This window comes from Desmodus rotundus, chromosome 1, assembly GCF_022682495.2.
Source record: "Desmodus rotundus isolate HL8 chromosome 1, HLdesRot8A.1, whole genome shotgun sequence".
NCBI classification, from domain to species: domain Eukaryota; kingdom Metazoa; phylum Chordata; class Mammalia; order Chiroptera; family Phyllostomidae; genus Desmodus; species Desmodus rotundus.
Window position 1 is genome coordinate 12,617,387 of NC_071387.1, and position 288,358 is coordinate 12,905,744.

Below are 288,358 nucleotides of genomic sequence, written 5' to 3' on the forward strand. Positions count from 1 at the left end.
CCACATCAAAAGAGATGATGTTGAGTGGCTTCTTTACACTGTGATGAAACTTAACCAATCTGTATTGTAGACCTGAATGTAAGAACTAAAACTATAAAACTCTTAGAAGAAAATGTAAATGTCTGTGATCTTGGGTTAGGCAATGGTTTCTTAGATGAGATATTACAAGCACAAGTGACAGAAAAATAAATAGATAAATTGGAGTACATCAAAAACTTAAAGAATTTATTTCTGAAAGGACATCACGAAGAATGTGAAAAAAACAACCCACAGCATGGAGAAAGTAATTACAAATAATATATGTGCTAAGAGATTTGTATCCAGAATATACAAAGAACGCTTACAACTCAATGATAAAATAAATAATAACCCAATTAAAAAATGTGCAAAAGGTCTGAATACACAGTTCTCCAAAGAAGATTTACAGGTGTCCAATAAGCTTAAGAAAAGGTTCTCAACATCATGACCTATTCAATAATTGCAAATTAAAAACACAACGAGATACCACCACACACCCCCTAGGATGGCTGTAATCAAAAGATAGACAACGGATGTTGAGAAGAATGCGGGTCAGTTGGAACACTCACACACTTCTGCTGGAGATGTAAAATGGTGCTGTCAGTTTAGAAACCACTCTGGCGGTTCCTCGAAAAGTTGGGTGTGGGGAATGGGAAGTGACTACTGCTGGATACGAAGTTTATTTTGGGAGTGATGAAAATGTTCTAAAATTGATCCTGATGCTAGTTGCACAACATTGTGAATATTCTAAAAACCACTGAATTTTGTACTTAATGTGGGTAAATTGTGTACTGAGTGAATATTATCTCAATAAAGTTGTGAAAGATATAGGGGCAGCAATAGCCCCTTAGCAAAATTGTGTGAATTTGTGTTATCATTATAAGTAATCTTAAATAGTTCTTAACCACCTTGGACTATTTATAATTGGGAAGGGGAATATTCTCTAAGTGGAATGAGGTATTGCTACACATGATATCCAAGAATCAAGGAACATACATGTGTATTGGTATTAGGAACTTCTAAAACAAAGTATACATATATTTTTGTCATTTTTTCCACTTGGTCATATATCTTTTCAAATTCAGACAAATCAGCGATGATGATGGTGATCCTCCCTGTTTGCTAGCTATTTATTGTGTGCCAAGTGTATGGAAAGCACTGCACAGACATTGGCTTCTTTAGTCCTTGCAACAAGCCTCTGTGATGTATGTCTCCCATTGTTAGATGGTGTCACTGAAGCTCAGGGAGGTTAAGTAACTTGCCCAAAGTCACACAGTTCATAGGAATAGAGCTAACATTTGACACCAAGTATGCTTGGGTCACAAATCCACACTCTTAAACTCTAAGTATGCCACTTCTTAACCAGTATATTTGCATTTTTTCATTTGTTTTTCTGCTTTTCACATTTTTAAGTGCATGCTCATAATTAATGCATGCTCGTTGTAGAAAACCTGAAAAACAGAAGTGTGTCATAGGTGGCGTTTTCTGAATAACTGGGGGTTTTAAATGAGGAAATAAAATCGCTAATAAAATTATGGTGTGTATTCATATTTATGAGTCTTAATGGATGCTTATGACACTGGGTGAAATGTGGGTAATACAATGATTTATTTGTGTGACCTCTTTACATGTTATATTACATATGTTATAAAACATATCTAGATAGTATATATATGTGAATTACATATTGAAAATATTTGTGAAGAGAGAGGTCTAGAAGTACTTATATAAAAATGTTAACTGTCTGAGTGGATTTAGACAATTGTCTTTCTTTTTGCTTTTCTGTATCTTCTAATTGTTTAAACATGATCATCCTTGACTTCTGAACTAATCAATTCTCTGGATTAACCAACACTTTCCATTTTCTTTGAAGATTTGACTAATGCCCACTGCCAGTTAGCCCCTCCTTGCGGGTAGGCTGCTCTTGAATACTCCAGTGCACTCCTGCTTTCTCTGACTTTCCATTAACCTACAATTACAGATCCTGATCTCAGCAGATAAGAGGGACTGCCCTGTAATGGGAGCAGGAGGCGCGCCCCGTGTCACACAATTAGTAAATGGACTCCAGTCACTGTGGAGCTGTGCTTTGGAGTGAAAGAACCTCACACACAAGCTTCAGAATGATCGGGCAGTTACAGCAATTTTTTTTTCCATTTTTTTAAGTCTTTGAGATTCTCCTCATATCATTTTCTTCATAGTTTTAACTGCCACTCTTCATAGGGAAATGACAGCAATAACAACCTTCAAATGAAGCTTTGGTCATTTAAATCAGCTCCATTAAAATAGGGTGGGGGTTAGCTATTTTGAGTACAAAGCCGAAAAAGTGTTTATCTCAACAGAGAACACATTGGCAATAGTAAGCTATTTGTATCTCAGTTTAATTATTTCAAATATCTTGGGAGTCTAGGAAAAGCCAAGAAGGCTGATGGCAGACTCATCAGTTTTTATTAATGATTATAAATTAGATTTCTTGGAAAAGACAACATATACATGTCCACTTCTCTCCAGGGAGTTCACAGACAGACATTGTTTTACCAAGGAAGGCCATTAGAGTGAGTTTTTCTCCTTACAATAATAGATATCAGAATGCTAGCACAGCAAAGGGGGTTAAGTATTGAATCCAATGCTCTTATTTCACAGATAAGACCACAAGGCTGAGATGGGAAGGTGTTGACCAAAAATAACAGAGCAAATCACTGGCAGAACCAGGAGCAGAACTGAGACCTCTGACTTATGGTCTAAGTTCCTTGCCATACAGGGTCAAGCAGTTAAAGTAAATGGGTAAAATTCATTAGGGTAGGACAATAGGGGATGGTATGGACTGCGGTGAACTAGCCAGAATATGATCTGTCCCTGTGCTGGAAAACATACACACATCTACAGGATGGATTTGGCTCCTGGCTGTCAGTATGCACACCCTACTACACCAAATAATCTCATATAGAAACTCCAACACAGTTAGAAATGGCCTCCTTTACTTACATTTAGTGGACGACCTCATGGTTTTAGTGAAAAGGCTTTAGTAGAGATCGTTTCACTCAGTCTCCAGTTGCAGCACCGTTTGCAGTCATCAATGTCAACTCAAACCCTTTTGGTGAGGGGGAACTTGCTACCAGGTGATTTAGCACATTTGATTCACAGACCACATTAGTCAATAGAATTCCCTTTACCAAACCAAAACAAACTTCTCTGTAGCTTCCGCATACTGGTAAAACTTTTACCTTTGAAGCCAATCAAGAATGAGTCTTACCCGTTTTAGAACTGATAGCTTTGAAATATGTGAAGACAGTTTGCATGCCCATCCAAATTTTCTCACGTCCCTTAACCATTCTTTTTTAAAAATAATATATTTTATTTATTATGCTATTAGTTGTCCCATTTCCCCCACCTTATTCCTCTCTGCCCTGCACACCCCTCTCACCCATTCCCCCTCCCCCCTTTAGTTCATGTCCATGGGTCATACATATAAGTTCTTTGGCTTCTACATTTCCTACACTATTCTTAACCTCCTCCTGTCTATTTTCTACCTACCATTTATACTACTTATTCTCTGTACCTTCCCCCCCACCCCCTCCCACTCCCCTGTTGATAACCCTCCATGTGGTCTCCATTTCTGTGATTCTATTCCTGTTCTAGTTGTTTCCTTAGTTTGTTTTTGTTTTTGTTTTAGGTGTGGTTGTTAAAACTGTGATTTTGTTGTCATTTTACTGTTCATATTTTTTATCTTCTTTTTCTTAGGTAAATCCCTCTAAAATTTCATATAATAAGGACTTGGTGATGATGAACTCCTTTAACTTGACCTTATCTGAGAAGCACTTTATCTGCCCTTTCATTCTAAATGATAGATTTGCTGGATACAGTAATCTTGGATGTAGGTCTTTGCCTTTCATGACTTGGAATACTTCTTTCCAGCACCTTCTTGCCTTCAAGGTCTCTTTTGAGAAATTAGCTGATAGTCTTATGGGAATTCCTTTGTAGGTAACTGTCTCCTTTTCTGTGACTTCTATTAGGATTCTCTCCTTATCTTTAATCTTGGGTAATGTAATTATGATGTGCCTTGGTGTGTTTCTCTTTGGGTCCAACTTCTTTGGGACTCTCTGAGCTTTCTAGACTTTCTGGAAGTGTATTTCCTTTGCCAGATTGGGAAAGTTCTCCTTCACTATTTGTTCAAATAAATTTTCAGTTTGTTGCTCTTCCTCTTCTCCTTCTGGTACCCCTATAATTCAGATGTTGGAATGTTTAAAGATGTCCCAGAGGTTCCTAAGCCTCTCCTCATTTTTTTGAATTCTTTTTTCTTCATTCTGTTCTGGTTGAATGTTTCTTTCTTCCTTCTGGTCCACACCGTTCATTTGAGTCCCAGTTTCCTTCCAGTCACTCTTGGTTCCCTGTACATTTTCCTTTATTTCACTCAGCATAGCCTTCATTTTTTTCATCTAATTTATGACCATATTCAACTAATTCTGTGAGCATCCTGATTACCAGTGCTTTGAACTGTGCATCTGATAGGTTGGCTATCTCTTTGTCTCTTAGTTGTATTTTTTCTGGAACTTTGATCTGTTCTTTCATTTGGGCCATTTTTGTCTTGGTGTGCCTGAACCACAAAAGATTAAGTGCCTAAGGCAGGTTCTGCTGAAAGGATTGATGCGCCCCACTGTCTTGGAAAGTGCAGGTAAAAATACTGGAAGAACTTGTCCCCGTGTAAAAAGTCTACCTGCATCCACACAACTGCGGTTCCTTGGAAGAAAGTATGTTTTCAGTGGGAGGGATCACAGCTCTTTTCTTTCCAAGTTTTCCACCTGCCGCATTTCTCCCTTAACCATTCTTTAGATAATATATGACACTCAGCTGGGTGGAGTGTTCAAAACAGTGAGGGAAAGTCCCTTCAAACCAAAATAGCTCTTCTGATAGTCCATCGTCATGCCTAAGTTAATCCAAGATACTAAAGTATTCAAAGAGATGTCAAAACAAGTGGAAGAAAGGTTCAGAAAGGAAACATGGGGAGGGTATTTGAAGTTAATAACAATGACATGTAACATTTATCAAAATCTTACAACATACTAAGGACTCTGCTGAAATCCTTATATATATATTATCACATCCAGTGTTATCTCAATAGATAGGCATTTTGTCCCCATTTTATTGATGAAGAAATTGAGCCTTAAGGAGGTTGATTGACCTACTTGAGGCCATTTGGCCCCAAAGTGGCAGAGCCAAGACTTAAACTACATCTATTTAATTCCAAAAGCAGTGCTCTTACCTGCCTTGCTGGTATAAAGTATTGGAAAGCATATTGGAATTTGAGTCAAAAATGGATACGAGATCTACTATTGGCTGGTGATCAGAGCGATTTCCTTCACCTCTTTGAACCTCTGTCTTCTTACCTGTTCTGCGTAATTGTTTCAGTTCTCTCTCTTCTTTTCTATTTACAATGATCCAATTTCCAGATGAGAACTGAACATTCTTCTATTAAGAACTTTGGGTTCCCATTGGCTAAGGGATAGAAGAGGAAAATGTGTAAATTTCTTTGTATGAAATGAGGACCTTTCTTCTCTGAGCTCCTTCCCTCCCCTCCAACCTTTTTTGGTAACTCTTCTCTTCAAGCACCTTTTAAGTACACTAGATTTCTTCCCTCCAGCAAGCTTGCTGTACACTTTCTTTCCTTTGTGCTTTTCTCTCGACCTTGAATGGCTTTTTCTTCCTGCAGAAATTATATCTGATTTTCTACTTGGAGCTCATTTACTCCCCCCACTCCCACCCCACCCCACCCCACCTGCGCCTTTTACCCTGACTTCGCCAGAGCTAACCCGTTTTCCTCTGGCTCTTTTACTGCTTAGGTCACATCTGTATCATCATAATCCCCTGCGCTACGGTCAGAATGTATCCCCGCGAATTTCCTGTGTTGGATTTCTAAAACCCAGTGTGGTGGTGGTGTTAGGAGGTTGGGCCTTTCAGAGCTGATCGAGTCATGGGGTGAAGCTCTCATGCATGGAATTCATGCTCGTATACAGAAGCCTCACAGAGCATCCTCACCCCTTGCACCATGTGAGGACACACTCAGATGTCTGCAGCCTGGAAGAGGGCCCCCACCCAACCATGCTGGCACCCTGATTTCAGACTTTTGGCCTCCAGAACTGTGAGAAATAAATCAATTTTTATCATTTATAGGCTCTACAGTTTCTGGTATTTTGTTACAGCAACCCACATGAATGAAGCACTGTTTACATGCTACTGTTAGAATTTGAATTTCTTGAAAGCCAAAGGCATATTCATTCAATTTTTATTCATAACATATAACACAGTGTCGTACACATTAAAAAAATAAAGTTAGCACCTACTATGTGCAAGATGCAATGCATACTAGGCCCTATACCATCATAGTATCTGATTATTTCTTTAATGAAAGAGCAACTGAACAAACTAGAAATACCAGGCTTCCTTCACATCAATTAAAATTTTATTAAATGTAATGAATTCTATTTGCCACAAAACAACAGCCTTTAAACAACTTTCATTGGGATACAGAGATGTAGTTTCATGTTCAAAGATCAGAAGATAAAATCAGGTACCCCACCATTATTACTACTACTGTCATCATAGTTATGATGGTGAATACAAGATTACTATTATTCTTATTATTTTTAGCAAATGAGTTTTCTTTCTGCACCTCCCCCCGCCCCCCCCCCCCCCCGGGCTTCCCGGAACATTTCTCATGTGTTTCCAGATGCCCCATCTCGTTTTGACACTTCTGCCAGGGAGCCGTGTGTGTGGAGGGGAGAGGGAGCAGGACACGGAGGCTGCCCTCGGGCTTGGGCTGGCCAGCAGCTGCAGACTGCCCCCGCGCTGCCGCCACCACTTTGCCTCTCCCTCCGCTGCGCTCAAGGCCACCATTGATCAGAGCCCCGAGCGCTTTGCAGCCACAGCCTTGGATGGGCCTTCAGAGAAATTGATTGTAGTCAATTCCCAGCAGATCAAGCCACATCAGCTTGTCTCCTGGGCTCACCAATGAGTGTCTTGACTCCCCTTTTTAATTACCCCTGCATGGTGGCCAGGGCACAGGTCAGAGAGAGAGAGAGATAAGGAGAAAGACAGAGGGAGAGAGAAGGGGGCTAAAATGAGACAGCTTTCCCCAGGGTGGGGTGCTTTCTTAACTTGAGCCAGGAAACTAGGTCACATTTGTTCATTGTGAAATTAGTATGTAGATTATTAGAGAATTTGATGAGAGAATCACAAATCAATTTGAGTCCGAGACCCAACTCAGCCAGCTAATTTGGTAAACTTGGCAAGTCATTTCACATAGCTGGGGCTCAGTTTCACATCTATAAATGAGAATGTTAGTAAGACAACCTCAATAACTATAAACGTGCATACACATGAATAAACCATCACCACTACTGCGAATATGATGAGGACAGAGATGGCGATGAGTGCTGACATTTACTGAGCACTTAGAGGCCCTGCACACCACGGCACATGCTTTACATTGATAATTTTTCTTAATTTTTTAAGCAATCGCCCAATCAAAGGATAGAGGGAAAATGTTTTCCTGTATTTCATATAGGTGGACCCCAAGGCTAAAAAGATGAGGCTATGTTCAAATGTATAATGTTAGGGATCAAAGCCACATTTCTCTGCACCCAGGGCCCTTGTCCTATGTTGTCTGTATAAAATTCCAGGTAGCTCACAAATCCCACTCACATAAATTTTCCTAGCTTCATGTTCAGCCTTGCAGCTCTGTACATGTGTAGTAGGAGATACTTTTTGATACAAGCACTTTGGCTTGATAGTCATGTGATGAAAAAGTCCCTGATGTATGTCTTTCTCACAGCGACAGGAAGCTCTATGCGCCCAGTGTTTACATACCCACATCGGCATCTCTGCTTCTAAGAGAAACTGGAAGTGTGGAAGGACAGTTACTTCTACTGTGTCCATTGCTCTCATCCAGGCTTCAAAATCATGTAGCAATCGATTCTCACGGTGTGAGCAGCAGGCTACCTGCATCATGTCTCCCGGGAGACTTGTTGAAAAACCATATTCCTGGTTCTCTTCTTCTAGCCCTATTTAATCATAATTCTAGGGCAGGGACCCAGGCCGCTGCATTTCAACAAGGGCCCCTGGTGATTGTGAGGAGTGCTAATGTCTGAGAACCACTGGGACTGAAAAGCTTGGCTCAGCCAGAGCTTGAGCTCAAGACAGTGCATTACCCTCACCTTGCCCTAGCAGGCTCTATGTGCCGCCACCTCCACAGAGGGTCTCCGGATCTCCCTCACATTTATGTGATCTAAACTCTTGGTTTCCTACCCACCGACCTTCCCCACGTGCCCTCCTCCCTGTAACACCTGCTTCCGTGCACCTACTACTCAGTTCCGTTGAAGAGAATGTACCAACCCCGCCAGAGGGCAAATCATGATTTTTCTTTTGTTTTTCTTTCAGGGCTGTTATATTTTTATTGTGAAATCGTATCATTTAACTTAATAAAATGCCCGTTTTTTCTTTTTTCTTTTCTTTGTAATTTATTTTATCAGTGACAGTTTACATTATTTTGTGTTAGTTTCAGGTGTACAGCATAGTGGTTAGACAATTGGAGAGTTTACACAGTGTCCCCCTGATATATCTAGTGCCCCCTGACACCAAGCATAGTTATCACAATGTCATTGACTATATATTCTCTAGTCCCGTGACTGTTCTGTAACTACTAGTTTCTACTTCTTTATTCCTTCACTTTTTTCCACCCAGTCCCCCAACTCCCTTCCCCTCCGGCAGCCACTAATCTGTTCTCTGTATCTAGAATCACGATTTTCCTAAGCCAGTGGCCCATCCCGTTCCCCGTTGCTAGTTACTGGCTATGGATGCCAATGTGATCGAATTCTAGGGAAGGTGAGACAGTCTTCAGGGGGCGCTCCTCAGCAACATTTCTATTCCTCATGAAAGAAATGTACAGAAGGGGTAGGCCCTCTGCTCAATCCCTTTCCTTCCTGCTTCGGACACAGACCTGCAATGCTGTGATTTTTGGAGGTTCTACACCTATCCTGTAACTATAAGTTGACCAGCACAAGAAAGTGAAGCCAACACAGTGCGAGGGGCAGGGGAGAAAAATCCAAAGGGCCTATACTCTTGAAGACAAGTTGAGAGCCACTCGATCCATGCTGCGATCCACTGATTCTGGTTTAACTGTGTGAATAATGAATGTACTGGGGTAAGCCACTGTGAGTCAAGATCCTTTATTACAACTCCCCCCCAAAAAACACCAACCACATCTGAACTTTCTCTTTACTCTGTCTTGCCCATTAGCTTTTCTTCCCTTCAAAATTTAAGTAGAAAATTTATTTTGAGATTTCATCAACCTAGCATGCTACCTCTCCAGTGGGAGAGTTAAGTGAAGAGAAATTAACATGGTCATTTTACTCTGCTGTCAAATATCTGATGTCATAACTAATTTTGGGCAGATTCTATATTGCGGTAAATTGATGGTGGGATCCTTGACCTGGGATTGGTCCTATAGATCAAGGGTCAAGAAACTATGGCCCATAGTTTAAACTAGACCCGCTGCCTGTTTCTTTAAATTCAGGTTTACTGGAATACAGCCACACTCGTTTATTTACGTGTTATATGTGGTTGCTTTTATGCTACAATGACAGAGTTTAGTAGTTGCCACGGACACCAAATGGCCCAAAAGCCTAAAATATTCACTGTCTGGATTTTTACAGGAAAAGTTCTGATGCAGATAATCAATTCACGGTCAAAGGGATAATCTTGTGTTTTATGCTGGGGGCTTTATTTACTTGTCTGTGTTTTAGATGCCAGATGGGGAGGGGGCCACACAGTCATCCCACTGGAAGACTTTAAGAATCACTTTTACTCTCATCTAAACAGAAGGGTAACCCACTTTCCCTCAGGAGTGGATGGGGTTTGGGGGGATATCTGTAAGCAGAACCGGTATTTCCTCACATAAAAGAACCTCAAGTCCTCCCCAGGCTTTGGATTGGCAGAATGGTAGAGAATAGCGAGACTCAAACCTGGGTAAAAACCAGAGAAGTGGCAAAACCCAGGGAGACATGAACCCAATCAAGAGTGAAGCTGGATCAGGATTTGGAAAAGGAGATTCAGGAAAGGATGATACCTTGAGCTGAGCAGTGTGGACTCTAGAACTAGAAACCAGAAGTTCCAGGTTTGGGGAATCAGGGATGGTCAGGTAGTCCAGCTAACTCTGATGAACTACAGAGTGTAAGTTTGGAGTTGCCCTTTAAGTTGCTGTTAAAGGGCTTTCGTGGGCCATCCTCATTCCTCACTTACAAATAGCTATTGAGAATTAATTTGTAGTTGACAGAAGGTCTACATTTGTGTATCATGAGAGAAACTACCTGAACTCCATATTTTTTTCTTTAAGGTAAGAATCACCAGGTAATCTCCTTATCTACAGAAGGATTCTTTAGGCACCCAAATAAATAATCTTGTTTTAGGCAAAAGGCAGGACATCTTTAAAAGAATATTTAAGGTCAACCGAGCCACACATGAGGCCTGATTGAGCTGTGCAGCCTGGGTAACAGCTGCATCTCTGAACCTGTTCTCTTCTGTAAAGTGCAGCAGAAGCGGGTATTGATAAAATATATGTGGGGTGTGTCTGCGACATTGAGAAACACACGTAAGAAGCGCTTTCTACGTAATAAAACGCTGTGCAAATGAAAGGTGTCACTGCTACTATTGAGTATGGCTGCATCCTGATGGGCCTGCAGAATGAGTTGGCTGTGAAGGATCCCCTAAAATAGCTGTCGAAATTAACCTGTTGAATGGGGAGAAGTCATGACTCTCTTTAAGGTGCCAGAGAATGCCTGCCCAAACGGGCTCTTCCTGCTTAGTGTAATTGACACTGAGGTCTTTGTGACAGTAACTAGTCACCAGATTCAACCTCTCCCAGAGACTGCTCCTTGTCAGAGATAATAAAGCAATAATATCTGTGTGGCTGTGCATGCTCATTTATTTTCCTTGTTAGGGGGAAACATGCATGCAGCTTGGCCACTTAGGAAGTCTAACACAGAAATCTAGTCTAATACAGAGCTATAAAACTGCTTAACACCAGAAATGCATCCTTAGGTACTAGGATGCTCATAGCAGCACTACCCGGAAGCCTAGAAACGACACTAATACCCCTAACAGTTGAAGGGATGAGTAAGTAGGGCCACCGAGAAGGATGCACCAGGCAGAAGCTCCAAGTTTAGGCTGACCATGGTATCCTACCCAGGGAGGTCAGCTCAGGTAGAGGGAAACACACACTGCCCAGGTCATGGAGGTCAGAGAGTCACCGAGATTAGAAGCATGAACAAGGGCTGGGGATTTTTGACTTTTGGGCAGAAACAGTTTGCTCAGTTCTCTGTTTGGGGTCCTTATCTTTTGTTAAAGAAAGACTCTGAGATATTGCCAAATTCTTATCATGTGTGTGAAGTTGTGTGCTTGGATTTAGATATAGTCTTTAAAATAATACATGAATCAGGTATTGAACTTGCAGGGTATCAGCTTATCCTATTTCCTTTTAATTTTTAACACACGTATAGCCTGCTCACCTGCACAGCACAGACCCTATCTTTCCAAGTGATAAGTGCCGTGATGTTTCCTCGGATTCATAGACTTGTTTATGGTGAAGCTTTGCACGGGCCAGGACCATCTACTCAGAATTGTAGGTAATTCATTATGAAATCCTTACAGCAATGAGAATGAATGATCTGTAGTTGTAGGCAATGGTATGGATGAATCTCACACGTGTATCTTGAACTAAAGAGTATAGATTCAAATGATTCCATTTTTATCAAGTACAAAAATAGCAAAATAACCCATGTCATCGAACATATGAACAAAGGATTCATGTGCCTTGGAACACACTGAATCACAACAGTGGTTACCTTCAGGGAAGTAGGAGCTAGAAGGGAGCACCAGAAGGACTTGGAGGGGGCAGGGGTGAGTTTATTCACGTTCTCTTTCTTGATTTTAGCTCATGAGTATATTCAGTTTATACAAATTCATCAAAGCACACGTTTATGATATCTCTACTTTTCTGTGCATGTTATACTTAAATAAAATGTTTCTTTTTTAATAAATAAGGAGCCAGGGATGTAAGACATGCAGCTCGTGAGCAGCTAAGCCAGGAACTAACCATAGCACCTCGGGGAAATTATTTTACCTGGCTGAACCTCCTGTACCTCCTTTCTGAAAAGGGATTAATAATTCCTGCCTCGCAAGGTCACTGTGAGTATTAAATTGAAAGGGAAGACTACATGTTAATTACTTAGCCTAATGCTTGGTCCACAGCAAGCAGCTGATGTCTGGCTTCTATTGTGACTATGTGATCCTCACATCGTCAGGCTGACGCCCTTTCAGACTGGATGGTCTAATGTGAATCATTGTCTCGAATCCAGGTTGTGCGATGGAAGCAGGGAGGAGATGGGGAATTGCGTGAAGCTGGAAGTGGAGCTGGAAAAGCTCAGGAAGGACTGAATCATGGAGGTTAAATTAAAGACGTCCAGAGGTTGAATTTTATTCTGCAAGTGGAAGTTACTGAAGACTTATTATTTTAACAGGAGAGTCACATGGACCTGAGACTCAGCCAGATTAATCTAGAAAATTGAAAGGGATTAAAACAGAGAAGGCCTGAAGATGAACTTTGCCTTACAGAAAAGTGTATTTTGTCTCTGAAAGTCAGAATATGATTATGATATTATTATTATTGATACTCTATGCACTAACAGGGACTCCAGTCACTGTTATTTTCTTGTGCACCTGCTAGGTCCCAGATGGTTTTAAATCATTCATCCCATTTAGTCCTTACTCAGACCACAGTGAGAATCACGTCATTTATCAGGTTCTTACTAAGTGCTAGGCACTGTTGCAAGTGTTTATACATATTTAATACATTTAATCCCCAGAAGAGCCTCAGGAGACAGGTGCTATTGTTGTCTCCAGTTTATCAATGAGGAAACTACAGCAAAGAGATATCAATCACTTGTGTAAGGCCACACTGCTATCAAGTGACAGAGCTGGGATTTGAACTGTGGCAGCTTGAACCTAGTACTATTTTCATTCCCATTTGCTACATCACCATTCTGGTATTTTTATGCCCATTTTCACATGAGTTGCCTCAGCAAATTACTTCTTCAAACTCAAGAGAGAGGAAGAGACCCTGGCTTGCATGAGGATGAGACTTAGGCTCTTCACAATTTTCCTATATGCTAAGGACAAGTTTCCAACCGTGACTAGGATCAAATGAAACTTCAATCAAATGTTTTAAGGATGAAGTGAATAGCAATAACTATAGCAAACATTTATTGAGAACATATGTGCCAGGAAATTTGTATGTGTTATATGTATTACATGCATTTTCAAGTGCAAATAACCCTTATGGAAACCTATGAGGAAGTACTGTTTTTATCCCTGTTTTACAAATGAGGAAACTGAGTCTCACAGATATCACAAAACTGGTAAGTAAAAATTCCAAAATTAGGTCTTTGGCAGCTGAGCCATGAAGCATGTTGGTGTCACGCCACTCAATCACCTCTCCCCCTTGAGGAAGCTGATCCCAGGAGCCGACCGCTCCTTTTTCCACCCCCATCCCCAGCTCACTTTGTGTACTCAGTGGTGTCCTGGGGCAGTTTTAAAAGCATTCCGAGGCTCCACCACTGCAAGCAATTCTCAGCTAACCTTTCCAAGAGCAAGCTGCAGCAGCAGATTCCTTCCCAGGTTTGTAGAAAGCCCCAGGCCTCAGCAGAGCAGGTGCTTGCCTAACCCGCTCACCTGCGTGTGATCGATGTCATTCGCCTTGGGGAGAAGCACAGTCTGGTTGGCTCCTTCTCTCCGATTCAGTGGGGCGCAGCAGCAGAAGAGCCAGGAGCCTGCGGGTGAAGGGACCAGAGTCTGCTCCTCTCCCAAGAGCACAGGAGGAAGACACGGCACCCCCCACCTACACCCCTTGTGAATGCATGGGGCTCTGTTATGCTCTAGGAAGGCCACCAGCCCAGCAATGCCACCATGGCCAGCCCAAAATTCATGGCCGGTTATGAGAGGAGCTCAGGGGCTCCCTTTTCATAAATGCCTCCACTTTCAGTCTCCTCTTAGAGTCTGAAATTGTCCTCACATCCCCCCACCTCCCCACCCATAGTCAAGTCTTTGGATAAAGCATAAAGCTCTTGAATTAATCAGCTGATAAAGCAGAAGCAGAGAGAAGCAGAGCCAGTAGTGTGTGTTCACGTGTCTGTCTGTCAGTCTCCAGGGCAGGCCAGCAGACAGGAACTTCTAGAGCAGGACCTGCAGTCCCTTGATAGGATCTCTTCTTCCTCAGGAAAACCTTGTCCTTGCTCTTCAGGCCTTTCAACTGATTAGATGAAGGCCCACCCAGATTATGGTGGATAATCTCCTTTGAAGTGAACTGACTATGCATGTTAACCACATCTACAAAACACCTTCATAGAAACACCTACATTAGTATTGAATTGCATAACTTAGTCTAGCACAAGTTGGCACACAAACTAACCATCACACTCCTTGTGGTATAATGGAAAGTGGCTATGGCCCTAGTGTTCTGTTATCTGGGGCAAGTCCTTTTTTCTCTCTGAAGCTCAGTGTTAAGTTCTGTGGAATGGGTGGGTTGAAGAAAGTAAAACATGAGGAAGACATGAGAATTGTCTTTAGATACTTGAAAGTGTCGGTCTTGGAAGAAATACAGAGGCTTATTCAGAGGTAGGACCAGGGCCATTGCATGGAAAGAAAAGTGCAAATTTAAGCTTGATAAAGAAAGTGTGTCTCACAAGGAGATTCCAGTGTAAGAGGTAGAATCTTCTTGTAAGATAGTCAGTGTAAGACTTGACTGTGGGTGGGGGGTGGTGGGATGTGAGGAGGATTTCAGACTCTAAACAAGACTGCCTTGTAATATAATGACCCTCTTGCTCGGAAGAGTTTAAACAACAATTGAAGGAGGATTTATTAGGGGGAGAACAATGTTGAAAGCATTACATTTTGGACTAGATATACTCAGAAATGCCTTTCAGTGTGATTATTTTTCAAAGCTAGTAAGCCTTGTTTTTTCCTCCTCCCCCCCCCCACCCCCGTACTCTCCCCGGCCCCAAAGTTTGTCAACTGACTTGCTAGGCAACATAAAATGTAGACAAATCCTGGAAGAAGTATTCCTCACTGGCACCCATCAGATGCATTCTCTAGGTTTATCCATGAGATTAACTATTTCCAGATCTATTAAAACAATATAGACACTCTCACCCAGCAAAAGCACTGAAAGATGAGGCACAATAGCATTTTTGATTTGATCGGTGACACTGGATTTAGTAAAGCAGACACGGATGACTGCTACATGTACAGCATTGCTTTGCATAATGCTTCAACGTGGCTCCTGACCTCAGACAATACACGGCAGCCTATGACAGACATAGTGTGAGGCCTCCAGTTTTACAGGACCATGCTTAGGGACAAATTAATTGTAAGGAGGACAAAGAACTACATTTTTATGGATGGCACTTTTAGCTAAGATTGAAGATGGAAAATCTTGTACAGGATGGGTGTTCTGGAGAAAGGCATGATGAATGGAGAGTACTAGTAAGTTGAGACAGGGTAAGTAGCCATGTGCTGAGCTGGATCTGGACACAGAGAGAGAGACTGCAAGGGCTGTGGGAATAGCAGTGATGTGGTTTGTACAGAACTGGAAGAGAAGATGGGGTCTGAAATAAAGGGGGAGGTTAAAAGTGGCAATTTCTACTTGCAAGAAATTACCAAGGGACAGTCTTCTATTAGGTTTTTCCCTGCTACCCACAAATGCTTCTTATCTGAAGGTAGAGCAGGGACTTGCCATGTGGCCTAAGACCCCTGTGGCCTTCGTTACCTCCAGAGCCTTGTTTTCTCAACCTGTGAGAGGTGCATAATATTCTCTGCTCAACAGATTCTCGCGGGCGCTGCTTGGTAAGCTGTAAACCTCTGCGCAAACACTCCTGTGCTCAGGGACAGACCCTGCTGGCCCTGGGGGAATTTACAGCAGCTGGTGACCAAGTCCAAAACCAGCTACATTTTGCCATTAAAGTGGGAGTGGTGGCGGGGTTGACATGGAGCCTGGTGACAGAGACATCCACCTTGCAGCCACCAAAGCCGTGTGCTGGGTGTCTGGAGCATGTCAGCTGCTCGGGTTGTTCAGTGTGAAATTTAATTTGGGCTCCTGGGTGAGCAGGGAGGAGGGCGTGAAAGATATGACACTGGTTAATTTCATGTTTTACAGGCCCAACAACCCCGAAAGTACATTTCTTGGCGAAAACTGAGAATGTGCAGGCCACTGCATGCAATGATATGCAGTCCAGGGGGGAAATAAAGATAGCAAGAGAAAGAAAAAAAAAAACATAAAAAGTATATCATTTCCTGAAATCAAATAAACTCCACAGCCTTCCGTCTCAATGGGTTAGATTGACAGGCAGAGAGAAAAAGGCAAAAGAGAGTTTCTTTTAACTCTTGCCAATGTCTTTTCACATAACTGCACACCCTCCTTAGCTTGGCATTCGAAGCCCCTAGCCACTGCCCTAATCCATCTTTCCCTAGGCAGATCTGGTTTTTATCTTAGTCTTGCTCAAAATCTTTCTTGTCTCCTTGTAGACTACAGCACAAAACTCAAACATGTAATTATAGCACCAAACACCTTCACAGCTGCAGCTCCCCTTTCCTTCTTCATCGTGTTCTTCAGAGCGCATCCCCACCCAATGCCTGCCCCACCAGCAACACTGATTGATGAGTGCCCAGGTCTGCTGGCTCTTCCACACTGCTCTGCCTTTGTAAGTGTAAGTTCTTTCTCCTAGAAGTCCGTCTACTTTGGATCTTCCCTTGATTTCAGAGAAATTCAGGCCATCTAGAGAGGAGCTAAAAGCCAAGAGTTTGGCATCAAGGAGACCTGATACTGACTGCTTGACATACTGAACACTGGCTTCCATCCCATCCTGTCCGCACGACCGTGACAAGCTGTTCACTTTCTCTGTCAGTTTTCAGAAAAGATGAGAGAATGCTCCCTACCTTTTCTGCTCGTGATGGGGATTCATTTGGTTAATGTATACAAATCATGGAGCACAATGCCGGGCACATGAAAGTACTCAGTAAATGGTTTATTTTCATTACTATTTTGGCTCAAATATTACTCCTCTATGGAACTTTCTTTGATTCCCACATGCAGACTTAGGTGCTGTTTCCATCATTCCATGAATGATTCAATTCTACCTTGAATGTAGATCAATTACTGTAATCATTGTATTGAATGTTGTATTTAACAGTCACTCATGTATCCCCCACCATCACCATTAAACTACATTCGTGGGCACATGGATCAAGTTTGGCCATCTCTAAATGCCCTGTGCTTAGTCAAATGCCCAACACGAAGTAGCTGCTTGGTACACACTGTCTGAATTAATGAAAGTTAGAGTGAATGAGTAGTCATAGGCCTGCCCATTCTGCAAGGCCTGGGTCAAGTGCCAGAGCTCCTGTGAAGTCTTCTCTGACCCTGTGAGTAGAACAAAATATCCCGTTCTCTGACATGTCTTATTCGTACCCGTCAAGCCTTTAATTTAGTAGGGGGCCTGGAACATGGTAAGAACTCAGTACATGTTCTTATTCATCTGTTTCTATTATTCCGACAGCTGACATTTGGGATTTCATCATGGGTAGGGTAGCCATGGGACTGGGTTTGGTGCCCAAACCACATATACAAATGCAGTTTGTGTCAGGAGCCCCTGGAAGACTGTCCACAGTGGCTACACAAAATCAATATCCAGGAGAAGCTGCAAAAACCCAGGAAAACCAAAGTTCTTTACCTCGATGGATATTCATGAACAAGAGAGCATGTATCAGCTTGTGAGAACATTATCGTAGGCTTTGCTTCTGCTTAGGAAGCTGTCAATTGATTGAGAATTTTGGAACAAAGAAAGGCTTTGAAACCATTCCGGATAAATAAAGCGGGAGGTAACGATAACTATTGGATTGGTGCATGCACACGTGGGACTATTTGTGGAGAGCGTGTGAATGTGAGAGAAAACACGATAACATAACTTAGTGCGCATTGGTTCCATGCCAGGTACTCCTCTAAACACTCCACATGTGTTAACTCATTTAATGCAAACAACAACCCTATAAGGTAGGTATTATTATTTCCATTTGAAATATGAGACTCAGATGCAAAGAGGAACTTGCTCAAGGTCAAATGGCCAGTAAGTGGTGAACCAGGGTTTGGACATGGGCAACTGACTCCAGAGCTGATGTTGTCAGTGACTATAGAAGGGATCTGTGTGTATTAGGAATAACTGAGAGGCATGTGTATGTGGTGTGACTTTTAGACACATAGTGAACACCTACTATTTGCCAGGCCCTGTGCCAGGTTGGTTAATAAGGTGATACCAAAATAAATAGGATGACCCAGTCTTGCTTTCGCATAGTTGGTGAGAGAGCAGGCAGACCTGAAGGTAGCTATCAAGGAATTTAATTCAGTTTAATAAAATCCTTTTACCATTAATTTTGTGTTAGTACTATGCCTGGTCCTGGAAAATAACAATGAGTAGGACATGATCCAGGCTTTTAAGATGCTCAGAGAGTGTCAGAACATGGTGAGTTTTATGATAAACAGGCCAAATGTCCCATGCCTTTGAATGCTGACTTTGTCACAGTAGAAACTCGAAGCCCACTGTGTTGAGCCTATTGCCTATTACCCCAGCCTCTGACTACTTTGTTTTACCCTTAGAAGGAATGTCCTTAAAGTGTGGGTTTTTGGTCCTCAGCATCTACTCCACCTCGGTGACTGGGACTTTTCCAGGCTCGAGGTCACTGAACCTACCTTATCCTATGTGGTTATCCAGATTGCTAAAGAACACATCAGTTATTGTGTCTCCTGTGCCCAACTTCCTCTTCTAGACAAAATTCTCCCACTTACAGGGTCCTGCTATTTGGGGGTAGATACTAATTAGATCAGGTATAATCACCCGACATAGAAGAATTAATTCATTGGCTGGTAGTGAAGCATGAAATAGCTTGTCCTGGGAAGGTGAGCTGAATCTATCAAATTTCTTCTTGGAGAATGAAAACTGGAATGACAGAAAGAATGTGTTAGTTGGAGGCAGACAGGGAAACGGAATTGTTAGGTTAGTAGTGGGGCCCGTGCATAAGAATTCAGGAGGTTGAGCTGGCTGCATTACTGCACTGTCTGACATCTTGAAGCTGGGATAGCCAACAGTCCCTGGACTTCCCATTGTGGGTCCCTGAAGAAAGTCCCCAGATGTGAATGTGCTCCACTGGTTTACTCTCCCTGGAGCCAGGATTGGTGGACTGGACCACACCCTTCCTGTTCTAGTGGGTGGGGAGAGATTAAAGGAGACAAATATCCACAGGCCTTCCCTAGGAACCTCTGTTGACTCTGTTGATGCACATCCTCCTCCTACACACAAGCACATACACATGCACACACCATTTCTCCTCCCTCTGCTCCAGCCTCATCCCATGCCTTTCTCTCTTTAACGATTTATACAGGTGACTAACCTACTGGGTTTATTGGGTGTTCACTCTCCTAAAGATAGCAAAAGCACTTTAAGAGAGCTGTGTAGGGGGAGAATAACAAAGTATTTCTTGAGTATCTACTGTGAGGGAAGGCTAGAGATCACCCTAATGCCCTGCAGGACCTTCTAGAATTGTGAGAGAAACAGCAGACACAATTGCAGTGGAGGGGGCCAGGAGCTTGGTGGAAAGGACCTGGGGAGGGTAGGTGTGAGTAGATGTGGGCTGGTCAATGAAGGCTTTGGGGGAGGTGACAAATGAGCTAAGTCTTTAAAGATATTAGAGGTTCTTAACGCAAAGGACAAAGGGAAACCAGGACATCCTTAGAGATAGCAACAGCACACGCAAACACTTGAAGTTGCAAGAGAACTCAGCTGTTCTGAGAACAGCAGAGAGGAATCTGCAGAGATGAGCAGGAGAGAGTTTGTAAAGGGACTTTGATAGCCCCCTGAGGAGGCTGCCTTTTCCTAAGCGCTGTTGACTGACTTGCAGCAGGGGGTGGCTGGCAAGTTTGGTGATAGTATGGGGCCTGGATCAGGGGTGGACTCCTGGTAGCAGGAGCTGTACCAAAGTTCTGTGGAGCTGCTGAAAGTTTATCAACAGGGACTGACTTCATCAGAGATGGTGTGTGTGTGTGTGTGTGTGTACCTCTTCCCAGGGAGGCAAGGTGTGAGAGCAGGTGGCTTACAGTCAGCCAGACCCAGGTCCAATCTCTACTCTGTCATAGCCTGAATATGTGGCAGTGGGGAAGTCCTGTCACTTCTCAGAGCTTTCATTTTTCTGTAAGTTGAGAAAGGAGCCCTGGAAATATCAATTGTGAAAGGTGTTGGTATATTTCTTGGTATATTTTAAAATGCCATTCAGATGCTGCTCATTATTTATTGGTTAATTATAAGGAGGTGAAGTTGTATGAGTGAGTGAGTGAATGAGTGCTTGTGCTCATAGATGAAGGAGCTTTTGTGCAGTTTTGTGGGTGAGCCTGAGAGTAGCTGGGATCCAGGTGTAAGTGGAAACACTCTACTGAAAAGCCTGATTCTTATTCTCCATAAAACGAAAGCCACCTGCTCTCTTGAGACGGTCTCGTAGACAGGCGGGGCTGACACCATGCTGCCTCGAGTTCTCTTCGTTTAGGCAAAGCCTCGGGTGTAAGCAGGTATGTAGACATTCTCCACACTTTCTTCGCTATAAACTCAAGATTCTTTCAGAGACACAGCGCCTCTCAGGGCAGGAAATGACACTTGGGGTCTGATGCCCCTCTTTCCTGACCAACTCCTGCTTGCATATTCTGGTGAGGGAGCTCGGCTCCCACCCTAAGAGCTGGCCTCACCTCTCCCATTCTCTCTTCTACTCACTCCATGCCCATAAGGCTCTCCCAGTATCTCTGTTTGGTTTGTGCTGAATGATGTGCTCCTTCCTTCTTCCATCGGGTCCTGCCTTCCCTTACTGTGCCTCCTTCCTGGAACATTGGTTCCTGCTCACTTCACCCAGCTGAGCTGTACTCACCTTTCATGCCCCACATATGCATCTCATGCATCCCAGCGGCCTTTCCTCACCCTTCAGCCTGACAGTCTGGCCAGCTTACCCTAACTGTAAACTCTCACAGTGCCCTGCCTTCCTCCCTCACCACATGTAGTTGCTTATAAAATCAGTTTTGTGATTTTTAAATATCTGTCATTCGCCATAGACCAGTGCTTGTCAGCATATGGCGAGTTAGCTCCCAAGAGACACTCGGCAACATCTGGAGACAGTTTTGGTTGTCACGAGTGGTGGGTGGTATTTTTAGTTAGAGATATTGCCACTTGCCCTGTAATATACAAGACAGGCCCCCTCCCAACAAAGAATTTTCTGGCCCCAAATGTCCATAATGCCATAGTTGAAAAATCTGACCACATGTAGATGGGCTTGACATGGACAGAGATGTTGGCCAGTATGTTCATGACCTCATGTCCTGCACGGGACCACATGCACATTGACCGATTTGTAATTGTTGCTCAATAAGTATCTGTGGACTGGTAGGCACATACACCCTTGCGTCCATCTTGTGAACAAACGTGAGGTCATACAGACCTCCCTCTCAGTGGTCATGGCTATTCTTCTGTACATAGGACCCCACACCCTTAGGTTATGATTCTAATGCTAATATATATGTAACATGCACACGCCTCCTTCTACCTAATGTGTAATTTACCTCTTCCTAATCAAGTAAGTCCTCTTACCAGCTTCCACCTATCCCCACACCAACCCAACCCCCGCATGTACACAGGTACCTATTTGTGAATATGTGCACCTGCACGGGGAGCTGGCACACTCACGCCCACCTGTGCCTTTTCTCATGAGACGCGTCAGCGCTGTGGCAGAGGCTTTCTCTTTTACATCCCATAAAACAGGCTCAAAACAACAGGCCTGCACAGACACACAAGAACACATACACTCGTACAGAAGACCAGAAGGCAGGGCAGGGGGTGGCAGAGGCCCAGTGCACTTAGCAAAGCCTTCCTGTGGCTCCATGCAAGCCATGGGACTGTAAAAATGTATGCCATTAAAACTAGATCTGAAACCAGACTTCAAGCAGAGGTATCAAATCCAACTCCTATAAAACCCCCCCACCTCTCTCTCTCGCCCCGTCTCTCACTCACATACTCTCTCTCTTTCTCAGAACATACAGCTTTACAAATTTTCTTTTGAAAAAAAGTCAAACTTCAGAAATAATTTTAATCAACATCATGCCAGTGTGGGCTGAGGGTGAAATAGGATATTAATGCTTTTATCTCTGCTGGGGACATGACTAACTTCACCACTGATTCCATTCGAAGTCGCACCCCAGGTGTGTTCCCATAGCATTTCTGCATTAAGCAGCTGTGAGACCAGGTCTCACATCTCTTATTATCTCAGCAAAGCTGCACACTCTGAGTGGTGGGGCTGTAATGAAAAGATCCAGTACCCCATTAGCACAGCTAAATATTTGACTTCTAAACTCAAGTGGAAAATGAAACTCAGAGCCCGGAGAGGAGCAGGGAAAGGGTTGCAATGTCAGGGAACCCAACCACAATTCCTTTCTTTTCGCAGCACTTCACAGTTTACGAAGCCTTGCAGATGTGGGTTTTCACTGAATTTCCACACCTGTTTAGGCATCACCATCCCCACTTCACAGTGAGGGAACTGGGGCTTGGAGAGATGAAGTGACTTGTCCAGATCCCGGGTGGCCCACCTCCAGGCAGTCATGGTCTCTAAATGCCACAGGAGCCTTTGATTCATATCGTTTCCCTTTGCTTTCCCACCCTCTGGCCCAAACTTTCAGTGTTATATTGAGAACTTTCTAAACAGAAAATATGATTTCAGTTTCATATTTGGAGAAACCTACCCTCCTTCTTTCTCTTCTTGCCTTCCTTCTCCTCTGCCTCCCTTCCAACAACAACAAAAAAATATGGAACCCCCCAACCCTGCCCACCTACTATGTGCCAACCTGTGCTGGATGCTTGGGATGGAGCAGTGAGTAGACTGATGCCCTCCCCGTCATCAGGGAGCTTCCCATCTATGAGGGGACTTAAGGGGGTGAGTTATGGATGTCTTCCTAAGAAAAGAATATTAAAGCTGAAATTCAACTGGGAATTGGCCATGAGAAGGGAGGGAGGGTAGATGGAGAGTTTCCTAGAAGAAACAACATGTGTAAATTCTCAAAGTGTAAGGGGACATGCTGACTTGAGTCACAGAGCAGTTCATTGTGTCTGGGAGGGGAAACCAGAAGTAAATTGTCCAGCAAAGTAGGCAGTGGTTAGATCTTCAAGGGGTTAATACAGGTGAGAGTTGGTGGTAGCGCTGGGAAAGGACAGGACTTTCTCAAGTTTTAATGTATAAACAATCACCTGAGCAATGCAGATTCTGATTCACTAGGTCTGGCATGGAGCCGGAGATTCTGCCTTTCTAACAAGCTCTCATGTGATGCCCAAGGTGTGGTCCACTGACCCCCGCTGGGTAAGAAGGCCTAGATCTCTGCTAACTTGGGGGCCATAGACACATGAGGCTAAAGAGCAATTGAAATGTGACTGGTTCAAATGGAGATGTAACCTGAGTGGAAACTACACATTGATTCCTACTACTCTGATAGAAAAAAGAGTGTAAAAGTATCATTAGTAATTTTTTTATTGTTCGCATGTTGAAATGATATTTTGATATGTTGGATTAAATAAAATATGTCATTAAGATGAAGTTCACTTGCTTTTACTTTTTGAATGTGGCTACAAATGTTAATTACATAATGTTAATTACATGCTCACCTATTGTGGATATATTGATTTAAATAAAATGATTAAGATTGATCGATTCTACCTGTTTCTTTCTACTTTTCTAAATGCGGGTCCTAGGAAATTTTAGGTCACGTGTGTGGCTCACATCCTGTTTTTACTGGACTGCACCGCTCTGGTCTTCTCCTCTGGCACGGTTTATTTGCTCATTGTTCTTTTACTATGTGGGGCACCTGCTGACCCTGAGACCTGTCTCCACTGCTCCCCTGCTAGGAAGGGCCTCCTAATTATGAATATTAGCCAACTTGTTCATCAGAAAGTGTTGGTTCCTCTTGAGCAGTTTCCTAATTTTGAAATCATGGAGGAACTGATGACCTAACCCTAATTGGTTCTGATTTAAAGACTACCCCCCAGGGAGTTTTAATGTGTATCCAAGGTTCAACACACTAAAAGAATTAGATTTAATACACTGCCGTTTTGTAAGTGATTAAAACAAGGCTCAGAGATAGATATTTAGTTAAGGTCACACAGCAATCCAGGTTTATTGATTCTCATCACTACCCTGATCAATCGCTTCTTTGTAGGTAGTGTGAATGTCATTCGCCCTGGCCTAGCCTTGTTTCTCCTTCAGTGGTATTTGCATTTGAATACCTTTATCACCCTTGAAAGGAACTGCGTATGGGCTCCTGAAGAGGTAGAAAAATACCTCCTATGACCACTACCTCTAACAGGCAGTGGGGGAGCAAGGCCATATGCCAAGTGGATAAATGCCCACATAGTGTTCACACACATACACGCAATTGACCCACACAGAGATGACTTTATGTATAACTTCATTTGTAAATTATGTAAAAAATAAAACCCCCCAAAAACCCAGGGTCCTTCATGAACACGAGGATGCTGGTTGAAAGGCCCATGGGCTCCGAGGACAGGCCCCACCCGGGACTGTTGACAGGCTGCCACCTGGTTTGCCAAATCCCTGTTTTGGTTACAGCTCATCCCCAAAGCTGGTGTCTCTGCACTGAACTAGAAGTTCCCTCTGTTTCCTTCTGTGATCCCTGAGGGATCATCTTAATTACAATCTGCTAAGGAATTTCCATGGGTCTCCAGGCGGCTGTGGTGACAGCACGGCCCTCAGGCCTTCACTTGAAGGCCTCCCCTTCTCTGCCAGTGCATATTTTGAAGTGCGATACAATATATTTAGAGGCCTCATCATTAATTTGAATTTTCCCTAAACACCCTCTGGGCAGGAGTGGGGTTTGGAGAAATGCTGTCTAATGACTCTTAATAAATCAGAAGGTTGAGGCTGACGTCTGACGGAACCTTTTGCACCTGGGCTTCATCATTCCAGTTCCATAAAGTTCCAGGCCTGGGAAGGGCTTGCGATGTCATCGCGTCCAATCCCCTTTTTGCAAGGATGGGAGGACCTTGGCCCAAAGGTGAGGGGACTTAGTCAAGGCTACAAAGGCGATAGCAGGGCAGGAAAGACAGTCTACTCGCTGGCCTCCCATCTGCCTTCATGACCATTAGATGCAATGTTGTTGACATAAGACCCGACAAAGGGGACTTCAGCGATCTTCAACTGACCAGAGAAACCAACCTGAGCAAAGCGTGACTCTGACGCTCAACCTGTTTAAATTCAGCATGAATTTTAAGTGCCGTTGGGGTTGTGATTTCCACTGCTTTCCCCACCCCCATCAATGCAAGAAGGGGACTGAACACGATGACATCAAAAGCCCTTCCCAGGTCTCAAATTTTATGGAACTGGAATGATGAAGCCCAGGTATGAAATGTCCCATCACTTATCAGTCTCAAACAACCTTCTGGTTTATTAAGAGTCATTAGACAACATTTCTCCAAACCCCTCCCCTCATGTTGCTACATAGGCTTTTATCCTTGAAAGAGCTTTCTTGCTTACTGCTATATCTCTGTAACTCCTCTGTCCAATAGAAAGACAATATGAGTCACAGCTGCTGGCCGCATTTGTGATTTTGAATTTTCTAGTAGCCACTTGAAAAAAGTAAAAAGGAACAGGTGAATATGATTTTAATACTATATTTTATTTGAATGAATATATCCAAAATGTTATTTCAACATGCAGTTAATAGCAAATAGTATAAATGAGATACTTTGCTTTTTTCTTTTTCTTTTAAAACATACTTTATTTATTTATTTTTAGAGAGAGGGGAAGGGAGGGAGATAGAGAGAGAGAAACAGTGATGTGTGAGAGAAATATTGATTGCTTGGTTGCCTCTTACACACCTTCAACCAGAGACCTGGCTGACAACCCAGGCATGTGCCCTGAGGGGGAATTGAACTGGCGACACTTTGGTTCACAGGCCGGTGCTCAATCTGCTGAGCCACACCAGCCAGGGCACTTTGCTGTTTTTCATATTAAGTTTTTGAAGTCCAGTGTGTATTTTGTATTTGCTGCACAATTCAGTACAGGGTGGTTTCATTTCAGTGCACCAAAGCCACATGCGTCTGGTGGCTACCATATGAGACAGTTCAACTTCAGCGCTTAGAAAAGTGTCTGACACATAGTAGGAACTCAGAAAAGTATTTATGAATGAACAAATAGATTGGAAGAGCCCATCTCCTAGATTAGCTAACACAGTTAGCTAGTATCGGAGAAGGGAAATCAAGGCCAGCGAATGGCAGTGACTTTCTCTGCAGTGGTTCAATTAGCTGCCTTCCTTCAGGACTAGGAAGTAAGTGCAGAGCCCAGACAGGGAGCAGGCCCAGCCTACCCTTGACCATGGTTCCCCAATGCCCAGCATAACCCCTGACATATACCAGGTGTCCAGGAAATGTGTGTTGAGGGAAATGTCACCTCACTAATTGGTAAGAGAGCAGAGTATAGAACCAGGGGCTCCTGCCTCCTGCCTGGGGCTCTCTTCTCTGTACCCTGCTGTCATGAAAATTGATTTATATTCAGGACCTGAGAGAGTGCATAACAATTGCATCAAGGACATGCTAGTGGGGTGCGGATGCTGAGGCCGTGATTACTGTTTAAATTTCTTTGTGAATAGGTGTCCAGTGGACACAGTTGGAACTCATTGTGTCAGGATCTGAATTTGCCTGCGGTAGGGATGCTGGATGCCATTTACATAGCAGAAGACAGGTGCCTGCTACCCTGTTTCTTTTAAACAAACATATGCTTTGGGATGTGCCTGGAGCTCACTGGACTCCAAACCTTCACTCTTCATCCCCAGGGTGGCAGAGCTAGAGAAGTATACCTCTGAGATTCCTTACCCCTTCGACATCAGGTGTCTGCCTTCTCCCCATCCTTCGGGGCCCAGCCGAGGGCGATACCGCCCTGTGCTGCCAGGAGCACTCACTCTCTTCCCCCTGTGCTGTGACAGAGCCACGTTCCCATCTCTCCACCTGCTCTTAGTGCTCTCCACCTTGTCTCACAGCAAGACTGCACTCCACAGGAGAAGCCGTCTCTCAGAATCAAACACCGCATAGCCATAATCTGAATTCAAAGGGACCTTGCGAGTCTTCTAAAGCAGCTTCCCAAACTTCAGGTGTTTGCACATTGCCTCGAGTTCTTTGTCATTGCTGCTGTTGCACTCACAGTGATTCATTCTCTTCAAATCTTTCTGCTTGCAGAAGTTAAATGAGTGTTTACAAGAAAACAGTAATATCTTTGAAAAAAGCGTGACATGCACATGGCATGTATTCTCCATATAAAAAATAAATATATAGCTATTTTACTATCATCAAAATAGCTCTGAGTCTCCGGGCATCTCTTAAAACCAGCTGTGCCTCTACTACTGACCCACGTCTCACTCTTAAAACATTTTTTTCCTAGGGCCCCACCCTCATTAGACAGTGAGAAAACTGAGTGTCAGCTAGGGGCAAGCTCTGTCCCCAGGCAGGTCTTACAGGGTGTTGATGGCGAAGCTGGCTTGGAACTCGGACCTGCTGGCTCTAGACCAGACATCTATCAGCGTATTTTTCTTTAACTGCGCAGCCAGCACTGAACTCCATACCTCTGGTGCTCTAAGAAAACAAGGCCTTTCAAGTCATAGGTTCAGATCCCAGCTGTACATTTGCAGCTGCTTGAGTTCACACCAAGCGCTTAATCCTCCCTAGTCCACACCCCCACAGGAAATGGAGATGCTGCACATCTTGGAGTTGAGGAAATGCTGGCGTTTTGACATGGCTGACTCCAGACCCTGCTTCACACACCAGCTGGGCACTGACCAGTACAAATAAAAGCATGATGCCCAGGCCCTTTTACATTTTATAGTAGCCACATTAAAAATGAACAGGTGAAGTATATTTTATTTAACCCATTATATTCAAAATAATCTCATTTCAACATGTAACCAATACAAAACTCTTAATATATAAAATAATTTCCCTTTTTCACGTTAAATTTTCCAATGCAGTGTGTATTTTATACTTAACACATATCTCAATACAAAGTGTAAATTCTCATAACAAAACTTGATCCAGATTTAGATTTCAAAAGATTTATGCAATTGAAAAAGTTGATTCATAAACCTGAGTTTTCCAAACATACTGAAAATTATTTCTATAGCAATTTTTGAGTATCAGCCTTTAAGTGGAAATTTAAGTGATATACAATTAAATAAAATTAAAAAATTGAATTTCTCATCACACCGGTGATATTTCAAGCTCTCAGTAACCCTGCGTAGCTAGCCGAGGCCATATTGAACAACACAGGCCTAGCATTTTACCTTGTTTTCACACTTACTCTCTTATAAATGGAGTCATTACACGTAGTTGAAGTTAAACATCTCCGCAATACTTGCACCTGTGATGGTGTCTTCGCTCATCACAACCACTGACGAGACAAGCTGGATGGATGTTAGCATCTCCGTTGTGGAAACGGCGGCAATAACGCTCAGAGGCGCTCGATGGCTGGCCTACTGTCACACAAGCAGTAAATCAGGGCCAGGTCTGGAACTCAGGGCTGCCAATTTCCTGAACAGGGATCTGCTCAGAATCCTTAATGAAAATTCTAAATTCGCTTACATCTGAACAGCAGTTAGATTTAAAGACCAACCTATCAAATTTACTTCTTTAAAATACCTGCTTTATCACATAGTTGGTGTTATGTATTAATAGTTTGTGCCCTTTTTTTTTTTTAAGCTAAAGGGAAGGGAGATGAGGTTATTGCCAAAATGAGGAACTAATTAACTGCTGTAGGATCACATAGAAGCCTCATTTTAGCAGGTATATTATTTAAGCATCAGATAACTGATTTGTTAATAACTCTTTTCTTCCTCTACTGAGTGTAATTTTCTTTTTGGGGTTCAAAGAGGTAAATTTTTCATAGCACAGAGGCCTGATTGTAGTGTTCAGTCTTTGCTAAGGTCTATTCTTGTACGAGGTTTTCTGATTTTCTTTCTCTTTTCTTTCTTTCCCCCAGGTTGCAAGGTGTGTGGGAGTGCTAATCTATATAGGATCATTTTTTTCTTCTTCTCTGTTTGTGTTCCTTTGACTGTTTTCTCTTGTGAAGGCAAATACAATAATAACATCTTACTTTCTAAAGCTCTTTTCATCCTGATCGAGTTCCGAGTGCCACAGAACACATTGCATTTCAAAACTTATGGAAATGCAGTCTTACAGGTTACAAATTTAGACAACATGAAAAGTCAGACACACAGGACTCTTGAAGCACATTAATTCACTCACAACATGCCCTGTCCTCCGAGCAGCTACAATTAATCGTCTCTGAGCTAAGCTAAAGGTAGCACGCACACTGTTAAGAAAAGGGAATGGTGTTTATTTATGTGTCTACATTTCCGTGTGATTATTGAGAGCCCATGCAGATCTGCTGGATTTAAACCAGCAGTGCTGGAAGAGGAGCTTGTACTCTCACTGTGGTTTTGCAGACAAATCCAGCATTTGCATCTTTTTAAAAACCCCTGTTCCTTCTCTCCAGGGCTGAGGAGTCCATGTTGCTTCTACAGACTATGCAAAGGCTGCCTGTGACAATTTAGAAAACTACACCCAAATGCCTACCACCTTGTGTGAAAGTCCTACTTAAATAATTCCAAACTATGTATCCCAAATTATTGCATGCTTCCCTCCCCACCCCCACCGGGTACCTGGCCTGCAACTCAGGCATGTGCCTTGACTGGGAATTGAACCAGTGACCCGTTGGTTCGTAGGCCGGCACTCAGTCCACTGAGCCGCACCAGCCAGGGCTAGACATGTGGATTCTATTTCTAACTCATCTAATAATAAGCAGTGTGGTCTTCAAAAGGTCATTTTCTTCTCAAAGGTTATTATGAGTCTTTAAAATTTGAATATTGTAGTAGATGATTGGTAAGGTTTTTTAAAAGTATTTTTTATTGATTATGCTATTACAGTTTTTCCAAATTTTCCCCCTTATCCCCCCTCCACCCTGCCCCCACATCCTGGGATACCAGTACATTTTCCTCTTTTTCACTTGTATAGATTACTTAAATAGGGTATTTACTTGTATAAACAATGTAACTATGTAAAATGCCAATATTGATTCATTTTGTATCAAATTTAAACTATGTCATGTGTTTCCTCTAATATATATTGGTAAGCAGCCAGATTCTCATTCTTTCTTTTTTTAAAAAAAATTATTATTTATTTATTTATGTTTATTTTTTCCAACTTTTAAATTATTTTATTGTTGTTCAATTACAGTTGTCTGCATTTTCTCCCCACCCCAACCAAACTCACCTCCCTCCTCCACCTCCACCCTCCCCCTTGGTTTTGTCCATGTGTCCTTTATAGTAGTTCCTGAAAACCCTTCTCCCCACTATCCGTTCTCCCACTCCCCTCTGGCTATTGTTAGATTGTTCTTAACTTCAATGTCTCTGGTTATATTTTGTTTTCTTTTTTCTTCTGTTGATTATGTTCCAGTTAAAGGTGAGATCATATGGTATTTGTCCCTCACCGCCTGGATTATTTCACTTAGCATAATGCTCTCCAGGTCCATCCATGCTGTTGCAAAGGGTATAAGCTCCTTCTTTCTCTCTGCTGGGTAGAATTCCATTGTGTAAATGTACTGTAGTTTTCTCATTCTTCACGGTGACAAAAGTTGATCAACTCAGTACATTCTGTGTACAGAACGTATGCCAATGATTATGAAAGTGGCACAGTAAAGAATCAGAGAAACAAATGTACACAAAAAGAGGATCAAAATACCCTATAGTTCTTGAAGTTATAAAGATAATTTTCTCTTTCCTGTGACAATAATAAAATAATGTTCATCACAGAAAGATTAGCACATGCAGAGAAGAACCAGGTGGCTTGAGTGTATAGCCCTGGTCTCAGGAAAGAGATTTGTAGAATGTTGGAACTAATTAGTAAGTAGATTTCTGAATATATGATTAAGGAAGTGAATGGCAGCGAGAAGACAAAAAGCACAGCTAATACTGAACAACAGAGAGAATCACTGTTAATACGAAGTGTACCTCCACTTCGACTTTTTACTGACGGTCATATACACATTTGTTTTTTTAAATCCGCTTTATTGAGGTATAAGTTACATACAACAGTAGTCTTTAAGTTTAAGTATACAGTTTGAATTTTGACAAATGTCTACAATTGTGCAACCATTTCCACAATCAAGGTTAGAATATTTTCTTCACCCCTAAAAAATCCCATGTGACACTTTGTGGTCGATCTCCACTGCTCACCCTGGTCCCTTTCAACCACTGAGCCTGTTTCAAAGTCGTCTGGAATCCAACAGTGTACAGTCTTTTATGTCTGACTTCTTTCACGTAGCATAAAGCTTTTGAGATTGATTCATGTTGTTGGGTATCATTAGTTTGTTCCAGATCCATTTCTATGGTTATACAACAGTTTGTTTATCCACTCACCAGTTGATGGACATACAGCTTTTTAGTTTTGCCTATTGTTATGAAGCTCTTAACATTCCTTTGTGTGGACATACGTTTTTCTTTCCCTTGGGTAAATATCTAGGAACGGAAATGTAGAGTTAAATTTTAACTGTATACGAAATTGCAGAATGGTTGTATCATTTTTCATTCCCAGCAGCAATATGTGAGAGCAAAACTTGCTGTCCTCATTCTTAATTTTAGTCATCTTAAACAGGCACGTGGAGGTATCTCATTGTGGTTTCAGTTTGTATTTACCTAATGTCTAACGATGTTAAGCATCTTCTCCCCTGCTTATTTTGCCATCTGTATATTATTTTTGGTGAAGTATCGGTTCAGATTATTTCTTTTTTCTTTGGTTTTCCTTTAAATCTATTGCTTATCTTTTTCATTATAGAGTTGAATGGGTTATTTATATATGCTGGTTACAAGTCCTTTATCAGATATAAACTTATCATGTATTTTCCCAGTGCGTAATTGTCCTCTTCATTTTCATTACAGTCCTGTTTGAAAATTCTCTCTAATTTCTCCTTTTGGTATCCTACAGTCATCTGTTTTTGCCCTAACCCAAGGTCACAAAGATTTCCATATATATTGTCTTTTAGAATTAGTTTTTAGCTCTTACATTTAATTTTATGATCTATTTTGAGTTCATTTTTGTGACTGGTGAGGTAAGGGTTGAGGTTCATTTTTTAATATGTGCATATCCGATTGTGCCAGCACCATTTGTTCCAAAGGATAATACCCTTCTCCATTGAATTTCCTTGGCTCTTTTGTCAAAAATCAATTAACCAATTGTGTTCGAATCCATTTCTGATACTTTGTTCTGTTCCATTGATTTATATGTTATCCTTTTGCCAAAACAACCCTGTCTTAATTCTGTGGCTTTATAATAAGTCTTCCAATCAGGTAGGTTAAGTCTTCCAACTTTGTTATTTTTTCAAAATTGTTTTGGTAATTCTAGGTTGTTTGCACTTTCATACATACATTTTATAATCAACTTTTTGAGTTCTACAGAAAGTACTTATTGGGGTGTTTATATGCATCTACTGATTTGTTTGGGAGAATTGACAGCTTAAAATATTAAATTTTCTGATTCATGAAGACGGTACACATCTCAACTTATTTTCATCTTTTTAAAAAAATCAACAATATTTTAAAATACTCAGTGCACATATATTGCCATATATTGTAAAATTTATCTTAGAGTGCTCATGCTTTCTGATGCCATTAAAATCATAGATATAGTTTTTAATTTAACTTTCTAATTGTTTATCACTGGTATAAGAAAAACTACTTTTTGTACATTGATCTGGTGTAATATACTTTTGCTTAACTCACTTGTCCATTCCAGTAGCTTTATAATAGGTTTTGCAGAAGAGGGGGCAAGGGTTTTATGCACAATCATGTCATCTGCAAATAAAGAAATAAAGGTAGCTTATTATTTTTAAATCTTGCCTTATGGCACACTATAAGATCTCCAATACAATAATGACTAATAGTAATGAGAATGAACATACTTGCCTGGTTTCTGGCCTTTTGGGGAATACATTCAGTCTTTCAGTCTTTTACCATGGAATAAGCTATTGGGCTGGCCAAAAAGTCTGTTACGTTTTTTATGTACTATGGCTCTAGTAGTGCTAAATTGTCTTTAACTTCATGTGAAACAGTTTTGTTAGATTATATTGTGACAGCTGTCATATCACTGTGCATTAAAAAAAATCAAAATTGGCAAATTTCTATGCAGTCATTTTCATATTGAAGATGGAAGAAAATATGCAACATCTTCAGCGTATTATTCTTTATTACTTCAAGAAAGGTAAAAAGGCAGCTGAAATGCAAAAAAAAGATTTGTGCCATATATGGAGAAGGTGCTGTGGCTGATCAAATATGTCAAAAGTGGTTTGCGAAGTTTCTTGGTACTATTGACATTTTGGCCAAATAATTCTTTGCTGTGGGGTTGTCTTATGCTTTGGAGGATGTTTAGCAGGATCCCCTGGCCTCTACCCACTAGGAGCCAATAGCAGGAGACAGCGGACATCCTCAAAATATCCAAATCAATTAAGTTGTTGGTGAAAATGAAAAATGTGTCTTTTATTTTACGGAAAAAACTAAACTGACTTTTTGGCCAACCCAATAATACCATAGGATTTTTGTAAATGCCCTTTATCTGATTGAAAATTTTCTTCCTTGTTTGCTGAAAGTTTCTTTTTATCATTAACAAATATTGAATTTTTTCAAATACTTGTTCTGCATTGATTGAAATACTCATAGAGATTTTCTTGTTAGTCTATTGATATGGTGGGTAACATATATTCTAAACAACTTGTCTGACCTTTGTCCCTGATTCTCGGATGGAATGTCTAAACCTAAACCTGTGTAATTTCCTAATTGATTGGAGTGTCTCATTATTCATGGTGGGTCCCTGGGATCAAACCTGAGTTTACACTAATGAGGTGATTCATGGTGTGCCCCTAGGTAGTTTCAGGTTGGGGGCTGTCCTTGATGGAAAAACCAACCATGTTATGAGAGGTTTGAACCAGATGGTATCAGCCTGACATCTGGGGAGGAGACAGTGTCTGGAGATGGGGTTCAATTACATCACCAATAATCCTATCAGTCATGCCTGCATAATGAAAACTCTGGATACCAGAATTCAGTTGAATTTCCTGATTAATGAGCACGTTGGCATGCCAGGCAGATGACATGTCCTGTTTTAATAGAGGGAGGACGTGGAATTTCCATGTTCGGCACCTTTCCAAACCTGATCCTAGAGGTCACTTATTTTGGCTGGCCCTGATTTGTATCCTTTAAAGTAAACCTATAATTAGAAGTGTAGCACTGTACTGAGTTCTGTGAGTCATTCTAGTGAATTATTGAGCCCAAGGGGAGAGCGTAAGACCCTGAGTTTGTACCCAGTTTGTTAGAAGTGCAGCTAGCCTGGGAAGCCTGCATCTGTGGCGAGTTTCTCAAGCCTCAGCAGTCTTGGTGAGAGGACTGTGCTCTTAGCTTGTGAAGCTGGTGCTCATGGGAGTCGTCAGTGTCTAATGGCTTTGCGGCATCACTAATGTGAACCCAACTTTGTGTTCCTGAAAAAGAAAAACTTCAGCTACTCGTACTGATTTGTCCTTTTATGCTATTACTCAATTCATTTCATTAATTTTTCTATTAAATACATTTTATCTATACTTATGAGATATATTGTTCTATATTTTTCTTTTTTTTACTTTTTCATGGTTTTGATATCAGGGTAGTGCTGTATCCATATAACAGGAAGTGATATCTTTTTCTGTATTTACCTGAAGTATTTATGTAGAATTGGTATTTTTAACTTTAAATATTTGGATGAAGTCACCCAGGCCTGAAATTTTTTCTGTGGGAAGTTTTCTCAGTATGAATCTGTAAACTTTAATAGATATAGTGTTCCAGTTACCTGTTTCTTGTTTAGTGAGCCTTCGTAGTTAATGCCTTTCAAATCCTTCATACATTTCATCTTAGCTGTCAAAATTTTTCTCACGAAGTTGTTTGTGACATGATAGTCTCTTTGTATTCATTGAATGCCTATGGAGTTTATAATGGTGTCTCCTTTCTCATTCCTGATGTTGGTTGTTTATGTCCTTCTCTATCCTTATTACATATAGCTGAGTTCTGTCAAGTTTTGTTCCAAAAATCAGATTTTTGTTTCATTGACTTTCTCAATTACTCGCCTGCTTTTTTTCAGTATTTAACTTTTAACTTCAGTGTGCAAAATGCATTTTTATTTCTTTGATTTCCATTCTTATGAGTGTTTCTTTTTTTTTCTTTACTTGCATTAGATTTAATTTGCTCTTCTTTATCTAGTTTTTAACATAGTAGAGTATTGACTTGTGACTTCTTTTCTAAAATAAGAATATAATCCTGCAAATTGTTTAAGCACTGGCTTACTTGAAAGCCACAGTTTTGTGGTGTTGTGTTTAATTTACTCAATTCAAAATGTTTTCCACTTCCTTTGTGATTTCTTCTTGCACGCATGGATTACTCAGATGTGTGTTGTTTAATTTCAAGTATTTTCGGATTTTTTCCAAAACCATTTGTGTTTTCTGGCTTCTAATTTAATTCCATTTTGATGGGAAAATGTACTCTGTAAATTTTTGATCATTTGAAACTTATGTAGATGTAAGGGGTTCTTAGAACGTTGTCTGCCACGACCTGTTTACGGGAAAGAATACGGATTCTGCTGTTGTCCTGTGCCAATGTCCCTTTTCCAGGTCTACTTTATGTTGCTATTAATGTAGTTACTATTCTTTGTTTACTTTTTCCTGTTTACTTTCCTAACTTTTGTTCTCATTAATTGAGTATTTTCTGTGAGTCTATTTTTTGTCTACTATTTGTTCACCTGTTAACCAACCCTCTTTTTGTTTGTTTTAGTGGTTGGTTGGTATTACAGTCTACTTTCAAGTAATATTCTATTGAATTGCATATTGTATAAAAACTCTACAACAGCATACTTCCATTTCTCTTATTTTGGCTTTTTTGCTGTTGTTTTCATACATTTTTACTTCTACGTATCTTATAGACTCCATAAAACACTGTTAACATGTTCTGTTTTAAAAAGACAACTACCATTTAATAGTATTTTAAATTATGAGAAAAAGAGGGATATACATGAAAACTGTATAATTCATTAATTAAAAAATTTAACCTTTAAGGCATGACCTTGCATTCAATTAATTTAGTTCAGTTACCTTCACTTTTCTCATCTTCAACTTCTATGACTTAAAAAAAAGGAAAAGGACCCTTTTAAAACGGTGCTATTTATATCACTTTTAATAGTACATTCCAACAGTAAAAATATCATACACACATATTCCCTATAAATGTAATATACTTATTCCTAAATGTTATTCACTGCTATACCTATATTATATATTTATTATTACCTACATACATAAGAAAAATAAGCTCAGAGGATGAGAAAAATAAATAGAAATAGAATTCTAATAATTTCTTCTCAACACTCATAATGAATTTTTCTCCCATCTCTAAGGTATGCTTCCTCATGTTGGAGACCACTCCTCTCAAACACAGAACAGTAGAGAATATGGGATGAGCAGCCAGGGCACCTGCTTTACTCAGTTGACATAAGACAACTCAAAAAGGCTCACATTTCGTTTAGTACATTTTGTACATAAGGAAACTGAGGCTTAGACAGTAAGAGACTCACCTAATGTCACGTACATGGTAAATAGAAGAGTCCACTCTGAAGCAAGTCTATTCATTCTGAGTCTAATTAACTTTTTTTGTACCACTGTGTTCTACCCTTTGGAAAGTGATACTTCATACCTGATATATATGGACAGCATTATCAAACAGCCTAATAATACCATTAACTCAAAAATCTTTCATAACATGATTAAAACCTTCATTTCTAAAACAAATCACATAAGATGTTTTATTAAATTAATACTATTTAATGATGATAATAGTAACTATATTAGAATATACAGAGATGACATTAATCCTGTCTTTCTATATAATTTGCTCTTAATTCTTTCTTTCATTTTGTATGAGAGGTAGTGAGGTCAGTGGGAATTAACTTTTCATTTCCAATTAATAAGGGAAGGTTTTGGGGGGAAGTTAGGCCTAGAAGAATGGCATGGAATTGGGCTAGAAGGAGGGAGGAAGAGCATTAGGAGAATAGGGCAATCTTTGGAGAATGTCCCAAATCCCAGCCTCTATCTACCAAGTAATCATATAGGAGCAGACAGTGAAAGACTGGGCCAGATTCAGTCACTGACCTGGAGATGAAATTCTCCAATTTCCATTATCAACTCGGCCAGAAATTCATGCCCCCTGGAGCCAGACTTAGCCAACTTTCTATCTCCCTCTACCTGGCCTGGTTTGTAAACACGGATTCAGGCATGGAGGTGCACAGGCCCAGCACTCTCTTCCCAAAGGCAAACTATTTTTGTACAGTACCAAGCAGAGTGCAGGGGCCAGAAATGGTTGTAGTAAAAAAAATGAAATAACAATATTAAATCCTGTTAGCAGTTCTGTGAGGGATAGGCAAAAGGAGATAAGGTGAAGAATCAAAACTAAAAATCTTCAGCCTCCTGGCTATCGTAAAGCAAATACATTTTAGAGGGACACAGTTTGGTATAGAAGAGAGAGCCTGGGTTTGACAGTAGAAAGACCTGTGTTTACGTGCCCCGCTCTACCACTTCCTCGGGCTAGAGTTTTAGCACACAACCTCAACTCCACTGGCCTCAGTTAGCTGCTATTTCAAATGGGAATGCAAACATTGATGTCACCATAGAGTTGTTCTGGGTATTAATGTGAGAACAAACATAAGGTTGTTTAGTTACCATTTAGTATTTACCTTCTACTGATTTTCCAGGGCCAATGACTAAGTCACTCTTCCCTCCCAGGATCTCATCATTCCATTGTTCTCATCTAAAGCGGTATTTCCTTTTCCAAAATCCTTTGGAATAGCCAGTAGCTACATTACAAAGAGTAAAATGAAATGGATGAAATTAATTGTAACATTTTATTAAACTTCATATATCAAAATACCATCGTTTCAACATGTAACTGACATGAAAAATATTGTAGACATTTTACATTCCTTTTCCCTACTCTTTTAATAAATGCTATATATTTTATACTAACAGCACATTTTAGTTCGGCCTAGCCATACTTCAGTTTCTCAGTAACCACACGTGGTTAGCCATTGCCTTTTCCAGGACAATGTTTCTCATTTCTGTGGACTGGATGCTTTTCAAAGGGTAGTTTTCAGTGGCAACAACCACTCAGTGACCTGAGCACCACTCCATAATACCAACTCAGTTTTGGAGTTTAAATTATTTTAACTATGTTCCCTGACAGCTGAGCTTCAAACATCATTTTCAAAATGGGATAGGGCAGAGTACAAGACATGACCTTTAAAGGTCATTTTAGCCTTGATTCAGGGCCCTGTGGATACTTTTAAAGGTATTCCTAGTTTTTCAGGTAAATAAAGCAGCCGGGAAGAGAGTGGGTCAGATTGGAGTAGAATCCCTTTGCCCTACATCCTATCCAACAATGTTCAAGAGTTGAAATGCTGTTGGGTTCCAAGGGATTCTCAGTCCACCATATCCTAAATTTGGCCAGCTCACTAAGGCATGAAGGATGATGTGGTTGAAATAGGATGAGAGTGGTGATGGTTATTAAAAATTCAACAACATCAACAACAAGCAAAAATAAAACAGAGACTTCCTAATCCACCGGTGAATATTTCATCTCAACTCTCAAGATTAGACCATGATAGAGACAGGTAGTCCCAGCTGAATCTGTAAACCCTGAAATTTTGTGTAGCTATTAATGTGTGGACAAGGTGCCTTTGGATATCTAAAAGGACAGGAACCCTGGGAAAGGTCTGGCCTTACCTGTGTTTCTGCAGAGACTTGTGTGAGGGATCCATACCTACGATAATATAGAAGACAGTCAAGGTCCACTGATCTTTTTGAAGGTAGATATGGCAACTACCCAGGAGACAGATGTTTGTGCAATGGTTTCTGGGCACCATCAACTAGGATCACCACTTAGAGGGGCATTTGTTTGCAGAAGGGAAATGCAGTTGGCATTCCACCAGAGGTCTGGGGAGCTGTGGAATATCAACACAGCTCTCCAGGAGCACATTTAACCCGGTCGGAGCTTGTGATGAACAGACATTAACTATTCTGACTTGAAAATAAGGCATACTGCATAGCTTGAAAACGGGGCTGGAAAAACACCTCCCAGCCTCTTCCCAGATCACAGATTTGTATCCTGAAAATAGTATGAAGAAAAAAAAGCAGGGTCTGATTCTAGCTCATTGATCAAGGGACTTTGCTGCTCATCTTGGCTATGAAACACCAATGAGAAATGAAGTGTCCTTTGTGCAGAGAACCCTGTGGCTGCCTTCAAAGATCTGCAGAACAGGAAGGACATATCTTGGTCCATCTTGAATGGCCTGTCAAGGATGGAGGAACCAGCCAGAGTTTTTTGTTCAGCTCCTAGGTTCATTTCAACTTACTGGTAATTATTTTTTTCAAACAGAGTGAATATAAAAAAAATTACCTCCTCTCGTTCATATGTTTTACTTTCCTCACTGTATGTGGTAAAAAAAAAATGATAACATTATACATACTAAGGGAATATTTTTCATTGTTTCACTAGTTCATTATCTAGGTTAATGCACCAAGCAGAAAACCTATTCTGGTTGCTCATAATATGTTAGAATTTCTAATCTTTGCATGCAGAACAGAAAAAGAAAAGAAAAAGAGGAAAAAGAGGACTGGACTCACTGTTGTTGAATGGAGGTGTGTTGATTTTTTCAGTCATTTACTCAGTCGGCATTTACTGAATGCATGCTCTGTGCCAGATGAGACCGTAGGTTCTGAGTGTTAGCCGTGGATATGCTGTTGATGAGGTATAGGCCACTGAGTGCACCTTAGTTCCCATGATGATGAGATGACATGCAGTCTGGTTTCATCACACACTGGACTGAGAATTAAGTGTGTCAGGCATTTTACCAAGCAGTAGCAGCTTCTGATCTTTACTCAGTTCTCTAAACTAAATATTATTGGGCCAATTTTACATATGAGACAAATGATATACAGAGAAGTAAAGCAACCTGGCCCAATTAAATTAATGGCAGAGGTGACATTCGAACTCAAGTTTGTCTGGCTCAAAGCTATAGTCTTTACCTCCATGGGAAAGTCTTTATAACCACATAGAACTATTCTCCTGCCATGTTTTATCATGATATAGCTAATTTTGTATATTAATCCTAAATATCTCTAAAGGGTGTTAGGAGTTTTGTGGCTGCCTTACCAGCCCACTTTTAGAAGGTGGGCGAGGGTCTGTAGGACCAAAGTAGGCTGTTGTCATCCTTAGGCACAGCTCATCAGCGGAGATTCTGTTGCCATAGTGCTGAGACCTGGGCATCCGAGCTTGTGCTAATCGCGGGGTCACACTGTTGAATGAGTAGAAAAGCTGCCAGGAGAATATAGGCCTCTAAATTTAATACTTGGGTTCTTCTTACATGCCAGTTTCATAGATCTCTCAACATATTGATTAGACATGGCCATCCATGTGCTTTAAAGAAACCAATATATTAAAGCTACTGGTGGAGATGAGAGAGTGGGAAAATGCCGTATGAAGGTTATTGCCAATTGTTTGGATATTTTCAATATAGATATCTGAATTATGCTCTGTAGTCTCTTGAACTGGGACAAAGAAGCAATTAAAAAAACAACTATTTCCAGCTTCCACTTTCTAATCATATTCATTTCCTCCTGCTCTTTGTAATGTTGGCAAGTTTGGGCATGTAAATTTATAAAAAGAAATAAAATCAATCTTTACTATCTCTGGTGATGTTTAATAACATCATTAAAATATTTCATAATTAACTGTGATCATTGAATTATAAATCATGGGAGGTTGAGCAGTGTTGCAGAAGCTCTCCGTGAAAGCATTCTGGGATACTGTAAGAACCCTACGCAAAGTGTAAGGAAAAAACGACCATGTTGCAGATGAAGCTTCCAGTTCTAAGAAGTTCCTGAGGGGAATACAACTAGTGGTGGTGGTGAATATCCTGAGCATCCACAGGTGCTTTTTAGGTGAAATACTAAAAAATTACTTAAAACTTAGTTATTTTTGAGTGTTTTTTCCTAGGAGAGACTAATAATTGCCAGCTGTGATTCAGGTCAAAGGAGTTGGTGACGTGGACATCTGTTGCTTATGTAGCACCTATCTCTTCTTCATGTCTCTTGTGTAGCACCCCCAGATTTTCTTCCCAGGAGCCAGATTTTCCCCTTGATCCATCTGGTTGAGGTGATATTGAGTCATCCTCTGGAAATGGAACGTAAGAGGACCATGATGGAAATTCAGTGATGGGGACACAACCCTATTACTACCATTTCGACATAATCTTGGGATTTTTGTTGGGACTTCTGGGAGCAGTTACTATTCACCCTGCAGCTACTTGTGAAGAATGACTGCTTGATCGCTTAGTCAACTCAAGGGACAAAGAACAGTACACTGTTGGTGGGAATGCAGACTGGTGCAGCCACTGTGGAAAACAGTATGGAATTTCCTCAGAAAACTAAAAATGGCCCAGCTGGTATAGCTCAGTGGATTGAGTGCAGGCCTGTGAGCCTAAGGGTCACCAGTTCGATTCACAGTCAGGACACATGCCTGGGTTGCAGGCCAGGTCCCCAGTAGGGGGTACGTGAGAGGCAACCACACATTGATGTTTTTCTCCCTCTCTTTCTCCCTCCCTTCCCCTCTCTCTAAAAATAAATAAACAAAATCTTTAAAAAAAGTAAAAACAGAACTGCTTTTTGACCCAGTAATTACACTACTGGGATTATACCCTAAGAATCCTGAAACAACAATTGAAAAGAACCTATGCACCCCAATGTTCATAGCAGTACTATTTACAATACCCAAATGCTGGAAACAGCCTAAGTGCCCATCAGTAAATGAGTGGGTTAAAAAACTGTGGTACATTTACACGATGAAATACTATGCAACAGAAGAGAAAAAAGAACTGCCCTTCACAACAGGATGGATGGAACTAGAGAGCATTATTCTAAGTGAAATAAGCCAGGCGGTGAAAGACAAATACCATATAATCTCACCTATAAGTGGAACCTAATCAACAAAACAAACAAGCAAGCAAAATAGAACCAGAGATATGGAAATAAAGAACAAACTGACAGTAACCAGAAGGGAGGGGTGAGGGGATAACAGGGCAAAGAAGGGGAAGGGTCATCAAGGAACATGTATAAAGGATCCATGGACATAGACAACAGGGGAGGGGAGGATTGAATGTGGGAGGTAGGGGTGGGTAGGGCAGGGGAGAGTGATGGGGGGGGAAATGGGGGCAACTGTAATTACACAACAATAAAAAAGAAAACAAAATGAAACAAGCAAACAAACAAACAAAAGAACTGAGAAGGCAGGCAGGATGGGTCCTGATGACATGAAGCCAAACCCAAGCAAGTTCTACATCTGTTTCTTCCAGTTACATGAACCAATACATTTCTTTTTTACTTTCTTTCCTTTTTTTTTTTTTGCGACAGTTAGTTTCATATGAGTTTCTTGTCATTTATAAACAAGAGAATGCTAATTGATACTGCAAGTTTGATTAAGTGCTCCTATTCAAAGCCCGTCTGAAGTTGTTGTAGCCCCCTGGAGTGTGTAGTGATCCTGCAGGATGATTAGCATGAAAAAGTATATGGCTTGGTTGTATCATGGTGTGATTGCTTAACAGTGTTATTATCAGCAAGATCTAATAGAGGCGCACGTGCTAGCAGAGAAAAACAATGACTAAATTCATTAACCATGGCTTGTTTACTCTCTCGTTGTTTAAGCAAATAGACATTAATTTGTTTCTTGGGATACCTGTCCCTAGTAAAGCCTGCAGTGCCCACATATCAACGAAATTGGGTTTGATATCTACAAATATGTCTGGGTTTCATAAATATTGCATTTTGCACAAGTAGCAGTAGAGACCCAGCTCCACAAACAGTTTTCCGTGCTGACATCTGTAAGAAAACATGGAGAAGGCAATGAGTTACACAATGATCGACCTTCAGGATAGAAAGATAAAGGTGTCCTTATTTCACAATTTAAATATTTCTTTCTATTTGATCTTGCCATCAGACAGGCATGCTTTTATCTCTGGCATCTACAGAGGGCCTGCACCTGTCTCAGGCAGAGAACATCCAGGGCTGACGAGTAGGTTTCATCTCTCATGAGTAATCTAATTGATTGGTAGTTGTTTCCTGGAGGGTTGGACTAAGAAGTGCGTTGGGGTTTTGTGGGAGAGGGCTTTGTGATCCACTAGCAATGGCTGCCCCAGGCAAGAGATAAGACAAGAGGGAACACTAAGGAGACACGAAGAAATATTGAAAAATCTAAGCCTATCTGGTGGATTGAAAGAAGGAAAAGATTAGCCAGTGAGCATAATCAAGCTAATTGCAGTAGAAATCAATTATAAACACTGACAAAAGGAAATTTATATCATAAAATAACAAGCCAACCATACCTTCTCAGGAACACTGATGCTGAAGCCGAATGAAAATGTGTTGATAGGCCAGTTTAATATCACTGTGGACTCAAGTAAATGCTGTCCTGTGTTAGAGTTCACAAAACTGGGGCCCAGCAGGGCTGAGCATGGAAGAGCACAGCAGTTAAGAACACAGACTCACAGGGTTGGGATTCCAAGCCGATCATCACCCCTGGCTAGTTGTGGGTTCTTAAGCAAATCCTTTCACTTCTCCCATCCTCAGTTTCTTCATAGACGACAGTGGAGAAGATCTATGACTCATGGCTTTTTTGAAGCTTACTGTAATTAATTAATTTAATTAAAGAACATTTTTGAAGCTCTTAGCAAACTGTCTGGCACATTATGGGCATGAAATATAGGGCAAATGAAAACAACACGGAAAACAGCAATGCTAGTGATACCATTTTGTCTAACCCAGTCAGTGACGCTGACTTGCTCAGAATTTGTCATGTACAGGGCACTCATGGTATATAAGATTGAGGCATAAGGAAGGTATAACCATTCAAAAAGAAACATGGAAACAAAACAAAAACTGCCTCCCCTCTTTGGCTTTAAAGGCATCAAATTGGAGGTTGTAGAAAATCATGATTAAGTGCATTGAATTATGAGTTCAACTATATGAATTTAAATCTTAGTTTAATGCTTGCTAATTCTTTTCTGTTTAGAGATAATAATCGTAGCATCTACCACTGGGATTTTTGTGAAGATAACATGAGTTAAAACATAGACAGCAGTTGGGCCAAGGAAATGCCTGGCCCAAAGTAAGTGCTTAAGAAATGCTGTTGTTAATAATTATGTAACTCTTAGAGACATAACACCTCTGAGTGTGGCTCCCATTGATTTAGGTATTGCATGTCAGGCTTCGTGCTATGTGCTGATTTCATTTAATCATTACAACAACATTGCTGGGATAAAGGTTACTTCCTAATGAGACTATGTGTTCCCAAGGGGAATGGTCTGTTCACTGCTATAGATCGAAGGCCTGGCTCAGAGAAGGTACTCAATAAATAAATTCTGGATAAGTTATTGGATCCTCATTTGCCAAATGAAGACATCAAAGCTTGAAAGGGTTAATGCTACAATGTACAGTTCCTAGTAAGGCTTCTTTTGTGCCTCCCTGGGAGATGGTGATGTCAGGTTTGGACCCAAATCTGTTTACTTTTGACTCCAAAGTCTATTCCTCATGTCCACCATGCTCACTGACTTGAACCTAATCAGAGTTTATTCACACCTCAGAAAAAATGATGTCAGCATATCAAAGACCATCTTACTGAGAGTAAGCTGTGGGGCAAGTAGATCCCCACTTTCACACCCCCACCCCCATTAATCATGCTTATCCAGATGGAGTTAACTTCAAAATTATTAATCAACAGAGCAGGCTTTATAAGAAAAGAAGTTACTGGATGCAACAGCTTTACAAGCTGAATAGGAGGAGTTTCTCCTTTAGCCTGGGAGGGATTTATGAATGGATATAATGTAGGCTATCAAGCATTGAGATATCGTCATATAGGAATCTGCAGGTATTCAGCACCGGCAGGTATTGTCATGCAGCATCAGAACCAAAAAGGAAGACTATAGATATGCTTTGATACAACTACCTAATTTATAGATTATATTAATTTTCTGTGGGTGTGCAACCAATTCCCACAAATTCAGTGACTTAAAAAAAAGCCACATTTATGGTCTCACAATTTCTGTAGGTCAGAAGTGCAGGCGTGGAATGACTGAATTCTTCACTCAGGGTCTTATCAGACTGAAAACAGCGGGTGAGCTAAGGCTGGGATTGTCTTCTGAAGCTTGGTGTCTTCTTAGCTCAGACATTGTAGGCAGAATCCATGCCCTTCTGGTTGTAGGACTGAGGTTCCTGTTTTCCTGCTAGCTGTCAGACAGGGCCTAGAGTCCACCCGCTGTTTCTTGCAACATAACCTAACATAATCATGAGAGTGATATATTCCCAGGTTCTACCCACACTCAAAGGAGAGGGGTTATATGAGGGCAAGAGTCAGCTATAGAATTCTGCCTCCCAAGTAAGTTGAGAACATGTGCCGGAAGGACAAATAGATTTGATTTGTGTGGAGCACAGGGCTTACTAGAGATAGTCCTGGATTGATGGCTATTCACCTGACTCCAAGTTCATCTCCATTTCTGGTCTTTGTAAATCAAATGCTTCACACTGTGTATCTAACAACTCAATCACCCTGATTGATAATGCTCTATTAGCATATATTTGGTAGTGAATGACAAAAATCCAAATCAGACTGGCTTAACCGGAAAGGAATGCTATTGGCTCGTAGGGTCAAGTGTCTGTCTATGACAGCAGGTTCATCTGGATCTATTTTGTGGTTAAGTCTTCCTTCATGTTGCCTTCATTCTCAGTCAGGCCTCCTCCTTGTGGTAGCAAAGGGGATCATCAGAACTCCAGGCTAGACTTTACCAGCTAAATATGTCCATTATTATCATTTTGTTTTTATGAGTACTTTTTAGTAATAGTTCCAGTAAGTACTCCGGGCCTGACAATGATTTACCAACCTGTGTCAGTACCAGTATCTAAACCAACCATAGTGACCACTGGCATAGAACACCCTGGCTGACCAGTCTTGGTCATATGCCCTAGTGCCAGGGGCTAGAATCAGCAGCTATAGAACCAAGTGAACTGAGACACTTAGAAGGTTGGTTTCCCAAAGGAAAATAAAGGTGGCATAAACACAGTAGGAAAATGGACGCCAGGCAGTCAAATGCTACCAATAGCCTATGTAGGGCTCCCCCTAGTGGAATGTGGCAGAGAGTGGGAGCTGGGGGAGGGCAGGCCTATTGCAAAGAGGGAGGTGAGGGGAGAGATGAAGGGCGGAATAGACTGATCATTAAACCACCAAAATAGTGTTTAACAGAGAAATAGAGCACCTGCACACCAGCCTTGATGAGTTTGAGTTCCTGGGGTCAAGCTGTGGGTCCACAGTAACAAAGTGTTATTCTCATGTAAGTCATACTAAGTTCCTGAGCCTGTTACCTTTTCTGTAAAGTGGAGCTACCTGCTGTGCTTACCTCATCTTTCAGTCATTGCAAAAAGTACCCTTCCCAAAAAACAGAGCAAAACAAGGGAGAAACTATCTGAGGTTTCTACAGGGCTTACATATGCTGAATTATTAATTCAAGTAGAATATTGAAATTTTCAGTAGGGTTATTCCTTGAGATGAAGCCAACAGGATAGTATTTTTCTGGACACGTTTTAAAAATTCATTTTTTGAAATCATATGCCACAAAGGTAATACCCTGGGCAAGCTCAGGCATAAGAGAAGCTGGACATTTGGACAGCATAAGGAAGCTGGAACTTTGACAGCATGGAAGAGAGGGAGTTGAGAGAGAGAGATGGGCATATCTAGTGAAACAAGTCTGTGTGTGCTCATGTCCAAATACATCCATTCTTGTGCCTGAGGGAGCCTGTTGGGGGACCAGGAAGCATGCAACTCCCAGTCAAGGTACTAGCAGGTGATGACTTGGCTCCAGAATATCAGTGTGGTTGCTGAAAGATCACAGCCAGTAGCTGGGAATACCAAGATCAAGGTTCACATATGCAAATAGGCATCATCAAAAGCAGAAAGTGAAGAGTATTCATATTCTTAAAGATTGAAGGTCTTATCAAGAATTCCTGTTTATCCAATAACTGTCCTGGGCTTCTCCCATGGGAAGGCCTAGGGTAGCATGGTGACTGTGGGCTTGGCTTCTGTAGCAGGGAGGCCTGGGTTTGAGTCTTAGATCCAGTATGTAATATTGAGAAATGCGTTTAACCTCCCTGTGCCTCAGTCTTGCTCATATGAAAATAGGGGTTATTATCATAATAATAGTACTAATATCACAGGACTGTTTAAGGGATTAAACAAAATAATATTTGTGAAGCACACAGAGTGGTTCTGGAGCATAGGGCATGGTTAATACCTTTTCACTGTATTTTTATGTGCCAGCGCCTCGTTATGAATGTAACCTTTAAGCCATTGAGTTCTAGTTCTAGCTCAGGAAACATATATTAAACAAATAATATCACCAATCACTGTTTAATTACAATGATGATGCATATTACCAAGGAGACATGCCGGTGGGAGAGCGCTGATAACAGGGACCCTGCCTTGGTCTGCAGGTCAGGGAAGTGACAATTACCCTGGACCTTACAAGGGTGAGCGGGATTTGGACAGTAGCGGAATGTGGCTTCTGACAGAAGGAACAGCTGGCACAAGGTCGCAGGGGTGTCCAACCTGTTGGTATCTGTGGGCCACACTGGAAGAAGAAGAGTTGTCTTGGGCCACACATTAAATACTTACGACAAGTAATCACACACACACACAATCTCATAATGGTTTAAGTAAATTTACGATTTTGTGTTGGGCCACATTCATAGCCAGTCTGAGCCACGTGCGGCCCACAGGCCATGGGTTGGACACCCCTGGGAGGCACTGAAGAACTTTGTAGACTCTAGTAACTGACAGAGTGCCAGTGTGGTTGGAGTGGAGGGGGAGACATGATATTAAGGAGAAAAATCAAGCCTTGTACACCTCATATTAAAGTGTGTTTTATTTTAATTTAAGTAGTAAAGGACATATGTGAAATAGATGTTTAAGGAGGGGCCATATTTTGTCACTCAGAAGTGAAGGGTCACTGGAGAGAAAAAGCCATGGAAGTAGAGGGACCAGTCTAATTAGGGTACAGAAAGAGGAACACTGGGAACCGGAAGCAGTTAGCAGTTAATTTTTGTTAGCAGTGATGGTACAGGGATGATAACTAGGTATGAATAATACAGTGAAGAACATGGGCCAGGTGATGGAGGGCATTGAATTCTGGGCAGCAAGGTTCCGACTTTGGTACATTGGTATGCAGTTAAAAATCCTTCAGGTTTGGGATAAGTATAGTGATGGATGAGAGCTGTGTTTTGAGCATATTGCCCCAACAGGCTTGGGAAGGGTGACAGTGAAAAAGGAGAGAGAGAAATAGAGAGGGAGAGAGATGTGTGTGTGTGTGTGTGTGTGTGTGTGTGTGTGAGAGAGAGAGAGAGAGAGAGAGAGGGAGGGAGAGAGAGAGATATGAAGGATTGAATGGCATATAATATTTTTATTCAATTAGGAGATGCTAATAAAAACCTAGATGAGAGAGACAAGGAAGGCTTGAATGTTGCTCATACATAGTAATCACTCAGTAAATATTAGCTCTTATTAATTCAGCTGCTTTTAAAACAAAGGGAAAATAGCTCTTGATAGGTACAAAATGTTGTACCGCATATAAAGGCAAGCTTTTTCTCCTCTTAGCTCTTGTAGCGTTTCCTAGAGACCTTCACATGCCAGCTACATTTTGTGGTACATTGTGATTGTTTAGAGATAAATATGGCTCAGCAATGGAGTTCGTGTAGACTCCTAGAAGACAGATACCAAGGGAGATATTTATTTCTAAATTTTTCATACCACCTCATATTCAGTAGGTTCTTAACAAATGTGGGCTTCTTTCTGCAGTTTTTCAGTCTGTTCTGAACCCCAAGGACCCCAGATTAAAGGATTTTAACTGCTTTGAGAGTTGACAGCAGTAGTAAACTTAAGCTTTCGAGGCAGTGGCAGGTGGCTCCGCGTCCTGCACAGATAGGGCTAAATCTTATCTTTATTTAAGGAGGGGGAAGTGAAACCTCCACGTTGTCACTGAACATTTGTCAGTATTTCCTGTCTATTTCTAGGAAAAAATGGCTGCTTACCTGCTTTTTGATTTCCCTATTGGCTTCCAGTTTTCAATTTCTTAAGCTCAAATATCATGAAGCAACCTACGAAACCTAAGGTCAGGCTGAAGACCAAGAAAGTTATCTACTCTAGAGGTCCTGAAGCTGGGACCCAGCTATACACATCCATGAATGAGCTTGACAGATGAAATGCCATGCAAAACTTTGTGGGTAGTTTTGTAAATATATTATTTTTTTCAGGAGAGAGAGGGTCTGTAACTCTAAAAATATGATCCAATGCATATCAAGCCATCATAATGGGAAAACTAAAGAGGAACCATCACATTGTCTCATTAAATGCCCTTGGTAAAAGGTCCCATTCTAGATCACCCAAGATCTACAGACAGGAAGTTCTTTCGTAAGTCTACGCTAATTCGTTGGCACCTCCTCCCCACGCAAGCCCTTGGTAAATTCAGTGGAAATAGCAAACAGCTGCTCACCAACACCCACCCCAAAGAAAGAACAAGACATTTCTCACATATCTCAAGCTGCTTTAAATGTTCTTTCTTTGGCAAAGAAGAAAAAAAAGAAATATATTTTTGGCCTCTAAACCTTTTCCCACCCATGTGTATTTCTGCAGAAATGTTATCCATATGGTTCCGATTGCTTTCTTCATAAGTCATTAGGAATGCTTTGCACTGAGAACTTTTCTGATGACCAAGGAGTCTTTGGAGACTTAAAAACGGCTCTCTTAGCCTTTCTTCATAGAAACAGGGAAGCTAAACAGAGCCAAATGCAAATGAACTAAGACCTGAAAAGGTTGGAGTTTTATTCAAAACTCAAACCATAAGGCTTGGGCAAGACTTACATCTGTCCATGCAAAACCTTCACCTCCTCCTGTAGGCACAAGAGCTGATAAATGCTCCACTGGCACAGAAGATGCAATGGTCTCAGCCATTTAAGTTGATATTTGGAGTTGGGTGTGATGACCCCATTAAAATTCAAAGCTTTTCCAATCACCCCAATACTTCTGCATTATTTCCAGAGGACATAGTAAAGAGTTTGGACTTAGACTTGGGTGTGGAATCCCTGAATCCATCACCTACTAGCTGTCCCTTGGCATGCCACTCAAGTTTTCCAAGCTCCAATTTCCTATGATGTAAAAATGGGTTTGTATTACCTACTGCATACCTCACAGCATTTTGAGACTTATACAATATAATATAGGGAAGCTCCAAATTAAATGCCTGGTGCATGATAAAAGTTCAAAAATTCTCTCGTTCCCTCTTCTCTTTTTCTCTAACAATAGTTGGAACTGGGAAGGGTTCCATGTTTCCTGAGGGAAATATTAGCTGTGTGGGGTGGAGGAGAGGAAGATAGGAAAATATTCCTTAGTGCTAAGTCTTCTCTTTCTAAGGCATCTGGACCACAGCCCATCTTGGGAGACTGATTAAGACAGAAGAGCTAAGAAGAATTAGTCACTATCTTGGGCCTCCTCCGAAGCTGCCTACCTAGGTTGTTTCAGACTGATTTCAAAACTACATTCCCAGCAGGGCTGCTGTGCCTACTCTCACTCAAAGAGAGATGATGGAGAAGTAGAGAGAAAAGAAGGAAATAATAAAGGACAAGATGGGGTAGAGAAAGAGAGAAAGGGCAGGGGAGAATGAAGAAAGGAAGGAGGGAGGAACAGGAGGCGTGGTCCACCTGGGGCTGCATACTGAAATGGATGGGAGAAGCAGCGTTTGTGGTGAGAGTATCTCTATGTGGCTGGAATGAAAGTCCGAACTGCCTCAAGAACGTCTGCCCGGGATTTCACCCTGGAGCGGAGGGAAGGAGAAAATAGTCCAAGCAAAAAGGAGAAGTTTTTACCAGGCAGAGAGGGAAAGCAATCACTTCCTCGGTCAGTGGCTGGAGAGCTGTCCGTGGTGCTGACCACCCGTGATTTGGATTAGAGTGAAGGAGCGGCAGAGAGGAGCTTCCAAGAGGAGCACTACTGATTCCCTCTTCTCCCGCCCTCCCCGCACCCCACCCCTGGGCCTGTGCTGCTGAGATCCAGGCTCATTCTGGTCAGTTCTCTGTCTCCTCCTCATTTATTTCCTCCCTTCTCCTCAATTAAATAGTTTTCTCAAGTTCTCAATTCCTCACACAATAATTTATCTTCTGTTTTGTTTCACAACTCTTCTCCCTCTAATTAATTTGCCAGGCCCTAGATCCTTCTAGGTCTCCCTAGTTATCACATCTCTCTTATCACCCTTTGCATATGAATAACATTAATAGCAATAGCAATCATAATTACAGGTAACATGCTTTGAGTGCTTCCTAGGTGTCAGGAAGTATTCTAAGTACTTTTACATACACTGATTCATTTAAATCTTACACTAACCATGTTAAGTAGGTATTTATATTCTCTTATTATGCAGGTGAGAAATTGAGGTTTAAGAGTTAAGAAGTGTGACCAAGATCACATAGTTACAGGACTCCAGCCAGTGTAGAGCCTGCACTTTTACTGAATCCGGGTTCCTTTAAATTTCTCATCACCTTTTTTCCTTATTGCCCCCTGCACCTCAGTCTGGTAGCTTCACTGTTGCCACCTACCACTGCCTAAGTTTCCAGGGGCTATGAGTCTTCATTGCTGATTTAGTTTACGTTTAAAAAGGATGCAAAGTAAGCAAACATACTGCATATGCACTGTGTGAGAATTCCGATTGTGTACTGGCCTTCTTTTCTGCTTCAGGCAGAGGCCCCGCGTCAGCAACTGCAGCCTGCATCTCTGGCTAAACTCCGCGTCTTTGGCCCTCTGTATGAACACCCTCGCTCCCATAGTACTCTCATTCCTTCTCTGCCTCTTGGTGGGAACTAGTCTTTGGCTTTAATCTCGAATAGGCAGGCAGCCCCTTTGCCTAATTTTTCCTAGCAGAATATGCCAACATTATTATAATGCATGTTCTAACAACAATCCTATTCTTAGAGGCATACCACAACCCTGTCGTTCTCGAGCTTGTTCGATCGAGAGAACTTTGCGTCCCCTCAGCTTTTCACTCCTACATCCTGCCCACCTAGAGAAGAACCTGCTTCATTCCGGGAGATTATGTGGGCTCACGCCTACATATACTGAGAAACAAACAGTCGAATAATCATAGAGAGGTACATAGATACAAACAGACCCACACGGGCACCTCCCCAGACGAAATCGCACTCAGCCAGACACAGACACGCAAGCACCCGCATACCCAGAAACACGCAGATACTCGCGAAGCACACAGCCACAGACGCGCTTAAGAACACCAGGATGCGGGTTTCTCAGTCCCTCTCGGTGCTCACCCGGGGACACGCCACCCTATCCCCAGACTCAGGAGACTCCTCAGTGGCTCAGCCTCAGACCACCCAGGCCGCCCCTCCCTGCAAAGAGGCCTCCCTTGTCTCCTCCTCTCTTCTTCCTCCTCTGCCTAAAGACGTGCAAAACACTCCTCAGAATAAACCGGGGGTCTGGGCTCCTCCCTCCCCGCCCCCGGCAGCCGCTCCCCCATTCATTTTCGCCCGTCTTCGGGTAAGTCCCTCCCCCCGCGTAGCCCGGCCTCCCCTGCTCCCCGCCCTGAGACCGCGGCGCACTTGGACTTCCCTCTCCATTCGCTAGCCGCCTCGCTCCGCGTCCCCACGGCGTGAACTGATCTGGCTGGGGGGAGGAGGAAAGCTCAGGCGAACGAAAGAGAGAGGGAGGGAGAGCGAGCGAACCAGCGAGAGTGAGAGCGAGAGCGAGAAAACCGGGGGCAGAGGGAATAGTGACCGCCTTCCGGAGCCGGGATTCATGCCTGTCCTCGGGACCAGCCAAGGGGACTTTACGGCTGAGTATGAGCCAGGCTGCTAGGAGCCAGGTACCCTCACGCCTGCAGTCCCCGCGCCGTTCCCGGTATGCGAGCTGGACGCAGGGCTCTCCCAAGTTCCCACCAAACCGAATAAAAAGCGTCCGCCTGCAGCTCTCCGCCAAAGACGGACATTGACTCCAGGTAAGGCGGTGCCAGGGCGCAGCGCCCCGCAGCCCATCTGCCCTTGGAGACAGCCCCGGGCCGCATTTGGGGCGCCCCCGCCCGCCCCGCCCCCTTCTTCCCAGCACCCTTCCGCTCTTCCCTTGCCTCCCGCCACCTCTAAGCCCTCTCAGGTTCCCGGGAAGGGGGGTTGCTCAGTATTCTGGGGTGCAAAGGGTTAAATGCGGCTTTTAGTAAGTGGCCTCTGTGCTCCCCGCGCGCTCCCGACGTGTGTACCATGGTGGGAACTTGATGTGGTGCTAGTGTGTGTTTGCGTGTGCAGCGTCGTCTTTTGCGTTTGATGCCTGTGTTTGTGATGTGTGTGTGTGTGTGTACGTACACAGGAGGGGTAAAGAGGGGTCCTATAACCTAGTTAAGGCGCGATGTGTGTGTGCATGTTTGTACGTATGTGTTTGTATGTGTGTCTTTTTAATTAGGTCTCCGGCTTACACGGAATGAGATCCTTACTATAGGATCACATAGCCATCGGGAAACCCGCTGTGGACTTCCTCTTGGGGCTCTGGGCTTGGGGGTTGGCGAGGATTATGGGGATAAGGATGGTACCTTATTTAGCCCAGTATCGGTACCCTTGAAGGAAAATTCTGCAAAGGATGGAGACCTGCTACATTTGGACTCACCGTTTCATATGGAAGAGAAATGGCCAAATATTGAGGCAATGAGATGCTGTCACTTTAAATTCCACACTAGTCAGGCTCCAGGATTCTGATGGGAATTTGGAGTCACTGGGTAGTGGGTGACATAGAAAGGGAGAAGTCAGCAATGAGCTCCTTATCTGTGGTTTGACAAGTCTGGGATAGACTCTACCCTGCTTCCTCATTTGTAATTATAACAGCATCACAGCACCTTCTGCTTCTGGTGCTTTGGGAGAGGATCTGGGCAAGTTTGCATGGATCCCCTTAAAGGAAAAGGAGAAAGAGTCCTCAGGGACTTGCTCATCTATTACAGTTACACAGGATCTCCAATTCCTGCAAATTTCATTTGGGAGAAGCGCTGGGTAATCTGGAAGGAGATGGATGGGGCACTCTGCTAAGACAGACTCCTTTCTCCCTTCCCCATTTCAGACAGGCTTGGGAAGCCCTGGAGCATCTCTTCCTACACCGAACCGCCTCATGGCTCCCCTGGAGTTAGGAGGATACTGGGAGAAGGCAGAGGGGCAGTGTGTGTGTGTGTGTGTGTGTTTTGGTACTGACGGAGACCTACAATTTGGGAGGAGAACTCATGGCAGGATATGGCAGTGATTGACTTAAACTGCTGTCCTGCTATTTGCACCTTACATCTCTTACTTGGTTCCAAAATACTGCCAAGGGCACGGGGGTGTTGGGAAGAATCTCAGTAAGGAAGACAGTTCGGGCCAAGTCCTTCTTTCCTCTTTCCTCCACCTCCTAGGAGGCTCTCTAGGTAAGTCCTTGGCCACCCTGGCTAGATCCTGCTGGGCTGGGACTCTAGGGCCAGCCATTGATTTGGTTCCGGGCTGCCTCTTAAAGGCTTGCCCTACTCAGCAAAAATGCTGAGTTTTACTGCTGTTCATGGCTTCCAGATTCGGCAGCTGTTACTTTTCCAAGGTAAGAGGCAGCGGTTCGGCTCTCAGAAGCAAGGCTAGGGGAGGACAAGGGCTGAGATGCTGGGACACAGCCTCTTGTCTGGCTGGGAAGGGGCCGCTGAAAAGACCTTTTGGGAAAATAAAAGTAGAAATATCCTTGTCTTAAAAATTATTTATATGAATGTATATATGTATCTTCTGGGAGAGGTAAAAGCAAACATGTATTGGCAGGAACCTGCCCTGGCGGGTGGGTGCTGGTGCTACCTGCAAGCACTTGCAGACACACGGTTCTCTGGCCAGAGGCTGATACCTGAAACTGAAGCCCTTATGGGGCCACAGGGAATCTGCTTCCAGAAACTCACATCAGAACAGAGCTCCCAAGTTCATTCTGGATAGGGGTGTGAGGGCAGAGGAAGAGACCCTATGTAAGGAACTGCTCACATTTTCCCTTTTCAATCCACAGACAATCAAATCTGAAAGGAATATTAAAGAGCAGACAGGCAGGACTCTGTGGCCCAGAGAGGGGATAAGAATTCCCTGTAGGGAGTTGGTGGTATGCCAGGGCCAGAACCTGTGAAGCCTGCCACCCAGGTCACTTGCCACACTGCCCAGGGACTGTATATTGCTCCTCACCCCTGTCCTGGCCACTGCATTCCCACCCAAGACAATCGCTTGTCTTCCATCATCAAACTTCTCATTTTGGAGATGCATCTCAAAGCCGCTCCTCTGAAAACATGACCCTGGAGAGAAAGGGTCTAATGCCTCAGTCACTCTCCTTACTAGACAGACAGACACACACACACACACACACACATACACACACGCACACATTCTTTCTTCAGTGCCTTCAGGGAATTATACATAGACAGGAATCCACTACTGGCTATGACTGTAGAGCATCTAAACTGTACCTGAGCTCTTTATTAAGGGGTGGTTTGCTTTCCATAGAGCCGAGTGTATACCCATCCACTGATGCAAGTACTTCCAGCAAATTAATGTCTTCATATTAATGAAAATCTCACCCTGGTACATACTACACATCTCACAGTCACTGTGGCCTGTGCGGGCACACGTGCACTCATACACTCATACAAACATGTGCATACATAGTTCCAGAAACCTTTCCTACTTGCTGTATTCCCCAAAAGGGAACTGCAACCTCCGCACCAATTTGTGTTCCTGTATGTAAATGAAGGCATCACCCACCGGAAGACTGGGACACAGAGTCACAGGGAAGGAGAAATATAAAGCCCTATGAAAGATGGGCTTTTGAGAAGGCAGAATCAGGCCCACACAGGAGTATGCTCCCGGACTCCTGGATGTGTGTTTCGGGGTGTAGGCGAGCACTGAGGAAAAAAACATGGGGGTTTCAGGCCCATCTGCAATAGAGCCTTCTCCAAGCAGGCTTTTCCGGGGCTGGATGGCACTTCAGTTCCCAGAAGGGGGAGCTGTGACTCCATTTCAACCAAGGAGAAACAGCTTCGAGATTCCAAATCAGCTCCTGGGCCCCTGTTGAGTTTCGATGGCCCAACTGAGGCTGCAATGTATTTATTTGAAACAGTACAGGTAGGGATCTTAAAAAACAGTCTCTATACTCTCTCCTGCTCAGTCCAAATAAAGCATCTTGGTGCTTGCAAGAGTTTGTACTATTGACCACAGAGCCCTCTATTTGTCTGGAAAGGTCTTTGCCCAAGGGGCCTTCAGCTGTATAGAGACATTTTCTGATTTGTATCCTCTAGTTTGTCCCCTCCCAATTCCTTGGACAAAATCACAAATGTGTATCACCCGAACAGGCTACTAAGGTTAGGTCTATCCTGCCTGCCCTTCTTCTCTCCCTGCACCACACTTGCTGAATTCCAAAGATAAACAAATTGGCCAATGAATTTAATCATATTAAAGACAAGATGGGAATCATGTGAAAAGAAGCCTTCAAATGTCATTCCCCAAATAATCCCCCTCATCGTTTTTCATTCTAATCGTTCTGCGAAGAATACCTTTATCTTGTCTCCTTTATTTTTCAACGTCAGCATCTACTTTATAAAATCCCACCCAAATTTCAACATCCAGCTCCAATGACCCTTCCAGGAAGTCTTCCCAGAATGTTATTTTGGGATTAATCTCTTTCTCTCCTGTTCTTTTGTGTAATTTCCTCTGAAACTCTATTTTAACTTGCATCTCTGTCCTATTTGATAGCTCTGTGGGTATATGTCTAGCTTGCCCTCCTCCATATGGTCTTTTTAGGAGCATTTTTTTAATCTCCAAGGACTGACACATACTAGTTGTTCTATTAATGTTTGCTATTGCTGTTTTCCAGTCTCAGCAGAAGCTGTAATTCCCCCCCTCCCCTGTCTCTCTCTCATTACTTCATATTCACTCAAAGCAATACAATTATGGCTTCTAAATTGTACCACTGTAACCACAATACAGGGATATCAATGATGATACAGACAGGTAAAATTACTCGAAGTGAGCATTTCGTCACTGTGTTCCAGGGATTTGTTCTCATTTAATCTTTCTTCTCACCCTGTGAGGCAGATACAGCCCTTTTACAGAAGAGGACAGCGAAACTCTTGCTGGCTGGTCCCTGGCCTAAGGTCACGTAAAGAACAGATAAGATTTGAACCTAAGGCCTTGCTTTGGCATCTCTAGTCTTTCCAGTGTACCACTGACTTCATGGTAACCACTGTGGATGGCAAACAGGATTGGGTTGTTCAGTAGATGCTAGGAACAGTCAGGGGCTTATTATTAACGCTTTGACATTGATGTTATAAAGGAGTCATGAAGTCATTGAATCAAAGGATCTGTATTTTCAGGTTTCTCAATAACAAAACCTTTCTCCTCATTGAAGAATTAAGAATCCTTTTTGTAACATCCGTAACACATAGCCACTCAGTCTCATTTTTAGTACTTTCAGCACAGCAAACTCAGAATCACACAAACCAGCCTATGTTATATAGATAGAGCCTTAGTGGAATCTTGACCCTAAATCTGCCTTCTAAGACCTGACATCACCCAACACTAGTATGATTCTCTCCCAAATATCAGCTCTTCATGTGTTGTTGAAGCATGATCGCATTACCGGAGTATTCTTGTTTAGACTACATGGGGCCATTTTCACAGCCTCGTCTCCTCTACCATTCGTTTGGGCCCCTGACCAAGCTGGATGTTGTCTTATGGACATTACCTAGTTTATCTGAGTTATGGGGTTTAGAAACCACAGAAGTGGGGAGGGTGACCTGAAGTTGAGAGATTGCAAACAGTCATCCATTCATTCACTTATTCCACAAATACGGGGTTCTCACTATTTTTCGATTATTGCTCTAGACCAGTCCTGTCAAATAGAACTTTCTGTGATAATGGTTATGTTCTCTGGGCTCTCCAATATAATAGCCATTAACCACATGTAACTGCTGAGCACTTAAAATGTGGCTGTATTACTGGTGAACTGCACTTTTCATCTTAATTTTATTATAATTTAAATAGTTACATGTGGCTAATGATGACTGTTATTGAAAAGCACAGATCCAGACATTAGAAATGTATCATAAACATGGTGGGGCGGGATGGATGATAAATGAATCAAGATAGATAAATTTCATAGAATAGTAAATGTCATACAAATAATAATTTGGGGTAATAGGCTAGAAAGGAATGTAGATGGCATAACTTTAGACAGGGGAGTTGGGAAAAAAACTTCTCTGAGGGGGTGATATTGGAGCTGAGATTTAAATAGAAAGAACCAGCCATGTGATTATGTGGGGAAAGAATAGTAGAGGCAGAGACAAGGACAAAGGTGAAGTCACAAAAGAGGGACAAGCTTAGATGATTTAAGGGGTAGTGCCGTTGAGCTTTTGAATAAGAAAAAGAATGTCATGAGTTAAAAATAAGAAAGGTAGGCAGGGGTCAGAGCACAGAAGTCTTATACAAGGTGAAGGAATGAAAGGTTGACATCTTTTTTTTTTTGGAATCTCCCTGTTTGGGAAGCAGGTTGTCTGAGGACTTAGCTGAGGAGAGTTTGGAGACTGATAGATGCTCATCATCAAGTACTGTCAATGGACTTCCATCGCATCCACATTTTGTCAGTCATTTCAATGAATCCTTCCATTCTTAATCTCTAGTCCTGCTCTGAATGCTACATACTTTGGATATACCCAGATCTAAAAGGAGGGGGGAAACAGGGAGAGGGGAGATGGATAGAAAATTAGGAAGGGAATGAATACCTGGGGGGAAGATGATTGAAATGAAATCTGGTGAAAAAGGAAGACAGCTGGAATCAGTGTGGATCAGCACATATTTATTGCATATCTTGTCTGGGAAAGGCCCTGAACAAAATGACGTAGGGGGTGTGGTGATGAATCCTGCTAGGTGCTGGCAATCTAATAGAGGAGACCCGCAAATTTGTAAATAATTACCATTCATGGTAGACTGGTAATTGTCATTTCAGAAGTTCTATAGGAGTTTGAAGAAGTGCAAGATCAGAGGAAGATACAGAGGTAGAGATGATGAGAAGAAGGGAGAGGGTGGCCAAGATTCAAGGTCTTGGAGATCAGAGACTGTACCTTTTCATTTTACATCCCTCTGCATTCTAAATTTCACGTAATAAGAGCACAGGGACTTAGGCCGCCTGATTCTAGTCCTGGCTTCAACCACGGTATATCTGAACCTCCTTACGAATGTATCTGCCCCCCTTGCTGGGCTTGCCTTCTGCACACTGAGAAGGACTAAACTGCCTCACTGAAAGAGTTTGCTAAGCTCTTTGGAAATGTCGCACGACAAAATTCTTGTAAAAGCAGAGAGAGACACACACGTGCATGACGGCCATGCTTCATCATAAGATTTAGATGTCTTCTCAAAAATGAGCAAATCTGAAAGAAGTCACACCTCAGGGCACAGACTGTGGCTCAAGACAGGGTGGCTGAGTGGGATAGATGTGCTGCTATTCTAACTCTCAGCATCAGAGTGATTAAGTGGTAGCTTGAAAAGTCACTGTTTTTCTGGAACACAGTAGCCTAAAAAGGCTGCCTGGAAATCCGAGGACAGTCCTTGCTAACTGAGGGGGCAAACAAGACAATTAAGAAGATAATGAGGCTGAGGAAAAGTGAAATTAGTTTCTTTTTTTTCATATGAGGGTGAAGGGGATCTTTGTCTCTCAAAGGAGCTCTCTCTTAGAAATTGCGGGTGGACTTAAGAAGCAGAGACTAAATAGAATGAGTGTGAGAAAGTTCAGAGTGGTAAATTACCCTGGCTGCCTGCTCTCTAGTGGAGGACACACACAGAAATAGGGAGCCTGGTGGGGACACAGAATATATCATTCCGAACAAATCCCATTCTCCATTTGCAGAGGTTTGTCTCACGGGTGCAAAGCTGCGTACAGCGATGTTGGGACCATCTTGGGAACACCTAGGAGACTGTATCCCCCCAAGGGTGAAGAGGTAGATACAGAAGGCAATTAACAAAAGCGAGATGCAATCATTTTTGTTAAACTGTGAAGGGTGGAGCAGCAGGCCTCCAAGTAAATGACCTATCTAAACAGCTAGAACCCTTTGTAAGGGTTAACCCAATACTGGCCCAGAAAGGGTTGCTGAGGTATAATTTATCTGGCCTTTCAGAGGTCCTGCAGATGAACCAGTGGGAACCTCTGTGAGAAATAAGGGATCCTAGGAGTAATGTGGCACAGTCAAATTGCAGATTACAAGCTGCTCCAGGTGGAGCATGGGCAGTCATCAAGGATATGACTGCTTTTTAGAGGACCCACACTTCCAAGTGGTCAGTGCTTGCATCTCCATTCTGAGAATTTGCAGTCCACAAAAGTAGATGAACCCCTGGTGGGCTGTGGAACTCCTAGAGACCCTGGAAGCCCCAAGAAAACCTCAAAAGAAGCTTCTGAGAGCTATGACACAGGCATTTGCCTTAAGTGAGTACATTTTAGTTTATGAGTACACAGTAGGGGATAAGCTAGAGTTCTCAACGTGTTTGATGGGCTCTGAGTTTATAGGCAGACAGCGGAGGACCTAGAAGGAGCCTTGGCTGGCACTATAAAAACATCTTCACAAAGCACAGGGGCCATTTAAACAATAAAATTAGTGCTTTTTGGTATATTTAGAAATGCAGGGGAAAGATTAAAAAATAGATTACCTGGCAGGGGGAGGTAATGTGTTTTTTTTTCCACTGGGAAACATTTTGGAGGGACCACTCTTTGAGATAAAGTGGTTCTCATCAAATGCCATTGCCAGAGGTGGCCGAAGCAAGGGAGGGCTGCGAGGGGTCATCATGAATTTTATGCTGAACGCACGTCAACAGAACAGCATCATCCAAAGGCCAGTGAAGCCTTACAAGTGATTCCTAAAACTGTTACTTGATCAGCCGCAGTTTTCCCTGCCCTGTTCTCTGTCATCCCTGACAGTGGGAATTAGAGATTCAGGCAGAACGTAGGATAGAATGTGAGGGGGCTCTGGAAAGATTGTTTAAAAATATTTTACTTATTTATATTTAGAAAGAGGGAAAGGGAGGGAGGAAGAGAGGAAGAGAAATATTGATCGGTTGCCTCTTGGCACGTGCGCCTGACCAGACACCAGGTCCACAACCCAGGCACGTGTTCTGACTAGGAATCGAACTGGTGACCTTTTGCTGTGTGAGATGAGGCTCAACCAACTGAGCCACATGGGTCAGGGCAAGAGAAGATGGAAGGATCTTCATCCACAATATTTAGAGATGGCTGAAATGTCCCAAGTACGAAACCATTCCCTGTGTGGCAAAGTGTATGTGCCAAGCATGGTGTATATTCTTTGTTTTGTAGTGGGGACTTAACAAATCTCTGCCCCAATGTCATCATCTCATTGAGGCTCTCCTTTGCCCACCTATGCAAAATAGCAAGTCTTCTCCCACCATGTGACATGCCATCTCTAATACACTCATCTGACGTCCTATATGTTTACCTGTTTATCATCTTCCTCACTAGACTGTTAGCTCTGAGGAGGCAGGGACAAGTCAGTTTTGATCACTGCTGTATTTACAGCTCCTAGAACAGTGTCTGGCACAAAATTAGTGTTCAGTAAACAATGTTTGTTTGTTTTTAAATGAAAGAACTAAAATCACATTTCATAAAAGGCTGTATTCAATGCAGATTTCCACCAATGCTACACAAGAGTGTCTTTTATTCCCTGCATTCTTGCCAAGACTGAATGCTGGCATTAAAAAACAAACTGTTAATGTTATATGGCATCACATTGCTATTTTCATGTTTTTATTATTAGTGAACTTGAATATTTTGGGATTTTTATAGGTTTGTTGGCCAAATGTTTCCCAAATTTCTATTTTTAGCTAGAAGTCCCATCCCTCATATCACATTCTTATAGTAGATGATCTTATGACCATATCTGCCCTCAAGATCCACTAATAGGAAAGGAGAACTCAGCCTTGAACCTTTCCCCCTATATCTGTTGTTCTTCTTTTTCCTACCTATTCTCAACCCCATTCAATATTCTTTTCTTTATACATACCTGTGCATGTATGTGTGCATGCATGTTTAGACAAAGAGAAAGATCATGCATGTATACATATATACACATGTACACATATATGCACACACACACATATAATCTTTTCTCTCACAACATCCGACTGTCACAATTCATGTCACCTTCACGGTGCTACTTCATGAGCTGCTTTGAAAAGGGCAACGGTTACCAAAGGTGGCTTTGGTTATTCCATTCTCAAGAAAAATAAGATCTTAGCTCCGGCCCAGAGTTAGAAAGCCACTTACCCGATGACTACTGGTCCTGGCCTCAGCAGCAGTTGAACTTCCACATCTTCAAGGGGCAAGTAAACATGCCACGCTAAGTTTTGTGCTGAGGCACTGTGGAGTTAAATTAGTATTTTTACGAGGCTGTGACGTTGGTGGCCAGAAAATATGGGAAGAGGGGAAGATATTCACGGTGTTGACAGAGAAAGGAGAGAAAGGAAAATGCAGGTTATTAAGGAGATTTACGAAGCCTCCTGTCAGCAGAGCCGTCTATACCATGTCCCGAGCCCTTTCAGACACATGCCTGTCTCGTTCAGATGTGTATGAGACAGGGACGAAAGGCAGGGCCTGGTGACAGAATGGTTGAAGATTTGCAACAATGGACCTGACCTAAGACAATAGAGACCCAGCATCAATAATCAACCTTGGTTTTGGGAGGCCACCAAGCTGCTAAGAGCTGGATGATGCCTTAGAGGGTAGATGGCAGGAGTTCAAGGCCAATGAAAGAACGTTATGTCTCGTGTCCAATGGGTTGAAGACCTGATGCTATCACTTATTACATAACTTGGGGCAAATCCTTTTACCTCTGAGCCACAAGGTCCTCATCAGGAAAATGGGGAGGATAATTTCAACTTCAGAGTATGATTATCAAGGGTAAATGAGATAAAGCATATTATGACATGCGAGTACTTGGTAAACTAAATTGTAACAATGAGGAAGGGGGGAATCCTGAGGAAAAGGATGATAAACAGTTCACACAAGAGCAAGCAGCGTGCTCGGCTGTCAATCAGCTGCTCTTCTATAGGCACTTACTGGATACCCTGGTCTTACAGATTGGAAAACCACATCAAGAGCTACAGTGACATGGGCTGCAGAGGGCTAAGGTATTAGAACCAACTCAGATACTGTTGAGTCTTAAAGAGAAAATAGTTTATATCTGAAAAAATAAGAGAAAGTTAAGCTGGCCTATGGTGAAGATAACTTTCAGCTCTAATGGCCAATTATCCTCTGTCTTATTCTGGGTTCTGACCCATGGCAATACTCAGAATAAAGACATTTGTCTCAGTCATTTGACATGTTTTAGAGCCTTTGCCTACTCTCAATCTCTCCCCGAATTGCTGGTATCACATTGCCGCATAGGGGGGAAAAGGGATTGGTAAAAATGACTGAGCAAGCTCATTTGCAAGGTAGTGCCTCGAACCTGGTAATAATCTCTTTCGTACAAGACATTTCCAGTTGGAGAACATACCTGGGGTCATGGGCAACATTTCATCTAATGAAACAGGGCGTAATAATAATAAAAAGTAATAATAGTTAACATTTATATAATGTTGATGATCTGCCAGGTATTGTTCAAAGCACCGGTCATATAAACTCGTTAAATCCTCACAAGATCTCTTTGAGGAATTGCCATTGTCATTCTCATTTTATAGACAAGGAAACTGGCATGAAAACATCAGGTAATCTGGCCAAAGCTACAGAGTCGGCCAGCGGCGGAGCTGGCATTCCAACTCCAGCGTGCAAGCTTCCATCCACTTTCAGGTCAGACAGAGTCCATGTCTTTGAAACGGCATCGACTCAGTGTGTAGCCTTGGACAATGGCACTACTGCACCTGAGCCTTGGTTTCCTCGTCCTAGATTGGGGGATGCAGCATCTGTGCATGACTGTTAAGAATATTTAGCAAGTCATTACAGAGGAGCACCCTCAGAAGTTAACGAGAGGAGTGAAGGTAGGGGATGTGGTGCATAAAATGGGGCTGACAGCAGTACCTCCCTGACAGCCTTGCCGTGAGAATGAATGTCACGTATGTAGAGCACTTCACAACATGCCTCATCCATAGTAAGGGCTCAATAAGTGGCACACATGACATTTATCGACAGGGACATATTTTTTGTTGAATTATTCGTTAAAAAATACAGAAGGTACGAAATACTGTGTATAGCATGGCTTCACACACACCCTAATGTGTGAGTGGTTACCTCTGGGTGATTCATTAGGAAAGAGTTTTATTCTCCCTTTTATATTTACCTGTCTTTCATAATAGTTCTCTAATGAGTGTTTGTTCCTTAGGTAATTAACATTTTAAGTAGTAGAATTGGGGGGATCAGGGAGCCAGTCTGATAGGAGACATGTGTGCACCCTGAGATAATACAGGTAGCTGAAACTGGAGCCACAGCATATTTGGGAGCAGAGAGGGAGTCTGTCTGGGTGAGCCATGAAGGCTAAGCATCCGGTCTGAGAGGTGGAGAAAGGGCGCTCCACGTAGAGAGGGAGAGGAATTAGCTCCTTGCCACTGCAGAGCATGCTGAGGGGTGGAGCTAGAGAAATAATCTAGGGATGTACCGTATAAAGCCTGGAGACTCATATTCAGTAATCTGTGTTTAGAAAATTGTTGGTAGCTGTTAAAATGCTTGACTTGATTAGATCTGGGATTAAGGAAGGTAAGGAGGAGGGGAGAGAGGAAGTCTAGTGTCAGGTTCTGGTGACGGTTCAGACTAAAGATGTCCTTCTAGGCTGGGGCAGTGACAAATGAGTGGGTGGTCTGGAGAGGCACTGTGAGGGTGGGGTAAGGGAGAGGGAGGGGCTAAGGAGAACTTCCTCTGAGGTGGTGTAACATCTAGGCCTGCTCTCTCTAAATAGTGCTTCCAAAAACAGCAGGGTCTCAATTATCTCACCCTGGGCTGTGAAATTCTTTTTTAAAAAAAAGTTCTCAAAACAAAATTAAGTGTAATTTGCTTTAATTGAAAAATAAACACATGCCATGTACAGCACTCTCAAGAGGAAGAGAAAGAGCAGAAAATGAAATGAACAGTTGGGTGTGGTAGGCCCTCCATTATTGGAAATCTTGAAAGGAGAATTGGTATTGATTGACACAATGAATCCAGAGTTAAATTCAGGAATGGGAAGTGAGGCCTTCTCTTGAGGTATTGGTTTTCTTAATCTTTTATGAAGTCTTTGTATTATTATTAAGAGCATGATAAGGCAGCTATGGGATGAAGGAAGGAGTGCTGAGCTTGGGGTCAGAAAATTTAGATTGGATGCTTTTTTTTCTCACATTAATTATGTGATCTTTGGTCAGTCGTTTCATTTTTAAGCCTCAGGCTCCTCATCTGTAAAGTGGGGATAATAATTCACACATCATTGGATTCCAGTGAAGGCTGTATAATTATTACCCATGGGCATTCTAGCATACTCTTAAGAAGTGATGGGGAAAGAGGAGGAAGATGAAAGAGAAGGAAGGAGGAAAAAGGTGGAAGAAGGTTAGAAAGAGGCAGTAGAAATGAAGGAAGAGGAAGAGCTCTACAATGAGTCTGATTGACTCATTTCATCACACGATATGTACTGAGTGCGTTCTAGGTTCAGGCCTTGTGTTGATGCTGGGGGTGGAATGGCAGGCAACCCCTAAGCCTTGCCTCTGTGACACCTGTATTCTAGCAATAGGTATTCTCTATCTCTAGGCCATAGAATGGAGTCTAGGAGGAAGATTGGGCTACAGCACATGTTTGGAAAGCCTTGAGATGTGTTTTAGGAGCTCTTATTGAGCATTTTCCTCTCTTTTTACAACCACTCTGCCTTCTTCATTTATGTGCAGATACTCTGACCCTGACTTAGGTTCTGCCTGTCCCATGGGGAAGAGTCTAATAAGCACATTTGCATCTAGTTGTTGGTGGCTTGGAATTGTAAGCTCTAGGTGTCAGATTCTTATAATATTGGCATTTTAGAATCGTAGTTGTAGAATTTTAAGATCTATCAAACCTTGGAATCAGGGAATCTTAGCATATTAAAAACTCAGAGTCAGAATCTCCTAGACTCATGGAATGTAATATTCATGGAATATAAAAATAAACTGTTAGTACCGCCAAATCTTAAAAATCACAGAATCATGAAATTAGAGTCTTTTAGGAGAGAATGGAATTTTATGGTTGTCTGGTCCACCCTCCTGCCCAGTTCGTGGAAAATACCAACGTAGCATTAAAAATACAAACATTCTTGAGAATCTCTATACAGGAAAAAGGCGGCCATAAGGCAGATATAATACTTAATAACACTAATGGTAAGCTGGCCTGGGGGCACGGATGGCGGAGACAGGTGGAGTTTCTGAGTGTCACAAAAGTTCTTGGTGGGGTGACCGTTGACTTCACTGACATCTGAAACAGACCTTTATTTTCATAGAAAACTTGAAGCAAAACAGGAAGTAATGACTACTCACTCCATCCCTGCTGTAATTCTTCGTGTTCGCCAATCTTAGCCATGCTGTCATTTTAGAAAATAGTCCCCTAAACAACGATCTTCTTTCTTTGGACTGTAAACCCCAGAAGGTTAGTAGCGATATGTGGTTCTATGTGACTTCTACAAGGTTTCTAGACAAGCGTCATGCATAGCAGGGCTTTTTGGGCATCCAGTCTTCCTGTCTTTTCCCCCCGAGGTCCCTCTTGTATACATATGGACGCTGTTGGTCTGCGTCCTTGCTTACGTTTCCTGTGAAGTATTGGCTTGTTTGGCCAAGACTTAAAAATTTTAACCTGGCACCCATTTTATGTGTAGCAGTTGTTTCTTCCACATTGTCTCACAGGACCTCAGATGGAACAGCATATTTTAACAGGTGCAGGAAAAACCTAGCTTAGAGAAGTCTGTAGTGTGTATAGAACTCTTTGCTGTGTACCATGGGAGCTGTGCGTGTGTGCATGTGTGCGCATGTTCTGCTCACACACACTGTGAGTTTGGGTATTGTTCACCTGAGTATGCAGTTGCATTGGAGAGAATTCATGGATTCCTATGTGCATTCATATATGGATAAACGCATGTGGAAATGAATGTGCTCATGAAGAGGTAAGCTATGTGAATGATTATGTGGCTTTTGACATGCCTTTCTTGGGCATCTACGTGTTTCTCACAATGAAGTAAGTGCTTTCATGCATGCTACCACGTTGATTTTAAAGCCATGAAGTTGTTGCTGTAGGTATTACAGTTTCTGTTTTGAAGGTGGGTCAACTAAGGCTCTTAGAATTGAAGTGATCGGGGCTGGTGTTTGAAATGGAGTCTATTTAAGACTTTTTTGTTTATATGTTGATTTGAGTGTACCAGTGTGTGAATGCAGATTGTGTGCGTGTGTGTGTGTGTTCACACTCATGCTCATGGACATGTGGGCATGCATGCATTTCTTTTTTTTTTGATGTACATTATTTTGTATGCATGCGTGTGTGACTATATGAATATGTATATGGTAAACATATAGGCACCAGCTGAAACCATCATCACCCAACAAAGTAAATCTTGGTCTTGGGGGTCAGGGGCGTGTGGATAGAGTGAGCTGTTTGGGAACAGCATCCAAGAGACAGAGGGTTTATGCTATGTGCTCTACCACCCCCTCCACGTCTCCTCACAGTTTCCTGTGCTGGGGGTTTTCTCAGGCTACGATCTGAACCCACATAAATCTCAGGCAGTCTGACACCCAGCCAAGCCACATAAACCTTCCACATGCACTGCACTGACACTCCAAGGGGCTGAAATAGAACTTTGAAATTCTCCTTCACTTTTAATTAAAAAAAGATTTAGGCCAACCCTGGGATCCCAGTTCTATTTAACTGAGACTGCTTTTAACCGTTGTTGTATTTTTATTGTTGCAAATGTGACGCACCGATCCATCTTCCTCGTAATGCTTCTCGGTTTCTGCTCCATCTGTTGAAGAGAAAACATTTGCAGAAATCTCTCGGCTTCTCTCCAAGGGCTGAAACTTCAGTTGTAGCAAGCAATGCAGCGCAGGAAATGGGCTTGGCCATCAGTGAAATCAGGAAATTGGAAAAATCTGTTTTCAGTACCTTTTTGGTCATCATTTCCCCAAACTAAAGGTTCTCCTATGTGCCCCGCCAGGGCCACCATGCTCCCCTGTTATGCTGGGCACCCCGCATTTAGTTTTCTTCACTCTTCTTTGCAATGGAAGCATCGGTGCTGTTCCAATGTTTGTCTGCCCCCAATTGTAAGCTAGGTCCTACATACTTTTTCTAATAAACTATTATTGATTCTTAATAAGGTCTGGCATCGACATTGGAAGACTTGAGTTCAAGTCCTTACTCGGCCATGTTTTAACCTGGCAGGTCACTCAAACTCTCTGAGTCTGGATTTCCTGAGAACGCCCCAGGATGCTGCGCGGATCAAATGGTTTAGTTAAAACCCAAATGCTCTGCAAATTGTGAACTGCTGCAGTCATGCTACACTTACCAAATCCTGCTACTCCTTTGTCAGTTCATTTTGTTTGTTTATTTTTCTATCTACTTATTTATTCATGGAACATTGCTGGATACATGCCATTTGTCAGGTCCTGCTTTGCTGTGGGTGATACTGATAGGAATAAGGCAAAGTCCATCCCCTCCAAAAGCCCACATGTAGGATAACATAATAAGCATTGGCATAGAGTCATGAGTAGACTGTGTTTTCCTCTGCCTGGGGAACCAGGGGATTCTTCAATATTCAGTTCAAGGGGATGGCCTTGAACTGAATTTAAAGATATGGGGTTATTAGGTGTGGAATGGGGATAGGGTAGGGCAGCATTCTTGGCAGAGGGAGTGGCTTGGGGAAAGGTAACAGAGGGGTGAAACAGATTGGGACATGCTGAAAAGACCTGCAGGCAATTTAGAAAGCAAAGGCAGAGATGTGGGAAAGAGGCATGGAGAATGAAACGTGGATAATAATGGACTAAAGTGACAGCAGCTCAGAGTTGACATCTAGAGGTGGGAGGAGCCATTGACAGATATAATCAAGAAAGTAGCCCAATGTGATATTGTGATTTATAGTATTTGGCTTTCATCCTCCTTTCTGGCAAGAGCTTCAAAAACCCCAGGGATTTCCTAATTGATGAGCGAGATACAGGTGTCTTTTGTTATGTTAATGAGATAACTTGGAAAACGTGGTGGGTGCTGGTGGTCAGTGAAGCCCACCCCATGATTAAGAGGGTTGAAGCTTTCCGCTCCACCCCACTGACCTCATGGGAAAGGAAAGAGGCTGGAAGTTGATAGTGGGGAGAGGGGTTTACAGGAGCTATAAAGGACACAGGGATAAAATCAAGGGGGAGGGTAGGCGTGGGGGAGGGAGGTGGGATTGGCTGGGGTGGAGGGATGGGGAGAAAATGCAGACAACTGCAATTGAATAACAATAAAAATTTTAAAAAAAAGAGGCTGGAAGTTCAACCTTTCTCCAGTGGTTAGTGAGTTAATCAATTATGCCTGAGTAATGAAGCCTCCATAAAACCCCCAAAAGGACAGGGTTGGAAGAGCTTTGCAGGTTGGTGAACACATGGAGGTGCTGGGAGGGTGGTGCACCTGGAGAGGGCATGGGAACTCTGTGCCCTTTCCTCATACCGTGCCCTATGCATCTCTTCCCTCTGGCTGTTCCTGAGTTATATCCCTTCATAATAAACCAATGACCCAGTGAGTAGACAGGTATCCTGGGTTCTGTGAGCTGCTCTAGCAAATTAATCAAACCCAAGGAGGGAGTCGTGGGAACCTCTGATCGATAGCAGGCCAGTCAGGAGCACAGGTGGTTACTTGGACTTGTGAATGGCATCCAAAGTGTTGGGGGAGGGACGGTCTTATAGGACTGAGCCCTTCACCTGTGGGATCTGACACAAACTCTGGGTAGATGGTGTCAGAATTGAGCTGAATTGTAGGACACCCAGCTGGTGTCCAAGCATTGCTTGTGGTTGGCGTAGCAACACCCCCACCCCACGTATGCACTGAAATTGGCCTCAGAACACCAAAAGATCCAATTATAATGATAACCACATTTTACCAAGCATTTAATTATTGTATATCTGTGGCAGACACTGTGTTAATGGTTTCTGTTACTCATTTCGTTGAATGATCAAAAAATAAGATGCTCTGGAAGAGGTACTATTTTGTCTGATGTGGGAATGAGGTTAAAAGAGTTGACCTGACTTGCCAGCACAGATAGTGGGCTCCACAGTTTGAGCCCAAACCAGGTTTGTCTGCCTATAGTGTCTGCTCTTTTTCTCTTCGCTCTCCAAATGAGCATTTTAGGAATATCTTGTTAGCTATGGAAAGGAGCTGGGGAAGAGGGAGAGGCTGAGCAAGTAACAATTATGGTTACTCTAAGGGTAAGAAAATCCCTTAGAACTCTACAAAGAAGTCACTCTGATGTGGAATTTTGGTCCAAATTTCCAGTCTTTGCAGGAAATTTTGGAGCAAAGAGGAGAGTTTCTATGAGCAACTTCCTGATGCACCCAGGAAAGGAGGTGGGGATCTGGGAGGAAGTTGGGTCTTCAGGCTTTTGTTAATTAACATCCTTCACATTGACTATAGTGGGTTCTTAGGAGATGCCCAACATTTCTGGGTAATGTATTGGCAGCTTCCTTCCTTGGCAATCCATCAGAGACAGAACCCCAAAATGAAAGGGCCATAAAACAACACATAAACTTTATTTTTTGTCGTTCTCTAATTATGTTTTTATAGCATGTTTAAGTTCTTGAAGGAAGAGCCGTAGAATCACATACCTTGTGGTTTGAAATGTCTCTGAGATTTTTAACCTCTTTGTCGATTTGTGAACGCCAGGACCCACAGCCCTCAGCTATAGCTGGGTCTGTCGCTGCCATGCCTGCCTGTTGTTTTCCCTTCGTACATGCCTGTTCGTGCTTTTCTCCTTTGGTCAAGACTTGTAGCTTGATGGCTGTTAAATGCTGGTCTAAAATCTGTGTCTAAATTTGAGGACCAATCTTTTATTCTGGGATTATACCCTCCCTATTTTATGTTGCTGGGTATAATGTATGTTGTCCTATAAACTGCTGGTAATAATAATGGCAATTTTTGTTCAGTTAAATGCCCTTTTCTAGAACAAAAATACATTGAGAATGTCATGTTGGTCCCCAAAAGTTGGTTTGATAAATTCAACTTGGCTGTGAAACTTGAAAGACTGTTGTTGATGCTGTAGGTCACGCAGAATGGTCTGTTTCTCATTCCACTTTCAAATCCAGAATACTGTTACCGTATCTTTGTGTATTTTATCATCTCCTGTAATACCTCGGTAATGTCTTGCCATTGGTAGGTCATCATTATATGTGTGATAAAATAAGTGAATCTCCAGGTAATCAAACATGTATTATGTTCAGGGCTGCTTGGTATAGTGAAACATACACAATAATGTAAATAAGTTTCAGTTTGATATGAAGCTTACGATCAAGACTTCAGTGCTGAGTGAGCTAGTGGTTAAGGGGTTGGGTTCTGGAACCAGACTGCCTGGGTGTGAGCCCACTAACTAGCTATGTAACTTCAGGCAGGGTACTTAACAATGTAGTGCCTCACTTACCCAGTCTGTAAAGTGGGTATAATAAAAGCCTCACAGAGTTGTGAAGATTACATGCATTTATCCAGGTGAAGATTTTAGAGCAGTGGCTGATACATAGGAAATGCTTGGCAGATGTTAATTCTCATCATTAAGGGTCACACTATCAGAAATGGTGGAGTCGGGAGCCCAGGTTGACTTGGATCCTAAGACCAGGTACATGTTCCTGCTCCACAACCTATTAGTTGAGTAAACTTGGAGCAAACTATGAGTTTGAGTAACCTCAAATTCAGAACTAACAGTCCATACAGCTATAGAGAAAGCTAATGTGCATAGGATGAAGAAGCTGAAAAAGCCTCCAATGAAGAGAGGCCTTACAGGGGTGTCCAACCTGTGGCCCATGTGGGCTGCATGTGGCCGCCCAAGATGGTTATGACTGTGGCCCAATGCAAAGTCGTAAATTTACTCAAAACCTTTTTATTTTGCTCGTCAGTTTTTGTTATTGCTTGTGTATTTAATGCACAGCCCAAGACAACTCTTCTTCTTCAAGTATGGCCCAGAGATGCCAAAAGATTGGACACCCCTGCTAGAAGATGCAGGGTATTGCTACGGAGAAGGCCGTGAGATGGTGGCCCAAAAGCTGAAGTAGCCTATGGAAAGGTTTAGAGCCATGTAGTTTCCTCTTTCTGGAAAGTTCTTTGAAGAATTAGTAAGATCAATTTTTTTCTCTTAGGGTGGAAGATATTGGAACGATTGCATTTGATGGGATGTTCTTTTTTGTAGAGACACCCAGAAATAGAATTCCCATTCTCCCAGGAATTTTCTACCGTGATGAACACCCTTCTTATCATAAGGAGATTGATGAAAAGATGGAATTAATGTTGAAAATAGAATTAAGGGAACTCAAGTAGTTAGAATGTTGTTCAGGGTCTGGAATTGTTATCAAGTGTACTTAAGTCGGGATAAATATGGAAAGGGTTTCTGCACGATGTGAGTGGAATCAGATGTGTGTTTGTGAATTCTCAATGAGACAGAGGTTGTGGGTGCTTCCGGCTCTCTGGATTTTGTTTGTTGCCAGAGATTAGGCTGCCATCTGGATAATACCTGACTCCAAGATATTGCATGGATTCTTGCTGATTTTTAGAAGTTTGTCAACAATTTCTTTTGTTTGTTTTTGTGCAAGGAAGAATTAAATGCTGAAACATTAGGTTATGAGAGGAGACTGGGTCATGTAGGGTGGAGGCAGGAAGTCTGAGGCTCTGTTTTTTATGTGCTTGGATCTTGGTAAGCCACAGCAGGGGCTGAGTTAAAAAAAAAAAAAGCATGAACAGAGGATGCTGAATGGATCATCTGATTGAGTACCCCTCTTAGCAAAATAAAGGCGTTTGCACAATTGGATGATGGCTGTGGCATTTGAGGCTGAATCTGTGGCCAGAAACTGGGCCATAGGGGTATGTTCAGAACCTCAGCACTGGGTATCAGGTAAGCATTTTAACTAGAGCATCTTGGAAATCCATCCGTATGCTCACACATGCACCTATTCATGCAATGAGCAGGCGTGGGAAGGCTTCTCCTTGTGCTGGAGACTGGTTAAAATGATAAAGCAGGTATGTCCCTGCTCTGGGGGAGTTTAATCAACTGATGAATATATGTTATACACCTACTGTGTGTTATGTGCTGCTGATAAAAGTGAGCAAGACAGTGTGACTTTTACTTTTAAGGAGCTTGCAATTCTGAAGAAAGATTATTATTAACCAGATAGAGTATGAGAGTGCTAGAATATATGTGTGTATACATATATATTCCAAATAATAATGACAATGTATATTTATTAAGCATTTGCTATGTGTGAGGCATAGTACTGAAACATTTTGTATGTGCTGTCCCAACTAATTCTCCCTGGTAAGGGGCAGCCAGGGAGTCTAGGCAGGAGAGGGACACTCTAATCTTTCCATACGGCACAAACTTGGACAGTTAACAGTGCCTCAGATTTCAGTATCTGCCCAGATTCACTACTTCTCAGGGACTCTGAGGGAGAATCCACTGACCCGATTAGAAGCTACTCTATAGAGATAGAGATAAAGAATGAGGGGGCAGGTCTTAAATGTGGAGAGATTGGCTTCGAGGTGTAAGAACTCCTCTGAGGGGCGGGGGTGGCTTTTAGACAGGATGCTGTGCGGGAAGAGGAGACATTTTGAAAAAGTCAGATCTGCCCAGTTCAATGTGCATGCAGCGAATGTGGGAAATGTGCCTGGATGAGCAGGGGAGAAAGGCCGCATGGTGCCGGGCGGGGAACGGAGCAGTTGTTAAACTCAGGGTTTATGACTTGAAGAACGTGACCCAGATAGCCAGCTTTCTCTTACTGATGTGTTTTTAATCGGATGTTCTTCTAAAATTCACCCTTCACTGACTCCATATCTCATTCCCCAGAGGCATCGAGGAGCAATCTGTTTGCATCTGCACTTTATATAGCTATGGGTCCTTTTCCCGTCACACCTGGTGGGTCACATCTCGGACACAGCACAGCAGCTGAAGTACCATTGTGCTGAATGACCTGGAGGAAGCTCGGCTTGACACCAGCCCTAATAACACCAGGAAGCATTTAGTGCAGACTTCCTGTATTCCAGGCACTCTGCTAACGGCTTTACATGCTTTGATTGATATGATCCAGGCAACATCCCGCTGTATTATACTAATCTCTATTTTATAGATATGTAAACTGAGGCAAAGAGAAATAAAGCAACTTGCCAAAGTCACGTAGTTAACTAATGGCACGCCTAGGATTTGAACTGAAGATGTGTCCGTTCCAGAACCTCGTGCTTAATCTCTGTAGTATATTGTTTGCTTGATGTTGTACGTAGATTTTCCAGCATAGGGGCAGTTTTGGGGAGCACTATAATAACAGTTATGTTTAGGAATAGGAATGAAAGTAATGTTAAGCTTTCATAAATACCACTGAGTTCATTTTTCTCACAAATTATCTGCCACCCACAGGTGGAGTCTGACTGGTCTCATGTCTAGAGGTCTGGCAGGCGCTCACCATATGAATTCTGGGTCTGGGTCTAGACCATGATGAAAATGCAGCTGCGACCCCCATTTTGTGGGTACACAAACGGAGGCCGAGATGGGGGATGTGATGTCTCGAGGTGATTGTGGTAGTTGGTTACAAAGTCCACGTTCTTACATGGTTTTGTGTAGGCCATTACTCTTGTCTTTGTCTCTGTTTCTTGGTCCCTAAAACACAGGAATTGTATTAGATCAATGTTTCCGAAATGTCAGTTTTCCAGGTACCACCATAATTTCTGCTCTTTTTTTGTTTCGTCTATTCCACTTTTTGTTTTTTTCCCTTAAATTAATCCACTTATTATATAAATGCACACATACATTTATAAAGGAAACTTCCTCTCACTACAACTATTTTCTTTTTGAAAGAACATTGTTTGCTAAATAGATGGTAATTAAATAGATAGTATAACTGCACAAATAATACAATTAAAACAAAAACAGCACAATGATATTCTGGCTTACAGTCTCACTTCTATATTCAGCCAAATTTTTTTCCTGCCCAAGTACCTAATCTTTGGGCCTGCCCTCCTTGTATTGAAAAGGAATATTTGAAAATGTTAGGGAGCAGCTAAAGACACAGTAGCATCAAAAGGAGCCTTTCGCTTTGACTTAATCAGGATTGAGGCAGAGTTGAAAAGGGATTTTTGTTTTACTACGTGAGTTAAAGTTACTTCATGAAAAATCCGGTCTCCACTTAAAGCCATGTCTGCTCCGCGGAGTAGACAGCACTGATTTTATGATATGCTGGCCTGGGGGTCTGTAGCATCTCCTTGCCTTCTTTCACTCTAAGAATTCCTGAAGGGTCCTCACCTACTTAGCCATCCATTTTGAGAGAAGCAGGCTTGATTGGATGGCGAAGTGAAAGACCTGGGTCTACACTGAGATGGGGAAGAAGGAGATAAAGAGAGAGCTGTCATCATGCTGTAGCCACCTTGACGCATGGAGCGGGGAGGCAGGGATTGGAGTCCTTAGAGCTCCCAGTGCTGGAGTTTGTTTCCAGAGCCACATCTTCCAACTCCGACCTTTCACTCTTTGATCATTTTCGTTGATGCCCATCAGCTCCCTATTCTCTGGCCCTTTCCATGATTTTACCTACTTTCTCTTCCTTGTCACCCAGAGACAGATGATGTCAGGGCTGGCATTCATTTAAAAAGCTACATCTAATGAAGATTTTAACAATCTGTAGGAGGAATTAACGAGAATCCCAAGTTTTCTCTTTCCTCATCATTGGTTGGGCATTTGTCATATGTAACTTCAGTTCCCCCAGCAACTCAATGAAGTAAGCAAGGGTGAGCATCTCGTTTGACACATCAGAAAGTAAGAAATGGAGAGTATCAGTCAAGTCCCTCAGCTTCTGAGGCCTACACAGCCCGGCTGTCTCAAAACCTGTGCTTTCCTTCTGTTACTGTGATATGTTGAAGACTTTCTTGGGTTGGGGAAGAGGAAGTTCTTGGATTGGTACCTGTCTCTGCACCCCAGGGGTAGGACACACTGTCACACCTCTCAGCTCAGCCTTTCTTTATTCACTGGTAGAAGGATGATGCTAATGAGATGCTCCTCATGGGTTGTGCCCCTTGGAGGCCAATTAACTTTACTTCAGCTGCCAGGGACCTCAACACTAAATCCAGATCAATTAGCTCTTCCCAGGTGCCTGGTAGCATCTCTTCACTCATTTTCACTATTCTTTGTTCCCTTTTTATTTCTAATTGTCCTGATTTATACATTATTTAACCTTGTAATGTCACTTTAGCTGTATCTGGGGTGTGGGTGGGGTATGAGTTCTAAGTAAATAAGTAAAGTCACTTTAGTGCCATCTCTGGAGAGGGTCCTCTTCTTGATGGAAATGCTGAGGTTGTTCCTAAGAGGACGACTTGGGGAGGTGAATCCCTTCTAGAGCACGAGGGCACTTGGAAAGGGGCCAAATCTGGCCCACTACCTGTTTTTGCCAATAAAGTTTTATTGGAATGCAGCCATGCACATCTTTTACTGATTGTCTATCACTGGTTTCATGCTACAATGGCAAAGGTGAGTAATTGAAACATGGACAATATGGTCCATAAAACCTAAAATATTTACTACCTGGCCCTTTAAAGAAAACGTTTTCTGTTTCTGGTCTAGAGGAAAACAAGATTTATAGAAGCTGCTGTCCAGGTAAAAAGAGAAGCTAAAGTTTTCTCTATCCCCACTCTCTTTATTTAGTGTCTCATTTTTCCTTTCCTCCCTAATTTCTTTGCCTTACCCTTCCTTTCTGTTCCCTTCCTTTCTCTTCCCTTCTTTTCCTTTCTCTTCCTTTTTTTCTTTGTCTTTCTCCTCCTGTGTTGAGCTGAAAGATTCCTTGTAGTTCAGTCTTTTTTATTTTTGAAGAGGACACTGAACTCTAGGAACTGGAAGTGACTACCAAGATAAGGTGGTCAGAGAGTGGCCATGAAGGGACCCGCCACTTCCCAGGTGGTGTTTTTCTCCTTGTATCTTTTACTGTGTACACAGACCATGGTTAGGAGCTCAGAGGAGACAAGAGAGATACACATACAGGAAAAGCACTGAGCACAGTGCCTGGCACATAATAAATAATAGTGAAGCTTAGTTGTGCTCAAGAAAAGCCCAGTCTATTTGCAGAGGCAAAAAGCATATACCCACAATCTGAATGCCAGAGACTAGTCAGAGCCTGAGAAGTTGCTGTTTTTCCAGATTGGCCAGGAGAGCCTCCCCTGCACCTCAACACTGTCCCTTCATCATGGCCACATCTGAGCCCACTTTAAAAATTGCTACCTTAGGCCAATATTCTTATTTCAAAGGTGGTGGAAACTGAGTCCCAGAGAGAGGTGTTGACCTGCCCAAGGCCACACGAGCAGGTAGGAGGACAGCCAGGATTAGGACACCGGTACTGTAGGTTTATAGTCAAACACCTTTTCCACTGCAGGATCCTGCTAAGTAACCCTGGGGTGGTGGCATGTGTTTTAAAGGACAAAACAATCTTACCCCTCCTTAGCTATTGCATCTGAGAAGGGGCTGAGTCAGTCAGAAAGGGCTTCCTGGAGGAGGCAGGGCTTAGGTGGTACAAAACAAGCAGAGAAAATGATCTGCAGCTACAAAAACAGCGGTGTATTTCCCTGAATATTAGGAAATTGGACTTACTGTGGTTGCAGGATCTGTACTAGTGTACAGGAAGAAAAAGCAAGGTTTAAGGAATTAGGTTCAATCTAGTTAAGGGTGAGGTTTGGGTATTTAATTAACATGTTTGGACTTGATCCTAGCAAACCAAAATCAAAAACAGATGCACCTGTTGGCACTTAGACGTGTTGTTTTTGACCCTCACATGTCAGGAGAGAGGATCATTTGTCCATGCTTATAAATGGAGAGATTTTCATATAAAAACCTGGATTTCCTTCTGGCTTCTAGAAATCAGGGGACTGGCAGCCCAGAGAGAGATACTTCCTGCGTGAAAGCAGTCTGCTGTCCTAGACAGGATCGCGTGCTAGCATTTGTCACCTTGCTCCCTTCTTAAACTGCACCTGCCACTCCGTTCCCTCATGTTTATGCCTGGACTTGAGGCTTTTGAGTTTACGTTTCCTGAAGAAGTGGTGATGTACTAAAAATTCGTCATTATTGATGTGATGAAATCAATGTCAGAGGCTGTTTATTTGCTCATCAAACATTTATTGAGCATCTATTTCCAGCAAGGCTTTAAAAGGGAAGGATTGAGTTCAGGAGCTGAATTTGGAGGTTCGTCTAGTGGTTCAGATGAGAGAGGATGACCTCTGCTTAGGGATAGAGCCACGGTGATGGGGAAGAGGTTGGGCACTTTCCTTTGATCCCCAGAGTCCTACTTTTAAAGAGAAAGTTGCCCCTTCCCACTTCTGTAGAGTCAGATTACCTGTCCTTTTGGACCCCTTCACCAGTTTCATCTGAGAGAGGGATCCATCCTCTTTCATTCTCAGATTCTCTCTCCCTCTCTCTTCTCTTTCTCATCTTGTTGAGCGAACACATCCCATCTGGCCCCGATTCCCTGCAATTCACCCCCTGCATACAGAGTAGATGGCTGCGAACCTGAGAGGGTGGGTGTGTACCTTCACAGACCTGCCAGAAAGAGCCAGGCTGCCAGCGTCGACCTCAAAGCTGCCTTTTCAAATCAATACAACTGCTTTGTTTCCATCTCTGCATCCGACTGCGGCATTCCTGTTCCCTCTGCTCCCCAGCGCGCTCTCTCTCCTGCATTTCACTCCCGCCCTCCCAGCACCCTTTCTCCATCACCTCTTCCCTGTGCTCCCCAAAGGCCCAAATATCTCTCCATCCCTCACACACATCACAGTATGATTGCTCTCAGAGTAATGAGTTGCTGAATTTGGGGAAGTTGACGTCACTGGAAATGGGCCTGATGCTAAAACAAAACACAATCTTACAAAAAAAAAATCTGTGCCTGTAAGAATAGGAGAGGATGCTTGGAGTAGTGGAAATTGTACACAGGAGGAGGCATGAAGACTCTGTCCTTACTCTTGGTTTCTGCCATTAACTACGGGGCGTGGGGCAAGACTTGGTTTCCTTTCTCATAAAATGAAGGCGCTGGGCTTGATTGTCTTTGAGAACCTTTCAACCTAAAATTGTTCAGGGTATTAGGAGGACATTTTGAATTGGTTTTCTTTTTCATCCTTGTTATGGCATGTCTGTGGTAATGCCAGAAAGACATGTTAGTGTGCAGACCAGGAGACTTTCCCCATGGGTTTCAGCCTTAGTAAGAGCTGCCTCCCCGGACAGCAGGCCGGGCTCCAGTGAGACTCAACAGAAGAGCTTGCTGCCTGCATGAGGCCTTAGTGGCTCTTCAGGGAAGTCCTTTCCCTCTCTGGGTAATGAGGAATAAGGTGGACATCAGACCATGCAGTGTTAAGTTTCTGTACTTGGAGAGGGCAGGCTAGATCAGACGACACCTTTGGGTCATGCCCCACCTCTGGGAAGTAGTGGTGATAACCTCACAGAAGGCTGAATTTAGGTTTACGAATAGTCACTTACCTCATCCCCTACCATGTTGCCTGGCACATGAAACGTGTCCTGTAAGTACCTGTTGAATGACTGAAAGTCACTGATATTTGATCATGGAATGTCATAGAGTGTCATAGAATGCCTGAGTCAGAAAGACCCTTAGAGATCATTTAAAACTTCCACCTGTTTCCTACATGGACAAACGGAGGTCTATGGACAGAATGAGGCTTGACCTGGATCACAAGGTGAATTAGAGACCAAGCTGGGACCAGTCCAGGCCTCCCGACTCCCAAACCCGTGCTTTTCACACTGATCAGCTCCCCTGGCATCCCACATCGTAACTTGGCTCAGTCTTAGGTTAACCACTTCCAGAGGCCCTTGTAGGGGGAAGCTGAGCTGGTGCCCTCTCTCTTGCTCTTGGGCTGGGTCTTTCTGTTGGTCGCTGTCAGAACCTTATAATTTCCCCTCTCCTCTCCAGCACACGCGGCCACCCAATCACTCACTCTAACAGACTCCGCTGAGCACCCAGTGTATCTGGAAGCCATTTTCTGTTTGGAAGTCAGTGGCGGTCAGCCAGCATTTCAGTAATAGTCGCTTTCCTAAGGCTTAGACGAATCAAATCCATCCACTTTCTCAGACTCTCTCTCTCTCTCTCTTGTCTGGCATAATTTCCCTGTATCCAAGGCATGCCAGGAGTGAGCACGGTCCACTCTCTCCCTTTTTCCCTCCATCTCTTTCCTCTTCTTTCACTGCCTCGGTGCTTCTCTCATTCCCTCTCTTTCTTCTTCTCTCTCTAGTAATGTAAGTTTCTTCTTTATTTCACCAGTATAGAACCATAACCCGAAACAGTGTTAAATTTGGAAGAAATCGTCCAAGCCCACCTTCCTGATTTTAATAAGTCCAGACACCCAGTTCTGGGGACATGGGGTCAGCAGTTATCTCGTCTAGCTTCTGCAGTGCTGTCAGTGTGGGCCCAGCACTTAGACTCAACCTAGTCCAGTGTGAGGTAAACCTAATGGCCTCCTCTCCTGGATCCTTGTAAACAGCCCTGCTTCAGGCTTTGCCTTTGCTCACTGCCCTGGAGCTGCGGTCCAATTAGGAAGGGTCTGGAGACATGTTTGCGTAATCTTAGACTCCGGCCTTCAACTCTCTGGAACTCGGTTTCCTTGTCTATGAATTGAGGGCTCAGTCTCCTCCTCCTGCATAGGCCGGAGTTGTTGTGGGGATCAGATGAGGTCACATGACAGTTCTAGAGTGCTAGACATAGGCCTACTCCTGCTGCTTGGTGTTTTGAGGCCTCTTCCTTGAACGGGCACTTTTCAATTTTTCAAAGTTGTGTTTATTCTATAGTGAGCATTTGGGGCATCTCTGCAAGGAAGCAGGTGTGAGTTTTGGGGCAAAGAATCCCTTTTAGGTGTTCTTTCCTTCATCTAAATGCCTACTGTGTGCTAGGCCCCTCTCCCTGCGGGGAAGCAGCCCTCCTTTGGGTGTGCATTTAAAGCCGCCTCAGTCAGGGGGGTGTATCAGCTAGAAATAGACCAGTGATTTCCTTGGAAGTTTCACAAAAATGGATCCTTTGGGTCAAAGGCTCCTTAATCTGCAAAACACAAGCTGTTTGCCTGACTTGAGGCCTCAGCAGACTTCCCAGCCTTGAAGGGGCTTTGGTATGGAAAAATGGTTTGTGTTTTGAAGATTAAGGGCCTTTTCATCCAAAAGATGCAATTTTTTTTCTTGTTTCCTCAAGCTCCCAAAGAAACACAATGTTCCTTTCTGGTTTAAAACCTGCAGCCTCCGTTTGAATGCATAGATGGATTAGGCTGCACTGCACACTCACAGCCTGTGAGGAAAGAACCTCCGTGAACCTCAGTGCCCCCCTCTTTTAGGAGTAGCCCTCCTCTTCTATTCCCAACAGGGAGCAGTCATCCCCACAAATGCACTAAAATCGCCTGGGAGTGTTGTAAGACTACAGAATCTGGGACCTCATCAGAATTCCTGATGAAGTCTCGAGGAGAAAATGCATTTAGAAATTGTTCTTTCTTTCTTTTTATTGATTCCAGAGAGAAGGGAAGGGAAGGGAAGGAAAAGAAGATTTTTTTTCTCTTTTTATTGATTCCAGAGAGAGGGGAAGGGAAGGAGAAAGAGGGAGAGAAACATCCATCCATTGTCTACTGCATGTGCACCGACTGGGGGCCGAATGCAGCTGGGCATCGAATGCAGCTGGGCATGTGCCGTAACCAGGAATCCAATGGGTGACCTTTCAGTTTGCAGGACGACACCCAACCAACTGAGCTACTTTGGCTAGGGCGAGAAAATGCATTTTACAAGCAGAGACTGCTTGGGACTCACAGGCTTCAAGATACCTGGTTTGGGGACCAGAGTTCCTAGCCCAGTAGCTGTCAGTGCAGTATGGTGGTTAAGAGCCTATACTTTGGAGAGACCTAGAATCAAATTGCAACTTTGACTCTTAACTGTTCATGATGAGACTTTGAACAAATTACTAAACTTCACTGACCCTGTTGCCTTACTACCAACTAGGAAGAGTGTGTCTGTTAGCTACCCTCCCACCACCATCACTACCCATTCAGTGGCTTTAAAAAACTGGCATTTATTATCGCAGCTCATGCATCTGTGAGTCAGCTAGGGGCCAGCTGGTCTAATCCTGCCTCACTGATCTCAGCTGGGCTGTTCTTGCTTCTGAAGTTCAGCTGGGGGCTCTGCTCTAAGCTTGGTTGACTGAGGCATGTCTTTCATCCTCCTTCAGAAACACCAGTCACATCCTTCTTGGGCATTAGCAGAAGCACAAGAGGTGAAGCAGAAACCCACAACACCTCTTGAGGCTTAAACAGAAGTGGCACACCATCACTTCTGTTTCGTTCTAATGACCAAAGGGAGTTACAATGATGAGCCTAAATGCAAGGAATGGGGAATAGACTTCATCTGTTTAGTAGAAGAGCTGGAAAACAACACAACAAAGTGCCTGATTATAGAGGAGGGTGATGACTGGGCGCCATTACTCTACCACACCTATTCCATAGGTAGTTGTGAAAGTTAACTGAAATATTTGTCAAATTCTTGACACAGTTCTGTCATACGCTAAATGTTCATTAATTGTGTTCATCATGATCATTACTGTAGTAAGGACTCAAAAATGGTGGCTAGAATTATTAATCAGAGTTTCCAAATCTAGTAACACATATAAGAAAGCAGATGCTCAGAGGGGCATTGAAGCTTTCTCAAAATCAGCCCCTGTAGTGAGGTTTTATTTGGGATTTGAAGGACAATGGGAAGGACCTTGGTTCTAGCTTATTGTGATATTTGACATTCCAGTAATTGTGAGGCATTTCTTAGAGTTAGGCAATGGCCTCAGATGGCCCTGCCCATCTTCCTCCCCTACCAGGGCAGTGGGTCTTACAGGAGGATGTGACTTTAGTGTACATAATATGCACCTGGAATATTTATTTAAGATACCGCTCCCTTACCTTTCTTACTGGAGATTGCAATTCAGTAGGTCTCATGAAGCATCCAGAAGGTTAAATATTTATTAAACATCTCTGGTAATTTTGACCCAGGTGGTCTGTGGATTACTTCCTTTGAAACCCGAGGGAGTGCCAAAGGGCGGGCACTCCCTTGTATCTTGAATCCCTTGTATCTTCGGTTCATTCTTACATTAATGGGACCCAAGATCATCTGTGGCAGAGCGACAGCTCTCAGATCTGTGAGTGCTTAGGGAGTGTTGGAAAGAGACAGCGGTAATAGAGGAAGACAGACCTGACCGTGCACATGTTTCCTCGGGAACACTCATGGCAGCAGGAACACCCCAAAACAGAAACCACAGAAAGGTCAATGAAGTAACATTAGCTGAGCATAGTTCACATAGGTTTGCAGATGTGTGTTGAAAAATTGCTTTGTGTGTTGGTAGCAATAGAGAACCAGACCCACAGTAGATTAAGGTTTGAAAACAAAACGAAATCACACTCGAGCTGTGAGACCACTGGTAAGTTACTGAACTTTTTTGGTCCCTATTTCCTCTCCCACTAAATGGGAATAATAATCATACCTTCTTCAAAGGCCTGTGTTGAGGACTAAGTGAATTATGTGTGTTTCATTTAAATAATTCACTGGTGTTACCTTGCCAATGTTAATTTTCACATTTCTGGAATGAGAGGGGTAAATCCCTGCTAAAGTTAAAAGTGGCTCTGAGATCAAATGGCAGCTGGGTCCCTTTGCAGCCTGAAATCTCTCTGGAATGCAAGGATGGAATGAGCATGCCTTGAGAGGGTGCAGGTGAGAGGGGGCACTCACAGTCTCCACACACAGCATGTTTTTCTAAAACTGTGATTGCCAACCCAGCACCTGCTTACATACTCAGATGCGTGTCCCCTGCCTTCTGCGTTGGGTTCTGTGACTGTCGTGCAGAAGCAGCAGTTGTAGCAGTCCTCGGAGTTCATCACTCAGAAAGCACTGCAAGAAGGAACGAACCCATTTCACAAAACTAGCAGAGCCCACGGAGCTGCTTCTATCCAAATGCATCCACTAGGAATCTTTCAGCTGTTTTCATTAGTGACCTGTTAGAAGCATCAAGCCAAGGGTCAGAGCTTTTGAGGAGTAAATGTTGAAATTTAGGTCCAGATGGAAAGTTAAATGTTTTATGTATTTGATCCACTGAATATTAAGAATAGATTAGCCACAGGGAAGAATTGAGAGCCATTAACTCAACAGAACACTGTTTACTTATTGAACAATTGTATTTTGAGCACTGGTGTAATGCCAGTTCCCGTCTGTGGCATCCATTCTAACTCCTGGCTCTCCAGTGTGCCTCTATAGACAGAGCATCCTTTTCTTACTCATCTCTGTGTCCCATGCAGCTACTAATTTGCTCATTTGCTCATATCAGTGGGTTTGCATGATTTGATGCCTTTTGCTCACTCTGGTCCCACTACCTGAAATGCCTTCTCTTAAGTCCTTTTTTCTCTCTTCAGCTGGAAATCACTACTGAACCATAGAATCCAAGTAAAATCTCAGTGCCCTTGAGAAATCTTCTTGAACTGGCTCTGTTTGAGTTACTTTTCCCCTTCTTTGTTCCAACAACACTTTAAGTCTCCAATAAAACGCAATCAATTATTTTGCAATTTGGGGGATAAGGATTTCTCCTCTTGCCAGTTTATGGCTCTCTAAATCCATGGACACATTCTTATTTTTATTTGATTTCCTAATGGCTGGTACAGCACTTGGCATTCTACCCCAATCCCAGACCCAAAGCTATTCTTTCAATCAATACTAATTTCCTTTCTCTTTCATAGTTTTCTTTTCTTCTTTAATTCTGTACCTGTTCTCTGAGTTTACAAACATCCTCATCCTTCTATGAAGAAAAAATTCCCCATGGACTCTGTGCTTTCTTTTCTCATGGAGAGAAAGGAAGCACTGACTACTGCTTTTTGGATCTGTTTCTTTGCCAAGTACTCTACAATGTATTCTTCCATTTATTCATGTCCCATTCATGCTTCAATCTCTTTCAATAAATCTTCAGTTCCAATTAAGGCATTGATCACTGTCAACCACCTCTGGATTCTTACATGCAAGAGATATTTTGCTTCCTTACATGTTGTACCACTCTGTAGGTTTTTTTTTTTTTTTTTTAAACTTGGGGCCCTCCTCTTCTTAAATGTTTCTGCTCTTCTGGTTTTGTTGATATTATTGTGTCGTGGCTCTTCTCCTCCCCCCTTACAATCTTTTCTTACTATACTTGATGGGATTCTTTCCCTTTTTATCCTTCCTGAATATGAGCATTGCTCCATATTTGTTTCCATTACTCTGGTCTCACCTGTATTCACTGAGAATTCTCAGCCACTTCCAGAGCTCGAACAATCACTAGTTCAAATTGACTTACAAATTTCTACCTCTAGTTGGCCTCTCTTTTGATTTGAACTCAAGGATTTTCTAGTCTACTGGAAGTTCTGACTTAAATGTTCAACAGAAAACTCAAACTCAAAGGGACCAAGAGAGAACTTGTCATCATTCATTCTAAACCAAGTCTGTTAAAAATTATTATTATTACTGTTTATTAACATAAATGACACCATCATCAGTCTAATCATCAAACCAGATCTAGGACTTACCATAGTATCTTTTTTTTTACTACCCCACCCATTCAGTCATCAACTCTTGCTAATTTTGCCTCTCCATTTTTTTCACTTTCCATCAAAAGTAAGATATCTTGGTTCAAGCCATATCTAGCCTGAACTATTGTGATAGCCTCCTTGGTTTTATCCTTGTACCTCTTAAATCTATCCACTACTCTTACAGTTAGAGTAACCCATCTAAAACGAAACTCTAATGTAGAACTCCTCTGTTTAAAAGCCATCAGTGGACCCCTGTGATCCCACAGGGCTAATCTTAACTCTTGATTCACTGAGTTCATTCATTCAATAGGTACTGATTTGGTGCCTACCATATGTCTGGTTTCAGATCCTGGGCACACACATACATGGTGGTGGGGACAGGAAAGGAACAGTCACGTGTAATGATATGAAATAAGACAAGTCACCCCAGTTAGCTCTTTTCCATCATCTCCTGTCATCCCCTTCTTCAAAATTTCCACTGCAGTAACTTTGAAATGTTTATAGATATTATATTCATACCACACCCCTTCATTCTGTTCGTATGTTTTTGTCCTAGTCTGAAATGTAGGCGCCACATTTTGTCACTTCACAGAATTCTTCATCTTCTAAGTCCTTTCCTGGATGGCACCTCCAGGAAGCATTCTCAGGGACCCCAGTTGGGGCTTCATGCTCCACAGAGCACGGGGTAAACCCTGCCTTTGCCCTGTTACATTATATTTAAATCACCTCTTTCTTTGTCAATCTCCTACTCTGGACTGTAAGAACTAATTAAAATAGTAGGAACTCAACAAATATTTGTTGAATTTTATCAAACTGACCCAGAAAAGGCATTCCAAAATGTTAATTTCCTTTCCTTTTTGAAAGATCTCCTGCAAAGACTGCTGATAATTTTGAGGGAAATCTTAAAAGGCAGTTTCCCTGAAAGTAGAGCTTTACATGTCTAAATGTGGCTCCAAATGAAATATTTATGAATAAAAAGATACTATACATAACGTATAGATATATTATTAATTACATATATATATATTATATATATACTGTTTAGGATTCCATCCTCAAATAACAAAAATAAGTATTCCACATATTTCAGTTTTCTTTCAGGATTGCCATGGCCTTCCCTAAATTCAGCATTTCCAGAAGTTTCACACCTCAATTCGACTTATCAACCATTTTCTTTGTTGACATCTTTACAGTTAATTTGTTGTTCTTCATGATTGTCAAATAAAAAATCAACAACTAAGGATGATATGGTCTCTCAGCTTATTGTATTAAAGCACTGAGTCATAAAACCTTGTTAGAATTGGCTTAGGTTGAAGTTTAATTCTGTTCTTTTAAGATATTGTGACACTGGAAAAATAACCAGATTTTTTAGAAGAATCTCAGTCTTTTTTTCTCAGTCATTTGCAAAATAGAAGCAATGCTATCTCTCTCATAGAATTGTTCTGTCGATTTCTTTAATGTCACGGGTATGAGGATGTCTGGTGTAGTATCTAGCATATAACAGGTGCACAGTCATCTTTCACCCACCCTTACTAACACATTTAAAATATAATGTGAAGTAGTAGTGGCCTATGGTAAATTTGGGAAATGGTGGACATTGCAAAAAGGGGGAACCATATCAGCAAACACAATGAGGCATAAAGTTTATCGTGTGTTCAGTCAGTGCAACTGGGGAGAGAACAGGGTGAACCGAGGGTGGAAAGTGGAAGAGCAGAAGTAGGAAAAAGGGAGCGTACAAAGGATCCAGCTCATACACGCTGATGAATGCAAGACCCAGAGGTAGGGCAGTCAACAGGGAATTGCTGAGTCTGTTTAATTAGGGAAGTGTCATGGTCAGGTCTGAATTTAGAGAAATTGCTGTGGCAACTAGAGTGGGGCTTAGGATGGAGGTGGCAGGGATACACAAAGCAGGGAAGACCAGTAGGGAAGGTGATAGGGATAATCCAAGTGAGAGGGAGCCATGTTTTGAATGGCATAGGAGAGGGAATGGGTTTAGAAGAAAAGATGTTTCTAAGGTAAAGTGTCCAAGGGGGAGGGAAGAAAATGCAGGATTACACTTAGGTTTATAGAAGACAGGAGAAGGATAAAGTTGTGAAAAGAAGTGGGTGAATAGGAAAACAAAGAAAGCTGAGAGGATGGAGATGCTGGTGGTGGCCATGGCAGAGGAGACTGTTTAATAGGGTGGAGGAGGAATTTAGGGAAAGTCCCAGGCTTCTCCCAGGCATGATTTGGGAGAGTGCATGGTTCACTTGAATGGAAGATACTAGGAGAAGGGGTAGTTTAGGAGAACCTTGATGGCTTTAGCTTGGGGTAATTTGAGTTTGAGAAGCCTGTGGGGTTTCTTAGACATGTTGATTATGTGGTTGAAAATAATAATATAAAATATACAAACTATAATGAATGCTCATTATAGTGGTTTCTAGACCTCTTTTGTAGTCACACACATAACATTCAGTAAAAATTTTGACTATATACTTCTCAATGAATGTATGCACATGAATTATTTACACACACTACCTTCACTAGCTAATATCACAATTCCCCACTGCTCAGTGTTTACTTAGAGCAAGGATCAGCATTAATAATTGCACATGTAAATCTATATTTTAATTAGTCCTCTTGATCATCTTGAATTGTTTTGGCCAGTTCTTGACAAATACAATTAGATCGTCATTATTTTGGTTCAATCTTGTAGAGTGTCTGTTCCTCCATCATTTTTGTGTTCATGTTGGCTTGAATCATTATTATTGTCATCCACACCTTTATTTTTTTCTATTTTGTTCATCAGTTTATTTTGTTCATTAGATTCCACATATAAGTAAATTCATATTATACTTGTCTTTCACTGACTGGCTTATTTCACTTAGCATAATAATCTCCAGGCCCATCCATGCTATTGCAAAAGGTAAGGTTTCTTTTTTACAGCTGTGTAGTGTTCCATTGTGTAAATGTACCACAACTTTTATATCTACTCATCTACGGATGGGGCCTTGAACTATTTCTAGATCTTGGTGATTGTAAATTCTTCTTAAATGACTTGCGTCTTTTGTGAGAGTTAGTTTAGTTAAAATCAGATAATACGATCCTAAACTTCCTATCTCTAGGCACAGGTAAGCAGCAAGATATTGGGATATACTGAAAGTGAAGGAGTGATGAAGCCCAACCTCTTTAAGCTGTGGGACCCCCATTCTTCACTCTAGTGTGTTTTGTGACTTGTGGCTGTCTGATATTTGGGCTAAGTGTTGAAAGTAGGTAATCAGCATGTGCACTAGAAGTTCTAATTTTGTTTCCTGCTCTGTGTGCCCTGATTAGTAAATTCTAATTGAACTTTTACATTGAGCTGGGTGAGCACTGAGTTAAGTATTTTAATACATGAAATCTTGACTTTGACTAAACAGGATTCATAGAATAAGACCAGAAAAACAAAATCCTGGTTCTGTTTCCCACTGTTTAAACTTATTCTTGGATCAGGTGTCTCTGACATGTGGATGAAACTTAAAACCAGGCCATATTTTCAAGTTACATTCAACATTTTTCTCTTCACCTCTATTCCTCATCTTCAGCCTTGGTTTAGCCATTAATGTGTCTAATTAAGTATATCATACCAACTCAAGTTGTATTTAAAGTGGAAACCTCACTATTCCTTCAGATTCTTCTGTCTTTCCCCAACGTATGATTTTGCCATATATCCTCTATCTCACTAACCTTGATCTTGACTTGTTTGGGATACAGACTTGTCTCCAGATGGAGAGGTAAGGAGGTAGGAAGAGTCTTCTTTGACTGGTACCTTTTTTTCAACTTAGCATCAGTGCCCTAGGGGCTTGGCTGGTGTTCAGTACTAATGTTTCTCACATGCAGTACTTTGGGGGTATCTGGAGCTTCTCTTTTCCTCCAGAATCTCTCACTTGTGATTCCTTTGATGAAGGAAAATACATCTCTTTTCAGCTGCTCACTGACCAGTTGTTCCTGGGTCATTGGTAAATTGCAAGGCAATTTCCCTTTCCTTGTGCTGGGATCCTCTTTCCCTCCAGGTCAGGATCTAGGGGAACCTTTCCTGGCTTTCTCTTGCTGTCGTTTATGGGGGACATGTTTCTTTTACACACAGGCTAAGAAGTTACTTCCCAAATGGCAGTCCCTCCTCTGCCATCTGGTTTCAGCCAGCCCTTTTTTAGATTTCCTTTATAATTCTTTTTTTAGATTTCTCTGGTGTGAGTCAGACACCAATGTGCCATGTTCCCCCAATCTCTTAGGGACATTTATCATGTTCTTTGAGTGGTCTTGTTGAAGCTCAAGGTGAGGGGCTCCTACTCTGACTCTGCCCCTGAGTAGTTTGGGGTTGGGCAGGAGGAGTCACAGCATGCAGTCTGTTCTCGCTCTGACTCCATTCATGATCTAACTCTACGTGCTGTCATGTGACTGAAAGGTTGAGAATACCAGAAAGCCTGTTTTGGCTACCTTTTTGGAAATCCTGAATAGTGGTTGCCCACCTCTCTTTAGAATATGGTTCCTATTGTCTTGGGCTTCAGCTGAAAAATAGACTAAAATAGTTGTATTAAAAATTCTATGCAATCCTTCTCTGAACCCTAAGAGGTACTACTACTCATCCTCCTGTTATTGCCTGCCTTGTGCAGATGAGGAAACTGAGTGCTCAGGGTCACCCAGCTGGGTAGGTTGTGTGTCTGGTGAGAAGTCTGAGCTGGAGATCCGGGTTTCAAAGTTGAAGCCTGGATGAGATCATCAGGTTGACACAGGCTCAAGAGGAAGGCACTGTGGGTGACCTCAGATCTGGTGACCCACCTTAGGGACCCCGAGGGTGGGGAGCACAGCAGGCATTCTGTCCCGCTCTTGGCCCAGAATGTGGGCCCTGGCTCTGCAGTGCATACAGAACCAGCGGAAGAGCTTGGTGACAAAGCTGTGGAAGGCCCTTCTCTCGCATCTCTTCTGTGTGCTGCTCGGATGTAAGTGATTTACAATGGCAACAATTAGAGAATGTGCTCTGTGTGGGATGCGCCTGATTCCCTTAATAACACTGCAGGCTTATATATAGCACGGTTCAGCCAAGGGCACCCCACGTGCTCTCCATCCTCCATCCCTCTTCTGCTGCTCCATGTCTACCAGAGCACCCGCAGCAGAGGGCCTGGGACTGACAGAAGGCCATGGGTGGGGGTCAAGGGAGCACTGGGAATAGAACCAGCCCCTCTTTTACAGGCTCTAAACCTGTGGGAAAACAGTTCTCTTTCTGCATGTTGGAAAAACAATAGTCCTGACATGCATGGCAGGGCTGTCTGTGGGATATACAGTTGGGAGATGTGGCCCTTGAATATGGAAGTTTTTGTTTGTAATGTAGTTAATGTCTGTTTGTTTATTGATTTTGAAGGGAGGAAGCAAGGGCACAGTGGCTCAAACAGTTGTGGGAGAGAGTGAATACGGTCCTCCAAATGTGGATAAAAATGTGGAGATGGCAGAGTGGTCTTCTCAGCCACTGTCACAGAACATTCTCGCCCTGCACTGTCCTATAAAAATAGAATACTATCTACATATGTAATTTTAAAGTTTTAGTAGCCACATAAAGCAATGAAAAATAAACAGGTAAAATGAATTTCAATAATATATTTTGTTTAATACAATACATAAAAATAGTGGTATTTCAGTATGTAGCCAGTATAAAATATTAGGAATATATTTTACATTTTGTTACTCCAACTAAGTCTTTGCAATCTGGCGGGTGTGTATTTTAAACTTATAGCACACCTCGATTTGGAGTAGCCACACTTCAAGTGCTTGAGAGCCACATGTGGTCAGTGGATCCCGAACTGGACAGCACAGACTCCAAGACTAGCTCTGTCATTTGCCAGCTTTGTTCTGTTGGACCTTAAACTTTCTGAACCTCAGTTTCCCCTCCCCCTTGTATAAAATGGAAGTCACAATCTCTCATGATACTGAGAGGAGGTCACATGTGTAAAGCAGCTAGAATGGTTCATGGTACACAGTAAGTGCTCACTTAATGCACGATTCCTTCCTTAAACTGACTTTCCTGGCCATGGCTCATAGCAGATGTTCATTTAATGTGTGATTTCTTCCTCCAGCTAACTTCCATGGCAACCAATCTGTAAGCTCCTTGCAGGAGAATGAAATGCATCTCAACCTGTGGCTATATCCAGATGCAAACCAGTGCTAGCCCCCTCTCTCCCTTCCTTCCACAGACATCTCCCCCTCACCCTGTCCCAGGCACTTGCTCCACTCACTCCTTCACTCCCTTCAGGTCTCTGATGAAAACCCACTTAATCAGAGAAGCTTTTCCTGAATACCTCCTGTGCAAAGCAGCACCCTCTCTCTCAGTCCCCTCTCACCTGCTTTGATTTTCTTTAGAGCACTCCTCACCATCATGGGTTACTTCTCATTTGTGTATTCCTCCCAACCCAATAGCAAAGAAGCTCCCAGAGGGCCCTGGCTGCTCTATTTACTATTTCATTTCCAGCTAAATATGTTAATGGATGAATAAATGAATGTATTGACCATCCCCAGTGCTTTGTCCTTAGCATAACACCAAAATGAAATGCAGCATCCTTGCTTGATGAGAGAGAAAGACATATAGATGATCAAACATCTTAGAGGCGCTTATTCTCACCAAAATCTTTGCTACCCTGTGTCCTACCCTGGGCACACACGCCATCACTCTACCCTCTCCTTCCTCTAGGCTTGTTTTATGCCACTTGCTCTGCTGGAATTTCCTTTACCTTATCTCTCCTTAATAAAACCTTACATGCTATTTAAGGCCATGCTCAAGTTTTCTGTAGGATTTTTTTTTTAGATATCTGGGGTGAAAACATTATCCTTGGCCTTTATTCCTCCCCCAATGGATTTTTTCCCTTTTGTTGTAGTATTGATGACAGCATATTTCATATTAGAATTCCTCATGGATGGGTGTGACTCCTCGCAATATATCAAACCTATGGTGGGCGGGACCTAATTTCAGCTGGGATGGGATGACAGTGGGGATGTAGTTGAAATTATTAGACTTTGTAATGAGGAATTCAGGTTAGAATCCTGAATCTAATACTTCAGAGTTGTGAGCTTGGGAAAGTTATTCAGTGTTTTTAAGTCCCAAGGTGCTCACCTGTGAAATGAGATAGCTGTGGCCACCTCTGTTAACATCTACTCTGTACTGGGTTCTTTGACGACTACCAAGAGAACAGACATGAAATCCACGTACATAGTAGATGCTCAATGAATACCAGTCATGTGACTTTTAAGTGATCCCGAGCCTCTAGTACAGTTGGTGCTAATACGGGCTTGTTTACCAAATGGGAGTCGCGATGTCTATCATAATATGACCATATGGAGGCAACATACCCGCTGGCTCTTGTTCTTGCCCAACAAAACATCCATGTCCATTAAAATTCACCTTATAGAAACTTCTGTCTTCATTTTTAGTGTTCTGTGGATTATTGTGATTTTCCAAGTCAGCAGAGATACACATTCAGACTTCCATGAAGCACTCATCTCTACTTGCTCAAGTGTAGATGTTAGCATAGGCCCCAACAACAGAAGAGGTTCAAACATGGCTGTATATACCCACTGTGTTGTTGAGACAACATGTCAAGGCAAAACCAGGAGCCAAAAGATAGAAGTCTAGTACAATTGGCCTCTGAGGTCATGTCCTGTAAAAAAAAAAAAAGTTGGATAAAAGCAAGTTTTAATTTTGCACCATTGCCATCTGGGTCTAGTATTTTTTTGTTATGAGGAGCTCTCTTATGCATTTGTGGGAGGGTTAACAGCATCCCTAGCCTCTACCCACTTGATGTGAACAGCACCCCCTCAGTATGACAATCAAAGATGTTCCTTGAGGCACAGAAGGTCCACCACTTGGGAAGCACTGGGTTAAATATTTCAGATTTCAGCAAATTCTAGGACTGTAGGCCAAGGTCTCATGCTCTCGCACACACAGACACACACGTGTACACTGCTGTTCTATGCATAGCTTCCTTCCGCTTTGGAAAGCTGCAGCGTTCTGAATCGTGTTTCCTTGTGAACAGTCTAACAGCCAAGCATTCTCTTAACAAGCTCCCACCCCGCACCCACTTACAACAGAAGCCATGTGGAAGGTTTGTATGGGTGACATGCTGCGATTTCAGCGTGTCGTAGCTCCCCACCAGGATCTCTGAACAGTCGCCTGCACCCCCTGCTTGCCACTCAGGTGGGCCTGGCAGACAGTGTTGGCAGCTGCAGCTGTGACAGTTCTGTACTCACCACGTATGGCTTTGTCTGAGGCTCTGAACAAAACTTCAGGCCACAGCTTCTGACAGCCCACTCCTCCGCTCACGTGCCTCACTCCTTGGCCGCTGACAGCTGGGGCTTGCGGGGCCAAACAGATTTCTGTAGCTACTCATAATAAAGTGGTGCAGTTGGGCAACAGAAGGAAACATTCAACTGAGTAGGAAATTTCCATCTCTTTGTTTGCTTTTCTTTTTTTTTTTTTAGCTTTACTTTCTTTCCAAGCTTAGTTGGAAGAGTAGACGAATAAGATATCATATCTATCCATGCTTATCATAACTTTACACTTGGCAAAATGTCTGTGTCCTTGCCACATTTTTAAAAGGTAGAAATAAAAATTTGAGATCCAGGGAGAGGACATGACTGTCCAAAATCATACTGCTAGCCAAAAGACTGTGTAGAAATAGTCTTTTAAAGGTTCTTGCCAGATAAAGGCTCACAGCCCAATGAGCAAGACAGACACAGAGACAATCAAGTATAATAAAAAATAATAAGCACCAGCATACAGTTATATAAAGTGAGCAACTAAAGCAGAGAGAAAGGATCAATGAACACTTCTGGAGATGAATAGAAAAAGGAAATGGCCTTTGAGGACCTGACTCAGCTGGCTGCTGAAGGACAAACAAGACTCAGTGGGGCAGGGGGGACAATATGAGCAAAGATGGTCCTAGCAGGGAATAAGTGGACATCATCAGGACCAGCATTCTTCATTACCATTGTCCTCCCCATCATGCGGCACTTCCTAAATGCTAGGCACTGGTTGGAACACTTCCTATAAATTGTGTCCTTGTATTTTTATACTAGGTGCTATTGTTAATTGCATTTTGCAGACAAGGAAACTGAGATTCAGAAAAGTTAAATGGCTTGCCTGAAATCATACTGTTGATAACTGATGAAACCTGGCTTCAAAGCTGCCTTTCAGTGTGGACTCAGATGGTCTCTTCTAGAATAAGTGGGGTGGGGTACACAGAAAGCACAGTTCTAGATAATAAGTAGAATCATGAGGAAGTGATAAAAACAAAAGTTATAAATTTTCAAAAGGCTAGACATGGCCTTGTGGTCTCTCTCTTCTCCTCCGTGCAAGGAGCCTCTTCCTAAGCTCTTTCTCAGTCTTAACATTTCTCCAACATGGCTCCACTTTACTCTGCTACCATTCTCCTCAAAAGAGATGGGCAAGACCCCACCTAGTTCTTGGCCTTTAGTTGCCCTTTTAAACACAGGGAACCTAGAGGCTTAGAATCACTAACAGGTAGAGTCTTTGGTCACATTTCCTTGGGATGAGGGAGACATTCCACTGAACCCTATAGAAGTGGACCCTAAAGAGCTCCACAAACACGTCATCTGTAAGGTATCCAACCCAGAAAATCATGCTCCATCTTGAGACTTTGTGCATTCATGTAATTATACAAAAGCAAAATGCACACTCAGTAGGCACATGTCTATGTGAGAGGAGGCAAGGAAGGAATTCTCATTTACTGAGTCCCTGTCAGGAGTGACAGGTCGTTTGTGAAGATGGTAGGTGGGACAGGCACTTGAATTCTGCCTCCACATCCCTGAGACTCTGTTTCTGTATCTATGCGTTTCATATATTCTTTCAATACATATGCCTTCAACATCTTCAATGTGCCAAATGCCAAGGTGTAGGCACTTAAGCCTCTGCTGTGTTCTACAGATGAGGAAACTACATCCCTAAGAAGTTAAGCAATTTACATGTTCATATAGCGTGTGACCAGCAAAGCAGAAATGTGAGCCCAGATCTCCATAGATGCCTGGTCTTAACCAGGTAGAGTACTGAATTTTGTAAGCCTTAAAATACTCTACTGATTTAAGGTAGTATTGAAAAGATGTGTTAATACCATTTTTCCCCTTTGTCTTTCTCTCTCCTCTCTCTCTCTCTCTTTTTTTCTCTTTCTCTTTTTCCCTCCCTGCCTCTCTCCCTCTTCTTTTCTCCACAGGACTCCACAGAATGGAGCAAGAATGAGAGGAAAAAGGCCGGCAGAAAAGCATGAACTGGAGGTTTGTTGAGCTCCTCTACTTCCTGTTTATATGGGGCCGTATCTCAGTGCAGCCCTCCCACCAGGAACCAGCTGGGACAGACCAACATGTCTCCAAGGAATTTGATTGGCTCATTTCAGACAGGGGGCCTTTCCACCACTCCAGGAGCTACCTATCCTTTGTGGAAAGACACCGTCAAGGATTTACAACCAGATATAAAATATACAGGTAAGACCTGGGCTAAGCTAGCCTTTGATTTTCATTCACAGAGTGCTTTTGTGGGTCAGTCCGTGGCATGGGCCTTGCTATAAGGGGAGTGTCTGGTCTGGGCCAAGGGATCATGCCCCTTCAGCAGGCTCTTGGTCACTTTTTCTTTCTTTCTTTCTATTTTTTTTACTTTGCACAAGAGATTAGCAATGACAAGGAGAAGAATAAAGAGCTGATATTTATTGAGTACTACTGTATGCTGGGTATGGCACTTATACTTTGAATATACTATTTCCTTTAAACCTTATAAACTGCCAGAGATAGGTTCTATCTGTTTTCACCACTTTATAGATGAGGTGACTGAGCTTTGGCTAAGTGAAATAACCTGTGTAAAGTCACAATGTAAACGGTGGGACTGGGACTCTAACCCTGGGTACAATATTTTTAGTCAACCACCTCAGGTGTTGGTAGTGTTATTTTGCATATGCTGTGCACCCAATACCCTACCCATAGGTATGCACACATTTGGAAATAAGCAAGGACACTCAGTGAATAATCCTTTCTTGAGCAAACCTGAACTGTTCTTGGGCTCTTGGAATCCTACTCATATAAAAAGGACTTTATTCCAAAGTTCTCTCTTCTTTAAAACCATCATAGGGTCTCCTCATTTTACTTGATCAGCCTCTCTGGTATTCCTATAGCTTTCTACACTTATACCTCTTCAGTTTTTTTTTCTTTTAAGGTTTATTTTATTCTTATTCTGGAGAGAGGGGAAGGGGGAGACAGGGGAAAGGGAAGAGAGGGAGACGGGAATATTGATGAAAGGGAGAAACATTGAGGTGAGAGAGAAACATCGATTGGTTGCCTCCCACATGCTCCCTGACTGGAGATCAAACTGGCAACGTTTTGGTTATCAGATGATGCTCCAGCCAACTTAGCCAACTTAGCTGTATCTCTTTAGATTTAAACCATTTAGAATTAGCATGCATTCTTGTATTTCTTTCTTATCTAACTGGAAAATTTTTGAGGACAGAATATATACAATGCCTGTCCAGAAGATATCCAGCCATATAATATGAAAAATAGACATTTATTGAAGAAGATATATGATACAAGAATATTGTACATAGGACAATGACCCCTCAGTCACCACCTTGGGACCTTACATAGTTCTCTCAATGACCATCAGCTACCCCCCCCATATTTTCCTGAATCTCATTGATGGTCTAAAATCTCTTCTCTTTCAAAGGTGATTTTGGTTTTGGGAAAAGCCAGAAGTTGCAGGGTGCCAAATCTGGACTTGGGGCTGAGTCCCCTGGGTGATTTAATGTTTTGCCAAAAAACTCTGCACAAGACATGATGTATGAGCAGGTGTTGTCATGGTGAAGCTGCCAATCACCATTTGCCCATAGCTGCAGCTTTCTGAATCATTCAAATAGTTTCTGGGGAGGAATGTTAAAGCTTAATGCAAAATTTGATGCAGATTCACTGCTCCACTCACTCAGTCATTTTGACTGTGAAAGCCACACAGTGCACATGCTCACTCAATGGCATCTACTGTCCCCACTGACTAATACAATGAAGTCATCACTGTTCACAGATGCACATTCCAGTCCACTCTCCTTGGCTGCCAGGTTACATTCATATCATGTAAACTGTTTTCATTATATATTTTTAAAAGATTTTATTTATTTATTTTTAGAGAGTGGGGAAGGAAGGGAGAAAGAGAGGGAGAGAAACATCTTATGTGGTTGCCTCTCGCACACCCCTTACCTGGGACCTGACCTGCAACCCAGGCATATGCCCCAACTGGGAATTGAACCAGCAACCCATTGGTTCACAGGCCTGTGCTCAATCCACTGAGTTACACCAGCTGGGCTGTTCTCTTTGTATTAACAATGGATGGATATTTTATGGACAGACATCATTTATATATATATATATATACATATATATATGTATATATATATATATATGTAAATAATCCATTTCTAGATGCCCAAAGCCATTTTATTCTTCCCTATACCATATACACATAATAAATGTGGATGTGAATAAATTGGAGAATGCAAAAAACTCTAGAGGTATAATTTTTGTCTTAAGGTCAAGGAAGAAGGACAAACTATGACACTTCTGTACGAGTTAGGATAGGAGAGCCAGGAAGCATGGTGAAGGAAAGAATCTTGGCCTACAGCTAGGGAGGCATGGATTTAGGTCTTATATCTTCTATATTTTTGACATGAAAATAGGCATGTCTCCTTTGCACATTTTATGGCATTATGGGCCAAGAATGGGTTATTTATGAAATCTCTACTAGCTGCAAATGCCTGTGATTTCATACTGAATATTCAAATTCTAGTTTAAAATTTGGCCCACTAGTGACTGAGGTCTTGCAATGGTCCCATTTATACAAGAGTTCACAGGTGAACTTTCTTTGAGCCTTGAGGAACTGTAAATAATCAGAGTTACTTTCAAAAGGTACCCTGGGCATGATGAAAAGCAGGAACACAAAGAAAAATGAATATGGGGTGTGCATGAAAAGAAAAGCAGCACAAGGATGAGAAATATGGTCTATTTATTCTTTCAAAAAAGAAGATCAGAATTTCAAGAAAATATAATTGTTGATTCAGAAGTCTAAACTGTTCCTTAGGAGAACTATTTCTAAGTCACCCAAGAACAATAGTTATCTACTTAATTTCAATTTTGGATCCTTAAAACTGTTTCTGACAGACTACAGCCATTGCTATCAGTGACTATGCATAAACCAGATATGGTGCTCATTGATTACACAATAGAATGCTCCAATATCAGGAGTCCCTGGTATGGGAAAGATGTTAGCGTGAGATGTTGGATTTAGGGGAAGAGAAGAAGTAGTAAAGATTCAGATGTTTGTGACTTGTCAGATGTTAATAACCCCTTGGTTGTATCTGTGGCTTTCTCTTCCCTTTAAGCCTCCAGAGGATGATTTAAAGTTGGGATAACTGGGGCTTGCATTTTTGTTTTAAAGATCAGGCAATGATTGACTTGAAAAAAGCTATATAGCTGAGAAAAGTTGGAGCAGGGAGTGGAAACAAATTCTGATGATAAGTCCACCCACATGAATAAATATGCTAGAACTAAAGCCATCTATTCATTGTTTACAACTGTTTCTTAGCAACTGTTGTATGCCTGACCCTGTGCTAGACACTAGGGATAAGTTGGTCTGAATATAAGTAGCCATGATACGGCATGGTGATGGCCATCATGGAGGTTCATAAGGGAGCCTATCACACTTGTTAGACAATTAATATGTGTTTGCGATTGCTGTCGAAATAACTGAGACTTAAAAGGATATCCTCAGGAGAACCACAGCTACAGAGTGTTCAACAGTAGCAACTTTTTACTGAGCACTTACAATGTGTCGTGAATGCAGGTCATTCGATTTTCACATCCTCTGTGAGATGAGCAGTGCCTTGCATTTTACAGATGGGAAAACCAGGACTTGGGGAAGCTGAATGCATTGCTCCAGCCCAAAGATTTTCAACATTTTATGTCTCATGGCACATACAAAGTAATTGCTAAAATTCTGTGGCACCCCCCAAAAATATATTTTTGCCAATCTTACACTAAAGATAGGTATAATTTTAATTCATTCACACTGGATGGCTATTGTTATGTTGGCTGTTGTCAATTTTTTATTTGACAATCTAAGGGAAAAGAGGTCTGTGCTCCTGACTAAATAGTCAGGTATTGCATGTTTTAAAAATTCTCGCACACACCAGTGTGCCGCAGAACACCAGTTGAACATCACCGCCCTAGCCCATCCTTCTGGTGTGGAGTGGAACTGGGCTCCAGACACAGATCTACCTGACCCACAGCCCTTCCTTCAGCCACTGTGCTTCACAGCCCTCCAGCATGGTGTCCGACTATAGAGTGTTCTAGAGCTCTGAAAGTCCACTTCCAAACATCTTTTCCTCACAACCAAACATTTCGGGGGTAGTTTAAGAGATCCTGAGAAGTGAACGGTTGCTAATGAGGTTGAGGGTCAGGATATCTGGATACTAATTCCAGCTCTGCAGACACTGGTCTAGTGCTGTTAAGCAAGCTCCCTCCTCTCCTGGATCCTACTTTCCTCACTTACTGAATGATAGGTTTGATGTAGATCAGTGGTTTTCAACCAGTGACCTCTGAAATCCCGAGGACTGGTGAAAGAAGTCCTAGAAGCCACCGTAGTGTGGGAAGACAGGCCACGGGGAGGAGGTGATCGGGCAGGATCTCCAGAGAAGGTTTGCTGCTTCTGCTTTTGGATACAGGCTTTATGTATGCTTTCCTTTGGATTCCACTGCTAAAACAGTTTGCAGTCAGCCAACATGCTGATTTCTAAGCTCCTTTCTAGCTCTAAAATTAAGTATAAGATTTAACCAAGGTCACATGGTTAATTAAATGATGGAGTTCAACTCAGAGGTCAGGCCCCTGGTCATCTGGTTATTTCTTTCTTCCTTTATTTAATCCTCAAATAATGATTAAGCACCATCTACAGGCCCAGTGCTGTTTGGGGGCAGATGATACAATGATGAGTGAAGCAAACATGGTCCCTGCTTTCATAGGAGAGACTAACATTAATTAAACACACACACAGTGCTACAAAGAAGAAAGAGCAGGCAGGACAGGTGTAACTGGTCTGACATTAATACCTTAAACATGGATCTGGAGCCTGTTATATGAAGAGATTTGGTGAGGCTTCTTTGATAGACATGCAGATGGGTAACAGAGACAAATGTACCTCTCCAAACCAGGTTGGACCAGAGCAAATGCCAACTAGGACGTACTCATCAGGCTGGTTGGTCAATTGACACTTTCTCCCCATGGCATGCTGCTTTGTTGAAATGCTAGAACATGTCCGCCTGTGATTTCCTGTGCTTCCCGTGTGCTACCATGGATATAGCACATTAGAAAGTGGACATTTGCACCAGGAAAGACAGGCTTTCCTACTGGACTGTGCCACATTGTCATATGCTACAGATCTAGTTTTACTGAAATGTTCTAGACCTCAAGCTGTGGCCAGTTTCCCCCACCCTGAATCCAGGCTAGAGCCGTGAGTGATGTAGAAGGTTCAGAAAGAAAATGGAGGTCTTCTCTCCTCATTTCAGCGGGTTAAGGCCACTCCCGCCTCATGTGTCTGCACGCAGAGGCTAGTTTCAGCTCACAGAATCCTGGTGGGGGACGGTGCCACTGGCAACAAAGAGACCCTTTCAAATCAAATCCCGGCAGGAGCCCTCCCTCATGTTGCTTCACAAGCTGAGCAGTAAAATGTGCACAAGCAGTGATTTGGGTGCACGAGGCACATGCTGTGTCACTCACAAGCCTGAGCTGACACATGGAGGCTGGGGTGGGAGGGCCTCTCTGCTGGCTTCTGCCAGCATGCCGTAGCAGCATCATTGATCTGGGACTCAGGGAATCTGGTGCTGGCCCAGGTCACCCACTCCTTAGTGCATGATTTCAGCTAAGTAATGGAACTTTTTTAGCCTGTTTCCTCACCTGTAAGGTGGAAGTGTTACTTAAGGTAGCTTCCAAGGGCCTTTCCATATCTGAAATTCCTTGATTCTATGAAATACTGTCATTTAAAAATAGAATGTGGCAGGTAGCAGAGAAGACTTGGGACTTGGAGTCTGGAGACTCACATTTTGTTTATTTTAGAGCCACTTTCTAGCTTTGGCATCCTGGAGAATTCATTCATGCACCATTCACTCATTCATATATCCATTGCTTTAGAACTTAACACAATCATATGCCAGAAGCTGTGCCATGATTAGAGATAAGGAGATGAGCAAAGAAAACAATAAAGCACACACACTCAAGCACACACCCCACAAGACCACAGTGGAGGGAAGAAGAAAAAAGATTCAGTAACAAATAGGTTTAATTTTATGTATGCAGATGATACTTTATTTTCTCTGTTGGAAAGGATAACGATGTCTGTCCTGCCTACTAAGCCACATGATAAAAATTTGTGTGAGAATGCTTTGTAAAATTAAATTTTTTATATTGGCAATTTTTTCATAAGATTCTAAATCACCGTTCTAATAAAATCATTTATTTTTAACTTTCCGATAAGCCTATACGTATATTTTTCATTAAATACAGCCATCCTGTGATGGAATTACTGTTTTTGTCCATATTATGACTGAGAAAACTAAGACACCAAGAGACTGAGTATATTGTTCACATCTTGCAGCTGGGCAGTGGCCAGGCTGGGATTCAAAAGCAGGCTTTAGAGAATCCACAACACGAGTCCCTAACACTACGTGTTTATGAGTCTCTCTGGTTCTTAATTACCTGGTTCATGAGCAAATGCCAAGAGACTTCTTTGACCATGGACAAGTCATAACCTCTTTGAGGCTCAGTTTTCTCTTCTATCAAATGAAGATAATATTAAACATGTGGTTGTGGTGAAAAATAACTTAGATATCAAGCACACGGGGCTTGGAATTTTGCAAGAGCTGCATAAATGCAAGGTCTTTCCCCTACGTAAGAGACCTGATTGCTTTGCTAAAAATTGTTTCTTTCCTACTCATGTTAATTTAAAGTCAGTTTGGTTCAAAGGTGTTTCTGGTGTTTTCGTTGCTTTTTGTAATTTATTTTTATGTTTATTTTTTCCTGACTTTGAGATCATTAGTAGTTGCTGTAAATTTAGCAATTATTTCAGAGGCAGATCTAACAGTTTCATGATAGCCTTTGTTGGCTTTGGTTCTGGAGAGTCGAGGCAGGGGAGAGACACCGATAGTGGCAGTAACTGTGCCATAGAGGTGGTTTCACACTGAGCTGTCTTCCCTGTAGGTTGCAGAGAAGTGGTTTGTGGTTATGGTGCACCTTTCTTTGAGCCTTAAATAAACACTTAAAACTTGAGTGCAAATCAAATCTTGGTAAACCCAGTCTCATTGCCTAACATTCTTGCATTTTATTCGATGTGGCATGAATCTTAGTTTTAATCTACTGTCTTGATGGTTCCTTCTTGTGTTTCACAAAAATATCTTACTAGGTTTTGTGGTAAAGTACCACAAAATGAATGGGGCTTGGGATAGGTGGATGGTTCTGTTGAGATCAATGAGATGTGGTCCTTATCCAGAATCACTCAAGATATATATTGAGTTGGAATACGAGATGCTGTACACGGGGAAGCTGATGCACAAGTTAGACAGGTCTCTGCCTTCAAGGAGCTTACAGACAAGTGATGGTGAGAGAGAAGTCCATGCTGTACCACTCAGGATGTTTGTGGTTGAACTTGAAAGGAAACCACAAACTTCTGCATTCCATATAGAATCTTAGATATCACATGTTGTAAAAGTTATATTTCTATTACTCTGGCTAAGATTAGCCCAAATTAGCATTTCTTAAAGCATATTATATGGAACTCCAGTTTAATGTCCTATTAAAAGGTGTTTTCAGGAAAAAATGATTCTGTAGTCAAATAATAATAACAACAACGATGATGATAAGTTAGTTGTTAACATTAGAAACCTACCGAGTACTTCTCATGGTATATAAATTACTCCAACTGATTGATCTTCATGATAGTCCTGTGCCTCACATGTCATAGCCATCCCCATTTACACAGCTTGTCCAAGGAAAGAGCTAATTCACGATCAAGTAGGACATGTCACAGGCGAGCAGATTCCAGAGCCTGCACGGCCAACCATGCTGTTTCCTCCCAAATGACATAAACATATTTGTTTGGAAAGCAGATCATTACTAGAATATTAATAATATTTGACTAGACTTTGTCTATACAACCTCTTTGTCTCAGAATGACCAGAATTCTGGAGAGCAGGTTTAAGGAGTCACTGGCACTCCCTGGTGTTGGCAGCTCAAATGTCGCTTCTTTGGATGCTGGCTTACAGGGACCCCTCTTCAGTTTGGGAGGCTGGCATCTGGCCTGGGAAGCCACCCTACCTGTGGAGCTTTTGCTTTGAGTACTTTGGACAATATCTACCTCCTGGTTGATAATTAAAAGGAATGGAATTAGTAGCTTTAGTTTTCCTGCCACGAGTAACATCCTTATCTTTTTTCTCTCTCTTTTCATTTCCTAAATTTTTGCACTGTTTTTTCTTATTCCTAAGTTGGAATTCCACCCTGTGGTATAGCGATAGGAACTTCGACAGAGGCCAGAGCCACAGCTGATTCAATATGCAAAGTGGCTGTGCATTAGAAGCTCCTGCAAAACTTTTAAAAAGTACCAATGCCTAGGTCCTTCCTCGCCTATTTGGATTTAATGGGTCTAGGATAGACACGAGAACCTCTGACCTAGGGCAATGATTGTCAGTCAGGCATGTTTTTCTTCCTAAGGGAACATTTGGAAATACCCAGGGACAGTTTTGATTTCGGCATCTAGTGTGCAGAGGCTAGGGATCAGGGAAACTACTAACCATCCCACAATACACAGCTAGCCCTCCGCAGCACACAATTATCTGGCTTACAACATCAGTGGTGTAGAGGTTGAGAAACCTTTCTCTACAGCAGGTATTTTTGGACAGAAAGGGAAAGGGGTGGTGGGAAGTGTATTAGAGTAAATGGTCTTTGATTTTGGTCTTCATGAGTTTGAGTTGGAATGGTTGAAATACAGGCACCACTGTGTGGCCAGGTTCCCAGAGAGTCTGGCTGCAGGACCAAAATGGAAGGGATCATCCATGTTTTTAGACAGGGCCTCAGTCAGGGTGGCTGTTGATGGGTGAGGAAGGCAAAGGGCTTTTTGTTTCCTGTTGCAGAGAGGGAGCATTTAAGGGAAACTAGCTTTCCACTCCAGGGAAAACAGTCTCCATTCCTCTGGGAGATCTGGGAAGTCCGGTGGGCTTCTCCTCTGACTACAGTATACCACACATGGTAAGTTTAGGTTTCATAGGTAGCTTCAGATACACTTCGCCTGAGTCGTTAAGAGCCAGCTTGGACCAGAAGCGTTGGAGGATGCTGAATAGGCTCAAAGAAAGATGAGACTGAGACGCTGTCCCATGGTGAGAGCTAGTACCCTGCACCTTCCTCTCCCTTGTCCCTCATTTCATCCATATTTCTGATCAAGTTCTCCCTGAATAGAGCGGATGGGAAGTGTTACCCAGCAAACATTTCCCAGGCCACTTGTGGTCAATTCAAAGATAATCTTGCATGTTGGTTATTTAAAATTGATCTTCCACTTCCAAGAACCATATAGCTTTATTGCTACTGGTTGGTGCCTTTGTTGAACTTCTTCTCTTTGCTCCCATGCTGTTGCTGAACTGGCTTCTGAGAGCAGCTGCAGAGATCTCTGCAGGGCCATTGTCAGCGTTAGTCAGGAGCAAGTTCTGAAAATGGACACTTGCACACCTCCCTCATAGGGGCCAGTCGACTGACCAGGGTCTTTAAACGGACACAAACTAGGCCATCACTATGATGGGGGAGTTAGGAAGAGAATGGAGACAAGCCCTTGGGAGCTTTGCACACTAGGTTCCAAATCTTGGCAAAGGAAGAAGAGAGGGACTGGATCCATTATCTGGAGTATCTGTCACTTACTTACTCATCTGAAAAATATTTGCTGAGCTCCAGACTACTACTAACCAGACTCTGCCCTGTGTCCTGGGGATAGGAAGAGGAAACCCTTGATTATTGCCCTAAGAGGACTCAGGGCATCTTGAAGAAAACACCCTCAAATAACCACAATGCCTCCTGTTAAGTTCCCTGATTGGGCACTGCCCTGGAAGCTGTGTTTGTGTGGGAGAAGGGAGTTTTCGCCAGCATTGGAATTGTGAAGGTAGGGGAGGATGGGAGGAAAAGGCAAATCTAGGAAGGCATCCTAGAGGAGGAGCATTGAACCCAATCTTCAAGGAGGATTCAGATTTCATGAGAAGGCGGTAGGGAGAAAAGCAGCCTAGACAGATGGAGTAGTGCCTGCAAAGGCAAGCAGCCTGGACAGATGGAGTAGCACCTGCAAAGGCAAGGAGGCAGGAGAATTTGGAATGGCTCTGATTTGAACTAACCTTCAAACTTACTGTGTAGCTCTTTAGAACAGTGTTTTTGTTTGTTTTGTTTTTCCATTTCTTGACCCTAACTCGTGCTACAAAAAATATGTTTTGCATGGGCACTCAATATACCTAGATACATTAAAATGAAAATTCATGAAAAAATCTTAACCTTACTACATGTGATGAATCTTGATATTTTATACTCTGTTGCATTCTAACCTAATCTATTCCTTTCAGATTCATTTACTTTAAAAAATGCAGGTGTGTACCAACTAAATTGACTTTAGCCTCCACTAATGGGCTGGGCCTTACAGTTTGGGAAACACTGACTTTGAGTCTACGTTGTAGTCACATTTTGGCTCAGAGGAAAGAAAACTTGCACCCTGCTTGATTAGCAGAGTTTGCCATGGGTTCGGGATAAGCAGAATAGAGCCTGTGCCTTGTCTGATGTGGGCAATAGGAAATCAATGAAGGGTTTGAAACATGACCCCAACATGGCCTGACATGCATCTAGAGGTACCACTCTGGTGGCAGCATGAGGGAAGTGTGGATGGGAGGAAGAGACAAGGGTTAGAAAGCTGTGGCAGTAATTTAAGGAAGAGGAGGGAGTGCTGGATCCCAGACAAAGGCGATAAAGATGGAGTTCATTAACTCCCAAGCACCACTCAGGGCCACCAACAGAGCTGCTTGGGTACCTGTCAGACAGCTCTCTTCCTGGGCTGCATCCAGGCTTACCTGCTGCCCCAGTTCCATTCTGAGCACCCTGTAGCAGGATGCATTATTTTGTTCTCAGCAGCTGTATACCTTTGTATGTCTCATGAAAGGAACCAGAATGCCCAGGCTTCTGCCTCTAGGCCAGGGGTGTCAAACTCTTTTTCACTAGGGGCTATATGATTCTCTCGGTTGCCTTCAAAGGGCCAAATGTAATTTTAGGACTGAATGAATGTAACTACTCCTTAACTAGGGCCAAGGAGCTCAGTGCTGCCACCGGGTAGAAACAAGGTGCCAGTCCGGATAAAACAAGGTGGAGGGCCGGATTCAGCCTTGTGTTTGCCACCTGTGCTCTAGGCAATTCCTTCATCTCTCTAGGCCTTCTCTCTGGGTCTCACTAACAGTGGATTCCCAGACTGGCTTGGAGGAAGGCCTTGCATTCCACCCTTTATCTACATCTGACTTGTCCCTGTAAACCTTGATGAAACTTACAGCTGCAAGTCACTAGCTGAGCTTCTGTGAACCCTAAAACTGTCACTGTAGCTTAGTAATGAAGAGCAGGTCTTTAGACTCAGGCAGACCTTAGTTTGAGTTCTGGCTCTGCCACTTCCCACTTTTGAGACCCTGAGCATGATTGTTAAAATTTGAGCCTCAGTTTCTTCATCTGCAAAATGGGGAGATATTCCAAGATTGCTGTGAAAATCTAAGAAGATAACGTATGATGGTATTGAGCACAGAGCAAGGGCTTGAGACTGCTAACTTAACTGTCTGAAGCACCAGCCTCTGGAAATTCAGCAACAGACTCTGCAAAGGCTTGTAGGAGACTCCAACAGCAGGTGGGAGGCTTGGCCTGTGTGCTTAGGTGCCCTGTGAAGCCAGCACTGCCCTATTCCTAGACTAAGAGGACACTTGTTGGGGGAAGATGGAGAAAGAGGAGCAGAGAGATGAAGACTTTTGATGCCCTGCGGCACACGTAGCAGGAATCCAGAGGCCTCCGCACTGGCAAGGTGTCCTTAACCAGTGGTATGTGCTGATCCATGTAAATAGCACACGTCCCATGATTTGCAGGCGTCTCATTTATTAATCAGCCCAGGTGATGGGAGCAGTCTGCGACATCTCATCTTCCAGATCCCACTGCATGGTGCCCACCAGGTTGTCTTTGATGTCTAATGGTCAGGAGACAGTGGCCCCTCGGGGACAGCTTTTCACTCCAGCTCCTTCACAGCAATCAGCAGCACTTCAGGGCGGAGTGTGTTTGTGTGATGGGGGTAACTCTGCTTTTTCTCAAATTACAGGCATGTGGTTCAGAGCTGCCTTCAGTCTGAGCACTTGTGACAGCCTCTCTGTGACTGTGACGTGATACCCTGTTTGATATCACATTAATGGGGCAGTGTGGTTTGTGTTTGAAGGAAGGCCGTGAATACAAATGACAGGGACATCTTGTCACTGCTAAATGGTTGGGGGCTGTCTGGTTTGGGAAGCCATTGCTCACCTGTGCATTCACTCAACAACTATGTGTTGAGTCCCTACCATGTGCAGGGACTGCATTAGCCTCTGGTGGCACCGAGGCGTTTCTGATCTGTGCCCCAAGGGGTGCTGTAGGAAGCTGGGGGCAGGGGACAGGCCATATACAGTCAAATTGCTGCCTCACGTGAGGAGTGCTGGAACCCTAGTGCAGAGAAGGGGCGCTGAAGTGGCTCTTGCAAGATTAAGGAAGGCTTTCAAGAGGAGGTTTTGTTTGTTTTGTTTTAAAGTTGAGATCTGTGTAGTAGGAGTCAGGCCATGGAAGGTAGAGAGGGATATGTGTGTGTGTGCCATGTGCACTTGTGCGTGCCTGTGTGTGTTTTCAGGCGGTGTTCAGAGAGGGACAGACATGAGTGATGCACAGAGGAAATGTTCGCTGCAGGCCCAGGGAGTCAGGATGGGGTCAGGTCGTGAGGGAGCCGTATGTATGTTATATTAAAGACTTTGAACTTTACCCTAAGGCGGTGGCTCCCACACTTTCTCATTTCAAGATACTCTCTTAATGTCTCAGTGATTTTGTTATGAGTCCCCTAGGCCAGAGAAATACTAACATTTCTGTTTATTAAGTAGTTAGGTCCAAACAACTTAATGGAGTGTTTATGTCCCAATAAGCTTAGTGGCCATTTGAAAATAATGCATGCAAATCAAAAGAAAATTGTTTTTATTTTATTTGTAAATAAGCACAGTTACTACTTCTCAGATCTCGTAACTGGATACTGCCATCCTCATTAATTGTTCTGCAGTACTTGGTAATTGTACTAACTGCCTAAAACCTACCTTCACACACACAAAAAGCCATCATTGAAAGGATTGTTGTGTGTTTTAATGTTGAAACTATGAAGTACCTCAAGTTAGTAGTTTCTACGATGCCCTATAAATGTCAAGTATCCCTCATTTTCCTCGAACATTTACAATATCCCACTGTGTCCCTGTTCATGTGCTCTGGTGCCATGCCGTGTCTCAGCACACAATGTACAATAGGAACCAGGTCCTAAGGACAATAGAGAGCTCGTTAGAGGCCGTGGCCCAGAGACAGAGCATGTTCAGGATGTCCTCGTAGAAAGATCAAGCCCGCTAAAAAGGAGAGAAAGGGATTGATGGGGGAGAGTTGGACGAGGGTAAGGGGGGAAGTGTCTTACACTAAAGTAGCACCAATGGGGATTTGAGATATATTTTTTAAATTTTTATTCTGAATTAGTTATAGATTGGCAAGAAGTTCTGAACATAAACTGTCACCCTGGCAGGTGTGTGGCTCGGTGGGTTGGACATTGTTCTGCAAAGCGAGAGGTTGCTGGTTCAATATCCAGTCATGGCACATGTCTGAATTGCAGGTTTGGTCCGTGGTCTGGGCAGGTACGAGAGGCATCTGACCGATATTTCTCTCTCATGTCGACGTTTCTCTCTCTCTGTTTCTACCCACTTCCCCTCCCTCTAATAAATAAATAAATAAAATCTTTTTGTAAAAGTTCTGAGCATAGTAGAGAGAGGTCTTTTATACCCTTCACCCAGCTTACCCCAAGGGTTACATCTTACACAACTGTAGTAGAGTATCAAAACCAGCAGACTGACATTGGTGCAGTGTGTGTGCCTAGTTCTTAGCCATTTTAGCACATGGGTAGATTCATGTGATCACCACCACAATGAAGACACAGGACAGTTTCATTCCCACAGAGGTGTCCTTTGTGCTGTCCCTTTATAGTCACGCCTCTCCCTTCTCCTCTGCCATCCCTAACCCTGATGGCTGCTGATTAGTTCCCCATGTCTGTGATTTAATCATCTCAAGATTGGCATATAAATGAAATTATAACTAGAGATACTATAAGGAGATGGAAGACTCAGTATTTGAGCATGTAGTTTGAAAGGGGGGGAGGACTCAATAAGAGAGGGACTGGGCAAGATTATACCTTCAGTGATGAATCGCTGGATCTAAGTTAAGTAGGAAAAAGTGGGGGATATTTTTTAACTTGGTCAACTAGCTGGGTGGTGGTACTTTCCATCAAGCTAGGGAGCCCTGGAAGGCAAAGATACTTTTGGGGGTTTTGTGCATTTGAAGATGAGTCAGCTTTGCAAAATGTAGAGTTTAAATTGCCTGTAACCTCCAGATAAAGACTTGGTAGGCCGTTGTTTTATAAATGGTTCTGACCCTCAAAAGAGAGAGCATGGATAAAAAATTATGGTACATGAAGTCATCAGGTTGGGAATGGTAACTGTCAATCTCCCTTCGGGATGTGTTGGCCCATGGAGGAGCCTGTTTAGCATGTGCAGGAAAAAACACTGAAGAGGTGAGGAGTGGCCAGCGGTGACGGAGGGAAAGCAGGAACTTGGTGCTGTGGATGCTAAAATAAATGAATGTTTAAAGAGGAAGGTGTAGGTAATCAGAGCCATGGTTCTGATATATTACATAAGATTAGAACTGAAAATAGTCTTTTATACTTAAATCTTGACCTTGGCAAGAGCTGTTGAAATAGAATGTCAGGGACAGAAGTCAGATTGCAGTGGGTTGGAAAGTACGGGAGAGGCAAGAGAGTAGACTTTTTTTTTTTTTTTTTTTAAGAAGCATAGCTATGAAAGGGAGCAGAGTCTTGAAATAAAGAGGGTTTTGTTGTTGGTTTTTTTTTTTTTTTTTTTTTGGTTTCTAAGAGGGAAGAGACCATTAAGAGAGGGAGAGACTGATGCTGAAGGGCAGAGTAAGGTTACTGTTGAAGAAGCGCTTTCTCAAGAGGCAGGGAAGGAAAGAATAAGAGCGCATAGATGGAGGTAAAAGGAGGCACACCTTTCTGTTGAAATAGGAAGAAGAGAAAGAGAGGTGAAGATGCAGATAAATTACTCATGGGATTGGAAGGGACATCTGATGCTTCTGTTCTCTTTGTGAAGTGAGATGTGAAAGCAGTCACTGAGGAATGGGTACTGGGAGTGCAAATAACATTGGTAGTGTGTGGAGGAACTTTGAAATGGTTAATCTGCAGGATTGTAGAGGGGTCTGATTAAGGAAATGTAAGCAGTCGTGAGGAAGCAGTTAGGTGACCATCAATTTACAACAGCTAGAGCCTGGGCTGCTGATATATTATTCTCCAAAAGAACTAAAATTTGAGGAAAGACAATGGGTGGTGGATGTGGGTTCAAACAGGGTAGGGATTTGCCAAGGAGATGGAAGGACAATTGGTCAAAAGAGTTAAAAGTATTGGCCAAATGTAAACATGGAGATGGATCATTGGCTCAAAGTTGATCCAAAAGGAAGTGAAGACAGTAGATAGTGGATAAAGGGAAAGGAGACTGTCTAGGGCCTAGAGGTCTTGAAGAGGTTGGGAGCAGGTATCGTGATAAGATAAGTCAGAGACTGGATGTTTCCATACAACATGTCAGAGTTAGAGGGGCCTTGGAGATGAAACGTTCTAGGAGTAGCCATGGGAGGAAGGAGACTGGAAGAGGGTGGGGGTGAAGATCATTGAGCTAGAGTGTCAAGAGGCTGAGGGGCTGAAGGTATCGGATGTTAGGCACTCGGGGTTAAGACAGTCTGAAAATTAAGTGCTGAAGCATTCCATTAACACGAGAGAACACCTTGAAAGTTGGTTATGGAACACAAGGAAGAAAAGAAGGAAGAGGATGGGGTGCAGGTGAGCTCCATCTGCAACAGAAGATTTGCATGTGTGTTTCTTTTTCCCCTCTGCATTAGATTTTTAAATAAAGATCTATCCTCTCTGAGCCTCAGTTCCCTTCTCCTTAAATAGACTCTTACCATCTCTCCTCCCTGTAGAGGAGTGATGCTCAAAAGGGAGCGCTCGAAGTAAATGTGCTTGGTAAACCCTGCCCCTTCATGTAAATACGCACCCTGTTATTCCTGCTGACAGGCACCTGGCACCCAGGACTGACTTCAGGTTCCTTCCACTGTTCAGAGGGAAGATAGTGTTTCAGTACCTAATAATTGCCCTGGAGTGGCCTGATTGCAGAATATCATTTTAGGATAACAAAACGAACCGCAGTCATGATATTGAAGACGACAATTAGATGTCCTATCTTTTAGATGTCCAGAATAAATGTGTGAGGACAGTTGACCCAGACAAATTGACCGATAAAAGGATAACTTGTGCTTCAACATAGTGAGTTTAATATTCTTTTGATTTACAAAAAAGCACTGGGGCACCCAGGCCTGGGATGCTTGTCAGCAAAAAGAAAATGTAGATCACATTGCACTTCCTGTAGACAACAGAGTTCTCTAACAGCTTCAGCTCAACCTGCTTTTAAATAATGATAACTATTACTGTTACTGTTATTATTATTAAGAAGGGCAAGGAAAGGGATTACTAGAGAGCAGGGGTTCCAAAGGCAGAGTGTTGGGGAAGGGGAACAATGTAACTGTCCCTCTCTTGATGTTGCAGGTTGAGCTGAAATGAATAGGATAATGGGAGGAATTCCAAAACAGAACCCACTTGGAATTCATTCCAAAACCAAAAACAATATTGAAAAATAAAGCATACACTGAATGGAACTCATAAACTAGTTTTATATGATACTCAGTGAATAGCTAAAGAACCTAATAGCCTAATTAGTCATTTGATCCTCACAACAGTCCTATATGACAGATACCACCTTTACCCTATTTTACAGATTAGGAAGTGCAAGCTCACTGAAGTGTCTTGCTCAAGGTCACACAGCTGGGAGTGGGGGTCACATAACTGTGATTTACAGCTGGGCAAAGTGCTTGTACCCACTGGCTCTACTGAGTGCTTGGGAGGTGGGAAAGATCAGGAGCCTGGGTCTTACTCCATCCTCAACACTGAATTACCTTGTGACCTGAGGAATTTTTTTCTCTACTACCCCAGTTCTTACTTCTCTTTGTTTGTGTTCTCCTTTTTCTTTCCTCTTCCCACTTTATTTCTTCCTGCTCTTCTTCTTCCTATTCAGATATACCTTCCCTATGTAATGCTTTAACATTCACAAGGCACTTTCCATGTGAGGTAGGTAATGCTGCCCCATTTTAAAGATGAAGTAGCCAGAGAGTTGAGCAGCTGAATGATCTGTCCAGGGTGATATATCTGGTAAGTGATGGAACAATGACTTGCATCCAAGCCTTCTGACACATCCTTCAATACTTATTTTAACTTTCCCACTGCTACTTTTTTAAAATTTTTATTGTTATTCAATTACAGTTGTGTATGCCTTTTCTCCCCATCCCTCCACCCCACCCCAGCTGAACCCACCTCCCTCCCCCACCTCCACCCTCCCCCTTGGTTTTGTATATGATCTCACCTTTAACTGGAACATAATCAATAGAAGAAAAGAGGAAACAAAATATAACCAGAGACATTGAAGTTAAGAACAATCTAACAATAGCCAGGGCGGGGGGGGGGGGGGCAGTGGGAAGAGGGGATTACAGGAACTACTATAAAGGACACATGGACAAATTTTTTTTTTTTGATAAGCCCTTCTTATCACTGGCACTCAGTAGTTTAGGTACATCATTTGTGCTGATTCGAACACTTTTTAAGAGAGAGTGGAGGAGAGTTTTGCAAACATGAAGTGCTTAATCTTGTGCATGCGTAAGGGTTCAGAGGTGATACTTGAAAGGAGGAGGAATGAGGCACATGCAGTTCTTACCTGGTGTGAATCTGGGTCCCTTGGCTGCACAAAGATATCAGAAAATTAGCTCACAGTGAGTGTCTCCCACTTTTCTGGGAAAGAAGTGGTTTTTCCAAGATTTTTTTCTTAAAATCAGCAGATTTTTGTGATATCATTAAGAACAAGCAACCCACCACAATTTAGAGTAGAGATCCTTTTGTCTCTTGTGGATGGGGGACAGGAGACAGGAGATGCATAGCTGTACTTATTATGCCATTCTATTTCAGTCTCTGCTATAATACTCTTCCTTTTGTGGATCTTATTCTTTTGCTGAGTACCACCCACTAACCTCTGGGAGGCAAGGTCAGGTGAAAGACACCTTCAGATGTCTCAGCTTCCTCATCCCCTTGTCAATGGGTGCTGGATTTTCAGTAGTAACTCGGAAGCCTGTCCCTCAAAGAGAACCAGACAAAGTAGCCTCTGACACTGGACCAGTATCTATTATGTGTAGGAAGCTTGTGAACTTACATATCCAGAGCCTGCACTGGGATTGTGGAGTTCCTCATCAGCCTGCTCCAGGAGAGAATTGGCAGTGCTTACCAGAAGGCAGTCTTCTGAATGAGAAGTTTTTAATGGTCAGAGGTGCTAGAAGATGGGAAGGAGCAACTTGATAGAATTGACAGAACAGTCACTTTCTTGTCACCAAAGCAATTCTAATTAGCATAGTCTAACCAAAAAGAATTAAAGTACAGTACGGGGTTGAGGGGGTTAGTTTCAATGAGTGTTGACGCCCTTGACAACCCAAGGTGCATAATTGTACGTAAAAAGAATACTTCCCTGTCACTTGTCTAACTGGAGAGAGCACCATTTTCTAATTTTCTTGTGCAATCTGTTGCATGGGTGGAGTTCCTGAGAGCCCAAAGAACAATTAGGGGACACACTTACTGTGTTATTGAATTTTTCTCTAAGTCTTTTCTGGGGGCCTCTCCTCTTAGAGCTGATATCAACCAAATGTTACTCTTGGCTTCTGCCCTCCCTGGGTACCCACACTCACTCCCAGGTCTTCCTTTATCCCCTACATTCCAACAACTCCCAGATACCTATGTTCAGCTTTGATCTCTCCTACAAACGCCAAAATCCTTTCACTCAACTTTCAAATGGATATTTCCACTGGACTATTTCATGAAATCTCAGAATCCTCATTTTCCCCCTTCTCTGTCAATCTAATTCTCTTTCTGTATTCTCTCTCTCAAATGATGGCACCTCATCAGGCAGGGGTCCAAGCCAAAGGTTGGACAGTATTTTAAAGTATTTTTCTTCCTTACTACTACTACTTCTACTACTACTACTACTACTACTACTACTACTACTACTACTACTAATTATAGTAACTGCTAATATTTGAGTGCTTACCGTGCTTCCAACTCTGTTCACCACATTACATGGATGCTATCGCCAATTCTTCCTGTAACCTGGGGCTGTTGCCCTGTGTCATAAGTGAAGGAATTGAGTAGCTTGCCCAAGATTATGCAGTTAGTTGGTGAAGGGGTCAGGGTTCAAGACTCTGAAATTTGTGTTCTTAATATCTCTTGCTTTTATATCTAATTAATCACCATTTTCTCTCTTAATTGGTATGTGATTTCCAGTTCATGTACTTTTCCCAATTGCAGCTTTTTCTTTTCTATCTTATTTTTCTATTACCTATTTCCTAAGTCAGTGGTCTCAAAGGATTATGCATCTTTATCATTAAAAAAAATACTATACCATATAATGAACATATACTGATGTTCATTTACACATGAATATTATAAACATGTAAGATGTTTATGTTCATTTACATGTTATAAACATGTATTAATGTGTAATGTTCATTATTATATAAGCAAAAACATAGACATTTAAAAAGATATAAAGGAATAAACAAGGACAGTAAATTGTTTTAAAAATTAGTGTATTGCTTAGCAGTGTATTATTAGCAATAGTGGATCGATATGAACTCTAATGTCAAGTAGTCTTTCTGATTGTCTTATATTTGGGGAGAAAATTGGCAGATATGATTGCTTTGTCATGATTATTTAGTTTATACTATGACTGCTGAGGTGCTTACCTCAGATAGGAGAAGTACCATTTTCTTTTGCTTCTGTTGTTGGTTTTATCTTCTTTTGATAGTTTCTTTGCAGGGAACTTTCAAAGCTATTTGTCCGTATTAGAAGGGTTGACTTCAATAGTTTGCCAGGAACCGAAAACGGAAGAGCCAAGGCGCCACTGCCTGCCCGCTTGGTCCGATGTCTCAGGACCGACTCTGATATCTCTCTGTTTCTATGTTAGCTAGTTACACACAGACCTGTGGTACTCGGACTGAGTCATTTCAAGTTAAATTTTGTGTATGGTATAAGGTAAAGGTCAATGTTTATGTTATTTCCCAATACAAATGTCCATTTTTATCAATTGTATTTGTTGAAAAGACATTTCTTTTCCAATTAATTGCATTCACATGTTTCTTGAAAATCATTTGGCCATTTGTGTGTGAACACTATTATATTCCTTACACTAATATTACACTTTCTTGATTACTGGTTGGAAATTAGATTGGGATTTTGTTGCATCTCTGAATTTGGAGAGAACTGGCATCTTAATAAGTCTTCTGAGCCATGAGCATGGTTTATTGCTTCATTTATTTAGATATTTAATTTTATTCAGTAATAGTTTATAGATACCAGTGTGTAAGTCTTGTACGTGCTTTATTAAGACTATTCATATTTTTGAATGGTGTTATAAATGAAATTCTAATTTTTATTTTAATTTTTAATATTTTCATTTTTAGTATATAGAAATATAATTGAATTTTATATATTGTACTCTCCAACTGTAGCATGTTTACTAAGTATTCGTGGTAGCTTTTTTGTATACTCCTTAAGATTTTCTACACTGTCCATGAAGAGTTTTACTTCTTTGTTTCCAATCTGTATGCGTTTTATTTCTTTGGCTTGTGTTATTGCACTGGCAAGAACCTTTGGTAAATGTTGAATAGACATGTTGAATGTATAAAGCCTTGCCTTGTTACTGATGTAGAAAGGAAAACATTTATTCTTTCACTACTAAATATGATGCTAGCTGTAGGTTTTTTTGTTGATGCCTTTGTTTCTATCCTGCTTGAGCTTTATCTGCTCCATGTAAGTTAATGTTTTTAACTAAGTATGGGAAAGTTTCAGCTATTATTTCATTAAATATCTGTCTTCCCTATTCTCTCTCTTTTCTTTTGGTTACTTGGATTGCATGTGTCTTGGACTATTTGTTTTCAGACATGTCTCTGATGTGCAGTTGATTTTCTACAGTCTTTTTTCTCTCATTTAATTTGCTTATATAATTTTTTATGATTTTTCTTCAAGTTTACTTTTTTAGGCCATCCCAGTTATGCTGTTAAGTCTATGTTATAAACTTTTAAATGTGATTGTTATGCTTTTCATCTCTAGAATTTTTATTTTTATATATAGTTTTTAGATATCTGTTTTGATTCCCTGTTTATTCATTTTCTTATTTCCTTTAATCTTTTAAATATGTATATATTTATAAATACATATTATATTTATCATTGCTGCTTTGAAGTCTTTGTCTGGGGGTTTATTTGGAATTAGTTTCTATTGTCTGATTCTCCCCTTTTTCTGAATTACATTTTCTTGGCTAGTATAGTAATTTTTGGTTGTAAACTAGACATTGTAAATAACATGATACCGTACCTTTGGATTATGTTGTATTTTTTTTGACTATATGTTGTTGTTCTTATTGATTTTGTTCTTGCATCCTGTTAACTTGCCTGAACTTATTGCTGTTAAATCTGTCTCAGCTATGGCGTGCAGGCACTGGTATGGCTACTTTGCTTTTATTACTTCGAGCTGTTGCTTTATCAGCTTGGCATCCTGCAAGTCTTCTCTATATGCAGTTTTTGTGGTCAGCCAAATAATTGGGAGAGATTATAATTCAATTTGGAGGAGCTCTCTCTCTTTGGTTTTCTTGTTTCTAAGTCTCTCTCACCATTTAATTTTCAGGAGTTTTGGCTACCTTTGGTTTTGTCTTCTGAAACTTCAAGCCCATAATGATTCCAACTTTGTCATGTGAAGTGTGCACATTTAGGGTATGCATTTAGTTTTTCAAAAGAAGCAAATGTGCAGATCTCTCCCTGTGCAGTTCTGTGACTGATGGGTAGATTCTGTTCTCTTCTCTACCATCTCTTACACCAGTCCCCTAAGGTCTTTTCTCCACATTGTCCTTTGGCCATCAGTAAATGATATGGGCAGAGTTTTTAACATAGATATTGATTCTCACACATTTTGCAGTTGTTGCTGCCATGACTCTCACTTATAATTTTCTCCCGTTCTTCTATTCCTGACTTCTGTTCTTTGCTGTTCTCTGTTGCAGATTTCCAACACTGTTGCTTTGGGCCTGGGGAGCACCATAAGCCACAAAGCCATAGACTCGCAATTCTTACCTTTTCCAGTTTCAGTTTTTTAAGAATAGACTTTCCTGTGCCTTCTGTCTGCTTTGGGTTGCTTTCCAGTATCTTTAAGTAGTTGTTGTTGTATTTATTTTAAAGTTTATCTGTTTTTTTTATTGTTATCTATAGGAGATTTTGCTTGATGAGTTTCCACTGATGCCTGTATCAAAAGGTCCTGATTTATGTGTGTAAGGGTCACTGTAGATAAATCTACCAGTAGGGGAAACCATAAAGTGTAAGGCTTGAACCAATAAAGAGACTAACAGAATTCCCCATAGAGGAGATAGTAATGGCTTGGACCAGGTAACTTAATGTAGTTTGTGAGAAATTATCTAATTCAGAACGTTTAAGATGAAAGAAATTGCACCAAGCCATGTGATCAGTCATGGATGAGAACACCATAGTCTTCAACTTATGTCAGTAGGTTATTGGCTAGTACATAGGTTCTTCCAGGTTTCTGAGCTGATGGGAACTTAGAATAAGTAACTATTGGAACACTTAGCACTCTGCAGACATTATCTGTGGTGGTTGAGGCTCTGTATGAAATTATATCTTTAAGGAGTTTTCACAGCCAGATTAATGGAGATCTTAAATGTGTCTCTTCTCACTTTCCACATATCGACTGGGGCATCAAACACTACTGTTTCTGATTTCCCCTTTCTGCCCTCTTATTTCCATTCCCTGGCCTTAATATACTCTCATCAGCGTCTCTCAGTCCCATAGGCATGATAGTGTCCTAATTAGCGCTCCCCCTTGCACAGAACAGCTAGACTTCACTGATTTGCTAACATGAAGGTCAAATTATACTTTCCCTCTTTTCTATCATCTTCAGTGGCTTCCAGTACTTACAGATTAAAGTCCAAATACTCTAGCTTGATCTCCCAGTAATTTCCTTACTATTGTATTTCTTCTCAAAGTCAAGGTCATACCTCATCACTTATGACTCCTTGGATTTCATTCTCACTGTTCTGCCTCTATGCCTTTTGTCACCCTTTTCTCATGTTCTTTCTCCTTCCTCTCCACCGTCTGCCTTCTGAAACTGTGTTCTGACTTCAAGAATTAGTTTAAGTGACACCCCTCTTTGGTGCATTCATTTCTTTTTATTTTATTCAAATATTTTATTGAGCATCTACCTTATGCCAGGCACTGTGCTCTATCCTAAGGCTATGAAGTTGAGTAAGAAGCTGTTTCCTACCACTTAACAAAGATATCACAACAAATGGCTTGATCCTATTTAAGATTTAACACTTTTTTCCTCCAAATCCTGTTTCTCCCAGTTTTACCTTTGATATATAATGCATAGTAGGTGCTCATTGGTTGTTGCTTAATGAAATGACTGCTGAAAGAAACTATTTTTGCTTTCTGTATTGTATATGCTGTTCTTTTCTACCTTCTTCATCACCACAAGGAGTCTGTTAGTTGATGAGGTCAAGGTTCATGTTCTGGTTACCCTCTTTTTTCTTCAAAGCATTTAGCATTAGGTTACCCATTTATATCTGAGGTGTGCAGAAGTTATCAACAAAAAAAGGAAAAAAAGAGTTGTGAGTGGTAACTGTTGCCTCATATAGCTGGCCTCCAGGAGTCACATAATGACAACATCATTCACAGTGAATTATTAACAGAAAACTACTTTGAGGTTGAAGTCGTTTATTTTCCTTAAATGAATCCGTTTAGGTGAGATGAGGAGAAAGATGAATAGTGGGAAGAAGTCCTTGCATGCTAATAGACCAGACATTTAACAACCACCCACCCATCTGTTCCGATTCTGCAATGTAATATGTAGACCTTGACCCAAAGACAGGACTTGTTATTACTTGGCTCATAGTGAGTTTTTTAAAATGAATAATGAAAATCCAGAAATTTTTTGTTGTGGTTGTTTTTAATTGATAAATGTGATAAATCTTTGCCATCATTGTGCATATTGACTATGGGCAGCACCGTGTTACAGCTGTTCCCTTCAGGTGCGGGTAAGTGCTCAGACTTGACCACTGAGAGAATGTAGTGGGTACGTACACTCTTGAGCATTACTTCCATAACCCTGAAAGCCTTTGAGATTTTGACTAGCTACACTATTTGTATTGTCTTATTTTTCTGACCTTCGGAGAACAAGTCCAGTGTAGCAGGCTCAGTGTTCTGATATATATCACCAATAGAATTATCGTAACTACTCTACCATAGAGACGTGGCTATAACATTTCTATTGATGAGGTGTTTACGGTACAGAGAAGTTAATGAACTTGTCCCAAGTAACACAGAAAATAGTGAAGAGAGCTAGGACTCAAACCTAGAGCTGTCTACTCCCAGAAGAGTATGTGGAATAAAAGTTAAAAATGTGAACCATCTCTGAGCAGGGATAATGAGGAAATTTCATCTTGCAATGATACCTTAAGGATGTTATTCAAGGACTGTTCCATGCAACCAGGTCCCTCGTATGAATGAACACTCTCAAAAGGGAGAGCTTAAAGCACAATGTATGAATTATCAGAAACTAAAGTGCTCCATAGCCTGTAAACTAAGAATTTGGAATAACCCAAGACTGGATCTCCAGAGAGGAGAGATAAATCACATGAGATTTGTTAGGTGTTTTTTTTTTTTTTTTTTCCCTTTCCTACCTCAAATTTCTCTCTGCCTCTGATTTCCTTAAGGTGAAATCAGCCAGACAGTTTGGCTATTTGGAGGGGAAAATGCAGCCAACCACATTAGTGCAATTCAAGTGTTTGAAGAATCCTTGGCGCTGGGAAAGGCTTTAAAACCTATCTAGTACTTCTCATTTTCCACTGAGTAAACTGAGAAAAGAGTGGTTAGATGACTTTATAGAAATTCTGCATGTATGAATGACAGACACAAGTCTGGAACGGCCTTCCCAGTGAGCTCCCTGTCCTCTTGTGTGGCCTCTTATGGCAGGTTTGACTGTTTCTGATCTTTTCAAAATACTAAAAAGCCTTCTTTTGACATTTAAAATCAGACCTTGTATTGATAATAACCTGTCTTCCCAGCTACATCAAAATTTCATACGTGCAAAGGCTGTACACTTTATTCTTTTTAAAAAATGATTTTATTTATTTATTTTTAGAGAAAGGGGAAGTGAGGGAAAAAAGAGAGGGAGAGAAACATCCATGTGGGAGAGGAACATTGATCAGGTGCCTCTTGCACTCCCCCAACGGGGACCTGGCCCACCCCCCAGCCATGTGTCCTGACTGGGAATCGAACTGGTGACCTTTTGGTTTATGGGATGATGCCCAGTGCAGTGAGCCACCCCAGTCAGGGCCACCTTATTCTTTATGTTCCCAGTATGTAGTAGGCTTGCATTCAATGCTCTCTGTTAAAAACGGTCACAGTGATGACACCCTTGATGCCCTCAGCTCTGCAGAGAGGATATTTATTACAGGAGACCATTCTGTGTGGCGTGGACCCAAGCTCCCACTCAGAAAGGCCAGTGGGGAGCGAGGTCCAGCACACAGGACCCATACCCATGGAGAGGTATCCCGTAGGGAATCAGGCCCTCATTGTACCTCGGCTGCTTGGTGGGTGGCTCGCTGAGAGTACTCCGAATGCCAGACCGTGAACTGAGCTGGGGTTAAGACTGTCCTGGCCAGGGCAATCCAGTCACAAGGGGCCATTCTATAGCTGTCCGTGATGGCTTGGAATAGCCCGTTAGTATAAGGAGGCTGAAGCCTGTTTTCTCTAATGCTCCTTTTTAGATCCTTGTAAGGGGAAAAAGGAAGGGGCTCATGGACATTTCTTTGACCCTTGACTATAATGGGGAAGGCTGAAAGGGCATCTAAATCCCCAGCCTCTGCTTCCTGCCAAAGGCACTGTTGCATGGCCCTACAGGACATCTGTTTAAATTTTCTGGCTCTCTTGGTGGATAGTCATCTTGCAAGGAGGAGCACTCCCAGAGTTGAAGTAAGAAGCGCTGGCTACGAGGCAGGTCCGCCGGTGGGGCTGTAGGCAGAACTTTCTTAGCTGGTTCTTCCATTGTATCATATGTGACTTCCTCCTCTTATCCTCCTCTGTGACTAGCTCTGGTCTCCTAGCCCATATGGGCATGAGAGCAGTCTTGACTAGCCCCCAAGTTAGTAACTTTTGAGTTCCGATAGAAACACCACTATCCTGTAAAGATTTTAACTTACTGCCTGCTTCTTCCCAAACCTCAATAACTAAGGTTTCCTTGTCAGGAAAAGCAGGGTAATACTCCTTTATAGTTCGTAAAAGCTGAATGAGATGCTGTTCCTTTACCTTACAACCCGCTCCCCAGAGAAGCTGCTGTAACACTCACAGGTAAACTTCCTGCTCTTTAGATAAACCAGAGCCCATTCTTGCTATCAAAAGGCTCCTTTTCACTTTCGATTGTTGTCTTTTCAGATTCAGCCGCCTATGCTGAACCCTAACTAGTTAGCTGTTAAGGGATAGTGTGGTGGGTTGAAATGTGCTGGTGAAATGTGTTGGTGAAAGACCATCAGGGAGAGGGGTACCAGAATTTTCAAGCACCCTAACCCTGCTTATGGGTCTCGGGTCCTCCCCAAGCGTTTAGAACAGTGAGGGTGGGGCTCAAAGCGTTAGGTGACCAACCTTTATATCACGCTTCCCAGATGAGCCAGAACTTAGATTAGGCGATGTTGGAAGTCTCTGTAAGGCCCCTGCAAGTCTCAGGAATTGATCCCAGACACCATCGCAAGGTTCCGACTCACGTAGGAACATCTGATTTCTGCGGCCGAGGGGAGGAAGTGCCTTTTGTCTTCAGAGCTTGGTGAATGTCAAAAGCTCTCATATAAAATCTGTGACTAACTCTAAATTCTTCTGGAAAGCGGTCTTTGAAGTCCAGTCGAAACTGAAACACTCATTCACTATCCGCTTTTCCTTATGCAGGCGGACGGAGCAAAAAGGCAAAATCTAAATAATTGCGAGAGGTGGCTTGAAAGAAAGAATTTGCTGACATGCTTTTAAAATATCCCTGTAACTAGTTGCTGTTCTTAAAGCTGATTAAAGGGAATCTTTGCTCTTTCTCCCAAGCCTAGACCTAGTTGGGGGTTGTGCCGCGGGGATGGGATTGTGAGTGTTTTTATAGTGTGCCTATCATTGCGTGGACTTTTGCTTGCGGCTGGCAGGGAACCTAGTGTTCTGTCCCGGTCCACGTCCAGCTAATCCTGTCACTGGTGTCTTCTAGTGGAGAGCGCCCTTGTGGCTTTTAACTGCTCGACCTGTGCCCGCGAGATTGTGGCAGATGCTTGGGAGAGAGAGCAAGGCTCCTGCTTACTAAAGAGGTAACAGATGTAAAGTGGTGGCAAGAGAGGGAGACCTTGGAAGAAATCCCTTTTTCTCTGAAATCCAACACATCCTATGACCTTCCTGAAAAGCACTCGGTGTTGTCTACCCTTACCTGGGCTGATGCACGCACTCCAGCCTAGTTGGTGTGTTGACCACAACTGTGGCTCATAGCCCTGGGTCCCTGTTCCTGGGCGCCAGATGATGCGGATCCTGGCCAGCAAGATCTTATGTTGTGGCAGCGATAGACAGATACACACGGACTACCGAGTCCTGTGGAGGAAAAGGGAGGGCGTGGCCACTCTCTCAAGAGGAGAGTGCCTGGACCCTTGCCTTGATAGGCTTTTATTGCTTTTCTGGGCACATTGCATTGAGGATGGTCCTCATTTACTATGCACAGGTTTGCTTTAGGTGGTTACCTTTTACAGAAAACAAAGGAGAGGATGTTGCTAATTACATAAAAGAGGAAGGATATTTGCAAATGTAAAGGGAAAAGTGGTTAAGCTGGTTACACTTGTCCTTGGAAGGTTCAGCATAGATTTTAGGAAGTTACTTTAAAGATGTGCAGTAAACATTTGCTGCCTCAAATCAGGGTGAGGGAGTTTTAGCAAAAAGCAAGTCTCAAAGTGGCCTAGGTACAATGAGGGCCTGATTCCTCATGGGAGAACCTATCTGTGGGTGTTGGTCCTGTGTGCTGGACCTCGCTCCCCACTGGCCTTTCTGAGTGGGAGCTGGGTCCACGCCACGCAGAATGGTCTCCTATAATTTATGTTGGAAAAAGTTGCTGATAATAGTAATGTTGGTGATGACAAGATTAGTGATGGCAGTTTTGTTGGTGGGAACAATAATATCTCCAGCTGGTTCCCATGCTGATGTTCATACTAATGATGATGAAGATGATGGCAGTGATGATTTTGACAGTGTTGCTAATTGGAAGAGGGTGATAAGTATTGCTCTGTTTCCAGGTTGCTCAACTTTTTGCCCAGGCATGTTTATGGTTCTATGTGAACCCATTTGGTTCTCCTTTCTAGCACAAGCAGGATCCTACATCTAACATTCATTCATTAATTAAATAATTAGTTCATTAATTAATATGAGTTAATAGCGTACCACCCCTGAAAATCAGAAGAAGGACCCCTGCTGGAGCCTCTGGGAAATGTTTTTTTCTTGAACAGTAACAGACATCACTGCCAAGGCATCAGAAACCCATGGAGGACCAGAAAGCCTGATGGGTAGTTAGAGGAGGAAGAAACATGGAGAATGGAAAGATGAGAGAGACAAAGAGAGAAGGAAGGGAGGAAGGAAATAAGGGAGGAAGGAAGGGGAGGTATAAAGAGTCTGAGAGCCCAAAGGCCTTAATTTGAAGTTCTCTCTAAGGTATGAATCCCTAAGTACAAAACTTTGGCAGTCCCATGAGTAATTAGATTAAGGTTTTGGAGGGTGCCTCTGGAGTGAGAAATCTTTAAATTGAAATTGTACGTCTACCACTTATTAGTCAAGTGGAGCGTGGGCACACCAGTGAACTGCTCTGAGCTTCAGCACCACCATGCCCCTAAAACGGGGACATTCTTACTGCACTTGCCTGCTGGTGAGAGTTAAATGTAGGTAACTGCTTGAAGTCAAATTCCTTAGTGGCTGCCACATGCGTGCACTTCCCTCATTTCCTTTATTCACACCGTGGTCCCTGTTCTATTTTGAATGTGCAAGTCCGTTCTGCTCCAGCCCCACGAGAACGAAGACCATCTTTCTCATTGGTGAGTTTCATGTCCTGATTTCAGGGATTCTGTAGAACTTTTTTTCCTGCTTGCCTGCAAGAACTGATTAGTATGCAAAGGAGTGGCCTGTCCACTTCACGCTGCAGCAGGAACCCGGGCCGAGCAGAGGCCTTGGGAAGTGTGCAGTGCATTTCTCAATGGCAGGCAAAACGAACCCGGGACAAGCTAAGCTTTGCTTGTTTCAAAAACTGTGTCGTAAATTAATGTAAAGATGCTCTTTTTCCTCACCAGCCAGAGGCAGGGTGCGTTGCAGTTGGCAATTAATCTTGGCTGATCTATATTAAATATTTATCTGCTGAAATGAGCCCAGGATTGTAGTGTTATTTTTCATTATAGGACTTTATCATTTTCAAAGAGATTTCCATGTGCTGCTCCCTTGTACATATTAAACCCAAATTTCCTGTGAAATGACACATCTTTCTTGGCGACAACCTTTTCTCTCTGTAACTAGCTACTGATATGTTGGAATATACAGGGCGATAAACACATTTATTGAGGAGGGAGGGAGTGAAACAATCCAGTATTTGCTTTCCTAGTAAAAACCCTGGAGACGGGCTCAGGAATGTGGAAATTTGGGCCCATGTTCAGCAGAAGGAGGTGAGGGGCACAAAATTGAGATCTGCTGTGGAAGGAGTCAGGCAAATCGTTGCTTTGATAATAGTTATTACAATTCCTCGCATTTGAATAGGGTCTTTTACATTCATTTTCATTATCTCATTTTATTTTCACAACCAACCCAAGGAAAAGGCATGATATCTCCATTGTAGAAATGAGGCTCTGAAGGTTAAATGTTTTTGTCAGACACGGAGGTGGAGCCGAGCTGGGACTGGAACTGAGATCTGGTGATGGCTGAGTTCAGGACTCTGGCCTGTACCACACTGCCTCCCACAGGGAGAAGAGAAAAATGCAGCTTTATTAGCCAATGATTCCAAATATGCAATCTGATACAGAAGTCACTGGGTAGTGTACAATTTGTTCAGCATGATGGTTGGCCTAGGTTTAAGCCGTGCCTCTAGAAAGCACAGGCATTTACAAGGGTGAGTAAAAGAAAAAGAAGAGTGATGAAGAATGAGCGAGCTGAAGAATTACGAAAGGGAAGGGAAGGAGAGAAAGACCAGGTCTGCTGGCAGGCTTCTTGGACGTAAATGTGCATTCACATCAGCTCAGCATCTTATTAAAAGTCAGCGGTCTAGAGTGGGACCTAGGATTCTGAATTTCTAGCAGTCCTTCAGATAAACGGATGCTGTTGGTCCAAGAACTGTAGTTTAAGCAGCAAGGTGGTGAGAAATAGGAGGAAGCAGGAGGGATGACAGCATCAGGTCTGTGTCACCCTTGGCCCAGGAGACCAGAGACTAAGAAAGTGTTTGATTTCACCTTCCCCTATCCCCCATATCCTTAAGGCTAAGCTTGGGTTCCATGAAATTAACAGGTACTTTTGTGGTTCAGTGATTCTCAGACTTCAGCCCACATCATCATCACCCGGAGGGCTTGCTGAAACAGATGGCTGGACCCCACTCACAGAGCTTCTGAGCCAGTAGGTCTGGGCAGGACCAAGGATTCTGCATTTTTAACGTGTTTCCAGGTGATGCTGATGCTGCTGCTCCATCCAGGGACTCTGACAACCACTGTTTTCTCTTAACCCTTTCATTTTAGAGAACATCAAAAGAAGCCCAGAGAGGGAAAATGAGTTTGCTTACAGTTAATGGGACCAGTGAGGGGCAGATTCAAGCCTCATATTCTCTAAACTTCTAGGCCACTCTTCTTTCTATTTCCTTATAGCTCTGCATCCTTGGTCAGGTCCTGGCATTAATTTCTGTCCCTGAAAAAGGTGTAAGAGGAATCTAAGAAGGGGTGGTCAGTGGGATGATGACTCGGGCAGCTGTGATTAATATAACCTTGAAGAGAAAAGAGCCCGCCTCCTTCACAGGGGCAGAGCACTTCTGTGTCTGCCGTGCACACAGACACAGGCAGCCGTGAGAGGTAATCTGTCACCTCGCTCCCTCCCCTGTGACCAGCTATTACTCTCCCGTGGGTCTCGCTCAACATGAGAAACGCTATTTCTGGGCAAAATTAAATTTTGGGGGGGGGTTTGAAAATAAAAGAATAACACCCTTGTTTCTCACTCCCTTTTGGAATTCCTTTCTCTTTCTTCCAAAGGTTATAGCTTTTGGCATTGCTACATATTGAATTTTTAAAAAGGTTTTTCTCTAACAATGATAGTGGAGATGGGCTTATTCTTCACTGCTTCTGTTCTTTGGTTTCTCTGTTTTTCATTTGTTATCCATTTTTCTTCTTCCTTCCCATTATTACTCTTCTCTTTTAGGTTCCTCCTTCCCCCTCTCTTTCCTTTTTCTCCTTCATTCCTCCTTTCCCAGAATCACTGGATGTCTGAGCCAAAAGAGACCCTCAGTGATCAAGTCCAACATACTTGTCTCCCCAGTGGAAAACCAAGGTCCAGAAAGCTTCAGCCCCGCATTGTTGGACCTTCTAGAAGGGCATGGCCAGGATCTCAGTGGTACTCAGCCAGCTGCAGGGGAGGTCTTGGTGCCTTCCCACAGTGGATCTCAGCCATTTTCCGTCTCAGCCCCGCACCTGAGTTTAGCACACCCCTCACCAGTGGCACGTGTAGCACAGGCAGGGGGCACAGCGGGTGGGACATGGGGTGAAAGGCCTTGTCGAAACTGTTCAGACCTGTAGAGGTTGTGGAGAAGCCGACAACTTTCAGACTTTATTGAGAGATATTCAAATCTGTGTTTTGGAGAATTCAGTATGTCTCTACCCGACGGCTCTGTAATTCCACTTTAGGGACCAGTGTCAGGAAATGCTCACAATGTGCACAGAGGTCTTTGCCTACCGTGGCATTTTCTGCAGCACTGTTTGTACTAGCCAACGCAGGACAAAAACATGGAAACAGCCTTAATATCTATCAGTAAGGATGGTTCAAATAAATTAGGGTCTATCCTTATAACAGCACAAAGCCAGTAAAAAGGATAGAGAGCATCTATGTGTAGTGATCTGGAAAAAATCGTGATGTATTGTCTTGTGAAAAATAAAGCATGTTGCACATACACACATGACTTGCTTTTTGCTTTAAAAAATTATCTGTCTGTAGGCCTACGTGCTAGATTTATATAAGCATAAGTGAAAGAAATAAAAGAATGAAAATATATAATAAACTAGTACAATGATGGGTGCTTTTTAATATTTTTCAAAATATCTCCCTTCCATCAGTCTTCATATTCTTGACAGTGTCGATTTATCCCACTTGCCTGTAGAAAATCCCATTCAGCCTTAATTTCTCTCCCCCCTCAATCTTGCTCTCTCTCATTCTGTCTTTTCACCTCTACCTTCTTCCTTCCCCTGCCTCCTCTCCTCACACACATTGCATATAAATGATTTTTGAATGCTTACATCAATGCTGGAAGACCCACAGAGGAAGAACACTAGTTTCCTGGTAGTTCTTCCGCAAAGGCAGGCTGATTGATTGCAGATTGCAAGCAGCTCCAACTTTCTGTCCCAGATGACAAATGAAGAGCTCTTAAAAACAGAATAAAATATCCCATATGAGGAGAACTATCTCTGCCAGGCCAGGCATGAAAGGCAGTGAGCAATGAGAACCGTGTGTAATTCCTGACCTATCTGTAGCCTGTCTCTTTTCTACACTCCTGGAACCAGTGTTAGCAGGGCCGGCTGGGCTTCTTGGCTTGGCTCTCAAGGCTTCTCCACCATTTATCCCCAAACCACAATTATCTCCATCACTTCCCTCTCCCACACCATCGTGCTGGGGGCTCTGGGTATGTCCCCGTTTCCTAGACAGTATTCTGTGGCTTTACTCACGTTCATTCCATCTGTTAACATCCTACGCAGTCTTCAAGACCTGGCTGCCTGCTTCCTCCTCCGTGAAGTCTTCTTTCGGAATTAAACCAAACCTACCTGCTCTGGTATTAGAGTCGTTATTTAACGGCAGTTCTTCACCCCAGATGATTCTCGAGGACAGGAAGCGTGTCATTTTCTGTGTGTACTGAGTGCCTCCTTATACACAGTAGATGTTCAGTGAATGAAATAAAGGATGAACCAGGAGGAAATGATTAGGCAATAAATTGAGTGGTGAGATTCCTGGTTCAGTTAGGCCTACTAAATAATTACTACTAAATTTCAATTGGACTTAATTCAACAGCATTTTAAGATACTAGATATTTTACTCATGTTGGCAGTATCGGAAACCACTGTGTTCTTTTCCCTTGTATGTTACCATATATCCATAGCTCCAACATTAATTTTCCGAACACTGGCTTAGTTTCAAAAAAGTCTCTCCTGAGATTATCTACCATTTTTCTTATATTGGACATTTTATTTTATTGCCCTCTTTTCAAAATTATAAACAAGGCTGTTACGATCCTTTTTGTGTGCATAACATTTTTCTTCTTTTGAATTATTTCCTTAGGTAGATTCCCAGGAGAAGGATTATTAGGTCAAAGCATATAAACATTCTAATAAACCTCATTAATTTTGACCCCAGTAATTCAGAATTTGTGCTGATTTGGGCAGGTAGGGAACTTTCTCTTACTCTCTTTTTGAAAGGAAAACAGCCAAATAATAAATTGGCACGAACACAGTTTTCAAGGTGCTATTGATAGTATTTCATGCAAACATTTTAAGCATTTTTGTAGGCACCTCTTTCTTACGTGTGGAATTGATATGTTAATTATAATTTATTCTCATCAGTTCATTAATACAGCCTTCACTGATCAACACTTGGCTAACTAATTCCCACCTTTTCCTACACCATTGATGTGAATGAGACATTGGCTACCTCTGAAGGGTCCCCCCACTGATTTCATCTGATACACATGTAATTAAGCACCTGAGACTTGCTGGGTACTATTTTAGGTGCTGAAGACACTGTAAATAAGACAAAGCCCCTTCTCTTTAGAAGCTCAAGTCTCTTAAAGGAGACTGGCAGGTAGACAGACGCAGCATGGTGGGTCAGGGAAGTAGAGGATGGAGGGAGCCCCTCACAGGAACCCCTCACAGAGCCAGGGACTGGTCCTCTGGCTGAGCTAATAAGTTCACCACCCAAAGACTTGAAATGGGACATGTTCCAGTTACTATCTCTACTAGATGATGTTTGTTTGCTTTCAAATATTTAAATTACCCAGGCTTTTCATGAATGCAGACTAAACTTTCCCCAAACAGTCTGAATTCATATCACTTTTTTTTCTCCCCTGAAAAGAACATTGGGAAGAAGCTATGATCAGAGGTCTGAGCTTGGCTCTGTTACTGATTTGCTTTGAGCCCTATCAAATCAGGGGATGCATCTGAACCTCAGTTTTCTCATCACTAAGATGGAAATCTGTTTATTGTTTTAGTTGGGGTATTATGAGTATAAAAAAGCCAATGAAGAAAAATGCTTTGAATATTTTTTAAAAGATGCAAGGTAAATGCATTTGTCTTATTTACACAGTTGATATAGGGCCTCCCTTAGCTCTTCAGGAGTTTCTCATCCATCGCTTTGTTTGAAGTTTCCCATTGGAGTGGGGTGGCAAATATCATCTATGGAACGTGAACATGGTTTCCTAATAAGCTCTGTATGAGGCCAGAAAAAAAGTGCCAAACAAAATCAGCCAACAATCAGTCAGGGAGGCAGCGCTGCCTCTGACTGTGTGGGGAATGGTTCACTGCTCAGGAAGATGGGCTCTAAGTACAGCGTGTGCTCTCGGTGCAGCGGGGCTGAGGGAGGGGAGGCAGGGTGGCAGTGGGGGGGGGGGTCCGTGGGAAGACAGGGTGGGGATTCAGGGGAGTCAGGGTCCTGGAAGGGACACGAGATGTTGTCCAGTACAACCCCCAAACTGTAAATACAGAAGGTCCCAGAGAGAGACAGAGACAGGGACAAGATTTGTCTCCCTGCCCCAAGCACCAGGGAGAGCAGCAATGGACAAAGGCCCAGGGTGCAGCTTATGTCATTATACAGGGTCTGGCACAAATAATGCCCATTTCTTATTACAAAATCTTTCATTACAACATCATAAGCATGTAATTCTGTAACATAGCAATGTCACACTCAAGCACACCATATGACATTGTAGGTGAAATGTTGAAATTAAAACTATAAAGGAGAGGGAACCAAGATGGCAGCGTAGGTAGACACACTGCGCCTCCTCGCACAACCAGAACTGACAGAAAATCGAATGGCAAGGAAGTCTGACACCAAGTAGATAAAAAAAATATATACATCCAGACCGGTAGGAGGGGCGGAGATGGGCACCGGGGCGGAGAGGACTTGCGTGGCCATGGTGGGACCGAGACTGGTGGAGTGTGGGACGAACAGAGCAGGCAGTCTGACCACTAGCAGACCCTGCGGCTCTACATTTGTGTAGATAAACTGAGAGGGCCGGACTCAGAGTGGTGGAGAACGGGGCAGGCAGAGCGGTGGGTAGCACCCCGTGGCCCCACATTCGTGCATAGATAAACCGGGATGAACGGCGGGGAGCGAAGCAGACCTCGGGCTCCAGCGCCCGGAAATAAAGCCTCAAACCTCTGATTGAAAATGCCTGTGGGAGTTGGGGCAGCAGCAGGAGAGACTCCCAGCTTCACAGGAGAGGTCGTTGGAGAGACCCACAGGGGCCTAGAGTGTGCACAAGCCCACCCACTTGGGAACCAGCACCAGAGGGGCCCAATTTGATTGTGGGTAGCGGAGGGAGTGACTGAAACCCGGTGGAGAGTGGAGCGGGAGCCATTGCTCCCTCTCGGCCCCTCCCCCACGTACAGCGTCACAGCGCAGCGACCAGCATTACCCCGCCCTGGTGAACACCTAAGGCTCTGCCCCTTAAAGTAACAGACGCACCAAGACAAACAAACAAAAAAAAAATGGCCCAAATGACAGGACACTTCAAAGCTCCAGAAAAAATACAACTAAGCAAGGAAGAGATAGCCAACCTATTGGATGCACAGTTCAAAACACTGGTTATCAAGACACTCACAGAATTGGTTGAATTTGTTCGAAAACCAGGTGAAAAAATGAAGCCTATGCTAAGAGAAACAAAGGAAAATGTACAGGGAACCAATAGTGATGCGAAGGAAACTGGGACTCAAATAAATGGTGTGGACCAGAAGGAAGAAAGAAACATCCAACCAGAAAGAATGAAGAAACAAGAATTCGGAAAAATGAGGAGAGGCTTAGGAACCTCCAGGACATCTTGAAATGTTCCAACATCTGAATTATAGGGGTGCCAGAAGGAGAAGAGGAAGAACAAAAAATTGAAAACTTATTTGAACAAATAATGAAGGAGAACTTCCCCAGTCTGGCAAAGGAAATAGACTTCCAGGAAGTCCAGGAAGCTCAGAGAGTCCCAAAGAAGCTGGACCCAAGGAGGAACACACCAAGGCACATCATCATTACATTACCCAAGATGAAACAGAAGGAGAGAATCTTAGAAGCAGCAAGAGAAAAGGACACAGTTACCTACAAAGGGGTTCCCATAAGCCTGTCAGCTGATTTCTCAAAAGAGACCTTACAGGCAAGAAGGGACTGGCAAGAAGTATTCCAAGTCATGAAAGGCAAGGACCTACATCCAAGATTACTGTATCCAGCAAAGCTATCATTTAGAATGAAAGGGCAGATAAAGTGCTTCTCAGATAAGGTCAAGTTCAAGGAGTTCATCATCACCAAGCCCTTATTATATGAAATGTTAAAGGGACTTATCTAAGAAAAAGAAGATAAAAAATATGAACAGTAAAATGACAGCAAACTCATAGTTATGAACAAATGCACCTAAAACCAAAACAAAAGAAAACTAAGCAAACAACTAGAACAGAAACAGAACCACAGAAATGGAGATTACATGGAGGGTTATCAATAGGGGATTGGGAGGGGGAGAGAGGGGGGAAAGGTACAGAGAATAAATAGCATAATAGGTGGAAAATAGACAGGGGGAGGGTAAGAATAGTGTAGGAAATGTAGAAGCCAAAGAACTTATAAGTATGACCCATGGACATGAACTATAGGGGGGGAATGTGGGAGGGAGGGGGTGGGGAGGATGGAGTTGAGTGAAGGGGCGGAAATGGGACAACTATAATAGCATAATCAATAAATATATCAAAAAAAGAAAAAAAAACTATAAATAATCACCCATATTATTACCCTACCAACCACACTCAAGCAGGCCTTACTTCTGTCAGACCCTGTAGATGAAGTTTAGTGATGAGGAGGTCATGAGCAGCCAGCTACAGGAAAGTTGACCCCTCCCAGCCTTACTGAGATAAAATTAACTACTAAAAATTATATACACTTAAGGTTTACAATGGGATATTTTGATATATGTATACATTATGAAATTATTACATAGTCAAGATTTTAATCCATCTGGTTACATTGGTTTTGTGGGGAGGGTTGTTTCTTTTGGTGAGAACAATTAATATTTACTGTCTTAGCAAATTTCAAGTATACAACACAGTATTATGAACTATAGTCACTGGGCTGTATGTTAGGTCTACAGAACTCATTCATCCTGCATAACTGAACTTTCTCCGGCTAACATTTCCACCTTCCCCCAACCCCCTTTCCCTCCCCAGTCCCTGACAACCACCATTCTAGTCTCTGCTTCTGTGAACTTTCTTTCAGCAGATGTTGGGGACCTTTTTTGAAATACATCAGACAAGGGACTTGGGGAGTGAGGAGTGGGAGGTGGGGTGGGCTGTCCTTTGTCATAGATGCCATATTTCCTGCCATGAGAAATTCCTAGTATGCTTACATTCCTGAGAATCTTTCTGTTTTTCTGAAAAGCTATAACCTTTTTGTCCTAACTCAGGATGCAAGGCCCCTAAATCTGACCATCAGGCACTTAACACTCATCTGTGTTATTGTGGATCACTCAACTGGGGGACCCTTGAAGAGTCTCTGGGTTCTTCTCTAGTTCTGTCCTGTTTGGCTCCTCTTCTGGTATCAATGGTGTGCTCATGGTGCATGCATGTTTAACAACCATTAGCAACGTGTACCCTGCTCCCCTATAAAAGCTCGGATTGTTAGTGTTTGTCAGTTTCCACGATGGAAATATTCCCACGATCAAGCTACTTGATGTCACTGAATGTGGAGTTAGGAAGAGAGCCACACAATCGGCTTTCATGAGCCAGTGGGAAGGAACAGACTTCTGCAAACTGGTGCCTAGACTTGTGCTCTCAGCTTCCTCAGTGAGGGTTTCGCTGCATCTCATCTGTTTCAGAAGTGAATGTATTGGGAGAAGAGGAAAGATGAAAATGAGGAAAGGATATGGAAAGTAACGACAGGAAACAATTCAGACATGCTTCGATGGGTGAATGGATAAACAGACTGCGGTGCATCCACAGATAATTAGAGAGAAAATTAAGAGAAAAATATATGTGTTTATACAGCTGCTTTGGAGAGCAATTGGGCAATATTTATGTCATTTACAGTGGGCAAGTCTTCTGATCCAGCAATGCCTTCTCTTAGTTCTTTCCTAGAGAAAACATGCACCCATATCCTGGGAGACATAGACCAGGGTGTTCATTGCGAGATGCTTTATAAAATAACAGTGAAGATATTAGAAGTGGCCCAGGTACCCACCAGGATGTCAATGCATAAATACATTGCAGATTACTGATAGTGTAGAACACTCTGAAATAATTAAAAAGATTAAAGCACAATTATTGTTACTGACATAAAGATTCCTAGAGAGGATTTTGCTGGGACAAAAAAAAGCAAATTAAAGAACAATCCACATGGTAGTGTTCCCCACATATATTTTACACATGCACACACACAAAACAATACTTAACATTTTTAAGAGTATATTTATATACATGGGAATGTAAAATTAAAAATCAAGAAAGTTTTTACCATGGTAATGGCTATTGTCTATAAATGAAGCCTTCTTTAAAACAAATACATTGCATTTACATGTTGGTCGCATAATTAAACACAATGGGACTGTCATTAGGAAATGTTATGATGGAACATTTGGATGTGTTTAGGAAAGTACCCAATGAAGGTGACCGTTACAGAGGTTTCAGGGAAATGACTCCTCCAATGAAGATGGTTTGTCTGGCCGTCATAAGGGGGAAGCACGAAAGAAGGAAAGAAGAAGGCAGTGAAGAAGAAAAAATAGCTGAACAATAAAAGAGACAGGAGATAAAGAAAAAGAGAGAAGAAACAGGAACTGGCAGGGAGGGGGAGAGGTGAGGGAGGAGAAGACCGCAGGGCAGAAGTCAGCGAGAGGTCAGACGGGGAGGACCGGAGAGAGGGTATAGCTCTGTTGTACTGGCGGAGGATTCACTTCCAGGGAAGCCAGAGTTACATCACACCCTTCCAGATCTGAGATACCTTCGTGTCTGTGCCAGATAGAGTGAGGGCCATTGGGAGAGTATGCTCCATCAAGGTAACACAACGCTTGTCTTCGGCGTAAGGAATCCGGCAAAAACTAGTGGACACTGCCCTGCAGGTGTGACTGGGTACTTGCTCCTTATGCTGTTGTAGACGATCTCACGGTCACGAGCATCCAGCATGCTGTGCTGGATGTACCCCACAGTGTGTCTGTTTCAGAATTAGTCTTCAGGGGTCCATGATGTCGAGACTGTTCATGAAACCTCCTCACCGCTCTTCTTAGCCCATTGGAGTCACTCAAATTCATCCCTCAGAACAGAGTGCCTACGTGGTCCTACTGGGCTTAGCATGTATTTCATGAGCAACTGCTCCGTGCTGGGCACTACACTAAGCGAGGGCAGAGGGGACAGAGATAAACAGAGTGCGTTAGAGCCGTACCAGTGTGAAGCTCACAGTCTGGTGGGAGTGAAGAATATATACACAACTCAGGGTAGGACAAAATCACAAGAAATGTAGAGACAATTTGATGTTAACAAACTGCAGTGTTTCCTCATTGATTGGAAAGGGTCCTGTTCCTTGGGAGTTGGACTTTTATAAGCCTAAGGTATTTGTTAAAAAGAAAAAGTGAATTTTCATTTTAACATGCATTATGAACTCCAACCATCTATTATGAGGACAGAAGTACTGAAATACAGGGTCCAGCAGAAGTAAGGCCTGCCTGAGTGTGGTTGGTAGGGGAATGATATAGGTGTGATAATTTATAGTTTTAATTTGCACATTTCACCTACAATGTCATACGGAGTGCTTGAGTGTGATATTGTTATGTTACAGAATTATATGCTTATGATGGTGTAATAAAAGATTTTGTAGTAAAAAGAGGTGTTATTTGTGCTGACCCTGTAGCTCAGGTACACAAGGCCTGGAGTCAGATAGACCCAAGTTCAAAACCCAGCCCTGGTTTTACTTATGCGTGACCTTGGGCAATCACTTTAATGTCTAAGCCTCCATCTTCACGTATATGAATGAACATATGATTCAATCCACAAATTAGGATGAGCATTAAATACTACAATTGAGTAACATCCATAGCATGTATTTACATTTATATATGTGTGTGTATCACACATATATTTTATATATCCTATATATATAAAAATGTATGTGATACCACATATAGACTGTGTACACAGTATATATGTTTGTACATATACTACACATATATTTTAGTACATGTAGATGTGTTTGTATATACACTGCATATTTAGTATGTGTACATATATATGTAGCATGTACATGTTTGTATCTATGTCTCTATCTGTATACCTATATCTATATTTGTATCTATATCTGTATCATCTGTATCTATGTCTAATTCAGTTAGAAGATCTTCCAAGGTAAGCGCTGAATTTACTCTCTGACGTGGAGCCACCCACTCCTTGGTGCTTTATGATTCTGACATCACTTAACTCTCTGCACCCCAGTTTCCTGATTTGTAGCAAGGCTTTGCGATTAAGTCTGTGCACATTCTCACATTTGGGCCCTGGGGCTGACCTGCGAGGTAGGCAGGGCCGCAACTCCCCTCCCACTTTCCAGAGAAGGACCCTGGTGCACAGCAAGTTAGAGGGACTTTCTCAAGGTTGCCCAGATAAAGCATGTGTTCTGCCAGCACTGCACATGCTTTGTCCCAAAGCAGAGCCAGCTGGGGTCCCATCCAGTGAAATGAATCCAGGCCCATCCAGCAATATCCATTGGCAGAAGGAAATGGGCCCTTAAAGGTCCTCCGTAATCTCCACTAAATCCATCTCTTAGTTGCTGGGGTGGAACCGTTTAACTCTGTTTACTCTTTATTTTGTTTTTCCTACTCGAGTTTGCTTCTCCCTCGTGTGCCCTCCCCTCGTGCCCTGTTTTCCAGGGCTGGATCACTCAAGGCCAGAAGAGGGAAGCTGGCTTCTTCCTCCGCCCTCATTCCCTGTGATGTGCTCTCTGTTTCTCTGAACTGGGAAACACCTGCCATTCAGAGAGCACAGCTGCTGGGTCTGGGGAGACGGGCGGGCAGAGGTTTCCTTGGCTGGGCAATCTGGGGAATGACTCACGATAAACAGAATGTGGTGGACTCAGAGGGTAAGCTGCCAATCGCACTCACTCTCCGCTTTTAGCTCCCAGCCTTCTGCAGTTTGTATCTAGGGCTCGACATTCAATATCATCTCAATTGAGTTTGCATTTTGATAGTCAGCTTCAACTCTCTGTCAGGCCAAGGGAATACAGAAGTAAAGGTGGCTTGTGCTTGGGAAGGTCTTCATCCAGGGGCAATGTAAGCCATGGACAGATGGCAGGAAGAATTGCAAAGAGATTTGGTCTAACAGCATGACCTGGGGCAAGTAACATGACCTCTCTGAGCCTGATAATTTTTGCAACTTCATCCTGGCCTTTTGGCTGAAACAGTTGAGTGAGACTCTCTTTGAAACACGTGGCTCAGAGTAGGTAGTCGATAATTAGTACTGGCTAATGAGTACTGAGGGGGTGATCATAAGGCACTGATTCTGGCTGGAGAGGCGATGTGGCTACTAGACGTCTGGAACAGGTAGCACTGCGCCAGCCGTGCAGGGTGGATGGGCCAGAGTGGGCCAATCCTCACATGCCTGTTTCACCGCTTCCCATCCCTCCCTCCACGATGCTTCAGTCCAGCCTCTGTGCCTTGCTCACGAGTCTCCCCAACCCTGAAATTACTTTATCCTTTTTCTTTACTCACTCAAATCCTCTCCAGCCCCCAAATCCAGCAAAATCTCCCCCTTCCATTTGCCCACCTGAACTTCTCTGGCTTCACTTTGGATTCAGATTCCAAATCACTCAGTTTCATACTCATTTGTTTTCTAATTGGGTCAGAGAATCATCGTCTATATTGACAAGGACTCCAGGGAAACATTATTCAACCCTTTAATTGTATAGATGAGGAAACTGAGGCCCAGAGAAGAGAAACCACTGGCCCAAGTTCACAGGACAATTTGAAGACAGAGCCAGATAGAGCTTCCTGAGTTTCATTCCCCTGTGTAGACTGCAAATTTCTGGAGTGCCTGACTTATTTTCTGCTTCCCACACAGTGGGTGCGGACAGCTGCCAGAACAGGGCTCAGAAACCACAGCACCCGAAGCTGCTGCTGCGGGCGTGATTTCCGCACCTGCTCTTTGGAGGGGACTGGGAATTTTCATGTGCACCTTTTTCCCTGGTCCACGCTCTCTGACCTGACAACCACCTCTAAGGACAGTGGACCTGCACGACAAGCCCTAGCTCAAATTACTTTTATTTTTACTTATAAACATGAGAAAATGCAACAGAAATCCAGGCTACCCTGTTACTGACTGAAGAAGAGGGGGAGCTAGAACAGGGACAACTTGCAGGGAGAAGCATCTGCTTCTGCCGTGTGGCTGCTCCAGCCAGTTCAGCCACTAGGGAAACTTATCTTTCATGTTTGTTGCTAGAGAAGGAAATGGTGTGGAAAGAAAATGTCTGGAAGTAGCAAGTTCAACACACACAAGGCCTGTATTCCCCGTGGTGGGCTGCCCTGTTGTGCCTGCGTGGCTTTCCTTCTCCTTGGAGCTGGCCGGTCAGGACTTGCAGGTGGGGTCCCCGAGGTATCCCCCATAGCAGACTGAGAGGCATTGGTTCTCTCTGCTCTTTGGAATTCAGCGCTGGTCATTCCCACACTCAATTCGACATGGGGGACCTTAGATCAGCCCCCTCAAACAGGATGTCGCTTTGAAGAGGATAAATAATTATCTTATAAAAAAACATTTTAACTTTTTATTTTGAAAAATATTTAAAAAATATTTCCTAAATAGTCAAAAATTTAGAAAAATTTTAGAATATGAAAGGAAAATCAACAGCTATATACTTGTATATGAGAATCATTAATGCTTTGCTACATCTCCTCTCTCTCTGTCTCTGGTTTTCTCGCTTTCTCTCTCTTGCCCCACTACTTCTTCCCTCCGAAATAAAGGAAAGGCAGACATCATACCATTCCCCCTACAATATTTCAGCACACTTCTTCTAGGGATAAGGATGTATAAATAATAAATACATAAATTTATTAATATAAATAATGCATCCTGTTATAAATAATAAAAACAAATTTTATAGTAAAAATAATTATACCAGTAAAACCCCTGGGAAAATTAATAATAGTTCCAAAATGCAATCTAATAACTAGTACATATTTATTTAAATATCCACAGTGATTTCCAAGACTCTTTCAATGCTGTATTTCTTTTAGAGGATCAAAGTTCACATGATTGCATGGGTTTTTTTTTTTGTCTCTTTAATCTCGTTCAGTATAAAATTGCCTGCACCAGTCTTTATTTATGGTTTTTTTAAATGACAGTGATGTTGTGAAAAATTTAGAGTTATATCTATAGTGTTCCCATTCTGGACTTGTCTAATTGTTTCCTCGTGGTGTTAGCTTGTCCCTCTGTCCCTTGTATTTCCTGTAAACTGAAGGTTAGGTCTAGACTCTTGATTAGATTCAGTATATACCTTTATGGCCTGAATACTACATGGGTGACATTATGAACCATCCTGCCTATATGGCCCGGGCTCTTCCATTTTCCCTCATGACATCACCTCTCCCACTGTGTCTAGGCCACTGCACACAAATGCCTACCCACAGAGAATGAGTGAATCCAGCCCCAGAAGAAGATGCACTTGAGGTCCCAGACTGCAAATAATTTTTGACATCTCTGTGACTCTAAAAACATTTATCCCTTTGCTACATGTCCATATCTACTGCACATAATCTCAGTTGCCACTGCCTTCAGCAGATGTTTGTTCCAACTCTATGAATTTTCAGTATGAATTCACATTCCTCTTTCTCCTCCACTTAGGGAGCACCATTTCCATAAACATTCATTCATACTGAGGCTAAGTTCTCAGGATGATGCAGTAAACAGAGCAGTCCTGGTGGTTCCTGATGTTACAGAGCGTAGAGTCTAGCTTTCTATACTGGGTTCAATTCCTTGACAAGGGGGATGGGTCTTTTTGACCTTTATGTTCCCAGAACCCAGCAAACAGTTTGCTGGGCAAGTCATACTGTCCACCAGCCGGACCAGGCATATCAACACCAGCCTCTAGCACAGTTCCTAGTGAAGAGTAGGCATATATAGGTTGGTTGAATGAATCTTTACTCAGATCATTTTTGAAAATGAGTATGTGGGGGTGGGGGCGGAGGGGACTCAGTAATGTCTCCTGCTTGAATGTCTCTCAAATCCAGATTTGTATACCCAGCTGCACACTGGACTTCTTGCCCAAATGTCAGGTGGACATCTCTAATATGTCATGTCCAAACCTGTACTTCTGATTGCCCTTCTCTACTGCCAGCCAACTCTCTACAGCCTATGACTTTCCCATCTCACTTAATGGAAGACCTACGTTTCCAGTTGCTCAAGCTAAAAACCTTTTTATTCTTCCTTGATTTCCCTTGTCCTTTCACACCCCTCATCCAGTCCATCAGGAAATTCTCTATTTTTCCTCCTTGAAAAGACCAGTCCAGAATCTGACTGTGCCTCCTCTCCTCTCCTGCCACGCCCCCGGTGCATGCTGCTGCGCTGGATTCCGGCAGCAGCCTCCTACATGGTTTTACCAGTTCTGCTCCTCTCCATTCTAGCCTCTACATGGAGTGATCTCTGTGAAACATGAGTTCGATCATGTCACTTATTTAGCTCACTGCCCTGCGATAGCTCCCCATTTATTTCAGAATAAAAACCAACATCCTCACTGTGGTCAAGAAGGTCTTAAAAAGGTCATATCCCTGTTTTCTGTGTGACATTCCCTTCTACTACTCCTGCCCCATGACTCCTGTGACTCCTGACTAGGGAGTCACTGCTGTCTTGTCACCAGGAGTTCTGGTGTCCTCTCTGCTTGGGAAGCTCTTCCACCAGGTGCCAATATGCATAACTCACTCCCCACCTCCTTCAGGTCTTTTCTCAGTGACTCATCCACCCCTGACCATCCTGTGTGAAATTGCACCCCTTTCACCAGCACGTCCAGTCTCCTTTACCCTGCTCTACTTTTCTTTTTTTTCTATACTTCTTATCACTTTCTGTTTTACTTGCTTAAACCATTCATTATCTTTTGTCTGTCATCTCTCACTAGAAGAGAAGTTTCTCATCTGTGACTGTTCTGTTCATTAATATGAGGGGGGAACCCCCCAAAATGGAAATAACTTCTGGAGGGTGGATCTCCATGTAGTACAAGCTTCCCCCTCTAGGTTAGTGTTCTAGGAACCCATCTCTATGAGACTACCAGCTGGCGTTGCTGTGAGAGGCTGTGTTTGGCTTCAATGAATTTGTTTTGAAGACTCTTTCAACGTATTTGTCCATTTTTGTGATGGGTGATTTATGAGCCCACCTGCCCACACCACGCTGAGTGTTAAGCAGTTTTTGACCAGAAATGGCATGGCCTTTGTGCCCCACCCTCCCTATTCACCCATTCTCACTCTGGTCACTTTTTTTGGTTTGTTTCTCTGAATGAAAAAATTCCACAAAGGGGAATGTTTTGCTGATGTGGAAGAAGTGAAACAAAAAATGGCAGAAGCACTAAAAGGCATCAAAATCTATGAGTTCAAACACTGTGTTTAGCAGTTGAAGAAAACGTCTCCATAGGTGTATTGCATCAAATGGAGAGTACTTTGAAGGTGACTGATGTTCAAACACGTTAGAATACATACACATTTTTTTATAAGTAAATTCCAGGGTTTCCCCCCCCCCCCATATATCTCAAGTGCTTAGAATAGTGTCTGGTACTTAATCAGTATTTGCTGAGTGGATGTATATGCACAAATAAATGAATGAAAAATTCAATGAATTAATGAATGGTATGGCAAAGTGGAGAGAGCAGAGAATTTAAGGCCACATGTACCTGGATTATGTTGCCTATAGAGCTTCAGTTTCCACATTTTAAAAATGGATGAAATAAAAATCTCTACACAGAGGACAGCTCGAGGATTAAACCGAGGCATTTGAAATGTGCTTTGCAAGCTGGAAGACATAGTGTAGATGTTAGCTTGTAAAAGGAAGGGGAAAAGAAGAAAGAAACCACGAAGCAGGAGTGACCGGCGGGGGACTATATAGGCGAAGTCCCACAGTCCCAATGAAGCACTGAAGGGGATAAGACACTAGAAAAAATGAAGCGGAAGAAACTCGGGCTAAAAATGCTCTATGCCCCTGAGGAAGGGGAAGGTGATTCATTCTATAAGCGTTTACAAGGAATTTGGAAATTGCAAGTCACTGCACTGGTATTGGTAATTTCACAGTGCGTGATGGGGTCAAACCCCACCCATAAAAGAATCGTAGTCCAAGGTTGTGAGAGGTTCGGGTGACTGCCAGGGAATGCAGGGGAGGGAGGGATAATGATTAGAAGATAATACCCTTAATGATCACCTCCGTGTGGCCAGGCCTTTACGTGCATTTTGTCCAACAGGAAACCTGTGGAGGAAGGACCTTTACAATCCTCGCTGTGTGGGAAACAAGCCCAGAAAACCTGTGACTGGTACAGAGCCACCCAGCTGGTTAGAAGCAGTATTGAGACTTGAACCCCATTCTGTCTTCATTTCCAGGCCTGTCCTCTTTTTGCCAGATGTTATTGTCGGTCTCATATGTTGCTTTGAGATGGAGGGGTTAGGGAAATTTCCATAAATGAAGTAAGATTTTATTTTGGTCTTGATGTATATAGGATTTGGACAGGTGAATTTATTCATGGGTTCAACAAATACTTGCTGAGCACCTACTAAGTGCTGGGCACAGTTAATAGGCTCATGCAATGAGTCATCCCGTGAGTAAGGCAGTGTTTTTGTTCTCCTGAAGTTTGCTGTAGTGGGGGAAAGGGCTGAGGCCTGGAGAGTATATGGAGAAAGATACTAAAATGTAAACAAATAGATAAAATTATTGCAGATAGTCACACAGTTGTCATAAGTAAATGAAAATCTGGATAATGCGATGGGGACTAGTTTAGTTTTGTTGGTCAGAGATTGCCTCTCTGAGCTGGTGACCTAGAGTTTTGAATGATGAGGGGGCAGCATTGCAGACATCTGAGGGGAGTGCGCCCCCTGCAGGCTACAATGGCACTGAACGCCAAGGCATCTGAGGCTTACTTGAGGATTGAATAAGGCCACTGTGGCTGGGGTGCAGCTAATGGGGGAAGAATGGGAGAAGACGAAGTGGGAGAGGTATACAGAGGTCAGTTCCTATAGGCCACGGTAGAGAGTTTTGGTTTTACATTAATTAAACTTCAAGTCCTCTTTCATTGATTCTCCTTGTTGACGTGGATCACCTCCTTGGTGCCTTTGCTGGATCCTTCTCTTTTCAGTTTCTGTATGTTGGAGCACCAGTGTCTCTGTCCTTGGACCTCTTATCAACATTTACCCATGTTTTGATGACCTCATCTATTCTCATTTATTCTCGTGGCCTTATAGGATCTATCCTGATTATTCACATTTATGTCCCCATCTTAGACCACTCCCCTGAACTCCAGACTCACATACCCAGTTATTTAATAACCTTCTTAACTGTGCCATATCAGAGTCTAAATTCTTGGTTTCTCCTGTCTGATGTGCTCCTCTACCAGTGTGTCCAATTTTGTTCAATGGCATCACTATTGACCCAGTGTTTGCACCCCAAGGCCAAAGCATTCAAGATTCTTCTCTGACTTCCGTGTCCCACACCAGCAAATCCTATACGTTTCACTTACAGCATACATCCACAGTATTATAGCCATCTTGACCACTGTCACCCTAATCAAGGCCACTGTTGTTTCCATCTGGACCACTGCAGCGGCCACCTGGTGCCATCCTGGCTTTCACTTGGGTCCTATCCCCACCTTCAGCTCTTCCCCAAAGCAGCCAGAGTGATCTTCTGAAACCCAGCTCAAATTCTGCCACCTTTCCCAGGCTCCTCCAGTGGCTTTTCACGGCACTAAAAATCTAAAGTCCTCATCATGGTTCACCAGGCCCCACTGCATGTAGCCCCTACCACTTCTCCCTACCTCTCCAAACTGGCCTTCTTGTCATTATTCATATACTCTGTTTACTCACAGAATTGGACATTTTGAAGTTGCTTTTCCCTTTGCCTGGAACATATCGAAGTGTCCTTTACCTCATTCAGGTCTGCAGTCATGTTTCTCCTCATTGGAAAAGCTTCTACTGCCCCATGTAAAAAGGAACCCTCTCCATCCCTGTTATTTTCCATCCTCTTCCTTTTTTAATGTGTTTTTTCCATGAGACTTAGCATTGTCTGGCAGTTCATTGCATAGTCATTAATCTGTTTATTGACTGGCTCTCCTCCTAGAATATAAGTTTGACTAGAGCAACAGTTTGTCCTTTTCACTGCTGTATCTACTCTTTTAGAAGACCACCCTGAACACTGTAGATGCTCAGCAGTTGGTGGAATGAATGAATACATGGGAAGTCGTGGAGCCAGCTGAGCAGGACAGAGACATGGTTGTTCTTTCTTCAGATATTTCAGAACCTCCTCTATGCCAGGCCTTTAGCTAGGTGCTGAGAATACCCCAAGCAAGCTACCTTTTTTATTCTCATGCAGAATGCATCATGGAGCAGTGACAGAAAGCAGTGAACAGACAATTTTAGTGCAGGGTCAGACACACTTTAATTGGGGAAGTACAAAGTGCTATGGGTGAGTAAGAATAAACCAGCAGAAGCAGAGGAGTTTTTCTAACAGGTAGGAAAGCCTGGAGGTCAGAGTGGGTTTGTACACCTGAAGGAACTCAAGAAAACAATAAAACAAACAAGCTGTGTATGTGTCAGGGCCAGGGGAGGGATTAGATGTCACAAAGAAGCTGGATGGTCCTGGGCAGGACAGGTCACAGCAGACACTGCACTCAGAATGAAGTGCTTTGGGCTCTATTTCAGGTAGTGGCTAGTCTCTGAAAATTCATAAAAATGGGAGGAAAAGGTGAAGGTAGGAGGTGCTGATTGTTATGAATAGGTCCACAGAGCAGCACAGTTTGACTGGAGTCATGTAATGGAGAAAGGAGCCGGAGATTTGAAGTTCAACTCTGGTCACGGGGAATATGAACAGGAACTGTGTAGACAGTGGGGACTCGTTGACGGCTTCCCAACAAGGCGGAGGAGGTGTCGTCAGCGAAGCCCTACTTTTTTGAGAACAGAATTCTGGCTATAATACTGAGGAGAATTGTAGGGTTGTCATGGTGGAACCGAGGAACCAGGTGGGTGGCATTTGCACCTGCATGTGTCTTGGCTAAGAACCTTGTGTTGTTTTTTTTTTTTAAACCTATAAGAATCCTTTCCTGCAGATTTTTGGACTTATTAGATGTGCTACTGATTAGAAAAGGGGAAAATGAAAGCACTAGGGTGTCAAGGATTAATTCCAAAATTTCTCACCCCTGAGGCTTAAATTGCCACCTTTGTCTACACATGGAACATGGTGCAGTCATGTATAGAAACAGGAATTCGCTGGAGACTTGGGGAGTTTGGAAATAGAGTCCTCTGGTAACTTGCCATGTTCCAGGGGCTGGAATGTTGATAGTGAAACAATCTGATTGTTGGGGGTGGGGCTGTGTAAAAACACGAGTTTCTTAATGCTGGAAAGGAGATATCTATTCATAAACTCACTTGTGCTGCCGTCATTTATTTAATAATTATTTAGGGGCACTTTCTAAGTTCCAGGAATGTACTGGAGCCAAGCGAAATAGACACAATCCTTGCCCATGGAGGTTATTGTCACGTGGAGGGAATGACAATAAAATCATCACACAAGAACATAATTGCTAGCTATGTTCAGGGGTTCAGGGTCCTTGAACTTTTGGGGAACAGTTTCCTGTAGCAGTGACTTCTGGCTGAGGTTCGGTAGGTTGGGAAGGGAATGCAGGAGAAGATTGTCCAAATCAGAGGAGACACAAGCATCCTATCAGACCCGAGGGTCTCAAGTTTACTCTATAGAAGCATCAGTCGGAATTTTGTTCAAAATGCAAAGGCAGAGGCTCTGATTTGCTGTTTGGGTGTTTCTGTGTTTTAACATGGATTTCCACGCAAGTCTGATGCAGGTGGCCTGTAGGCCTCATTTCACAAAGCGCAGGTAGAATCCGACTCTGGCTGGGCCTGAGTACAGGGTGGTAAGGCGGCAGACGGGGTTCTGTGATCATCCCCATACCCAGAGAAGTCCTACTTATGTCGACTTGACCTATTTTTACAAAAATATTTATTGGAATATTCTTACTTGTGTTTTCCCCAGAAAAATGCAAGTTCTTTGTCGATACTGTTCACTTCTGTAGCCCAGCATCGAACATAGAGACACAGTCACGGTAGATGCTTAAAAAGAAACAAACAAAAATACTTATTTGAAAGAATGAATTGATGAATCAAATGTTGCATATCTAAACAAAAATTTGAAGTTCACTAAGCCAGTCCAGCTGTCCGTTTTGCAGATGGAAAAGTGAAAAATACAAAGAGAATTTTTGTCTATGGTACTGCAGCTTATCATGGTAAAGTAGGTGGTGGATTTATGATGCCTTTGCTCAAAGTTCAGGGCCTGCTTCTGTAGACCCAACATCAGCCTTTAAGGAGGACAAAATATTGGCAGCACTTTGCCAAAAATTCAAGAGGTAAATAAGAAATACAAAGTAGTTTAAGGACAGTTCGTATATATTCATGGACTTGACGTTTTTAATAGGCAGTTAGCTTGCTAGACAGAATCTTGGGTTGAAGGTCATCATAAGTCAGATCTGGTGTGCCCTCAGTGTAACAGAGAGAGTTAAATCCGCTGTGCCCTTAAACCTGAGTTTCTTCATCTGTGAAATGGGGATGATTATAACCACCTTCCAGGGCGCTTGTGAATATTAATGCAGAGCAGCTGGCCCATGTTAGGTGGCCAATATACATTTATGCTTAGGCTCATGGATCTGAAGAACAAGCATGTCCAATGTTGGGAAGTAGATATAATCTGTGGCTGAGTCTGTGGATTTAGGTGGATAAGCACCAGCATATGAGAGACAGGAGTCGGTACCAACTGGAAAGTATCAAAAAGTTTGCACAAGAGTGGTTGCCAGGCTTTCATAGGATGTGGCCATTGAAATGACTTTATGCTCAAGAATAATAAAATGTGCTAGTCATCTGTGGGGCCACTCAAAGGGAGGGATTGGAAGACCATCTGATGGAGAGGAACCATTATTATGTGTTGTAGGAGGAGGAATAGAATGAAATTCATATTCTGGGGGGAGCCACGGGACCGTCCAGGGGGCTGACATCTCTCAGTGTGGTTTGGAGTCTCATCCCACTAACTCAGAGTGAGAAACAGAATAGGTAATCTCTCCCATAACTGTCATCTAGCATACTGGCGCTGCCTATTTAAAACCAATATACCTGTCAGGGGTTACAATTGCAAGTTCCTGACTGAAACATTTCTAGTTCACCTGGGCACTCAGAAGACAGTTCCTAATGTTCCATACACATCTATCTTTCCTGGAACTCACTGGTTTTCCTAGTCAGTAAATGCAGCAACGGCAACACTTTCCAACAGCCATGTGGATTCTGAATTTCCCCCGTAAGCATCTCTGTCAATCAGCTACTCAAACTCCCCTTCCATATCTTCAGGAGCCTCTCTACTTCCCAGGACATCCTGCTCTTTTCGCATTGATTCTGACAGTCAGAAAGAGCTTGCTTTATTAAATGGTGCTATGCCTTTCTGTCAGTACCTCCCAGCATCCTAATTCTAGCCCTTGGAGCCATATTTTCATGGAATCACAGCTCATCAGGTTGTAATGGAAAATTGGTGCTATCTTTCTTCTTCCTGTGGTGGTTGAGCAATCAAATACCTCTGAAAGTGCCTTAGGCACCCCAGATGGTATTTTTTTCATCATTGCATATATTAAATCAATTACTGTGTTTAATCATCAAATCATAAATTCCACTTGAAACATGTTTATTTTCATAATCAGGTGTGATTCCGGCATTTGGATTGGTTCCTTCTAATTTATATTTTAACAAGTGATTTTATTTAGGCTCAAAGGTGCTCCAAGCAGACTCTGTAGGAAAATGCCCTTGTTTTCTAATTTGCATTGGCCCAGTAGTTTTCAAATATTTTTATGGCAAGGAATTCTTTTTGTTTAAACAAAAAAACTTAGAATTTACTGATCTAGTCTTTGAGTAGTTCAAGCTATGATCTTTGATCTGGCATCCTTGATTATTCCCTTCAAATACATTATTTGACTGAGTAGGTCAATGGGATAAATTAGAGTCAGCAAACTTTCGCTGTAATGGGCCAGCTAGTAAGTATTTTAGACCTTGCAGGCCCTATGGTCTTTGTTGTAGCGATTCCATCCTGCCGTTGTAGTGTCAAAGCAGCCATAGACAATGCATAAACAGACACGTGTGACTGTGTTCCAATAAAAACATATTCACAGTGCACACAGTGGGACAAATTTGGTCTGTAAGCAATAGTCTGGTGACCCCTGAATTAAATAATTTTTAAGGACTTTGATATATTTAGGTAAAGGGTGGCTTTAGATCCCCAACTTTTGACATAGGGACAATAGGTCAGTGAATGTGTATTGAATGAGTTGAAGGCAAAGATATTTCTGAACTAGTATAGAGCAGGAACAGGGGAGCTTTCTCCATGGGGAAACAAAAGAACCTAAGTACGAGTGTGAATGTTGGGGAGGCTCCGAGATAGCGTCACACTGGTTAATTCTAAAGTGTTTAACAAGAAAGCATTGGTATTAAATGTAGTATTGCTTCCCTGGCGAAGTTGTTCATTTTTCTCCTAAAAAGATGCACTGTAGCAAAGGGAAGTGGGCAGAGGTCTGTGTATGGATGAACTGGATTTTAAAATGGGTGAATGTCCCCGGGAGCATCCTCAGCCCTCTCAGAGTCTCCACATTCCATCTGAAGTTTGAAGGCAGTGCGAAGATGTTCTCTGTGGTCCCTTGGAGCTCTCAAATTTTGTGATCTGAAAAAGGAAATTCATATAATTGCAGTGTTTAATGGGATTTATGATAATTGGAAAATAATTGCTGCTCCAAACTTTTATTAATCTATATTTAGTTATGAGTCATGCTTTCACAATAGATGCTTTGGAAATAAGCAGAGAGACAAATCCAGTAAACAGAATTTTAAATATTTTATTTATATGCAGTTTGTGTAATCCCTGGAGCCCATGGGCATATTAAGATCATTTAAAATATCCATTAAAAGTTATGTTTTATGCTACAAACTCCCCTTTTAGAATGCCTTGCTAAAGGATAAATAGCTAACATTTATTGAGTAGCTACTACTGCCAGATTAATTGCATTCATTATGTTTACTCCTCCCAGAAACACTGCAAGGTAAGAACTGGGATTCTTGGTGCACTGATAAAGAGGCTCAGAGAGGCTGAGCAATCTATGAAGGATCACTCAGCTGATGAGCAGCTTTCTGCTAGGATTCAAAGCCAGGCCTTTCTGATTCTAGTCTGAGTTCCTCCATAGTGCCGTCACATCTTTGGGAAAGGACCTGCTGAGTGTCTCTTTTTCAGATGCTCAGGGAATGAGCGTTTGCTGTCCTTTGATACCATAGGTATCGTTGTTGTCATTCTCCTACAGAGCACAGGAGTGTTCCTGGCAAGGTGGTTTGGGAGAGTTGACACCTGTCATCCTTCAGCTGGTGACATGTGGCTAGAGTGGGCAGAGGAGGAGGAGGGAGCAGGAAGAGCCCAGCAGAGAATCCTGCAATCTGAGTTTCTGGCCCAGCTCTGCCCTGGGTTTGCCATGTGGCCATCGTGGGCCTGGGCCTGTTTCCTCCACGTCTGATGCAGACGGCAATACTCCCCATCTTCCAGGTTGACAGGAAGATACTGAATGTGATGACAGAGTTTTGTAAAGGATCAGGTGCACTCCAGACTCCACAAAATTGAGATAATAGGACAGGACAATGGATTGGGATAGAAAACACTGGATCTGAGATCAAGAACCCAGATTCCAGCCCCGCTTACCACTGATGGTGCCATGGCCTTGGGCAAGTCCCTTTTCCTCTCGGGTCCTCAATTCTCTTACTTGTGAAGTGGCCATGATGTCGTTGGATGATCACTTCCAAGCCCTTCCCTCTGACGGCTTGGGTTCCGCATGGCAAGGCGGCGAGGCCACTCAGGTGACTGAGGGCACCTCAGGAAACTCTGGCTGCCCCAGGGAAAATGAAGCAAGCGTATTCCACGCCACTTTCCCCAGCTGAGCTCCCGTGACCCCCACAGCGGCTCCTGTCCTCGGTGATGGTGTTCAGTGAAGGGTCCTATTTGCTTTTCTGCAAATGGTCCATTTTTACAAAAGTTGAGTAATTCCAAGTGTGCTTGTCATGTTTCTGTTTTTCCCTCTGAAGTCTCTACTCAATAAGAAGCAGGTAGCTCCATTCCAAGATGCTTCCCCTGGATTAGTTGCCCCCGTTTCTCTGACTTTTATTCTCATAAGAGCCTTCAGAACTGCTCCTGGGGTTGGGGTGAGCATAAAAATGCTGTTATTTAAGTGAACACACTTTGGGACATCGAAAGGCTTATATATTATTCTCTAAAGTTAAGCCAATGTCTTGTGATTAAAATAAAACTATTTCTAAGCATGGCTCAGAGGGCTTCTTCCTGCTTTTCTTCTGCTCATCCCTCTGCGGTCATAATGCCCCAGAGATCCACTTGACTCTCACTTGTATTTCAGGAGGCAGGAGATGTGTTGCAGACACCCTACTTGTTAAGATGCATCATTTCCACTTCACATACACCCTTGGGTTCACTTTTCCCTGAGCTGAATAAGGGTCATATGGGGAGAGACTGGGAACAGCAGACAAGAGAAGTGTCCTTTCTTTCTCTCTCTCTTCCCCTCTCCCTCTCCTCACTAGCCTCCTCTGTGATTCCCCTTGTTCATCTCGGGATAATTTCCCTCTAACAATAACAGTGGTGGTCCTAGGGGCCTCAACCCCCAGCACTCCATATGCGGAGGCTTGTTTTTATTCCATTTCCAAAAGATTAGTTCATGCAACCAATGGGATTAGCCACCCTGGAGTAAACACATGCAAACATCCTGTAACCATAACCAGTCGTGCTTTCAGTGAACATTTATTGGAGGCACAGTGTCTATAAACTGTTCTAAAATGTACCTTAGATTAAGTCAGACCAATAGAGAGATAACACATTTCGACTGTAATACCTTTGACTCTCATGGAATTGTTTTACTGAATGGTGCTTTGGCATATGCATTAGGCTATATTGAGCCAGTCAAACATTGGGGTGTTGTTGAAGACATCCCTTACCAGCAGCCATTACATCCATTTCTTTATTTGAAACCATGGAAGATTTTTGTCCTCTTGTAGCATCTAGGAAATCTGTGTTTCTCCTACAACTGTGAACAACAACTGCTCTCTTATCTTCTTGACTGTATGGCTCTTTTGGATGCAGTCCCTTTTTCCGTTGTCTGCAAGGAAGCTCAGAGACATTTGTAGTCCATTTCTATCAAGTGTTCAGGACTTTATAGAATTAATTTTGCATGCTAGTCTTAACCCAAAATTTATATTTTCTCTTTATTCTTCCAGTGTTATATTATTTTGTCGATATGGTATATGTGTTTCTGCAAACCACCTCCATTTATTTCTGTTATGAGATCAGATTTAATTAAAAAAAAACAAAAACAAGCTGTAAAACATGCTCCTTAAAGAAGAGGAAAGCAACCCTTCACTTTGTCACACATTGTCAGGAGCCTCAATGATCTCGAAGGCAGTGGAGGGAGCTCACATTTATCCTGCACTCACCACCCTCCTCACAGCCCTAAGAAGTAGAAATTGTCACCCCTCTATTTTACACGAGGAAACAAAAAAGAAAATATTTAAGAAATAGAAACATCATTATAAATGTGCCCTATGCAAATAATAAAAAAAAAACACCAACAGCAGCTTACAATTTTTGGTATCCTGTTGTAATTTAAAAAGTTTTCCAACCATTACTTTATTTAATTCAGAATAATCTGGGGAGATGCATGGTTTTGGTCTTCATAGTGTATATGAGGAAGTAGACTTGGAAAAAGTTTATAAAGTGTTCATTCATTTGTTAAATTCAGACTCACTACTTTTAACATAATTGCAACATTCAAATGCCACCTATTCCGAAAGCTCTACCTACTGGTGACATTTAAAAGCTCATGATTGTTTTCTTTCCTCTCTGATCCCACCATCCGCACACTGTCACCCAGCTTCTCGTTTGTAGCCTCTCGCATAGGCATGGCAGCAACGATAATATTGATCATAACTTAATGCTAACATTTGATTGAGGGCTCATTATGTCCTAGGTACTGCCTGCACTTCATGAATTAATGTAATCCTAAACCCATCTGTCTAAAGTGGTTATACTTCCTCTGGATTACATCTACATTTTATCGATTGTAAGCAAACTTGTCCACTATCTCACAGCTAATCAGTGGCAGCATCAGGTTTTAACCTAAGATTTCTTTTATATATATATGTTTTATTTTATTGTATTTTCTTCCATTACCATTTAATCCCCTTATACCCCTCCCGCATGACCCCGCCTGAAATCTCCACCCTGTTGTCCATGTCTCTGAGTCCTTTTCCCTTTTTGCTCAATCCTTCTCCCCACCCTCCCCCCCTTAGATGCCATCTTACTATCTATGAGTCTGTCTCTATTTTGCTTATTAGTTCAGTTGGTTCATTAGATTCCTCATATGAGTGAAATCATATGGTATTTGTCTTTCTCTGACTGGCTTATTTCATTTAGCACAAGATTTCTACCTCCAGAGCTCAGACTAAGAGATACAGAGCTGAAGATCATCTAATACATCAGCTTATTTCCCAGGAGAGCAAACACCTTCCTGAGAGCACAGAGCCAGTGTTCCTGCCTATCTCACCATCTTTTCTCCCTCAGTGCCACCTCACGCTGTCAGTGAATGTGTGTATGTGTGTGTGTGTTAATAGGAGAGCAGAGGGTTAATAAAGAGGATGAGTGAGCATTCCTACAAAGTCAATGCTAAGCTTTGGACTTGATTTTTCCCCCCAGTCTTATCTTAAATCCTGCCCCCCTGGCCCCAGTCTTCATGCAGCCTTTGCCTTTGTTGTCACCAGCCTCTCTCTTCTGCTCCCTCAGTGGGACAGCACTCGGCACTTGCTGCAGCCACCCCAATGCCTCCCATCCAGGATCCTTTTTTAATCTCAGTCTAATTGGTTTGCCTGTCCTGCTGGGAGGCTTAATTGGGCCTAAGCACATTCCTCGAATCCTGTGCCTTTGTGAGCTCTGCCTTCTCCTCCAAGGGGAATTACTTGCTCTGTGGGCTCAGAAGGAAAGATGTGTTTTATGTTGTGTTCCATTCACTGAGAACTTACATGGAATTGTTCCTGGGCCAGCAGAGCAGTTAGGCAACATGACAAGCAAGGCTTTCTCACTCTCTTATTTTTTACTTTTTATTTTTTAAAGGTGGTATGTTGCATTCGAGAAGGCACTATATTTGAAGTCATGAGCCAGGCTCTGATTTCAGCCCTGCCAGTCATTTGCTGTGAACTTAGGCAGATCACTGAACATCTTTGAAATTCAGTTTTCCTATCCATGAGTCAAGTGAGTTAAATTTGATGGCTTCTATGAAAGGAGTCAGGGATGCTTTTAGAACAGGGGTCATACTCCCCATGGGCCGAATCCAGCCTGCCATCTGCTTTTGCAAACACAGTTTCATTGGAGCACAGCCACACTCACTTATTTATGTGTTGTTTATGGTAGCAAAGCTAAAATATTTACCATATAGCCCACAACAGAAAAAAATTGTCTGCTCTTCTTTTAGAATGTATGTCAGATTGGGTCATTGCTCAATATTAAAGATAAAGAGAGAATCTTAAAAGCAGCAAGAGAAAAGAAGACAGTTACCTACAAAGGAGTTCTCATAAGGCTATTCCCCGATTTCTCAAAAGAAACCCTGCAGGCAAGAAGGGGTTGGCAGGAAATATTCAAAGTCATGAAAAGCAAGGACCTACATCCAAGATTACTCTATCCAGCAAAGCTATCATTTAGAATGGAAGGGCAGATAAAGTGCTTCCCAGATAAGGTCAAGTTTAAGGAGTTCATCATCACCAAGCCCTTATTATATGAAATGCTAAAGGGACTTATCTAAGAAAAAGAAGACGATCAAAACTATGAACAGTAAAATAACAAATGCACAACTATCAACAACTGAACCTAAAAAACAAAAACAAAAACAAAAGCAAACTAAGCAAACAACTAGAACAGGAACAGAATCACAGAAATGGAGATCACATGGAGAGTTATCAGCAGGAAGGGGGAAGTGGGGGAAACAGTACAGGGAATAAGTAGCATAAAAGGTAGGTACAAAGTAGACAGGGGGAGGTTAAAAATAGTATGGGAAATGGAGAAGCTAAAGAACTTATATGTACGACCCATGGACATGAACTAAGTGGGGGGATGCTGGAGGGAATAGAGGTACTGGGCAGAAGAGGAGAAGGGGGAAGAAAAACAAACAGGACAACTATAGTAGCATAATCAATAAAATACACTTAAAAACCTTCTTTGGACTTTCTGTATTACTTAGAATTTAAAAATACACATTTGTACCAAATCTAACATAGTCTTTTGAGATCTTTTGATTCCATAATTTGAGGGATTTTTCTCTATCACCCTTTCTTTCATCTCATGTCCTCTACTCATCTAGACCTGCCTCCTTGGTGCCCCCCAAACCTAGTGAACCCATTTCTACCTCAAGACCTTGGCACCTGCTGTTTATTCTTCCTAGATCACTCTTCTGCCCAGTGTCTCCATGGCCTCTTATTCATCTCCTTCAAGTCTCTCCTTAAATGTCATTAGATCAGGAAGGCTTTTTCTGACCATCTATATAAACCCACCCCTGGACATCTCAACCTTCTTCCTCTGTTTTATTTGTCTTCATAACATGTACCTCCCTCTGACATGTTACACATTTGTCTCTGGTATCTGTCCACACTCACCTGCACGCTCACTCCTTGAAAGCAGGACTTTAATTTGTTTACTGCTGCATCCTCAGATCTGGAAGAATAGCAGGTACCCACATTTTGAAAACATAAGTCAATTGTTTCCATTCTGATGTTGTTTAATTTTATTTCTGAATAGATCTGGGTACTGTAAAGCCCTTTTGCATAAGTGTATTTTGATAAAGAGTATAAAATTGTAGAATTCTGTGACTGTTACAGTCTTTGCTCTAATACCCCTATGACTGTCACAGAGTTACATGAACTCATTCTTTGAAAGGTTTTAGTCTGGGTTTTTGGCCAATAAGAACAGAGTTTATAGACTGAAATGTAATGACCAAGCTTGGCACATGAAGGCCTTTGTCCTGTGATCCCTGAAAACCTGTCTGCCTCTTCCTCTTACCATTTTATAATCCATGCACACGCACTCACACATGACTGCTGTCCACACATATGCATCCCTCACTCTCCAACTGCCTTATCTGCTCTCATGCCCTTCCATTTCTGCACATACAGCTTTTTCCTCCTGAAACATTCTTGCCCAAATCCTGCATTCCCTTCAAGATTCAACTTGTACAGGAGAATTCTCTGACACCTCTACTCTCACCCCAGCCCCCGCTTCAGACTCTGTCAAGGACCCTCCTGTCTGATCGCTTGTGACTAAAATGACCAGTGAAAATAGCACACCATAGCTAAATAGCTTTCCTAAACATCCGCTTTCTCCCAATCAGATGGAATTCCTTAGGATTGGGAACTCTGTTCATGATGTTGAACATACAGTGTCTGGCTCAGGGCCAGCTTCGTGACAACACGCCCCAGTGACTGAGCTCTTCCCAAGAGCCTGGCGCCGCGCTCAGCAGGCCATATGCATCCCTTCTCTTAGGCCTTGTGTCCACCCTGCCAGGGAGGAACCGGGAACCCCGCATCAGCTTCCCTAGTCTTTTCAAGGGAGCAACCCAGACAGCAGGCCCTGGGGGTGGAGCTGGTGAGCATCAGGAAGACTAGGGAGGCCGTTCAAACAAACAAACAGAAATTGTGTCATGGGCTCATCATTTGGGGGGTGTGTGGCATTATTTCCTTGTATCAGTACTGGTTCTACTATGGTTTTTATATTCTACCTCTCAGTATCTACATTAAAAGAGTGATTTAAGAATCAGCATACTAGTTTTCTAGTTTTAGCTCTTCCACTAACTAGTTGTATGACTTTTGATGTTACTTAACTTCTCTGTGCATTAGTTTTGAGGAATGTAGACATATTCACATAAAAACATAGTAGCCCAAGGTCATAAGTTATAAGTAAAAATAATACATATGTGATATAGTGGTATAAATATAATATACAACATATAAAACTATATATTTGTCTTTTATACTATATATACCTAGTAAATATATGTATGTTTCTATGCATATATATAATTCCATAACTCATATGCATATAATTTAATAAATTTCAGGGACAGTCTGATGCGGAAAGACTCCATTTGCTCAGAAATATCTGATGATTCTCTTTGCTCTCATTGTTCATCTGATGCTGAGTAACAAATTGCTGCACAACAGTGGTTTAATACAACAGTATTTACCGTCTTTCAGTTTCTGTGGGCCAGGAACTGGGTGTGGCTTAGCTGGGTGCTTTCTCTCACCAGGCTGTGGTCATTTCAGGGCTCCAGTGGGAAAAGCCTGCTTTTCGGCTCATACCCAGGGTTACTGTTAAAACTCGGTGCCTTGTGAGTCCCAGTTCCTCAGAAGCTGTTGACCAGAGCCTTCCCTGTGGACCTTTCCACAGAACATCTCACAAAATGGCAGTGGAGCGGGGAGAGAAAGAGAAAGAGAGAGAAGTTGCCATATTTTAGAACCTAATCATGAAGTAACATTTCATCACCTTCCGATTCTATTCTTTAGAAGCAAGTTACTGGGTCCACTCCTGCCCACACTCAATAGGAGAGGATTACATGGGGGTGTGAACACCAGGGGGCTGGGATCACTGGGATTCGTGCCCGAGCTACCTGCCACACTACCCTCTCCCCATATCTGGTCACTCTCTTGCCCCATCTTGTCTCCTTCCACACCCACTTCTTCTCACACTCCTATCCTGTTCAGCTCTTCTCACAATGCATTGTGTATCTCCCTCACTCACTCTGTTCCTGCCCTTTCCCTCATGTGCATAGTTGTGCATGTGTTAACGATATTTCCATTTATCTAAGCCCCACGTGAACTTCAGAACTATAGTTCAGCTATGACCTCCTCTCTGAAGCATTGCCCAGAGACCTGAGAAGTCTCTGTCCATTCTTCTCTATCCTGTAGTCCTTGATTTGCAATAAGTTGGAAATTTCTCTTCCCTGCCAAACTCTAGGCTTCTTAAGGACATGAGACTATGACATGTCCACCCCCCTTTTGTAGACACGATACTTTGTGCCTGCAAAGTTTCACTGAGTGCAGAAGATTGACTTAAGTACCTATGTGTGAGGTACTCAGCTCTACTTTATTTAGAATTTGAACTACGTCATGAATTACGGACAGAGATTCCTTAAGCAGACAGATCACAAGCTCTGAGACTTGGAAATGTGTTCTGGTGTGAAAGCTTTCTTCAGACCCAGTTTCCTCTGAGTCAAGAGTCAGACTCCACCCCTGAATTATCTGGGCATATCTCAGTGGGATTCCCATCCTGTTCTGCCTCTTCTTGCTCCATGCCCCATCCTTCATTTGTCTCCCATCTTGTGGCAGGAGAGAGAGACCTTTTCATTAAACTCTGGTTCCTGTCATTTATCTAGGCTGAACACACATTCCTCTTGGCTGGTCTGTTTTTCTCAAGGGACCTGGAGCTTGTAACTCAGACAGTTTGGAGAGCTGGTTGTTCCTGGGGAGATTTGTCTTCGGTAGGAAGGAGATCATTACCAAAGCAAAGATAACCTCAGCCAAAGCCCTTTAAATTTCTACTGGTATTCAGTGTGCATGCTCCTTGTTCATTATCCATGAACCTTTAATGATTTACATGTCTGGGAATTTGTGAGGAAATAAAGTTATAAAACTATCTTTCACACTGAATTAGTGCCTGGCAGGTTCCAAAGGCATTCTCACACTCCGTGTTTCTTTTTTAATATTTTTTATTGTTATTCTATTACAGTAGTCTGAATTTTTTTTCCTTTGCCCTCCTCTGCCCATCCCACCCCCAACTCCCACAGTCAGTTCTCACACTGTTGTCCATGTCTGTGGGTCACACTCTATGTTTCATGGAACTGGTGCTCCAACAATAGGAAATAGATAACACCAATTGGATTTTGTAGAGAAGGAAAGGCAGGTCCAGAGAAGTGGCATGCTCTACCTAAGATCACAGCACATAGTTTTCAAGAGCCAGAGTGAGAGTCTGAGTTGGACTCTCAAGTTCAATGCTCTCTGATCTTGATCCATTCTATCATCAGTGAAAGGAAGAATGGAAATCCCCCCGCACAATCTTCAGAACACAGCTTAATTTCTTCCAAATTACAGTTGCTCAATGAATTCACATTAATTGTTTGAATTAAACTGAGCTCTGGGCTTATTATTTGGTTTTCCAGTTGTCTTAGAATAGGTCTCAATTTGCTCTGTGCCTTAGCTCTTGTCCATTGTTACATAGCCTGCCTCCCTCTGTCCCTCCCTTCTTTCCTTTCATCCCTTATCTATTTATTTGTCCAGATAGCCTTCTTATGAATCCTACCATGTAACATGCACCATGTATGTGGGAAGATTCCACCTCTATGGTATTGTTCCAGTCTAGTACAGGGGTGTCAAACTCATTTTCACTGGGGGCCACACCAGCCTTGTGGTTGCCTTCAAAGGGCTGAGTGTAATTTTAGGACTGTATAAATGTAACTACTCCTAAACAGTTAAGCGAGAGCTCGGCTTTGCAGCTGGGTGGAAACAAGGTGCTGGGCCAGATAAAAGCAAGATGGAGGGCCGGATTCGGCCCGTGGGCCTTGTGTTTGCCACCTATGTTCTAGTGAAGGAGATGGATAAGCACCTAGACAACAGTGATTTTTGGTATCCCTGATGATCTGTGAGCATCATGAGAACACACCCGTGTCTCTCTGGTTTACCAAAGTATCCCAGTGATAAGAAGTGTGTTCAATAAGTATTTGTTGGCTGAAGACTTTGAGAGCCCCGGCTCTAAGTATCACTTAACAAATATTAAAAATAATTATAGTCAGTCTCTCACCTACAGAGGGATACTCACATGGGATGGTTGGGTAGACTTTGGCTTGGGGCAGAGGTATTAAGTTAAAGAGTCTCACTCATCTCTCCTGCCCAGGGAGTTTGCCCGTTGGAAGGTGAGGAACACAGCCATCGAGAGGAGAGACTTGGTCCGTCATCCAGTGCCCCTCATGCCGGAGTTTCAAAGGAGCATCCGCCTGCTTGGCAGGAGACCCACCACTCAGCAGTTCATCGACACCATCATCAAAAAGTACGGCACCCACCTCCTCATTTCTGCCACCTTGGGAGGTAGGTCAGCAGCCCCTGGGCCATAGCCTTGTCGTGACTTTGGGTCTGGGATGGAGGGGAGGGTGCCCTCTGGGATGCCCTGGGATCAGAGCTGAAATAATACATCTCTGCCCTGGCACATCACTCAAAAGTGTAATTGCCAGATAAGCCAAACTGCCTTGGTTCTTGTGATCATATCAAAGCAGTGGATTCTGTTTTCTGGGACGGTCTAACTTGACAGTTCACTGTCTTTTGTGGAAACACAGCTTCATCTTGGAATTAGCTTGGTTTGTTGGGAAGGCTTAATTTGGTTATTGCCTTATTGCCTTTTGGAATGTAGTCGGATCTGGGGAAATAATTAAAATTCAGATGTTGTTTAGAGAAATTTTTTTTTTGTTAATGTAAGTCTGCTTTAGGGACTCATAACTTGAGTTTAGCATTTTACAAAGGGAGTATCATTTGTATCTTTGGTGGGCTTGGAATAGGTAGTAGGAAGCAGACCCACTGCTCCTCCACCCTCCTCAGCCTTGTCCATCCCTCCTCCCATGAGGTCCAGTCAGTCTGTAAGGGAGTAAGGAGAGAGGGGAGGATAAAAGGGAAATAAGGAAATGCAAAAGAGGGGAGGAATGGTAGAGACTAGTGCATTTAGGTGCTTATGGGTCTTGTGGGCATGCATCACTTTATATTTTAAGCTACAATCCCTCAGTTATCAATTTTCTGCCACAAAGATGGGGTTCACTAAAGGTTGAGGAAACCCCTTTGGTGGTGGAGCGCCATGCCACTTACTCAGAGAGCTGCCTTTGGATAATGGCCTATAGCAGCTAAACAAGAGTGGTGTATTGACGGAGGCAGGCTGGGTAGGCTGGGGTGTAACTATTTGTACCAGCTGATCTTCTCCCTCAGGGGAGGAGTGAGCCCCACAAGTTGGACTGGTTCATACACACTTTAGGGAGGAAGTAGCTGTTCAGCTCGACAGGAGTTGCCCAGGTGGAAGGCAGGTGTGAAGCTTTCTAGGCTGAGCACGCAGTGTGTGTATGTGTTGAGGAAGATCGGATTACGAATTTGGTGATGTGAGGAATGTGGATTGGTTTGGCAAGTGTACTCTTCGTTACAAGAATAGCCACTACTTATTAAGTATTTGCCCATAGTAGGCATTGCACATTGCCTTTAGTCCTCAAAAACTGCGTGTTCAGTCAAACTATCTGTATTTCATAGATAAGAAAGCTGAGACTTAGAAGCATTATGGCGAGCAAATGACAAAGCTGTTTTGTGTGTGTGTGTGTGTGTGTGTGTGTGTGTGTGTGTGTGTGTTTAAATCAATTTAGGTCTTTCAGTCCACAAAGCCTGCGTTAGTTTTTGACCCAGCACTGGCCATGTCTTTCACCAGCTGATTCATCCACCGACCCACCCATTCCCCACAACAACCAACCAGCATATGTTTGTTGCGTGCTGCTAGGCAGAGATTAGGTGAAGTCAGGCTTCGAATGTTAAATCATGTTGCATAAATTTTATTCCCTTGTAAAATGAAAGTGAAATCACTTCCACACTGAGTGTTGCATTAACCTGTACGCTTTTCTGTGAACTTCTCTCACTTCTCATTTTACCTGAAAAAAAAATTATTGTGACCAATTCAGTTCTTCCATTAGAGGCTGTGTTCTGTCCGAGTCTCTGGAAATCCCAAATAACTAAGACCTTTGTTTTGCAGTGAAATATATTTTTAATTTCTCCAAGGCAAGGTGGTGAATTATTCACAGAGCCTTGTTCCTCTCCTGTTTCCACAGCACAACATTTTAAAATATGCAGAGCTTCAGACTGAGCTCTGGTTTTGGACAGCAGGCCCTCGATGTTCCCTCAATATGGAAGAGTGGGGAGGGGGAGAGGAAAAGATCGACTGTTGATTGAGCACAATGTGCCAGAAACCCAGTGGGGTCCTTCTCATGTTATCATTTCATTTATTCATTCATTCATTCATGGAAAAATATTTCTGAAGGGCCTCCTCATGCAATGGGAGAGAAGGGAGGTGGTAAGTTGTAGTGAACGAGAGGTCAGGCTCTGGAGTTGGATTGGCTGGGTTCCAACCCTGCCTCCTGCTCCTCCTCAGATTCGTGTCACCTTGCCCAGTCCCTCTTCCTCTAAGCCTTGGTTTTCCCTCGTGTAACTAGAAATAACTATAGTACTTAATTCATATTGTGAGGATTAAATAAAATGATGCATCGAAAGTATTCAGTGTGGTCCTAACTGGTGTGGCTCAGTGGATTGAGCACCAGCCTGTGAATGGAAAAGTCACTGGTTTGATCCCAGGTCAGGGCACGTGCCTGCATTGCAGGCCGGGTCTCCAGTTGGAGGCATAGGAAAGGCAACTGATGGATGTTTCTCACACGTCTGTTTTTCTCTTCCTCTCTTTTCTATCCCTTCCCCTCTCTCTAAAAAATAAACAAATCTATTTAAGTGTTCAGTGCAGTGTTTTGAACCTAACAGACTTTTGGTGTTGTTGCTATTGTTATTATTAATATTATTATTGCTGTCATTTGATGGGGCTAAGGAACTTGGGGACTCAGGATTAAAGCCCATCCCTACCACTCACTGGATGAATGGGAGATATTGAGGAATTAATTTTCCTGTCTGGGTATGAGTTTTCCGGTCTAAATAGAAGGAGGTGTATAAAATTTTATTCTCTATAATTTTTCCTGAGAAGAACACTGTATTTATTTAGGAGAAACACTTTGATAAGCTGTTTGAGGTGTCAAGCGAGTTCCTAAGGGCATACTCAGACAACGGCGACGATCCGTAAACTGTCACATGTGGGACAAGCAAATGCACTCGGATGGCTCCTGAGGGAGAGGGAAGTGGAAGAAAATGGAGTGAGAAAGAACAAGTGGAGGCAGTGGGAGGGCTGACAACTGAGACGTATCCATGGGATGCTCAGCTTTTCAGTGAAGTCTCTTCAACTCCTAACATGCTTGGTATGTGATTTTCTTATAGAAGGGGGTGAAGAGAAAATTTTGGGGTCTAGGTTGACACACAGGAATATGTTTCCCTTACTCCCTCGGAAGATTATATTTTGACCCAAAGAAAACCTTGGAGCCCAGATAGCTGTGTGATGTGTATGATTAAGCTTACATGCATACATAGACAGAGGTATGCAAATGTATGTACTTGGACATATGTTAACCCATACGTACACATAGATGCACACTCAGTATACACACACTTGTCATTGGACACATGCATATGGATGCGATGCCCACATATATGGGTATATGTGAGCTTGCACATGTGTGTAAATGTGTGCATATTGCACAAATGTCTTTTTATGCATGAGCCTTCATGTTTTTATACTGTGTGTATGTTTGTGTGCCTACCCATTGTTTTCCACCCTGCATTTTGGGACATCTCCCCTTGCCTAAGAGGAAGGCTGAGAATAAGGTCACAGGGGCTCAGAGGGAAAAGGATGAGGGGTGTCCCAGAAACCTGCAGTCTGGACATCTCCAACCCTCATCTCGCAGCAGTATCCCCTATTGACTCAAAAGGTCAAATGATCAGCTCCCACTTCAGCCTCCACCCCCATGCATCTGGGTCCCACTTTGTTTCCCCCCTGAAAGTCGTGCTGCAGAGAGAGAGAGACAAAGTCCCCTTGAGGACAGAGACCGAGGAAAGGCCTATGTGGGGTGAAGAGGCAATTTGCAGGAATGCCCAGATGGGAAAGCAACTCTAAACAGAACATTCTCTTAATAAACAAGAAATTAAGTCTTAATAATGCAGTGAGAATCCCATTAACCCCTCTTGATCTAAGGTTTGCTGCTGCCAGTTCTCGGTCCAGAGGGAACAGGCTTGTTTCACCTCCTCTTTCACAGGCTCCTTAGAGAGCCTGAGCTGACACTTGGAATATTTATTTCTTCTGCCGCTTGCTTCTAACTTCCAGACTATTCACTTATTTAATCATTTACCTTTCCACCCATCTGTCTATTCCTGTACCCATTCAATCATCTATTCACCCATCCATCCATCCACCCATCCATTTATCCTTCAGATGATAACTGAACATCTGCTCTCAGTCTGACCTAGGAGAAGCAGATTGAGTCCTTGATCATCCCCTACGCCACCACCCACCACTCCTGAACTCAAAGTCTCATTGTATATGAAGTCATTGTTAAGTCAAATCTATTTAGGTTTCTATGGAGATCAAAAGATGCAAGATCATATCCTCTTGGATAACCAATTAAGGCTTCAAGGGAAACTGCAAACATGAGTGTCTTATTCTGAACCCAACTCAGAGGCATAGGAAACCCGGAGATGAATTTTGATGATGCTGAATCTTCTTTTTGGGAGATTGCAGTCTAGTCATTGAGGCAGATATGTCAATCAATAAACACTGTAAGGTTGGATCATTTCTATATTCATTTGTTCATCCAAAAATACTGTGATAATTTGTTAAGCACATAATACATACCCATATTGTGCTAGGTAATAGCAATGAAATAATGGAAGACTCTTTCATACTCCCAGATGTCACAGTGCTTCTCTTCTCATGAAGGAGTCAGCTATTGAACAAGCCAGCACCAGAAAATGTGATAGGTGATGTATCAGAGAAATAAGAGATGGTGGGAGCAGCGGGTTAGAGTTCTTATTCAGTTTAACAGTAGAAGATTCAGGGAAGACTTCTCAGAGAAGGTGTCATCTTAGGTGACCACTGAGGGATGAGTAGAAGTTAGCAAGAGAAAAGCAGAAAAGCAGACTTCAGACAATGAGAGAAACAGGGTGCATTTGTGCAGGGTAGAGCATACCTAGAGAGTGGCAGGGGGCAGCTGGGGAGACAAGACCAGCAGGGCCCTGCGTCCTGCCTCAGCAACAGGGACTCACACGCCCTTCTTCCAGCTGCATCCCACTCTGTGCATCCCCGTGCCTTCGCTGCTCACCTGAGCTATTGAAATGATCCCCATTTGTCTCTCTTTTCCTAGACCTGTGTCATCCAGTAGGAATGAAATGTGTATCACAGTGTGAGCCTCACATGCCATTTTACACTTGCTCACAACCACATTTTTCAAAGTGGAAATAAAAAGGGGAGAATCTATTTAAAAATGTATATCACTTAACAATAGTATCACTTCAACACGTAATCAATAGAATAAACAAATGGATATTTCATTTCTTTTTTTAACATTTCGGGATAGTTGCTGTGTAGCTTACACCTACCACACATCTCAGTTTGGACTGGCCCTGCTTCAGTGCTCAGTAGTCACACTTGGCTGGTGGCTCCCATGTTGGACAGCAGGCACCTAGTCACTTAGTGACTCAAGCATGGGGACAATGTCTTACTCATTTGTCACCCCACTGCCTGCCAAAGTGCTCAGCACATACAAAATGGCCAGTGCCTGCTGAACGAATCTGAATGGACAAACAAGCTCGTGACAGAGGGAGGGAAAGTAACTAGTCTCTCCTGGGGTGAGGGTGGGGTTAGGCAAACCTCACCAGGAAGGTGATGCCTGAGCTGGTTCTCAGGGGTGTCTACAAGTTGGCCAGACCAAGGATAAAGGAGGGGTAGTAAGAGCCGGTGACATGTGAATTGGGCCCAGAAAGCTGGATAGGATGTTAACAGTCAGCCATTTAGGGCAGAGACAGAATGGCATTCCATGCAGAAAGAAAAAAAACAGCCGAGGAAAGCCTGGGAAGAAGATTGGTAAGAGTAAATCATGGGGGCAGAAGAATGGCGTGGGTAGGACAGGGAGAGAGACGACACTGCAGAGATAGACAGAAGGCTGACTGTGGGGACTCGGGCAATGGAACTGTGTTCTAGAAGCTGTCACGAAGGGATCTGAGGCAGAGGAGTTAACCTTCAGGTCAACACTGTACCCACTTCCCCTGATAGCCACTGCCTTTCTGAAAGTAAGTTGTGTTTCTCTTCAACTGAAAAAGCCATCAGCATTCTAAAGAAATTTCAGTTATCTTAGATTTCAGGCTTTGTCCTCAAAAAGTACTGATAGTGTTTGGCCTGGCCTGCGTGGCTCAGTTGGTTGGAGCTTTGTCCCGTAACCAAAAGGTTGTGGGTTCGATTCCCTGTCTGGTCGCAGGTGTGTGTGACTCCTGGTCTGGACATGTATGATCCCAGGTCTGGGTGCTTATGGAAGGCAACCAGTCGATGCTTCTTTCTTGCATTGATGTTCTCTGTCTTCCTTCCTTTCTCCCTTCTTCTCTCTCTAAATGCAATATTAAAAAAAAGTCCTCAGATAAGCATTAAAAAAAAGTATTGATAGTATTTGTTCCTTGACTATCTTATTGTATTGGGTTGATTAGATGTAAAGATAAATCTTGTACAACTAATAGTTTACAGTGATCAAATAACGGTAGTTAGTCTTTCCATTGTGCTCTGTGCCAGTCAGGAGTCAGGTACTTATGTGATTAACTAATGTAACCCCGTGACAACTATACGAGGTAAGTGCAGTTAGCACCCCCGATTTTACAGGTAAAGAAGCTGAAGCGTGGAGAGGGTGAGTAACCCACTCACACAGCTGCGAATTCAAGTCCAGGGCTGCCCCTTTACTACTCTAAGCAATGTTTGATTGCTACAATGCACTAGACACTGGAACAGAGACTTTACATGTATTAATTATTTTTTTCTTCTTAATACCACTGTGGAGTAGGTGCTATTCTACTCCTGAGCTTGTTAATGAATAAACTGAGGAACAGAGACGTTATGAAACATCCCCAAGTTCACCGTTAGCAGAGGGTGAATCCAGATTCATCATGATCGGATCTATTTAGTTGGTGTATCTGGAGCTTCCTGTCTGAAGTTCTGGTGAACCATCTTGTTATGCAAAATAAAAGGCACCCTAAGGTAGCACTGTTATTAATCAATGCATATGCATGTGTTTCTATGGAAAACTTCATGGAGTGAAATGTGTAAGTTTATATATTCATCTCTCTCTGTGTTTCCTCTTCCCCCTCCTATACGGAACTTTGTTTTCATCTCCCCTCTCCCTTAGATATAACATCTTTTCCACTATACTCTCAGAAATACAGTGACTGGTAAACATAGGAATTTAAGAATAGAAAAAGATGAATTAATTGTTTACTGACTATCTACTATATGCTAAGCATTGGGCTTTTTACAGGGGATAAAGAAGAGGCTAATACAGACAGAGGCTGACTTCACAGAGCTGACAGTTTAGATTTTTCTCTAAAATAAGCACATGATTTTTCCTTTCTGGATATCTTTCTCTAAACTAAGTATCTATCATCTATCTATCTATCTATCTATCTATCTATCTATCTATCTATCATCTATCTATCTATCTATCTACTTATCTATCTATCTCTTTAGCCAACCATCTATCTATTCATCCATCCATCTGTCTGTCTTGGAAGGGGTAGCAGAAGAAGAAAGAGAGAAAGGAAAGGAGGAGGAAAAGAGGGAAGAGGAGAGGGGAGAGATGAGAAGAGGAAAAGGAGGAGCTGGATGATGAGGAGGAAACAGAGGAGGAGGAGAAAGGAGGGGAAGGGACTATCTGTGGTAAATTCATCCATTTACAGAAGAGACTGAACCTCAGAAAGAGGAGGTGAGTCTTGAGGTGATGCTAGTGAGAACTATGAAGTGGATTAGTAGGGGCTACACTTGATAACTAGTTTTTCCATGATCCTTGTCTCAGAGGTGCTTGGGTCTTACAGCCACCTGTGGGCTATTTCTCTTTCCTTGTGCACTTGATTTTCAGTGGTGGAAGGAAATTTGGGCAAATTAATGGGAGGTTGGAGGGTGTTTTAGCCTCTGGAGCTGTTCCTCCCACCCCAAAGCTGGACAGGCTGCCTGAGCTTCTTTCCTCTCCATGCAGGGGAGGAGGCCTTGACCATGTACATGGACAAAAGTCGCCTGGACAGGAAGTCAGGGAATGCCACTCAAAGCGTTGAAGCTCTGCACCAGCTTGCATCATCCTACTTTGTTGACCGTGATGGCACCATGAGGAGGCTCCATGAGATCCAGATATCAACTGGAGCAATCAAGGTACAGCTTGAGAGTGGGGTGGGGTGGCAGGTTCCTAAGACAACAGCACTGCAATCCAGGTATTCTGAGAGTTGATGGGCAGATACAATCCCTGGCTTCATACCCATGTGCCTAACAGGATACCCTGCCAACCATTCTGACTGGTGTTGTCAAGTGCCCTGTAATTACGTGAGCACTGTCATTAGTGTGATCATCAGTACTGGTTTACTGGGGCAGCCCGGCTATGGCCACAGCATAATTAGCAGGAATCCTCTCCTGCACTCCTAAAGTTCTGCTGTGTGGATGACTTTCAGGCTCTCTTCTTAAGTGAAAAAACAGGAGCAACAATGGGTACGTGATTTACCCAAAGTCACAGAGCTAGCAGGAGTTAGATTAGTGAATTACAGTAATTTTTTAAGCACCATGTTTTTTTATCCCCTTCCCCCATGTCACAGATGGAAAACTGTAATCCAAGGGTTAAAGACCTTTGCTCAGGATTTCACAGAAAGAAAGAGAGACAGACAGAGAGACAGAGACAGAGAGAGAACCTTCACAGGGACTGGAACTCTCATCTCTAGACCAGGGGTCAGTGAATATGTTCTGTAAAGGGCCAGATAATAAATATTTAAAGCTTTGCAAATCATATGGTCTCTGTTGTACAAATTCATTCTGCTGCTGTTACACAAAAATCATCTTTAGACTATCTGTAAACAAATGGGTGTGGCTGTGTTCCAATAAAATTTTATTTACAAAAACAGATAGTCCCTCCTGCTTATCTACACCAGCGCTAGCCAGTAGACCTTTCCAAGGTGACAGAAATGCCCTATGTCTGTGCTGGCCAAGACAATAGCCACTAGTTATCTGGGGTCATGGAGCCCTTGAAATGTGGCTATTAAGGAACTAAATTTGTGAGTTTATTTCATTTTAATTAATTTTAATTTTAATAGCCACACTAAATAGAGCAGCTGTAGACTTTTAATTAGGTGACTTACAGCACAGGAATGTTAAAAAAATACATTCCATTTTAAATGCAATAAATTCAGGGATCAACTTTATCAAGAGTATAAGGGAAGACATTTTTGATATAATTGATTAGTTCTGAGGGTTTCAATGCAAATTTTTTGCATCTCAATATTTTTACAACCAGATTATATCTGGTTTTTACTTCGCAATCTCCAGACATATTTTTTTTCCTGAATAAAATGCAGACCTAGCCTTATATTAAGACTTTCAAAGATATCTCTAGGGAAAAAGTATATATGTGTTGGCAGGGGGAGAGGAGTGAAGTGGGGAGACTCAGGCAGATGAGTCAGAAATTGACCAAAGCAAGAGAAAAATGTGGGAGGGAGAGAGTTACTGAGGGAGCTAGGAAGAGGAAAATAAATCAGATCAACAAACAAAGAGCCACTTCTCCGAGAAGAATCGCCTGTATTGGGGGGATTATGTTGTTAGGGAACTCAGCACAGGGAGACAGATCTTTATGAAGCCATCAGAGTCCGAGCAAAGCAAAGGCCTGGTTTTTATTACCACCGAACAGTTCTCTCCCCACTGGACGGGACGCAGAATTGAGATATTGAAGCCTGTCACAAGATAATCCTCTTTTGTGCCTCCTGGAAGGGCAGCCTGCCTCCTTCCGAGGCCTTTCTCAGAGAAACCGCACAGAGGCCACTCCAGAAGCCATTCTTACAGGGCACGGCTTTCCACACTCAGTCTGGGACTTTGTTTTTTCTTGACATTTCTTGACTCTCCCTCCAGCCCCAGCTGACTAGCAGGGGCCTCACTGCCAGCTGTGTTAACACGACAGCTGACCCAGGTGGGCAAGTTTTGCCCATGATTTCCTTTTCCTGGGTCGTCACTCATTAACAACTATGTTCTAACAACTATGTTATTATTCTGTTCAAAAAAGAATAAATTATTTGTTAAAACTCCAAAGCTAACAAACAGCCCTCCATTTATTTACCATTTCCTAAGTGCTAACCCCTTCAAACATACAATCCTTTTCCCCACTGAAGTGGGTGAATATTACTAACATTTTATAGATGGGGAATTGCGGCTTGAAAAAGGAAGTTACAGACTGTAGGCTTCTCAGCTGGAGGAAGGCAGAGCTGGCATTTGGAGATCCCTGTGGCTGCTTCCCAAGCCATCACTTCCTATAGCACTCGCTGCTGCGTCTCTGTAGTTGGGTGCAGATCTCACAACATGTCCACAGTGCCTGTGTTAAATAGTGGGAAGTGAAGGCGAACGGGATGAAGAAACCTCTTCTCATACTAAACTAGTCCTGTTTCAGAGTTATCTTTTTGAATAGCCATCCGCCTATTATCCACCACCTCACTCACTCATTCTAAGACGATGTTTTAGAAACCCACACCTTAGGATCAGGACGTTTTGTTCTGTGGTGGTGTCGATTGAGCTCCTTGATGAATTTTTTTTAAAATGAGGATAATTTATTTGTTCTTGCCTAATAATAATGCATATGGACGTGATACAATTTAAGAGACTTTTGGCAGTAAGATGCTCGTTTTTGAGTACACGCCATGTGTCGGGCACCTACACCCATCATGTCTAGTCTCACATCCTCTTTGGAAAGGATCTACTAGCTTCAAGTTAGAAAAGGTAAGTGACTTCCTTAGGTCACAGAGCAAATAAATGGCCCAGCCAGGATTTAACACCGATTCTCTCCTGATTCTAAAGCCCATGCTTTTGAAAGATACTCTCCTATTCACTTATTAGTTCATATAATACTTAATGCAGCTTTGTGAAGTGAGTACCACGAGGAGAACCTGAGTGCTCTGGCTCCAGACTGTCTGCTTGATCAGCATGCTAGCTTGTCGTCTGCTTGGAGACAGCCAGGCCTGGTTCTTGGCCCAGCGCAGACGGCTTTCTCTGCCGGCTTTGCTCTGCTGGGGGCCAATGTTGCAGGGTTTGTCCCATACGAGGATGTCTCTCTCACATCTGCCACCTTTAATGTCCCCTCCAGGTCACAGAGACACGCACCGGGCCTCTGGGCTGTAACAGCTATGACAATCTGGACTCTGTGAGTTCCGTCCTTCTGCAAAGCACCGAGAGCAAACTTCATCTTCAAGGTAGGTGCTGGTGGCGATGGGGTAGGGGTGGGGGGCAGAGGGTGGAGTGGGAGGCATGATATGCAGGGAGAAATAAGTAGATGAAACTCAGGGAAACCAATGAAAACTAAGCCAGTCATGATACAATTACACATTTTTAATATAGACAGGACATTAAATTCATGGTTATTAATTAGTTTTCAGATATCAGGAATGGGAGTGTGAGCTTTATCTGATTATTTTGGTGAAAATATCTAAAAGGTGTTATTTATAGATGCTCCTATATATTATATATTATAGTTTTATGTTATATTGTCTGAATTTTGTACATTATGGTGTTCGATTTTCAATGTATTTTGACAGATGTTACTTGAATTCCAAGAGTGATAGGGCAATTTATGAGATTTTTAGTTCTATGTAATCTTCTTTTCCCTTATCTGTTAATAATTTGTGGTTTTCTGTATACACACACACACACACACACACACACATGTTCATGCATGTGTATGTGCTTTTAGCCGAGCGGACAAATGAGAACACTCAGTGCTGTCGGGGGTGCAGAGAGACATGCTCGGATTGCTAGTGAGAATGGAACAGCGAGAAGGATTAATTTGTTGCTCTGTATAAATATTTGTATCTGTCTAATGTCTGTGGTATACCAGGCCCATGCTAGGTGCTTCATGTGTACTCATGACCTCAGAATAATATACCCTTTAAAATAGTAATTTTACCCTTATTAATTCATCATAAAGTGGAGAGGAGATTGTAGGGGAAAATTAACAAGGCTCTGAGTATAGATAGCGTTGTTTTAAAAAGCATACTTTATAATAACTGAAAAACAATGTAAAAATCTCAGTTTTCCACATGAGGAAGCTAAGTGAATTAATGTAGCATCCATACACCGTAACAGTAGGCAGGTACCAAAATGTTGTTTATAAAAAATTTCCAAGTATGTGTGACAATGGTTTGATATAGTGTTAATTTAAAAATGGATAGTTCCTCATTGAGTGTATGGCATGATGGTACAATAGAATAAAAGAAAATAATATTTCAGGGAAATATGCCGAGATGTTAAAAGAGGTTACCTCTGGATGGTTAGGTTATAGATGATTTACTTGGGGCTTGAGGTGCCTTTTCTAACTTTTCTGATCGTGTATTAACTTTATAGTCAGAAAAAGAAATGACATGCTCTAACTTTAAGCAGACTAAAAATATGACCTTCTAGAAAGGTATATGATAAAGGTGATTGTGAATATCAGTGGGAGGAAAGTTGGGTTGAGATTGGCAGGTAGAGCTAAGCAGAGCTTAATATGACTTTTATATTCTGGTTCCTTGGCAACTGTTTGATTCATGCTCCTGTTACAGAAGATGGTTGGAAAATGGTTCAGGGAGAGCTTGGAAGAGTCACTGGGGAACAATGAATGAAAGTCCTTGGGGAAATTCAGGCCAAGAAAGTGGTTTAGTGTTAAAACAAAACATAACCCTCAGATACAGGAAGAATAACCCTATCTCTTTAGTAGAGAAAAGAGTAGACAGATGAGCTTGGTAATGCCCAGTAGGAAAGGCAGAACTGCCTTGGGTGTGCCAGTGATACTACTTCGTTCCTATGATACCCACAGTGACCTTAAGGTGCCAGCAGGCTTTGAATCCAGGAAGTTGGGCTCCGTCTGCATTGATCACCCTGCTGTGCTGTTAGAGGAGGAGAGACCTGGGAGTGATAATTGGAATATATTTAGAATGGATCCACAGGATGTTACTAGGAAGTTATTAAGGTCAAGGGGACATTTAGAGAGGCTGATTTACCATGAAGCTAATGAAGCTTGAGGTCCAGGGTTCCCTCACCTTTTAAGTCCTCAGACTTTCTCATTCTAAATCTGCACTTTCATATCTAATTTTGAACTACCTTTTTCATGAGGCAACTGAAGTATAAGTCTCAGTCCCCCAAAACTCACGTCTGCCTTTGGTTACAGTATAGAAATATACTATTCACAAAAAAGGAGGTGAGAGCTTTGTCTTATTCTCGATCGGTCAGAGCACACCTGGAGGGTTGGGTTCAGGTGTGTGCATCATACCTCAGGAGGGTCATTAAGAAAGTACAGTGTGTCTGAAGGAAGATGTCTTATGATAAATGGCTGAGGAAGGTTGACTTGGAGCAAGAGGACTTGACTGCAGATACCTAAAGGATTGTCTTGCAGAAAAGATAGTCAAATTCATTAATATGGATTAAACAAGCTAAACCTGTTTTCCTCTACTTAGAGGAAACTACAAGGACCCCAACTTTTAACTGAGATAAAATAGATCTCAGTTAAAAATAGATTTTCTAATGCACATTCATGCCAAACCTAGAATGGCCGACTGAAGTATATAGTGACTCTCTGAGTTATAAATAGATGACATTTGGTCAGAATGTTAAGGAGATTATTTAATCATCATTCCATTGGGTGAGGTGATTGAAGTGAGTAGTCCTTCAGACCTTCTCGATACTAGTGTTGCTAGTGTTTTATGAAGATTTTTCTTGAGACTGGCTATGTGCCAAACCCAGTGTTATACCATGGGCATATGAACACAGATCAGTTTGTTTCAACTCACTATATACAGGGTGGGGCAAGAATCAGTTTACAGTTTTGAGTACATGAAACAGTGTATTCTTGTGTTGGTAGTTATTAATTATTGTAGTATTTCCCATATGAACAAAGGTAAGCCTACTTTTACCTACCCTGTACATATTTTTTAAGGAACCATATTAACGTCGAGGTTGGTACAAGGATACAAGAATAGACAAGACTCAGTTTCCACCCCAAGGAAACACACAGTCTAACAGAGAAGACAGACTTAAACAATAATAGGCATCATGCATCGTAATGGAGAAAACTATGAGGGTTTTATAATACCAGTTAGCACGGGGACTTAATTTACCAGGGAGTCAGGAAAGTTTTCTTGCTGGAAATGATGCGTGGGATGAGACCCGAAGGATGAAGATGAGGGCAGGGTCATGGATTTGGAGGCAGACAGAAGAGTCTTTATGAAGGGACGTTTGAAGAACTGAAAACGTCTTAAGAGGTTAGAGCTGAGACATCAGTGGTGAGAAAGACGAAGCAATCCTTCACATCCTGGAAGGCCTCTGCAGCACATTAATGAGGTGAACATTAATTTGACAGTAATGGGCACCATGGAAAGGGTTTCAAAAAGGAAGTAGCCTGAAGAGATTGATTTTTTGGAAGACCATGCTAGCTTTTGTGTGTGGTCAATTAATTAGAGGAGGATAGGTTACAGACCGGCGACCAGTTAGAGGCTATTGCAGTACTTAAGATGAGATGTCACAAATTTAGACATGGAGGTACCAGTGGGGGTGAGAAGAATAGGCCAATTTTAGAGTTATTATACTTAGAAGGCATCATGACCAGGATTTAGTAAAAAGATCATGAAGAATCTAGATAATTGAGTGAATGGAGTATGGGAATGAGATGGAGAGGGTGGACAGGAAGATACATACGATTCAAGGTAATATATAATAGAGATAATGAAAGTAATGCATACTATTATGGAGGTCCAGGAGAGGGAGTAATTTATTCTGTCTTCCCTAGAGGAATCGTAGGGAAAAAATGATATCTGAGAGGGAATAATCTTCTGGTGCTGGAAGGTAAAAGAAAAAAGTCTTCTGGTCTCTGCCTTATATTCCGTAAATATAAGACAGGGAGTATCTCCTGACTTTACAGGAGTCTGATATTTATTCAGCAGAATACAAAAAGCACTAAGTATAAGAGAAAGATTGATAAATTGGACTACATTGGAATTAAAAATTTCTGTTCATCAGAAGCTGCTATTCATAGGATGAAAATGTGAGCTACCGAGTGGAAGGAAATATCTGTGATATATGTATCTGACAAAGAACTCTTTGCAAAACATATAAATAACTCCTAAAACCAATAAGAAAAAGACAGACACTCCAATAAGACAAGAGAATGGGTAAAAGATATGAACAGGCACTTCACAAACAAGAATATCAACGTGGCAAATAAACATTTGAAAAGGTAATTAGCTTTCCTAGTCCTCAGAAAATGTAAATTAAAACCACAATTCAATATCACAACACCTCAATCAGTCTGGCTCAAATGAAAAACACTGACAATATCAAGGAGTGACAGTGGAGCCTTGGGAACTTAACATGCATTGCGAGGGGCAGGGAGAATAAGTGAGCACAACTGTTCTGGGAAACTCTTGCAGTGTTTACTAAGAACTCAGAACGCCCTCGTTGTCTGACCTAGCGATTACAGCTCTTCTAGGGGTGCGCGCAGCAGAGATGTTACCTGTGTTCACCAAAAGACCTGGATGTTCATGGCAACTCTATTCAAACTTTCCAAACTGAAGTAGGCCCAAATGCCCACCAACAAGAAAATGGAGAGATAGTCACACATTCACATAATGGGCTACAACACAAAAATGAGAACAGAATAAATACCCTTTCGTGAAAGCAATACGGAAGAATCTCTTGGAGAGAACATTGCCTGTAAGAGCCAGACGCAGATGAGTGCACACATTATGGCCCCATTCCCCATACAGCTCAGAACTAGTGAAAACAGTGACATTGTTTTAGAATTCACGGGGCACTAACCGCTGGGGAGGACCAGAGATGTTTCTGGAAGCATTGGTGATGCTCTGCTGCGCGGTGTGGGTGGCTGCACATGGGTGCGTTTGCTTTGTGAAAACACATAGAGCTGCACACACGTGATGTATATGCATGTGTTTCTGTGTATGTAATGCGCAGCTAGTAAAAAATGTATTTAATAATGTCCTCCATCTTGACGTCCCCTGGGAATAAGAAGCATAATGCAGCAGGGTCCTCAAAAAGCAGCAGGCGGTCCAGCCCAGCAGGAGGCCAGGCTGCAGGCCTGAGGCTAGGCAATACTGTTTACTCAGCTCTTCCTTATGAGACAGGGACTGTGCTAATTTATTGTTATTGTATTTATATTTATTTTAACTTAGACTTGTTTGTATTATATAATTGTATTTATTACATCTTTAATCCTCACAGCATCGCTACGAAAAAGGCATAAATAACATCCCTGTTTTGTAGGTGAGGAAGCGTGGCAGAGGGGGGCAACTTCAGAGCTTCTCCTTCTCAGAATGGTGTTGCTCTCTGTTCCTCTCCCAATTCCTCTGAACAAGGCGGGGAGGGGAGGGCTGCACAGGTTCGTTTTGGCAGGTAGAGATGATAATGAATGACACTGTAATGACATTTACCTTGTGGAATTTCATCAAAAGTTCCACGAAACAGGGCAAAGGTAAAGAGGAATAAATAGGAAAGAGAAGAAAGAGGATTAGAGGAGACTAAAAATGAGGGGAAAAAAGGATCATAGAAATGATCAGAGGCTATTAGTAGTCAAAGAAGCAACAGCTTCTAGTAGTAATAGTGCCAACAGCATAATGATAACTTCTTATTTTTATACTTCTCTCTCCAAGAAGCCTGTTGAGCGTTTTACTGACATTGTCATGTAATTTAATCAAGTATCCATCTGGTGAGGTATACAGAGAGCAGAGCTCTGCCTCAGTAGCTCATTGATGTGGAAAGGGATGCAGAAAGAATATTTTGCTGAAACCTAGCCATGATCCAGAAATTTTTTCATTTATACATTCACATATTTATTTAGCAGTATTTGCTGAACATAAATTCTATATCAGATATTGATTTAAGAGCTGGCTATATAGCAATGAATAAGCTAAGTCTCAGTGATTTTGGAGCTTATATTTAGTATGTGGGGGGAGCAGACAATAAACAAGTAAGAAGAGAAATATATTTTCTTTACTGTCAGAGAGAGTGAGGGAACAGATCATGTAGGAATTTGTAGACCATGGAAAATACCTTAGATACTGCTCAGGTTTAAATGAGAAGCCATTGCAAATGCAGACAGTGGAGTTACCTGACCTGACTTATATTTTAAGTGAATCCCAATGCCTGTTGACTAGAAGACTACTGAGGGAAAGAACACATACAAGGAACCTAGTTAGGCAGCTTTTGTGTTTGTCAAGGTGAGGGAAAGAGGTGGCCTGGACCATGACAGTGGCAGTGGGGGTTGTGAGAAGTGATTGGATTATGGATATATTTTTAAGTAGTGCTGACATCATTATTCAGTAGCGCATGGAGAGACTTGTGAGTGCAAGAGAAAAGAGGGTGATCCCCAAACTTTGCCCAAGTCAGTGCAGTGATGGGATTGCCTTGCTGATACGGTGAAGACCATGGGAGGGATAAGTTTTGATGGGACATGAGGAATTGGGTTTTTGTCTAAGTTTGAGAAGTCTATTATATATACAAGTGTATATGTTGAACGTACATTTGGAAAGTTAGAGGAGAGAATCCAAGATATAAATTAGTGTAGAGATGATATTTAATGATGTGAGATTGGATAGATTACTTTGGAGAAAGTGTAGTTAGCGAAGAGAAGGAATCCAGTTATGGAGCCATGGAGAATTTAATATTGAAGGGTTGGGATAATGGGATGATAATGAGGAATAAGAAAAGAAAGCTTAGAAGTGGCCAAGGAGGTGGGAAGAGATCCAAGAGGGTATAGTATCTTCAAAACCAAGTAAAAACTGTTTTTCCAAACAGAGATCCTGGTCAACTGTGAAAAATGCTGCTGATAGGAGAATTAAGATAAGGACTGAGAACTAAGCAGTGGATTTAGCAACGTGGGGTTTTTGGTGATCTTGACAAAAATGTTTTGATAGAGTTATAGAGATGAAAGCCTGAGTCGAATGTGGTCTAGAGGAAATGGAAACAGAGGACGTAAAGGCAGGTGATACAGCCAACCACAGAGCAATACTGCAGTGAAAGGCACAGTAGCAGAAAGTGATGAGTAGGAGAGTTTTTCTTCTTTTTAAATATGGAAGCACCAATACTTATATGCTGATGGAAATTATTATTCCGAGATGGAAAAGTTGATTCTGCAAGAAAGAGGGATGACTTTAAGCTCCAAGTTGAGCAGACAAGAGTAAATAGGGTCTTGTGTATTAATGCAATTATTTGCCTTACGTAAGAGAAACTGCTAGTTTATCTATTGTAAAGGGAGGATGGAAGGACATAGGGGTTCAGAGGTGGCTACAGGTCACAGATGTGATAATGGGGGCATTTTCTTGAACTTTTCTTCTGATTACTTTTCATAGGTTTAAGTTGCATCTCTGAAATTAGAATGTTTCTTATAACTAATGACATGCCATGGTTTAATTGGCAGGCTGATTTTATCCTAGTGTACATAAAACAATTATATGTCTCACAGTGAATGACATCTTAGATTCAAAGGCATATGATATTTTTCGTAATGAATATAAAAGGAATGAGGCCACTAGCCAATTCTCAGCTTCTCAAAAAAAAAGGTGAACAGGAAGAAGGTAAAGATCTTTAAAAGATGGGAGGGTAGGCAATGAGGGGATAGGGGATGAAAGGCTGGTAACATGAGGCATCGTCTACTTCCTGCACCTCCAGACAGGGCCACCTGAGCCTGGTGTGTTTTCAGAGCCTCCTTTCACGTCCAAACAGTCCATTTCATCCATTTCATCTATTTCACTTGTTGATCTCAAATTATTTCTCTTCTTCCTCCCCCTCCTTCTTCCTTCTTTCCTCCTCCTTCATTGTAATCCTTTGATGCGGATCCTGGCCTGTGGGATCCGTGTGTTGTGGCAGCAATAGACAAATTCACATGGACTACAGAAATCCTGTGGAGAAAAGGGATGGCAGGGCTGCTCTCTAAGTGAGAGAGAGGGCCCTGACCCCCACCTGGACAGGCTTTTATTGTTTTTTTAGGTACATGACATCTAGGATGGTCCTCATTTATTATGCACAGGTTCACTTTGGGTGGTTACTTTTTACAGAAGACAAAGGAGAGGATGTTGCTAATTACATCAAAGAAGAAGGATATTTGCAAATGCAAAGGGAAAAGTGGTTGAACTGGTTACACTACATACCTGGGAGGTTTAGCTCAGATTTTAGGAAGTTACTTTAAAGATATGCGGTAAGCATTTGCTGCCTCAATTCAGGGTGGGGGAGTTTTAGCAAAAGCAAGCCTCATAGCAGTCTAGGTACAATGCAGGCCTGATTCCCCACGGGAGAACCTATCCGTGGGCGTGGGTCCTGTGTTCCAGACCTCGCTCCCCACTGGCTTTTCTGAGTGGGGGCTGGGCTACATTTCCCACGCATAGAATGGTTTCCTATAATCCTTCTCTTTTTTTCGTTTCCTCTTGTCTCTGCTTGAAACCTCAGGTCCTTTGAGACTAGGCTCTATCTCCTATCACTCATGCATCCAGAATCCCTTCATGCCTTAAGTCATCTTGGTCCTCTCTTTTATCAAGTTCAGTTCATCTTTCAGTGCCCAACACTAATGTCCATCTCATATCAGGGATCCTTCCTTCTTCACCCCCTGCTTGGTTCAGCTCCTCCCCCATCATTCCTCCCTTCCATGGACCACACAGTCTTTGCCAAGCCAGCCTCCTTGATTCTCATCCCTACTACTCTCTATCCCCATCACAGACACAAGTGTGGTCTTCTTAAAATCAAATCCAGTACTGTCAAGTTCCTGCTTAACACCCTCCACTTCCTCTATAGAGATTTTGGTATAAAGTTTAGACTTCTTAACTTGGCACCAGGCAACATAATCAAACCCTTGCCTAACTTCTTGTCTTTGTCTTATTCTGTAATCCAACACATACTCATATCTTTACTCCAGATCTATGGAATTTCTTACATTTCATTATAGGCATCTTTTTAAATTATTATTTTGTATTACTTTGTAACTTTGCACATCATCTCTTAAATTTCTGGACTTCCACTTCTTCCAAGAAAGCTTCTCTTACCTTCTCTGCCCAGGTTATTAGGCACCCTGCCCACCTTCTTCTCTAGAACTCGTCTCTCTCTCTCTCTCTCTCTCACACACACACACACACACACACACACACGATCATTCTGTTACCAGTATGATTCCACCAATGAAATGTGAATTCCTCGATGGCAGGGACCCTCTCTATCTCTAGAAAAACATATAGAACCTGGTACATAAACAGTGTTCAGAGTATTATTTGTTAAATTTATTTATGAATGAATGAACAAATAATTAAATGAATGAATTGCCCAGAACATAGTGAGCTCTGCTTTCTTGGAACTTTTACATTTCTCATTCCACATTACACTGGATCCAGTTCAGCCTAACAACCATTTCCTGAGGACCTACTGTGTGCTAGCCACTATGCTACCTTGCAGGGATAGCAATCTTTAAAGTACATGGGCCTCTTCTACAGAATTGGCTATTGTATCTTCCAGGCAGGGTCCATGTCCCTTAATCCTCCAAATACCACCTCTTCTGAAAAACCTCTTTTAAGACTTCTTTTATGATATGATTTTTTTTTTTTTTACTCATCTTGCAACATATCCATTTGTGTTTTGGTTTTTCTTCTCTCTGAGAGAGGGTTGTGCCTTGCTCACTTTCTATTTCATCATATTCAGCACAGTGCCATGGACATAGGAACTCAATACACGTTGCTGAATTGAATTTTTGTGCATGATTGGTGCTAAAGTGACACTAGAAGGAGGAAGACTAGGGGGAGGAGGGCAGGGGGAGAAAGAGGAAAGAAGAAAGGGAAGAAAGGCTGGAAAAACAGTGGAGGAGAGGAAGAGAGGGAAGGGAGAGAGGGGGAGGAGAGGGAGGAGGAAGAGGAAGAGGCCCAGGGAGAGAAGCAGCACTAACAACCCCTTTCCTCAGTAGCTAGACACCACAGATGGAGTGAAGATGATTATCTTCAACATCATCTTGCAATGAGAGACAAAAAGAAAGGAACAGAGAGCGTAGAACTGTTCAGAAAGAACACTTTTTGAGCTGCTGCTTCTTCTTAGACATGTGCCAATATCCACTAGCCAATTTGTCCCTCCCAGCTAATGAAAAGATAGGGTTATCTTCCCCATTAAACAGGTGTTGAAACTTAGGCTCAGAAAGGTAAAATCTCTTTCCCAAGGTCCTCCAGCTTTCAGTTCTAGTCACCTGGGCTCCTAAGCCTACTTCTCTTCTCTGGAGGAGCTCTGAATCAGTACAACACATTCTAGATGTGGGTAGGTAATATGTGCCTGCCCGACTACAGTAGTAGAGGGAGAGGGGACAGGACATGATCATGTCTCCTTTTCATAAGCCCCTGCCTCTCCTACACCCCTGTCACCACATGTGGCCTTTTGATCCCAGAGTGGACCACTGAGTGACTGTGGCCAGTGCACCTTGGGATGAGTCCTCCTTAGAATCAGCCCAGGGTTGCAGTCAGTGGTTTATGACAAAGGTCTTTCCTGTCTCATTAGCAGGGGCCTGGGAGGCACTGATGGGAATCCTCATTTCTGCCTTCCCATGATTCTGTCTGTTGGATAAAAGAGCAGCACCTTCGTGCCAATGGGGTTGCTGGCTTCCACCCAGCTGCAGGTAGCCAAATATTGGTTTTCCTTTGTGAGCCAAGGAGCACTCTGTTCTGTGTCATCAGAAGGAACAACAGAGTTCCTCTTGAAGAGTGGATTGAAATGTCAGTTAGAGACTCAACCAGAAAACAAACAGAATGGGGAGGATCAGGAGAGCACATTGGGTAGAGGTAAGAGTTTGGACTGGTTAATTAAGTCTCTGAGCTTCTTCGGGACTTGTAATCTGCAAAATGGGAATAAAAACACCTCTGCCTTGGAGCCATTATTTTTCATTTAATAGGAAAATATGTAGAAAGCCTCTGACCTAAAAACCAAGGAGGATGGTAAAAAATAATAATCATAGCTACAATTTACTGGGTAATTCTCACATGCCAGGTATAGACCTCATTTTTTAATATTAGTGTGTCATGTATACCTCAATACAGATCCATTTTCCGGATTTCAAAATTGAGTCTCCCTGAACGGTCTTGTAGGTGGCAGAGCCAGAATTTGAACCCAGGTCCATGCAATGCCAGTGCTCTTAGACTGTACACTATATAGTTTATCAACCTGGAGCATATAAATCATAATCATAGTTTTTATTAGAGAAAGGGTTATAGGTTCTGCTAGTTACTTTAGAAAGTCTGAAATTTTCCTAAAATTACGTGTCAACTTGTGTATGTGGCTAGTGTTCCATTTCCATAGATATTCTCATATTCTCCAAAGGATCCAGAACCAGAACAGATCAAATGCCTTTACAACAGACAATCAGTGAGGCCTTGCAACATTCTGGGTATACAGGGCTGTAGAAAGTGCTGCCTCTAACCTGGAGAAATCAGGAATCAACTGGCGACTCAAGATTAGACTTGTACAAAGAGGTGGAAATTCTCATGGGGTACAGGCTGATGTGGAGAGAAGGAATCTCAGAGGACTTGCCTCTCAGTGCATGGTCATTTGGGGCTATACCTTCAATAAACTCTTGGCTGAGTACGCGGCAGGGAGATCCTGCATGGTAGATGGCCAGTGTGGTGATATGATCTCCTTTAAAAACCGCGTCCCATTCAGATCCTTGTTGAGCTCATTGATTGTGCAGAATCCAGGCACCAAAGACGGTGAAAACTGAAATAAATCAATGTGGAAGTTAATTCATTGATGCTGATAGATATGGTACCAGTGTATTTTTTAAGATTGTTAAGTCAATCCTTATTCCCCGCTTCCCCAAATCATCTCAGTCAGAAGGAAGCTCTCCTTTGGCACTGCAAACAGCAGTTCCAATGTGCCTTTATTATATTCTCAATGCATTCCACCTTGTCTTATGTGCACAGTTGTACATATTGCTACTAAATTGTAATTAAGAGCCCTGAGAGAAGAAACCATATCCTTTTTTATTTGGTCATTATCTACCTATTCTTAGTTCTGTGTTTTGTTCTTAGTAGGTACTCAATAAATAGATACTGATTTAAACTTATTTGAACTGTCAAATCAATTTGTTTTGAATCTTTTCGTTTTTATTGTGGTAAAATATACATAACAAAAGCTTATTTAACCATTGTAAAATGCACAGTTCAGTGGCATTAAGTACATTCACACTGTTGTGCAACTAGCATCACTATTTAATTCCAGACCTTTATTGCCACCCCAAACGGAAATTCTGTGTCCATTAAGCAATCATTCCCCATTCCTCCCTCTATTCAGCCCCTGGCAAGTGCTAATCTGCTTTCTCTCTCTATGGATTTGCTTATTCTGGGTACTTCCTATAAATGAAATAATACAATATATGTTTTTACTGTGTCTGGCTTCTTTAAGAAAATCTTTTCCAGTTTCATCCGTGTTGTAACATATATCAGTACTTCATTTTTTCATGGCTGACTTAAATTTCACCTTATGGTTGTGCCACATTTTGGTTACCAGTCATGGGTTGGTGGGCATTGAGGTTGCTTCCACCTTTGTGAGTATTGTGAATATTGCTCTTATGATCATCTGAGTGCATGGTTTTGTTTGAATACCTGTCTACCAATCTTTTGGGTGTGCACCTTAAGAGTGAAATTGCTGAAGAATATGATAATTCAATTTTTTAAAAAAAGATTTGGCACAACAACAAGCTTATTCTGTGGTAGATCACATGCTTGCACTGTTGGCTTCCTCTTGGAGGACTGCCAGGATGTTGCTGTGTGACCGGTAGTGCTGTCCCATGGGAGGTGGACACTTCTCATCTAGTTGAGATTGGACTCGGACATAGGATTTGCTTTGGACAGTGGAATGTGAGAGGACAAGATGCATGCCTCATCTTAGCAGACACTTCAGGCGACATCACCTTGACTTCTGTTCTTTTCTCTCTGTTATCCGAATGGCATATACCTGAGGAAGGCTGCTCCTTCAGCCTAGATCCTAAGAGGAGAAGACTTCTGGGGAAAGAGTGAAAGCCCAGCCAACATGAAACATGAACTTTGTGGTTATAAGCCACCGAGATTCTGAGGTTATTTATTTCCACACAGTAACTCAACAAAACTTTGATGCTCCTGAAGCACTGGATTAAATGGCATGAACCATACTCACTTACTTACTGCAGGCCTTCTCAGTGTCTTAACTGTGCTAATGTGGACTGTGAGTCTCAAGAGGTGGATTAAATACACAGAGTTTCCTGACTCTATTTGACTCTGGGTGCATTTGTACATTTATGGTTCTGTGGCATGTAACTTGGCTGATGCCATACTATATACATGCCATTGGGGTTCATTCCTAACCCCTTGACTCATGAGGTTAGAAATCACATCTTATTCATTTTCCATATCTGTAGCATCTAGGACAACACTCGGCTTAATAAAGTGATGAGGGAAAGGACTTTCCAAATAAATGATGAATTGAGCAGTTTTATTTTTGCACACCTACTAGGATCTAGCACTGTGCTTGGGTATCTTGGAAAGAATGCAGAGAAATATCTTTAAAAACAGCTGTAGCCCCCAAGAATCATGATTTATAGCTATGGATGCAAAACAAATATGTGCTGAAATTACTGGTCAGGTCCTTTCGTATCATCTGAGCACCTGTCTCTTTCACTGCTGAGCTGAAGTTACTGTAGCTTCAGGTTTCTACCTATGATGTTGGGAAAGATATCAGGTCCTGCTCACGAGGGAGGGATGGCTCAAGAGAGGTGGGGCATGCTGGGCACAGAGCAGGGAACCACTCCTGTCTGCAGTGTGATCTGTCTGCATTCACCTTCCTTCAGACACATTTACTGGTGCCCTAGGCGACCAGGAAATGGAGATGGACCAGGCATTGCCTTTTCCATTCCAGGGGCTCACAGACCAGGAGGAGCATGATCAGAGACACACAGAGCATGATGTGATCCGTGTTCTGGTAAAATCTGAGATATGTGCAGGGTGCTTTGGGATGCCAACAGGGAAATGCCTGAGATTGCCAAAGGCCTCCGGGGAAAGCACAGAAAACAGATGAGGGAATGATTATTAGTTGAACAATGGTCATGTACTAGGACTCTAATGTGTGTTATATAATTGATTTTGTTTTCCAATTCATGAGGTATAATTTACATCCAAAACAATTTACCCTTTTGAGGTGAATGGGTTCTGTGACTTGACAAACATATTCAATCATAAAATCAAGATACACCACAATCAAAATATAAAATCGTTCACTTACTTTTGATACCAGCCCTACAACAGAAGCTTTAATGAGCAAACTGAGAATCAGAGCAGTTAAGCCTCTTGGCCTTAACTTCCCAAGATCATGCAGTTAATAACAACTGGGCCAAAATTTGAACAGGAGGGGATTTGGCCCATGGGGACAGAGCCAGTGGTGTGGCAGGGTGTAGCAAAGCAAGGGGGGCATGTTAGGGAAGAACTCCGAGACCTCTGCTGATCTAGGGATCAGGTCACACAGTCTTCTGGGTGTCAGATTTGAATTTCATCATGCATTCTATGAAGAAGCTTTTGCTTAAATGGAATCAGCCTCTTCTTGAAGCTTGAAGATACCTCCATGTGGAAATTTTATGAAACTTAATTGTAAAAGTATTTTTATGTCTTTATCCTTGGTGATTTCATAGTGTAGACCATTTTCTCTTTTTTAAAGTTAAAATTGTCATCTCGAAGTTCCCTGCCCCTCATACCTCTGTCAGTGTAAAGCGTCCTCTGTTTTTATGTGTTCATTCATTGTGTATCTCCCTTACTGGAAGGTGAGTTCTGTGAGGGCAAGGATTTTGTTTCTAGTTTCCAGTCTTTTCTCCAGAGCCCAGAAGAATGCCTGACACAGGAAGATCACTAACTGATCTTTGCTTAATAATGAATGACTAACGGTACAGAGTAGACTCTTAGAAAATCAAGGTTGAAAGAACCTTAACGAGCCATCAGTTCACGGGCTGGCAAACTTTTTCAGAAAAGAGCCAGATGGATTTGGCTCCAGATGGAGCCTTAGGGTTTGTGGGCCACCCTCAGTTGCTGTTGCAAGCACTCACCTCTTTTGTTGTAATGTAAAAGCAGCTACAGGCAATAGTTAGATCTCTGTGACTGTGCTCCAATACAATTAATTCACAAAAACAGGCAGAGGGATAAGTTGGCACCTAGGTCATAGTTTTCCCACTCCTGTGTCAGCCAGTGTAGACCAGGTTATGCGGTGGTAACAGAGTCCCTGAATCTCAGTGGTTGGCAAAAGGAAATGCTCCTTTCTTACTGATGCCACAACATGGTCATAGTCCATAGTGATTCCGCTCACCTGGTGTCTTCAGTATGGAACTGTTCCTGTGGGGATGGGGAAAGACAAACTGATGAACCCACTCGTTGGTTCTTCTCACTTCATTTTGGAAGTTGCACATATCACTTCCACCCCCAGTTAATTGGCCAAAACATGTTATGTGAACTCACCTGAGTTGAGGGTGGAGCCATGCAATGTTTTCAAAGGGAGGACACTGCAGGTAGGGCCACTGAATATGAGTTAATGGCAAGCCAATCTACCATGTGCCATTTGGACCTTGGGTTCTTTAAAGCACTCTTAGTGTATCAGCCTTCAAATTCTGCGGAGAAAGGAGTTCTCTATCTACTGAAGCCTCCTGTGTCATCAAACCTCAGAACTTCTGATAGTGAAAATGAATCTTTCATCCAAGGGCTCCAAGTCTTAAGATCCCACAGGATAGATGATGATACCATGGAACAGAAAAGGTTACTCTCTCCAGAAGAGGGAGCCAGAACCCACCCACTCTTCCCCCAGGTAGCTACCTTTCTTTATTTCCCAGAGAGCAAATGACCCATCTCGGAGACAGGGCTGAACTTCTGAATGAGATCATAGCCTTTTTGCCCTTTCTGCACAGTTTCACCCGGTGAATTATTGTCTTATTTTCATTCCACTCCAATGAGCTGTCAGCGATGGATACCGTAATTCACAGCAATAGAAACACAAACAGATGGGTAATTGACCTGCATGCCTTCATTACGCTGGAGTTCAGAATGGCTGTTGGAGCCATAAAGTCCTCTATCTGCCAGTCTGAAATCCCCGGGCTTTCAGAAGGAAGGGGATCAGGATGACTTTTAGCAAAAGGTGCAGTCCTTGTTGTTCTCCCTACCCCGTGCTTCTCAGAAATAGACAGAATTTGACAAGCAGAACTTAGCAGGTACAAGACAACAGCTGGGACTCCTATAGGGCTCAGACGTATCTACAGGGAGCCACATTCTGATGCAAGAAGAGGATAGAAAAAATGATATTCAACCAAAATAGAACCTAACCTGGATTTCCCCCCTTCCTCTTAACACTGTATGAGATCATGCATTTAGTATCTAATGAAATAGGTCAGAAAGGAGTGAGTCCATCGAAAAATAGTACTATGCTAAGCAATTAGGATATGAACTAAAATAAAACAAAGCTGAGAAAAAACCCAGGAAAGTACATGGTCTTGCTTTGAACAAGACTTTAATTGATCCCAGGTATTCACACACTAATCTTTACTCATGGCAAGGCCTCTGCCTGGAACACTGTAGCTGTCCTTGGTCTATTCAAGGCCATGCTCAGGTTTCAAGGCTCTGCCCACATCCCACACACATCACCGAGTCTTCCATAATTTCTTGTCTCCAGGCTTATTTTCTTTCATCTCCATAATAGATCACTGACATTCAATATTTGAAATGTATTTATCAAACATAGTCTGCTACTATGTACCAGACATGGTGCTACTTTTTATGTTTCAATTATCAATTAAGTTTTTTGTCTATTATTTTAAAATGTTGTGCCTTAGTTTTGAATCTCCAAGTAGCCCCTCTGTGTCCTTAGAAGGCAGGGTGCATCTGCTTCAACAAGTCCTGACATACCTTGTTGAAGGAAGGAGGAAGAGGCTCTGAGTTCTTAACAGCCGAAGAGCAGGATCATGGTCAGAGAGGAAGGTTGGACTAGAAGCTCCAGATCTCAGGGGCACCTTTAGCTTTTGTTGATCAGGTCTTCTTTTCCAGCCGTTGCAAGTTCCCCGGCCTCACTGAGAACAGTCACCGAAACCAGGTGCTTTCTTTAGACAGTAATAGTATTGATGATGTTATTGGAGATCTCCAGGGGTCCTATGTATGGTTTCCCTGAAAGTTCTCGGTACTTTAGCGGCACCCCCACCAATGGTTGAAACGCAACAATACAGTGAGCCTTCCTTGCCCACTCCCCCAATCTCAGGTATGTTCCCTGCCTGTAAGGAACAAGGATCCTGGACTTTCGTTGCTGTTCATCTAATGAGCTGACAGATCTCTGCTCTATGTCATTTTTCCCTTCAGAGTTGTGATCTTCTCTGAGGCACCAGAACTCTTTATTCTCTTCTCTAGGGGATTTGGAAGCAAGTAAACAAACAAACAAACAAAAATGATGAACCTTAATCAGAAAGGAAGGAGATTGTTAAGTCAGTTCTTAGTTGGAAGTTCTACCGCCTGAGACATTTGCCTATGGTGTTTTCATTTTCTAGTCTATTCTTCCTGTGGATCTTTCATCCCCTAATTCCTGTTAATCCAGCAGGTCTCAGTCTAAAGGCCGCTCCTTCTAGGAGAGCCTCTTTGACCGCCCCCATCTATTCTAGGTTAGCTGTTCTTCCTCTTGTTCCCCCAGCAACCTTGTGCTTCTAGTAGAGCACTGTTCTCACTGCATCCAAGCAGCTTGGATAGTTATACATGTCTCCTTCCTACACTATGAAGCCTGCAAAGGCAGGGAGTTCCCTGCCTCTTTCACCCTGGTATCCATGGCAGGGGTGACTGGCACATAATAGGGTTTAAGCAATATGTGTGGAAAAAAGGGAAGAGAGATGAAAAAAAAGATAGAAAGAAGGAAGAAGAGAAGAAGAGAAAGAGGGAGCTTGTCCCTTCCTCTTCTTATAAAGGCACTAATCCTGCCAGGGAGGCCCCACCCTCATGAACAACTCACTTCCCAATGGCCCCGCCTCCTAATAACAGCGGGTAGAGTTTCAACATAATGAATTTGGGGGATGCACACATTCAGCCCAGGATAACTAGGCTCTTGTTTAAATGGTGTTTATGCCTTTTCTCGGCCTGTTACTCCTCATAATAGTCCTGGAAGGTGGTTATTGGGATTTTAACTTCACAGGCAAGAAACCTGAATTTAGAGAGACTACAACACTCCCAGAAGGCCCATCTGCACCAGAGCAACTACAGGAACACTAAGCCAGGATTTTGTCTCAGTTTTCACACTTGCCCACTGGAGAGGTGGGAGGACCCTCAGGTGTTTCAGGACTCAGTTAGAATTCCTAGATTTGGGTTCTGAGTCTGTTACTTTAGCTGTGGGGCTTTGGGCAGATCACCTAACTTCTCAGTTCTAACATCTTCTAAATCTAATGGGACAACGTGTTTTTCTGTTGGGATAAAACAGGATTTTTTTTTTTTTTTTTTCATTTGACAAGTGAGTTCATGTACCATACACTGGGCTTGGCCTTAACTTACACTCAGGCCTATAGTGGAAAGGCAAGGCCCTGCTTCCTAAAGCTCACCCTCCAGTGGGGGAGATGGAAAAATAAACATGAAAGCAAATTAATAAGATAATTTCAGTAAGTCACAAATCCTGTGAAGAAGATAGAGAGGCATGTTAACATGGGTGTCTGGGAAGGCCAGAATGCAGGACAAGGCAGAGGGCAGAGTCTGGGAAAAGAATATTCTAGGCTCAGGGAAGGACAAGTGCAGAGACTGTCAGGAGGATATGACTGGCACACGGAGGGACTGGAAAAGGACAGGATGCCTGGTGTGTTCTGAATAAGGAAGAGAATGTTAGGAGATGAGAGGGAGGCGGGAGGCCAGAAAACAGCTATTTCACTGTGTGCCAGAGAGAAGAAGAAATCATATTTCAGACTGCGGAAAATACAAAAAACATTGCGAGGTGTATGTGTTGAACGTGAGGTGGGAGGAAGGACTGGGGAGAGTGGGGCAAAGGCAGGAAAAGAGAAGGCGTCGTGGGTGTTCCCACATCTGCATTGCCCACTCACTGTGCGGAACACTGAAACATTCCATTTTAAAGGATAACGAGATTTTTTTCCCCCCAAAGGATAATGAGATTGAGGGGAAAATATTCCATATGTTTAGCGTGGGTGAATTGGTGTTCAAACGCAACTCTCAGCTACTGCCTTCCTGGGTTTTGTGAAGCTAATTTATATGCTTGGCAATAATGGTGGCCTTTTTCTCTCTCTCTCCCTCATTTTCTCAGTTTTCCTTTCTGTGTGTGTGTGTATGTGTGTGTGTGTGTGTCTTTGGGAACTGTGGGGACAGAACATTCCAACCTAGCCAGCAGCTGTATATCTTTCAAACAGTGGTTCCAGAGGCCAAATCCCCCTCCAAATTATTTACGACTCCCATTGAAGCCTGCCGGATCCAGGCGCCCATCTAGGAGGTCAGCAATGGGCCTCTTTGTTGGATGCAGGTCATCAGGAGACCGCTGTGGCGGTGACTGCTCTGTGAACCTCCGCTGCTGTAGCAATGGTTATGTAACTTTAAAACAGTAATGACATTTTGCAGAAAAGTGCTTTTTAATTGCTATGTCTTCATTATTCTCTTTCAAATTTGCCCAGGAGATTCAGCCTCAGAGACAGCTCACGTGTTCTGAGTTTCCATTTTTAAAGAGCAGTCAGTTTTGCGTTTCAGCTTCTCCCACAAGCCCCCCAACCCCAAACTTCATCTGTTTTCCGTTGCATTAAATGGGGTAGGTAATATTGCCTTTTGTACCCTTGCCAAACAGAGAAATGGTTTGACGCAATTTTCTAAAAATGCTCTCCCCAAATTCCTTTTGGGCTGGGACCAAGAATAGAATATTTTATCCCCTACAAAAGGGAGAAAGAAAATGATGAGCAAGCTAGAAAAATAGGACTGCGGGTATAGTCTATAGAATTCCTTTAAGCAACAGAAACTCAACCCCAATCCATAGACTCAGATGCCTATAGGGGATAGAGATCAGCTAAAAATACATTTTGCTTTGGAAGTGAAAATTGTGATACAGATAAAATGACTCAATAATGCATACTCGGAAAGAATTGTAGACTTAGTTTAGAAGAAACTTTTCTGCTTGATTTGACTTGCTTTGCCCCCCTTTTGGTATTTGTATTATATCCCTGTACAGCAAGCCCTTCCGAGCAGTCGCTCAAACTCACGTGGACCCGTGCTCATCAGTGCGGCCCTCAGCTGGGCTCACAGAGGCCCACTGCCCAAGCTGTGCAGCTCTGTCTGGTAGAACGCCTTCCTTGCACATTCACATAGGGTACACCTTCCTGAATAGCCCTCCCACCACTGCTGGTTCAACAGGCCTAGAATTCTAAACCCTGCTTCTTGTGAAATCTCTCCAAATATCTACAGACTGCCTTCTGAGTGTCATTTCCTTCTGATTAAATATGCACAGCTATTGTTCATGCATTCTATAGATTCTGTTGAAACTTTAAAAAACTTTAATCAGAGGAGTACCATTATCACATCATCATCAACAAAAGGGATAATTAACATTTACTTGCTATGTGCCAGGAACTGTTCTAGACATTTTGCAGAAATTCTTGCACTTAGTCCTCGCAACAACCTTCTGATATAGGTACTAAAAGTATTTTCATGTTACAGAAAAGAAAATGGAGTCTTGGAAAGGTAGCATAACTTGTCTGAGATGACTCAAATAGTGAGGGAGGAACCTGACTCTAGCGAGGCCCAGCTTTTAGCTACCTTATTGTGGGTTCCAACCATACGGCATGCTGGAGGCCCAAGCTTCATTTCCACAATGCGTCTCTCCAATAGTCTTTTTGACATGCCATATGAACACAAGTTGAAATGATGGAACTTTGGTTTTTAAAAATAATGTGAAGGAGAGAGAAGGAAAGATAAAAATCTAGAAACACAAATGTGAAGTAGAGAGTGAGAGAAATGCTGAGTTTATTCAGCAAATCCCCAGTGAGTAGGGTAGGGAATGTCCCTGAAGCATGAATGATAAAAAAAAAAAAAAATCCAAACAACAGTTCTCTTTTACACAGTGGGTAGTAAAACCATTAAGCTCATATGCATTGGTGGCTAAAACTGTTAGCAGCTCCAAATGAGGGAGAGAGAAATGTCCCAGGTGAAAGTACATTAATGAACTAATTTAACTCAGAGTCGTCTTACTGTCTGGGCACCAGAGGCTATGCTGACATTTCAAGGGCGTAGGGGGAGAGCTCATGCCCAGATAAACCCTTCTCCATCATTGGCTCTGAGGATTAAGACTTTGATAAGTTCAAGTATAGGGAAAAGATCAAGAGATGTGGTGAAGAGTATTCATAACCAACAACTGGCTAGTCACCTTTTCTCAGTGGGCCCTGGCTTCTTCATGTTTAAAGCAAAAAAAAAAAAAAAAAAAAAAAAAGGAAGAAAGAAAATTAATTCACCTTGATGTCATTTTTCACTGATATTTTATTTTTTATGATACAGTGGCCTTATGAAATTATATCATTCTTGACATTTTATTCTTACCCTTGAAGTTTACCAAAGTATCCCCATTATCCACAGAATGAAATTCAAATTCCTGAGAATTCAGCTCTTTGCACTCTGGCACCTGCTCCTTTCTAATACCTGTTCTCCTATAGCAGGCACCCCACCCATCCAAGTTCATTGCATTCACAGATACATTATGTCTTTGTCTTTGCTGTTCCTCTCTTCAGAATATTCTTCTGAATGTTCTTTTACAGGATGATTTCTTATTTACTTTTCAACCAGCCTGAATACCATCTCCTCTACAAAGGTTTCCCTGCTCTCCAAGCCATGCTATTTGCAGTCTTCGGCTGCCCGTTGCCTCCCAGGGCCGTCTCTGCTTCGGGTCTATAAAGCTGTGTTATGATGATGTGTGTCTATGTCTATCCCTGCTGATTACATTGCAAACTCCCCAAGGGCTGTGAGCGTGTCTTTTTTTATCTTCTTTTTTTGTCTCTGTAGACCTAGTGCCTAGCTCAGGACTTGTGCTTCATAAATAGGGTTCATAAATATTTGAAGAAAGGAAAAGGAAAGAAATGAAGGAAATAAGAAAAAATAAACAATAATCTTGTGCTTTCCAATAAGGATTTTCTCCCCAAGTGGAAAAGATATATACCAGACTCCAGTCTTAATGTAATAGAAGGGAGGATGCATTTCAGAGATGGCCAAGGTCAGGACCTGAGAAGTTGAAGTAGAAGCAATGCAACTGGAGGCCTCACCAATTATGACCTTCTCGATGTAGGCAGGCTCCGAGATATTTTGGTTACAATACACAGGGAGAAAGCTAGCAGCTTCTGATTCCTACCCATCACCTTTTGAAGCTGTTAATGAAACACCTTCTTAAACCCCTCTGTTTCCTCTTCTTGCTGTTCTCAAACAGGTCTGCAGATCATCTTCCCTCAGTACCTGCAAGAGAAGTTTGTCCAGTCAGCCCTGAGCTACATCATGTGCAACGGCGAGGGCGAGTACGTGTGCCAGAACAGCCAGTGCCGGTGCCAGTGTGCGGAGGAGTTCCCCCAGTGCAACTGCCCCATCACCGACATCCAGATCATGGAGTACACACTGGCCAACATGGCCAAGTCTTGGGCCGAAGCTTACAAGGACCTGGAGAATTCAGGTAGGGAGCCTGACAGTTCCTGCTGCGTGAATGGCCCTGAGCCAAGTCTAGAAAAGGAAACTGTCTGGGATTAGCCTGGGATTAGGCTGCTGTGAGGGAACAGTGACTGCCCCCCTGCCCACCGCCCCCCATTTTACTTTGGAGAGTCCAGAGCGAGATCTAGTAGCTGTCATGGGATAGGGCACTCAATAAATCTCTGCTGAGTGAGATAATGAATAGTGTAATCAGGTTTGTGGTCCTGTGATGTATTGTCTTTGTTGGGCCCAGAAGACAGAGAGAGTAATGCCACACTGCACATAGGAAGCCTCTGGAGAATGGAGAGTTAAACATGTTTGTATTATTTCCCGAGTCTGTCAGGCTCTCTCAATCAACAAAACACACACACACACGCACACACATGTAAATATATATGTATATATACATATACATGTCGATGTTCACATAGATACCCAAAGAATTCACAGACTGTCAAAGCTAGAAGTCACTTAGCTATTTCCTGCTTTTCGTGGCTCAGATGAGGAAAGTTGGTTACCTAAGGCCATGAAGTGGGTGAGGTGCAAAGTTAGATCTCAGCCCTCCTGCAGCTTCTAGTTAATGGGAAAACCAGGCATTACCCACATAACCATGCAGATAATTGACATTTTAATCATATCTGGAGAATGGGAAGCTACTGTGAGCCCATCACGTAGAGCTGGAGGTTGACCTGGTCAGGAGGGTCTGGGAGGGCACCCTGAGGAAGAGCAGAGTCTGTGTGTCTGAGCGTGGTGCAGAGATTGGAGGGTGCATGCAGGCCAAATAGGGGGAGGCCATCCCCTGGCACCAAGGAGAGAGACGCCCTGTGATGTAGGTTAGGGCAATGGCAAGGGGAGTCCAGAGGGGAAACGTGCAGTGGTGCTGAGCTAGTCTCAAGGGAGAACTAGCAGGACTTGAGAAAGGAAGAGTGAGATGAGATCCAAGAACTCCTTTTAGGTATGTTTGTCACACACTCTGATGGATGTGGGTACCATTCACGGAGCTAGGGCACCCTGCATGGTTTGGAAAGAAAACTGTATGTTCAGTTTGGGCATGAAAAGCTTGGGAATCCTTGAGACTTCAGTGAAGAGATGCCAAATAATGGCATAAAGTATGTGTTCAGATATCTGTTAAATAAATGGACATATAGAGAGAGCATTACTGTTTTTAAAACCACTTTATATTCCTCAAATCTATTACAGGAACTGCATTAGAGTAAGTAATGATGTCGCTGTGTTGTAGAGGAGGGAGGGTGCCAAGACCCAGTGTCTTCCCCAGGGTTACATAGTAAATGATGGAGTCGGTAACGGAATCCCTGATTCCAGACCCAGTGCTCACAGCAGCTTTTGTACCTTATTAATTCCACTTTACCCCCCAGTCCTCAGTTCCCTCATCTGATAAATGAGAGGACATGTTTATGTGTTTAATTTTTGAATTTATTCAAATATGTAGCCCAAAACCCCTTTGATCAAACAAAATCATACCTGGGAGCTACTGTGTACCAGAGATAAAAGCTGAGCTCTGTTGAGCTGTATTTGAAAACCACCGGTTTCCATGAACTCTAAGTCCCCAACCAGCTCTGAGCACACACGATGCATCAGTGATTCTGCTCTTAAAAGGTCATGCGGCTCCAACGGGACTGTGGATGCCTTAAGAACCTGCACCCATTAGTCCATTTAAAATCCTAGGAATGCATGAAAGCGAGAGGTTCAGGGTAGAAACGTATTGTGATGATTATTTGGCCTCAAACAAAAGAAGCGTTTGATGAAATGCTTTTGCAAAGAGATTCTCCCCATTGCTAAAAAGCAGAAGAGAATACAAGCCGTGCGCACAAGCAGTAAGGGTCTTGAGCATGTGGTCCTTATTCCCAAGGAAAATAACTGCTTTGAGTGGGCGGGTGGGATGCTGAGGTGCTGAGATTTTGCAGAGTAAGCTGAATGGTCCATGGAAATTATTAGTGCCAAGCTTTCTCCCCAGAGGAGCACACATTTACTTCACTTACTTTAGATACCCTGTACTTATCCATTTGAAATGTTTTTACCCATTAAGACAAAATCCATCCATCCATACATGTCTTTGCGGCCCATGCGTGTGTACTTTCCTCCGTCTTATTTCAGCACCAGGTAATTTGAAGGGATTTATGACCAGCTACAGGTAAAAGCCATAGATTCTTTGGTGGCCCCTAAGTGCTACTGTTTGGTGGTCAAATAGGACCAAGTTCACATGCACAAATGGGGGTCTGCTTGTCCTTTTTGGGAGGAGACCCTTCCACTTTTAGTCAAGAAAGTATTGGGTTGGCCAAAAAGCCTGTTTAGTTTTTTCCCGTAAAATAAAAGACACATTTTTCATTTTCACCAATAACTTTATTGATTTCGATATTTTGAGTATGTCGGCTATCTCCCACATGGTAGAACATTGATTGTTCTCAATTAATGTCTTGATTTGATCTCTATCAACTTCAGCTGGCCTAACCAACCGTGGGGCATCATCCAGAGAGAAATCTCCAGGATGAAACTTTGCAAACCACTTTTGACACATTTGATCAGTCACAGCACCTTCTCCATACACTGCAAAATCTTTCTTTGTGTTTCAGTTGCATTTTTACCTTTCTTAAAATAATAAAGCATAATATGCAGGAAATGTTGTGTATTTTCTTCCATCCTCAATATTTAAAGTGGCTACACAAAAATTCACCAATTTTGATGTTTTTTTTAAATGCACACTGATAATACAGCTGTCACAATACAATCTAACAAAGTTGTTTAAAATGAAGTTAAAGACAACTAAGTGCTACTAGAGCCATCTTATGGAAAAAACCCAAATGGACATTTTTGGCCGACTCAGTAAATCACTTTAACTTTTACATTACCTCTTCTTATCTGACCCAAATTTGGGTTCACGGAAAGGGCTGTGACCTCCAAGGTCAACGGAGCCGTCTGCTTGCACGTGTTCCACAGGAGGAGCGCTGGCGGCCCGAGCAGCAGAGTCCGGGCCGGTGCCCTGCCTGCAGCTTACTCAGTGAATGCCCCCATCACGCAGCCCTGTGTCATCCTTTCAACCTTCCGCCACTGTCCATTGAGCACTTTCTGTATTTCGGGAACTATTTAGGCAGATACAGTCCCATGTCACCGTTTCAACATTTGAATGAGATGCTCTTGTACCTGCTTGACAGATGGGGAAACTGAAGCGTCAAGAGGTTAATGGCCGCCCAGCAGTTGGGTGGGGGAGACGCAGTCTGCAGGCATATGCCTGTCTGACTGTCAGTAATGAGGTGCCTGAATTCTCAAGGAGTCACAGCCAGTTTTCCTGTATGTATGTTTTCAGCACCTTTTATTCCTTTTTTCTCCCAATACACTGATCTTCTTTTTTGTGTTGAGAGTAAACGCAACATGCTAAGTAAGTAAGAGCATCTGATTCAGAGCCAGTCTAGAGTTCTATCCTCACTGGCTGTGTGACCTTGGCAAGTTCACCCACTTCACTGTGCCCTAGTTTCTAGAAAAGGGGGCAGTAAAAGTGCCCACCTCATAGGTTTGCTATAAAATCACTTATATGTGTTTTTATGTGTTAGGTGTTTAAGACTGAAGCTGGGGCTTATTGAGAACTTTGTAAGCATTTTTTAAAATGAAATGAATGCCTAATGCACCTGAAATTTCCTTGTAGGTTTTAGAACATAAAGTGAAAATATCGGGCTCAAGATACATGTACATGTGCATTTTATTATATGCATAATCTAATCACTTTACCTTTTCACCTACGAAATGATTAACCTCGTAATTCTTTTAATTTCCCCACTAGTGGAAGGGGGACGTGGCCGAGGTAGACCAGTGAGAATTCGATTGGAAAACAGCAGCTCCGGTTTCAGTCCTGCCTCTTGGCACTCATGGGTTGTCCTACCTTCAGAAAGTCATTTCTCACTTTGCGTTTCGGTTTCCCTATAAGCAGAACGAGAGAGCTGACCCAGATAATTTCTAAGTCTGTGTCAAGTCGTAGCATATGCTGACGCTCAGAAACTGAGCACCGCAGAAGCAGAGACCTTCCCCCAGGAGACTCAGGAGTTTGTCCCCATCTCGTAAGCTGGAATTTTCCAAAATGGGACATGACATAAGACGGCATGAACATACAACTTCCCACAAGACGGGGTCACACAGGGGGAGTGTTGCTCCATTTCAGTCTCTGTCAGACCTGAAGGGTCCATCAAAGAGAATGTTTCAGTTGGTGCAAATATGTCCTTAACACCTATCTATCCCTCGCTCCTTCTGTAACTCAAAGTGAGAGCAGCTACAGGTAGTAGGTAATAGTATCTGGCCAGAATTTATTAACATTGTTTCCATCCTACTTACTTTTACAGTTCCCATTCTACTGAAGGCATGAGATCATGGTTTTCTGTGTACCATAGAACTGTGTAAAAATTGGGTTTAATTGATGCTGAGAAAATATACATCCAAGTGATAGGTGAACATTGTGGTCCAGGTGGCATTCAGAGGTCAGAAGTTTGGGAAGCCCTGTCTTGCACAGGATGCAGGTTCACTCCTACAGCAGGCAAGTCAAAGACCCTTCATGGAAAGCACAGTGGCCCCTGCACTCCCCTCCAGGAGTGGAGCAGGCCAGTGCCATGTTCATGGGCCTTCAGCAAGTTAGTTTATTTGCAGCCTGCTTTGTTGGTTGGTGGGCCACCTCAGCTGGGGCTGTCATGCTCAGCCCTTCTCTCCTGGCCTTTGTCTCCGCTAGATGAGTTTAAATCGTTTATGAAGCGTCTCCCCAGCAACCACTTCCTGACCATTGGGAGCATCCATCAGCACTGGGGCAACGACTGGGACCTGCAGAACCGCTACAAGCTCCTGCAGAGTTCCATGGAGGCCCAGAGGCAGAAGATCCAACGCACCGCCCGCAAGCTCTTCGGCCTCAGCGTCCGCTGCCGCCACAATCCCAACCACCAGCTACCTAGGGAGAGGTAAGCGCTGGCTCCCTCTACTGCCTCTGCAGGCTCGGACCTGGTGCTAGCTTGCATTTGCTTGCTGCAGGGGGAAATGCAATGCAGGTGATACATTTGGAGGTGTCGAGAGAGGCCTTGCGTTGTCCAGACCGACAGTTGTTTGGACGGTCTCTGGCTTCTCCCCTGCTGGCTCTAGCTGCACTGAAACAATGAATTTCTCGCTGTTTCTTGACTAAACTTTCAGTCTCTGTGTTCTGCCTGATCCATCTGACTGAGAGAGGGAACTAATAAGAGCCCTGACTACTATAGGAAATTATTCTGGTTGCTTAAAATGCATTTTCTCTTTCAATTTAAAACTACTTGGGAAAGCAGGTGTTAGGATCACCATCTTAAGGGTAAAGAAACTGGCTTACCTAATTAATCAGTCAATCAGGGCAGGAGTAGAGTGCAGCAAGTAAGGTACCTGCCATGGAAAATTTAAGGGAGCACGCCCTCTCTGGGTCCTGTGAGTGCAGGGTCCTCACCTGAGAGTGAGCACCTCCTTAAATGCTCAGATGCCTCACTTGTCTCACCCTCGTCCCAGCCTTGCCCTTGGTGCAGGTGTGCTGATGAGTGGGGAATACAGGGTAGACAAGCCAGACAGCATTTAGGGCGTATCTCCTCTCTCAGGGCCCACGGGGAAGGAGCGGGGATTCACATCCAGGTCTTCCAGGTTCCATCTCCCGTGGCGTTTGGGAGCTAGCTGCATCTGGGTTTTCTGTGGCGGTGGCTCGAGGGCTTCCATGCGGGCACCGCAGCAGAGCAAGAACACGGGCTCGGTTACTCTCTGCCCTGCTTCAGCCGACGCAGCTGTGCTCTCATTCACCTCATATTTGGAGGTTCCACGTTCAATGTCTTTTGAAAATAGATCTGCTCTTAAAACGACTGAGGCTAAGTCACATTCCCTGAGCAGATTTTATGTCAGTCACTTATCAGTGTACAGGAGTATTACCCCTGCACGGAGACCATAAAACTGACGCTCAGGCAAGTGAAATGATTGGTCCAAAACTACAGTGTCAAAGTCAGTGGTTCTCAATGGGAGGTGTTCTTTTCCCACTGAGAGCTGTCTGAGGACATTTCTCATTGTCTTATCAGGGGTGGAGGTGCTATTGCATGGGTGGCCCCTGCAGCAAGGTTAGAAGTCAATGGCGCTGAGGTTTGGAAACCCTAACATAAGAGGAAGAGACAAGATACCCCGACTTTGTGAATCTAAACACTGTGTTCTTAATCCCCATGCTCTATGGCCCATTTTACTTTCATTTTTCTAAACTCAGAGCAAATGCTGCCTCTTTCATGAAGTCTTCCCAGATTGTACCAGCCAATACAGAGGCTCCTTATTTTAAAATCCCATGAATCTAAAAGCCCTGACTCAGCATACTTTTCCTGTCTTTCCCCATTATAAAACCTCTTTCTTCTACACTTGTCTGTGCTCATTCCTGTTTTCTTCACTCCTTTCAACTCTGAGCCCATTGTTTTGCACAGAGTGTGTGATAATTATTTGGTGAATCAGAAAGAATTTCTCTGGCAGTTGCTCACTTGCTGCCATGCCGCAGAACCAGGGACTAAGAAGAGGTTCTGTCTTAAAATGGCTTCCTTGTCATCTGCAACAGATGACAGGCAGCCACCCTAAGTGAATGTCTGAAGTAGACTCCTGGTGCCTGGCCCAGGACCTGCAGCAGGCACTCGGAGAGACTCAGAAATGACCTCAGGAAACAGTGCTGCCAAAGATGTGTTTTACAGGAGGAGTGAGGAGTTCTGTGGGCAATCAGGCAGGGCTTGCTAGGGCTGACGTAGCAAGGTACCACATACTGAGTGGTTTAAAGAACATACTGATTTCCTTACGGCTCCAGAGGCTGGAAGTCTGAGATGGAGGTGTCAGCGGGGCTGGCTTCTCCTGAGGCCTCTCTTTGGCATGTAGATGGGTGTCCTCTCCCCGAGTTCACATGGCTGTCCATCTGTATGTGTCTGTGTCTTAATCACCTCTTCTTCTAAGGACTCATCCTGTTGGACTAGGGCTTCCTTCAGTGACCTTGTTTAACTTCTTCGACGTCTTTGGAGACCCCGTCTCTGAACAGAGTCACATTCTGAGGCACGGGGGTGAGGACTTGAACATATGAATTGTGGGGAGATGCAGTATAAACACCATCCGGCTGTTGATAGGATCTTTAGGTAAAGAAACCGTGCATCCTTGGGACTGACCATACTGAATGCACATCAGGTGGAAAAGGTAACCGTTACCAGGCGTGAGACAGACATGCCTTCAGTGTTGCTGCCTGTCACTTTAGAGTATGAAGTGAAGGGCCCAAAGTCCCAGAGACACTGGGAAGAAATCAATGAAAAGTGAGAAGAAGGCCCGGGCACAGAGCACAGAGCACCGAGGGCGTGCAGGTCTAGGGAAGGCTTGGGAGCTCCTGGAGAGGAGCTCCAGGCATGAGGAGGGAGGAAGGAGGGACAGCTTTGGGTAATGGAAGGAACGCTAGAAAAAATCAGGGGGCTGAATTTGAGATCATGCCCTACCGTTGGCAAGCTCTGTGACCCCGAGCAAGTCCCTTCACTTTTCTGAGCACAGAGTCCAACTTCCTGTGCAAGCTGTCAGGTGTAGACAGTTGAGGTGTCCTGCCACCACCCGGACCTTCAGAGAAGGATCTCTCAGCTTGCCTTCTTCTTAGGTGAGGAAACTTGCCTGAATCATGGCATCCCTCCTCCACTCACCCGGAGAGGATATCTGGAATTCCACCTGGAATTACATTCATTTAAGGGGCATTGGATGCTGGGTACTGGGGAGATGGGGCCCAGAAACTTGGCCTGTGCTGGTCTGTCCGAGGCTGCACCTCCTTGCTGGTTGGGGGCTGCTTCCTGACATCTGAATTGAAGGCTTTAATGAGCGTTTCTCACACCAGCAGGCAGGATACCTCCTTGCCTCGGGGCAGTGTCAGACAGAGGTGCTAACCCGGGGGATCTTGGGCCGCCTGAGCTGAGCCAGCTGGAGTTTGCACATGAACTGATTGCTAGGCTGCTATTTGCCTCTGTGCCAGATCTGTGGGGGACGAGTCCACCAAGCAGGTGCTGTCACTACCACGCGTCTCACGGGGATTTTCACTTGAGTGGCAGACAGGTGGCATGGTGGAGGCCGGGTGGGAGAGGGAAAGAGCTATAGCCACACGCGGACGGGGTCCGAATCCTGGCTCCGTCATTTCTCAGCCGACAGGCTCTATGGAAGTCCCTGGCCGCATCTGCAGCGTGACATGATAACGCTTGCCTTCAGGTTAAGTGTGAGAATTAAGGTTTTAAATTTTAAAAAGCCTAGTAAATGCCTGCCTCCATTAAGAGAAAGTGGAAGGGATACTAAGAGGGTGGGGGTTGGACAGAGAGGGAAAAAGAGAGAGATAGTATATGTATTCTAAATGTTAGGCACTGTTCTATGCACTGCATATCAATGAACTAACTTCCTCCTTACTGCAACCTTGAACCTGGGTATTCCTACTGTTTTACTATTCTTACTTTACAGATAAGGGAACTGAGGCACAGAGAGCCCAAGATCAATAAATATTATTATTTTATTTTATTTTTTCATTCACCATTTATCACCCTATAACCTTTTCCACCTCTACCCACAGGGTGTATAAATGGTGACTGAAAAAATAAAAATAAAATAAAATATATTATTTTATTACTACTCGAAAGAGGTGTTTAGGTATAAACTATAGTGAAAAGTCAAGTATAGTTAATGAGACCTTTGTTTCAAGGCATGCTGGCATCTGTATATTGGGATGGAAGGCAGATGATGTTCTGCTTATCAGCTTGTGCGAAACAGTTCTCTGAGACCGAAAGGAAGCTGTAAGACTTCTCACAACTCAGCTTTGGAAGTCAGAGTGCATCACCCGAACTGTGTTCTTTTGGCTAAACGCCCAGCCCGGATTCAAAGGTGTGAATACTGGGAGGTGCGGGTCACTGGGGGCAATAGGAGTCTTCTTTGGAGATGATTTACCGCATCTGCATGATTTACCGGGATAAATTGAGTATAACTAGAGCTAGAGGCAACTATCCCATATATAGGGCAAGTAAGATTAATGATAATAATAACAAACAAAATAATAACGATTGCTTATTGAGGAGCTAGTGTAACCAGCAGTGTCACCTGCTTGTACCGGAGCCCTGGGGGACTTACTACCATCTTCAGGCCTCAGTGTTCTCATATGTAAAATGGGACTAATAATAGTACCAACCTCATAAATCTGCTTTGGAGATTAAGTCCTGTAAGCCACATGAAATACTTAGAACAGGTTTTCTACCCAGCAGGTGGAAAACACTCAATACATGTTAGCTACTTTTCTTATTGTTATTTTTACCAGGCATCGCTATTTTGCCTATAAATTGTTTAGCCTACCATAATGCTCAATGACTTTGAGTGTTGGTGATGATAGCATATATTTTTTCGTCTAATCCTTACACTATCTCTGTGAAGTTGATGCTACTGAATTTGTTTCATAGATGAGAGAACTAATGGGTCAGATATGTAATTTCCGTGTCCAAAGTCACAGGGCAGGTAAGTGGCAGGAGGGCAATTGTCTTGCTGTCTCCGTTGGTGGGCTTGGCGGTCAAGAGCCCTGTGCAGGTTTTCAGCAGTGTGCGGCGGCGGGGAGAGGCAGCTGTGCTTGGTTGGGCTCCCTGGGTCGAGTGCAAGCTGATGCCAAAGGCAGGGTTAGCTCATCAAGGTCATGGGGTGGGGGACCAGGATTGGAGTTTACAGTCTTTCATGCAGTGTGCTGAAATTCAGGAAGTGGCCCCAGCTGTGGAGCCCTGAATCCGTTTTGAAGCCCAGGCAGACATCCAGGCAGACATCAGGCACATCTCCTGTAGTTAGACAGGAGAGGTCAGGTTCAGCGCAGGTCAACACAGCAGGTGTTTCCTGTGAGCTTACTCTGCGTTGGGCTCAGGAAGCACCAAAACAAGTAAGACTCATCTACCCCAAGGTTTAGTGCTTGTTGGGATGTAAAATATTGCCAGACCACACTTGCCAATGGCGGGGGGGTGAGGAGGGCCACATCTAACCAAAAATTTATTGGGTGCCCATAATGTGTAAGGTCACTGGGGGGGATCCCAGGGATACCGTGGTTGATTTCCTTCAGCCTATGCAGGAGCTGGCCTTAGTGTCAAGGCACTGTGATTGGGCAGGTCAAGGGAAGGCCGGAACCCAGAAGGAAGGTTTCTGAGGATTGGTTTGCTTCCAGGAGATCCTTACATTGTGCAGTTAAAAAGGGGGAAAGATTGGGAGGTAGAGTTTGACTTTGGTCACTACTGTTATTGACACTTGGGACTTTCTGCCCATCTGCAAATGGGCATCATAATTTCTTCTTCCTGCCTCAGGGGGTCTGGGTCTGGAAGCACTTTGTAAACTCTGAGTACTCTAGGAAAGGGGGTTATGCAAGTAGGGTGAACTCGAAACCAAATTTGTTAGGAAGAGAATGAAGCTGAGCTTAGGCCCAAGGCACTATTTAGCAGTCAATGCCTCTGGGGCATTTGCCACGCGCCAGGTGCTGCTGGCCTGGTACTGGACGTGCTTTCACCTCATTTAATCAGGTAGCACTAACACACCCCATTTTATGAATGGGGAAATTAAGGCACAGAGACGTTAGGTGGCTTGCTGCAGATTATACAGCAAATAAGAGGCAGGATTCCTTTCCGGTAACCTCTGTGCTCTTCTGCCTGCCTGAGGTAAGATGGTCCAAGGTGATGGATGATCTGCCTAGAATACACTGTGTTATGGTGGAAATCACCTCTTACTGCAGAGGAGGGAAGAAAGAAGTGAAGAAGGAAAGAAAGAGGGGAAAATAAGGTCGGAAGGAAGGGAGAAAGTCTGAGAACAAAAGAGTCCTAAATCAGCATGGCCAAGTAGGGGCTGAATTAGCTGACTATGCGATTCCACAAATATTACTGACCACCTGGTCTCCCAGCCCTGTGCCAGATGCTTTTAAAAGGCACAAGCAACAAGGCTCTGGCCAGCGTTGCTCAGTTGGTTGGAGCGTCGTCCTATAAACTGAAAGGTTGCAGATTCGAATCCTGGTCAGGGCACATGCCTGGGTGGTGGGTTCGGTCCCAGGTTAGGGGTGCGTGCAAGATGGAACGATGTTTCTCTCTCACATCTATGTTTCTCTCCCTCTCTCTCTCCATCTCTTCTTTTCTCTCTGTCTCTCAATAAAAAAAAGAGAGCGAGAGATACAAGCAATAGGGCCTTTGTCCTCAAATCTCAGTTTCTAGTGTCACAGCGTGCTGAAGAGGACACTGGTTTGAAGCAGGAGGCCTGAGTTCTGGCCCTGGCTCTGGCCTGGGGCAGGGGCTCTAGAGAACCCTGGGCACAACACCCACGCCTTGCAGGGCTGCACTGCAGAGTAGGTACTGGACAGCTAGTTACCCCTCACCCTGCGTGCCACCTTTTATCCATTTTCTTTATGAAATTCTGAATTAAAGCTCCTTTGGGAAAAATAAGGCGACACTTTGTTTCTTTTTTCTAAAACCATTTGGAAATCACTGGGCTCAGTTTCTCTGAGGTCCTTCCCAGCTCTGGGAGGGATGTCACAGAGAATGAGTAACAGTTCAACTCCCAAATATTTGTAGAAGGTCAGTAATTGGATCTTTGGGCGGTATTGCTTTCAGGTGATACTAATTAGTCCATTTTAATGACTAGTAGCCTAGAGTTCAAACTAAGATCTTTCTTCCCCGAAAATACAATGGCCTTTTACCTAAATCTCTCTGAATGTAATCACTTTCCAATCTATGTTGCGGGAAGCAATCAGAATTATTACCTAAGAATCAAATTCTATCTCGTCACTAGCTGCTTAAAACCTTTTGGTGACTGATCACCACTCTGAGGAGGAGGAGCAGAAACTTAAGATGACCTTCACGGCTGCCATGATCTGGCCCTGCCTACCACTCACACTGGCCTTCCCACCTTTCCTTGGCTCTCTCAGCTGTACTGTGACTTATCTCCTTTTTTCTTTTTTTAATTAAATGTGTTGGGGTGATATTGGTTGATAAGATTAAGTAAGTTTCAATTGTACAGTTTTATAATACATCCTCTGTATGCCTCCTTTCAGTTCACTGGGTGTTCTTGGCTCCCTCCCACTCCACAGGCTTTACACGGCTGTTCCCCTGCCCCGAATGAGCCTTCCTCGTTCCTTCGTCGTGGTAGCTTCTGTGTGTCTTTCAGACCTCAGCACTCAAGGCTGCAATCCTTGCGCCAAAAGGCCGGGTTACACGCTTTCCTGGCGTTCTGACCTCCCAAATGAAGCCCAGATCTCAGTTTACCATTATTCCCTCATCTGTCTATTTATTAACGCCTGCCTCTCTGTGAGATCATCAGCTCCAGGCGTGCGTCTGTAACCACGTTCTCCACCACTCATCAGCATCATGTCCTAGCACACGGGAGCTGTTCAAGTCACTTTGTTCAATGCGTGGACAGATCCATTATTTTATACTTCGGGGGGGTGTCCCCAAGGCACCTTGACATCATCTTTTAAAGTTATGTCCCATGGCCGGGTAAATGATCTACACATTTTCCACCTGTATAGTACATATTTCTATCATCTTCCTCATTCACAAATGGAGAAACTGAGGCCAAAGGGAGTTAAGTGATTTGCTCAAGGTCACTCAGGGAATTTGTGAACAGACCGTGGCTAAAAGTTGGGCCCTTGGACTGTGATGATGGTCCAGGCCGTGGTAACAAGGGAGCTGCAAGAGGAGATTGCTTTCACCTGACCTGGATTTAAATCCTGAAAGTATTGTATCCTCCTGGGGAAGGAAAGAAAAAAAAAAAAAAACAGAGCAAAACTAGATACTTCTTGGAATCTATTAAAAATAGATACTTCTTGGAGTCCATTAAATTCAATGAAATGAAGAAAAATTCCTAGCACCAAGCAGGTGCTTAATGTCACTGTGATTTGATATTTCTTCCCTACATCCCATTACCTAGTTTTAGTAGAGGTTATAGAATTGTGAGGGAAAGCAGACTCATGGAACCTTAACTTGAAGGCAGGCAGTCTAATTATTGGCATTTTCCAATGACTCTTGGTCTTTGGTTTATTTTTACTTCCCATATTCACATGGCCTTGACCCAGCAGTCCAGTCCAGGCCTTAGCCAACCACAATGTAATTATGCATTGTTGAGATGAAAATCTCTTGGCGGCACCCACGTCAAGCCCCAATCCTGGGGCCATACCTTCTGAACCCATGTCAGCTTTTAACATATTTCCTGTTCCGTGCAGTGCTTAATTGGTGTCTGTGGAAAGTTTCTGCCTACCAAGATAATCATTATCTCTCTTATGATGACCCTCAATATCCACGCTGGTTCCGATTCTTCTCTCTGAACCCTATACGTACTTGCTTCTGGATTTCATCTCCATAGACACCTGCAGGGGGGCAGACAGATGTGACTTCTTCTGTTTTATTGAACTGAAGTCAGGTTTAGTTTATCAGATTGACGGATCCTGCTCTGCCACTTATTAGATGCATGACCTCCCAAAATCTCTAAACCTGTCTGAGCCCTCTGTTTCCTCATCTGTATGATCGGGATAATAGGAGTGGCCGCCCTGTGGAGTTTCGTGACCCAGTCAATTATCCGATGTATGTGAAAACTCCTCATAAGCTGTAAAGAAATGAACAGATACAATGTTAATACAATCAAGAGCACAGCAATAGTAGACCCTAGGTATTCGATGAAGACACTTTCTGCTTCCAAGAAATGTATGTTTCCATTAGAGAAGATCGAGCAGGTGCCCAACAAAATCTAATAATATAGCAGAGGGCAGTGGACGTTAAGATACTTAGACTTCAGATCCTGAAGTCTGACAGGCCAGGGTGAGTGGCTGCCATTACTAACATTGTAACCTTGGCACAGTATTAAGGTGTCTGAGCTTCAGCTTCTAATTGGTACTAATAATAGAAAATCAGTAAAAGAATATATAAGCTGCTATGAGCATATAGTCAGACCTCAAAGCACAAGGCTCCTTATCAGATAGAGACCAATAATTTGTCAGTTAATTGAAAAAATTTGTTAAATTAGGAAATCCTAAAATATATATATGCTGCACAGACATAAATACATTTTACTTTAACTTAAAATATATAAATATATATTACTGGGCCAGCCTTTCCAAATAGGGCCAAATTCTTTATGTAGGGTGTGGGTATATTCTATTTGACATTTTACTGGCTTCCTTGCATACTCCTGACCATAATTACATAATATTTCCAGTTTTAGCTTATTCAAAGTGGAGCAGTAATCCAAAGATGCTTAAGAAATAATCTAAAAGTTTGTAGAATTTTATAAACCCTTCCCAACTTTCTTGGACACTCCCCCTTTATTTAAATGGATAGGAATTGTTTCAGTAACTGGTCTTTGTAGAATTTTTTCGTAAAATTCAAGTTAGTTTCCACAGAAGAAGTTCATTATTTCATCAATTGATTTGCTTTTAATTCCATGATAAAATAATAGCAAATACGAGTGGCAAACAGGTTTGGGAACACACAAAAGTGACTCTCGGTAAGTGTGCTTGACCCCTGGAGGAAACAGAAGCATGCGGGCTGTGTGGGACCACAACCCACCAGCCCTGAGTATCAGATGCGCTGTGATCCTCACTCCCTACCTTCACCTCACGGAAGGGAGGGCGTCAGGTGTGCATCAAGTCACCTATATGGAGGCCAGTTATGAGCTTGCCCTGAGACAGAAGCTCTTATTACTAGTAATTTGCCGCTATTACTGGAGCAACTTGCTCAAGGTCATATAGTAAGAAAAAAGAGTTGTAATAATAGTTAACACAGATTGACCATCTATTATGTACCGTACATAGTTTTCAATGCTCACATATATGCACTCATTTAATCCTTTTAACATCCCTATAAGACAGATTCTATTACGCTTTCCATTTTATACATACAGAATTTGAATAGCAACAAAGGTGGTAAAAAGAGAGAAATACATTCCTGCTGGGAAGACTGGAGAATTCCTTTCCCTCTTTGCATGGATTCCTCTTTTCATCTTAGAAATTTCATACTGAACCCCCATTTCTTAAGGATGCGTGTCCAGTTCACTGGACCAGTTTGCTGTGTCCTCACTATATCTTCCCTGCATCCTGCCGGGCACTTTTCTAATACTTGGCACATTTGCCATTGTCTATGTAATCCCAGACTTTCCCTGCTTGACCAAAAATTCTATGATGACAGGGACTCCTTTTTCTCTGACTCACCAGGGTACCCTCCCTCCCCAAGTGACAGGGTGAGTGCCTAGCACCTAAGGACACAGCATCTGCTGAACTGAAGTTAGGATGCATTTGAGATAGAAGTTGAGGGACAATAATGCTTTGAATTTTGGGGTGGGGAGAATGGTTTTCCATGTAAGAAAACGACAGATACTTGTGAAAATTTGAATGTGAGATTATTTCATCCAGAAATGGGAAATCGGATATCAGAGAGAGAATATAAATCAAGATTGAGTGCCTGGCCTTTGGAGTCAGACAATCTGCTGTTAAGTCCTGGCGAGCTGTGTGTGTTCTCGTTGTCTTTAGGCCCTGTAAAATGAAGGTGATAACAGAACTTTCTCCACAGAGTTACTGTGAGGACCACTTAGGAAACGTATAGAGTTCTTAGCATATGTGGTCAGCATATTAGCTCTTAATGTAATTGCCCTTACGTGTTATTGAATGAAGATTAATCCAGTATGTGGCGATGAACTAGGGAGGGACTGAACAGCCAGTTGTGGAGTTTGTATATGATCCTTTAGGTGTCGAGTAGCCATTGGGAGAAAAGTAGAAGGGATGCATTTAGTAAACGTTCTCTGGCGGCCAGTACGCCTCTTCCTCTGGATCCAGGGTTTCCCCCCTGTGCCGACATGAGCTCTACCACAGGTCTGTGGGCTCTAGCGTGGTTCTCACACTGGAGTGGGCACCACATCCCCTGGAAGGCTTTTTGAACACAGATTGCTGGGCCCCACCCCAGGGCTTCTGATTCCGTAGATCTGGGATGGGTCCTGGCCCCAGATGACATAACATTGCTGGTCTGGGGACCACACTGATCCAGGGTTAGAGGAGTCCCCTCACTGCCATAAATATGGTCTCACCTCACTTTCCATGCACGTGGAAGAAACCAAGTGAAAATGAGTTCCCCCAAGTGAATCCTGTAGGATAGTGTGAGGGAGATGTGGGAAAGGAGGTGATATCTGTGATTGAATACATTTAGGAAGTGTTGGATTAAAAAAGCAATGGAAAAAGGAGTCAAATATGCATATTTTTAAAACTAATTTGGCCATAGAACCCTTCTTTTTGAAGTTTTTTCAAGAGATCATGTTCCCCGGTTCACTGCCTTGGAAAAGAGCAACTTACACCAGATGAAGAGGCCGTGACCCAGATGATTGGTATAGTAACTAGGTTGTGAGTTCCCTTCCTCTCACGGGGGATGCCCATTCTTCAGCTGGTCTTAAGCAGCTGCTAGTGGCTTTGTGCCCCAGCAGGTACCACCCCTGCTGAGGGGTGGGGTGGCTGCTCACCAGCATCAGCCATAGTGACAGCAGGAAGCTACGCAGTTTCTGGTGTAATCAGGGAATTGATTTACCCCATATTTGGCTCAGGGACAGTCCTGACTTGAAACGGTAAACTATGGCTAAGACAAATACCTCATGCACAGCTTATTTTAAAGTTTGCAAAGGGCTTTCACACCAATGAGCATACCTGATCCTTGTAATTACCAGCAAGGGAGCTAGAGCAAGGGTTGGTGTCCCCATTTACAGGAGAGAAGACTAAGGTCACAGAAATTGATGACTGGCCTTCTGCTGCTGTCCTACATGGGCACCGCCCTTTGTTCTTTTCAGAGAATATTTACAGAAATGTTTATACGGAACTTTTATTCATTCATCCATTCATTGCTTCATTCAACAAATATTCAGTGATCAGCTGCTAAGTTCCAGGCATTATGCAAGGGGTGGTGGGCAAGACAAAGGGTGTCTCTTTCACAGAAAGGTGGAAATTGAGCAGATAAGATTAAACGGGCACCCGGCAGGTCCTGCATCTCTGCTTTACCTTAGGAATCCGAGGCTTAGGAGGGTTAAATTACAAAACTATAAAATGCCATTTCTGTCAGGGAACCTAAAATATTATCTAATCTATTCCTGTCATTTCATTAAAGTGTATAATGAAAGAGAGTGGGGAAGTGGTTTGGCCAGAGTAACTATATTAGTTTTGTATTGCTGTGTAACAAATCACCACGAATTTAGAGGCTTAAAGAAACACACCCTTATTATCTCACAGTTCCCATGGGTCAGGAGTCTGAGCATGGGGTAGCTGGGCCTCCTGCTTCAGCCTCACAGGCGGGAATCAAAATGTTGACGTTCTGGGGAAGAATCCACTCCACGCTCATTCAGGTTGTTGTCAGAATTCACTTCTTTGTGGTTATAGAACTGAGGTCACTTTTTCCTTGTTGGGGGTGGGCTCCTGGACACCGTTCTGCAGTCCCAGGCACGTAGCCCTTCATTTTCAAAGGCACAAAGGTGCAGGGAGTCCTTCATGCTTGATCTCTCAGAGTTCTTTTCCTGCAAAGCCAGAGAAAAAAATCTCTGCTTGTCATGGGACACATCTGGTTAGACAAGGCCCACTGAGACAATCTCCCCATCTTTAGGTGCCATGTAAGGGGACACAATGCTGGAAGGGATATCATATTCACAGGTCCTGGAATCTTGGGGAAGGAGGAGGCATTTATGGAATTCTGCGTAGCACAGTCACATGGCTTGGTTGTAGTGGAATGCGGGAGAGATAACCTGAGTTTTCTTTGGGGCTCATGGTATATAGTTGTTTGAACATCTAATGCTGAATAACAAATTGACGCAAACTTGGAGGTTTCAGGTAGCAATCATTATATTATGCTCATGATCTGTAGGTGAGGAATTCGTGCCAGGATTGGCTGGGCAGTTCTGTTCCACATGGAGTGGATTGAAGGCGCTCATTGATATTTAGCAGGCAGCTGGGCTGGGCTGGAGGTTCTAAAAAAGCTTCACTCACATGTGCCTTTGCACAGGTGGCAGAGGCTGGGCTCAGTTAGTCGGTTCCCCCTCTCAGGGGTCTTTCCAAGTGGCCACTTCAGCATGTGGTCCACTTACAAGTGGACTCAGAGCTCCAAGAGGGAGTTTTCCAAAAGACAGGAGGTGGAAGTTGCTAGTCTCTTGAGACCAGAGTCCCTAAGCTGAGTGAATCATGTGTGCCTTTTTGTGTTGGTCAAAGCAGTGGTAGAATCTGCCCAGATTCAAGGGGAGGGAAGAAAGACCCACCCCCCCCCACACACACACACAGTGTAAGGAAGGAGTGTCAAAGGGTCCGTGCCTACCTGCCGTACGTAGGGGGAGTTTTCACTTGTTTCTCTTTCCATCGTAATACACTGTACTACAGAGGGGACTTCACTCTTCAGAGACCTTGTGAGGAAGCATTTTGTAATATAAAATTGGCCTGTAGAACCGTTGTCAACCATGATGGTTGTTTAGTGGGTTTGACTTAAGGTTTATGCCCCTTGCCACCAGCAGCAACCCGAGTGCACGCTGTGTTGTTTTCTTTTCTTGGAAGCTGGTTAATGGGAGAGAGTGTTCCATAATGTTATTTTATTATTTGGCGGGTATATGTATAGTGTGGATACCGGAAGTGGGAAGGAAGATGATTCTGCCAGTTGCTAAGTTTTCCAGTTACAGAATAATTCCAAGTGTGCATTCTGGAACCAGGGACGTAACTAAAGGAGACAACCATTAGACCCAGTGTGAGAAGGACCTGAGCTAAAACTCCACTGATCAGCTGGCCTCCCTGAACACCTGTTCTGACCGGTGGGGCACCGTCGCATTTTGTGGCTCCTGGAGCCAGTATCAGCTCACGGCCAGTATCAGCTCACAGCCAGTGTCCAGTGGTCCTTGGAGAGTGTGAATAGTTCCTTCACCCCGATGCACAGCCGCCCAGGAAAATGCTGCCAGCCCTTTCAGAGAGGCCAGGGACATGATGACTATACATGTGCAGCCTTCCCCAAGAGGAATATTCTGGTTCTGCGCTTCCAGGAACTACTTATATGACCTCAAGCAAGCACACAAACCTCTCTGGGCTTTTCCCCATGGACCAGGCTTTGTCTGAGCATCATTCAGCTCCAGTATTCTGGAAATTGCCATCCTAAACCCACAGTTTCCCCTGGAATAAATTGCTTACTTTGATAGTCCCTGACATACTGATTTTTTGCAGGGGGGATGGGAAGGGAGGTGACAAAGACCTATTTTAAGTGTATTACATCGTCCTATTTAAGAAGAGGTACAAGCCCACAAGTAGCCCCAGGCTATCGGGGGAAGCTGGCTGTCAGTCACAGAAGCTTACCTATACTCTCCCAACCATGGGGCAAGGAAGCTTTCATCTAAGAATATCTTTGGCATTTGTTTTCTATTTAGGGGGGTAAAAAGAAGGCAGTCAGTGAGGCTGAACCCTGCAGCCACCCAAGGGTGTATACCCTGGGTGAGGGGCAGGGAGATGCCAGCAGCTGAGCTTCGCCGTGAGTGATGTACGGGGTTTGTGCAACGTAACCCTAGTCCTATCTCCGTTCCCATCCCTGGTTGTCATTCTGCACTTGTAGTTAGGGCAGTTGACTCACTCTGCTAATGTAGCAAGAGAATAAAAGCATCTCCAGACCCTTTTTGTTGTTTTTAGGGTTTTTTTTTTTTTTCCTTCTCTGGGGCTGAAAGGTGGCTTCCTGTTTGGAATGGAATCTGGAGTCACAGAGTATTGAATCAGAAATAGATCTGGGTTCTTACATTTTCTGTGGATAGCTCCCTCATGTTCTCCTTCAGAGCCATCTCCCAGCCCTCCCACCACTGTCTGCCACCTACCCGGCCAGCCATCTCACACATGGGTGAGTTACAGTCCTAGTGATGTGGCGCGGCACTGGTGACCTTCAGTAAGTCACGCTGCTCTCTGAGCCTCGTTTTTCACATGGCTCAAGTGAGATTCATTTTACCCACGCCACCCACCCCATGACACAGCAAAGTTGTGAGGATCAAAATTAGAGAACCACACAGGAGAGAGAGCTCTGGGATCTTTAAAAGTGATATAAAAATGTAAACTATCGCTACCTTACAAGTATTATTCTGCTTGTCTTAAAGGATGACTTTTGAAGTAAGTGACTCATGGCAGAGTTGCAGATATATAGAAAGTGAAAACATTGTAAGTGGACAGCAACATAAATTGGCACGAAATGAATTCACATGTGTAACCAGCAGCACCTGGGTTTTCAAAAAGTCGGGCGCCGTCAGCAGGGCGGACACCCCGTGTCTCCCGTTCTGGGCGCAAGGAAGCTTCTTCGGTCCCAGGGAGCCCCTCTCGTCGCTACTCCAGTGCCGCTCAGGTTGGCCTCTTTTTGTACAGTGGGGGCTCTTCTGTGTCTGGCTTCTTTCCCCTTTTCATTTTTCTGGGAGGTTCCTCTATGTGGTTTTGTGTAGTTCAGGCTCATATATTGCCAAGAATTTTCCGTTTTGTTTGTAGAAGTCTGTTGTGCTGCTGACGGTCACTTGCATAGCCTCCAGTTTGGGGTTATGTCATCTTACACGTGTCTTGGGTGACCCCCCTCTATGCACTTTTGCTGGGTACGTATTAGGATTGGAGTTGCTGGGGCATAGAGTGTTCATAGTTCAGCTTCCAAGGTTCTTTAGCGGATACTTCCAGTTTTCCTGGAAATTTGCTGAATCAATGTACTTTCCTGCCAGTAGCATCCTTGCCAATACTCAGTGTTTCCCATCTTTTCTGTTTTTATTTTTATTTGACTTTAGCCATCCTACTGTAACAGTATCACACTGCAGTTTTAATTGGCATTGTCCTGATGACTAATGAAGTGGAGTTTCATGTGCTTATTGGCCTTTTGAGTATCCTCTTTTATGCAGCGCCTGTTCATATCATTTGCCTATTTTCCCTTTTGGTTATCTGACTTTTTCTCACTGATTTGTAGGGTTTTTTCCTGGGACAAATTACAGTATTAAATAATTCAGTGAGAACTTTCTCAAGATAAATATAAACTGTGATAATTGCATCTACTGTGGTTTAAAGAGACCCAGAAAGGAGTGGCAAAGCTTAGGCAGCATAAAATGCCTTTGACCAGCCCTAGCACCCAATCAGTGCAGGAGTATTTATGTATTATAGATACATACAGTCTTTGATTGGCTAGAGGTATCGCAAATACACTCTCTAATTAAGGGTTGTCTTTTCACTCTTGGAATGGTATCTTTGATGGATATGTTTTAATCTGCATATATACCTATTAATCTTTTTTTTCCTTTACGGTGAGCCATGTTAAGAAATCTATGCCTCCTCCCATTTCATAATGATGCTCCCCTATGTTTTCTTCTAAAAACTGTTTTTCTGATGTTGGTACTGTTGTTATTATTTACTTTCCACATTTAGCTCTGTAATCCATCTGTTAATGATATGGGGGTACAGAAGAGATTAAGGGTCAAAAAGAGGTTTTGTTGTTGCTATTTTAATATCAATAGTCAACTGACCCGGTAACATTCATTGAACTATTTCCCTGGATTTTTTAAAATCTATAATTACCTGTTTCAAAGGAGCCATTTTCTATGTGAGCTCAGGAGGAACACAATAGCTGATTTGCATGAGAGACACTGTGCTCCCACCCCACTATATGTTGGAAGCTTTTTATCCATTATTGTATCTGGTCCTCCAAACAACCCTGCAAGTACTGTGTTATTATTCTGTTCTGTAGTTGAGAAAACTGAAGCTTCAAAAGGACAAGCAATTAGCTCAAGGTTAGTAATGAGTAGCAGAGCGATGATTCAATACGCAATTTTTCTGACTCCCAAACCGACGTCTCTAGCTCTTTCTTCAAGCATCACGGTGATAGCATTCGTTATACGCTGTGGAGGGCAAGTGACCAGTGAGACGAGGATATTAAGCTATAATGAACTGGCCTTTCTCGTAAGGGACAGGAATGTTTTCTACCGGGAACATTTATAAAACACAGTATTCTTTGCCCTCAGTAACAATAAGGGTTAATGGTCAGTCATAACCTCCTTTTGCAGCAAACCTCCCAACAGCCTTTGCACATTCAATTCTGGTTCTGAGGACAAAGTGGGAGGTAGGCCTTACTTTCCCCATTTGACAGATAAGAAAACTGAGGATCAAAGAGGTAAAGTGACTAATCCAAGGTCAAATAGCATGGTCGCATATTCAAGGCCAAATGGTGGTAGAGCAGAGCCCAGCCATGTCCTTACCTGACTCCTGCACCTGTGCTCACCCCACCTCACTGCCCAGGTTACTGATCTAGAAGACCTTTATCCTGCTTCAGTGTTAGCCCCTTCTTACTTCCCAGCTTTTTGGTCTGAGTCTCTTACCCTCCTGCCTGAGCACTGGCCAGGAAGAGCAAACCACTCTTGCAGCCCCCCACCTCTCTTAGCCTTGCTGCCTGCCCCAAAGAAGCTCCTGGCTCCTCCCTTTGCTTGTCTCCAGCACATCCATGCCCCAAAGCAAAGTGCCGAATTTGAATATGTAGCTGATGTTGTCTGTCACCTTCTTGCAGGCTCAGAACTGTGTAATTGCAAAAGTTATTTCACAATCCTCCCCAATTAAGTTCCTGACAACTTGATTTGAAAGAGTCCCCTAGTGGATTTTTACTTGCTCCTCTCCCCATTCCTCCCTCGACCCTTTGCCTCTGTCCCCTCCAGACAAGACCCGTTGCCTCCACAAAACCAAACTAGGGAGCATCTTTGTTGTGGCGGGGACCACAGAATTCTCCTTTTGGTCTCTCCTTCCTTATTGCTATGAGCCATTCAGTGAGGCTCTGACATCATATGAAGAACTGAGAAGAAGAAGGGTATGCAGGTTATTAAGGAAATGATAGACTCTCAAGAAAGGAATGATTAACAAGCTAAATATTTGTCTGGGAAAAATGATGAACACAGAGTGGGTCCGATGTCCAGTTATTATTCATACTAACACATCCACAAACCAAGGCTGCTTTCAGTTGAGCCCCAAGCATTCTGGTACCATCTATGTATTCATCTCTTATCAGCACCATTTCCTTAACACACACGTGCACACATGCATACACACAGAGTCACACACAGCACACCCAAAAATCAGTGTATCATCAGAATCCTAAAAACAACTGTTTGTCTTCCCCATCTAGTCTAAGGTCTACAGAGAATGCATTCTGTGGAGTCTCACGGAATCACTCAGACGCCCATTACAATGTCAAAAAATGCCAAGAGTGAAGCACAGGACATAAATAACAGAATAATTCAGAACTCCAGTATTTTTTTTTTCATTTCCTCTCCACTTTAAAATAAACACTCCTGGTAGGCGAATGGGAATTATGGATTATAGTTTTCTACTTTAGTCTAGGTCTTCCACCCCCACAACTCCTTGGCACCCAATTTGTATGATCTTCCCTAAAATGCCACTGGCCCACATTGCACTCCTCTCTGAGGCAAAACCTCCAATTAAAATCAGCAGGGAGTTTGCTTGCATTAGGAATACCAGCCTGGGCTCGCTACCCAGGTGGCTCTGAAAGGGAGATGTGTGCCTTTGAAAGCACTGATGGGAAGCCCTGGGTGGCATAGCCACCATCCTCAAATGACGAGCGACGCCATGCTGTGTCACTGGGAGACCTGTCATGTTGCCAGAAAATCCTGGTGGAGGCAAAGACAGGGCCTGCGGGCGAGCAGCAGAGGCGTCTCCAGGGCCTGGAGCCTAGCTTCTGCTCCAGTCTGGGTTTTAGAGCACAGGGAAACTATGGCAGGCCAACTGAGGGAGCACTGCATTTGGATCCAGAAATGCTGAGCTCTGGTGGACTGTATCATGCTGTGTGATCATGGCAAAGGCACAGTCTCTCTCTGACCCTCAAAGCCACGTCAGTAAAATGGAAATCGTCACCAGGGAGTCCCATCTTATGGGCTTGATGGGAACATAAAGGGATAACTGCCATGATGTAGAAAGCACTCAGGAAACACAGATCCTCCCCCAAAGCATCAGATCTCAGTGTTCAGGTCTAAATAGGAGGGAGATGGGCTGAACATTTCTAGGGCTTCCGCTCCTGTAGTTCAGGCTGATTCGTGTAAGCCTCTGTGGATGCTGACCAATTGGCTTTAGAAATCAAAGTGCCTCTTCCTACCCTCCCTTCCTTCCTCTTTTTGCCCTCCCCTCAGTCCCCCATCAGAATGAACTGAAATCCCATCCAACAGAAAGATGCTGATTTAGATGTATTGGGGTTTGGCTTTGGCTGCAAACAGAAGATGCTTTGGATCCCCAGGGACAGAGAAAAGCATTTAAAAACTTGGTCCTCACTGCCTCAAACTGACTGACTTGTAGTGGGGCTGTGTCAGTCCTTGGTGAGACCTCTCCCTCTGGCAGAGCTATTAAGCCACTCCTCTGTTGCCAGGGTTGAGACAGGCTGTCACCCGCTAGCCTGGGAGATTGTATTTATAGATAGCATTCCCTACTACCCCCAGTCCCCAGCCTCTCCCTTTGTACTTGTTGTGAGCTCCAATTATCTGTGAATGGAGGAGAGGGATCCTGGCAGGTCCAGAGGAAGCGAGGAATGTGATAATAGGCCCTTCACATGGTCACACTTTCCGTATTTTTCCATTATTTTAATTTATTTCTCTTTATTGTGCCCTGCTTACTCTTTCTTCTTGCTGGCTTCATTGTCATAATTTTACATTACAGTACATTGAAGCAAGTGCACCCAGTCTGGAGTTAGAGACCCTGGTATCAGAATGTGGAGGAACTTAGTGATCTGAGTCAAGTTCTCTCACCCCTGCAGGCCTCGCTGTCTTCATCTGTAATGCAGATGGTTGGTTATGCTCAGGGAGCCTCCAGCTCCATGCCCGGTGTACAGTGAATACTCAATTCATGTAGCCACTGATTGCTTGGTCAGTTTAGGGTGCTGCCTTCTGTTGAGCATCGTGGGGTTTCTGAGTATCAATAATTACTACCTAGAGCCCAGGCTGGAGATGGAGAGGGTATAGGAGATTGATCTGATTCAGCTGGATTCCTCGTTGTTGGAAGTTGCTTATTAAGAACAAATACACAAAAAACTGGAATGAGTTTGTATTTCTGGTTTTACTCTTCTCAAAATTATTAAAAAGCAATGGAAAGGTCACTAACCTTGGGGATAAGGACTCAATAGTAACACTGCTTCCCCTCCAGTGCCCACGATCCCTGAATCTGTGAGTTACCACAATGGAAGGTGTGGCTGCACTTCTCTGTTTCTCTCCTGCCCCCTCTAATTTCATTGCATCGCCTTCTCCCTCTCCAGGTGCCTCCTGTGTTGCCTCATCTGCTCATCTAGCTCAGCCTCCTACTTTTCCCCCACCAGCTCCAACACCGTCTTTTTCTCCTCTCTTATTACCCTCCCCCACACTCCACCTCTCTCCCTTCTCTTTCCTCCTTCCCCTTCCCAGGGCCTCCCTCCTTGGCCCCCTCCCTGCACTCCGCCTCGTTCTAAGTCCTCTTGCTGTATCATTAATGCCTTCATTGATACAGCCCACAACCTCATGATTATTCTGAGGTCAGGAGATGCAGGTGCCATTCAGCTCACTAACGCGCCTCAGAGGGCCTCTGTCCCCAGTCCCTCCTGCTCGACAGGGCTGGAATCCTAATGTGCCACTAGCCCCTTTGCTTGCTGCAGCATGACCAGGAACTTTCATCTTTTTATTTCCCCCACCAAGGATACTGAGAGTTCAGCCACAATGAAGCATTGATTCAAGGAGTGGGGGCTGCGGCCCTGACAAAGGACCCCAATGATGAGACACGAGAAAGGGGGCGCTCTGCGGGGTTATAGAATGCCTTGCAGATGGGAACAGAGGAGCTCTAAATGGGGTACTGTCCTGTCACTTGGAGAGGGAGTGACAGGGGCAAGTGTGGGCCATTTGAAAGAGGCATTTTGAAATTACGCTCTTGTCAGATGGAACCGTGCAATCAGAGACGTGTGACGGGTCCCTGCAGCTCACAAAACTATCAGATGACTCATAGCCAACGTTCAGTCAATGTTCTGGTCTGGGAGATGGGATCCGCATAGCTCATTACCATTCCAGCTGCGTTTCCCGAAGGCTGGGCTGCTGCTGTTCTCCAGGCTGTGGTAGGATCGGTCTCACACAGCAGAGACTGGGGGCACTGAGCTGTGTGGGTGGACAGTGTGGGAAACTAATACTGCAGTCCCGAAGGGAGAAGAGATGTTGGATTTTCTTAATGAAAAATAAGAAGAAAAAACATTAATTTTTTTTCGTTCATTCATTCAACAAACACTAATATGGAGTCAGTCTTTCGGGTAGATGCTCAGGGAAGAAGGGATCCTCCCTCTCAAGCCTTAGAGCCTGGAGGGGAAACTGACAAGAAAACGAGGTGTTTCAATACAATGTTTGGAACCTTGTGAGGGAGGTTTTACTGCCCGGGGGCTGGAAGGTTCTGTGGATTTAAAAGGCAGAGCAATTTCAAAGGAACACACTAATTATTCCTCCATTTTCTCTCAGCTGATAAGCAACTCATTCAAAGCAAAGCATCCTGGGAGGCCGTTTCAACAGTATCCATTTTCAAATGTCCCCTATGACAAAATGGCTTTCCTCAAACTCCAGAGAGATAGTGAAATCCCTGAGAGTGTCTCAATACCTTCAAAGGAATAGCTTATTCCCTGGCATAAGAGTACTTATTATTATTACCTTTTCAATAATTGCTCTATGCCAGGCTCTGGGCTTTAAATATATTATCTCACCCAATCCTCTCACCCACTGCATAAGATGGGCTTTATTATTCTCACTTTAGATATGGATACTGAGGCTTAAACACATGAAGTGACTAGTCCCCAGTTACAGAACTGAGCTTTGAACTCGGTTCCACTGGCGCCAGCACACATGTTTTTTGACATCGGGCTCTGCTGCTGACCCCATGGTTCCTGGGAGTGGCCATTGTGGCTTGACCTTTGACATGATCCAATAGATGATTGTTAACACTTCCTACCACAGGCAGTACAATGCAAATGGGCTTCTGCTTCCAGCTGCCTGAAGCTGGAACACGAACCACCACCACCATCATCACCATCCACATCACCACAGTCCATGACAGCCCGAAGAAGGGCTTTCCTGACATGTGCTTGACGTTTAATTAAAAACAAAGAAAGCCATAGCTAGGAGCCAGGAGGCTTTTCTGCTCACTCACTGTGTGACTTTTAGTCCATCATTTCACCTCTGAGCTTCTTCTATTGCCTTGTCTATAAAATGGAGCTGACAGACCCTTTGCAGGAATAACAAGAGCTAACTTTTATCGAGCTCTTAACACTTTCCAAGTTAGGGGGTAAGCTTTTGCATAAAAATTCATGTAATGCTTACAGCAGCCCCGTGTGGTAGGGATGATTAGGAAGGTGAGGAAAAGTGCCCGGCATTACCTCAGCCCCCATGTGCAGGGAGCCAGGATTGTAAGCACTCTCTGACTGACCTCAAGTCCCAAGCTATTTTCAGTGTGTTGTTGTGAGGTACAGGTGAGAAAATGGGAGTGAATGCGCCCCATGCAGGGTAAAGAAGTGCGAGACGCGTGTAGGGGACTGTTCGTAGTATGGAAGACAGCCTGGAAGTGACTTGTACAGAAATGAGGAAAGAGGGAGGCCGCTAAGCTGACTGCCTTCCATATTTTCACCTACTCTTTGGTTGCTTCTTCTCTGCTGGAGTATCTCTTACCTGGAATGTTTCAGTGGCTGGAATCTGGGGACAGGCTTGGCTGTCGCTTATAAAATTGTTGAGGGGCAGTGGTGGGGAAGGCCTAGAGATACAGGTTGTAATGGAAATTCCACTGAATTGAGAGTTGGGAGGTCTGGAGAAATGGGGGTAATGACATCTTTCTCACACGTTTTGAAAAGCCACTCTCAGGATCACGGAAGATCATCGATATGGAAGCACTACGCCATCTCTAGAGAGAGATAAAATTATAAAATGTAATTTGTTTGTGTGGAGGTTGCATGTTATGTAACCTCATGTGAGAATCTGTGAGCAGGGTTGAAACATCTGGTGCAGGTTAAAGTTACTTTCTGTTGCTGATTTTTCTTTTTAACATTACAATCTGTTGTCATCCAGCCATGGGTGTCTGAATTTAGACACTTTCATTTCCCAAATCAGCCTTATCTGGGGCTAATTGTATAAAGGAATCATAGAGTTAGAAGGACCCCCAAGAACATGCCCTCCAACCCCCTCACTTTCCAGCTGAGTACATGGAACTTACCAGGGCAAAGTGCAGTGTCATATAGCTGGTCTGTGGCGTTAGGAGGACTGACAATGTCGTTCTCATCATTTACCTTCAGAACGCTTCCTGTTAAAACTGTTGTTCCCAGTCCTTTTGTTCTCCGGGTGGCTCCATGCACCTTATCAGGTGGATGACCATCACACACTGCCTGCCTATGGTGGTTAACATTCTCTGTTTTCCCTCTGTCCCCTAGGACAATTCAGCAGTGGCTGGCAAGGGTCCAGTCGCTTCTCTACTGCAACGAGAACGGGTTTTGGGGGAGCTTCCTGGAGAGCCAGCGGAGCTGCGTGTGCCACGGGAGCACGACGCTTTGCCAGCGCCCCATCCCCTGCATCATAGGCGGGAACAACAGCTGTGCCATGTGCAGCCTGGCTAACATCTCGCTGTGCGGCTCCTGCAACAAGGGCTACAAGCTGTACCGAGGCCGCTGCGAACCCCAGAATGTGGACTCGGAGCGGAGCGAGCAGTTCATCAGCTTCGAGACCGACCTGGACTTCCAGGACCTAGAGCTGAAGTACCTGCTGCAGAAGATGGACTCGCGCCTCTACGTCCACACCACCTTCGTCAGCAACGAAATCCGCCTCGACACCTTCTTTGACCCCCGGTGGCGCAAGCGCATGTCCCTCACTCTCAAAAGCAACAAGAACCGCATGGACTTCATCCACATGGTGATCGGCATGTCCATGCGCATCTGCCAGATGCGAAACAGCAGCCTGGACCCCATGTTCTTTGTCTACGTCAACCCGTTCAGCGGGAGCCACTCGGAGGGCTGGAACATGCCCTTTGGGGAATTTGGCTACCCACGCTGGGAGAAGATCCGTCTCCAAAACAGCCAGTGCTACAACTGGACTCTCTTGCTGGGCAATCGGTGGAAAACGTTTTTCGAGACGGTCCACATCTACCTGCGCAGTCGGACTCGGCTAACCACCGTCCTGCGGAATGAGACCGGCCAGGGCCCCGTGGACCTGTCCGACCCCAACAAGAGGCAGTTCTACATCAAGATCTCGGACGTGCAGGTGTTCGGCTACAGCCTGCGGTTCAACGCCGACCTCCTCCGCAGCGCGGTGCAGCAGGTCAACCAGTCCTACACGCAGGGAGGCCAGTTCTACTCCTCTTCGTCCGTGATGCTCCTCTTGTTGGATATTCGGGACCGAATTAACCGCCTGGCCCCGCCGGTGGCCCCGGGGAAGCCGCAGCTGGACCTGTTCTCCTGTATGCTGAAGCACCGCCTGAAACTGACCAACAGCGAGATCATCCGGGTGAACCACGCCTTGGACCTCTACAACACGGAGATCCTCAAACAGTCGGACCAGATGACAGCCAAGCTCTGTTAACCTGGGACTCCTGGCCACAGACTTTCCCTTTTGTTGTACAAACGTACCAGGACGAAACAAATCAAAATAAATAAAAAAATTTGTAAAATGTAATTAATATTCAAAGAGAAGGAGGAAAATCTTCATTTGTTGGAAACTAAAAATGTTCTAGCAACTGTATAAAACCGTGGGGCATGTTTGTTATGTCTATCCTATGTCATGGAGAAGGGTCTCAGCCTTTCGAGGAGCTTGGAGGGAGTTGCTTCTTAGGCCTCAGGTTCTGTGTGGAGGGGGCGGAGGGGAGAGCATATGCAACGAACTGGGAAGGTCTCTGCTGTGCAGGTGCTGCGATGAAACACTAAAGAGAGAAAGAGATGTAATGTACAACCGACACTGCCATTTTTCCTTGTGGGAGGAAATGGACATAGATAAAGAAGATATTTCTTCGGTTACGATTTCTCCCCTCGTTATGCTTAATTCTTTGTGGTTCTTTTGACTCATTTTCCATGCAAGGGTGGGGACGCAATGATGGGGCTATCTCTCCCTGCATGCTGAATGAACTGAAGCTCCTAGAAGCTGGACAACAGATGGGATTGGGGAGAGAGGCACAATCATGCTGGGTTAAAAACAATAGCAACCATAGACATTAATGGTTGAACTCCTCGATTTCGTTTGGGAAATACACTCAGAGAGAAAGGCATGCCCCTGGCTACCCACAGCTACTGCCTGAGCGGGCATCCGAGTCCCTGGGTACCCCCCCCCCCAAAAAAAATCATGCTGCTGCGTTCAGGTTTTCTCCTCCAAGCAAACTGCCAAGGGACACAGTATATTTCAGCCTCAGGTTGTTTTGATAGTTTTTGTTTTCTTTTAATCAAGAAACTCCTTTCTCCAAAAAGAAATGATGTCAGATTTCCTAGAAATGCTCCATATATTAAAGTTTAATTTTAATAAAAATCAATAACCAAAATAAAATAGGGTAGGTTTAAATAGTGCATTGGTCTGCCAAACTGACTTCCCTGAGGAAGTATGTAAAAAAAATTATTATTTTTTGATTAACTCAGAGCACACACACATACATAAAATAACACTGCCGTTTCTTTGGCATCTATGAAAGCTGAGAAGCCTTGCGTGGGACTTGGGGGTCAAAGTGAAAGGAGAGGCTCAAGAAGGAAAATTATTTCAAAGCACACCTGTAGAGGATTTGGGTAGATGCCACTCCATTGCCAGGAATGTTGTGTTGATCTTTTTGCTAAGGTGGTGCTTGCTGCAGGTACTTCTGAGCATCTGGATCTTCCTTTCTGTATTGGCAGTGAAACCGCATCACACATTTTAGGGCTGGAAGAGAAGGAAGAACACCTGTGGTCTAAACTTCTGCCCAGTGCAGATACCCTCTTTACCATCTCAGGGAGATGACTGTGGTTGGCTGACTGGGCCGTTTCAGGGACAGGAAGCTATTTAGCTCTATCATCCACATTCTGTGGATTCCTGTATTACTGAAGGGGAGCAATAGTGCGCATTACAGGTGTATTACAAAAAAATCGATTAGATAGACCTCCCATACCTTGATCAGCTTTTGCGTGCCTTCCACCCACTGTCTCCAGTTCAGGAATGAGCATTTTTCTCTCTCACAGTAATGCTATCTGAGATAAAAGAGAAGGTCCTACCTCAGAGGTTACTGGAGTGTAGGATAATGTGACTCAAAGAGAGCACCATTGCCAATATGGTTTAAGATGAAAGGAGGAGAGGGCTGCAGTGCATAAGAGGTAAGGAATTATCTACTTTATTTGTGTGTCTAGGGGGTGTTTGTTTCATAGTGGTAGAGTCCAAATTTAATGTTCCAGTTTTCTTAGTATGTATGTTTAAACCAGTTTTAACACATAACATACACTTCACATTAATACAGCTTTTGGACCTCAGATTTTGAAAGGATTCACTGTTCATTTAGGCTGGAAATTCTTTGTTCCAGATAGCAGGTATTCGTCAAGCACAAGATTCTGCAGGTCATTAAATCATGAAACATGTTTTCAACACCTAGTACACAAATGGGGCATGTCAGAAAAATAAAGATTTGTAAGGAAATGGTTCATGCTTTTCTGTCACTCAAAAACTAATGAAAAAGACAGACATATTACCAATTAAAAATAATAATTACAGTACACCATGATGAGTGCTATTGTGAGTCAGGCACAGAGAGAAGAACCCTGAAGAAGCGATTAACCCTGTTTATAGGGTTAGTAAAGGCATTTATCCCACGGGCAAGTCCATTCTGAGTTAAAAGTGGATAGGAAGTGGGCAAATAGCAAGGAACAGAGGGCCAAGGAACAGAGAATGCAAAAGCACAAAGGTATAAATATGCATGATGTACGTCAGGGTCAGTTAAAATAATAGCTGTAGAAAGGTATCATTTAAAAGGGTAACTCTACCAAGGACAGTGAGGATTTTGACTCTAGATCAGAAGTTGAAATAGTCATTCATAATCTTTATGAGTTGAAAAATGAATTTAAGACTGATCATCCCTCAGTTGCCCCTCCTCCTTTCCCCCTTTCATCTCTATCTTCCAAAGACTCAAAACCTAATAACCCTTCTATTTGCACAGCACTTTACGGATTACTAGGCAATCTTCATATGCACCGTGCCACCTAATCTTTATTACAGTTCAGTTAAAGCCTTCAACCTGAGTTCTTCCCCTAGACTTCACCAACTGTGTGTGTGTGTGTGTGTGTGTGAAAGGCCTCCTCTCTTCACCTTGAAAATACTAACTCCACTTCCTATTACAAAGAGAACACATTGGAAAGGTCAGGGAAATAGAGAAATTTTCCAGGAGAGAGATAGATTCAGACATCAAAATATTTATTCAAAGGTGAAATGAAAATACTTGGCTATAAAAGGATACAAAGTTCTGTGGATTTCCGAATGTCTCCTGTTTTATTCTGTCCCTTTCAGCTAACCAAGTGCCCCTGCACCCAGCTGGGAGGAAGAAAAGCCTGAAGCTTTCAAGTGAGATTTTAATTCAATTAGTGTCTTACCAATTTGATGCAGCAACCAAGGACCTGTGGTATCTGATTAATATGCTGATGCTAAGGCAAAAGACTGAACAGAATGCCCATTTGGATAAGGCCTGGCAGCAAAGCGTGGCATTGCCATGGAAACCATAGAAGGCCATTAATTAGCTATCAAACAAAATCATTGGAAAATTCTGGACCCTGGCATATCTGCTCCCTTCAAAGAGGAGGCCAGGAAGAGGTCACACTAGCAGCAAGGCTCCCTTCTGTGATTAACATCATAGTAGCACAGAGACTACATGTCACCAAGTGTGAGAAAAATTGGGAAATAAAACAAATAGGCCCAATGGAAGGAAAGAGGCTCTGGGTTATCCAAGTCCAAGAATATAATTTTAAATATGGAGTCTCTTGTTAGGTTGTCTATGCTGACAAAATCATCGCAGTGGCATTTTCTCCTCTTTTCCGTGGAAAGAAAAGAATATGGATCCACTAGATGGTGATAAATGATCAGGAGAAGAGATCATAGAGTGAAAGTAAGAAGTGATTAATCTCTGAGATAATAGATAAAGGTTGTATAACTTTCAAATTAATAGGGGAACGGTTCACAAATGAAAAGAAAGGAGAAAAGGAGAAAAACCTACTGAAATAATTGGACACATAGACATATAACAACAAATTACCACACAGGTAATCACAACAAATGTAATTGGAAAAAACTGGTCATTAAAAAGACAGAGGTAGTCTGCCTACAAGTTATAAATGTTAAAAACAAAGGGAAAGAAAGGTTGAAAGTGAAAGGATGGATAAGGACATACTAGATAAACATGAACAAAAAGGAAGTTGAGCTAGCACTGTTCACATCAGTCAAAACAGACTTTAAGGCAAAATACATTATTAGGTTTAAAGATGGCCAATTTACCAGGGAAAGTAGAGAAGGGAGTGGACACATACACTCTGGACCTGAAGGGCTAGAAGGTCATTAAAGATCTGTAAAGCCTCAATCTTCAGAGATGAGGAGTTACGCCCGAAGTTATTCTACAAGTTTGAACACTCAGCATGAATTTCATTCCCTTCACACTATCGTGAGCTTATTTTGGCACAGAACATATACCAAGTTAATGTAGTTCATATGTAGATTCCTGCCCTCGGGAAGGCAGTTTTTAACATACGGATAAATATCTTGATGGTGGTTATTTTCACTTCAATAAAATCCAACATACATGAAATCTCAAGTGTATTAAGCAGATACATTCCTTGTAAGTACTAATAAAAAGAAAGATGTTTCTAAGCTGGACAGTAACGAGCTCAGATAAAGGAAGGGCAGAAAGGCACTGGTAAGTGTTGCATCACTGGTAGTCACGGAGCCTGGTCCATGACCCTGGTGCAGTGGTACATGAAGTCTGAAGGGCAGAGTGCTGTCTTAGCCAATTCATGTGCTAAAGCAAAATGCCACAGACAACAAACATTGATTTCTCGCCTTTCTGGAGGCTGGAAGGTCTAAGATCAAGGTGGTGGCAGATTTGCTGTCTGGTGAGAATCCTTTTCCTCATTCCTAGAGGACCATCTCTCCACTGTGTGCTCCTATTGCAGAATGGGCAAGAGAACTCTCTTGGGTCTCTTCTATAAGGGCACAAATCTCATTCATTACAACTTACTCACATTTCTGCCTCTTCTAACACCGTCATTGCCTTGGGGGGCTAAGATATCAGCATATTTGGGGGGAGCACAACGTTCTGTCTACAACAGTGTTAATTTAGGAAAAGAAAAGCCTCCATGAAGTAGCTTGGAATAAACAAATGAGCTTCATCAGTCACAAATGGAGTTGCTCTCTGAGGTGAGAAGCTGACCTCTATTCCCACACTTACTTCCTTGGTAGGCCGCCACCAAAACTTATTGGCTCCCTGTAAGGGGGAGTGTTTCCCTGAGAGTGAACAAGGAGCCTCTTCACAGTCAAGGTTTCACAGTCTCCATAAATTTCTAAATGGAGTCATTTACCCCAAGAGGAAAATGGCTTTGATAAACTTTTTTTTTTTCCAAAAGTTTCAGAGCTGAAGATAAGGAGGAAGGTCTAAATTTTCATACCGATGTCAGCAGGATGCCTGCGCTCTCCCTGCTGAGTGGTCTCTGCGAGCCTTACCCGGGGATGGAGCATTGGTCTGACTGTGCCACAGGCTTGTGGGAGTGAGGGAGCTGTAATGTTTTTATGAATTAGAGGATGATTATAAACACTGACAAGGGGTTGTTAATGATAGGGTATTAACTGTATAACACAATATTATAAATTAATAATTACATCACCTAATATTGTTAGTGTGTAAAAAGGTGCTGAGCTTAAAAACCTAGCACCAGGAGCTGAGTTTTTCTGAATTACTAGCACCTGCAGAAGCAGGATTAGAACTCACATTTCCCAGTTCCCAGGTTAGTGATTTAACCAATACATTCAACATGATTCCTGACATAAAAAAGGCTGGCAGCATAGTGCTCGGGCAGAGAGCATAGCCTGGAGCTCATTTACCCTCTACCTGTGCAATGACCGAGACAGGTAGCCTCTCTGGAAGTCAGTTTCTTCTTCCGTAAAAATGAGCTGCTTAATAGGTCCTTGTCTAAAATGGTTGTTAGGAGAATTAAGTCTATTTAAAGAGCCTACAACAGTGATTGGTATACTGAAAGTTTATCTGTTTGTTAAATAAATTACATAAATAAAAATATACTTCAGGTAATATGTAAATTAATAATCTTGATGATAATAATAGCTAAAAATCAATTGACCTCATTTTACAGGCCCAACAATACATTCAGAACTTGATTTAACCTCATGGCAATCCAATGGGGTGGGCTTAATTACCACCTCAGTTTTACAGAGGAAGAAATGTAAATAATTTGTCTGTGGCCACATAGCTAATGATAAAATTTCAATTTGTAAGTCTCCAAAATCAGGTCTCCTAACTATGCCACACATTTTCTCTATTAGAGCAAATAAGTGGTCTAAAAAAGTTATCTATAAGAATACCCCAAACCTTAAAAGTCACCTGGCACCACTCTCAACATATAACCATTAAATTACTCCACGAGCCAGAGTCGAGGGCATCCAGACAGTGTTAAGTTAATCACGGAGCTTCAGCAGGGACCTGGGAGGAATGGGCTGTGTAAGACATATGGAACTCAGATCAGGCCCAGAGCCCAGATACACTTCGTACACGTATAAAACACCTTCTCAAACACTCAGGGAGCCCACTGGCTCCAGGTAGGGTCACAGACACTTTGGCTCTTCAGACAAAGTGTTATTTGACTCTTTTCTGGCAGAGAAATGGGCAGGTGGGGAGCAGAAGATGAAAACCTTAGTCTGTTCTTCACAGCTGTCTTACAAAGAGGAAGTGTTCGATCTCCAGCCTGATCCATTCCCACATTTCAACACCGTGGGTGGAGCTGGAACCAATCTGATCCAAGGTTCCTGAAAGCCCATCCCAGGCCCATTCCAATGCAGACTCCCACAGCTGGAGGGGATCTTTAGAAAGAATGGGAGGAGGGAGAGTGACTTCAATCAACAGTGGGTGGGGCTCTGTGAAGGCATCTTCATTGTTCCTTGTTCAGTTTCCTGCTACTACTGACTTTCTCAAACTATTTGTCTCTCCTTTACCCCAGAAGACCCAGAATTCTCATCCATAAGATGCAAAGCTATTTTCTTTCTCTTACAGTGGCATGGGGACTTCACTGACAGAAAGGCAGAATGAATAAACTATGTAATTAAAGGATATTAAATGTTTACAAAAATATCACTTCTTTCCGTATTTTCTCAAGTGATGTTGATGGAAAGGGGACTGACTATACATGCCAATCTCTCCTTCTAACCCTGTAAGGCCACTCAGGTCTTAGGAAATGGGACTCAGCATACACTTACTGAAGGGGGAAAAGTATGTAGTGTATACCGTGCTCCTACTAGTCCCAGGTACTTAACATGTATCTAACTCAATCCTCATAAATCCCTAAGAAAAAGTTATTATTTACATCAAACCAGGGCACCAAGAAGGTCAGGCAACTTCAGATCAGCCTCACAATGTATCTAGCATGAAACAAAGCGGTGAGATGAATCTGTTAGCGGCATGAGGTCTAGGGCCCACACAGGCTCAGTTCTCGGCTCCCTTTACGAACTGCGCAACCTTAGAAAGTTACTTAACCTCTGTGTACCTCAAATCCACCACCTGTCACATGGGGAGAATAATAACTGCCACTTCATTGGGTTGCCATGGGGGAGTTTCTTTGGCCATATTTTCACCCTTTATATCGGTTAGTGCAGGTAAGGCCTGCCTAGCACCTCCTGCTACACAGTAAGCGCTCAGTAAAAAGTTAGCTTTCATTCTTCCTGTGGGCCAGGTGTGGCTCAAGACTGGTGCTTGGCTTCCCCTGGCTCCTCTGGAATCATCAACAGCACAGGAACTGAGTTAGGAAGAGTTAGGCAAATCTCCTCCTTCCAAAAGTTCACTAATGACAACACATGCATTTAAAACCCCAAATAGGAGTAGCATACGACCCACAAAGATACTGTTGTTAAATGATAAAAATAGAATCAGGGAAAAGGAGAATGAAAGGCTGAGTTTGTAAGAGGAGTAATGACGAGAAGCAGCTCCAAGTCACTGTTCCCTGCGTCCTCTCTGACAAAGCCTGGTACAACCTCACCCCATTTCCAGGCCAGCAGAGATGTTGCTTAGCAACCAGCCCAGACCAGCAGAGTGAGCTCAGCGCTCTCTGGTGCATTAAAGGCTGCTACTGCTGCCCTGAAAAGGACCAAACTTTTGCTTAAAACCCCACCTACAGCACAAGGAATACCTGAAAATGGGAAGCACCTGGGAGGGGAGTCTCTTGTGCAAGGTTAGGGTTGAGCAGAAGGCGGACAAAGGGGAAAATACTCGGTCTAAATTAGTGGAAAAATATAGAGATTATTTTCCACATCTTTCAAGCACTGCAGAAACTTGATGTGCTAAGAATGATCTGCCAAGCTGAGTACTTGGTGAGTATGCTTCATTGAATGTTGATGTGGCAATTAAGGCCAGCAGGACAAGCCTGGTTTCCAATTTGTGTGGACCACCTCCCCCAACAGCTGCAGTCACTTGATTATCACCCACAAGTTCAGTCTCAAAGTCAGAGCTGGAGAAAATACTGTTCTTAGTCAGCAGAGATTGAAGGTGTTAGCGTCCAACTCTATTCATTCATTCAACAAATATTTTTTGAAGTTTGCAAATGAACGGGGGAAGACAGGCATTGATTTTTAAGTGTGATATGTGTTCAGGAGGGAGGAGTATAAGATGCTATGGGAGTCTGTCACATCGGCCCCTGACCTGGATTGGACAGCAATGGAGAAAGGTCACGGGAACCTACCAAGTGCCCAGGAACTGATCCACTTCAAAGGATTTGTCTCACATTAAGTTCTGGTCATCCTAGTGATGATTCAAGAAATCCATCCAGCCTACCATCTCTTTAGAAAAGTGATTAAAGGCACAAACTCTGGAGTCAGCTCCCCTTGAGGGTGAACCCTGGCCTATACACAGACTTAGCTGAGTGACTTTTAACAAGTCAGTTCATCTCTCTGAGTCTGGTTCCATCATCCTTATGTGAAGATATTACTCAGGTGGGTAATATCATGGGGATAATTGTGAAGATTAAAAAAAAAAGACTTAGGCCCTGGCTGGTGTAGCTCAGTGGATTGAGTGTGGGCTGCAAACCAAAGGGTTGCTAGTTTGATTCCCAGTCAGGGCACATGCCTGGGTTGCAGACCAGGTCCCCAGTGGGGGCCATGTGAGCGGCAACTACACACTGATGTTTCTCTCCCTCTCTTTCTCCCTCCCTTCCCCTCTCTCTAAAAATAAATAAATAAAATATTTTTAAAAAGACTTAATGCAGAGAAAATACCTAAAATAGAACATTTCGCAGTGTAAGAGTAAAATAAATATTTATTCTTCTCCAGTCTTCCTCTGAAAGTACATTATCTGCTTACATTTTTGGTTTGGATCCTTACAATGGCTTTCTAAGGTTGGAGGATTAAAGGAGATTATGCATATAAAGCATCAGGTACATAGTAAACACAAGCTATTATTATCAACTATGATCATTAATGAAGCAGAATATCCTGATTGAGATTTAACTGTGTCTTATTTTCTTGAATACAAGCTCATCATCATACATAAACAAGAAGTAACCATCCATTATGACTGTCCTTTCTGTGCCTTCATGTATACCACACACAAAGGGCAGCATCTGTCCCCCAAGGGCTCTTCTCAACCCTTGAGCAAGGCCAGCAGCCCCTTTGGCTTCAGAAGGTATGCTGAAGAGGAGTTCATTGGGGAGATTAGCAGAATAGCCACATTGCATCACTCCTGGGTTTTGTTCTTAAAACAAAGAGGAAGAAAGAGGAGGAGGAGAAGGAGGAAGGATAAAGGGGGAGGGAGAAGGGGGGGAGGAGAAGAAGAAGAAGAAGAAGAAGAAGAAGAAGAAGAAGAAGAAGAAGAAGAAGAAGAAGAAGAAGGAAGAAGGAAGAAGAAGAAGAAGAAGGAAGAAGAAGAAGAAGAAGAAGAAGGAAGAAGAAGAAGAAGAAGAAGAAGAAGAAGAAGAAGAAGAAGAAGAAGAAGAAGAAGAAGAAGAAGAAGAAGAAGAAGAAGAAGAAGAAGAAGGAAGAAGAAGAAGGAAGAAGAAGAAGGAAGAAGAAGAAGAAGAAGAAGAAGAAGAAGAAGAAGAAGAAGAAGAAGAAGAAGAAGAAGAAGAAAGAAGAAGAAGAAGAAGAAGAAGAAGAAGAAGAAGAAGAAGAAGAAGAAGAAGAAGAAAGAAGAAGAAGAAGAAGAAGAAGAAGAAGAAGAAGAAGAAGAAGAAGAAGAAGAAGAAGAAGAAGAAGGAAGAAGAAGAAGAAGAAGAAGAAGGGGGAGGAGAAGGGGGAGGAGAAGGAGGAGGAGGAAGAAAGAAAGAAAGGAAAGAAAGAAAGAGGGAGGAAGGAAGGAAGAAAAAAGAAAGAAAGACAAAGGAGGAGGGGCAGAGGAGGAGGATGAGGGGAAGGGGAGAGAGAGGAGGAGGATGAGGGGAAGGGGAGAGGGAGGAAGAGGAAGAGGAGGAAGGAGAAGAAGGAGGAGGAGGAGGAAGAGGAGAATGGCATCTCAGGCAGTAAGTAGTTGATAGTGACAATGGCTGCTATATGCTGCAATATTTCCCCCAAATTCAAACATTGAAGTTCTAACCCCCAGTACCTTAAAATGTGACAGTTTTAGGGAAGAGGACCTTTAAAGAGGTGATTAAGGTGAAATGAGGCCATTAAGGTGGGCCCTGTTATATAAGAAGACATTTAGACACACAAAGAGATACCAGTGATGTGTGTACACAGAGAAAAGAACTTGTGTGAACTTCTGATGCCAACACAACAGCCAACACAATAGCCTGGTGTCAATGAGTCAAAATTATATTTAATCTTTTTGTCAGATCAGCAAAATATATATATTTTGTGTGTGTGTCACAGAACTTCAGTAATCAGTTTGTGTGTGCCGTGAGATGAAAAATGTTGAAAATCACTGTGTTAGACGGTGCTCAGACTTGGAACGTGCCACACTTCTCCCAGTTGCCAGAGCAAAGGTCTGGCATCGTGACATCCTCGTTTAAGCCTTTCTGTGGTTTGCTTTGATACCAGTTCAGCACATGAGGGTGATGTCATAGGTAAGCCAAGGGCCTCCCTAGGATGGACTGACTTCTGATTGTGTCTCATGAAGCACAATTGTTTCATTACTTATGTGCCAGGCACTGAGCTGTAGGTTCTGTCTCTAATTCTCCACATGACTCTGCCAGAAGGATGGGCATAACCATCCCCCCTGCACTCTAACCATTCTCGTTTTGAAGAAAGAGAAACGGAGTCTCAGGAAAAGTCTTTGGTTCTGGGACTTGGGATGAGCTAGAGTTCACCAGCTCTAATACCTAAGCTCACACCTCAAGCACCTACTATGCTTGGCAGTATACTTACTTCTGGGTGTCTCAAAAGGAAATGGTGGATCCCCCCAATCAGAAAGCTCTCACACAGTGTTCTTTAGGATGGCATTCTTCTCAATGAAGTACGGACCTCATGTTTTTAGTACTTTTCCATATGAGAAGCCTAACCTTTTAGATGAGTACAGTAGTTAGCCCCCCCTCATCTGTGGTTTTGCTTTCCACGGTTTCAGTTACCCGCAGTCAACCACAGTCTGGAAATATTAAATGGACAGTTCTGGAAATAAACCATTCATAGGTTTTAAATTGTGTGCCATTCTGAGTAGCGTGGTGAAATCGCATGCTGTTCCTCTCCATCCTGTGCGGGATATGAATCATCTCTTTGTTCAGTGTATGCACATTACCTATCCATTAGTCACTTAGTAGCCATTTCAGTTACAGGCTGGTTATCAGACAGAAAGAGACCCCATTCACAAAACTTTTATGACAGTATATTGTTGTAATTCTTCTATTTTATTCTTAGTTATTGTTGTTAATCTCTTACTTGCCTAATTTATAAATTAAACTTTATTATAGGTATGTATGTAGAGGAAAAAAACATAGTACATACAGGGCTCAGTACTGTATGTGATGTGATTTCAGCCATCCACTGGAGGGCGTGAAGCATATGTCCCGCGGATAAGGGAGGACCACACCACTGTACTTAAAATTGACCATTGTGCAGGAACGGATTAACTTAGTGGACCTGGGTTGCTCAAATCATGCACATTTGCGAGAAAGGCCTGTGTCCAGGGATGGCTCTTGGCCAACTCCCAGGAGATGAGCTGTAAGCTCTTTGAACATTCTGCCTGATGGAAGTGTTTCTGTAGGCCGGGTACCTTGGGACAACCGTTCCAGGTTGACCAGATTGTCCCTGCTAACAAATGTGATTTAAGAGTGAATGTCTGCTTTTGCTCTGAGGACCTGGAGTTAGAATAGCTGAGGTCAGTCACATAAACCCTGCATGCCTGTGTAACTGACCCCAATAAAATTCCTAGACACGAATGTTTGGGTGAGCTTCTCTGGGTAGCAACCCTTTACACATCTGTCACAAATCTTTGCTGGGAGACACCGGGAAGCTTGCATATGGTTTCTCTTGAACTTCACCCCGTGAGCTTTTCCTTTTGCTGATTGTAATGTGTCCATTTGCTGTAATAAACTGTAAAGTGAGCACAACAGCTTCTGAGTCCGGTGAGCTTTTTTTGGATCAATGATCCTCAGGGTGGTTTGGGGCACCTCTGAAACAACCATCCATTTCTCCATCCATCATCTTCTCTGTTCCCCACCACACTTCAGAGAGGGCCTGCACTGCGTATCTATTTCATGCTTGAGGAATCCTTGACTCCCTGAGGTCAAGTGCCTCTGATGATGTTTTTAGGGGCCCAATATCACCTGCATTCTCAACAAGTGGAGACTGGGAGTTGGAAATTTAAATATTACCTGTCACACTGATAAAGATTGAAGGATACAGTTTAGGTGTGCACCAGAATTACGGATATGCCCACCCAACCGCATAATGGCATTGGACAACCATGGGCCTCTCTCCTTGAAAATAAAGCTCCCATCCCAAGTGTTGGCATATTGGGGAGAAGACCAGTGCACTACTTTACAAGAACCCAGATCCCAGGGAAGAAAGCTCACTCATTCTTCCAAATACAACAACTAGAACATTCATTCAGCTGCCATGTGATGAATAAATGACGAGGTGGACAGTGGCCTGCAGTGTGCTTCTAATTCATGGATGTCCTTTTGCTTGGAATTAGTAAGCAGGAAGTAAGTGATGCTACCAGGAATAGAATCCCCAGTGGTCCTGGAATCCAGGGTGCATCGCTTCAACATCATTCTACATTGACTTCGTAGCAAGCACTGTGCTTCCATTGTTGACTTCCAAGTCTCAGAGTTTTGAAGATGTAAGGTACCGAAGAAGTTTAAAATGTTAAAAGCCCTGAGTCACCTTTACTGAATTCGATGAACACCATCTATTTAGAGGAACCAATTCCCCTTCCTTCAGACCCAGGATGATTTCCCAGAGCCCATACCTGATACTTAAGATAAGCATAAACATTTAACTGTGCTGAAATTGCTCCACAACATAACACAGTGCAGCCAAATACTCTAGGTCAACCACTTCCTAGCCCTATTTCACCACTCTTCCCTTTTACAAACTAAAAACACTAAAAACCTTTTACAGACTAAAAACACTAAAGGAAGGAATTTTATTCCTTCCTTTATTATTAAATGAGCATTCATTAAGCATTAGCCATGTGTCAGATGTTATTCTATTTTTTGGAGATACAACAGCAATGAAAGATTTACTCTCAGTTTTAGGAAGCAGGGCTTGCTCACAAATAATGCAAATATGTACATGGAGAATGGTGACAGAAGCTTTTGCAGGAGAAAGTCAAGGTAAAGACGAGAGAACAGTCCTTTTGTGGGGCAATTATTTCCTAGCCACATTGCAAAAAAAAATCCTATTCTTTTTCTGCCTTCTCAACCTCCATTTGCATTTTTTTTTTTTTTTGCTCTACTCCGCAATTATTCCCAACATCCACTCGTGATCTGGCTGGTGTCCTCATTATCCGGATCCCTCGCCAGCCATGATGGTTTTCACCAAATGCTGCATTGAACACCAGCCTGGTTCTCAATCTGTATCAAAATCAAGTGTCACTCAGATTCGGGCTAGGCCTGCCCTAGGATCTGCCTTAGGGCCTGCCTTATCATCTTTTGCTGCAAGGTTCTTGCTGACAGAGCCCAAATTGTACCTCCAGGGACCCAGTGCCTATAGGGCACTTTCTATGGCAAGCCTGTGCCCTGGAATTGCTTATCCAAGCTGAAACACGGTCCCCTCACCTCCTGGTAGTGGGGCGAGATTTAAAGTCTTAATGGCGTCTCATTGATTTCTTAAGGCATTCATAGAGCTGGCACGCTGCTGGTGCATATTTTAATTCTTATTGTTTTGTGTTTGCATCCAAGGTGATTTTATCAGGGGGGACACTTGCTTAAAGAAGCTGAAGTCAGTACAGCAAACCTCATTAATTCAGACTCCACTAATTCAGGCTGGATGGAAACATAACTTTGTGTTATCTAGAAGTAAAAAGATTTTCTGATTAATGATGGAAATAAGGAGGAGAAGGTTCCCCATTTAAAAAGTAGTGTTCCCAAACACCTTCAGGGATTCCAGAAGGACCATCAACATATAAAGAAATTCCTCTGTGTTTGTTCATTAAGGCTAAAGACTTGTTCTTCAAACAATAATTTCCTATTTGGCAAATGTTTCTTTTGGTTTGTTAATATGTAGAGCTGAAAAACAATAATGCTAAATATGTCTTTCAAAATATTCATCAAATCCACTCCCCTCTGTAATACTAAAAATATTATAGAGATATTGTACCCACACATAAATGTGTGTGTATTGCATTAAAAATACAATGCAAACATCTTAAAATGAAGTAGAATATTTATGGTTGGCAGTATTAAAGGTAATTTTTATTCTCTACTTCATTTTTGTAAGTATTTTCTGTAATGAACTCTTGTTTTATCAAAATAAATGTATAAAAATCATTAACTTTTCTAATATATAACAGGTGTTTTCCCAAATAGTTTATATGAAATCTGTCCAGAAAGTATCCAGCCATGGACTATGAAAAATAGACATTTCTTGAAGAAAATACAAAATACAAGAAGCATTGTACATAGGACAATGATGCCTCAGTCCCCTTTAAAGTAGGCACCTTGGGTCCTCACACAGTTCTCCCAATCGCCATCAGCTGCCCCATCTTATTTTCCTGGATCTCATTGATGGTCTGAAATCTCTTCCATTTCAAAGGTGATTTTAGTTTTGGGAAAAGCCAGAAGTCTTGGGGCACCAAATCTTGCCTATAGGGGGGCTAAGTCACCAGAGCGATTTGATGTTTCACCAAAAAAACTCTGCATGGGATGTGATGCATGGGCAGGTGCATTGTCATGATGAAGCTGCCAATCACCAGTTGCCCATAGCTGCAGCCTTCTGAATCATCCATATAGCTTCCGGGGAGGAATGTTAGAGCTGAACACCAAACTTGTGCAGATTTTGTTGCTCTACTGGCTCAGTAATTTTGAATGTGATGGTCACACAGTACACATGCTTACTCAAGGCTGTCTACCACCCCCACTGACTAGTACAGTGAAGTTGTCATTGTTCACGCATGTACACTCCAGTCCACTCTCCTTAGCTTCCAGGTTACATTGATGTCACACAAAACTATTCTCTTTATATTAACAGTGGTTGGAATTTTTCCAGACAGGCCTCATATGGAATTTTCGGGGGAAGGGGAAACTCCATCCTCAACCGCCCACCCTTGAGTTTTTATGGCTAGACTAATAATAACATGGACACAGACCAGATTGTCAGGAGAAAAAACAATTTCACAGTGTGCACATGGAAGATCATAAATGATCTTCACAGAAATGATCGAAGCTGGCAGCTTTTTAAACTTTTTAGACAAAGAAACAATGAATTTTGAAGATTTGATAGCACAAAGAAACTTAGGTTTGGGTGCTCATTCCTAAGAAATCTAAACAGAAGGAGGGCTTGGGGAAGTAAATTAGTAAAGTATGTAATAAGTTTTGTTTATACAGACTCTTTGGCTCTGAATTCCTTAATCTGGCAATCAGAATGTCTCTCTCTTCCAGCCACCCTGGAGCAAGGAGGGCACCTTTCACAGGGAGATCTATTTTCTGCATTCAAGGAGACAAAGGAGGGTCAACATATCTTTCTAATATAGGTTGCTTTTCAAGTAAATTTAACTCAAAATGATCAATATGCCATTGTGGGCATATTTGGAGGTGACCTGCCGTGGGACCCAGCTGAATAAAGTTGAATCATATTCAGCCTTAATGAATAAAAATATCGGGTGGATAGAGAGAGAAGCTGGCTTACCACAAGGCCACAACTTATCTTCCTGCCATCCTTGTTAGAGGCAACCGGATCCTGAAGTCAGTTTAGAAAATGCAGTGATCCAAGACTACTTCTTATTTTGTATCCGCAATCATCTCTATTCTGTGGGCGGGATTGGGTTAGGTGAGGAGGATGACTTGCAGCTGCCTTTATGTGTCTTCTACAGGAGCTGCTCGGCGTCCCAGTCACAAACAGGCTGCTCACCCACAGCGCAGGAGACCATGTGATCACATGAGGCTTGTAAGCCACGATGAGCCCTAACTACCTCTACAGAACTCTGCCACCCACTACTGGTGGTCATTACAATTGTTGCTGCTGTATTGGAAATCTTACTTATGCTGGGTAATTTTCCATGCATTTTCCAGACAGGATTTACTTTTTTTCCCCCTACGAATAATCACAGATGGATGCTCAGGGATATCAAACAAGTTGCCCAGGTTCCCACAGCTGATATGTAACAGAGGTCATATTCCAACCTGGCCAGCCAGCACAAAGGCCCTGCCGCAAGCACCCTGAGGTGCTGGCGGCCACAAGCTTAACAGCCAGCCTGCACCCGGATGGCTTCCATCTGTCCAGGCAGTGTGGTGGAAGCTCTAAAGAGCCCTTAGTGCTTGCTGGCCATTCTTAAATTTCAGTGGTTGATTCTTGAGATAAGCTTGGGTTTGGGTTAACCAGACAACTCCACTTGAGACAGGCACATAATTTTAGGCTCAGAGAGAAAAAACAACAACAAAAAATGTATCATATAGAAAGAGCACCAGACTAGCAGCCAGACATTTTGAATTTCTAGTGCTGATTCTGCTACAAATTCAATGTGTGTATGATCTTGAGCTTTGTGCTTAATCTCCTGAAACCTCAATTTTGGTAAAATGATCAACATATACAGCTAATGAGGAGAATAAACAAGGTAAAGTGTTTTATATACCTCAGAAAGTTTTATTTTTACTAATAAATTTCTAACAAAGAGCATCTTCACGCTCACGATCACTTGCCTACCCCTCACGGGTCTGAGCGCGCAGTGCAGAGTTCTCTGTACACACATGTCCATGGAACAACGGCATCTGCTAGCGTACAGTGTCCACATGCAGTTTCCCTCTCTTCTGTCTTACAGACTCTACTCCTTTCCAAATTAAGTCAGCCTTCCCCTTCCACCGCCGTCTTCACTGAGGCTGTTTCATACATTTGTAATACGGTTTAATTCTCTTGTCACAGTGTGCATTCCTTCCTGGAATGACCAAGCTTCTAAATTATTTTTTAATTTGCATACATTAAGGGCTGCTCTTTGTGCTGTAAAGTTCCATGGCTTTGACTAACACATAATGTCACGTATCCACCATTATAGTGTAATACAGAAGAGACTCACCTTTCTAAAAACTCCCTGTTTAACTCTCCCTCTCCCACTCTCCCCCTGGAAACTACTAATATTTTTATTGTCCCTATAGTTCTCCCTTTACCAGGATGGCATAAAGTATGCAGCCTTTTGAGATGGGATTTTTCACTTAGCAAGATGTGTTTAAGGTGAATCCACGTCATCAGTTGCTTAATAGCTTATTTCCTTCTATTGCTCCGTTTTATGGTTATACTACAATTTGTTTATCCATTCACCTATGGAAGGACACCTGACAAGTTCCCAGTTTTGGGTAATTATAATACAGCTGCTACAAACATTTACATGCAGATTTTACGTGGGTATAAGTTTTCAAATTAACTGAGAAAAAACCTAGATGCACAAATGTTCGATTGCATGGTAAGACTCTATTTGACTTTGTAAGAAACTTCCAAACCATCCCGTCAAAGTAGCTTTACCATTTGCATTCATAGCAGCAACAAAGGAGATTCCCTGCTGTTCTGTATTCTTACCAGCATTTGGTATTGCTCCTGCCAGGTTTTTGTACCTGCCATCTTAATAGGAGTGCAGTGGTTAGGCATGCTGTTAACTTTCACCTACTTTGGGGTCACCATGGGAATAGCCAGATAGTAATTTAGCGGATGGCATGATTTGTTCTAGGGGGAGTAGCTGGTAAGGTGATGAGTGAAGGAAGAGATGATTTAACTCATGACGATTGGATGAACTACTGCACAGCATGTGGTATATAAAATCCACACTCGTTACAAATCTGAAAGTCAGCTGGTAAAAACTCTGACCCCACCCACCTCTTAGGAACTGCAACCAGCCCTTTGCAGTCATCTCTGAATTCATCTCCTGCATCCTTCTTTGGAACACAGGTTTGCTGCTGAGTCATCTCTGTACATTTTTTTTTTTTTACATGGCATGATTAGTTGAAAGAAGATAACCAGATCTAAATTACCACCTAGAAAACCATGATCATACAGGAATTCCAGGGAAGCACAACGTACATTGCTGCAGAAACAGAGAAATCGATCGGGAAAGAAATGAACCCAAGGAAGAGGACATAGCAAATAATTAGAGGAGAATAAACAAATTAGAATTCTATTGTAAGAATTAAATCATCATGAGAAGTTTAAAAAAATAGAGTTAAGACTTCACTGAACACCAAAAACAAAGTTATGGAGGACCGGTTTAGAAAAATAATATAAAACAATATAAAAATAAAGAGTAATAGTGATCAAAAAGAAAAATACAGCTGTGAAACAGAGAAGGTGCCAAAATATGGGTGATTAATGTTCCTAAAACAGAGAGCAGATTAGAGAAAAGCCCCAATATTTTTATAACATAACAGAAAAAATACTGAATTGGAGAACTACATCCTAGAGGCATTCTCACACACACATAATCCCCTACAGAGAGGGGATCCAGGAGGAACAGATGGGCACTTCTGCTGTCATCCAGGCAACATTCAAAGCTGGCAGACAGTGAAGCAAAGGGTATAAGCGATGTCCACCCTGGTCCAAGAGAAAGGGAGGTGACACAAGAATTTTATACCATGCCAAACTGGTGTTCAAGCATAAAAGCAACTGAAAGCCATTTTTATACATGGTAGAACTCAGGAAATGTCACCCATGATCCTTTCTTGAAAAAAGACATGGTCATAAAATCCAGTTGACCAAGAAATGAAGAAAATAAAATGCACTGAAAGGAACAACTATGAAAACAATTTTTTTTGCACTATTTTAATGCAGACCTAAGGTTAAAAACTGTGAGAATTTTGGTTATGATGCAAAATGTAACTGGTATAAACCATGAAGATACATATGACAATGAAGCTAACAAAATTGGGAGTGGGAACTTGGGAGATGGAAGGAGGAGTGTGTATGTCTGCGGGTGTGTTTGCATGTGCTAATTTTTCTTTTCACTGTTGAAGGAGGATTCTGTAAATATTACAATTGGGGAAAACATATTTAGATATATCATTACTAACTATAAATGTAACATGTAAGGTGTTACTATTTTTATTGTCAAAAAACTTTCCAACTTGTCGGAAGAAAATAACAAGTACAAAAGAAGAACATATCCAAAGAAAATAATAAAAAAAATAATGAGGACAAATATAAGAAATTAACATAAAATAACATGATAGAATAGAGGCAAAATTGAGACATATTATTTAATTACAATGAGATAAATTCATAAAATATTTTAAAAGATCATAATATTGTTTCAGAGAAAAACACGGAGTTATAAGCAGTTAAAACAAGTGCCTCTGAAATATTGTAAATTACTGAATAAAGACATATTATTCAAAATAAACCAGGGATTAAGTTGCAAACCCAAATTAAAATCAGAGGAAAAAGAACTAAATAAGACAAAAAAGGTACTTTCTGGTGATATAATGAGGGAAAGCTTATTGCCATGGATTTCTATGTTCCTAATATCATAGCATTTGCATTGAAAATGTAGAAATGTCCAACTTAGCACATAAACACAACACTGGTGAGGCTTCTTAATTAAACTCTCTGATTAAGAAAGACGCTTCTCTTCTATCAAATAAAAGAAAAAACAGATGAAATACTGCCTAAATAATAAAACCAATGAGGCAGGTGTTACGACTTCCATTCCAGTGTACAGCCAATAGCCATTTTTACAAGTGCCCATTCACATATTTCAAACCAGTATTTGTTTTCTACTAGAATGTCAATAATTGATCAGAAGTAGAAATTGAAAGATTATATTTCCTGATCACAATAAATCCTAGTGGGTTTGCCAGGATAGAGACAAGATCAGAAATCCCACCAAACCTACCCTCTTCAATAGTGGTCCCAGAACAAAGAGAAAAGCACAGCTAAAATTGTTGAATATCTAGAAAATAGCAATAATGAAAATGCCAGAGATCAGGCCTTAGGAAATAGAGTTATAATTATGCTTAGAGAACAATTCATAGCTTTATATACATCACTATATTAAAAATTATGAACATGAATTAATTATCTAGCTAAAAAGGTTAGAAAATAAAATATAAAAATGAGGAAGGTGAGATGAAAATTAATAGGTAAGAATTAATAATCCAAAAACAAAATTAATGACTTGGAAAATAGAAATACAATAGACAATAAACAAAATGAAAGGTGCTTGTTTTGGAAAAAAAATAGATGATTCATTGAATATTGACTTAAAAGAAGTGTACATGTGTTTGTGTGTGTTAAGCAAAGGGGTAGGTTAACTGAAAAAAGACAACATTGATACCCAATCCAGACAATTAGGACAACATAAGAAAATGCAGATATATCCCATATCTGAATATTGATATAAAAACTCTACATTCTTAGAAAATAGAATGCTTTACATGAACAGCCAAGTAGAACTTTTTTTCCCTAGGAAGGAAACAACCCTTTAAGATTACGTATTAAATTAATATTGTTCAATATCTTAAATCAAAGGAAAAGAAACTCAGCATGTGGTTGTCTCAATAAGTACTGAAGCAGATAAAGTTTAAATTTATCTATACCTGATTTTTTGCTGCTTAATAAAATATGAAATAGATGGATACTTCTTTAATCCTATGTCCAGCAAAAGCTTGTTTTGTAACAATAGAAACATTTCCATCAAAATCAAAATGAAGCAAGAAAAGTACTGTGTTATTATTTAACATTGTTCTGGAAGTATTAGCCATTGCATTTAGAGAAGAAAAGAAATTAAGATATATAAAAAAGGAAAGATAGAAAATTATTATCAACACATAAAATAACTGTGTATCATTAAAAACCTCAGAGTAATGACTTAAATTATTAGAAATAAGATAATTTTTAAAGTAATTGGCTAAAGTTATTAATAAAATTCAATAGCACATAATTGTTAAATTAAATGTAAGAACATGTGTCATTTATAACAGTACTAATAAAAGTTAATTTTCTAGATAACTTAGCAAGATATGTGTAAGACTTATATAAAAAAAAACCCTTAAAACTCTACTGATAACCATGAAAGAAGACTTCAGTAAATAAGTAGACATAACTTACTCTCCTATAAAAATGTGTAAATGGTTTAAAAATTAATTATATTAATTTAAATATTCAATGTAATCCTAAAAATACATTAATATAATATTTCACTTTGGAACTTGAATATATTACTCCAAAATTCATCTGGAAAATAAGTATGAGGAAATTTCCAGAACTGTTTTGAACAGGAAGAGAAATGAGAGGGCTTAGCACCATCAGATAGTAAAATGCATCATGAGGCTATACCATATTTCACCGTATATAACGTGCACCCATGTTTTAGCACTAATTCCCATGTATAGTCCACATCCTTATTTTTCCCTCAAAAATTTGGGCAAAAAAGTGCACATTATACATGGCAAAATATGGTAATAATAAAACTATGTGTTACTGCAGCAAGAATAAGCTAATAAATTAGTGGAACATAATGAAAATTCCCTAAATAGGCCCAAACAAACATTTAAAGAATGGATTGCTATAGAGTTTCAAATATGAGGAGGAAAGATGGTTTATAGAATAGATTTTGTTTTGGACAACTCACTACATAGTTGGTGTGAATAGAGGAGCAAAAACTAAATTCCTACCTTTATTTTTCACACCAAAATAAATTCCAGATGTAGCAAAGATTTAAGATGAAGCATGCAACTATAAACATACAGGAAAAATATTAAAAGAAATTTTGAGGTGGGAATGCCTTACTATATTTAACCTAAAACCAAAAACTACTCAAATACAGATTATTACATGCCCACACATAAATACCTTCTGTGCAATATTTAAAATTATAGCCAAAACAAAGAGTAAAACATGAAAATTTAATATGCAACACACAGGGGAAATAGCTGATTTCCTTAATACATAAGGAAGTCTTATCAATCATTAAGAAACAAATAACTATTTGTAAATGAGAAACTGGAAAGGACATAAAAGAAGAGTTCACAGAAAAATTCACTCATGCAAAGATACACAAAAATAGCTAGTAAACATATATAAGAGAAAATTTTCCAAAATTTTTCATAATTGAAGGAAAGCAAATTAAATTAGCAACTAGATGCCTTTTTAATTTATCATTTTGCCAAAGATCAAACTGTTAACAAGTACACAGAAAACAGACATTGTCATATACTGCTGCTGAATGTGTGTACTAAAGTCCATCTGGCTGGCCCTGGCGGGATAGCTCAGTTGGAGTGTTGTCCCTGACAGGTCAAGTTTGTGGTTCCACCCCAGTTAGGTCACGTACAAGAAACAACCAATGAATGCATACATAAGTGGAGCAACAAATCAAAAGGGGGGTAGGATCGAGGGTGAGAGGTGGGGATGGCTGGGGTCGGGGGAATGGTGGGGGGAAAATGGAGACAACTGTAGTTGAATAACAATAAAAAAAATTGATGTCTCTCTCTCTCTCCCCCCCTCCTTCCTCTCTCTTTCAAATCAATTTTTTAAAAAGTCAATTTGGCGATTCCTGGCACACTGTGCCTCCTCGCACAACCAAAAGAAGGACAACAACAATTTAAAAACAAAAAACAACCACAACTGACAGAAAATTGAACTGTATGGAAGTCTGACAACCAAGAAGATAGAGAATAAGCATTCATCCAGACCAGAAGGAGGGGCAGAGATGGGCAGCCGGGTGGAGAGGACGTGTGGCAAGGCGGAGGCTGGAGGACTCAGTGAGGTGGTGGGTTGTGGAATGGGGCAGGCTAGGCTGCAGCTAGCAGACCTCTCGGGGTGGTGGCTGGCAGACCCTGTGGCCCCACATTCACGCGTAGATAAACCAGGAGGAACAAAGGGGGAGCGAAACAGACCATGCAACCCAGGGCTCCAGCGCCGGGAAATAAAGCCTCAAACCTCGGATTGAAAACACACATGGGGGTTGAGGCAGCAGCAGGAGAAACTCCCAGCCTCACAGGAGAGTTCACAGGAGAGACCCACAGGGGCCTAGAACATACACAAACCCACCCACCTGTGAATCAGCACCAGAGAGGACCAGTTTGATCGTGGGTAGCGGAGGGGGTGACTGAAATCCAGCAGAGTAGAGCAAGCGCCATTGCTCCCTCTTGGCCCCTCCCCCACGTACAGCGTCACTTTGCAGCGACTAGCGTTATGCCACCTGGTGAACACCTAAAGCTCCGCCCCTTTACGTAACACGTGCACCAAGACAAAAAAAAAAAAAAAGGCCCAAATGAAAGAACAGATCAAAGCTCCAGAAAAAATACAACTAAGGAACGAAGAGATAGCCAACCTATCAGAGGCACAGTTCAAAACACTGGTAATCAGGAAGCTCACAGAATTGGTTGAATTTGGTCACAAATTAGAGGAAAAAGTGAAGGCTATGCTAAGAGAAACACAGGAAAATGTACAGGGAACCAATCATGATGGGAAGGAAACTGGGACTCAGATCAACAGTGTGGACCAGAAGGAAGAAAGAAACATCCAACCAGAAAAGAATGGAGAAACAAGAATTCAAAAAAATGAGGAGAGGCTTAGGAACCTCCAGGACATCTTTAAACATTCCAACATCCGAATTATAGGGGTACCAGAAGGAGAAGAGGAAGAACAAAAAATTGAAAACTTATTTGAACAAATAATGAAGGAGAACTTCCCTAACCTGGCAAAAGAAATAGACTTCCAGGAAGTCCAGGAAGCTCAGAGAGTCCCAAAGAAGCTGCACCCAAGGAGGAACACACCAAGGCACATCATATTTACATTACCCAAGATTAAACAGGAGAGAATCTTAGAAGCAGCAAGAGAAAAGGACACAGTTACCTACAAAGGAGTTCCCATAAGTCTGTCAGCTGATTTCTCAAAAGAGACCTTACAGGCAAGAAGGGGCTAGAAAGAAGCATTTGAAGTCAAGAAAGGCAAGGACCTACACCCAAGATTACTGTATCCAGCAAAGCTATCATTTAGAATGGAAGGGCAGATAAAGTGTTTCTCAGATAAGGTCAAGTTAAAAGAGTTCATCATGACCAAGCCCTTATTATATGAAATGTTAAAGGGATTTATCTAAGAAAAAGAAGATAAAAAATAGGAACAGTAAAAATGAGAGCAAACTCACAGTTATTAACAACCACGCCTAAAACAAAAACAAAAGCAAACTAAGCAAACAACTAGAACAGGAACAGAACCACAGGAATGGAGACCACATGGAGGTTTATCAACAGGGGAGTGGGAGGGAGGCGGGGGAGGTACAGAGAATAAGTAATATAAATGGTAGGCAGAAAATAGACAGGGGGAGGGTAAGAATAGTATAGGAAATGTAGAAGCCAAAGAACTTATATGTATGATCCATGGACATGAACTATGGGGGGGGGGAACGTGGGAGGTAGGGGGTGTGCAGGATGGAGTGGAGTGAAGGGGGGAAATGGGACAACCGTAATAGCATAATCAATAAATATATTTAAAAAAAGTCAATTTGGCTATCTCAATTAAAATTAAACATGTACAGAGTCTTTTACACATCGACTTAACTTCTAAGAATTTATCCTGTAGGTATTATTGGTCACAGACATATAAGAACTTTCTTTGAATGTCCATGGAAGACTAATCAAATTAAAGTATAGCCATACAGTGAGATACTTTATAACCAATGAAAAGATTAAGAATCCCTTAATCCTTTTCTTATGTACAATTATAAAAGGATCTTTAATCCACATTTGGGGGAAAAATAACATAGTCAATAGTACATAGATCATAGTATGTACTGTTTTGTACATAGTATGATCTGTCCTGTTTTTACCAAATTAAATAAAGGATAAACATTTATGCTTGCTTGTGCTTTCAACATTTCTGGAAAGTTTCACACACATACACACACAGTTGACAGTATTATTTGGGGTGTGCATATGAGGCTGACATTTCAGGGAGATTTTTTTTTATTATTTTACCATTTAAAGTATTTAGAATTTTACCTTGTGCATGCATGTATTTTATAATAAAAGTTTTAAAAGAAACAAAATGGCCTTTTATTTCTATGAACAGTGAGAGTGAGATGACATTATTATTTGTAAAGAATTTTTTATAGGCTCTATGAATCAATTTACAAATATATCAAATGTACTTTATCTTGAATAAAGAGAACTAATAGATGAATTATAACGCATCACGTGGTGGTTACAAGATTACTCCGTGGAGGCAGGCAGGCGTTGGCTGGGGTTCTTGTCCTGTTGCTAAAATACACATGATCTGTATTCATTCACTCAACAAAGCAACCAGCTCCCGGCAGCTTGCTTATGTTCCATGAACCTCGATTTCACATTAGAATGGGGATGATAATAATACTACTAATAGTGATAATTACATTAACACCTACCTCATAAAACTATTATAAGATTAAATAAGCAAATGACCATAAAGCTCTTAGCACAGTTTCTGACACAGAAATTATTTATAACATATTAACTATAATCAGAAAGAACAGGAAAACAAGTGAGAGACATCCTCTCACTCTGGGATTACATATGAAGACTTTACAGGGAGACACACATACAGTGAGAGAGAGAGAGACAGAGAGAGACAGAGCGAGAGAAGGAGAGAGAGAGAGAGCCATGTAAAGATGCAGACATATCTATTTATCTTCTAAACACAAAGTGGGATTCGTATTATTGGGAAACCTACTTTTATGCCTTAGCTTATATTGCCAATATCTGTCTTCTGTATTGATAAGTCCAATTCTATCCTCCGCCAAGCCTTAGTTCAAGCTAATATGTCATTTGCCCGAATCTATGCAACAACCCCCAACCTGCCTCCCTGATTCCATGTTTTCCCATGTTTATGTGTCTTAAGCTCACAAAATTTCCCTAGCACCCCCATTGCCCCACTGCCCACAGGGTCCAATGCCATCGTGTTTGACGTTAGCTTTGCATGGTCGAATCTGCATGGATTTGGCTTCCATCACATGCCCCCACACACTTTATGCTCCCGGCATGCCCCAGCCAGCAGAGAAAAGGACTCTAGCACACATCTTTCCGGGAGGCAGCGGGGAAGAACACACATGAAATGCATATAAACTTTGGGTCTAGACTGACCTGAATTCTTTTCTTTCAATTTGATACATTTAACCTGTTACATTTCTTGAATTTAAGGTGTGTAGTGTGTTATTTTCATATAATCATGTTTTATGATTTCCACAGAAGCAATATTTATCACATTATATAATTCAGCACACTGTTATTGTCTATGTTCATTATACTATGCATAAGATTCCTGTGGTTTCTTTACTACTTGTTACAAGCTTGCACCCTTAAACATGATCAATCTTATGCCCTCCTCTCCCCATCCTATAGTAACCACCATCATTCTCTGGTTTTTTACAGGTTTGACTTTTTTATATTAGACATGTAAGTGATACCTGACTAATCTCACTTAGATAATGTGCCCAAGGTCCATCGTGCTGTTGAAAACGGCAGGATATCCTCCTTTCTCAGGGCTGAAGAGTAACATTCCATTCTGTACATGTACTGCATCCTTTCAAATCCACTCATCTGTTGGTGGGCATTTGGGTTGTTTCCACATCTTGGCTACTGTAAATAATGCTGCAATAAACATGGGTGTGCATAAATCTTATTGAAATCCTGTTTTCATTTCCTTTGGGTATATACCCAGCAGTGGAATTGCTAAATCATATGGTAGATCTATTTTTAGATTTTTGAGGAACCTCCATTCTGTTTTCCACAGACCGACTGAGATTTTCACCTTGGTTCTAACGTCTCCTGTAGTGTGACCATAGGTTGTTCAGTTAACCTTATTCACTAATCAAATTGGCTTTTGATCAGACAGACTCTTCGTGTTTCAGCATCAGAATCATTACTGAGTTTATAAACCAGAACACAGCAATAATTAACAAAAAGTACAGTGTTCCCCACATAGTAATAACTGACTACATGTGTTTTCCCTGAGAACAGCCGCAGTCTGCCTCCCGTCTGGATTTTCCTTTTTATCTCCACTATACGCACCTTAGTTCCCTTGGCAACTGACCTGCATTATTACACCAGCCTTTTTACTGATCTCCAAATCTCCCTCTGATCCCTCCTCCTATATTTTCTTTTGGATTCATTTTTTCGAAGCATTTTTCTGACCATGGTGCTGTGCTGTTCAAAAGTCTTCAGTGATCTCTGTCACCTCCAGACTAAGCTTCCACCTCTTGCCAATGGACTCTTCCAGCCCTGTGGCATCCCTTCCTCTCCCTTCACCTGGGCTCCAGCATTCTCAGACCCTTCCCACCTCTATGCCTCTGCTCAAATTGTTGCCTGTCCGTATTCCAACCACTGCTGGCTGGGACATCACTCCTCCTTCATGCTCAAATTGCCAACATTTCCATGCCACTTACTTTAAAAAAAGAGATTTTATTTGTTTATTTTTAGAGAGAGGGTAAGGGAGGGAGAAGGAGAGGGAGAGAAACATCATGAGTGGTTGCCTCTTGAGTGCCCCCTACTGGGGACCTGGCCCACAACCTAGGCATGTGCCCTGACTGAGAATAGAACTGGCGACCCTTCAGTTCACAGGCTGGCCCTCAATCCACTGAGCCACACCAGCCAGGGCTCCATGCAGTTTTCTTTGCTGCAATTGATTTTCACATTTTTGTATTTACAGAACATTGTTTGAATGCTTCCTACATGTTTATTTCATGTTCCGCCTTTTTGAAAATCTTTCCTTCAGTAGACTGGGAGCTCCTTGTAAATAAGAGGTATAACATTCACCTCTGTACTTCCATCACCTGGAACCACAGTTGGACCACAATGGTCATTTAAAAGAATTCCCACTAAAGAGAGTGAGTGGATAAATGGCCCGCAAGCATGAATTCAACGGTAACTCACTACTGACATTGTGTAGCTGAAATACAGTATAATAATGAACTTGGGGCACTGTATAAGACATGTTATATCTATCATTACATGTCATTTTAACAACCGGGCTAGGCCCTTCTCATGATCTCTATGCTACAGGTGAGAAAACTGAGAAGATAAGACCTGGCCTGCCTGCCACATATGTGCTGTACCAGAATAATATAACTTATGAAAGTAAAGTGCCTTTTTATGCCATAGCAATGATGCAGCGGTTACTGTGTCTGGCCTCTTACATCTGTTTGTTCTTATTATTCTGCTTATTTTAGGACATGAGATTTCAGAGGTTAAATGATTTACTCAAGACCATTCACTATGTAAAGAAACAAAAATTAAATCTCATAAAACTTCCAGGCCATCGATTTGACTGTAGCGCTGCCTTAAAAGACATGCCGTAAACTATTTTATCCCATCAAATGAGATATGATATGATCATCAATTTATTAGGCTCGTTTATGGGGTTCATGTGGGAGCAAGTTAAGAGACAAAGTATATAAGAACCTCATATGCAGAAGGTACCCTTGGATTCACCCCCTTAAACAATGGAGAAGAGGCACAAAACAATTTTAGCAGGGGCACACACAACCGGGAGAAAAGCCCATTTAAGAAGCTGTTTCAAAGGTGACAACCAGAGGAGATGGTGGAAAAGGCGGCAATGATAGAGAGGAAATGACTGAGTCAAGAGATATTAAGTAGGTTGTCCATTTAACAAGTGTGGCCATCGTCTCTTGAGCAAACATCATGTCACCATGTGAAGTTCGTGGCAGCCTCTGATGCAACTATTAAAAACAAAGTGGAATTTGTGGTTCCTATTGCCCATAGGACTAAAGTTAATTCTGTCACCACTAGTTGGGACAAGAGGCCCTCTAACCAGGACAATGACCCTTTTATTTCACCGCATTATGACATCACTTTAAAAGACGCCGAGGTACAGTGCTCACGTGGGTGTACGAGTCAGTCTTCCCTTTGCGAAGGGATCGATAGCTGTTCGCCCAGCCATGGCTACAGAGCACCTTTTAAAACTAATAATGGGAGAAGGGCTGAATCCTTCATAATAAAATCTTTAAAACCTTTATAAAATTCCCCTGTAAAGCCATTTTCCTGGGGAGACCTATAATTATTGAAAGGCAAGATGAGAGCCATCAGCCCATTTCACATAAACACGGACGGTATGAGCTTTGGTGAGGAAAGCTGAAGGTAGGGACATAAAAACCAGATGAGAAAATAAACTAGGATCAATTTTTCTTCCCAATGTATTTTATTGTATACAAACGATAAAGCATAAACAGCCTCTGATTTCCCACCAGACTCGGATGATGTTTTTTTCCTAAAAAGACTGTGGCTAACACTGAATCTCAAATCCTATCATTGAAATATACATGCTACATTCACCCTCCCCACATTCTGCAGCAGTTAACCCTATTCTCATGTGACTGCTTCTTATTTTTCTTGAATTTTAAATTCAGGCATTTAGTTAGCATTCAGAATCATATTTTCTCTTTGATCTCTTAAAAATCATAGTGGTGAGGGTAATTATACCCCTGCAATCTCTGTTCAACCTACTTTGTTTGTTCAAAAAGCAAAGAAAAGAGACTTTGGTTCAACTCAAGTTCGCCCCAACCACCCTTCTAAGCAATGCTCCTGCTTTTAGCAAGCTTTTCCAAGGTTATACTTCCAATGAAGTCTCACAGGACATGGGCAAGCCTTGCTAATTTATAGCACAGGGGCAGAAGAAGAAACAAGAGTCCAGAAAACCAAAATTCTGTGTGGCCTGGACAATCCATTTCATCACTGGGGTCTTAGTGTCCTTATCTCTAAAATGAAGGAGTTGGACCAGAGCTTGGAAACCAAATAACTTTAGTGTCCTGTTCCAATCCTATTCAATCAATAGTGACTGGAAGTGTTTCCTAGATTCTGAGGTGGGCTCCAGTTTGGGGAGGAAAGAGTATTGAGATTGGTTAGTGATATCTACCAAGAGCGCAGGATGTGGTAATATCAGCCTGAGTGACAATATTTTGACATTCCTTGCATAGGGTACTTTTAGTTCTCATATAATTTCTATTTCCTGTTAGAAAAGAGAAAAAGGACTATATCTTGGACTAAACACAATGATTCAAGAGTTGTGGGAAGGTGAATTCCATGTTCTAGAATAAGATGCCTAAACAGGGATTAAAAATAGACGGTAATCCAGAGTCAAATTATTGATCATGAGACAAGAGAACCAGGGAAATCAAAGTAGGGATAAATATTATATGCAGGCATATAAATGGGCTGAAATTTGTGATGAGATCTCTTGTCTGTAGTTGCTTTCTCCCTGGTGTGATACTTGAAGGACAGCTGTGTGTAAAGGACAAGAAAAAAAATAAGACTCCTGATGGCTCTGAATCAAGAATTCTATAATTTTACCACTCGAGCAAATAGGAGATATTTCATGACATTCAGAAGTCACTCAATAAAGAACTATTAAATTACATTAGCAGTGATCCCCCCCACAGGACATACGGAAATATTTGGAGGCATGTCTGATTGACATGACTGGATAGGGCAAGTGCTATCAAGAAGGTCGGAGCCAGGAATGCCAGTAAACATTCTACACAGTGCACAGCGTAGCCCCAAATAACAAGGAACTGCCCAGGCCCAATGTCAGCAGTGTCAAGGTCGAGAAATCCTGTATTGAAGGATTACGTGAAAGAACAAATGCTTGAAGGTCCTATCCTACATGGGCTCTGTCGTGCTAAAGATTTCCGTGGTCACCAACATGAACCAATGTGATCTTCTCTTCTGCTTTAACCTGCACCTAGGCCATGTTTCCTCACAACCCTTTAAGGTCAGGTGTGCCCATCTGACTCAACGTTGGTTCAGTGGGATGTAAATAGAATTTGCTTATGATTCTTCTTGGCTGAGCCATTAGTAAACCTTCCAATCTCTCTTTTTTTTTTTTTTACCAATTGTAATAGCTGAATGGAGAGTTCTGCAATGACCTGGAGGAGGGAGAAGATACCAAATGAGGGAAACCATGGAAACCTGGGTCCCTGAAGGACTGTGCTGAGCAGAGCATGTCCTCGACTCCTGCTTTTCCACATTGGATGGGAGTATAAAGGGAAGTTAACTTTAAACTTCTATTTCATTCAGCTGTTGAAAGTTGAGGATTGTAGGTTACAGGAATTAGACTGCTTTGAGTGATACATCTCAAATCTGACCAGTTAGACTTTGCTATTACCTAGCCTGAAAAACAGATCAGCATTTTCAACCTCTGTTCTCCACCCCCCTGCTCTCTTTCTGTCCACTGTCTTGTACATGGATGTATGTTTTACTAACTTCTCTTTTTTGGCCTCCATTCCAAGTTCAAGCTTCCTTATTCTTAGGAACTCATTTTTCATCTATTTTTCCCTGTCCAAAGCTGTTGACAGTCTACATTATTAGCTACAATGTCACAAGATCAGAAGCAAGGGGATAAATGTCTCTCTTTTATACATCAGAGTTTATCGGGCCCCTGAAGCATCATGACTCCGTAACAGATTGTAGAATCCTTACATTCTTTTAAACTCAGAAGAAAAAACATATATGAAGCACTAAGCTAGACTCCATGGGTCATAAAAAATGTATGATATATGATGCTTATCTTCAGAGAATTTATATTCTGGTAAAAAAATGAAAAATAAAGAGAAATATATCATAAAAATAAATTCCTCTGGAAGTTGAAGAGAGAGTATCACATGTAGTTAGAGATATCAGAAAAAAATGAAGCGATGTTCTTTCAGGCAGATTGCAGGAATTTTCTGATAGATGAGCATGAACTAAGATGTGAGGCCATGACCATGCCAGTCACACCAGGGGGCAGCAGGAAGCCCACCTGGCTAGCCCCTTCTAGGAGAGCACCATCCAGTAGAAATGTAATGAGCCACGAGTGAAAGCCAATTGCAATTATTTTCCAAGTCACCACATTAGAAAAGTAAAGAGAAACAGATGAAATTAATACATTTTAACTCAACATATCCAAAATATGATGATTTCGACATCTAATAAATGTAAAATATATTCATAAGGCATTTCACATTTTCAAATTCGAAATCTTAAATTCTGCAGTGCATTATTCATTTAGAGTGCTTCTCAGTTTGGGTTAGTCTCATGTCAAGTGCCCAGTAGCCCCATGTGCTCAGTGATTATATTGGACAGTGCAAAACTAGAGACGGTTTAGTTTCAGGGGCCTAGATTTTGATCTTAACATCACCCACACTGCCCAGGATACAGTCATTTGCACAATGGTGCTCAGCAAAGCCTATGAGGAAGAATTATTTTAATAAATGCTTCCAAGGAAGACACAGGTTTATGAAACTTTGAAGACAGACCTTTCTGCTATGATGTAGAAGCTGATGTACTATGGAAGAAAGTCTTAATTGGTCACCCTATCACCTTTTTTAAATGCCAGCTTCTGATATTCGATGTTGGCATTTTAATGCCTCTTTTTCTGCCTCCTTAACTACATAACACATATTGCAGCGAAGTCACCGGCATCACCCTGGGACAGAGGTCTTCTCATCCTTACACTCTTGTCAGCAACGTCACCAACTCTAGGCCCTGAACGCCATCTGGGTCTCCTGGAGCAAATCCAGCTGCCTCTAGAGTTGCTTTGGACACCTTCAGAACTTTTGGAAATTTGCGGTTATTTTGCATTACCGCCATGGCGTGTATTTTCAAATTTTCAGTTTGGGTTCTGCCTCATTTTTTCCTTTGGACCCCAGGGCTTATCCAATCATGCTGGTCTTCTCAAATTCTCTGCAACTCCTTTGGTTCAAGTGCTCACTGCTCACTTGATTCCAATGACCTTCAAAATGACCTTCAAAATGACTTCCTGACTTAAGTCCCAGCCGCTCCCATCCATTCTCCCGCTGGTGCTAGAATGATATTTCCAAAAATAAATTGGAGTGTGATTTTTTTTCAAAAGGTCACCACTGTTTCTAGAGAGGTCTCAAATTAGTTGCCAGAGGACTGTTTCTGACTCTCAGTCAGGTTTTGTTTTATTTAGCTATCACATTGTTTAATCATCATCATCATCATCATCATCATCATCATCATAACACTTTGAGGTTCTCTACTGAATTCACCTCAAAACACAACTATGTAGAATCTCCTGCTTAGTGTGCTTGGCCCCCTTTATGTGAGGTAAAAACCTCTGGCCTACGGAACTAAGTCCAAACTTCTCAGGTTCACAGCTTTCAGTGCACTGGTCTCAGATTACTTTTTACAGACTCTGTTTCTTGGGTGACGTGCTTCCTGTACTCACTGCTCCTAAATTGGAAGGAGTGAGAGCTGAAAAAGTTCCAGGGATTTCTGTGCTTCAAATGCAAGGTTCACAGAAATTCCCAACACTACCCAATGGGAAAGTGGCTTTTTATGGAGTAAGAAATTAGGGCTATGACCGTGATCATAGGGTCATAGAGCTGGTACGTATCAGAATGGGATTTGAACCCTGAAGTCTTAGACTCTAGAGCTCGAGCAGTTCAGCATTCAACTGTGTTTTGGCATCTCTGTGGTGTTACAGACTTTGTCACCCTGGAAAGATCATCGCCCCAGTCTGCAGGTATCAATGCTTTTCTCATCCCCCTAGACACAGATTTCCTGTGACCTGTCTCATCAGCGAAGTCTTCTCTGACATGTCCTGATAGATCATTCCTACCCTTCAGTCCTACGGAGGGATGTGGCAAATACTTCAGCAATACTGTTTTTTTTTTTTTTAAACACTGGTAGCTGTTAGTAAGTATTCCGCCTACTGGCTCTTGGTGAGTCACTCTATTTCTTTATGTCTCAATTTCCTTTTCTTAAAATGGAGATTCTAATAGTACTTAGAGTGTTATTGTGAGAAAGAAATGCCAAGGGATAATACATGGAGACTGCTTAGAATCGGGCCTGAACACAGGAAAGGATCAGTACTGGTTAGCAGGTTAGCTATTATTATTCTCACCATTTTTAGCACTCCACTGAGTGCGGAGAAATTTGCGTTAGACGGTTCTATACCCCCAGTTCCTAGCATCACATGTTTTACCCAGTGAGTGTTCCGTAAGTGTCTGGTGAGCTGAAAATGGCAGTGCTATTTCTTTCTTCCCTCCTGGACTTGCGCACTGCAGAGCTTCCTATACCTAGCAGTGTTCTGCGGCTTTGACTTCACACGTCTCTAGAGTTCTTGTTTTAAAATATCTCTGTCTACTCAGCACGAATCTGTTAATTTCTCAGTTTATACTTTTTTTCACTCCCTCTGCTATGCTTCTGTTCTAAAGGCTGAAAACAAATTAAGGAATAAGAAAGTTTAGTTTCCATTTATAAGTAGCTTACTTTCTAGTGGATGAGAAAACTATATTCAAGGCTACAAGTAAACATACGTACACTGAAAAAATCAAATAGTGGAAGATGAATGAGAATATTGACTAATTAAGGGAGATGGCTATTTTAATAAGGTGGAAGGCTTCTCTGATGAGACTTGCATGATGGAAGAAATCAATCAAAAAGTCAGGCAAGAGTGTTTCCAGGTAATTGGACAGCATGTAAAAGGTCCTGAATTTGGAATTGGTTTGGAGTTTACGGAGAATAGCAAGAAAAGGCTGCTTTAGACAGTAAGAAAAGGAAGCCCATGAGCATGGTGCCAGTTCATTTACTGTTATTTTATATATGAAAGTGTGGAATTTAAAAAAAGATACTAGGGTTTCCATGGGACACTTTAATACAGAAACTGAAATGATTCCATTTACATTTTAAGTGGATCATCTTGCTTAAGTAGAGTGAAAAGAGAGGAAGCTGGAAGAACAGTCAGATGCCACTGAAGAAGTACAGGTGGTGGTGATGGTTTACATTGGGGCAGTCATGGATATGGTGAGATGCATTTGCATGTAGGATATCAAAATATTACGGAACTCTTCAAATATTTGTAAAAGTGAAAAGACTAGAAAAATAAACTTGTATGTAGCAATTATTCACTTAATCAATATTCCATGGGTTTCTCTTTTCTTTTTCCTCCTGCATCCTCCTTCCTTTTCCCTTTCTTTCCCCTCCTGTCCCTGCCCCTCCCCTCCCCTCCCCTCCCCTACCTTTCTTTCTCTTCCCTTCCCTTCTCTTCCCTTCCCTTCCTTTCCCTTCCCTTCCTTTCCCTTCCCTTCCCTCTCTTGCCTTGCCTTGCCTTCCCTTCCCTTGCCTTCCCTTCTGCCCTCCCTGTACAGAAGCAGCCCTAGACGATATGTAAACTAAGGGGAGTAGGTGAGTTCCAACAACATTTTACAAAAACAGGTGGTAGCTGGATTCAATCCATGGGCCATATTTCATTAACCCCTGGCTTAAAATCCTATGTGGTAAATACTACCCAACATTTCATATTTACCAGAAATTAATTCAGAGAGTTTCTCTAACAGATCAGAATTGTCTCTTCTTCTTCTCCTTCCCTCTCCTAGTTGTTTTTTTTTTACTATATTATTATTATCACACATAGAATTTTGAGGTTCTTATTGTTACTTAATATCTGTATTAAATATTTCCCCATTATATCAAAAATGTTTGTGTTTTACAGGTTTTTTATAATTTATTATTGTCTTTATTTTTAAATTAAATTCACTGGGGTGACATTGGTTAATCAAATTATATAGATTATGTGTTTAAGTTTTTTCCCCCAAATTAGAATCCAAATAAAATTTGCACATTGAGGTTGATCTGTCTCTTAAGTGCACTTTAAACTATAATGATTTCTCTCCCTTTTTATAAAGTCAATTAAAATGTCTTTGTTTGAGATATAATTTACACAAATCCCAAGGATACAGCTCTATACATTTTAAATACCTGTATAAGAACTTTGCCAATTATGAGCCGGACAATTTCAAGGGACATGCCTCTTCCTAGTCAATAACCCCCTTAAGAACCCCCGTTCTATTCTTTGTAGTGCGGATTGTTTTTGCCTGCTTTTGAATTACTTAGGAAAAGAAAACTCTCCCATGTCTTATAAAATCAACATTATTTTTATTTTTTAAAAGCTGAATCTTTTGTCATGTAGACTTTCCCGCATTCTATATTTATCTGATTGCATATTCATGGTGTCATCAATACATTCTTCTATCCCCGGATCTATTCCTAAGATCTGAAAATTATATCTAGAGGGTTTATTACTTTCAGGTGCCCAGATGGTGACTGGGACTTCCTATTGCATCTCAGGGGACACATGGTCTGGTCGTCACTCATTAAGTGATATTAAGATTGAGCAGTGCTTTCTGGTGCTATTTTTGTGACTCATCCTTTATGAAGATCCCCATCAACTTCTTACCTAGTAGTTCTAACCGCCACAGAGGTGTGGTGTCTCGATCATCATGGTCAGATTAGGGGGGAAGATATTTTGGAGAGCGGATGGGCTGGCTGATAGATGGGAGAGGAGAACACAAGCAAAAGCTTGTAATTTGAGCAACTAGGTGAGCATTGGCACTGTTAGCTGATTAGGAGATGATAGAACTTGAACGGAAAAAACAAATCAAGATTTTGACTTTGGAGATGTTACATTGGAAATGCCTATTAGATATCCAAGTGGATTTATTGAGCTTAATAGAGGAATCTTGAGAGAATTTGTGACTGAGTATCTAACTTTGGGAGTCTTCAGTGATCCATGAATCCTTGGGATAGAACGCATTCCCGAGGAAGAGATACAAATAGTGAAATGATCCCAAAGGAAGACCTTTATGCAATTGCTACATAGTCCAAGAACGTTTTTAACATTCAAGACAGAATGCACCTTAGAAAATCTTAGATGATACTGTGATTTTACAGCTAGAGAAACTGAGTTCTGAAATGGCAAGGAGATATAACACTCAGATTAGACAGAGAGGATACGGAGTCAGAACAATTTTGCTTGGCCTTTTAGTCCCTGCAGGGCCCTTCATAGCATGAAGGTGGTCTGAGCCTCAGCCTCCTAGTAAAAGAGCAGTGCCCACACCTAGGAAAACAGCTAGTCCTTATTTGTTTGGCTAATTCCCAATTGTAATTTAGGGTTCAGAACAGTTCTCCTATCTCTGGAGACGCTTTCTCTAACCTCCCTTCCACTGAGCTGTGCTGCCCCGGAGTCTCGGGGCACCTCCATCGCTGCACTTCTCACCTCCCATTGTGACTGTCTACTGTGAATTATTTCCTTCTCTCGACTGAGTTCCCCTTCAGGGCTTAGCCAGTGCCCAATACATTCTTGAAAAACCAGAACCTGGTACTTTTTCTGGTACAGGGGAGGCCCTCAATTAATAATGGTGGAAGAAACAAAGGAAGAAATAACAAGTGAAAAAAAGGATTGGAAGAAAGGAAGGAAGGGAGGGAGGGAAGAAGAGAGGGAGGAAGAGATAAATAATGAAAATCTTTCTCGTTAGATAGAGTTTCTTAAGACTAGGGCATTTTCTTATTCAGTTCTGTATCTCCAGCCCTTTCCACAGAGTAATAATAATAAAAATAACTCTACTAATTACAAAAAAACCCCCAAATTATTCTCAGGTCATTATTATTGGCCAATATTTTATTTTATTGTATACTCTATTTACAGGAACTTTTTTAATTGGGTAATTCTTCTAAACAGATTTTTTCAGACGAATACAATGAGGCCCCAAGCAGCAAAACCACATGCTCCTGTTCATATTAGTTATGAGTGCCAGAAGTAGAACTTCTTTCCTGTAAGTTTTCAAAATACCTTCTTTGGGTCAGAACTGGAACATGTTTGTCAAATCAGAAGTTACCACTGAAGTGACTGGAACACAGTCAACTTCTCCCCGAGCGTTAGCTAATGTCATCATTAATTCTCTGTGCCTTCCCGAGTGAGGCTCCCACCTCACCCTCCTGTAACGATCTTGCAGTTTCCATACTCGTAACTATGAAGTGGTATGCACATTTCTGTTTCATCTTTTCTTTAAATTTGTACATTTTTATGTATTTACTTTTTTGTATTTTTCCCATTCCCGCTTGTTTATCCCCCTCACTCCCCCCTCTCCCCTGCAATCACCACACTGTTGTCTGTGTCTGTGAGTCCTTTTTCCTTTTTGCTCGATCCCTCCACGCCCTAACCTGACCCCTCAACCCTTGCTGTCACCCTGCTGTCCATCTATGTGTCTGTCTCTGTTTTGCTTGTTAGTTCAGTTTGTTCATTAGATTCCACGTAGGAGTGAAATCGTATGATAACTTCTCTTTCTCTGACTGGCTCATTTCACTTAGCATGGTGTTCTCAGGTCCATCCAGTGATTCCACTTCTGGGAATTTATCTGCAGAAACCCGAAACACTAATTCAAAAGAACACATGCACCCCTATGTTCATTGCAGCATTGTTCCCATAGCCAAGATATGGAAACAGCCCAAGGGTCCATCAGTAGATGAATGGATATAAAACTATGGGACATTTACACAATGGAATGCTACTTGGCTGTAAAGAAAGAAGATGATTTTACCATTTGCAACAGCATGGATGGACCTGGAGAACATTATGCTTAGTATTTTATCTTTTAGACTCAGTGGTAAACACCTTGTGTACTGAGACAGTGCTCACAACACCATCACATCTGTCACTGTTTGAACTGCAGTGCCAGCGAACAGGTTGGTGCTCTGTAAACGCTCCTGAATGGACTGGTTGGTTTTTAATCCAGAGGTAGCTTCTGTGCAGAACAGAAAACATTAAATTGACTGGAGAATGTTCTAGTTCTGCTTCAATTACCAGCTAGACATGGAGAGGGGGCCACAGGACAGCCACTTAAACTCTCCATGCTTCTACTTCTGATCTATAAAAGTGGGGTGATAGTCTCTGTCCCCAGGGGTACAATGGCTCAAATAGGATAATGCAAACCATAAATTGCAGGGCAGGTACAAAGTTTTATTGTCCCAGTGATATTTTAGCCCTTTCTGCTTCTTGCTACATATTACCACATTCTCGTTTAAATGAACACTCAATATTCACCAAATGATTTTTCCTAAATCAATAATATAAACAAAGAAAACAAGATGATCTAGTAAAAGAGGCTCAGGAAATTGACTCTCAGGATGTGAGTACAGCGTTCTTAGAAAGGTAGGCTGATAGAATATGCCACTAACTCTGTAAGTCAGAGAAGAATTTACCAGAAAGCTTGCAAGGAAATGCATTTTCTACAATTCACTTCAGCATAGCAATTCTCTGGAGATAACACCATTCACACTCCATTTCAAATTAAAAAACATATGCTTTTTCCTCTCTTGAAAAAAGAAAAAGCAAGGGAACATGGCCCATTTTCTTTCCTTCACAAAAACAAAAGCTTTTAAAATGATAAAAACTGCCTCTGCTTGATAAAACAGCCATCTGTGTCTGATTCAGTTAAGTGTTAATCTTGTATCTTTTTATATTATTATTATTATTATTGGTTGGAGAAAAATACATAAATACAAAGAGAGTCCTTTGGAAAGGTCACACAGTTTTGACTTCAATTATCCCGAAAACTTGGCCTCACCCTCAGGGTCACCCCAAAATGGAATCTTAGCCCTAAGTAGAAGGATTTGAAACAAAGCTTGAAGAAATATTTCTAATTATTTATGAATAATATCTTGCCTTTCCCCTCCCCCGCCTTTATGATGGTGGTGGTGAAGAGATATTGAGAAACTTTAGAATGAAAAATAGCTATTGCATTTGGCATTTATATGACCCTCTATTATTGTCATCATTTTTATTAGTTATTTCTCATGTCGGTGGTGGAAGAGAGATAGGATAAGCGTAGCATCCAGAGTGGGTGAGCTCCCCACATGCTCTTAAGTTTCATGCAGTGGTCATAAGCACCAAATGGCAGGCCGTAGGAAACCGGCGCAGGGCGGGTCGCCCATGTATGCAATTACAATAGCTGAGGGTGGCATCACCTGTACCAATGCTGCAGCAGCTTCAGAATTACTCTCATGGAGATGGTTCCTTTGAGTTCAGGACAAAGGAAGAGAAAACAGGGTTTGCTGATAATGCTCGTAAAAGGGCTGGGTTGATATTACCAGCTGAAGTCTGAAAATGACGTCGCTAGGCAAAAGGGGGCTGGAGCAGTTCTGACGACTTTGTTGAACTTCATTAATATGGGTGTGAAGTGTGCGGGTCTACTTGGTATAAGCACATTTTTTCAGTGAATACTGTAAATGTATTATTCTTCCTTATAGTTTTCAAAATAACATTTTGTTTTCTCAAGCTTAATTTATTCTAAAAATATAGTAAATAGTACAAATAGCATACAAAATATGTGCTAATCAACCTTTTGTGTTATCAGTAAGGCTTCTGATCAACAGTAGGGTATTAATGGGTAAGTCTGCAGGGAGTCAAAAGTTATACTCATGGGATGTTGGCACTCCTAATCCCCACGTCATTCAAGAATTAACTGCATGTACTCATTCTTGAATTGTGTGGTGCAAAATGATGACCATTATTACATCAGATGAATGATTAGAAGGTCAGAAGACACGGATTTCAGTCCCTGCTCTGCAACCTACAAATTGTATAACTTGTATCTTGGAGTTTCCAACTTTGGCCCCCTCTTTGGACAAAAATGGGTACAATGACTTTGGTGTCTTAGGGTAATACTGGGAAAGAAAGTAGGATCGCCAAACCGGGGCCACCAGGACACACAAACAGTTGTCAGACAGCATCCTAAGCAGGAGTAGCAGGGGCAAAGGTCACGGGGGAGAGTCCTGGTGTGATGGGGGCGGGGTTTGCGGTGCTGGGATCAGGAAGGCCTGCAGAAGGGCAATGAGATCAGGGCTGAGACCAGATCACAGGAGGATGCGGATGCTGTGCCAGGGCTTTGTGACAATGAGGTGAGAAGCCACCGCTTAGTTTCTTTTTGCTCTAATTCTTTAGTGGTTTGTTTGTTCATTTTTGGTAGCAGAGGAGTGAAATGTTAAGTGGTTTAGGAAAGGAAATTAATCCAATTAAATAAAATGGATTGGGAAGGAAAGAGAAGTAGCAGGAAGACCAGTGGGAGACTTTTAAAAAATGTGGTCCAAACCAGTGCAGTTGGAGGGGGGAGAGGGAAGGGAGGCAAAGGAGAAATACAGGGGATGGAGCTAGATTTCTGTATGCAGCACCTGTGTGCATGATGGATATATACAGGCAGTGTGTGTTATCTGTTATAATTTCCTCTGCTGGGCTGTCCTTTGCAATTTGGTGATGACCCCTCTGATGGTGATTGCTGTGTTGTGTGCAGCTGTGGCTGAAGAAAGTGACTTGGGGGAGCAGGATGTATCACATGAGTCAGAAGGCAGCCCTGTGAAGACAGACGAGTTTGTAAGGCAGATACAGGCTTTCATTCAATAACCTCCCTTTCCTTTCCGAGCAACCCCCAACCAATTTCCTCTTTCTTCCTGTGTTCAGCATCCCTGTTCGCATGAATGATAGAATCCTAGAGGGTTAGAGCTCCCAGGGATGGGCTCATAAAAGGCGAGTGACATAGATACTGGTAGACATTGAACTAAAAAATAGAGCTTATAGTGTTAGGGGTTTGGGTTCAAATAGTGTTTCTGTGGCATACGTGCTGCATGAATGCAACAGTTCTGACCTTAGGCAAGAATAAAACATATCTTGGCTTCAGTTTCTTCCCTTGTAAAATGGATATACAAACTCAGAAACTACACGCATTATTGTGGATTAAATAAGATAGTGCACAGTAAGCATTTGGCACGAGACTCATTCACAGAATGAAAGCAGAGCAAATGGTAACTATTCTAATGAATATGAAGAAGTTTGTTTGCCTCTCTACTTCACATTTTTCCCCTTCTCATTCCCCCCGCCCCCCTTCTCTCTCATAGTGACATCAACTACCCTGAAACAGGTTTCCCTTCTCAAACTGGACCTTTCCAATTTGGATACTACAGAGGTTCCATATGAGAGATTAGCATAGTTAGTATGAGGTAGAATTAGGGAGACAGGTAGGTGACCTGTAGCCACTGCAGACTACATCCTGACCTTCAGAAGCAAATGCCTGAGAGACTAGATTGTGCAATAGTCTAGGCATAGCATCATAAAGATCTTAAAAGTATAAAAGAGCCCTGGCTGGTGTGGCTCAGTGGATTGAGCGCTGGCCTGCAAACCAAAGGGTTGCCAGTTCAATTCCCAGCCTAGGGCATATGTCTGGGTTGTGGACCAGGTCCCCATTAGGGTGTGTGCGAGAGGCAAACCACACATTGATGTTTCTCTCCCTCTTTTTCACCCTCCCTTCCCCTCTCTCTAAAAATAAATAAGATCTTTAAAAATATATACATTTTAAAATAAAAGTCACAACTTTAAAGATGTATTTCTCAAAGGAGAAAATTGTGAACAGAGATGTAATTGATTGTGACTGGCACTGAGGTTGATTCTCAATACTCAAGTCACTTGGTCTGAGCTAGTGGTTCTTAACCTGGGAGTGGCTTTTTTCCTCAGGGGGACATATGACAATGTGTAGAGATATTTCTTGTTTGTTACAACTGGGAGAGATGCTGATGATGCCTAGTGAGTCAGAGGTACTGCTCCTTCAATGCACAGGATAGCGTTTCCAGAACAAGAACGATCTGGCCCTAAAACGTCAGTAGTTTCATGGTTGAGAAACCTTGGTCCAAGTCAATCATTGTGACTCTTCCCTATTTGCCACAGGTGGGTTCAGGAATCCAGTGAAATCCACACAAGCCAACGAATGTCACATTCTGTTCGTGTCTATTACTCATCTTGTGGTCAGCATACTTTCTAAATTGGCTAAAGGGAAGAACATGTTTCATGACTGGAAATCTTATTTCTCCACTTAATGTGAATAAGGAAGCACAATGCCCCATTTGTTGCTGGCCACAATCTCATGAACGTTAGGAGTATGAGTCTGAGGATGAAGAATATACTCCAAGGAGAGCAAAAAAGAGAGACAGAAATAACTCAAGTCCTTTGAATCTATTCAACTTCAAATCTCACCCATTCTGGATATTTTATGACGTGAAATATTAAATGCCATTTTTGTCAGTTTATATCAGTTTTTCTTTTCTTTTATTATTATTTTTTGCTTGCAAACATAATTCTGGCAACTAAAATCCTGAGCAAGTGATTTCCTGCTTTTTCAGGAGTTTTACCTTCTTTGATGGATTTTCTTGCTTGGAATGCAATAGCAGCCCAGCAATAAGCTCCTCCCCAATTCAATACCATGGCCAATCAGTGGACGGTCCTTCCTTTCATTTTTCATTAATGAAGCTTTTTCCAGTCTGGATTAACAAAAGTGGGGACAAGAAGAACTTGGAGTATTATGCAAGAAGGAATATAAACACAGGAGAGAACAAGTGATATTTTCAGATGGAAGTTTGAAGTCTCTAGTCTAATGCCAAAGATTGTCTCAATTCAACTCAATTAAAAGTAGTAAGCTTCTATTAAGAAACACTGAGAACTCTGCTAGGGGCTGAGAGTACCTTGATTAGAAAAGGTTGAATTCTTTTCTTACAAGCCATTCAGGGTCCTTCCTAGGGCACAGATCGTGTGCGAAGTTAATGAGAGTATGGGAGGATAGGGGCAGTGATGGTGGGGCAGGGAATAAGAGAGAGAAATAGCCCTGAGGTAGGAGTATTTCAGCAGGTCACTCTCCTGGCTCCTCCCTCTGTATCTCCTGATCTATTTCTAAGTGGACCATTCCATCTTACAATTCACCTCATGGAATATTCTTTCTGCCACCTTGACTGCCTCCACGATCAAGAGCACAAAAGAGAAATTCTTATCATGCTTTTCTTCTGAAGCTCATTCTTTTGGTTGCTCTCTGGTTTGAGAGACATAGAGGACAATGATGTCTGAATGACTGTCCCTTTCAGGGAAGAACACCAATGCAATACCCACATGGGTGGGGAAGGCAGGTCAGGAGTGCAGCTTTGCTTTGCTTTCATTAAAAGTCAATGCACAACAACAGATGACTATGCAATGTAGGAAGATGTGTTTGAAATAGCACAGCTTACAGAAACAGTTGCAGGAGAGTCACCCCCCTCCCCAGACAGGAACACACTATAGAAATGCAAAGAGAGGTGAACAAAAACAACAAAAAAACATATTCCTAAGGAAGAATTGATAGGATTTAATGACATGCCAAATGAAAAATAGAGTGGAGTCACAAGGAATCTAGCACTTGAACAGAAGCTAACTTGAAGAGTGATTCTGTCACTAAGAAAGATGGGTTGGGGAGAGGTTAGGAGGAGCCAGTTTGAGAGACTAATGATGAATTTGTTCTTGGTCATATTACCTTAAAAAAATCTAGTAGGACTGCAGCCTCCTTTGGAAATGTTGTCATGTTCCAGGACTAATTGAAGGAAGAACATGAGAATGGATATAAGGAGGGAAACTTAAGAAAAAAGAAGTCTAACTTACAGCAGAAAAAACAAGCATTAATGTCTACCTTTCCCCAGTACTTTATAATACGATGTACAGTAGAAAGGGGTGGCTTTTGTAAATAAATGTAAATATGTACAAAAAAGAAAGAAGAAAGAAAAAGCAAGTTTTTCCAAACTCTATCTACCAGTGGTCAAAGATATCATGAGTGAATATGTCTCTCCTGTTTCCCACCCCTGCCATTTCTGTCAAGCATAAAACATAGACCAATTTGTCATTGTGTCTGCATAATATCAGGATAAGAGTGTACTGTTCCCTTCCCTTAGCAGAGGTCACTGGGAAGAGTGTCTTCAAGATTGTCTGAAGGAAAACAAATGAGCAAGCCAAGAAATGGGAGGCGAGGTGCTCTGCTGTGGCGGAGGAAATGCTGAAATGATGACTTTTGGAAAATTGCATCGGTTTTATCCAACACAGGACTGTTTTAATCATTGCACCAGGGGAACTGCTTCAAGGACGGATGGATAATGCATGTTTCAGAGAGGCTGATAGGGAGATAGTGGGCCTTTAAATGTCTTGAGCAGGGTTTTAAGTCAGTAAAAGTCCTTGGACGTCTGTTTGGGGTTGTGGGGTATGAGTTTCAAAGGAAACATCAAGGTTCCCAGTGGGCTCAAAGGAGCACTTGATGAGGCAGACTATAGTAGGATCCTGGGGGAGAGAGAGGAGGCATATTTTGCAAAGTCCAATTGGGGCTTAACATCCTCCCCCCACCCCATCCCCAGCCCTATCCCCTGAAAGTAACTGGATGACAAAAGGTGGATAGGCAGAAGAACAGCCACCCTGATAGACACATGGACCTTGTGAGTCTCATGTCCAAATTGTCCAAACCTTTGTTATAGAACTCACTCAAGTGCCAAGAATTCACAGAGGCACATTGGGGTGTGGGGTGGGGTGGGGTCTTCTATTTACTCTTAACCCTGTGAATTTAATGGACTAGGAGAGATTTTGGCATTAAATTATCCAGGTTCATATCCCAGCTTTTTTAAAAAAGATTTTATTTATTTATTTTTAGAGAGAGGGGAAGGGAGGGAGAGAGGGAGAGAAACATCACTGTGTGGTTGCCTCTCCCACACCCTCTACTGGGAACCTGGCCTGCAACCCAGGCATGTGCCCTGATTGGTAATCGAACTGGCAACCCTTTGTTTTGCAGTCTGGCGCTCAGTCCACTGAGCTATACCAGCCAGGGCATATCCCTGCTGTTCTATGAATTACCTGTGCAACTTGGGTAAGTCAGTTCACCTTACCAAATTGGGTTCTTCTCTTGCAAAGTGAGAATAAGTGTTCCTATCTGATGACACTTGCAAACCTAAAATGTTACAGTATATCACTGCTATGACAGTGATTCTTCCTTTATATTATTATTATTATTGTTATTAATATTATTAACATTATTTCAATGAAGGGTGTTGCTCTATGATGACATAAATGTCCCATGACCTCCCTGGACCTTAGTTTTCTTCTAAGTTAAATGTTTGATTAATGATATGTACAATAATAATATTTAAGGAGCTCTCACAATATGCCAAAATTTTTCTAAACACTATACATGCATTTACTCAAAAATTAGCTTATGCTATACATACCATTATTGACCCTATTTTGATACTGAGAAAAACGAGACATGGAAAGAGAGGTCGAGCTTCTCACCTCAGGTCATACTTTGGTAGAAATGAAACACGACTTCAGACTTTGTGACGCCTGGACCACCTCTCTAGCTTCTCTAGTGCCAGGCTAAGAACACATGACATCAGAATAACAGGGCCCAGACACGGGACATTTGCAGGTCTATTTCTTGGTCCCAGGGTTACATCTTACTCTCCAAAAAAGTCATATGAAAGTCTTAGCTTCAGGAGAGGAGCCCCTGGTGCTCCTGGTAGCTTCTCTTGGATTGACACCTGCAAGGCTGCAATGGGGGGTTGTTTCAATTAGAGGTAAAGACAAAAGCAGGTGAAAACACAAAACAAAACAAAAACCAAAACTTCTGAGGAGGGAGCCATAGAACCACAGATTGTATCAAAGATGGAAGAGACCAGAGAGCCCACCCAGATCCTTTCTCTCAATTTTGAGATGGTGGAAAGAAACAGATACAGAGGGAGAGTCTAGCCCAAGATCACACAGTGAGAAAGTAGCAGAGTGGGGACTAGACCGTGATGATTCCTCGGCGAACGCTCCTTGTCTTACAGTAAGTGTTCCGCATTGAACTCAGACCTCAGTACGGCATTGAGACCCTGCCCTGGCCTTTTATGTGCATGGAATTTAAACACAGTGATCAAAATACTAATATACAGGGTCCAGCACAAATAACACCCCCTTTTATTATAAAATCTTTCAATACAAAATCATAAGCATGCAATTCTGTAACATAACAGTATCACACTCAAGCACACCATATGACATTCTAGGTGAAATGTTCAAATTAAAACTATAAATTATTACCCCTATATTATTACCCTACCAACCACACTCAAGCAGGCCTTACCTCTGCCAGACCCTGTATTTTTATTTACAGATTAGAAAAGTTAACTTTGAATAAGGTGGAGCCCTTATGTTGAAACAAACGCCTGGTTGAGTGCCTAGTACAAGGGTGGGCATGCAGCAGGCATTTTATCAAACTCCTTCAGGAGGACTGAGCCTCTTGATGGCAGACACCTGACTCATTTCATTCACCTCCCATCTCAAGTCCTTCACCAAATCTGTGCTTTTACAGACACAATTTGTTGTTCCCATTATTTGTGAACCAGCAAATAGATCCTACTCTATTAGATGATCAAACTGGAATTTTAAAAAATCTATATTCAGCTCCTACTACGCCACCATTGAAAAGAGACTTTAGCACAATGCCTGGCTCATGGCAGCCTTCTGTAAACATTAGCCACTAGCACTGCTGCTCAGAGAGCTCACAATGGACTCTGGGGGCAAATCATGACTATTGAAGAATCCCCATTTTCTCCAAGAAGCCTCAAAGTAATGGGGAGATTATCACTTTAACAAATAACTCAAGCATAGTACAATTATTAATGGCAAAACCACAGGGATTTGTGGATGCTGCAAATGACAAGCTCAAAGCAGACCTCAGAGATAGGAAATGCTGAATAGGGTTTTGATGGGTGAGCAGAAGTAGGGAAAGCTACTCCAGTAAGAGTAAACTGGAAAGAGAAAGCATGGGATTATTCAGAACACTTGTGGAATTGCAAGGAGGCTGTCAGCCACTGAACAGACAAAAATGGGAGAGTAGTATGGTCAGATCTGCATTTTAGGAAGAAGACTTTGCCAGCAGCTCAGACACAAGAAAGGAAGAAAGTTGCAAAGGAGAGTATTAGGAGGCTATCGAGATGATAGAAACATGATCCAACACCCCCACTCCTATCAAGAGGGAAGGAGCGCAGGACAGCAGAGATACCGTTACTCCCCTGTCATCGCAGCGGCAGCATTGTTTGCAAGATCCAAGATGTAAGTGCAACCGGAGTGTCTGTCAGTAGGTGAATAAAGAATATGTGCAACATTGTTCACATGTTATTATTCACATGGAAAGAGTATGTGGAACATTCCATAGCCATGAGAAAGAAAGGAATCCTGCTACCTGCAGCAACATGGACAGACCCTGAGGGCACTATGCTAAGCGTAATAAGCCAGACAGAGAAAGACAAATACTTCATGGTATACTCATATGAGGAATCTTTTTTTAAAAAGTCAAATGTATGGAAACAGTAGAAAATAGTAGAAAGTGGTTGCTAGGAACTGGGGGATGGGGGAGGGTCGGGACAGGTTGGTAAAGGGTAAAGTTTTTCAGCTGTAAGATGAGTAAGGACTGAGACTCGAATGCATGACATGGTGACTACAGTTGATAACACTGTATTGTGTAATTTACATTTTCTAAGAGAGTAGAACTTAAATGTTCTCACTTAAAAGAGGTAAATATATGAGGTGATGGATGTGTTTATTAACTAATTAGATGGGGGAATGCTTTTACAGTATATATGTATATCAAATCATGACAATGTACATTTTATCTTACAGTTTTATTTGTCAATTATAATTCGATAAAGCTGAAAGAAAGGCACAGACTTAGGCACAGGTATAATTTAGGCTTAACAGTTTATTTTGTGCTCATTAGAGTTGGGGGGATATTGAATTTAATTACTGAAATTGAAAGATAATGAACAACAAGGAGACTCAAAATTGAGAAATAAGAAATAACATAGACAGGACATAACAGAGGCCTGAATAAACTAAACTGGCAGAAGAAGAGAAAGACATTTCCGAGTCAAACTTGATGGGACCTGGTGAGAGACTGGATGTAGACGTGGAGGTGCCATGGGTGACACCTACCTCCCCCGGCAGGCAGGACGAAAGCTGTCTTAGCAAGCTCCTCACCTATCCACTGGGCTCACATTCTTTCCAGGGCAGGTATTCAAGTGCCCCTCCCAACACCTAGAAAAGCAGCCTGCTTTCCCTCCAGAGCCAGCTATGAATGGGGATCCTGGCAAATTCTTCCTCCCACCCCTCTCAACCCTGTTGTGTTTATTACTTGAGCTATTTGTCTTTGCTGAATGAACATGACCATCTGTTACTGTAACTCAACTATGAAAAAGGGATGCTTTTATTTTTCCCCGTGTCACTTTGTACTGCTTGGGTGACACCTCAAGGAAGAAAAAAAGGCAGAAAGCAACAACAAACGGCATCGGTGATGAAAAGGGAGAGGCTAAGCTTCCATCCCTCACACATTTTCACAACCAGCCGCATAAAAGGCCCACAAGACGTGCCGCGGCTCCAGTGCCGACACCCATCCAGCTGTCTGCACACACGGCGTCCCTCACAGAGCCCATTTCTTACAGTGAAGGCTGTTTTTCTTCTCTTCTTCTTCTTTTTTTTTTTACCTTCTCACCTGGCAACAAATGTGAGATTGCAAAAGCAAGCTGCAAGGTCTATAAAACTTTTCAGACTCTCTCTGTAACACATGGTGCTTAAGCCCAGGCTATTTAACCTGTCAACTAAACCTCTCTATGATGCCAACTCAACCTACTTTTCCCTCAAAAAATTCTTTTACTTAGGTATTAAAAGCCTGCCCCAAATGCAATTACCTGTAATTCTCAGGACAAGCAACATTCTTTTCCACATCTATTCTCTTAGCCCAGAACGTTGTTTTACAATGTCCCCTCCTGCCTCGCAGCGCCAGCCTCACTGACCTCGTTTCCACCCCCTTACGGTGCAACGCTCCCTCCCTCTTCAAGACCTTTTCTCTGCCTCGCTCCCCACCTCCCCTGAGCCCAGGGAATGTCAGAGATCTGCACCTGTGTCACTTTTTCAAGGAAGTAGGCCCCCCCCTTCCCACCCTCACTGGATTATATCAAGTCACGCTGTAGTTTTCTTATTGAGTAAAGATACAGTCATCTGTCATGATACATGTGATCGTTAGGGTACTGTCTATTTCTTCTCTAGGGACTCAGCTCGCCATGGTTTCCTCAATGACTAGCATAGTGCTGGGTACATGGTAGGGTCTCAATAATCACATACTGAATAAATGAAGCACTAGAAGAATGAATGGATTAATCAATGAATATGACAATCTTACTCACTCGTTTAGGACAATCTCTGATGCCACCTCTTATATAGCCTTGCCTTAGGCTCCCTCTCACCCACAACCTCTCAGTCATTTGAATATTTAAAACATATTTCTTATATTTCCCTTGTGAAATTTTTGGAGAATGGCTTCCATTACAATAGGGGTGCAATTTTTTGACTTCCTGATTAGTGGCAAAATCTTTTTTAAAAAAAGCTTCTCTAAAAAAGTTGGGCCTCCCTTTCATATTCTGGGGTCAGACAAAGACAGGGCTTCTGAAAGCTTTTCTGGCCTTTTCCATTAAATAGAGCCCTCTAAAGCATTTCCGAGGTACGCTCAGACTGTCTGTACCCATTTAAGTGCTTCAATTTAAGAAATATAGGAAAGGTAAGAAATCTGTGATCTCCAGAAGGGAAATAAGTCATCAGCAACTTAATGGCAGAGTTTTGCCCAGAACCCAGGTCTCCTGACGTCCAGCCTAACCCCTTATCCAGTTTTCTCTGTTTATTGTCATATAAAAACAAATAGATATGGCCGAGGAAGAAAGGAGACTTATTTATTTCTCTCCTTTGGAACACATTCCTAAAATGGGACAGACAGAGACATTATTTATCCTGGATGGTGGATTCCAAGTTTAATAAAACAAACCCTCTTGCCCAAAACTGGAAGGGTGATTCTCTAAAGTTGTGAAGAATCACTAAATTAGCCACATCCATCACACACTGACATGTTCCTGGGATGACACGACATTAAGACCAATGATTTTTAAAGAGAAGTATATTAATCGAAAGGTTTTCACAATTTCAGTGCTTGAAATTGCTTTGGAATCAGTACCTGTTTTAATTCAGCACACATGCATGAAAGAGATGGTAACTGAGACTGTCTTAGATTCAATCTATTTTAGCGAGACAGCATAGTTTGTTCCGAAGAAGTCTCTGCTCTACCCCAGACTTTCGGTGTTACCTTGGGCAAGTCAACTCTCCTCTTTGTTTCACCATTGGTAAAGTGAAATTCCTGGGTCAGCTTCATAGGTTGTTTCTCCATAAATAACCCAGGTCTTTTCAGTGCATCTGAGCACACAGTTTGTAAGGATCGACAATGGGAAAGGCACTGGACTAGATGTTTTAGTCATAGAGCATAACACCTGACTTCACGGTGTTCAGAGCCGAAAGAACAGGGCAGATATGTAAATAGCCAACTTGAATGCAATAGAAATAAGGAAAAACTCAACCAGGCCATGTTAGGAAAGGGAAAGAACTTACAACTATGGCTAGAGAGGAGTTATTTAAGTGGAAGAAGAATACAATATGCAACATTTGCTAATAGACTTTAAAGTATCTGGAACATTATTTTCTAAGTAAATATAAATGGTCAAGACTGATGTAAACATATTCTGTAAGCTTAAATACACAGTGATCATGGACGGAATGTGGGAATCACCCAAAGAATATGGAGGCGCTGCCGAGTGTGTTTCATGGAAAGGTTTCAAAATCTTTAAGAAACACAGTTTCTACGTAATTTCAATAGTTCTTAAGTACAAAAAGAGGAACGGATGTCTTAAAATTTATTTTGTGAATTTGTAATAAACATTTTATTTATTTCAAAATGTGAGACATAGGGCATATATTGTTTCCCTCACATATAAGTGGAAACTAGCACAAGGAAAATGCTATTAAATCACAACCATCACTTCCAGTAATGGCCACATAATGAGGACAAGTGATTTCTTACACAAATAATAATGATAAAAACTAGATAAAATAAATAAAAATAAGCATCTGAAGACATTGCAAAAAAAAAAACAAACCCAGAGCTGGTCAGAACTGCAGAGGAGCTTATACTTCAAAAACTGTTAGCACCAGAAAAGAACAGCGATGCTGGTCCTTCCTCACGTGAGGGTGCTGCCCAGCCCTCCCAGAATTCCAGTGGCAGAAAAGGGGAAGCCCTCTTGGTTTCATGGGTTAGTGAAGAAGAATGAGAAGTTAATGGAACCAGAAAATTCACGGAGAAACTTTAGTTCATTTGAATCACGGAGAAGGTGGGACTCCAAACTAAGTATGAAGTCTGCCCCAAACTTTGACCACTCAAATAAGCAGACATAGGGAATACTCAGAATTTATGTCTGAAAAAAGCAACAGCTCAAAACCAAAAAAAAAACAGAGCAAAGATGTCAGTGGCTGCATACCACAAGAAGACACAATTCAACATGACTAGAGCCAAAGTATCTGCTTCTTAGAACCGGTGATACTCATAAGAAGACAACAGATTCCAGAATCTCCATAATGTACTATCTGCAATGTTCAGTTTCAATCAAAAATTATCCAGTGTCCAAAGAACTGGAAAGTATGACCAATATGCAGGAACGCAAACAACAACTAAAACCCAGTCAATAGAAACTGAATGTGTCCAGCTCTCGGATTTAGTCGGCAAAGATATCAAAGCAACTAATATAAAAAAATTAATTCTGAAAAGTGTAACAACTGAGATAAAAAATACTAGATAAGTTCAACAATAAATTTGAGATGGAAGAAGAAAGAATTGGTGAACTTGAAAAGAGATCAATAGAAAGTTTTCAATCAAAATACAGAAAGAAGAAATACACACACACATACACACACACACACATATAGCCTCAGAGACCTACAGTCAGTATTGACCAGTCTAACAATTGAACTCCCAGAAAATAGAATGGGGCAGAAATAGATAAAATGGTCAAACTTTCTCCAAAGTGGTTGGAGAAATACATTAATTTATAGATCTAAAAAGCTCAATTCAATAACTCCTAAGATGTGTATAGATTTAAAAAAGAAAGCATGAAAGCTCATCTTAGTAAAATTGCTGAAAGCCAAAAATGATAGAAAAAAATGAAGTCATCTAAGTAAATATTACACATTATAAGCAGAGACACAATTGTACAATTAATAGCTGAATTATCATCAGAAACAAAGAAAACCAGAAGATAGTGGATTTAAATAAAATATTGGAAAAAAACTAAAGGTGTTATAAAGACATTTTCAGATTTAAAAAACTGATCAAATGCTAAAGGAAATCTTTCAGGATGAAAAACATCTATTGGCAAGTGCCTTGTATGTATACAAGGAAGGGATGCAGAATGCTGGAAATAGTGATATGTACATACCACTATTATATGTGTTATATATAAATATATATATTTTATTATGAAATTAAGTAGTCCAAGAATTAGAGACCTAGATGGGTTTAGGTGTGATGGATTACTTTAAGGAAACATTTGTGAAGATTTAATAAAGAAGGAACTCGAGGAGGCAGAAAGCCTTACACTACAGTGCAGGTCCAATATGTCTGAATAGAGAGAACAAAAGGTGAACTGGGTAGGAAAGTCTTCAACCCACAGTTCGTTTCCGAGAAAAATCTCAGCCAGGCTGTCTCTCTGAGCAATCCCATGCTGAGCAGGAATAAGGCAGCACTAATATCTCCAGCCTGCCCAGGCACTGCCTATGAGCAGCCTGCGGGAAGAGTGACCTGAGTGGTCATGGGATCCCCTGGAACTGTTAGTTAACTACGCTCCCATCAGCATGGATTCCTGAAGGGTGTCAGTCCACGGATCTCCAGTCATCACACTTGATTCCTTTAATCATGTATGACTATTTAAGGCAAAAATTGTATCACAAGCACTGAGTGTAACATATCTGTACAATACATAGATGTGGATGTAGCTGTAGGTATAGCTGTAGGTACCATTTACATTTATCTAGCTACCTATCTCATTGCTCAATCTATTGGTCTATTCATCTACTGATCTACCTGCTGTGTAAATGCCAAAATAGTGCAAAGGATGGAAGGGGATAATTGGAAATTCACTGTACCCAGAATCATCTATTTTTATTTTAACCAGAATAAATTCAGTATTAATTTTAATTAGAATTTAAATATGTATATTGTAATTCTGAGGTCAAACAAAAATTGCAATGTAAAGAAATGTACCCAAAAATTCAGTTTTGGAATTCAAGTTATATACTAAAAAATAGTAGTTTAGCACAAAATGATTAAAAAAAAAACAAAAAAAGGAGTAAGTATTTTAAAATTTTAAATTGGTAAACCTAAATCCAACTACTGTAATAATTACATTAAATGTAAATGGATTAAGTACTCCAATCAAAAGAGATTGCAAAAGAGACATTCAAGTATAAGCTGCTTATAGGAGACATACTTTAGACACAAGATACAAATATATTGAAATTAAACTTACAGAAACAGGAATCATGTACACAGTATAATAAACCTATAGTAGTTATATTACTATCAGACAAAATAGATATTAAAACATATATTTCTAGCCTTGACTGGGGTGGTGTAGTGGATCGAGTGCCGGCCTTCAAACCAAAGGGTCACTGACTGGTTCAATTCCCAGTCAGAGCACATGCCTGGGTTTTAGGTCAGGTCCCCGGTGGGGGGCATGTCAGAAGCAACCACACAATGATGTTACTCTCCCTCTCTTTCTACCTCCTTTCCCCTCTCTCTAAAAATAAAAAATAAAATAAAAAATCATTAAAAATTCTTTTAAAAAACATATTTCTAGAGAAAAAGAGATATTTCATCATAATAAGATGATGACATAAAAGAGTGACCACAATGAGAAAATATATAAATTATCACATATATGTTAACAACAATACTATAAAATATATGAAGCAAAAAATGACAGAGTGGAAAGGAAAATAAAGACAAAGATTATATTTGAGATTTCAGTACCTCTCTCATTAACTGATAGAATAAGCAGAAAGAAATTTACCAAGGTTATAGAGGAATTAAACATTATCAATCAATTACTTAATGTTTCTAGAATATTCCATCCCCAAACAAGAGGCTACACTCTCTTCAAGCATGCATGGAAAATTCATCAAGATAATTTTCTAGACCACAGAAGTATCAATAGACTTAAAATAAATGAATTGTATAAAGCATGCTCATTGATCAATAGAAAGAGATCTGCAAGTTCTTCAAATATTTGGAAGTTTAAAGAACACACTTCTAAACAACCAATGGATGAAAGACAAAATTACATGGGAAATTTAAAAGTAATTGAATTTGAATATACATCAAAATATAACACATCAAAAGTTCTGAAAAGACAATATATGAAAAATCAGTGTTTACTGGGAAATTTATAGTTTTAAATGGTTTATTAGACCAAAGAAAAAGTCTAAAAACAATTATCTAATTTTCTACCTCATGAAGTAGAGGAAAAGAGGAAAAGCAAGGCCAAGGTAAGTAAAGTAAGGTAATGTTAAAGAGTGGTAATTATTTTTTTAATGAGAGAATAATAGAGAAAATCACTGAAAACAAAAGCCACTTTATTTTTAAAGTATATTAAAATTGACTAACATTTAGTTTGACTGAGAAAGGAAAAAAGAGAGAGTATTCTAATTATCAGTATCAAGCATGAAAGAAACATTCTACGAACACTTAAAAATAAGTGAATAACATAAACAATTTCAAGCCAATAAATTTGATGAAATTTAAATGAAATTGACAAATGTCAAATAATAGCAAATTATTTAAAAAAAAAAAAAGAATTCCTTTCAGGCTCTAATGTAGTAGGCTGCATAAGACCAATATCCCACTGAGAACAAACAGAAAAAAACTAAACGGTTTTTTAGAGACATAAGAGAACTACTGAGGGAAATGAGACTGAGGTTTCCAGAGTCCATAATGAAGAGAATCGGAGAGGATGGTTCACACCCACACAGCTTCTACATTATTCCTCAGGGCATCTACCAGTCCTTGGAATATGGGGGCAGATGGTTTTGCTAGGTGGCAGAGACTCCAGCACAACTTTTGGTAAACTAATGAATGTGAGGATTAAAAAAATGCTCTTACGACTGTCCTGGCAGCCAAGACCTAGGAAGCCAAAAGTTCTAATAAAAAGAAAAATTCACAGATGGGAGAACAATTGTTGTTTTTCCCTGGTGACATCTGCTGAATTCCTGAACCGTAGAGGTCAGGAGAACAGCAAGCAATGCCGAGTTTCCCAAGTCTGATCAGACAAAAATGGAAGATCAGAAAGGGGGAAAGACGAGGAACCATAATCGTTACTAAAATAATAGGGCTCAGAACTAATCTATAGACTTGTTGTAATCCCAACCAAAATCCCAGCAGTCATTGTTTAAACAGAAGTTGACAAACTGATTCTAAAATGGAGGTAGAAATGCAAAGGACCTAGAACAGTGAAAACAATTTTTGAAATCAAAGGACAAAATTACTTTCTGCACGACCTGATTTTAAGACTTAATATGTAGCTTCAAATAAGCAAGTGTTTTTAGCAAAAGATTAGATTTATAGATCAAGGAACAGGAGAAAGAGTTGAGAAATAGGCCCACACTTATATATATGTAATTGCTTTTATAGAAGTTTTCAAAGTGGAGAACCAAGATGGCGGCGTAGGTAGACACACTGCGCCTCCTCGCACAACCAGAACTGACAGAGAATCGAACAGCAAGGGGGACCAACACCAAGGAAACAGAAAATAATCATTCATCCAGACTGGTAGGAGGGGCGGAGACGGCACTGGGGTGGAGAGGACTCGCGTGGCTGTGGCGGGACTGAGACGGGCAGAGTATGGGACAAATGGCGCAGGCAGTCCGAGCACTAGCAGACCCTGCGGTCCCACATTTGCACAGATAAACCCAGAGAGCCGGACTCAGAGTGGCGGAGAGTGGGGCAGGCAGAGTGGCGGGTAGCACATTGCGGCACCACATTCGCCCACAGATAAACCGGACGAACGGCGGGCAGAGAAGCAGACCGCTGCGCAACCCAGGGCTCCAGCTCGGGGAAATAAAGCCTCAAACCTCTGATTGAAAGCGCCCCTGGGGGTTGGGGCAGCAGGAGAGACTCCCAGCCTCACAGGAGAGGTTGTTGGAGAGACCCACAGGGGCCTAGAGTGTGCACAGGCCCACTTACTCGGGAACCAGCACCAGAGGGGCCCAGTTTGATTGTGGGTAGCGGAGTGAAAGACTGAAATCCGGAGGAGAGTGAAGCGGGCGCCATTGCTCCCTCTCGGCCCCACCCCCACGTACAGCATCACAGCGCAGCGACCAGCATTACCCCGCCCCGGTGAACACCTAAGGCTCCGCCCCTTAAAGTAACAGACGCGCCAAGACAAACAAACAAAAAAAATGGCCCAAATGACAGAACACTTCAAAGCTCCAGAAAAAATACAACTAAGCGACGAAGAGATAGCCAACCTATCGGATGCACAGTTCAAAGCACTGGTTATCAATATGCTCACAGACTTGGTTGAATCTATTCGAAAAACAGATGAAAAAATGAAGCCTATGCTAAGAGAAACAAAGGAAAATGTACAGGGAACCAATAGTGATGAGAAGGAAACTGGGACTCAAATCAATGGTATGGACCAGAAGGAAGAAACAAACATTCAAGCAGAAAAGAATGAAGAAACAAGAACTTGGAAAAATGAGGAGAGGCTTAGGAACCTCCAGGACACCTTGAAACGTTCCAACATCCGAATTATAGGGGTGCCAGAAGGAGAAGAGGAAGAACAAAAAATTGAAAACTTATTTGAACAAATAATGGAGAACTTCCCCGATCTGGCAAAGGAAATAGACTTCCGGGAAGTCCAGGAAGCTCAGAGAGTCCCAAAGAAGCTGGACCCAAGGAGGAACACAACAAGACACATCATAATTACATTACCCAAGATTAAACGCAAGGACCTACATCCAAGATTACTGTATCCAGCAAAGCTATCATTTAGATTGGAAGGGAGGATAAAGTGCTTCTCAGATAAGGTCAAGTTGAAGAGGCTCATCATCACCAAGCCCTTATTATATGAAATGTTAAAGGGAGTTACCTAAGAAAAAGATCAAAAATAGGAACAGTAAAAATGACAGCAAACTCACAGTTATTAACGACCACACATAAAACAAAAACGAGAGCAAACTAGGCAAACAACTAGAACATGAGGGTTGTCAATAAGGGAGTGGGAGGGGGAGAGGGGGGTAAAGGTACAGAGAATAAGTAGCATAGATGATAGGTGGAAAATAGACAGGGGGAGGGTAAAAATAGTGTAGGAAATGTAGAAGCCAAAGAACTTATAAGTATGACCCATGGACATGAACTATGGGGGGGGAATGTGGGAGGGAGGGGGGTGGGCAGGATGGAGTGGAGTGGGGGGGGAAATGGGACAACTGTAATAGCATAATCAATAAATATATTTAAAAAAAAAAAAAAAAAAAAAAAAAAAAGAAGTTTTCAAAGTAATTCAAAGGAGACACAGTATTTTCAATAAATGATATTTGAACAACTGTATATCTCTGTAGAAAAATAACAGTCATAAAATTATGCTATCAAAGTGGACCCTACATATGTAAACATAAAAGCTAAAAATATAAAAGTTTTAGAAGAAACATGAAAAAGATTTTAGGATCATAGGGTTAAACATTTACCATAAAAGGGAAAATGGATTCATTAGACATCACCAAAGTTAAAACCTTCCTTTTTTTCAGAAGAGCATTGTAAAATAGCAAATACACACATGTACACACACACACACATATGTATTTAATTTGACAAAGGACTAGCTAGTATCAAGAATATATAAAGGACTTCAACTCAATAATAAGACAAATAAAATCTTAAAATAAAGGATTTGAACAGACATTTCATAATGGAAAATAAACACATAATTAAAGGCACATGAAAAGACACTAAAAAATCTAAATCTAAATATAACTGTGTGTGTTTCTTTAAAAAGTCACAACAAAGTAAAACTTTTTTACGGTGTAGAAGTCAGAATAGTGTTTACTGTGGAGAGTAGCAATGAGTAGAAGGTGGGGCCTCTGACGGGCTGATGAACTTCTTTGTTTGGGTGTAGGTTCCACGCACTTGTTTGCAATTCTTTATGTACATACGTATGTTGACACCACAATAAAAAGTTTACTGGAAAAAAAACCTCAAAGGCTGGTTTTATACAGTTAGTAAGTCATTTATCTTCAAGAGTAAACCACCTGAGAATAGACACAAAATATTAAAGAGGAATAAAAGGAAATATTTATATGAATTTGAGTTTGTAGGTTTGATATCAGGCCATCCTGAGGTTTAATCTCTGTCTGATTAGATAATACATAATATATGTCTCCATTTCCTTAGCAGAAACATCCATATAATAATTGTACCCTACTTCACAGAGTTGTTTGAAAAAGAAATCAGAAATATTTTATGAAAGTATTAAACACAGTATGCTGAAATATTATATGTTGGCCATGGACAGGAAATGGTAGCTATTAAAATAATAACAGTGTTAATAATTATAAGAAGAAGATTAAGAATGTTTATATGAACCAAAATAATATAAAAAGAGAGTAATGATAGAGAAACTGACAGACTACTTTAAAATTTTCACAAATTGATCTGAGTGTATATAGGGTGGGACAAAAGTAGGTTTACAGTTGTTTGCATGGAAAATAATATGATAATTAATAAATAATACAAGAATGAACAGTTTCGTGTACTCACAACTCTAAACCTACTTTTGTCACACCTTGCTTATGAATCAATATATAATACTGGTAGCATTTCAAATCAATGGGGATTGGATGAATTGTATCATAAATCATTTTCAAATTCAACGGTAGACAGTTAAAAGAGATACAATGTTTGTGAGGCCTACATGACAGACAAAGGGTGATATATAAAACTAACGGAAAAAAAAAGATAAGCACCACAGTGGAAAGTGAATCAGAGGACCCAATTAAGAAAATCACAAAAGAGAAAAAAAGTATGAGTTTAATATGGAGAGGAAAATACACCTCACAGAGGGGTTATGTTAAATCAACAGGAACACGTTTTTGCTTATTCAACAGTTATCCGTAGCACATATTTATATTACCTTGTTGAGGGAATAGGCATGCTTTGCTATTGGGAGTACAAATTAATGGAATCCTTTTGGAAGAAAATTTAAAAAGGTATTTCAAAAGGCTTAAACTTGTACATCCTCATTGATCCAGAAATTCCTCCAGTCAAAATTTGTCAAACAGAAGTAATTGTAATTACACTCAAAGATTTAGCTATAAAGAGAGCAATTTCTTTCTTTTTATAATGTGAAACATTTGGACATAACTGTGGTTCAGACAATAGGAAATTGTTTCATTCATCCAAGGACATTGTTTTCAACATTGACACTGATGTTACAAAATAATTTTAGAGGCGGAGATAATTTTTACAAGATACTCTTTCATTTCCTAAAGCTGATTACAAAACAATATGGATGGTATGATTATATTTTTGCAAACTAAATACTCATATGCAATTGGAGAAAAGACTAGAGGTAGAGTCCCCCCGCAATGTTAACAATATTTGCAACTGAGTGAACCAAATTATGAATAATTTTAATTTGTTATTCTGCTTCTCTAAGAAAAAGAGGGGGGTAGTAATAAATGTTCTTTGCAAGGATACAGATTATCTTTCAGTTTTGGCAGTTAGAACAAAAAGACAACAGACATACATAAATTGTGGAACTCTTCCAGCAGGCAAGGAAACAGTATGCAAAAAGAACAGAGTTTTAGGTCATTTTGCCAACAATGAACAAAATTAAATGTCCAGAGTTGCTACCTCTTGACCTTTTAGTCAGTGTGGGTTAGAGGCAAAGTTGGAGTCATAAGCAGAAGTCAGATTGTAGTGGGTCAGCCCAACAGGTCATGCTAAGGAGCTCAGACTTAACCCTCTAACAGATGGAAACCACGGAATTGGCGGAAAGCATGATCAGATCTGGTTTTAGGAAAGTGCCTCTGGCAGCATTGTAGGGAATCAATGGCTTTTCTACAGAGAGCAAATGGAGATCAGATACTTAACATGCCGTTGCTATGGTCCCGGTGCATCAATGAGGGCTTGCAGTAAGGCAGTGTCTCAGGCTGGTCTGAGAAAGAGATGAGCTTGGGAGAAATTTAAGGCCTAGAATTGGCAAGACTTGGTGACTATCAAGATGTGAAAAGTGAAAATGAGAAAAACATCAAGGAACTCCTAATAGATTATTTTGAAGATAGAATGCATGAATGTATAGATGAAATACCATCTATATTGCCTTATTTTACCTATATTGCTTTCTACTTAGACAAATATGAAAAAATATATATACACACCCAGATAATTAAAAACATTGATGCATCTTTAAACTTAACTGAACCAAGCTGAAGCAAATAACAAAAGACTTAAGTTAAATAAGAGAGTGAGAAATGAGAAGAACGAACAAACACAAAATTTACAAAGAAAATAGAAATTATGTCAAGCTTCTTTAGGTACCAACTAAGACCTTTGGGTCAAAAGAAAAGATTTCAGTGAATCTATGATTCACACCATTAAGAAAGGGCAGTGTTTACTGTTCTGGTCTTCATGTTGAACCATATTTTTTTCTGAAAAAAAAAAAGAAAAATAGCAGTACTTTTTCATACTGGAGAATGCAACTTGATTTCTTCCATTCTTTGCTCCATTTGTATTTAAAGTTCTTTTCATGATTGTTGCTGCTTGTTAAGAGCATAACTATATAGCATTATGTAAGCTTTCGTTGCAATCGTGACTTTTTGTTCGGCTGGGGAAGAAATATGTGTGGGCAGGAAGGCACTTTGGGTGGGGCAGGATGCACAATTCTGCTAGTCAGGAGAGCTTTGTTTGGTGCCTGTAGCGCCCACTCGTATCACAGCTCTTGATGCAACATAGAGTACGTGTGTGTTTAAATCACATTCTCCTTCATGTGAGGGTATGTTATGTAAGATGAGGCAGGGGCTTTCTTAGGTAGGTGGATGGAGAGAGAATGAGAGAGAGAGAGTAGAGAGAGAAGAGAGTGAATTCATTCGGCAGATGTTTAGTGAATGCCCACTCTGTGTCAGAGACAAACATGGCCCCAGTCCTAATATAATGTACTGTGCCCACTTCCCCTTCTCCCATGTCAGTGCCTATCATGGAACATGGCCATGAGCAGGAACTCAAAGAGCAGCAGTCATCTGAATGTGACCTGGACTTTGGTCTTGCCCATTAGGCTCCTAGGTATGTTGCACATGTTGCTTCACCACTGAGCCTTCTGTTTTCACATGCAAAGCTTGTACGTGTTGAGGGTGGATGAAGGAAGCGGGGTGGTATTGATGCAGATTTATTCATCAAGTGCACGAAAGTGGGAGACAGCTTGTCCTGTCTGCAGTCTGATTGTCACCTGGCCTGCAGATTTGTCAAGCATGTGTATCAGATAATGACAGTGGGGAAGGACGTGGAGGTGGGAGTGTTTCTTATTCATGAGAGAAAACAAATTCCTGGTGATTAAGATCACAGACCTTGGAGTCATTTCAAAATTCTGATGCCAAAACTTCTTGCCCCACTAGTCATTCAACTTTGATCAAAATACATACCTTCTTTCTTCCTCTATAAAGAGGAGATAACAATGAGAATTTATTGAGTATGTACTATACTCCAGACACCATGTTGTAAATTTAATCAATCTTCAAACTGTCTCTGTGAAAGAGATGATGCTCTAATCTCCAGCAAAGAAAACTGAGACACAGAGAGGCCAAACAACTTGCCCAAAGTCACACAGTTAATAAGTAGGTAGGTTGATTCCAGAACTGAGCCTCTAAACACGCATTGTAGTGCTTCTTCCTCTAGGTGGTACGATGTGGTAATAGAATGCTAAGGTATAAATATGAAAAAGTGCTATGGAAATTATTTAGGTTAAGAGGCAGTAGAAGTGAGTTGCTGGCCCAAGAAAAGCATCATTATTCTAATGATAACTACCATTTCCCAAGTCTATGTAATAGAGTAGGCAGTAAGTTGGTGCCTTATATATTTCATTTCATTAAATTGTCACATATCCTTTGCCAGGTAGTTATAGAGATTAAATAACTTGTTAATGTCCCACAGTTAGTAAGTGGCAGAGCCAGCACCCAGACCTGCCTGCCTGAGGCCCCTGCACTTTCCTCTCTGCCACAGCTCCTGTCCCCAGGTAGGAAGTGAAAGGCATGCTGGGGACTGAATCTGAGGCCATGGTTACACAAAGGGGAAATGGTGGATCATAAAGCTGAAGCATACATTAGTTCTGATGCAAAATGCAAACCAAGAATCTTGGACTTTACCTTGCAGACAATGGGGCAGACAATGGTGAGCCGTTAATGATGTAAACAAGAGTATGAGCAGAAATTGTCCCACAGACATGCCTAGAGAAACTGTGTCTCTGTCGTTGCTGGCATTCTAATCATCCCACTCCCCCAAATGCATTTTTTAAACCCTGGTAAAAAGGTGTTCTCTGAATACACGGTCTATAGTACTTACATCTTCCCCTGATTTTTTTATAGGATTTACTGACAGCACTTCTCAATGAACATCAAGTGGTATTTGTATTTTACTGCCTGTTACTTGCCTTTTCATTTAGGTTGCCATTTCGTAGAAAACTAGCATTGTGTCAGCTTTCTGTGTGTTAATGCCTGTCCTCATGTTTGTACATAGTTGGAACTTTAAAAAAGCTACTATTGGTGATGTGATGGATATGGCATCATTTTAAAAGGGCTATCTCATCCAGAGAGCAGGGTAGGAGAGAGTTTCTTTCTAGTCAAGAGTCACAAGACCTGAACCCATCCCAAGGCACCCAACAGTGACCAAACTGGAAGACACTACTCCCTACCATGAGCCCCAATTTCTTGGTCTACTCAAAGGAGCTGACCCTTCCTCTGATTCCCAGAAGGTGTAGCAATGGCAGTAATAGTAGCCACAGGGCTACTGATAAGAAAAATCTCATTGATTTGGCCCACAGGGATCCTGAGGGGGCCAATGGAGATGATAGTTTGGATGTGAAATTCATACTCTCTGACTGCTGAGCTTATGATTGTGGCTCCTTTTGTGAAGTGGGACCATGTTACGAGGTCATCCAATTGCTGTCCGTGGAAATGGAGTCTTTGTGGTGTCACAAGAAAAGCATTTCAGGGACCACACATGGGAGGATGAGGTATAGTGATAGGTTTATTGAAGCTGGAGTAAACACAAAGTACTGTCCCCAGGTGTCCAGAGTATGTCTCATCCATGGCCAGGTGGTTTAACTTTGTCCCTCAGTGGAAGTCCAGCCTTGTCTTCATCAATCCCAGAAGAAGGGCCAGAGTCCAGAAATTCTGTGCCCTCATTTCAGTCCATGCCAAAGTTTAGTCCAGTTCAGTCTCTGTTCCCATCCGGCTAGCTTAGTCTCTGTTCCCGGCTGCGCTCCAGCCGGCACTGCATTGCTGTACCCAGGCCAGAGTTTGGTCTCTCTCAGTGCTTGGTCTGTGCAATTGCTGGGCCCTCACTTGGAGCCCATGTTTGGGCCTGCACAGCTGCTATGGAGAGAGAATGTGCAAACAAGTTGGTGAACAAAGGTGTGTTACCGAGAAAAAGGTCTTTGTTAAGCTTTGATTATATTATCTCAGGATTTTAAGCTGAATCATCTTTCCAAGCCTCCATGGGCTTGTGCTGGGCATTC

At 42.3% G+C, this 288,358-nt stretch overlaps 1 protein-coding gene across 2 annotated transcripts; it reads left to right on the forward strand.

Annotated features, from left to right (window-relative positions):
- Positions 1-51,475: 51,475 nt before the first annotated feature.
- On the forward strand, positions 51,476-224,020 carry BRINP1 (BMP/retinoic acid inducible neural specific 1). Of its 2 annotated transcripts, none has more exons than XM_045196858.2 (8): positions 51,476-51,500; positions 96,439-96,706; positions 160,576-160,766; positions 168,569-168,738; positions 171,695-171,800; positions 194,014-194,250; positions 198,991-199,213; positions 222,716-224,020. In XM_045196858.2, exons 2-8 carry the CDS (start codon positions 96,489-96,491, stop codon positions 223,854-223,856), a joined length of 2,286 nt encoding a protein of 761 aa, XP_045052793.1. In that variant the 5' UTR covers positions 51,476-51,500; positions 96,439-96,488; the 3' UTR covers positions 223,857-224,020. The 2 variants fall into 2 exon arrangements, with proteins under 2 accessions (XP_045052793.1, XP_024418046.1); XM_024562278.3 differs by lacking the exon at positions 51,476-51,500 and adding an exon at positions 53,049-53,438.
- Positions 224,021-288,358: the final 64,338 nt, after the last annotated feature.

Excerpts from the sequence above, each read along its gene's own strand:
- BRINP1 (XM_045196858.2), top strand. The coding sequence starts at position 96,489 with ATGAACTGGAGGTTTGTTGAGCTCCTCTACTTCCTGTTTATATGGGGC. Across the intron at positions 194,251-198,990 it reads CAAGGACCTGGAGAATTCAG|ATGAGTTTAAATCGTTTATG; the intron begins GTAGGGAGCCTG and ends TGTCTCCGCTAG. Across the intron at positions 199,214-222,715 it reads CACCAGCTACCTAGGGAGAG|GACAATTCAGCAGTGGCTGG; the intron begins GTAAGCGCTGGC and ends TCTGTCCCCTAG.